At 38.5% G+C, this 288,358-nt stretch overlaps 1 protein-coding gene and 1 long non-coding RNA gene across 5 annotated transcripts; one reads left to right on the forward strand and one right to left on the reverse strand.

Moving 5' to 3' along the window:
- Positions 1-18,118: 18,118 nt before the first annotated feature.
- On the reverse strand, positions 18,119-143,950 carry CDH6 (cadherin 6). 4 transcript variants are annotated; one of them, XM_001500761.7, is made up of 12 exons: positions 143,667-143,950; positions 73,994-74,356; positions 49,815-50,109; positions 45,818-45,937; positions 43,697-43,864; positions 41,394-41,581; positions 39,060-39,313; positions 33,401-33,537; positions 30,770-30,891; positions 29,618-29,735; positions 29,236-29,487; positions 18,119-24,354 (listed from the first exon to the last, which is right to left on the reverse strand). In XM_001500761.7, exons 2-12 carry the CDS (start codon positions 74,219-74,221, stop codon positions 23,864-23,866), a joined length of 2,373 nt encoding a protein of 790 aa, XP_001500811.1. In that variant the 5' UTR covers positions 74,222-74,356; positions 143,667-143,950; the 3' UTR covers positions 18,119-23,863. The 4 variants fall into 4 exon arrangements, with proteins under 4 accessions (XP_001500811.1, XP_070102512.1, XP_023481578.1 ...); XM_070246411.1 differs by having other exon boundaries at positions 49,815-50,057; positions 143,667-143,858; XM_023625810.2 differs by having other exon boundaries at positions 143,406-143,849.
- Positions 143,951-169,120: 25,170 nt separating this feature from the next.
- LOC111769824 (uncharacterized) lies at positions 169,121-185,183 on the forward strand. Its single transcript, XR_002802631.2, has 3 exons — positions 169,121-169,287; positions 172,442-172,588; positions 183,479-185,183. It is a non-coding gene; the product is annotated as an uncharacterized lncRNA (long non-coding RNA).
- Positions 185,184-288,358: the final 103,175 nt, after the last annotated feature.

Genomic DNA, 288,358 nt, shown 5'->3' on the forward strand with positions numbered 1-288,358 from the left:
TGGCCAAGTGGTTAAGTTTGCACGCTCCGCTGTGGCGGCCCAGGGTTCGGATCCTGGGTGCGGACATGGCACCGCTCGACAGGCCACGTTGAGGTGGCGTCCCACATCCCACAACTAGAAGGACCTGCAACTAAGATATACAACTGTGTACAGGGGGCCGTTTGGGGAGATAAAGCAGAAAAGAAAAAAAAAAAGATTGGCAACAGTTTTTAGGCCAGGTGCCAATCTTTAAAAAAAAAAAAAAATTTGTTCTTAGTACTATCAAGTGGATTATGACTCTTAGTGACCCTGTGTACAGCAGAGCAGAACCCTGCCTGGTCTTTTTCACTATGCTCTAAACTTCCAGCTCTGTGTCAGGCAATGCTCTATGGCTACTCAAAGAGTTTTCATGACCAATTTTCTTTGGAAGTGGGTTGCCAGGTCCTTCTTCCTGGTGTGCGTTAGTCTGGAAGCTCTACGGAAACCTGTCCACGATGGGTGACCCTGCTGGTATTTGAAATACCAGTGGCATAGCTTTCAGCATCACAGCAACACACAGCTGCCACAGTGTGACAACAGACAGACCAGTGGTGTGGCACTCTGACTGAGAAATAACTCTGCTGCAGTGGTGAGAGTGCCAAATCTTAACCACTAGACCACCAAGGCTGGCCTGGTGTATAGTTATAGTTTATAGTACTGTATTGCGTATTCAAAAGTTGCTAAGAGTTTAAAGAGTTTAAGTTGCTAAGATATTAAAAGTTCTCATCACAAGAAAGAAATTTGTAACTATATATGTTAACTAGATGTATTACGGTGATCATTTTGCAATATATGCAAATATTGAATCACTATGTTGTAAACTGAAACTAATATAATAGTCAATTATCCGTCAATAAAAATAAATAAATAAAAATCAAATCGGAAAATAAAGTAATTCACCTATATCAAAGGAAAACCAAATTGGCATTAAATTTCATAGCAATAATACTAGAAAATGGTGAGGCAATTACTAGAAAGTCTTCAGGGAAAGAAAGTGTGTTCTGAGACTTTTATACTCAGTTAAATGTCATTCAAATATATGCAAAACAAATAGATTACGTTGACACACAAAAGAAGTCAGGAAATATGGTACTCATTAGCTTTTTTGGCAAAAAAAGAAAAGACTAGTCGACTATGAAGTCCCCCAACCAAAAGATAAGAGATGAATAAAAATAAAGAGTTCAGGAATAGAAAAATGAGATGCTGATAAGAGTACTGAAACTATTTAAATATATCACCAAGATTAAATACCTGGAAATTATGGTGTTAGAAGAGGATGTAAAGTTATAAATTGTAACAACATAGAAATAATGATGTCAGCACAATAACCAGGAGGTCAGAAGGAAGTAGATGTGGGCGGACATGTTCATCTCCTCATTTCCTCTTATTTCATTTTGGAGCTTAAGAAATTCTAACAAACACTGATAATTCAAATTGTGAAGGTTTAAGTATATTATTTTAATGCATAAAGATAACACCAGAACAATTTTGAATAGCAATATAACCAACCAAATCAGCATGTAGAGGGGTATGTAAATTTGGGAGGAGAAGTATGCATGATAATTTCCTTATCTTCCTTATAGGAACTTTGTAGATACTAAGGTTGATGAATAAATTTTAAAATTTGTATAAATGTATTATTCAAAAGTATCAAATCTAAAAACTAAAAATTTATTATAAACATAAAAGCACACAAAAACAAAATAGAGAAACTCAGATCACATAGGAAAATAGAGAAAACGATGTATTAAAAACGTAAAACATAGAACTAAGGCTAAAGATATTATCAGGTTAATAAATGTGAATGGAGTAAATCTGTTGAAAGAAAGAGAAAAAAAAAGAACTCCTTCTACCTCATGTTGTTTAAAGACATAATTCCACAAGATGAAATGTAAAAGAGACATAACTCAAACAAAGGAACTCAGCAAAGTTGAAAATTAAAGGTGGATGAAACCTACACTCCCCCTTTCTTGCCAAGAAAACCCCAAAACAAACCCACAATCCAAGGCAAATAAACAAAACAGAAGCAGAGGTGGCAATATTAATATCACCTAAGATTAATAGTAATGGCAGCTCAGAAAAGTGAACTGTTATGAATTCAGAAGGGAGAATGTTGGATGAGTCAACAACAAGGTTGTGATTGTCCCTAAGAACTATGAAAGGCGTGCAAACAGAGATGATATATGTTCTGTGCTTGGCATAGTGTCTGGAACACAGTAAGTTCTCAATAAATGCTAGCTGTACTATTACAGCCATGCACTGCATTAGGACGTTTTGGTCCATGATGGACTGCATATATGACAATGTCCCATAAAATTAGTACTATGTAGCCTAGGTGTGTAGTAGGCTGTACCATCTAGGTTTGTATAAGTACACTCTATGGTGTTCACACAAAGGTGAAACTGCCTGATGACATATTTCTCAGAACATATCCCAGTCGTTAAGCAATGCATGACTGTACTTATTTGAGCCTGCTTCTGTTCCATTTGTTCTAGTCTCTCTTTCAGAAATTCCATTTATCTCTATAAATTCCATTTATGTTTATCTCTGCTGTCTTCCAGGGGCCAAATATTTATGTCTATTTTTGGTGTGGTTTAACCTCTACTCTAGGCACAATCCAGGGAGTTGTGCCTTTCTTATTTCTTCTACCCATCTAGTCATCCAGGTCAGCTGCCATCCAACTCTCTGTTGCATAGGTTTACCCATGCTCTTGGGCTCACAGCACAGTTGCTTCCCAATGATTGTGACTGCCTTGTGACACACTCCCTGCTTGCTCCAAGGTCCATTCTTTTCTTCAACATTCAGCCTTCAAATTAGAGGATGTTGCTGGGATTTCCCCAAGACCTCCTCTACTTATCTTCATCTGGTTCCATCTCTGCTGTATCTCTTTGAAGTTGTGACACGCAGAGGAACTTTCCCTAGTTCAAGTGTTGATATAACTTTTTCACTATTTTCAAAATCATTGTGTCATCGTAACAACGGTCTGGGAGGAAGGTTAGACAACTTTGCTCAAGTCACCATTTTACCTAAAGCTTCTTTTTTTTCAATATTGTCTTGACTCATTGGACTCTTGTATTCCTGGCTCTTATTCTTCTGGGTTCATATTGTTGTTTCATTTTCTGCTTTTGGACATTCTCTTTGGAGGCCTGTTGACTTCTCCATTTGGCTCTCTCATTCTGGCTTTTTACGCAACTCTCTACTCTGATCTTAATATCCCTCTTCACAGTACCATGGTCTTGGAGGAAAATCTCTTCTTTTACTTCCATTCTTGTAAGGTGTTTAGGCAGGAATTTAAGATGGCTCCCATGAACTTTGTCCCCTTGTATTACTCCCACGGTTATGTTATGTTATATGGCAAAAGGGACATTATCTGAATGTGCCTAATCACATGAGCTTTTAAAAGTAGTTTCCTCTGGCTGGTGGTAGAAGAGGAAGTCAGACTCGAAGCATGAGGATTCAACACACCTTTGTTAGCTTTGAAGATGGAAGGGGCCACATGCCAAGGAATGCAGCTGGCCTTTAGAAGCTGACAGGAGCCCCTGGCTGACAGCCAGCAAGTGATCGGGGACTTCAGTCCTACAGCAGGAAGGAACTGGATTCTGCCAACCTCAATGGACTTGGGAGCAGATTCTTCCCTGGAGCCTCCAGATGAGAACTCAGCCCAGCTGATACCTGATTTCAGCCCTGTGAGAACATGAGCAGGGAACATAGGCATGCCATGCCGGATGTCTGAGCTACAGAACTCTGAGCTAATAAGTGGGTGTTGTTTTAAGTCACTAAATTTGTAGTAATTTTTACATACCTATGGAAAACTAATATATAAACATTGCTCACTAGCTTAACATGTTCCAAGGAAAAATCTGATAATAAATTTTGGATGGGAAGAGGTCAGGGAATATTGCAATGCTTTTGCAAAGAGAGGCGAAACCAAAATATAATGTTAACTCTTCCTCTGCGCTTGCCCTTTGTCCTCACAGTCACCAGACCAGAAAGAGCTAGTGGTCATCCCAGCCTCCACTTCTCCTTGTTCCTCACCCTCAGTGAGTCAACAGTTCTATCATACGACCATTCAAAATATCTCCCCTATTTTCTATTCTCATTGAGTGGTCTTATTTAGAAATCTTCATTATTTCTTGATTCAATTAGTATAAAGCGTCCTAACTCAGGGCTGTACTCAATTCTCTATACTGCGCGTGTTTTGAAATTTCTGAATCCCTAGTTTGATTACGTCACTCTTCTACTTCAACTCCTTCAAGGACGTCCTCTAGCCTTAAGTAGAAAATTCAAACTTGGGGTAGTATTTCCAGCTTGAAGTTCGCCCACACTTGCCATTGGCTTTAGTCATAATAAATTACTTGCCTTTGCTACAACGAATCATATTTTTTCACCACTCTGCTTGGAAGACTACTGCCAATTCTGTCTAGAAAGTTGCCGTTCATCTTTAAAACTTTATTCACTCATCTTCCTTTCTAGAAAGTGTTTTGTGAGTTAGATGTAGACATTTTCCTTACAGGATCCTCTTCATTCTTAGACAGTTGGATGCCTTAATAAGGGCTTTCTTCCCATCATCACTGACAGACCTTGCCAACCGTTTCCCCAATAGGCAGAGAGACCCTGAATTTAGGTCAGGGTCATGCAGATGTGCATCAGACAGGGTCTAGTCCAGGTTCAAATATATAACTCAGCCTTTGTTGTTGTCTTTGGGTATGACCAGCTTTGGAACAGAGATGGAGCAATGTGCATAGGAAACTCAGATTTGTCTGGGAAAGATGATCTAACCACTCCTCTATCTCTTCTCACTGAAGTTTGAGTTTGTGGAGATGTTGGGGTTTACAGGCTTGACTCATTGAACATCTAATGGTAGGACAGGCAATAAGACTTTTCATATAACACTGATGTGAGACCAGGGAGAGATGCAAAGGCTAATGCAAAGGGATGGGATTTCGAAGTGCTACTGAAATGGCCTTGAACTGGTTCATGTGGGGCCTGTTCCTGCCCTGGGAAGTGCTTATATGGGAATGAGAATGGCTGGTAACTCAGGCCCAGTAATGCCTGGGCTGCTTTGTGGGTGGAATGGACCACCTTCCCTTGTAGGACATCTTCCCAAGCACCAGGGAGCAGGGCACTTAGCCTAGGACAGGACAGTCAGCTGTTACAGCCATCCCTTGCATTTGTACTCCAGGAATGGTTCTGTAGCCTGAAGCAATTATTTTTCACCGCTGCCCAAACATCTGCCATCTACAGCTTGTGAGGTGAAAGACACCAGAACTCATTCCACCCATGCCTGAAGTGGCAGCCCTACACCTGTGCAAGGGGCTGGGGGAGGGAATGGGAAGAGATCTGACGTGTAGGCCTGGGCTGGTTTCCTTTGTACTGAGGGAACACTGGGGAGTGGGCAGGCTCCCTCATGAAACTATTATTGCTTTGGTAGCTGGTCATGTAGGGCCTTTGTTCCACCTGTGGGGCTTTGGACGTGATCTGCCGTAGCCAGCTTCTACTCCTCAGTCAGAGCCTCTCCTCCATGTTGGATGTGGGATGATAGGATGGACTTCCTTCTGCTACCAGCAGATTTGCATTTGAGCAGAGCACTGTGCTATTGCCTATTGTTTGTACCCCAAACGCCCACTTTTATAGTTTTCTTAGTAACATTTTGTTTGGGTGAGTAATAGAAACAAAAGTAACAGAAACAAAACTGTATGCTCTATAAGTAACAGAAACAAGACTTGAGGTACCAAAGGCATTTGTCTAACCAGCTGCGGCCAGGGGACCCAGCCGTGCTGGGGTAGGATTGTCAGTCCTCAGGTTATCAAGGCCGGGCAGATGTCTCAACAGGCGCCCACAAGAACACTACTGTATTCGTTGGTTTACCTGTTTGTTTCTTCAAGCAGCTTATAAACTTTTTAAAGTCCTTAATTTTTCTATTTCCAGTGAATATCTCGCTCGCAATAGGCAATTCAAATAATGTTAAGCCAACTTTAAAAATGCAGGGTTTTATATCCTGTATTTTTGTTCTTATGTTTTATCACACTTGGTTTTACAGATAGAACATGCATTCTCATAGGATGATGAACTCTGATAATTAAGTATGCTCCTTAATTACAAGTTATTTTGATACTTGAGAAAAATATTTGATGCAGATTTGTTAGTAATGTAATTTTGTCTAATCAGATGAATACTATGAAAGTTATAGTAAAAACACTGCTCTATGAACACATTTAAGGTATACTGTTTCCCTCCAAATTTGAAAATTATGTCAAAAAAAATACAAAGCTTTCCTCCATAGAAAATACTGGAACAAGAAGTTAATACTAAAAAACACAAGTCAAATGATTATACATATTCAGCTACATCAAATACCATTTTACACCAATAAAAATGCAGGATATTTAATTTTTGTAATAATTTTCCCTCTAATTTCCTGAAAGGAATTAGTATATCATATGCTAAAGGAAGGACAGCAGTAATTTGGGCTATTATTCTAATTTAAAAGTTTTACTACAAATGGGTAAAAACAATTTTTACAAACATTTTTTCTTTTCTCACTCTATGCAAAATAATGCAAAGTAAAAGACTTTGAAATGCTTAGAAGCATGGTTCAATGGACCCAATTCTGCCAATGGAGAGGTAGCCTGTTAATTTCTCCTCTGGAGTTTATTAACTTGAGCCACAAAACAGACTCATTAGAAAATCATCCATTACGGGTAAAACAGCTAGAGGAATCAAGCGGGTTTTTTTTCTAACTGGTGAGAGTATATATAACCATTTTTAATGAACAATGCTGAGCCATTCCCAGCATAAAAATATTTAACAACTCTTCCAAGATAAACAAAAATACTCTCTTTTTATCTCTGACACGTGGCTTTGCAAAGAACTTTGCATGGAGCAGGTGAACAGCGAATGCTTTTAGAAACAATTGAATAAACGGATGGAGAAACAAAGAGAAGTTAGTACAAGAGTGTGCTAAAAGCAAAAACCACATTAAATGTCTTAGATGTTTGGGACCTTGAGAGTAAACTTAGAATAAAATAGTTGCTTTTTTTTTTTTTTTTTGAGGAAGATTAGCCCTGAGCTAACTACTGCCAGTCCTCCTCTTTTTGCTGAGGAAGCCTGGCCCTGAGCTCACATCTGTGCCCATTTTCCTCTACTTTATATGTGGGACGCCTACCACAGCATGGCGTGCCAAGCAGTGCCATGTCCGCACCTGGGATGTTAAGCGGGGAACCCCCGGCCACCGTGAAGCGGAACGTGCGCACTTAACCGCTGCGCCAGTGGGCCGGCCCCAGAATAAAATAGTTTTTAAATGTAAAAAGTTATCCATTTCATTAACCCTCATCTGAAAAATCATCATTTTTCTCTAAACTAGTGATTAAAAAAATTTTTTTTCTTGGCTCGAACTTTCTTGGGCTGTACCTCGGTTATTTCTCTTTGTCACACCCTCACCCCAACAATAGACAAACAGAATTAAGTAGCCAAATTCAAAAACCAATGTGTTCTTTTTACAAAGAGCCAAAAATTCAGAAAGAAATTTTAATCCCAAATCTTTAAAAAAAGTTACCTAACTTTTGAAATTAAAAAAAAATATTTTCAAAGCTGCTGGTTAAGACTTTTCTCCATCAGTTTTGATTGTGCAGCATTTTTCTGTGGTCCACACTAATATCCTGAACATTCTGCTTGTTCAGCACCATCTCCTCTCCATTATCATGTATTCAGAAGAGATGAGCATTATCTTTCAGTGTGTGTATAACACTTGTCCCCCAGGTAGTCAACCTCTGTTCTCCTTATTAAGAAGCCCAGCTGCAATATTCAACACTAAAAAAAAAAAATCTAATGTGTTTTCCTGAGTCACCATCCAATATTGTACTCAGGGATTTCAAGGTCAATGTGTGTGATAGCTCAACACTGAGAATCTTGACTCTGTGGGATCATTGCAAACATGAAAAAATGCTTTATGCACTTGCTATATGGAAGTGAATGTGAAAGCATGTAAAATTTAAGGTACAAAAGCTTAGGAAAATATTACAGTTGTCACACTTGATTACTTTTAGAGACAGCTTGCCATTCCTGAAGAATAGATATTAAAGAATAACTCTTTGTCAAAGATATAGTATTCACTCATTCAGGTATTCAATAAATATTCATTGGGAGCCTACTGTGTACATAATGCGGCAGGTACATTGATGGATAACAAAGATGTATAATGTATCATATTGACCATGTGTGTATCATTTCCTAGAAGGCTTTACCAACAAAGCAGAAACAAAGAGGACTCATTACTGTCAGTGGTATTGAAAGTTATTCTTTATGTACAGTAGTAACATGACCAGGCGTACCTTTAACAACCTTGTCCCCCTAAAGATATATTATATATTACTCACCAATAACCAAGGAGAATTTTAAAAAGACCGCTACAGAGGAAGAAGACCTAGACGAAATTTGATTGAGTATTTTGATCTGAGTACCAATGCTTTAAAAAATTTCCAAGTGAAATGAGATAAACTTGACTTGATTATAGAGGTCATGTGTTTTCTGAGATAATCATATGGATTTGAAACAAAATGTCACTGCAATGCAACATGGGGATCCCATGATTAGAAGGGGGGATTTTGCATTTACAGGAAGCTTCTCATTCTTTACGGACCTAATGAATAGCCGTTGAAACTAAGGGAGCATGAATAATCAAATAAGTTGTTTAAGAGGATCATTTAAAGGCTTTTTCTATGAAGAAACAAGATCTTCCAAACTGTGAGCTAGATTTTCAAGGGACTGAAATTTTAACACTGCTGAATATGTCACTGAATTGTTTTATGAAACACAGTATTACTATTTCTCTGAATTTTCTATTTAGCTTCCAAGTTTGATGGAAAGGGGAATGGCTTTATATCATATTACCTCTTTCATGCTTTTGGGGAAAAAAGAGATAATTCAAACTTTAAACATATCAGGCTAGAGATTGGAGTTACTACAAATTCATGGTCTTGAACACCAACTTGGACTTTAATGCTACCTGGAAAGCCTTTTTTCAATCACTTATCTCCTATTCTCCATGGAGGTAACTATGCCTACTTCTCTGCAGAAACTCCAGAACCTCCTGACCCCAAATCTATCATTTTATCAGTACCTCACATCCTCACCACAGTGCTCCCTCACCACGTCTTAACTTCCGGAGAGAGTTGGCAAAGTTCACCGACTTCACATTCTTGCCCATTACAACCTGGCTAATGTCCCACCTCAATTGAAATTGCTGTAGCCAAGGTCATCTACTACCTTCTTTTCTCTATGTCCATTGGAAACTTTTCAGTCTTAGTTGACCTCTGGGTAACATTTGATATTGTTGACCTTTCCATCCTTATTATAACTCGTTTCTTAAATTAGGAACAACAACTCCCCTGCTTTTGTCTTAGTTCTTGAGAAAATCTTTCTTAGCCTACACAGCAGCTTCTTTTGTTGTTTATTCCTTAAATACTGGTGTTCTGATAGGATTTGTCTTGTTCCTCTTCCCTTCACACTCTACAGACTCTCCCTGCACAATCTCATCCATTCCTATGCCTGACATTATCTATGTGTGTTTCTGGCTCTCAAAGCTGCACTGACATCCCCAATTGCCTATCTTAAATTTCACATCCATATATTAACTGCTGCTTGACTTCTCCTCTTGAATGTCACACGAATACCTCAAACTTACCATGGTCAAATTGAATAGGTTGTCCTCCTTTCAAAACTTTTCCTTTTTCTGGACCCTTTCTATTGTGGTACCACAAGCCATATAAATGCTCAGTCCAGAAACATGTGGGGGTGGTCCACAATCCAGTCAATCAGCAAAATTGTTCTAAATCTCTCATGAATCCATGGACATAAAAATAAAATTGCTGTTAACTACTGTTCTGGGCCTGGCTATTTTCACCTCCTGTCTGAATGCTACCCTAGTCTCTCATGGTGTCTCCTAGCTTGTGATTCCATCTCCCTTCCAAGCCTTTCTCCACACTAGAGCCAGAGTTATCTTTCAAAAGGAAATCTTCTCGTATCACTCCCTTTCTTCAAATCTTACAATGTTTTCCACTCTAGAATAAAGTCCAAACTCTTTACAATGTCTTCATGACCTCGTCTTCACTCTCCTCACCTTTCATATCTCAGCATCCTTCTCCCTTGCACTACACTCCACTCATACCAAACTCTTCCAGTTATCTAAACATGCCCTGGCTTCTGTCAATTTTGAGTCTTCTCATAGGCTGTTTATTCTCTTTGGATGTTCTTTCTCTCATCTCATGCCTGTTTTTTTTTTCACTGTTTGGCATAATCATTTATTCCTTTCAGAAGCCATGATTGATATTCATACTTCTATCATAGCACTTTATTATAATTGTTGATTTAATTATCTAGTTTTTTTCCTGCTAGACTATAAACCCCAAGTGTCTATAATGTTCAAAGTTGTAGTCCCAAATATCTATCACAATAAATATTCATCATCACTGATTGATGAATTTAGAAGATGAAAGGAGGATAAATGACTAGCAACATACTTAGCAGAATGGAGAAATTGAAGCCTAACATCTAGCACATGATGGGAACCTAATAAGAAGCAAGCTGATTCATAATGCAAAACTCAGGCAAGGTCAAAACTTAGAGGTGCCAGATACCTTGATTGCCAGGGTGTGGCATGTGGCCGGAAACAGATTCACTGTAAATCTGTATCAGAAGAAGTCAGACCCCAGATCTTCTTCACTATCCTGCACATCCAGGTGACTTTTTTCACTATTCTTTCCCCATCCTAGAAGAAGGCAGGAGGTTTACTTTCTGGAGAGCTGAATCAGAGAGATCCTGCACTCAGGAACAACAGATACAGTTGAGGTCAGAGGGAAGAGCTGTACCTCAAAGGTATGTTAAATGAAAATCTATATTCTGAACATTGAGATTCCCCCAGTAAAGCTCTCTGAATATTGGCAGCCAGGAATGGACCCCTGAGGAAGAGATTGAAGGAATCCTCTTAGAGGCAACAGACTGACCCAAGATTTCTGAATGCTGACATTTGGGTGCTCCAATGAAACCATCAGTTTCCTCCAGTCACCCTGTGGTGAGGCACACCAGCTGACACCTAGAGCTTCTAGTTAGCTTTTTGCTACGTCACTACTAACCATGAACAGACAGCTAAGGATTGCCAGACATTTGAGGAAGACTTCTAATGTAGAAGACAAAGACCAAAGCAAACAGAGAAAAGATATGCAGAGAAAATAGAGACAAGCAGCAGGGAGCAGAAGAATATGTTTAAAAAAATTACTCATGGCATCAGAGAGATGGAGAGTTTCTGGAATAATACTGCAAGCCAAAGAAAACTGACAGATTACCTTCCATGGTTGAGAGACATTTAAGAGTCATGCCAGGAAGTTGGTGGCTGAATTTCTACAGGTATGTAGAAAACTAAGCAAATGTAAAAAAAAAAAAAAAAAAAGAGAGGCAATTAATAATTTCAGGAAAAAATGAAGTTGAACAAGAAAGGAAGTGAAATCATAGTGCAGTAGAAGGTCAAATGTGAACAATATTTACATAGGATAATAATGTAAACTCTTAGTTGTGCTATAACTATATTGGAAGGATGGGGAAGTATTGTGCGTGTGTGTGTGTGTGTGTGTGTGTTTGTTTGTTTGGGGTGTTGTAGTAAATCTAAATCCTTACTCTCCATAATGGGAAATCAATAGACAATGTTCAAAACTGTCAACACTAGAAATAGTAATATTAAGTTGAAACACCTGAAATTGTTGATATTACCTACTTTTCACCTACAAAAATGACAATTTCTTATGATTCAACCTAATATAAGCATTATTTAAAAGTATGGAAGTGAATACTACAAGAACTATTTGGGAGAGTTAAAGGGTAAGGGATTGCCTTCTGGGTAAGGGAATGGGAGAGGAGCGGGAAGTTTTTGCTGTAAGTTTTATAGAACCATTTGTCCTTTTAGGCAATATAGACATATTAATTTAATAAAAATTAAAGTGAATAAAAGAATGAATAAATGGCTTACTTCCAAATTACCTAAGTGAAAAGACCCACCTTTAACTATGAGGAATGATTAACAGTGGTAATTGATCTGACTGTGCTCACCTTTTCTCCTTTAAGGATTTTTACCTTTTAAAAAATGACTATTAGGAGACTTTCTCTGAAAAGACAAAAATAGTCTGTTCTAATAGCTCGTTTAGAACTTTAATTGGAAATTTGGTTGAGTCTTCTTCCAATTAAGCTAATTGCAGTGGAGCTCTGATTGGGCCCTGGGAGAGGAGGCGTTCCCCAGCTGAGGCGTACAGAACAATGGCTGAGTTTAAAAAGAGAGAAATAGAAGCACATGCTTAGGAAAACTGGTGAATCAACTCTGGGGGGATTTCAGTTGTTTACTTATTGACTGACACAGGCAGGGAATGTAGCCAGGAAAGTTCTGAAAAAAAAGGTGGGAGAGTGGAGAGCTTCACCTGAGGTTTTACTTAATGTGTATAAACTATTCCTGGTATTTTAATTGGAAATTTGCAACCTTTTCTAGGGAGGGCACCTGTTTTAATCCCTTTATCGTTTGTTAGGCAAGTACATGCTTTGCATGCAATAGGTAAAGGAAAGTTGGAAGGCAAGTGCAAAAATATTAGAACTTACATCCCTCCTCATCCCTTCCAGAACCTTCTTTGCTGGTCAAACTGAGCATAACTTTGCCTTTGTTACCTCATCAGTTTCACTTCTATCTCAAACTCTGGGGTGCATAAGAATCACTGGGGAACTTTCTATAAATGCAGATTCCATAATCCCGTCTTCACTTTCTCCATGACGTCTTTTAATACATTAGGCACAGTAAACAATACATAGTACCTATGTTACTCTCAGATGAGCCACATCCTAAAAAAGCCTAAATTAAAAAAAAGGTGGGCCGGCCCTGTGTCCGAGTGGTTAAGTTCGCACACTCTGTTTCAGCAGCCCAGGGTTTCGCCGGTTCAGATCCTGGGCGCAGACATGGCACCACTCGTCAGGCCATGTTGAGGCGGCATCCCACATGCCACAACTAGAAGGACCCACAGCTAAGATATACAACTAGGTACTGGGGAGATTTGGGAAGAAAAAGCAAAACAAAGAAGATTGGCAACAGTTGTTGGCTCAGGTGCCAATCTTAAAAAAAAGAAGGACTTTGAAATACAGAAGGAAAATTGCAAAAATAAAAGCAATAAAAGTCTAATGGCATAAATAACAATGTTACGTAAACTAGCAAACTGCAACTTGATTCAGGTCTTTAAGGTAAAGTGTGGATACGTTTTAGTGTGTTTAATATAATGAAGGTGGAACTTCCAAAGTTTGGAATGCCTATGGCCTGTGGAGCACATGCAATAGCCCTGATTATTTCTAGAGGGGGACCAGGGAGTTTGCATTTTAGAGAAGCAGCCCAGTGACTTTGCTGTGGGTTTCAGAGCTCCTTTAGAGGCCCGGCTCAAGTCTTAATACCACAATCAATCTGTCGCCCGAACTTTTCTCACTTGAGAGCTGTCATTTGAATCTTGGTGTCACTTTGCCAGATTCTTTTAAGGTAGATATATTTCTTTGGGGCCAAAAGGAACCAACCAGTCTGGATTTAACATGTTTACTGTTTTCCACACAAACACTTGTTAAATATATATTCAATTGCGATTAATTTTTATAGCTTTGCAAGATTTTTCATATCAATATATTCGAAAATCAGAAGACACTTTGTCATGATCTTCTTGATTTATGATAAAGAAAAAATATATTTTGTGCATAACGTAGGTAGTAAAGTTCTCATCATATAAAAGATATTCAGAAATTGCTGAAGACTGACAATCTTAATTATTATTGAATAGATTTTAATACTATAAATGAATACTTTTATAATGCTTCAGATAGTAAAGCATGAGAAAACGTTGTTATAAGTTAGCATTCAATTTGAAATAGTGACATTCTGAGGTAACTTTCAGCTCTTTCTGAATGTCAGCCAAAGCCGTAAGTCAGGAAAGAATCAGATGTCTTTCTTAAGCTTTTGATCCTGACCTTCTGAGAATGAGAAATAATGACAATAACATAAAAAAGCATTTCTGATCGATAAACTTCAGCCTCCGCATTTTGTGATGGGTGGGAGGACAGACAGGGAGGGTTAGAGAATTATCATAATTTTTCTGGAGTCCACCTACTCCTCGTCGCTCCCTTCGCAGGGTGGCACTAAGCTTTGACTATGCCTTGTCCTCCTTCTAACCCCGACTCTTCACATTACCTTAGAACTTAGCTGTAATATCAGTGAAAGAGTGTGGACCCTACATGACTAAAGTTGAGTTTCTGTTGCTCATAGGAATCAGGGTTCAACACAGAAATGAAGTTCAGTTGTAGAAAAGTGTAGAAAATACGTTTAGTTTGTAAATTGAGATCTGTACCTACTGCTCTGCCACACAGATACCATCTAACTGGGCAGTTGGGTTTTCTGGGCATATCACAGACACCACATTATTGGGGTGGGTCCCTGGATTCAGTGGGTGCTCAGGGCTAGAATAGTCTCCCTTATTCCTCCACAGCTCCTCCTTCAGTCATGGAATCTGAATCGCCTAAGGAGTGACAGGAAGTCATCATTCCCTTCCTTCTCCTTCTCTTATAGAGCTTTGCTGCTCTGCAGAGGGCTTACCACAATTTGATGTTTGAAATATCAGTATCGTCAAGATTATTATCATTACATAAACAATTAGAGCTTTTGAAGTGTTGTGTGGAATTTTATATTTCTTGGGAATGTTTATCTTTGGGAACACTGTTCCAATTTTATAATCGGAATCAGCTGGGTAATTGGAGTTAATAGGCAGAATTTTGCTTTCAGCCTCTTGTTTTCTTCCCAGAGCATTTGGACTGATGTTACGGAGAGGAATGTCTTTGAGGCTGCAGTCATCAGCAGAATCCAACCTCATCTGAATTTGCACAAAGAAAAAAGAATCCTTTTCTTCTCCCAATAAATATTTCTCTCAAATTGATGAGATTGGACTGTGCATACAAAGGGGAAAACGTGGGGTTCAGTGGCAGAATTGCAGAGCCTGAGTTACAAGAAGTGAGTTTAATACTAATTCTTGTGATGAGACCTAAGGACAAATGGCCTCACTCTGTTTGTTGGTGAAATGGGAATGATACACGCTCTTGTATGGGGCTTCTGTGACAGTTATATCAAGTCATATGCATGATAGTTATTTCTAAAGTGCTGCATAAAAGTAAGATATTATTATCAGGCAGCTAAGCAAAGTTAAAAGCTTTAATAAAACTTATCCTTTACTGACTATAAGGAGACATTTTCTTACCAATGTGCAAACAAGACATATTTGCCATTAAAAGTTAAGTTTTTGAGACTAAATGGCTCAGGAAGCAATAAAGATGATCTAATATGTCAAGGGAGACAGTTTAAAAAAGGAACAAGTATATTATAGACAGAAGTAGGAGACAATCTACTTCTTTTAAAGAGCCATATCTATTCATGGCATATTTGGAAAAGTATTGAATTCAGGAATATGAGACCCAGCAAAGTGATCAAAAGAATCAGGATGTCATTCAGCACAAAATGTCTAGTCAAGCAAATTAAGATTAATAATGGAAGATTAAATCATGGCAGTCCTTGTGGGAAGGGTACGTGTAGAGCAGGGTGTGTGTCTGTCTTTTTACCCTTGTATCACTATCTCCTGGATCCATGCCTGGCCCATCGTATGTTCTCAAATGATTTTTGCAGAATGAATCAATAGGTTCAGGAGTATTACCGAGGAGAGATGCATCAACCAACCTGCAATTAACATCTGAACTTTTCAAACAAATTTATCCATGCTTGTTGGTCCATATTTGTGAAATAAAGATGTGAGCTAATTATAATGGCAGACTGAGCCATTTAGCTTCCTTAATTATTCCAAATTTTTGAAAATCTCAGGACCAAAATGCTCTTCCCAAATGTTAGTGGTGAGTAGACAATAAAAGTTAGATTGAAAGAAAATGAATCTTTCAATGGAGAGCTTAATCTCTTAAATTGGGTTGGCAAATAGGTCAACATTATCCTATTGCTCGTGGCTGCTGGGGCATACCTGTTAGGGATTCTCAGGCGACATCTAGAAGATCCATGAGTCAATTAATTAGAAATATCTACCCTGGGCCTTGGAGTTAGGGATGGAAGACAAACACCTCTTAAAGGGGGTTTCAACTTGAAGGTTGAATTTGTAAATGACTTCCTACTTTCTCTTCTGATAACACCCAAATGATTATTATGGGATATGGCTTATTATGGTGACTGAAACTGGGGGGAATTGGGAGAGATGTTGCAAGACTGACAGAGCCTGAACCTATATGTGGCAGATACATATAAATGTTCTCACCAGATACACATGTGCTTGTCTGTCTACATCTCCCAGCCTCTGTCCAGTTGGTTTGGGGCCACATGACTGAGTCCTGGCCAATGAGATGTGAGCAGAAGTGGTGTAAGCCATGTCTAGGCCCTGCCTCTTAGAAACATCTCAAATGATCATCCAGTAAATTCTCTTCCTCTGCCACGTTAAACCTTGGAGTCAGGGTGCTCTGGATGACATAGCTACAAGAGGGACAAAAGTCCACCAGCACCCTGAACTTCATGAGTGAGACATAAACTTTATGGAGATTTAGTCTATTGCAGCAGCTAGAGTGAATTACGCTAATGCATACCAGTAATTATTATAGGAAGTGGTTTGTTATGGTGATGGGAAAGGGCTTAGCCTATCTAAGTGTTTGCAGGAATCTGCTTGCTGAACTGGGTCCTTGAGACAGCACATTGCACTTCCTGCTTATGTTATCATTAGGTCCGGGAAGTTTCCTAGATTCTGCAGACTCTGCTTGCCCTGGGGTGGGGAGGAACTGGGACTGGGGTGGGAGGGCTGAGGAGGGGCTTGTTCTAGTGCACCATGCATACTATTGCACAATGTATATATCCTTCAAAAAAGTGTATTTCTAATAGCATCATTCCTTTCCATGAGTTTCTGTTCCTGACCGAGTTATCTTTAAACCAAGTGGCAAAATCAAAAGTGAAAACAAAACAACAAAAATCAGGAGCTCCAGCATTGGTGATCCCTCGTGTCCTGGTGCCATGTGACTTTCCCAAGCCTTATCTCCTTCAGGCAACCTCAGCTGAGATCCATAGCATTGCTCAAGTATCCCTCTCTTCTCTCTCTTTCCCATGATATTCTTTTAAATTTATTTCCCTTTATCTCCCTTTATCTCAATTCTACTAATTGTTAAACCTCCCACATACACCTGCACCAGAGCAGAAACAGTTTCTCCTTCCTATAGCACTTTCATCTGTACCTCTCTGAAGACATCTTCGTGCTACCTTTTGGTGGGTACTATAGTTATGAGGTTATGGCAGCCCTTCCTCCTGGGCCATGAGCTTCTGGAGAGGAGGGAAAATATATCTATCTGGCTTCCTATTGAATATTCCATTGCACACAGTGGAGTGCCTACTATATATTAAACACATGAATGAATGAATGAAAAATCTCCTTTGCAAAGCTATGAATTCTCCCAGTTAAAAAATTATGAAATGGCCTCTGTAGAAACAAGAGGCAGCTTAAAAAAAAGCATATAAAATATTACAGCTCTGAATATGCTAAAAACATTTTATTTACTCATAGTATCAGAATACTGGAAGGATTTTATTCTTATTTCCCTTTGGTCTGGCTCTTGCTGTTTCTTTTTCTTTTTTAAATCAAGGTCCATAGACAATTGGTTTTGTGGGAGTGAAATAAAGGATGGAGATTTGTGATGGGCAAAAATAAAGAACTGTCCTTTTTTATCTAAAGCAATTACCATGAGGATAAACAGCTTTCTTCTTAATACTGCAATTCCATAAATAACACTAGAATTCTTGACATCCCAGCAGTAAGAAGTTTGCAGGGCAGTGCCAACGATATATACTGCTGGCTAGGAGAAACTATTGTTTACAAGCTAATCATCATATAACAAGTTGGCTTTTGTTAGCTATCTGAGAGGTTAAAATAGCAGATTGGGAAAGATAAAGTGTGTATCAACATGTACATTTTTAAAATCTCTGATTACAAACAATAGTTTGAGAGAATTGAAAAAAAACAAGTTAGAAAAAAACCAGTTTATTAAGTAATATCATATAAATAACTTGTTACAAAAATTGATTTGCAAAAGGCATATTTACTCTTTGTGAGAAATCACTTCTTAAATTGCATTCTTTTCGAATTTATACTTCTACGAAAACAAAGGAAAATAAAAGAAGCCATTTCAAGGAGTGTGTGTTTGCCATTTGACTACAACAAAAGGCCCGGCCACACTGAGCTAAAATGTAATTGTCTCAACCCCGTTCTTCTAATACAGAAAATTTTCTCATGTAAACTGTGAAGTTATGAAAATCTCCCTAACTACAAATGTGGATGAAAGCTGAGCAGTGACTGTTTCCATCAGGTGTTCTCGCTCCCAAAGACACGAGTGATACAGAACTGAATGCTCCAGGCCAGTAAATCTTCAAGGGTGGCATCAGTTTCAATTTATACTTGGGAGTGTTTTTAATTAAAAACAATCAATACCAAAAAGCTTTTATTTTCTGGGTTTAAAATCACAAATCACAGTAGGGGAACGCCAAATTGCCTTAGCTTGGTACTACTGAAGACATACATAGCATTTATTATAAGGCCTATTCTTATGCAGTGTACTTTCAAAGCAATGAGAATAATCACAAACAAAACAGTACAACGCTTTCGAAGTGTTCCTATGTGTCTTCTGAGCAGATCAGTGTTACGTCTGCCACACAACATTCCCCCTGATGCCTAGTTATTCTATGCATCTGATTCCTTAATAAACACTAATAGATCATAGAAAACTAAAAGCTTATAGAAGGTGCCTCTAGACATATTTACATAAATAGCAGAGTCTTGTAAGAAAGACCAAGATCTCATTAGAGTGGAATGCTTTTTGCACAATGCTGGGTCCATGCCTCATTTGTCAAATTAACCCCATTTGAGGAGAAATTTGAGTTTGTGGTCCATGGGTTCTTCAAAAAAAAATGGAATTAAGTAACTTGTAAAAGCTCTTTTGAAATTAATCTAATAAGCCAGTGGCTCTTCAGCTAAGTGCCTCGGTCCTGTCTGAAATACAGTGGATAATAGCTTTGTTTCCATCTGACCTCCTTTCGGCACTTTCATCTGCTGCCTCTGCTGGGCTAACGTTCCCCCCGAATTAAAAAATGAAAATGCATCATAAATAAGGTATTACAAAATGGGGAGGAGATTAAAGATTGTCTCAGCAATGCTTAAATTAAACTGACGATACAGAGACCATAAACTTCTGACTTTAAAAATGAGCTATTTCTTTATTAACTTTTAACAAGTGTGTGAGTCAATGTATTTCCTTTCTTGGAGGGTATTGCTTTGAACATTAAATATGGTCGGGGTCTGCTATTTTTTAGTAGAGAATTATCCCTTTAGAAAATTATTCCATAAAGATGCCAAAGACAGATTAAAAATGCTGCAACTGTAATAGTCACTGAACTTTTAAGGAGACCATACTGAAATTCTGTATTCTCTGGAAAACAGAGCTGCTTGTCAGACCTTAGGAAATAGTTCATCTTCCTGAAGATCCACACTCTAAGTCTTAATCTTTCCACTCTTATGATCTGATGAAGAAGGCTGGGTTGTATTGTTAACGTAAACACAGCAGCCTGTTTGGATTTTTAATCCCTGCTCACAATTCAAAAAGATTTCATCTAGATAAAAACATAAAAAATAAAATTAAACTAAAATGATCCTTTTCAGAGGATGCCTTTCCAAATAGTGGGGATCGTGACTTTTCAGAGCATTCTTCCAAAGAAATTACACCACTTAAACCTAGTAACTAGGATATAATAATTTATTTGGTGATTTTGTTCCTGAGGAAAATGAATTTAGCTGTACCTGGTTTAAATATTCAGTTTGTGCCCAAGAATCAGCTCTGTTGTTTCCTTTCAACTGCATACTATTTTTGTCCTCAAGTATGTAGAATTGAGGAAGGCCCAGTTCATAGTTTATACATTATTATCTCCAATGAAATAAACATTTCAAGGCAAAGCATTTGATGTAAGGTATTATTTAGCAAATCAGGACATCTAAAATTTACCTACTTAAAAATGAAAGTAAGGGCTAGACTGGTGGTGTACTGGTTAAGTTTGTGCGCTCCACTTCAGTGGCCTGGGGTTCGTAGGTTCGGATCCCGGACACAGACCTACACACCACTCATCAAGCCAAGCTATAGTGGTGTCCCACACACAAAGTAGAGGAAGATTAGCACAGATGTTAGCTCAGGGACAATCTTCCTCATCAAAAAAAAAAAAAAAAGAAAGAAAGTAATGGAAACTTTCTAAAGTTAGTTTGGATCCATAAAATTTAGATGCTTCTAAGATAGAGATTCAACTTTAAGAACTTTTTGTACAACATTTTGGGACCTGAAAATGAACACTAAACCAAAAACATTTTTACCAAGTTAAAGTTGAATCACCAGGTTTTGTTCCATCTGAAAATGGAGTCAATTTGTATTCGAACCTCCCTTTTTCCATGTAAACCATAAAGCCAAGAAAGTTCTGTAAAAATCATATGTTTACTGTGCCCAGATCCCCTCTCTTATGGTTCTATGGAGCCATCTTTGCTTCTCTCCCATTTGATTTTTCTTTTATTTGGGGACAAATGTTTTCTAGGTCTTTCAGCAGAAAGTGGTCATGAAGTGAAGGGGCTTTAAATTTATGCACAATGGTTTAATGTCTTTAAAATTTCAGCATATTCTAGGGAACATCTTAATGGTTTGAAGAAACTCTCCCCTTTGAATGGAGGGAAAAAAAAATGTCAGAAAGGCCTCACAGTCCTTGAAGCAACCTACAAAAGCAATCTGCTTATGTTTAATAAATTGTAGCTTCTCAGTGATTACAGAAAATATTAAACTTTTATCTCTTTCCCCTTTCCTTCCATCTTTCTCATCACCAGCATCTAATATCAGGACAGAGACAATGTGAAAACTGAGCTGAAAACTAATTTTTTTCTCCAGTAATCATTCATGTTGACCTGAGTCCTGACCTGATACTTTGGTGGGAAGGAAGTGAAACCTGCCTAGAATGATGGAACTGTGGCTCTTATTGTATCCATGACATCAAAGAGTCTTCATTATAGGAAAATACTACCCCACCTTGATACTTACAGGACCCTCATGCTAAATATTCAGTTCCAGCCTCAAAGTCTCGAGTTTCTTAGAGATTCACTTGATCATCAGGTTTTGTGGTAGGAGATTAGACAGTTATTTCAGTATTTAGTCATATCATCTTGTTCTTGTATACCATATCATCGTCAGGGAGGGATAAAATATCCTGCCAATTACATCTCAAATATTCCACGACAGAACTACTTACTTTCAGTTCTGAGGAAAGAGTAAACTTTACCCTTAAACATTGGAAGTCGCTAGTGTCAACCCTCCGACGTTCAAGTTAACGCCAAAAGTTCAAAAGAAGACTTTTGATGATATGTTTCTTTTTACAGGACTTTCTTTCTTGATTCAATTTGTTACATGACATGATACATAAGGATAGAGAGCTCTTTAATTTTACAATAAGTCATGTAATTAAGGTGTTGTTCTATTGCTATAAATAACTAGTTCTTATTAAACTTTACTAAGCTATCTTTTTTCAACACTTACCTGTGTCTATGATATACATTGATTCATTACAGTGAAGCCCTCTTGTAGTATTTTGTTTGCATTCCTCTGTGTGTGTATATATGTCCGTGTGTGTATGAAGAACTAACAAAAGAAAACCCTGAAAGCAAGAAATAGCCCAAGCATGGCATACTTGTTAGTATACAGGGAAGTCTATTAGAAAATAGGAAACCATTCAGGAAGCACAAGGATAATATGATTGTAAAAATTTTTCACTCTACTTGGGTAACCCAAAATACTACATTTCTCTTATTTTAAAGGTGCCGTCTTTCTTCCTGGGTAATATGCCTACTTAAAACGGAACCAAACAACAATGTGTTTCCAAAAAGAAAATATGTGCTGATATGACATTATCCCCCAATGGAAATTACGCTAAGATTATCTGTAGAAAATTAACATTAATTGAAAATAAATCCCTAAGACTAATAATTGAAGTCAGCATATTCTTAAGTACATATTATATATATACAGCGCCTGTTTTTTTCCTAAAGGTTTCAAAACAAGGATGTTTTCATTACAGTACTTTGGAAATTTCTGATGACTGCACGATGTAGGATTCTAATGATAAAAGTCATTAGAACAGCCGTATGAAATAAATGATTTGAACCTGCCAAAAGGATTAGTTCAGTTCAGTTGGGTCTTCTGGATAATAACTGTGATGCTAATTGCATAATTAGAGAAATAATAGATTGGATGGATTGTACATTACTTTTCTGTCATAGTTTGAGACCATTACTTTATCATTAGCTCAAAGACAAGGCTGGCAGGGTTGCCATGGAAACTAAGTTAAAAACAATCAAAAAATATTAATGCTTTTGAAAGTCAACTATCATTTTAATTACAATCTTAAACACTCTTGTTGAAGGGAATCTGAGTTTTTCCCTTTGTAAGCATCTTCCAAATATGTTATATGTAGGTTTTCACCATGATCTCAATGTTCATCTATATCTATCACATTATATAAATAGATAGATGTTTCTGGACGTGAAGGACAGGGTATCAGGTTCAAGTGTGGCTGGCTCTTACCTCCCCATTAAACTCCAAGAGCAGGATTCGAGTTTTATTTAATCTACCTTTACTAATGCAACTTAACTGTGTAAGAAGTATCTTAAGAATATGAATTATTGTACTTCACACTGCTACATTCAAGTATATTAGAATAATACTGAGGACAACTACAGACAAGGAGTTAAAATTTATCTCAGAAAAGTTCCTTCAAGAACTTTTAAACAATTAGACTTATTTGTAATTAGCCTACTGATGGTTGAAACAATTTCAAGTAATCTGTGGTATATTTGGTGGCCCAAAGTTTAAAGTATGTTAAATATTTATTTTGTTAACATTGTTAGCTATTTTCCCTTTTCCTTTATATGGTGGGAGGGCAAACTTCTGCATGTCTACTATATAACAAATTAGAAGTTAGTGGCAAAGAATGAGGTCTTACTAAGTTTTTTGTTTTTTGGTGGTTGTTTTTGAATGCTACCATTTAATTTGCTTTTATTCCTAAAGAGGAATGAGAATCTTAAAACATTGGTGGATCTGATGTTTTGAATAGCCAATGGTGTCAGAAAAAGTTCTTGAAGAACACACAGGATGCGTAGATGTTTTAAATTCTTTGTGATGGAAACACACACTCATATATAGTTCATTATCTCCTTGTGGGCTGATGCACCAGGAACGACTGTGAAGTTGTTCCTCATTTCTCTTACTAAAACTCTATCTTTAATCATTAAAGCACAATCCCTCATCCCATTAGCATGTGAAGTGTACAGGCGGAGCAGTCAGCCGACCTGAGTCAACGGAGTGTAGTAAAAAGACCAGGCCAGTTGAATTGAGCATGTTCGGAACTTGCCCTAAGAGAACAAGGGAAAATGTTACTCTCTGTCCTCTCCTCCAGCTTGGGGCCTGTTGGGCTGACTGACATGGTTAACTGATGCACTAAAAAATAAACATTTGCCTCTTGGAAGCTCATAAAAGTGTACTAGAAAAAAGTCTCTAACATTAGATCCCCACGGACTGCAGCCATTGACTTTTGGAACTGGTAGAACAGAGAACCCTCCACGGAGTAGTGGATAAATAGAAAGAAATAGCCACTTCGCATGTTTCAGTGTCGTATTGGAAAATGAAAAAAGGCAACATATTAGGAGTCTTTGTCACTGTCCACCCCTCCGTACATATCTGCGAGCTTTTTGAAGCGAGGGCCCCAGTCACTAAGGTAATCATAGTCTTGGTCTCCATCTGTGGTCACTGACTCCAGCGAGCTCAGGGAATCGGCCACCGAGCCGGTGCCCTCGTAGGCATAGGTGGCCAAGGAGTCGTAGGGCGGGGCAGTGGGGTCCGTGTCATTCTCCTTTAACCTTTGGTTGATGAAATCTCGGACGTCGGTGTTATCACGAGCGGCTGGAGTCCGTCGGGGTAGAAAAAGGGCTTCGGGCACAATGTCCCTGCGTAATTTGCTGTCCTCTATGGCTTCGGGATTCCTCAGGGTGCCGATATCAAAGGCCTGAGTGTCCTCCTCTCCACCACCTTCGTCGTTGTAACTGACAATGTTGTCTCTGATGTCCTCTTTGGAAATGATCAAAGGTTCTTTTTTCCGCTGCCGCCTCAGAGCTGCAAACAACACCACTGTCACTGGAGGCAGAAACAAAACAGAAAAGGGAAGGAAAAGTTAATTTGCCGCCCAATTAGTGCCAGGAAAGAACACTGTGCTCCAATGCGAAGTTTTAAAAGTTTTCTAGGAAAGTGCAGACTCAACTTTTCTTTCTTGAAGCATCTACTCGCCTCTGTGCATGATCAAACTAGGAACCAAAGAAATGGAGTAAATATTTGAAAGAGGGTTACAATTTAAGTGGAGGATAAAACACCGTCATATTTTGTCAGTAGTTCCTTTTTGCTTTGAAATGGCAAACTAGTTTTAAGGTAAAGAAAAAAATAAAATAATAATGAAAGAAAGCTCAACCACAGTGAGAGTATTGTGTTGAGTGCAAATTATGCTAAACACCTAAAATGCTCTGAAGCCGCTTATAAGCACAAGGCTGGCACCTTCTAGATGTGTTGAAGGGTTTGCATAACTCCACATCTAAAATAACTTTTGCACTATGCCTTCCTTTTTTTTTTCTGAGAAAAGTGTAAAATTAGTTTAAAACCTAAAGTCGAGATGTGAATATTTGCATACCTTTCCCACATATAAGGACATGTTAGTACAGATGATACGTGGAGAGACCCAGATACAATTCAGAAAAGCCCTTTGGGACTTCAAGACCAGCCCGTTTGAAGGGGGCAGGTTATCATACACATGCCAGATTATTTCTGTTTGAGCTAAACAAAATAAACACATTTAAGTGGGGACTCAAAACTTCCAAAGGTTTATATTCTATAAATTTGTTGCCCAGAGTGTTCATCCTTTTGGTTTTTCCTCTCAACTCAAATTAGACACAAAGCAAGAATTGTGTTTCAATAGCTCCTGGTGTTTCTTCACAGCTGGCCGGGGAGAACACAGCTGGCTACCTGTAGAGAGACACGTCTACAAATGGACATATGGGTGGGAAAATAAAACAGCAACAGCTTAGAGAGAAAACAGTTATCCAGGGCAGAAGATGTATTGTCAAACGGGGTTTGTCCAGGGGAGTTTATTACAGGGAGTACCAATAATGTTTTTTTATTCTTTCATCCATACATGGTCCCGTTTTCATGAACCATGAAAATAGAATTATTGCAATAAAAATTCCAGAATAATGGCTTTTGGTGGGTGTGTATATCTACCTATATAATAAAGGATATATGTTCACCCGTATGTCTATATGTTAAAGTTTCAGATGTTAATAGTATTAATAAGAATTGCTTGTCTATTTAGAGAGTTCTATATGTCAAGCACTGTGTGAAGTACTTTACATACTGAATCTCATTTAATTACCATGATACCCCTACGAAGTATATACCATCATTAGACCCCCATTTTATGGAGAGGAAATTGAGGCTTAGAAATGTCACAGGTACAAGCAATTGAATTCCAGCTCAGTCAGACTAGAAAGCCCACAGTCTTAACCACCACGCTGTGAAGCATGTTGGGATTATAGACTATTTCTAAAGGAAATACACTTTTTTCCTTTTCAAGTGTGTGGCTGTGTAATTGCACACATTCTCATTTGCTGCCAGAGAGTATCCTGATGCCACATTTGTCCCATTCATTCAGGGTATTTATTTATCGGTTCGTTCAGTAAATATCTAGGTAGTGCCTACTCTGTGCCAGGTACAGTTCTAGGCACTATCAATAAAACTGATCGCGAGTGCTGCCCTAAGAAGGTGGGCAGGAGGGGTGGTGGGGGTGGATGGAGACAGAAAATAAACAATGTGTCTAATAAACAAGGAAATTGTTGGAAGATGATAAGTGCAATGTAAACAAGAAAACTTAGAGCAGAGAAAGGAGCATGAGAGTGCTGCTGTGTACATCTGAGGGGCAATATATTTTTTTGGGGGAAAGATTGCATCATTGAGGAAGTGACATTTGAGCAAGGACATGAGGAGTTATCCAAGGAGCTGTCTGGTGAAGGGGACAGAGCTAGAAGAAAGGTCCTGGAGTAGGGGTGCGCCTGGAGTGTTTGAGAAACAGCCTGGAGACCCTGTGGCTGGACCAGAGGGATCTGGGGAGAGCAGAGCAGCAGGGTAGGGCCACGTCATGTAGGGGCAGGGCATGCTTCTGCAGGCCTTCGCTTTACCCTGGGGTCTGGGTGGGTGTGAAATTCCAAGGCTTCAGGCAGAGGGATGCTCATAATCTACCTTTAGTGCTGGTTTCCACTGTGACCAATGACATGGATTTGCAGAACAGGAGGGTTGTAAATCAGGATAGCATTTGGGATTAGAGAATAGAACCAAGCTAACTGTGTCTCAAAGAATTAAACTCTGAGGTACCACAGGTTCATTTGGTCATTTAAGGCAAGATAGCAGGCATTTATCACTTCCTAATTCTTCCCCAGCTTAAGTTACCTGTATCTTTTATTTTAGTCCTACGCACGCCTGACAGTGCAGTTGTCTGAGAGAGAAAGGGCACATTCAGTAATTCAAAGACATTGATTCACTGCCGAATTCTCATACAGCTACAACTGTCCGTATCTTTTCTTATTAGCCCAAAGCACAACTGAACAGGATTCCCTGACTATTTAACTGCCTAGAAGAGAGATCTTTCTCAAAGCTAACTTTTATAAATGGAAGACGTGAGTTCCAAGTACGTAGAACAAAAACATTCTGAGAAACTAATATGCTTTCTTCCCAGTAACTGAGCCATTCCCTTTTCTCTACCCTCTTGGGGCCAGAAGACAGCAGTGAGATTTTCGTTGGGGTTGGGGGTGGGGGGGAGTTGGACCAATCTGTGCTCAAATCTCATCATAAAGCTAGAAGGTAGCAAGGCATTTGAGGTCAACAGATCTAGGTTCACTTAAACGATGTGCCCTGTCTGTTTCCTTCTCTTGCGAAAGAGAAGCAATAACAGTGCCCAGTGTTGTTGTCAGGATTGAGTTAATAAATGTGAAAGTTTTGTAAATTCTAAGGCACCATCGAGACACAAAATGTAGTAGTTATTTATATTTTATTTTTGCAAATAAAACACCAGAGGCCACATGATCCACTTTCCTGACTGCTGATTTCTTCCCATATCCACGTGGCTTTCCTTCTCTTACTAGCTCTCAGGTTTGCTTCCACATTCTTCAGTTGCCTTATTTTCAGTTCAGGCTCTCTTTCAGCCTGGAAGTTACCCTGCTTTCTATAAGCTCACAAAGAAAGTAGAGTGCAGTGTGGAAGCACCAAGGCTCAGGGAGAGAAGACCTGGGTTTGGAACTTAGTTCTACCACCTGTTAGCTGTGTGTCTTGGCTACATGACTTCACATCTTGGAAGCCATAGTTAAGACGCAGATAAATATATACCAGATGGTTCTGAGGATTAAATGAGAAAAACATTTGTAAAGCATCTTGCCCAGTGTCTACCCCATGATGTGAGCCTAGTAAAGGTTACATCCAATTTTTCTCCTTTTTTATGAGGTACAGAATTCCAAAGAGACTCCACAAGATGTGGGAAGCACTGAGGCACGTTAGGAGCAATGAGACAGCGAATTCACTGGAGGAAGGAGACGAAACGGGAGGATAAAGGGAGCTAGTTAGAAGGAAAAACTTGGGGGAAGAGAAAATGAGTAGATGATGAGGGAAAGGAAGAGTCATCTCTGTGAGATAAGAGTCAGCTCTCCTTCCACAGCCCACGAGAGTCCATGGAATTCTACCAGAGAACAGCCTGCCAATCCAGCCCTTCTAAAAATAACCTTTTTTTAAATAAAAAAGAATATTCATATCTTTCTTCTCCAAAACAATTTTTTTACAGACTCACACCATTAGAGACACTAATTTTTTTCTTTGCATAGTCAGTTTTTATTTATCCTCATATCTTAAAATACTTTGCCCAAATCTTAGTTGACAAAGAGAATCACAGTTCTGTGGTGGAGTTTCAAGGCTTCTGTTATAATTAGCAAAGTTGATATGGAATGTCAAGTTCCTGAGCAGGGATCCCTAGGCGTTCTTCTCTTGGAGAAATGTAAGTCTTCCTTACTCTTCTCAAAGTCACGATATTGTCATTTTTTTTAAAGAGTTTTTTCCTGACTGTGTAATCTAGGTTAACTCTAACTTCTTCCTTTTTTTCCCTCTTGTGTAGGCAAGCTTTAAAAATCTTACTTTTATCTTTGGAAGGACTGCATTAGCTAACATTTGATTTCTTAGTTCACAACATCAAGAGTATGTTGAGCATTTTGAGCTCAACCTGTGTGCCTAGTTAGTTGGTTGGAGGTAAAAATTTCATTTGAATCATTGTTAGACCTTGATTTTTGCTTTTATTACATTCATTTCTTTTAGGTCCCAGATTTATTTCCTTAGTCACAGAAGTTATTTATTATTGAGATGCTGAGAAATAATAGACATTGTGGATGTGGCAGTCAGAGAGCAATGCTAGGAAAGTAGTTATTCAAATGGGTAGATCAAAATAAGTTTGCTGGGTTAAAGAAAATTTCATCATCCTGTATGAGAGAAAAAAAGTCATCACATTCTTCTTCCCACTTTCCCATTGATTTTAAACTTTACCTTTGTAGAAAGGGCCGTCATCCAACTTTCACTCTTTAAAATTTAACAATGTTTGCCAGGTTAAAATATTAAACAACAAATGAAATGAAAAGGGCATGTTTATATTGCCCTCAAATCCCCCCCGATTCATTCCCAGTCTGAGGGACAAGAGATTCATTTGGTGGAATGATTCCCTGGATAGGTAAAGACATGGGCAAGCTTCGCATCTGTTCATTCTCCAAAGCCATTTTCAAGCAAAAACCAGTTCATGGTTGCACAACACAGAATCTCAGCGTGTAACTCTACTCACCTAGATCGGGCTGTATGCCTTAATGGGGGAGGCGGATAAATCTAGAGAGCCACAGTAACAGTGAGTGCCCCTCAGCATGGGGAGATAGGATGCAGGGAGAAGCAGTTTACCTAGTAGGGTCACGATGCACAGTAGGATGGCAATCAGAGCCCCCGTGCTCAGTCCCGTGGGGTGGACGAGGGCCTCCGCATGGCAGGACTGCATGTTCCCGTGGTGGTCGCATGCACAGACCCGGACAGTCACTGTCCCAGTGCTGCTTTGGACTGGGTAGTCGTTGTCTGAAATGACCACAGGCAGGAGATAGGTGCTCATCTCGTGTCTATTATAGCCATTTTTCCGAGTTAGGATTCCCGCTGTGTTGTCTGAAACGAGAAAGCAAAGTGGTGAATGTATGTGGATACATTCATGAACTGGATCAATCGTGGTAGGAATAGATAGGTAGAGATACAGATATAAATATCCAGACGGAGAGGGTAACTTGGGCTCATTTACCTTTGTTGTCTTGAATGGTAAAGTTTGAGCCACTGGCTGCTTCGGGGGCCAAAGAGAATGAGAACTGGTGCCCGCTGTAAGGGTCATCCTTGTCAACAGCTCGTAGGGTCTGAATCAACTAAAATCAAAACCATAAAGTGTTTCTTACAGTTTTGCAGTAAATTGCTTGACTAAATGATTTCTAATCGCAATTTTCAAATGACAACCTCTAGAAAATTTATATGGAATCCACACCACGTAAACAATTGATGGAATGGAAGTGGAGCAAGGGGTGCTCCTTTCTTGTGGGGCTGTCCTGTGCACTGTGGGATGTTTAGCAGCAAGCCAAGCATCCTCCCACTAGATACCAGTAACACCCTCCTTGTGACAATCAGCAATGTCCCCAGCCATTGCCAAATGTCCCCTGGGAGGCAACATCACCCTAATTGAGAAACACTGCCCTAGAGTGGTACAAAGCTATAAAATATCACAATGATCTATGACAACATTGCAAGTGAAGAAAATGGGGGCATTCTTTGGACAGCCTGTTTAGAAATGCAATCTTGGCATATTCATAAGCCATCAACTTGCAAAAAAACTGAAGAGAAAATTTGTATGTGAAACACGTAACTTGAGCTTCCCACTTTAACATGTATTTTAACAGTGCACTTCTGTTTTGACAAACCGTAACATAATTTTTATATCCTTGGCAGAAAAGACTATTTCAGGTGGGAACAAATGTGTAAAACAGTAAAACATTCATGAATTTGTATTACTTGTACAGATGGGCAGTGTAAGTAAGTGCAACTATGAATTATAGGCAGTAGTAAAATATGGTATAGATATCCTTTCCGGTATATATGGTAATTAAAGTTATCTGCTCACCAATAAAGATTTTTCCAATAAAGTTGTGACTAATCTATTCTAATGAAAACTTAAGACTGATTTGGAATCAGCATGAGTCTTTGAGGCTGATGAACTTCCAGTTCTTAAAAACTGTTTGTTCTCTTATGCAAGTTATACATCCATCCTGGTTCTTATTTATAGTATTAATTTTGTGATCATCCACCTCATAGATAATTCAAAACTAGCCCTCAGCTCTATATATCATCTGAATTATTAGAAGACCTAAATTAATCTGATGAAATTAGTTTACTTTCTTATGAAACTCACTTGATCTGCTTTTGCTTTCTCACAGACAAAAGTTTCATAGAATTCAGCAAATTCTGGGGCGTTGTCATTGACATCCAGAACTTTAATATATAGAGGTACTCGGCTGCTTTGCTTTGGATTATCTGCAACATGCCAAAAAGAAAGGAATAGGCATTTATATGTTCATCACCAATGCCCTTTAGACAATAATCACACACACCTTCTTTCTCATTCATACACAGATTCCCCGAATCTGCTGTGAGTTCCGCAGGGCATTATGTACCAACGTCGTCACAAAAAAGTAGAATTAGATCATGCGATACTTCTGGAGTTGGATACACCCAATGGAAATAGCTAGGAGACAAAGCTACTTGTGTTGATACAGTGCAGCTGCATAATAAACCCAAGAGTCACACAAAATAAAGAAAAGCTGTCTAGGAAAGGCATTTTAGAGGCAGATTTTAAAGGAAGCCAAGGAAGGAGGTAGATGGGAAAAATTTGGACACAAGGAAGAAGGGGAGGAAATGAAGGAGACCAAATGGTTGTTACTGGTCTTAGTTTTCTAGCCTGAGTGCTGAACAAGAGCTGGATACTGTGCTAAGCACTTTGCTATATTATCTGATTTCATCCTTAGAAACTTCTGAGGTAGATACAGTTGTTGCCCCCATTGTATAGATCAGGAAACTGAGGCACATATAAATTGGGTCATCTGTCCATGTTCATAGAGATAGTAAGAAGCAAGTAAGTAAGAGATAGTAAGAACCTATATTCAAACTTGAGTCTGTCTGACTCCAAAGCCCAGGCAGTTCACCCAGAAGAATGATGGAGCAGCATCAAGGTTTGAAGACCTGAGATAACTGAAGTATTTTGGTGGCCTTCTGTGGGAATCTCCTGGATTGTGTGGAAGACAGGTTCCTGGCCTAAGAATCAGGAATTGGAATCTCTCATCTCAGCTCTCTTCACTCACATGTCTATTCATTTGTTCACTTGATCAATATTTAGTGAGACTCTAATACCTAATACATGCCAGTTACTATTTGGGGTGCTGGGACATATGGGAAACATAACAAAGATCCTGCTTCCTGGCACTAGACAAACTGTAAACACATAAATATATAATGTGTCAGATGGTAAATGCGAGGGAGAAATTAAACAGGAAAAAGGGATTGGAGAGAGATGGAGGTGCTACTGTGAATGGGATGACCGGGGATGGCTTCTCTGATGAGATGTCACTTGTTCAGAGACATGAATGGAGAGAAAGATTAAGCCATATGAATATTTCTGGCTCTCCAGATAGAGGAAACAGCAAGTGCAAAGGCCCTGGGGTAGGAGAGAGCTGGTTTTGTACAAGCTCTTGGCTTCTGTTATATCAAAGGTAGTTAAGAAATTTGGACAATAAGATTCTTAAGCTCTCTTGCATCTACAATTTTGCTCACATTATTTTTTCAAAGTCAGAGCTGCTGAAGTTTTAAAAGGTCTTTATCATTAGTACTTTCAAATATATCACAGAAACATTAAATCTTAAGAACAGAAATTTTTACACACAAAGCTTAAAATACACATGAAATGACTACTTCAGCAAAATTATTTCATGATGTAATAAAAATGGCCCTATTCAGTGGGCAATAATTCTGTAATTTTAAAGCTTTAAGTATGCTCTGCACTGGTATCCACATAGATTCTGAAAAGCAAATTCCTACCTAGAAAATTTATAATGAGGGGTTCTTATCACTATCAAAACACAGCGTTTCATTTTGCCCGTATTGGTTATTTATCATTCTACTCAATGTCCTTCAGCCACTTCAAATCTCATGAGTTATGTTGACAAAGAATACTACTGTAATGTACCATTTGATATGGAGTGTTTCACACTAGATCCCCAACTGAGTAAAAATATCTAAACTTTTAAAATCAAAAACTAAAACTAAAAAATGAGCTATAATTTAGGTGCCTTTTTTTAAACATTTAAATGTTATTTTACAGATCCTTTTTCTTTTATGTACTTAGGTCTACACATTGTGTTTACATTACACAGTTTTCACTGTGTATAATCATTTTATTTGAAGCATTCTTTTGGCACTGTTTTTCTTCGCCTTAAATTTTGTGGGGACTGCCATAAAATTCATTCTAAACATTTTATGGATTACTTGGTGGTTTGTATTGCTCACTTTGGTGCATGGAAGAGTTAAAATGTATCTCTCTTAATTCTGTAATGATTTTGAAATAGAAATTCTATAGAAAGTGAGAGGATGAATATCCAAAATATTTTAAAGGATGCCTTCATTTTTGAATATACTCGATTCCCCTCCCCCCAATTCTAACGGGAGCCCATTTTTTTCAGCTGATTCTGTAACGTTCTGATTTATAAGCTTTTTGGAATCAAATCCAACATGTACCAATTTAATTTCATTGGAGAGATGCATTCCCATTTTGTTGTTTCCAAACTGAGGAACTCCCACAGTTGCCTCTGCATTTGTGAATAAACCAACACATGTCTAGAAGAAACATTACCGCGAATCGTTACAGGGCTCTTTCCCTCAACATATATCGAGCACGATCATCAATACACGGTGACGAACTTCAGCCGTGCCTCCCCAGCCCTTGCTGGGACACTGTCACTCGGGGGCAACAGTGGTATGAGGTTGTACTTACTGATCTCTGTTGCTATCACCGTGATGTTGTGCCATAGCAATGTTTCGCGGTCAAGAAGTTTCGACGTAAAAATTGAACCATTTCCAGAATCAATGTTGAAGATCCTGTCCATATCTGTGTGTCGATCGACAGAATACCTGAAAATGCAGACTGGAATTTTAAAAGGTTTTCTTGGTATTTGCTGTTCTCACATCCTAAAACCATTCCAGGAATATCTGTTCCATGAACTTTTTTCTACCTGTCGCACATATTTGAATATCCCTAACATTAAGCAAAATATTCTGAGAAATCAGTTCTTTACAATTGAGATCTTAATAGTAAACCCATTAGACAAGTTGCATGATTTTGAGTAATTTGGACCAAGTTTGTGTAGTAATTGCTGTAATTTAACTCAAGCTTTTAGAATCTCAGAACTTTAATGTGTGTGTACATAGGAGGATTATGGCTATTTTTCTATTATCCATTTTGTTTTTAAAATTGTTATGTTGAAAGAAGCAGAAGATGGCTAGAGTGGCTGAGGTTAGTGAGGCAGGAGTGGGGGTAGGACATGAGCTTGGGGACACAGCCACAGTCTGGACGGTAGAAGGGCAGGCTGGCTGTGGGAAGGAGGTGGGATTTATTCTAAGCACAATGTGAATCTACCAATGGGTTTTAAGCAAGGGACTGTCACAAGCCAAATCATGTTTAACAAAGATCACTGGTTGAATTGAGGAGAAGGGTTGGATGGTGCTGACACAAACTGATAGAAGAGGAGTGAAGAACAGGATTTGGGGAAGATCATAAGTTTCAGTTTTATGTTGAGGCTGAGAAAAGTCCCGGAAGAGATATCTAGTGTGAAGGTCAAGGCAAAGAGCCGGACTAACAACCTAGATTCCCTATTCAACTGTCTAGGAAGAGCATGTTCAGCGAAGGGAGAAAAACGCTAAGGACAGAATCAATTAAAGGATGAACAAGACAGTAGAAACGCGCAGGGACTAGGACAAATGCCCAGAACAGAGTAGGAACTTAATAAATATTTAAGGAGAGTTTAGAAAATTCAAAGAAAACCAAGCGTGCCACCTTAGAAACCAAAGAAGGAGTCTTCAATACTAAAATTAATGGAAGACTAGTAGATTTTGAGAAATGTTGTCTTCTTTATACATTTATTACTAGTTTTTGGAAAAGCTACATAAGGGGCTAAGTATGTGTACACTCTGTTGTATGGGGGGAGCATTAAAGAGAACATTCAGAAGAAAGTTGATATGTTAAGGCCATTGGGAACAAAAAATTGTCCATTTCAGCTTGATTCTCAAAATTTATATCATGGTTGGAGATTTAAAAACGTCAGCTCAGTAGAAATACAATTGAAGTAAATGACTTAACTAGTCATACACATGTGGAATTATTATGAATGCTCTAAGAAAAATCAACCCGTTACTAACTTGCAATAGTGTATCATGTCCGAGATTATATTTCAATTAATAATTTTGCTTTAAAATGTAACTAGTGAATTATAATAAACAGTATATCTTATCTTAATAAAATCTATCTTTTTATCTAGCAGGAGATCTGTATAAAATAGATATTCCATTATTATAGGCCATTTAAGCCTGATTTTAAAGAGAATTAATGAAGTTCACAATGGATATCTATCTATCCTTCTATCTGTAAAGTTGAGTTAGAATTTTAGTTTCAATTTATATAAACCTAATGTTTTACTATCAAAATGATTGAAACAGATGAAACAACTAATGTTTTTGCCATTTATGCATCAAAATTTATTAAGAATTTAGCCCTAAGAGTTTTCATTACAGAAAAAACCATTTTTTTTTTGGCATCTGTATGAGATGATGAATGTTAACTAAACTTATTATGCTAATAATTTCACAATATATGCAGGTGAAGTCATTATGCTGTACACCTTAAACTTATACAGGGATACAAGTCAATTATTAAAAAAAAAGAATTTTAGTCAACAGCACTGAACTTACTTGATTACCTTTCTTCATTTTTAATTTGAGAAAGATAAATAATTATAGCATATAAGTAATTACCCAAAGGAAATCTCAATATCCATAGACTTTGTAAGAAATGTAATAATTATCTACAAATATATTTTTCCCTCATGAAAAATGTCAACATTAAGACACGCTACTTACTGCCTTTACAAGCTGTTACAATTATATACAGCGTTCATCTTTTCTTGTTCTTTGTCCCTTTTTTCCATGCTATAGTTTTAAGTTTTACATGTCATCATATTTTCCCATCAAGCCTCGAAATAAAGGGTATGGAGTGAGGAATTTTTAGTTGAAGGTAACTTTCAATTTTAGAGAGAAAATAACTATTTAGGAAATACCAAAATTGTATATATTTTTTTCTTTAATTGGGAGGTTTAAAAATTAATAGAGTACCTAAAATGTCAACATTCTTTAGGACGAATGCTTGCACACAAAAGCTTATTTATTGTTTTTCTTTCCAAAGTATTTCAATTTATATCCAGGATATTTGCCATCCAGTCTCATTAACTGCAATCATATCTGATAAGGAACAAGGTAATCAATCCCACCATGATTGTGGCAGATCGTTCTGCTAGGTAGCTCGCTCTTTGTTTTTTTCTAGAACTTTACTGTATTCTTTGACTCAACAATTTGTCTTCTAATGTATCCTCAAGTCAGGAAGATTTGTGGGTTAGGAAAGGAAGTGTGTTTGCATGTAAATTTTTCATAATATGTATTCACAGTGATATTTTATAAGACTCTTTCATGGAAATCAAAGGTTATTTGTGATAACGTAATAATGATTGGAACAAAATTATTTTATGTGATTAAAGAGTTAAAGACTTGTGCCTGCGTCATGATATATCAATGTTTGGGGGAAGAATTCTCTAGTATTAATTGTGCATCTCACATATTGTCTAGCACCTAGTTGTTTATTATTTATGTCTTGAATAACCAAAAACTGTGTTTGGATGTACTTTTCTAACATAAAAATCAATTTTATCCTATGAAAGAAATTACCAGAACATGCATTTATATACCAATGTATCTATGTGTACTACTTTTCTTTAATTTATATCTATAGCTCAAATCTGTATGTACCAAGGCAGGGCTAGAAGAAAAAACTTCAAAGTTAGATGACAGCAAACCCAGCCTGACAAACTAACTACTTTCTTTCATTAAAACATAAAAGAGCACAGTGCGTAAAAATCTGTTCGGTATAAAAAGAAAAATAGATATAAAAATGCCACCTAAATTCTCAGAAGACATTATCTCTTTCGATCACAACCATGTTGAGGGGCTGGCCCTGTGGCCTAGTGGTTAAGTTCCGTGGACTCTGCTTGGACAGCCTGTGTCACGGACCTACACCACTCGGCAGCCGTGCTATGGTGGCAACCCACATACAAAATAGAGGAAGATTGGCAACAGACGTCAGCTCATGGCTAATCTTCCTCAGCAAACAACAACAACAAAAACATGTTCACTTATCAAAGAGGTAACCAGAGCTCATATTTGTAAACTTCCAGCATTAATACTTTTAAATTGGTCTTGACATTGACTTGCAAAGATATTTTTCTTACACAGTTGGATAACAAACTCCAAGTGCTAGAATAGTTGTGAAAGTACTTAAAATTATTTGTGTTATACAAGCAAAGGCCATCATTCATTTCCCTTATTAATATTCTATGTATATGGGGGAACACTTGACCTGTGGAGCTCACATGTGTCTACTGTGGGTTGACTATAGTCCAATTCAGGATGTCTACAGATAGTCCAGTAGAATGATAACACAACAGAGACTATTTTCCCAATGATTTAAAATTATTCTCTGAAAGTAAGCCAGGCATTTTTGTATTTCAGATGTGGGACTTGCCATATGGTTTCATTTGAACAAGAGGCTCAGTGGCTGAAAAGTTAGAAAGTGACCCCCTTAGAGCCGCAGACTCTTTTATCTGAAACAACAGTCTTCACCCAGCAGCCAGCGTGATCCTTTTAAAGAGTAGTTTTGGATTAGATAATGCTTCTACTCAAAGCTCTCCAGTGGCTTCTTACCTCAATCAGAATAAAACCCCATCTTGACTAGGGCCTACAAACTCCAGTGGAACCTGCCACACTCACCACCTATCAGAGCCCCCCTCTGTTGCCTCTACCTTACCACTCTCCACCTCGCTCACTCTCTTCTAGCTATATAGGCCTCCTTGTCACTCTTTTTTATTTTTGAGGAAGATTAGCCCTGAGCTAACATCTGCTGCCAATCCTCCTCTCTTTTTCTTTTTTGCTGAGGAAGACTGGCCAAGGAGCTAACATCTGTGCCCATCTTCCTCTACTTTATATGTGGGATGCCTACTACAGCATGGCTTGCCAAGCAGTGCCATGTCTGCACCTGGGATCCAAACTGGCGAACCCCGGGCCACTGAAGTGGAATGTGTACACTTAACCGTTGTGCTGCCGGGCCAGCCCCTCCTTGTTACTTCTTTTATATGCCACACAAGTGCTGGTATCAGACCTTACCGTCGCTTTTCCCTCTTCTTGGAATGTTCTTCCCCCAGCTATCAGCATGGTTCATCCCTTCATTTCATTCAAATGTTTACTCAGAAGATTTCCCGCCAAAGCCAAGCCAGACCACGCTATCTAAAATAGTACCCCAGAGACACTTTATTTCCATACTCTGTCTTATTTTACTGCTTACAATTTATTTTCATCTGACATATTACATATTTATTGCTTGCCTATTTCTATCCACCCCAATTAGAATGTAAGTTCCACGAGACCAGGACTTGGTATTGTGTTCTGTTGACTCCCTAATGCCTAGAACGTGATTGGCACAGAGCAAAGACCCTGATCGGAATATATTGTGGACTCACTGGCAAGAATTCCTCTAGCTTCTCAGTCTGCTTACTTTCTTTCTGGGGAGTAATTTACACAATGATATTCTGGTTTAGCCCTCTTCTCATCTAGTCAACAAAGCTACTGGCTAAAAGCTGGAGGTTAGTTTCCTCCAGTGTCTTTGTGATAAGATTCTAGAATACTGAAGGATCAGTGGTCTCAAAGAGCAATGAGGCTTCCTTGCAACATGATTTACAACTAAGGTGGAAGGAAAGTGCAGGTAAAATAGAGCTTACTTATATAGGTTAAATTTAGATTCAGCTCTATTAATTTTCCCAAGATTTCACAGACATGTATCATGAAATGGTTCTTGTTTTTATTCATGTCTGTGAAAGAAAAAAAATTATGCATCCAAATGGAGCATAATTCTGTCTCTAAGTGTTGCATGATGGGTTCTTCCACATTTGAAAACAGACTCTCAAGCCCAGTGCCTTGTTTGTTAAAAATCACAATGCTTTCTCCATGCCACTCTTTGACAAATATAAGACCTTAAAAGAAAAAAAATCTCAGGCCATTCAGCTGCGTTACCTTATCTGACGTCTAAGTAAGCAGTAAACTCCTTATAGCTCATTTTATGTTTTGTCTCCTCCAATTTTGTGTTTTTTAGGTTTATGCTGCTGCTAAAATAATATTTACGTTGAGCAAGGAGAGTGAAGGTGCTATTTGGAGCAGTTTTTCGCGAAGACACAATTGTCTAATTAGAGAAAAAGGATCCATCTTTTCGAACTTGCAGGCATATATTTGAATATAAATCGATTGACACTTATGAAAGAGACATGTCACAGAAGTATGCTTACTTGACAGGATTCCTGGCAGCATCTGGATCTTGCGCTGAGACCGAGCCTATCGTCGTGTTTATCTGAGCATCTTCTCTTATTTGTAGGATGTAGGCCAGTTTGCTGAAGATGGGGGGCTCATCGACATCTTCCACCATGATTCTAACTGTGGCGGAATCTTTGAATGGACCCAGGTAGAGAAAGCGGGGTTCAACGTGAGGGTTGGAGGCTTCCACTTTGAGGGTGTACACTTTCTTCTTTTCAAAGTCCAAGAGCTTGGGAGGTGGGGAGAAGGGACATATTTATAGCAGCCAAGACACGAATCATTTTTAGTGCAAATCACTGAAAAATGAATGCGATCATATGTCCTAGACACATCTCTACACAGTGTGATATTGGGTAATGGCATGGGAGTTCAGAGGCCACACAATCCTGCTGAAAGTGTGGGCTGAAACAGTGTCCGCTGTTGCCTTAAAAGTGGGTGCAGGGGTTCAAGGTATAATGGGCAGGAAAGGGGACCTGGAAGCAGGAGTCTGTTAAACCCTCTTTTAAAAAAAATCCTTATACTTGACTAGAGGAAACCATGTTAGGGGCAAGTTGGCAAATATGCAGTAGATTATTCTGTGTCAGATGTCACATTTGACTTTAATTAAACACCTAATGAGTGTTTCAGATTTGCCAATATCAGGGCCCCACACTGGACCATTAAACTCATTAAACCCAAATACCCGTCATGGGGATGGGAATCTAGACTTTTTTTTTTTTTTTTTTTTGCTGAGGAAGATTTGCCTGAGCTAACATCTGTGCCAATCTTCCTCTATTTTGCATGTGGGTCACCGCCAAAGCATGGCAACCAACAAGTAGTGTAGGTCCGTGCCCAGAAACTGAACCCAGGCCACCCAAGTGGAGCACTCTGAACTTAACCATTAGGCCATGGGGCCAGCCCTGGGAATCTATACTTTTAAACACTTCCCCTAGCAAGTCTAATGTGCAGCTAGAATTGAGAAGCATGGGTTTGCATCATGATTCCCTCATCCTCATTAAGATGAAATAGATTAAAAATGTTTTTTTTGGTATGAAGTGATAAAATATTCCAAGTGATGGCCTGATAAGGGCATTGGGCTAATTACTTGCCAAAGAAAGTAACGATCATTGTTGTCAGAGGTCTTTAGGGAAAGCATCTCTGTTTCTGGAGACGGAGTGAACCCAAATGCTTATTGCTGACTTTCAGTTTTAGATGCTAATATGACAAGGCTCACTAGAAACACAATTAATCAAGATGTTAGTGAATGTGATTTAGTCGGCTAGGCAAAATTTCAGTTTGAATCTGATAAGGCACCAAGAAAATTAAAGAGGTTAATGCACACTAATAGGCTTCCTAATTATGTTATAGGATAAAACATTGGTCTGAGTGTCACTTAAACATGTTTTATTATGTTTGCAGATATTAAGACATGTAATCCAAAGCTTAAGAGGAAAAAATTTTCTTGCTCTTTATGTCCACCTCTGCTTATATTTACCAGCAGATAGAAGAGTGTGGCAAAGGAGAGAGAAGATATGACACCATACATGATAAAAGTGAAATCATTAAAAAAGTAACCAAGGTTAATATTACTTTTCACTTTGAAGCACATAGTTTATTGGTTTTACATTTTTGCCACACTTTTGCATACTGCTCCAGGGTGCTGGAGAATTTTGGGGGGTAAATAGTGAGTAAGTACATAGGGGAAAAATAGGAATTCAGTATATAAAAAATTTATTGTGTTCTGAAAAGTAACTAAAAAGCTTGCAGGAAATTTGTGTCACTTAGTTTATTTTTGTGGTCTTTCTATCTCCTCTCTCTCTAATTCAGGTCATCTTTATCACTGCTGTATTGCTATTTTCCTTCAAAGCATGAGTCAGAATTTGTAGTTATATGCGTTTGTTTATTGACTTCCTTGTCTCTTTTCTCCCCACATTGGAAGTTCCCTGAGAGCAGAGATCTTGGTGTTGAACGCACTGTTTTACAGCCAGCATCTAACACAGCGTCTGGCACTGTTTTTTAATTTATTGTTCATTTATGTTATTTACTTATGTACTTTTTTGTATATCAGTTGTTCGTATTATTTATTTACTTAGGAGGTTCTCAATGAAAGTTTATTGAAAGTATGGAATTGATGAATGCATCAGATTATTGAGGACCCCTAAAAGGCAACCAAAGAAATCTGAATGTAATTATACTTGGTGTTTAAAAGAAATAATTAGTAAAATAAGAATCTAGAGGAATGTTCATGTGAGATGTAACTGCCCCCAGATACTTGGGGACCAGAGAAAAGTAAATGCATCCATTTGTATGATATTAATAAATGGCATTACCTTTTTGACAGTTATAATCCCTTCCTGGGTTTCCTGGTCGGTGATGACATCAAACATGTCCAGCCCCTCTCCCTCTGTGATGCTGTACTCAATTGCAGCGTTTTCTCCCACGTCGGCGTCGCTGGCTTTGATCCTGCCAATTGGTGTACCCGGTGGAGAAGATTCAGGGGTTTTAAACTGGTAGGTACCTGTTAATCACCAGACAGAGATAAGTCAGACACAGGCTAAGTATATGCCATCATAATAAAAACAAAACCTATTTTCTAACAGTTCTTTCAGACATTACCACAGATGCCAGCAGATTTGTGCTTTCTTCAAAGTAGTTAATGGCACCCTATTCTCCTTACATCTTGACTTTCATTACTGTTAAGAATATTTCTTCTATTTCATGACCTGTCTCTTTGCAAATGGAGAACACTTTTCTTGTCCTGGAAATAGGCTTCCAAGTTTATAGTGTGACTGAGAGACCGAACTGTTAGAGGAGGGCGCAGATTTCCAAGCCCCCTCCTAACGTAATCTAGCCGAAAGAACAGAAAAAGAGTGTAACCTGAACTGTGACTTCATGCCAATGGCTAGATTTTCTTTAAAAGAGTTCTTTCTGTCATTGCTAATGATAACTGAAGGTGAAAATGAATTACAGCAATTTGGAGAAAGTATCTAAGCAGACATTCTTTCACTGGTACGTGGAGCTGGTCTGGTTGCAGTGAGGAATATAGATAAATACATTGAGAAAGAAAGCTCTTAATTTTTTTTCTGACTGATTTTTCTTTAGAATTTTGTTACAGTATTTTTCTATGTATAGATGTCTTTCATTCTTGCATTTATATTACTAATTGAAAACCTATATTTCATACATAGATACTTTTCTTATGTGCCTGTGTCACAAAATTAGCTTAAGGAAACTACATGTGAGTTTCAACTTAGATCTGCCAGGCCAGCATGGACTTAGGACCAAAAGATAAAATAATAAACACAAAACTTATTCTACTCTCATCCATTACATTTTGCCAACCACTCATGCAAATTGTTTTGGAAAAAATTCAGACTACAACACCACTAAAATATAGTTGTTCAATAATCCTAACCCACTAAATATTGGGCTCATCCTTGGTAAAATGATAAAAGAGGCCAAGTTTTTCTCTAGAGGTAGTCTCCCCTCTCTTGCCTTGATATGTTATTCAGTAAAGATCACAGGCTATCCGCGGAGAGGGCAGTGAGGTATGGTCCCCCTTCTATCAGGGTGCGAGTGAATTCAATGTCATCCCCATATTGAAAAGGACGTTTTTGGGCAAAGTCTTGGTGGTGGTCCTGATCTTTTCATTTCATGCTTCTGTGGGGGAAATTTTTGGGGTTCAAAAACCCTTTCTTCTACCCTTTAAATCAGAAATTAGTTAGCTGTTCTGTTAATGTTTTGCATTTAGCTAACTGTGATTAAATATTTGAAAAAAGTAAAGAAAATAAAACTCTTTCCTATTGACCCATGTGTATCTCCATTATGAAAGAAGCCCATAGTAGCTGACCAGCTTTAGAAAAAGGCCATGACTGAGTAAGTGGGTTTTCTATTTAATGATGGGCAGTTATTCTCTCCTGGAAGACAGAATTGAGTATTCTTAGGATCATGGTCAGAAAAGAATTTTGTTCCTGGAAGAAAAATTACATTAAAACCGGTAGCCTCTTGAGGTGCTCTGTGAAATGGTCTAGGGTGCAGCTCAATACAAAATGGGCCTTTAAGAACGTTGTTTTTCCTTCTTCTTCCTTCCTATCCAATCATGAGAGTTAATGATTTTAGAGATATCTTTTGGTATCTCAATTAACTGTAATGTAGAAAACTATTTATGATTACAAATGGATTAAGTACGTGGTTATTTCCACAGTTGTATTTTTAGAAACATTAAAATGATAAATCCTCCCCTTACAAAGCTTCGTGAGGATTTAAAAGCGATTACATGCTTGATTAAATTCACAAAACTAAAGTCAAATTGTTCCTAACAAATAGCAGCATGCCTGATACGTATGTTCTGCACAAGCAAATTTATGTCTGGGGTAGTATTTTTAATAAGGAAAAATAAAACAATGATGTTGTCCTTATAACAACAGTCATATCAGACATTGCTCAGCTAATTACCAATACAGGAACATAAATGTTCACATCTACTGAGCATAAGCATTGTCAACTCATTTTTAATAAAGTGCTGGTTATTATAAGTGCACTAATTTTGACGATAATGGAAAATAAATGTTGTTCTTAAAGTTAGGGTTTTACGAAAGCACACTGCAGAAACCATTCAATCAAATGTTCCTACTCTGGGGAAACCGGGGAGGATTGTCGTTGACGTCAGTCAGAGTGATGTTCACTGTGGTGGTCCCAGACAATCCCCCCATCTGGCCGCCCATGTCCTTGGCTTGAATCACCACTTGGTACTGCTCCCTGTTTTCTCGATCCATGTTGAGCAAAGCTGTCTTGATGATACCTATGGATATGAAATTCAGAATGCAAAGCGGGGCATTAAAAATACTTTATGGAATCATTTATTTATGCAAACATAGATTGTCACCCACAGTATGCAATGTCATTTTTATGTACAGCCTTTATACTGAAGGAAATTACAACCATGGTGGGGAGATAGAAACATTGAAAAAAACACCTATAATACAAGGAGAATGAGAATAAGTACAAGTCAAATCCTGCGATAGTACAGACTGTAAGTAGTATAAATATTACGTGTTTTAAGATGACACAGCAAAATATAACTTGGCATGTGGTACAATGCTAAACTACTTTAGCTGCTTGATAAAAGACATTTAGGTATATTATGAGGAAATTGTGAAGAAAGCCATATGCTTGAACTGACTCTTGAGTTTCACTTTACTGAATTGGCTAATTGCTCAGCAAATATACCAACCATAACGAATGTTCTGAGGATTTTTAAACCACAAAACTATGATCTTAAGAAAACACAGCATCAGTTCTCTCGTAATTGTCGTCTTATATGATCCTAGAGAATTTAAGTTTTCCTAAAGCTGATGTGAACATTAGTTGAACTGGTCCAGCAGTGACCAACGCTCTTAGCTTAAATTTATCTCTATTGTTAGGTAGTTATAAAAGAATCAGTTGACAGAACTTCTAAAAGTTTGCCTAATCTCTATGTAGGGTTTATGCTTAAATTAAAAACATGCCTTCAAAAATCACTGGAGAAGGCTTTAGAACCTTCTCTGGTAGCACATTCAGTGCTTAACAACTAATGAAGCTGAATCTTTTTTTAAATTTTTAACAAGAAGACCTCAGACAACAGGTCATTTTTATTCCTCTAGCCCTGGCTTCAGTGAAAGTGCAGCTGCTTTCTGTTCTCCAAATACCAGTACTTCTCTGTTTAAACACAGGAGACCACCTTAGCCTTTTGTCCTTTAAGTTGAATAATTCTAATTTTCTATCCTCATTGTTTTTCAACTTAACATTTTCTTTCCCCTTGAGATTCTTTCTAAGTTCATTGCACCTCTTAATACACTGATTTCCAACTGGATGTGGTAACCTAGAAAGGTGTGGATTTCTACTAACAACAATGGATGCTTGAAAAATGTATAAAAGGAACTAAACTATTATGATAGCAAAAATACATGCAGAATTAACTAGATGGTACATACAATATTTACTAAAAAATGTCTCATCATAAGATAGTATGATAGTTTGTGGAGAAAGTGTAGAAAAATGAGATGTTGAAAAAGGATTCTATTAAGGCAATCCGCTTTATTAGGGCTGTATCAGTTAGTTAGGCTAGACAATAAAGTGGTAACAAACAGGGCAAACTAAACACAACTAAAGTTTATTTATTGCTCATGCTCTGAGCAGGCCAGCAGGAAGCCATGCTCTTGATAACACCCAGATTTCCAGGCTGGAGATGCATGTCAACAGTGGTTTCCATCTATGATCACTGTGGCACAGAGGAAGAGAACGTGGTGGCTTGTGCACCAGGTCTAAAAGTTGTGCCTGGAAGTGACTCATATTCCTGCTACATTTTATTGGCCCAAATAAATCATATGGCTACATCTAGCTTCAGAGCAGGATAGAGAGATGCAATCCTACCAAATAACTAAAAAAAGAATTGGAATATTTGTAAAAAACTCTAATGGCTATTAGAAGAAATTGATCTTTTAGCTTCATCCAAAACTGGAAGAAAATATAAAGCAATGTATAATTTTTCTGAATCTACCCTAAATAAACATGGTGGGTGAAAGACCCATTGTCAGATTTCTTAATTAAAATGATCTGGATGTCATATTTACAAATATATCACTGGTGTTTGGCAGACAAATCTAAGAAAATTCAATCACACTGATTGTTTTCATTAAAAAAAATATGCTAGCGCAGCTGAGCATGTCAGTTAAAATTACAGATTGTAAATAGAAGACCAAAAAGGAATTCTAACCTGTTTCTGATTCAACTGAAAAATAGGGCTGCCCCTGTAGAATACTATAGACAACTTTTGCACTATTTCCATATGTTGGATCATCAGCATCAGTTGCAGTCACTTGAACAACAAATGTGCCTGTAATGACAGAAACATGAATTGGAAATAAATTAAGGGTCTATTACGTTATGGATCCTTGATATACACACACGAAGAAAAAGCAAGATCTTATTTTCTACAAAACTATCATAGCAAGGAAGTGGAGGACCTCAGTAGGACACTAGGTTATAAAGCCTTGGATTTCTCACTCTGAAGGAATGTGATCAACATTTATAAACAATAAACAAGGATTAGGTTAAAGAGAAGCATGGGAATGACCATGACTTTGAGTAGAACTGATTCCAACCCATCTCCAAGGGCGGGATTTGATTGGCTTCTTGCTACAGTGATTCTTTCAAGTTACCTAGGCCTGAGTCAATCGGCATCTTGCATTACTTTGTCCACAGGGATAAGTTAGGGGTTGCCCAATCAGGGGGCCACTCTAGATTTTGATGAAAATTCCGTGTCATAGGCACTCTTTCTCCTGGACTGTAATGTGCTGATGTGGAGCCTGCCAATGCAGCAGCTATTTTGTGACCTCAAGAGATGCTAGCCTGAGGACAAAGCTGAATAGGATAGAAAATTAAAGAGAAATAGCTACAACCCAAATCAAACCATGTCCAAAGCACACTTTACTTCTAAACTTAAGTAACATGACCAATAAATACTTTTATGGTTTAAACGAGTTTGAGTTGGGTTTTCTGTCACTTGCAAATAAAAGTATCCTGAATGATAAATCTATGTGATTATTTGAAGATTCTGAAATGTTTTGAACCTTTAAAAGAGTAATTTTGGATTGAATAATAATTGACTGAACAGCAGAGCATACATATCTGAAATCTGTAATTATAAAAGATGATTTTAATTAAATGCACAAAGAAGTCTATGACATTTTAGATCAGCGTTCTTATTTTAGGGACCACAGTTGCCTAACATCCTTCAAAGTATCTCTAACCCCCATGAAATTGCATGCAAATTTTTATGTGCAGGCCTACATGGATATTTCACTGAAGAGAAGTTCCTTAGATTTTATCTGATTCTCAAAGGGGTCTGTGACTTTCAAAAAGGGTAAGACCCACTGATGAAGATCATTTTATGGCCAACTTTTGCTATTCATATCAGATAAATGGTGAGCACACTGCTGGAGTTCTCCTGTCCATGAAAAGGGAAGGCAAATTACATTTAGGGAATATGAGAATTTTTACATTACTTTTGTAATATCTAACCAATTCCATTCATTGAACAAATATATTGTACTGCGTTGGGGTTGGATGTTCTGGATATAGCATGTTGATGCGTAGGATAGAGCACCCAGCCTTGTAATTTGGCAAGCGAGGTGGGCAGAATGAGAGCATCATAGATTTTAGAGCAAGAGCTAATAGTAGAAGTCAACAAACACCCTCGTTCTTGTTTGACATGAATACGAATTTGACTGCTTTTAGAATATGATTATTTGGACGTTTTGAGTGCCTGTTAGTTGCAAGATATTGTTCTGGGGACTCTGCACTTGTTCTCTCATTTCATCCTCATGCTAAACCCTAAGAGTTGACATTTATTATTTATTTTTTATAGATATGGAACTGGAGGATCAGAGAAATCAAGTCATTTACCCAAGGCCACATTAATAGAGATAGTTTCAACCTCAGTCTGTTTGACACCAAAGTCCATTTATTGCACCCTCCTGTTGTCCCACTACCTTTGTGTAATTTCTTTAAGATGCCTTTATATGTCAGAATAATGACACGTTAATTTATGATAAAGATGAACGTGAACACAGCTGTGCCTATGTGCAAATCAGAAAAAGGCTTCCCCTTCTCAAGACATATTCCTGCCAGGTATCCCCAGATATTTGTAATGTATATTTAATTCTGTGATGACTTCAAGAGGGAACGACAGCCCCATAGTTGTGCCGTGACAACGTGCACATGGGGTTATGGTTGCCCTGGGTGGGGCTGATGACGAGACAATCGTTCCTTAATTCTTCCTGAATTCACCACCTAGAGGAAAAACATTTTTCCTAACAAATCTTCCTCTTAAAAGAATTCTAATCCCCCTCCTTGCTTTGGTGATGGTTTGTGATTTTTCTAACAAAAAAAAAGTGACTTCAAGTAACGAGATGAGCAATTTCTTCATGAGAAAAATTTAGATGTTTTACAGCATTTCCATGGATTAGGTATTTTCCAAGTCTTGGAACTGTGAACTAAAAAGGCTCTGATATCTGACTCACAGAATTATAGAAGAGTTTTTATTATGTAACTTAGCCCTTTTGAATTTGACAGAGTGAAAATAAAAATAACCCGTTATACAAGTAGTTTAAAATTTGTCACTGTCTCCCAAGAAGTATTTTAATGTGGCTGAGAGTGATGTTGGCAGAATTCTTTTCTTAATTTAAACTCTGTTTACCTTTTCCCAATCTAAGCAAATTAAATGCATACATATTAACTTCAAAATTCTTAGTAGAATTGTGCACAAAATATTGATTCACCATATTAATGTCATGAAAGTCTCTTAATTTCCACCAGTTAGTAAAAGACATATCCCGTAGATGTCATCTGCCTATTGTTTATGGATTTAAAAAAATATATTTCTTTGAGTCACTTTCCCAAGTATACAGCTACTTAAAGCAATTGTCATTACTCTTTAGTCTGGACTGTAAATTCAGGCTTTTGTTTTCCGTTGGGGAGATTCTAATTCCAATATGGGCTAAGAGAAATAGAACAGGCTGCGATCTTTCAGCCCAGGAAATAGAGTGGGGATTTAGAGCAGGAGAGGAAGTAGATGAGATGGTCTCCCTTTCTTCCTCCCACCCTCACCCTGCCACTTTTCGTAACCTCACCATTACAGGAAATGCTGTTTTCTTAAAAATAACGATAAAATGAGACTAGAGCAATATGAGGAAACACAAGTGCACTTACAAAAAGGACATATATGATAATCAAAAAGATAAGAAATAACAAGTGTTGGCAAGGATGTGGAGAAAAGGGAATCCTTGTGCACTGTTGATGGGAATATAAGCTGGTGGAGCTGCTATGGTAAACAGTATGGAGTTTCCTCAAAAAATTAAAAATAGAACTACCATATGATCCATTGATCCCATTTCTGGGTATTTATCCAAAAACATGAAAACATATATGCACTCCTATGTTCACTGCGGCATTATTTACAATAGCCAAAATATGGAAACAACCTAAGTGTCTGTCAATGGATGAATGGATAACAAAAATGTGGTGTATATGTATACAATGGAATATTATTCATCCATAAAAAAGAATGAAATCTTGCCATTTGTGACAACAAGGATGGACCTTGAGGGCATTATGCTAACAGAAATAAGTCAGACTGAGAAAGACAAACACTGTATGATCTCACTCATATGTGGAATCTAAAAAAACAAATACAAAAAGCCAAGCTCAACAATGCAGAGAACAGACTGGTGGTTGCCAGAGGTGGTGAGTAGCGGGGTGGGCGAAATGAGTGAAGGGAGTCAAAAGGTACAAACATCCAGTTATAAAATAAATAAGTCATAGGGGTGTAATGTATCACATGGCGAGTATAGTTAACAATACTGTATTGCATATTTGAAAGTTGCTAGGAGAGTAAATCTTAGAAGTGCTCATCACAAGAAAAGAAATTCTGTAATTATGTATGGTGACAGATGTTAACTAGACTTATTGTGGTGATCATTTTGCAATATATACAAATATTGAATCATTATGTTGTACACCTGAAGCTAATATGACGTATGTCAATTATACCTCAATAAAAAAAAAAAGGACATATATGGACTGTTTGAAATATGATACTTTTTGAATTTAGCATCCAAACTCATTCAGGTCAGTAAATTTTACACATAGGATGCTTTGTTTAGTTATACTAGAGGAGAAACAATGTATGGCTGAAACCACATCTCACTCACCGACGTCCGACATTTCGGGAACGGTGGCCGTGTAAACCTCCTTGGTAAATATTGGTTCATTGTCGTTGATGTCATGGATCTTGATGATGAACTCAGACTCAGGCTCCACGGGTCTCCCTGTCCTTCTGTTTATAGCTTGAGCTCGAAGGATGTAAACGGGTTTTTCTTCCCTGTCCAGCCTCTTGGTGGCCTGTATGTCCCCTGTGTTTTCATTGATAATGAAGAGATCTCCTGCTCCATCTCCTGAAAGGATATATTTAAGTGATCCATCTCCTCTATCCTGGTCTGAATGTAACTAGTGTAGAAAAACAAAATTAAAGAAAGTAAAAGTCACGCATGTGATCCTAAACTGTTTTTGTCTTTATGATGCATGCTCTGTTGACTTTCACTCAATCCTTTCTAAGAGATGCAAGTTTTTCTTTTACTATTTACTTAAATCCTCAATAGTAAATACCATTCATTAATTAATATGTTTCCTTATAATCACAGAAATTTATAGAACAGGGCTTGGAGAAAATTTGGTAATGCTTTTTTTTCCCACCCATGACCTGGGGTTAGAATCTTTGTTTTGAAGAAGAGAAAACTAAAGGCCAGAGCAATAGCAAGATGCCCAAGGACATATTAGCCTGGCTGGAATGAAATTATTTTCACTATAGCTTTCAGATTTTCCTTATATACGCTCCTCCTTGCTTTTATGTACACGGACATACTATAGAAGGGATATACTATTGAGAAAAGGATTTTGGTTTCCTGAATCAGAGAGACCTGGGTATATTCTGCCTCTACACTTCCCTATCTTGATGAATTTAGGGAAGCTAATCAATCTCCTTGAGTCTAATATGATGGGGTTTATAATCACTTTTCTGGGACGAGGTGACATTTATTTACTTCTGTATGAAATTCAACTTAAACCATTTGAGAAACATCTTAAGTGTTGTCATGAACAATGCCTTGAAAATTCCTTGTCTAGATAATTTACAAGGTCACCTAGAACAAGAACATTTAACATTCAGATTTTAGGTCAATATAGGCAAGGATCTTCTAAAAAGTGGAAGCAGCCTAAAATGGAATTGTCTGCTTATGAAGTAGTGGATCCGCTGCTCCTGAAGGTAATCAAGGAGAGGCTCTGAGAAGATTAACAGTCAGTGAAATGGGTCTCGGTAAAGGGTTGAATTAAGTGAACATGAAGATACTACTGAAGTGGGAGATGATGATCCGAACTTGGGAAAGCAGCCCAGCTTACCTTCCCAAAGTTGATTTCCACAGTGTGGACTTCCTGTTGTTTCCTTTGATCCCCCTTTCCCATCTAAGCAGGGTATCTCATAGGTCTTCAGACAATCTAACCTTATTCACAAGTTTTCAAAAAAGTGCCTTTTATTGAGGAGAACTATTTTTAACCCCTAGTAATAAGTGTCAGCTACATACAGACAAGTTAGTTTTCCTGGGAAGGCTGCTCATCTTTACCTGATTTCAATTCCATCTAAATGGAGTAATGTGGGCCATGTTACAACAGTAACAGCAACAACAGTGACAGGTAAACCAGTTCTGTGTCCTCTTGATTAACACCGCATGAAATGCTCAGGGTAGCATCTACAAACACACTTGAAGATAGAATCTCAGGGCAAAAAGGGACTTTTAAAATCAACTAACCAGTCTTTCTTAAGAGTGTATCCCATGGAACATCACGTATACAAAATGATATTCCTGAGGAGAAAGAGTTCTGGGGCCCAATACATTTGGGAAGTACTTCAGATTCTGCCTCTTTCTTGGAGCTGCTCAGTGGCCATTAACATGTTAAAGGCCGTGTGCGTGCCTACAGTTCAAAACTGTACATGACTTTATTTCATCTAGCTTTCCTGAACTTTCTTGTATAAAGAATCCTTGTCGGGTGTGACCCATGTGGATATCCTCCATTATAGTTCTCCATTTCCACTGTGGGAAATGTGAGCTAATTGCATCTATCATTGTAGAGTCAAGACAACTGAGGCTCCAGCTTACATAGTGTTTCCAAAATCACACAGCGCATGTGAAACAGTCAGAATACTTTGCACTTGAGCCCAAGAAGAGGGCTGACGGATTATTTGGTGCGACCTCCACGTTTTTAGAGATAGGGAAACTGTGTCCAATGCCACACAGCTAATGCCACTTAATAGCAGAGTTTGAGGAAGAGAATGTTATTCATACAATTAGTAGCCTTGAAAGCAATTTGGCAGAAATTATGGAAGATAAATGAGAACGGGGAGGAAATTGCTTAGAAGTGAGACAAATGCAATAAGCAATGTAAAACAAGGGCTCACCCTGATTTGTGTAACATGATAGGCTAAGGAAATGTTGAAACCATGATTACACAGAAAGAGCCACTGGGGAAAGTTTAACTCTCCATCGTCAAGTTCTAATGACTGAAGAGTGCTTTTAAAAAGCTATTTCATTAAGTCATGAGTAACGAAACCAACGTCACTGCCCATCGGATCGGCTCCAAGGCAGCCATGGTTAGCAGCCTGTCACAGTGCATGAGGCACTGTGCCTGGAGTCCCAAGAATGGGCTGTGCTCATTCTATCTCACTCACCAAATAGAAGACTGTAGCTGAGTCAATTAACCTCCCTGCACTGGGATCCTTATCAGTAAAATGAGGATAATAGAGCTCCAGGACAAGGCTGTCAGAAAAATCTAATTAGGGACTATAGACAAATACTACATTAATTGCTACCTAAATGTGATAAAAGCACGATATGTGTTTTATAAATTATAAAGCATCTTCCAAATTTAAGATATTTGTTACTATTATTAGCCTTTAGTTCATTATAAGCCATAGTGTGGCTAACAAGTGGTGTAGGTCTGTGCCAGGGATCTGAACCCACAAATCAGGGCCATGGAAGTAGAACACACTGGACTTAACCACTATATTCCCAGGGCCAGTCCCCTTGTTTTGCTCTTATTTTGACTTTGAGAACTTTGTTTGGAGGACTTTGAAAGCCCAATTTACAAACACACAGTATCTCTAAGGTAAAATTTGTTATCAAAAGCCAGTATTCTTCTCCCGTGTGGCAACTGCTGTCTTTCCATGTAATTTATTATATTTTGCATTCCACTAGATTATAGACTCCCCTCGGCCGGTACTTTCATCACTTTCAATATGTAATTGTTGCACACTTAGTAGGTGAATACCACATCTGGTCACAAGATTTATTCAGGTAAAAGTAATCAGAAACTTATTTTTGGCTGTCAGGAGAGACCATTTCAATGACTTATAGAACAAACACCCAAGACGATATAAAAGGGCAGCGCAGATGCCACCTAAGAGCGCCAACAGGGATTGCTCTGCAGATCCCAATCTGATTTATCAATATTTGAACACTAGTGGGAAAATGCATCTCTTCACTCAGGCATTGTCTGATAATAAAACAATTTAACCTCATCCCTCTGGTAGTGCAGTGTCTGTGCTGATGGAGTGCACAGAGCAGAACCCTCCAGAAGCCTTTGTGTGACATTCATTCCCCACTCTCCTCCCCTTCCGTTGAATTCCCCTGGGGCCAGTTCTTTTCCCTTTCCTTGGGGAAAAGAGGAAACAGAAGACATCAGTGCTGGGGAAAGCACTGGTGACAACCAGACATTAGGGGTTTATTGAGCACTTAGATTTTAATTGGATTTTTTCTTTTGTGATGTCATTCATCATGGCCACTGTAAAAGACAGACGTTAAACAACAACAAATAAAAGGTTGTAGGCTGCCCGAGGCATGTTTTTACTAATTTCAGTTTAATGTGGCTGTTCCATTAAGTTTAATCATCTGGTTCTCTTTTAATGATTCACCATCAAGTAAAAATTATCCGCTTCCCTCAGAAAGTCACATGTCATCTGGGGCTGGCAGGACTTTTTACCACTGTACCTGAGCATTTTGTTCCAGAAGGAGCCCTTGGTCTTTGTTTTTCTGTTGATTGATTACTTTTTTTTAAATTCTGCCCCTTGACAAATACATACAAGGATTTGGGGTTGTAGACATTGTCCCGTGGAGGGTGTCACCAAAGCAGGGTCAGCATCTTTTTATGCCAACTCCCAACTTGATCTTGACTCAAATTCAAAGGTGTAACACTAATCATACAGGTTTTTAGTAGTTTATGAAGCGAGCTGGTGCTGTCCCATTCCTCCCATGACATATGTGTCACTGCGTCACATGGAGGTCAGTAACCAAACTGAATCTTCTAAGTGCATGTGTGGTTGAGACAGAAAACAGAATCTAAACAAAAGCTTACCTATGTGGTACATGGGGAAGTACCTACAACAGCCTAAAGGGGCTTAAGGAAGGAATTACGTGATTTTTTGCTGAAATAAAAAATTGGATTATGACTGGCATGCTTGCAGAATATAGTGCAAATGTAATCTGGCCCTTTAAGAAATGTAATGATTTCCAATCTGAGATGTCATAGGACAATTAGAGAACAGCTGTGGTAAAAAGATGTTGTCTATCCAGGTAGAGAAACTGGGGTTACAGCAGAAAGAACACCTTTGTGCCAAATAGATTGAGTATTATTTTATTTTTTTTTTTGAGGAAGATCAGCCCTAAGCTAACTACCGCCAATCCTCCTCTTTTTGCTGAGGAAGACTGCCCCTGAGCTAACATCCGTGCCCATCTTCCTCTACTTTATATGCGGGACGCCTACGACAGCATGGCTTTTGCCAAGCGGTGCCATGTCCGCACCCAGGATCTGAACTGGCGAACCCCGGGCCACCGAGAAGCGGAACGTGCGAATTTAACTGCTGCACCACCCGGCCGGCCGGCCCTGAATATTATTATAAATTAGTAAAGTAAATCTACGATCAAGTTAGGACAAATTAAGGCTTAACTGAATTCAATATATATATGTATATGTATAGATGTATGTATGTCTACATACGTCTCTCTACACAATGCACGTCCACATGATGCTGATAAGTATACTTAGTGTTGTGAAGGGTGTGAAGAGCTTGCTGGTAGAGTTTATGTCAGGAAGACATTCAACCTTGCTTGTACATGGGAGGGATTAAGAATAGATTCTGTTTTAGAGATCATAGGTTTGGGTGAATAAAAATATCTTTTAATAAAATTTTATATTACATATTTTAATATGCTGTATTTGCATGTTAATGATTTAGTATGAGTTAACTAATTTATAGCTGATGATTATTTTACAAATTAAAGTGCTGATGGCAGCATATTATTTGTCGCAGGCTGCTGGAACTAGTGAGACACACAAATTCTCAGGCCCCATCTACCTCCAGAATCAGAAACTCAAGGGGTGAGTGATGCCCAGCCATCTGTGTTTGAAGAAGCCCTCCAGGTAATTCTGATGCATGCTCGAGTTTGAGAACCACTGTCTTACCTAGTACAATCATAATGGTTACAAGCATGGTCTTGGGCAGGGAAAGAAATGGGTATAAATTCATGCTCTGTAGTAGTCGTATAACCTTGGGGAACTTAGTTAATTTCTCCAAGACTTAGTTTCCTCATCTACGTGATAACAATAACAATGATACTTAATTTACAGGTAGGTTGCTCTGAAAATTAATAAAATAATGTATGTAAAATGCTTAACAGAAGGCCTGGCTTAGAGATATGCTTCAATAAACTGTTCGTGCATCATAAACAGGAAGTATTCAGAATGCGGAAAGATTTGGGTCTGAATTGTGACTTTCCTATTAATCAATTAAATTAATGAAATTGTCTTAGCTTTTATTTTGTCATCTATAAGACAGAACTCAGAATAATTAATCTGTCTTGCCAGGTACTCCTCCTCTACTGGTCCCTTAAATGTTGGTATCCTTTTGGCCTATGTTTCAGGTCCTTGTTTTTCCTCATTTCACACACTCTCCCCAGATGAGATTATCTATCTATTTTCATGGATTCAACTAATATTAATGTGCCATTAGTGTCCAAATCTCTATATAACCCCAGGACAGACCATTTTTTGAGATCCAGAGCCAAGGATACAATTGATTCTCAGGCAAGTCTCTTAGACAAATTACCCTTGGTACTTCCCAGTTGAGCTCACTACCTTCTCTCCAAAATCTGCTCCTTCTCTTGTATGTTCCATCTCTGCAAAGGAGACCAGAGTCATCCTACACCCTCCCCTCTGCCTCCATCCTCACATCATTAAGCCACCAACTCCTGCCGATTCTATCTCTTACCCATATCTTAACTTACCTACTTGTCTCCATTTCCACTGGTGCCACTCTGGTCCAGCCACCACCATTTCTCATTAGTCTATTGCAGTGAGGCCCTCCTAACACACACTCAGTCTTGCTTCCTTCAATCTATTTTCCTTTTTGTAACTAGACCAACTTGTTTGTAAACAACACCACCAACTCTGAAGATGTCACCTCTGTTCTAATTAAATCCTTCAGTGTTTTCTCTTTACTCTTGGGATAAAGCCCTCCTGCTCACTCCTTAACGTGGCCTCCAAAGTCCCCCACAGTTTCTGCCACTCTCTCCCTCTCTCTTTTTTTTTTCTGTGAGGAAGATTGGCCCTGAGCTAACATCTGTTGCCAATCCTTCCTCTTCTTGCTTGAAGAAGATTGTCATTGAGCTAACATCTGTGCCCATCTTCCTCTATTTTTTTTTTGGATGTGGGATGCTGCCACAGCATAGCTTGATGAATGGTGCATAAGTCTGCGCCTGAGATCCAAGTCTGCAAACACCGGGCCACTGAAGCAGAGCATGCCAACTTAACCACTACACCATGGCGCTGGTTCCCTGCTGCTCTCTTTAGCCTCATCAACCACCATTCTCTCCTTGTTTTAGCGTACTTATTGAGGTTTCTTGAAGATACATTAGTCTCATTCATATCTGGGCCTCCTGCATGTGGTCTCCATGGCATAAAGTCCTTCTGAACATCACCTGGTTAATCCAACTCATATACCAGGGCTTCATCATCTTTCTTTTTTTTAAGGAAGATTAGCCCTGAGCTAACATCTGCCACCAATCCTCCTCTTTTTGCTGAGGAAGACTGACGCTGAGCTAACATCTGTGCCCATCTTCCTCTACTTTATATGTGGGATGCCTGTCACAGGATAGCTTGCCAAGTGATGCCATGTCTGCACCCGGGATCTGAACTGGGGAACCCCGGGCTGCCGAAGCAGCATGTGCGAACTTAACTGCTGGGCCACCGGGCCGGCCCAGGTATTCATAATCTTTATCTCCTCAGGGAAGCCTTCCCTAAGCTGCTAGTATAAGTTATACTCCCCTGATGTACACAATTTATCCCTCACTTAGTCATCAGCACATTCTCTTGTTTCGATGACTTGTTTTACACCTGTTTTCCTGTTTCAATCAGCAAACAGCTAGATTGCAAGTTTCATGAAGGAAGGCACCAAACCTGTCTGGTTCACTTCTGTATTCTCAGCACCCAATATACTGGCACATTATAGATCTTCAGTAATTAATGATTACAAAGAATGAATGAACGAACGTAAAGATAAAATTGGATATGACATCAATAATAAGTGAAAATTCCTGGTACATAGAAGGCAATCAATAAATCTTAGTGTCCCCCATCCCCCTTCTTGCTTTAGGGTAACTCTCTGTATCAAGAAAATACGTTCACAAAGTTGCTGGATAAATGAGCAATTACATAGTCTAATCTGAAGGAAGAATTCAAGTTATTGCCTCAGGTCTAAAAAAACCTTTTTAAATAACCAATTAAACATCAATACAATAATAAAGCCAACTTGGATTGGATTTGTTGAAAAGAACTGACAAGTTATAAGTATGTTGAGTACATTGACCATTACAAGTACTGGGTGCTGGGGCAGAAGTCACCTGTTAAGGATGAAGAAGCTTAAAGATGTAACCTAACCATATGTCACGTATCATCCTATTGCAGAAACTAATGGATAATGAATGAAAAACACTCCATTTTATGGACACATTGTTCCATAATAAAAATAATTTAACTGTCAACGAAGACCATTTTAAAACACTTACTGGCCTGAAGAGCTGCATAATGCAATGTCTAAAAAACATCTAAGACCTGCCTTGTACAAACTTGCAATTTAAGCTTGGAAATACGGACTCACATGTAAAAGATACAAATTAAAGGAGAAATCAGACACTTGAGTACTCTTATTAAGTATTAGAAATAACAAGGTAAGTGAGAAAGTGGAGAACAGCATAGAAGGAAGTGGTAAATTGGACAAAGTGGAGTCAGGGAATGTGTTAGCTCTTGGATGGTTTAGGAAGACTTCTTGGAGAAGTTTAGATCACTGATGGGAGAAAAATGACTTAGCAACCAGTATGAGCAAGTGGCATGGTTTCAAGGCTCAGTGTGATGGAAAATCAGAGGAGGCCTTGAGTGTGCACCTGGGGTAATAAAAGCAAGAAAGTCAGCTAAAATAGAAACACTCCTTCCCTTACGTTGCAGGGTCACATATTTTTTCACACCGCACTCAGATGTGCAAGGGAAGATGCAGCTTCCTTAATTTTTTTTTATAGCTTATTCCTCAAGCTCTAATCTCATTGAGTATTAACAGCTCGATATTAGGTTGACTATTGTGTCAATAATTTAGTGCAATCCAATAATGTCTGCCTGATGCAATAATACAGTCTCTTTAGATAACTCTTTCAAGTCAATCCCAGTCTTTCTGGTGTCTGCTTTCTCCCCTTCCCTCTTATCCAGTCTAACATGAGATCTGGGTGCGTGAAAAAGAAAGACCCATATGGCCCAAATCAGAGGGAAATTCGGGGGCTTTTGGAGCCAAGGGCAGTCCTAGTACTGCCCTCTGGCCCGCTGGTCTCTTGACATTCTCTCTCATCCATTACTTTCCTCAGTGTCTTCTGTGGTTTTGGCAGATAGAATCGTGATCTCAGCTTTCCAAGGTCCAAGGTGACTATTTCCATCCTGCCTCCCCCATTGTCATCACATACGCCCTGATGTCTGGCTGTGACTCCTCTATTGCCTTTCGTACATGTGGTCCTAGTCAGACTTGCTTTCTTCTTGGTAGGTATTGTGTATGGGATCATCTATCCTTTTCTTGCCCTGGAGAAGCCTGAGAAGGCTCCTGGGAGCTTAAAAGGGCTTCTCTCTCACTACATGATTGCCCCAAAGGGAAGTGGGCAAAAACCACTCAGCTTTCACCACAGACTTTACCCACAAACCTGCCACTGTTTCCCACTGGGACTTCAGATACACTGTCTCAGGGCAGTAGAAATGATCAGATACATACAGGGCTGTGCATTTGTGTGTTTAATAGCTGGAAATGTGAAATCCCTCCCTTGGGTTCAGTAATAGCCCACGACATGAGTTTTGGTTGGAGGAAGAGCCAATTCCCACTATAAAATCTAAGAAGATAACTGGGGTGGAATCATGACCTGCAGCCCAGAGTCTGGCACCAATAATTTTCAATGACTACATTTGTAAATGGGATTTGTGAGTTTTATTCTAGTTGGCCAGGCCCATCTCTTCATATGTTAAATGGGCTCTAAAAGAACCTAGAAAAATCTCTTTTTTTCTGACAAAACCTAGGACCAGGCTGCCTCCATGTCCCATGTTCTTTTTCTATTACACCATGTTGCCTCTTATAATGACCTAAAAATTATATTCTTCTGTACAATATAAATAATTTGATTAATTTTTATAATATAAATATTTTATCTTTAAAATATTTTCTTTTATGATTCATCATTTGGCAATTAGTCTGGCTAGGATTTGGGAAAATCGTAATAGCAGATATTTATTTAGCCTGTATTATGGGCTAGGAAATCTGCTGAATTCATTACATAGACTATACAATTTGTTAGCCATCCTGATCCTCTTCCTATCCCCTCTTAATTGATGAGGAAACCAAGGCAAGGTAAGAGTTAAGTAACTTCTCAGCATCATACAACCAACAGGAACAGGATTTGAGTTCAGGCAGTCTGATACCCTATTCCATAAACCACAACACAAATATTTTCTCTGGATTTTTACATTCAGTTCTATGAATGTTCATTAAAGGCTCACTCTGTATGCAACAATGTTTTAAGTGCTGAATTACAAAGATCTATCTAATTCAGGAATTTTTGGACCTCTGCACTATTGACATTATGTCTGGGTAACTCTTTGTTACCACAGGATAATGGGACCTGTCCTGTACATTATAGGATGTTTAGCAGCATCCCTGGCCCCTACCCACTAGATACCTGTAGCACTTTTCAAGTTATGACAACCAAAAATATCTCCAGACATTGCATTATCTATCTACTGTCTATCTATCTATCTATCTATCATCTATCTATCTACCTATCATCCATCTATCTATCTATCTAATCTATTTTTCTATCCTTCCATCTTTTCCTCATTGTGTGCCTTGTAACTTTTAAAAAACATTCAAATGATACCATAAAGTGTTCTGCATTTGCAGAGATTCCACATGACCCCACTCAGTTCAGTCTTTTATCTTTTGTTAGATTTAATAACCACTGAAACAGACCTTGTGTTATGTGGAGGAGAATTTTTGACAAAGTGCTAAAAGCGAAAGAATTTTAAACCTAAACTCAGGAGAAATTTATTAATTCTCTTGACATTTACTTTTCTACACTCAATACCTTGAATTTAATGTCAAAAGTACCAGAATAGCTATTAAATGAACAAAACTTTGGTGCTATAATAGTTGTGGTAGGCAGAATAATAGCTCTCCCAAAGATGTCCACGTCCTAATTCCAGGAACCAGTGCTTATGTTACCTTACTTGGAAAAAAGGACTGTACAGATGTGATTAAGAGAAAGATTTTGAGATAGGAAGATTATCCTGGATTATCCAGGTGAGCCCAATGTAATCACCAGGGTCCTTAGGGAAAGAGGTAGGGGAGAGTGGGAAGCAGAGAAGGAAATGTGATGATGGAGCCAAGGTCAGAGAGAGGGAGAATGTGTGTGTGTGTATGTATGCGTGTGTGTGTGTGAGAGAGAGAGAGAGTTGAAGATGCTATGCTGCTGACTTTGAAGATGGAGGAAGAGACCATGAACCAAGGAATGCAGGCAGCCTCTAGAAGCACAAAAAGGCAAGGAAATGGATCCTCTCCTACAGCCTTCAGAAGGACACTTTGCAGACACCTTCATTTTAGCCCAGTGAAACCTATTGCAGACTTCTGACTTCAAGAACTGTAAGATAATAAATCTGTACTGTTTTAAGCTGCCATGTTTGTGGTAATTTGTTACAGCGGGAGTAGGAAACTAAGACAGTAGTTCCTTATCTTTGGAACTCAAGGTGAGCTGAAACTGTCTGTGGTCCTTCAAGAATCCCAGCAAGAGGGAAGAAAACTAACCCTTGGTGAGCGCTTACTAAGTGTCAGGTACTACAAGAATGCTTCGCGTGTTACATCAATTAATTCTCACAAAGACTCTAGGAGCTAACCTTTATTTTCTCCATTTCTTTTGAGAAACTGAAGTCAGAGAGGTTAAGTAACTTACCCAAAGTTAAGGGCAGAGACAGGAAGGATACCAAGACCTGCCTGACTCCAAAGTCTGTGCTCGTTCACACTAGAGGATACTGCCGAACAACACTCCCCACGATGATTATAAATGTTTCTGGATTCGTTGTATTTATTACATTAGACCACAGGCTAAGTTACTCGTAAATTCTATTGGCACAAATGATGCAAACTATAATAGATGTTATTGTTCATTTGGGATTTATCAATTAAACAAATGCCTTTTGGTTTATTCACTGCATGAAGTTACTTCCCCAAAAAGGCATTGTTTACTGCCTTTTGCTTGGCTCTAGAAGTCCAAGGTCTTTGGCAGACTGTGACATTAGTCTCAGCTCCTGCTTAGTTTAACATTTTCATTTTCAAAAAGCCAGTGGTAAATCAAGCTGAGAGCCAGATACCCAGTCAAAAATTGATTTAGTAAGGTGTTGTAACTCACCAGCTACAATCCTACATTTTTGCCTTACAGCATCATCTTTCCAGCAATAGCCAAATCTAAGGGCATACGCACACACATGCGTCCCATGCCCCTCGCTCTTTCTCTCCCTTTCTCTCTGACACATTCACTTTGAAAGAAAATATTAATAGATAAATGCAGACATTTAAGGCATGATGACTCAAATGGCAGAAATTTAAAAATTATATTCCTCACTAGCTAATGGACTTTTCCCAAAATGTGTTTTTCTTCGAAGGTAATATTCTTATGTTGACTCTTACTTAGGATCTAAAACGTTAAAGCTATAAGTTTATAAAACAATTAGTTTGCTTGGGGGAGAGACTATTTCTTGCTCAGATTCATAACTCTCAAGCATCCTGCCTGTGCTTAATGAGTGATGATTAAATTGAATTCTGTAACCTACTCATACGATCAAGGTGAGCGATTCTGGGAGATTATGAGCTTATTTATTAGTTTTTCTTGCTTGGAAACCAGTTTATAAATTCTTAAATGACTTGAACAGCTCCCTGTTGAACTACCTGTGGAACAATCAATGAACAGAAATATGTGCTATCTGACTGGCCACCCTGGGGAAAGTCTCCTCATGGTGATGTTAGTACCATGAACCTGAGTGCTCTTCTCACAGAGCTCCAGCTTGTCAGCATTGATGCTATTGTTTCATTTGCCCACCAAGCTGAAATACTCTCTGCTACTTTAGTATCTTAATAATGTGGTATCAGGGAGGAGTATTAGACTTAATCATTCCAGCCCCGGCTTCAGCACTTTGCTGGCAATGGCAACGGGGTCTCTTAACCCCTCTCACTCCAAAGGATTTAATCCTGCTCCACTGGAAGAGCGCTTATGCGGATCACTCGAAGAGCGCTTGTACGCCTGACAGCACTTCATAAACTGTAAACCCTGATCAAATGTGAGAAAATATTATCACGGCTCAAACTCTGCTAAAAACCAGTCTTGAATGCCTCTTCACCTGCCAGGGGATGATTTCTCTTATGTTTTCTCTTTTGTCTCTCCCCATCCCACATGCTCTCCTTCTTTAGAAGCTACTTGACGGTTTGCATTGCAGTAAAGATTCTGACTACCATGTTACGATTTTAAAACTCTAGAGAGTGATGTGTAGACTGCTGAAAAGGAGATAAAATTGAATAAAGTACTGCCACTCAGGTTTGCCCAAGTCACTTAATTTTTTGACTTGATTTTGAAAACGTTTTTCCCATTAAGAGGCAAGTGGATTGGTAATCACCAAGGTCGTAGGTTTAAACAAAGGTAAATAGCTCTTCCCTTTTATTCCTTTTATGTAATACACATAGATGGGAGGATAGATAGAACATTCAAGATACAAATAGGATAAGAAAGTAATTTCTTATAGTCCATTCTGCTTTACTTGATTTCTAGAGGGGAAATTTGCTTTCTGGAGGGTATTTACCCTCAATGGAAAAAACAAAAAGAAGCCTTAGGCTATAGATTAATAAGGAAATGAGCCAGGTTGCCAGGCTTCACAATTTGTGGAAAAAAAAATGCTAAAGTTTTGCATAACTGTATTTTAAAGCAGAATTTTCTTTGCTTCTCCTCTTTCATGTTTCTCTTCTGAGTTGTACTCATAATAAAAATAGTAGAAAGAGTTAAGATGAGATTTTTCCAGAAAGGATTATTTTTCTTGCAAGAGCTCAAAATATGTTGATTAGAAGAGTATACAGTTGGTAAAAAAAAGAATTAGCCATTATACAGAATTTTTCTCTCCCTGTATTATCACATTTTTCTCTATAGTTAATTTCCTTTGTGAAACATTGCAATCAACATTCTCAGGTGTTAAATGATTTCTCTTTTGCTGAGCACTTGAATTGTCTGCACAATGTATCTTCTTAAGAATTTTAAGAAAAAAAAAACATTTGTTTTCTATTGGTCAGCTCTGTCTTTTTGTCATTTTGTTTCAAACTTTCTTCTACTGAGACCCTAAACAATGTCTGGTTTTCATTTTTAAATGTCTTAAAGGACTTTTAAAGGAACGAACTTTTATGATATGATGTTATTTGCTATATATTTTCTTTTTATCTTTCTTGTTAGTTGACGCACATACAGTTGTGTTGTCTTTAGTTTCTCTGGTTTGCACTAAGGAAGGCTGAATTTTCTCCTATTGTATCATAAAATATTTGTGTCATTTTGATGTGAAATTTCCAGAGGTAGTTTCCATGGGAAGACTTTCATAATAAATTTGGTTTATATGTTTACTATCTAATATATCCTTGGACTTTAAAGACTGGGTTTCAAGTTGTCAATCCAATGACGCAAAACACTATTAATGATAAACATATCAAACCATCCACATCAATAAATTGGGAGGCTATTTTTAGATAAGATGGCAGCTTTTTATCTTTTGTGGTCATTGTGCAAAATTGGTGGTGGGCATTTTTAAGGATACAAAGATGATTTAGGGTCTTGCAGAGTTTACAAAGAAATAAGTATTTGAAGGTTTAAATTCAATATCTAAAGTATTAATTGAAAGAGCAGCCCTGAGATGCAATATAAAACACTGCTTAATACATTGAAGGTCAAAGTTCAGCCTTAAACAAGGAATTAATTGTTTTTCTCTTAAACAGGAGAAGCATTCAGGGTAATTAAATAATTAAATCAAGAGTAATTTCCCCACAGTAAAGCTTTGGTTCAAAAATATAAGGAGATCATGATATTAATTCCAACTTAACAACCTAACTATGATAATTCCAACTTAAAACATTAGTATACCCTAAGTGCAATAGTCATTTTTTGAATTGTTGGATGCATTAAAGTTTTTATTGAAAAAATAACAAGACCTAACCAGAGTTTTAACATTTCACAACAATTTAAATAATATAAACTCCAAATTGTGGTGTAAAGTGATGATGTTTTAAAATGCAATGATAGATAGCCTTAATAGGAGGATCTATAAAAGTTTACATGATCATCAAATAACGAGAAGTGTAGTGTGCATTTTATTTTTCGTTTGGTTGGGGTAATAAAGAAAACTTCCTATTTTTTTGTTTTGTTTTACTTTTTTGGTGAGGAAGATTTGCCCTGAGCTAACACCTGTGCCAGTCTTCCTCTATTTTGTATGTGGGATGCCGCTACAGTGTGGCTTGATGAGCCGTGTGTAGGTTTGTGCCCAGGATTCAAACCTGCGAACCCCAGGCTGCTGAAGCAGAGTGTGCGAACTTAACCACTAGAAAACTTCCTATTTTTATATATACTTGCCCCTCTGACTTGGTGCTGATGAGTTGTATTTGAAGCTGCCTTAGCTGCTTTGACGCCGTCTCTGGCCCATGATACTTGACTTCACAGGAGATGGAACATGAGCGGAATCATCCCCTGCTTCTTCCTTCTCTTCACCTTTCCTGTTTTGAAGGCCTTGATAGCAGGCTCCTTCTCTCCTTATACTGGTCTTCACTTAGTACTTTTGGGACCCAGGGCAGGCCATGCTAAAATATCCCACAATAGCATATTGATTATTTTAATTAAAGTGACTTGAGAAGCAAAAAGGGCATTCTGACCCTCCTGTCTCTGTTCCCCTGAAAGCAAGAAATAATCTCCCATGAGAAGGTGCTCTCCCTGCATCCTGATCCCCAGAGCTGGAGGACTCAGGGCTGAGAAGCCTGCACAAACCAACCTTGCTAATTTACCACCTCAAGCCTAAACTCTGCTTAAATCCCTCACTAATTACATACTTCAAACCTAAGTTTCCTTGTCTTGTCAATTCTTTGAAATTTATTGTTTCTTCGTGTAAAAGATAACATATACTGCCTGCTTTGTTCACTCTCTGAGAATCATTTCTTTATGATCTCCAATACATATGTGTTAAACTGGGGTTTTCTCCTGTTAATCTGGTCTTGTGTCAATTTTATTATTAGTCCATCCATAAGAACACAAGAAGGAAAGAAGGGGATTTTCCCCCCACCCCAACAGTCCCTTACGAGTGAGCGTGATATGCCAGGCCTTGTTCTGAACTCTTTCTGTGTATTAGTTTATTTAGGCTTCACCTCAGTAACTTGATTACTCCCCTCGTTTAACAGTTGAAGAAATGGGAGACAGAGAGAGTTTAAATAATGTGCCCAACATTACCTAGGTAGTCACAGTGCAGCTGGGGCTCAAATATAGGTAGGCTGCCTATGCTGTTAACTTTACATTCTCTAGTGAATAATTATTGAATGAATAAAAAACATTTTTTCTCCATATCTATTCAAAATGCCATAGCCAAGATAACTTCTTCAATTGCTTTCTTAACTCCAATCTCCGTTCCCTCTAGTCAGCGTTAAATCCCGCATCCAGAGTGATATTTCAAGCTTTTTGTTGTTTCTCCATTACTGCCCTTAGCACTTCTGAAACACACCAATTCACCTAAAATATTTATTCCTCTATTTCACACATGTATACATTTTAATCTTTTAAAATGCCTCTCTTTTCTTGTGCATACCTATTCTCTGTGAATAAAAAACTAGAAGAAACTATAAATATTTACCCTGTGAAGTATTTTTGCATGCTGCTTCTCTTTTTATTCCAGGTTGCATAATTTCAAATTTGATTCCTTACACTGACCTTTGAGAATAGATGTTACTTTACTTATCTGTCAATAAGGGCTATAAGGAAAAATCTCTTTCTTATTCTATTATGAGAAATTCTGTACGTTCTTTCAACCTCTTCTTCAATTCCAGATGGAAAGATAGATTTGCAAAGAATACTGATATATTTAGCATGCTCATGAGGATTATGTTATATTATGTCATCTTAATAAGTGACAACATGAAAGCTTGTAGGAAGGTAGCGTTTGCTACCAGCAGCCTACATCTACACAAAAAGAGATGCCTCTTTGAGGTTCCAGTGACACATGAGCATCTAAATATAATCCTTAAATTTGGTGATGGTTATTAAAGGCAGGACTCCTACCAAAAATCTGTTTATTTTTGGTAAAAGAGGATAGAGCATAAGGAAGACATCTTTTAATTTTGACCAGAGAGGTAGGGCTCTCTAAAAGTTAACATACAATTCTGGTTACAGTATATTCTTGGCTTCTCATATTTAAAATAATTTGTTAACTCTGTCATTCATATCCGTGGAAGTGAAAAAATCAGTGGTCTAAGAATCTTTACCAATATGTCAGACATATTTATCTGATTTTTTGAAATAAAAGGATAATTAGGAATTTTGATTTGAAAAGAAATGAAAACCAGCATGTTGGCATTTTGCATATTTATATTCCCATCTGCTATGGTGGACCCAAAATATGACAAAAAATGAAGACCTTTGGTACAAATCAAGTATTTATATGGTTTAATAATATGGTTAAATAGTAATAATAATATGGTTTAATAATAGTACAAACAAGCTAAAGTAATCAGTAAAGAAACACTCAACAATGTCTATAGGATAGATTTGGGGGATTTGTTATGAGCATGTAGAGTCTCTATAACCTTCCAACTCTAGAAGCTCTGACTTGTGGAGCAAGGAGGTAAAGTAGCTCAGTGGGAACAGAAAGGATCTGAACCCTTAACTCTCTTTTATTCACCTTGATCCCTGCATTTTGTTCAACAAATTGAATTACAAGCAAGAGGATGTAGGATTCCACAGGCATAATGATGTGGAAGTTGGAAGATTCAGGATTTGAGTCCTTGTTTGGCTTTCTATATTTTACTCTGCTTGTATGATCCAGGCAGTTGAACATTGCCTTTGGGTTTATGACCAACGTCAGACATTCTAACTATTCTGCTCTCCACATGAGTGACTGCGCATAGAGGGAAGTGTAAGACTCAGAATTGCTGTTACACAGGACATTTGCTTAGCATCAAATAGAAAACTGAAGCTTTTGTCATTAAGAAAGTGAAATCAGTTGGCTGACAGTGGAAAAAGAATGAAGATTACTGCTGATATTGGCCATTGGGAAGTTACTTATTGAAACATTTTTAGAAGTCCATTCAATGAGCGAGTGAATGCATGTGCTCTTCAATACACTAACCAGCTGAAATATAGAAATGTTAAATGGCTGAGCATTAAATTTAAATGATGAAGAAGAAAGATGTGCCCAAGGCACTTGTCCTAACTCAGGGAGAAAAGATTATTGCGGGTCATTGAACCAGAGCAGAAGTTTAGAGAAGGTTATCGAGGGAAATAAAAAGGAAAGACACTTTTTCATCATGACCAAAAAGGCCACTAATTGCATATGTAATTTTAAAATGCTCACATGTAACTATTTTGAATATCACTGATGTATTCTGGAAATTAAAATCAAGAAAAAGTAAAAGGAACTTGCAAAATAACAGTAGTGCAAACATATTTGTGTAGCTCTCTAAAAGTAGTCTTTTTTTAAAAGAAATTCTTTTTCTCTCTATCCTCAAGTTTGATAAAGCAGGTTCTCAGTAGGTATTTGTGGTTTGGAGTTGAATGCAATCATTGAGTGACAAAGCATGTTTTGCAATTATTTTTTCATTTATGCCTAGCAATGGCTCTGCGAGGCAGTGGGCATACAGGGGAGGGAATGTAACTGAGCAGTGATGAGGTCAGACAGAGGTCAACTGCCAAGTTCCAATAGTGTGAGACCTTGGGCTAAAATACTAGACTGCTCCGAGCCTTAGTTTACTCATCTGTAAAACAGGGATATAAATAATCTCTGGGCCTCAAGCCTGCTGTGCGGAGCCAGTGAGATAACACACCTGAAGCACTTTGAGTGTCTGGAATAAAGAAACGCTCAGTAAATGTTAGCCATGATGATGCTTTAATCTGATACGGCTGTTTGAAGCGAAAGTGGTTAAATGACATCTCTGAATCACCCATCAAATTAGTGCCAGGAGATTTCAATACTTAAGCTTATGCTCTTTTCAGGAAAAAAAAAAATTAAAGAAATATAAGAAAGCAATATTTTATCAACAGCATCTTTTAAATGACCTTTCAGAATGAATAAAATATTGCTTCATGTTTACTGATTTTGGATGATCACGTAATTATAGGAACAAATAATTGTTCATCCCTAATTTTAAAGGTGTATATGGCTGACAACTTTTATTTTTATGGGCCTTTAAAATGTTACTGTCTAATTATCTTGAGAACAGTGGCTTCGTTGAATTGGGTAGACATTAATTTTAAAGACTCAAGAGAAAGGCATATTAGGAAGATCTGTACGTTAGAGCTTCAAATAGAACCACAATTTTCATGATATTGAAAAAAGCACAGCATATAAATTTTTGGGAAAGCTCCCTCAAAGAAAAACGATCACCAACTTCCAAAAAGCTAACATCAGAAAATATGCAGTTTATCAAATTCCATTAAAATAGTATGCTGGTATGGTACTAAAAATAGAAGCATCTCAAATGGTTCTGTTGGAGATTATTTTTATGTATACATTCTGTGGAAGGAGAAGATAAAGAACAGTGAAGGATAAAATGGAGGAGACAAGGAAATTAAGCATTGCTGTGCACTGTTTAATGGTAATATGCAAGTCTTTTGCCTAAACTTTTGCATGGTTCTGAGATTTAAAATATATTCATTTTTGTATTAATGAATGCCCACCTCATCAAAATCTAATCTCTATATCTACCTATGTTCTTTTCTTGTTGAACTTCATCTTAGACTATATACCAAGCATCATCAAGGAATTGCTGCATGATGTAAAGCTGGCAGGAGGGGCGTGGGGTTTTCTGAAAAGGAGGAATTACAATGCTTGCCTCTTATTTTTCTATTAAGTTTACATAAGCCAAAGGTAACTTAAGTGGATTTTGTATAAAATCAAATACTCTTCCCTTTAGCCTTTGAGGAGAAAATATGCACCTCTTTCTGTTTTCTGTACTGGCATGATGGACACTTCCACTATGTGGATTGTTCCGTCTCGAAATCTCTGACTTTAAACCTCCTGCTTTCTCTTCTTTGGCTTCCGCATCCAGTTAACTGGGAAGTCCTGGTCATTCTCCCTCTGCAGTTAGAGCTCACCCTTGCTCTTCCTTCAAGATGTGCTTCCGACATCATCACCTCCTTTAGGAAGCTCTGCTGAATGCCCAAGCCCACTCGGCCCCTCTCCTTTCTATTTCCATAATTCTTTGTGGATACCCATTTTATCAGTGAGCTTGCCAACTTTTGTTACGATTATTGCCAACAAAATTCTCCTAAGGCAGTGGTTCTCAAATTTCGCCACATATTAGAATCACAAATACTTTATTAAAAACCAACTAAATCAGAATCTCTGGAGAGGTGAGACGCAGGCCAAGGTATTGTTAAAAGCAGCACTTCTCAAATTTTAACGTGCATACAGTTCACCTGGGGATTTTGTTGAACTACAGATTCAAATTCAATACATCTCAGGTGAGGCGCAAGAGTCTACAGTTCTAACAAGCTCTCAGGTGCAACAGATAGATGCTGTTTATGATAAGTTAGCTCAAGTTGCCCTCAGATGATCATGTAAAACAATCAAATTCCTTATCTGTATCGATATCTACATCTTAAGCTCAGAAAGTCTTGCCCAATACAGGACCACTTCTTCCTACCTGTTACTCCTACCTGCCACCACCATTTTAGGTAAGTAGAAGTATTGAGACTTTCTGATAAATCAGAATTTGTGTTGTCAATATTTCGGCAATAATTGGCCTTCCCTACTTCTATTTGCATTAGATGCCTCTCTCCCTAACCCTGCCGAGTCCAGGTTTCTGTGTTAACCTTACTGGGCACGGTGAGATGCTGAGGAGCATTAAGACAAGAAGAGGAGAAAGGTCTTGCTGCCAATTTGTGCCTTCAGTTTTAAAGTATTATCTTGTCTATTCACTTCCTTGTTACTCCAGCCTCCAGATTCCATCTTCTGTTACTTCTCGGATGCTCATGACTCTTTTTCTCTCCTTCTACACCTGACAGCCCTTTGCTCCCATGCCCATTCTCACATTTTCCTCACTCCACAATTATCATTGTCCACCCTATTGACTTACTCCAAATAATGGGAACCAGTGAACACAAATAGAAATATAAACATGCTAATAATGGAAAAAATTCTTTCTTCTATTTTTAAGAGCAATTTGCTCAACCACATTACTTTTCCTTGGTTAACGCTTCTACCCATTATGTGTACAGATCAATCTTTTCAGTTTCAAGCTTTAAGGCTAGGCTCTAAGTGACTATTGTTTAGTAGGGCTAATATCATGATTTAAGGTTCTATTAGTCTTTGTACACCTTTATGTGACAATCTACACTCCTATTGTTCCCAGAGGGTACACTGAGGCACCCTGGGGTACAACAGGGAACCCACCAACACAAGGAAATATTTTAAAATTTCAAAGGAAATACAGCAAACTTGAGCTCTGTTGTCTAGTGTGTGCTTTACTAGCTCAGGGCAGTTCACAGTTTCAACAGTAGGTGGTGCTACATTCCTTTCGATGATGTCATATCCTATTTACGAAGCCAGGTTTCCTATGGCACTTGCGAAAAGCAAGTACAGTGCAAAAATCAATGTGGAAAAGGAAACAAGGGGGCAGTATTCAATCTGAGGAGTTGGCAGTGCTCAGTAGGAGCTCACATTTACTTAGGAAGTACTGTAACTGTGGTTAAGAATGAAATAAAAATATTATTTTTTCTGTAAATTGATGTGTAGTTTTTTCAGTTACTTGTTTGTTAAAACATAAAAACTTATTACTTTGTTTGGACCTAACTATTTCTTTTGGCTTAAGGACACTGTGAAAAGAATTATTGAGATGTTAAGGGCATTGTGGACTGAAAAAGTTTTGGAACTTCTGCTATAGTCTTATCTCTTTTTTTTTCCATAAGATTCTTGACCTGGTAGATCCAGATAACCTCATCAGATATCTGTTTTATTATAAAGCTATTAACTGTGGACCAACTTGTTGCCATTTGAGGAACAAACTTTTTTTTCTTTTTAAAATTTATTTGTTTTTTTTCTATTTTTAATTGTGAAAAAAACCCCACGTTATAGTCTAATCCTTTTGTCTGTTGATAAAACATAACTCCAAAGACAGATTTGGGAAAACGCCCTGTCAATAGTGCAAGAACGCCTCTTACTTGCATCTGATGTAGCAATGCTGGCAACTATGATGACTTCAATTACCGCCCTTGACTTTTTTCCCAGCGAATATTCTCTTATGTGTTATAACGCCAAGGAGGTGGAGGAGGGGCAGATGATGGTGAGGGAGGGAAATTTATCTCGCTGCCAATAAAATATCCAAATCCAACTAATCGAGTTGAAGCTGTGATTGCGAAGGGATTTTGCCATCCTCTACATCCTCTGCATTTTCCACCTACTGAGAGATCCGTTAATTATCTCATTTTACTTTTGCAATGACATAAAAATCAATATTGCACTTTGATGCATTACAGATAGATTTAATAGAATGTATACAATGGATTTTTATAATTAAGAAATTATAATAATAATTTTTTTATGAACCTACTATGTGCCAGCCACTAGTTCTTGTCTCACTTAAACTACACTGCAACTCCATGAGGTAGGCTTTGCTGCATGCATTTTCTAGATGAAGAAACTAAAGCTTGCAAAGGTTAGTAATCTGCCCTGGGTCACACAACTGGCAATTTGCAGCACAGTGATGCAGCCTTGGATCTGCACGAATCCACAGCTCGAAACTTTTCCCCATGGCAGTATTACCTCTCACAATTATAATCGTAAAACTGATTCCTATGAGGTTTTATCCATTGCTGCTTCTAATATCCTGAAATGGCCTCACCTTTCTTTAAAAATACATGGTATTTTTGATGTAAAATGACATCACAAATTTGAGAAGAAAAAGCAGAAAGGAAAAAGGAGGGGTCAATTATTTAGACAAAGCACTTTTAAAAACTTAATCTTCTATGACAATAATGTTATTTGTGTTGTGGAAAGTGCTTTAAAGATCATAAGATTATTGCTCCTATTATTTTCTTTACAACCATTACCCTATGAATGTAGCACTGTTCAAATTTCACAAAGGAAATGGAGTGAAGTACAAGTAAGTGACTGGCTTTCTTCAGGAGTCACACAGCGTGTGAATTTCACAGCAAATACAAGGCTAGACCCTTGGGGATCTGTGTTGATGTTCATTCACCCCTTCACCGAATACTTCCTCTCCTACTTTATTCTACATTAATAATTCACTTCATTGGAACAATGCCGGGTGACCTCAGCCCAAGCCATGGGTAGGTTTCTTTCATTTATAGTGGTAAATACTTAAAGAGAATATTTGCACACGGTTATTTAGGGATATTTTATAACAAACTGAAGTGTGAACATGCAGCCGTTGGAATCTGCAAAATGTTTGTATGATATCCTAAGGTAAATGGTTTAAAATCGTAGCTGTAATCATAAATGAAGACATTTTATCATCTCTTTTCTGTTCATTCCCAGTTTATGTAAAGGGTGTGTGACAATTATTTTTCTTATCAATACCATGTTATGAAACACAGAACCTACAAAGTACAAACTTGTATTCCTGTTTTTTTTTTACATCTTTGCAGTATGCAGATATTCTGCAACAAAAATGTAGTCGATGATAAAATTTCAGTGGAACCTGCGAGACAGTACAACCAAGCGATTTCCCTGACTCAGCTCCCGGAATCTGTAAGGGCTATCATAAGTGATGCCTCCTCATTCCGCTTCTGGAGTCAATAAAGTGGTTAGATGATATGTGGAAATAACACCTTTACATTACCATTTTTCTCTTTTGTGAACCTTGTCACAGTGAAATCACAAGCTTTTGAAATGCTTGGTTCTTGTCAATTATTTGAGACAAGAGCAAACAGCAGTAGCAGCGGCAGTAACAATAACCCAATCTAAGGCAGGGGTGGGTTTTGAGGACAAAGGGCTCCATTTGCTCAGAAAACGGGATGGCACTGTAGGTAGCAGAGTTAAGAAAGGGTTAATTTGAACCTGGCCAAAGGACTAAAGCTTAGAATGTTTGCTTTCAGAATAAGAAAAAGGAACCTTCCTTTCCTTACGGTTTAATCGCTCTATTCCTATTTTTAATACATCCTACTTTAAAGAATAGCTGGACCACATTTTTCAAGCTAAAGTAAAAAATTAAAGGATTTATGATAATCCTACGCGGATGGTTGTGGGCGTTTCATTTTCAGCTGGAGCATTTCTCTTTGTTGCAGTGTTAACATCTCTCAGCTTCTTGCTACAGTCTTCTTCCTGAAACTACTCAAGTGGAAAAAAAAAAAAAAGTCTTACCAGATAAGCAACAATTCTTACTGTATTGGGGGTATAGCTCACATCCTCCCCGTCTATTTACTAGAAGTAACTTCTTCAGGCCTTTAAAACCAGAATGTCAAAGCGCCCAGTGAAATCCTACCTTGCCCACATACTGATAATCCGATCCTGTGTATTCTTCCAACAGAAAGAACTGATTCCACATCCAGCTCCTTTTCGAACGGTTCAGCTCATTTTTGCTGTTTCCAGAGAGCTCCAGGGCCCTTTTCTTTGCTGGGAAACCACTAGTCCTCTTAGATAATGGAGTTGAGAAAGTTGGGTAGGGCTGACCGACCCAAAAGAGCAGCAAGAAGTATGGGTAAGTTCTCATTCTGGTGACACAGTCCCGTCTCTGGGTGGTGGGTATGGGTACCCCTCTCCTTGAAGCACCTCGTTTCACTGCACTCTATCCAGCCTCATTCCTCTTCCCTTCCTTAATGTTCTTTGCTTGGCACTCAGAGGATATCTGGAAAGAATAATAACATATCATGCATTTTTAGAGATGCTTAAAATTCAGTGTTAGAGCAAATAAGCGCTGGAAAAAGAGGACAGAAATTTGAATAGCAAACCAACAAAAATAAGTTGGCTATCAATTTTGAAATGAGGAAAACAGTCTTTCAGATATGCTAAGTGGAAGGCATGTGCCGCGTAGGAAGCTGCTGTTTTCCTTTCTCCTTTTCTATCACTTAAAAATCCTATTTTAAGTAATAGTGTTGCTGTAGGTCAACACGCCAGAGTGGATTATCTCACCACTTTTTTACCTCTGAGGATGTGGGCCGAGATCTGGTTAGAAGAAACAAGTTTGTGTTTCTGATTCTATTTGCATATTTATCCTCATGAACCAGTCTGCGGCAAAGAATATCACAGACAATTTCAATTCAATTGAAAGTGGATAATGCTGAAATTTCGTGAGAGTGTATTGAGTGCCTGTGATGTGTAGGTATAAATCAAGGCAGAAGCTGTTCTGCAGACTCTTGGCTTCAGAGATGTGCTGGAATAGAACAGTCTCGGTCAAAAAAGATTGGAAAAGACCTTACGCCTTCTCTTCAGGAGGCATCTTAGCATATTGAAGTTTCTCAAGTGAAATTTTGTAACAATGATGGTAAACCTACATTTAATGCAGTATTTCCCAAACTTGACCAGGAAACTTTTTTTCCTCATATGACCTAATAACTCTATGGGATGGGTTAATGAACAACCTACAGAATTTTTATTTAATAGAGTATAAGAATTAGGTGCCAGCCCCGTGGTGCAGTGGCTAAGTTTGCACATTCCGCTTTGGCGGCCCGGGGTTCGCCAGTTTGGATCCCAGGTGTGGACTTATGCACTGCTTGTCAAGCCATGCTGTGGTAGGCGTCCCACATATAAAGTAGAGGAAGATGGGCATGGATGTTAGCTCAGGGCCGGTCTTCCTCAGAAAAAGAGGAAGATTGGTGGCAGATGTTAGCTCAGGGCTAATCTTCCTCAAAAAAAAAAAAAAAACACAAAAAACCCAAACAACAACAACAAATTGGAAAAAGAAAAGAATATAAGAATTAAATGAACAATTCTATTCAAATTTCTTTAGGAAATCCTAGGCTTTAATCTCTAAATTTTACTTGTATCATAAGCAATCAAGCCTTTATATTAAAATTAGTCAGTTTCCATGTAATTTTCACAGGTGTATCAAATGTATCTGTCACAGAGCAATCGACTGTGGGATGGTCAGAAATGTCAGCTATCATTATACTTGTGGGTAATAATTTTCCATGACAAATATTCTTTTTCAAGGACATAATCTAGCACTTAAAAAATCCTTGGGTCAGATTGCTTGGCAAAGATGTCGCACATTGGTTTACTATTTTATGTAATTAAAGTAATACATGCCTGTATCTCCATCCTAAACTTTTCCATATTTCCTAAAAAGACAAATCCAACAAATTACTCTTTCATCTTACTCTTTGATAAAGGAAAAGTATTTTCTTAAATAATATTGACAAAGAAATGAGTTGCACTGTAATGTAGAAAATAGTAATTAAACTGATACATTCACTCTAAATAAATGCAAATAAAGGAACACGTTCGAAGTAGTCTCATCAGTATTTTCTATTTCTTTGTGTTAGAAAAGATTTGTTCACTCATCTCCTGTTACTCTACTAGGTAAATGTATACGTGACCAGTTTTTTTTTTTACCCCAGCAATAAATAATTTTAGCTACCTAATACGTGGCTTCGTGAAAGCTTTCTGTTAGAATATAAATGAAATATTTCATAGTGTTCAGCATTTAAAAATCTTTGTTCTGTTATTATGTATCTTTTTGACAGCAGGTTGAGGAAGTTGAAAATTCCACAGGTGAGTAAATTAGTACTGTGACAATTAGTCATGCTGGAAAAATGCCAGGCAACAGTATACTTGTCATTATGTGGCCTTGGTACAGGTGTGGAATGACTGATGCTCAATTAGGTGACAACGACTCTTCTCTCTTCTCGTGGATGGTATATAAAGGGCACTGAGAGAGCATATGGAGAAAAGCCCTCTAAAGACATCTATTCATTTTTAGTAGTAGAGATTTCACTGAGGTTGATTCAGTGGAAATTACATTTTTCTTAATTTCCCACATTCTCCATTATTTGCATAGACAAATCCTGCAGTGAAGAATTACACTTCTGCGGCTGCACTCAGTGTGTGCCCCGTGGTGCTGGCAGGAAAGAGGGATGCAGAGAATGGAGGTGTCAGCTGTTTAAAAGGTAGGCTCCTAAAGGCCATTTTAAAGAAAAATCGATCCCTGTGGGTGTTGTGTGCAAACTCTACAAGCTGTTGCCACTTGAATATTAAATATTAGTTCTTTTTAATATCACAGATACCCAAATGTCAAGTATTTCATATTTTTTTCTGCTTAGTTGTTAATGAGCTTTTAAAGTGATGCATATTTAAGCAAGTACGCTAGAACATCTAGTTTTGCTATAACCCAGCAAGTTTTGTATCAGCTTGGCAGGGTGCGTCCTTGTTAAAAACTCAATGTGCAAAATCACTAAAGTTACTAAAATTACTAAGATCCACTCATATTTGGTGTTCGCTTTTCAGAGGGATAGATTTCTCTGTGCGATTCTATAGTTAAACCCAACAAACTGGAAACTGTTGAATATATAACTTAGCAATTCTCATTTAATGCTTCTTAATAGGCAGGATTGCGTAGTGGTTAAGATTATCAATGCTGGAGTCAGACTGCCCGGGTTTAAATCCGGGCTCTGCCCATTAGTTGCTGTGAACTTGAGAAAATTGCTTAATCTCACTGTACCTTAGTTTCTTCTCCTGTAAATGGGGATAATTACAGTAACTACCTCAGAGGGTGTTGTAAGGATTAAATAAGTCATTACATGCAAAACACTTAGTGCCTGGCACTTAGTAAGGAATTATAAGTATTAGGAGTTATTATTATTCTATTACTATTGTTGTTACTATTATTTGCGTTGCCTGTATATAATCCATCTATGGCACACTGTAAAAGTCTGCAAAAGATAGCACAGTTTCCTCTTAGGCTTAAATATTTTTTATCTTTCAAGAAGCATTTCCAAGCAAGTCAAATTGCTTTAAAATTTAAAGAATAGAAAAAAATCTTTAAAAAAAATAAAAAGGGGGCTGGCCCCGTGGCCGAGTGGTTGAGTTCGCGCGCTCCGCTGCAGGTGGCCCAGTGTTTCGTTGGTTCGAATCCTGGGCGCGGACGTGGCACTGCTCATCAGACCACGCTGAGGCAGCGTCCCACATGCCACAACTAGAAGGGACCCACAACGAAGAATATACAGCTATGTGCCGGGGGGCTTTGGGGAGAAAAAGGGGAAAAAATAAAAAAATCTTAAAAAAAAAAAATTTAAAGAATAGAAACACTATAAAAATAAGAATTAGTCCATTTGCTAATTGTTTTCCTTTGTGTGGACTTCAGTTTAGGATTCCACAGTACTAGTGTAAAAACAGAGAAGGGAGAAGCTTTATGCCCACTGCCTGCATGTAGAAGGATATGGGCAAAAAGGAAAGTTCACCGGAGGACGGATTCATTCATAGAATCTATATGTTTTTTTTCCCCTTTCCACCTTTGCTCTGTTCATGTTTTAAAAATCATCTTACTTTATTCAGGTGAAAAATAAATCAGAACTAGCTTCAACTTAGTAATTTTGCCCTGGTAAAGACGGTACTGGACAAAGACATTTTGTAGTTAACATGCTGACATTATTCTAATGTTATGTCGGATAAGAATTTGATACAGTTAAAATGAAAGATATAGATATTTTAGATTATACTTATCTAAAAACATGAAATAAAAAAACCAACGACAAACAATCATACTCCAAGCATGGCCTTAGATGCAAAGCCCAGGATGTTTAAGGCGCTGAATGGCCATAACTTCAAGCAAAGGAAGACAACTTTGAGAAACGTGGGAAGCTGCTGACTTCTGAGCAGTCAAAATACAAGAGAACCACGTGGTGAGTAATAATCAGACGTGCCGGCTCGTTTGGAAGATGTCAGGAAGTAAACCAAAAGGACAAGAAGTAAGGGCATACACAATAGGCACATGAAAAGATGCTCATCATCGCTGATCATCAGGGAAATGCAAATCAAAACTACACTAAGATATCACCTTACACCCGTTAGAATGACAAAAATATCTAAAACTAATAGCAACAAATGTTGGAGAGGTTGTGGAGAAAAAGGAACCCTCATACACTGCTGGTGGGAATGCAAACTGGTGCAGCCACTATGGAAAACAGTATGGAGATTCCTCAAAAAACTAAAAATAGAACTACCATACGATCCAGCCATCCCACTACTGGGTATTTATCCAAAGAGCCTGAAGTCAGCAATCCCAAAAGTCCTGTGCACCCCAATGTTTATTGCAGCACTGTTTACAATAGCCAAGACGTGGAAGCAACCTAAGTGCCCAGCAACAGACGAATGGATAAAGAAGATGTGGTACATATATACAATGGAATACTACTCAGCTGCAAAACAGAACAAAATCATTCCATTTGCAATACCATGGATGGACCTTGAGAGAATTATGTTAAGTGAAATAAGCCAGCAAGAGAAAGATAATCTGTGTATGACTCCACTCATATGAGGAATTTAAAACTATGGACCAAGAACAGTTTAGTGGATACCAGGGGAAAGGTGGGGTGGGGGGTGGGCACAAGGGTGAAGTGGTGCACCTACAACATGACTGACAAACATTAATGTACAATTGAAATTTCACAAGATTGTAACCTATCAATAACTCAATAAAAAAAACTGAAAAAAAAAAAAAAGAAGTAAGGGCATACAAAGAACTGAATTTTAAAGTAGCAGTCATGGTTATTTAATCAGGAAAGAACTCGAACATTAGACGCTGGGAGGGGAAAGAATGCAAAACAAAGTAGATATGGTACCTTTTTGCCCCCATCCCCTCATGGCATCAAGAGCAAATCAGTTAGAAATATCAAAAACTCCATAAAAATGAAACTTGAACTAACAGCCTAATTACAGCCTGACGACAGTTTGGCAACGGGCTTAAAAGATTATCTAATAGACCATGACTCTACTTTTAATTTTCTTTTTGCTGGGATCTGGGTTTTTTTAGGGGGATCTTTCTCTTTCTTATAGGCTGTCGTTTGCATACTCTGAAATCTGTTATGCAAAAGTATTGATTCAGAAAAATAGTTCGAATCTTTGCAGAAGGCTTTTTTAGTGATGTGTAGAGGGCAATTAAGATGTAAACATCTTACATCTTCCATCTTATGGATAGCGGGGCAGGGCCCGCATAGCATTTGTAATTGCATACTTTGAAAATTTATTTGCCTGGCAGCCAATATGCATATATACTTCAATCTTCACAAGAATGCATAGTCAAGTCCAGCTTATTTAATGCATGCCATTTAGGAGGAGCCCGGGCCTCATTAATTCAGATTCTACCAATTTAGAGTATGTGATAATTAATGCAGAAGCTGGGCTGAAGTTTTCCTTTGATTAGCAAAACCTTTTCCCCTAGATTATTGGAAATTAATAATGTAAAAATATTTCATAGGGATATATAGAATGAGAAGACAAACTGCAATGTCTTGAGTTCCCTCGGGTACTGTGGAATCACCTTTTATTTGCAAATAATTAATATGCTAATTGGAAAACTTCTCTATTGATTGAATTGCTTCTCCAGTGACTTCTCTTTGATAACAGTCTGAATGACTCAACTGTATTGTCTGGTTTTGAGATACTGATTCTATTATACTATTTACAGACAAACAAGTCAGCCAGTAGATTTAAAAGCAATATGATTACTTTAAAGTTTTAGAATTCAGACAGCTTTCATTTGTTCTGGTGTTCTTGATTAATTCTAATCAGCGCAATATTATTATAATGCTATCTAGGCTTACAAATTAAACCAAGCACATTCATCCTTTAGTATGCAGACCCTTAACTTTGCCATTGAAAGCACAGTAAGTATTCAATAAAGCAACATTATTAATATACTTTAACCATTTACCATTGTAAGGGAATGTTTTGAAATGTTTCTTCAAATAAGCGGTGTTGCATATAAATACTGTAGCATAGTATTTTGCATGACACTGCTCACAGAAAACACTCTGAAAATATCATCTATGCTAAGTCATCCTAACCCATTGGCATAAGCCATCAGCAACACACTGTTTTTAGCATATATGTTGTAAATCCCTTATTAATTTTGGTACATTTTCTCACATTACATCATTAGTGAAATAGAAAACAGCTGGTTATTTACTATTTTTTTTCATTTTTAAAATTTTTCCTTCTTCTCCCCAAAGCCTCCCAGTACATAGTTGTATATTCTAGTCGTAGGTCTTCCTTGCTCTGCTATGTGGGATACCACCTCAGCATGGCTTGATGAGCGGTGCCGGGTCTGTGCCCAGGATGCAAACCAGTGAAATGCTGCACCGCTAAAGCGGGTGAGTGAGAACCCAACCACTCATCCACGGGGCAACCTCCTATTTACAACTCTCTAACCTCCCTCCTGACTCTTTTGTAGTCCAACTCTGAGCCTGAAATTTCTCTAGTCCCACACTGTCTTTGGGTGCAATGGGGACAAGCATGGTGTATACTCCATTAAAACCTAGCAAATTAAAGAAACAGAACTGTGATATCAGGAGGAATTGAACAGAGTGAAAGCAAAGGGACACATGTCTTCCTACAAGTACCTCTTTAAAAATATAGTCATTTATTCTGGGAGAAGAGTTTTACAGCCAATTAAGTTCAAGATCAATTTTCTGATCACTCATGAAACTTTGTTTTGAATAGGTTGCCACCTGCTGTGAATAAAAATAAGTTTATATAGATCATGGCTGATTCTAGAAGTGGTGACATAAGGACAGAACCAACTTAAAATCTTTAGTAGAGAGTTCACATGAAGTCTTCATTTCTAAACCTCCATTTCATTTTTCTGTAAATGTCAAAGTCACTGTTGAGTAAAATTGGTTCCGTTTCGTGTGTGTAATGAACTCCACTGGAATGTGTCAAACAGCTTTGGCATCTCTCGTCACATAGCACTTCTGTGCCAATGAATCATTATGGCAACAGCCATCAAATGATCCCTGATTTTTTTTGTAAATGTTTATATTTGTGGATAATATGCCAATCTGTTTGCAAACTGATGTATTTCCAGATGAAGCTATTTCAACAGGATTACCCTCATTCTAAAATCATATTCCACACATTGCATTAATGAAGATAAAATCAAATGTTTACAGCACATAAAATGGTGTTTTATATGTAGTTGAGGCTCAAGGAATATTTGTTGACTTGAAATACTCACTTGGGACAAAAAACCAAAAGCTTGAATCAGAGGATAAAGATAAAGTTCTTTTTCCACATGGAGGGAAAAATCCAAACTATTTTATTGTGAGAGGAAGTATCAGCATTTGGTTAAGAACAGACTCTGGCATGCCACATATCTGAGTTAGAAGCTCAGCCACATCCAACACTGGCTGGGTGAGAAGGGGACCAATGTATGTCTCAATTTCTCTGTTTATAAAATGGGATGATATTAATAGCACTACCTCATAGGATGGCTGTGAGGATAAAATGGTTGACTTCATGTTAGCTGTTAACATTAAGATGGTCACAACCACCTAAACTGAAAAAGAACATTTAGCAGAGGATACTCATTGGCCATCCTGGGCCATGGTTTGCCTCTCGTCCATTTCTTGTTTTGCCTTTTACAATTAAGAAACTGAAATCAGTCACTACTCTTTGAAGATCAGTACATGCCTATTTCTGGATTAACTTGAAACCTCAGAAGTTCTGAGTTTGTTTTATTTCTGGAGGGGAGAGAACAGCCTCTCAAAGCAGTGCAGGAGCTTCCCCAGGGATCCTTCTTCTCCCTCTTTTTTTTTTTTTTTTTTTTTTGTTAGGAAGATTGTTGCTGAACTAACATCTGTGCCAATCCTCCTCTACTTTGCATGTGGGACGCTGCCACAGCATGGACCAATGAGCCGTGTATGGGTCTGCACCAGGATCCGAACCGGTGAACCCCAGGCTGCCACTGAAGCACTCCTGCAAACCCAACCACTATGCCACAAGGCGGCCCCCCCATAGATCCTTCTTGATGTCCCCGCCACCCCCTTGTGTTAAATTGCCATTCGATTGCCAGTTTGCCATCTCACTTTCCCTTTGGTTTTCCTAAACCCGCTTGCTTCATTCCTTTTTGCATACTGCCTGGCTCCTGAGGGCCTCTGGGCTTGTGGACGCTGCACTGTCTTTTCCCAAAAGATTTACTCATGCGAACAAAGGAGAAGAGAAAGCATTTTATACTTTTAATTAGCTATGCATGGCATGAATTTTAAACATTTCTGTAGCAAACTATATGTTTAGATTTCAGAAATGTATGAGAGACTTGGTTTCATATTACTCCCTGCTTGTATATTAGGCTCTCCGGCAGCTGTGTTAATTCTTTTGGATGCATAGCCATTTAAAACAATGAAGATTGAACAAGTCTGGAAGATGTCAAAACCCACTTGCACGTTAGTGTGAATGATTTCAACGAGTTTGTTCTTCTTTCAATAGCTCAATGAAAGGGCAGCCCGAGAGTATTGGCTGGGAGCTAGGGGCCAGCAGGAGACAAGGGTACCTTCGTGGGTGTGAGGAGTTCAAAACAGATTTAACTTTATTAAATTGCAAAAGGAGTCATATGGTTGGGTTTACCATTAAGTCATTGTGAAACTCGGCAATCACAGATGATTTCTTAAGGCTCATACTCATGTAAAGTGTTCTGAGGAGTGGAGATGTGGTATTTATTTTTGCTGATATAACTTCTAAGTCTTTTATAAATTATATGAAGTCTAACTCGTCAATAACAATATGAGCTAAATTTGCTGTGTTCCATCCGTGATTGTACTGTGTGCTAGCCCTGCGCTAAAGCCCGTCACCAACATGTTTTCATTTAATTCTCACTACAATCCCGTGAGGTGGATAATATTCTTATAATTTCTGCAGATGAGGAACAGAAGTTTAGAGGGACTGAGCAACTTTTCCTAGGTCATGCAACGAGTATGTAATGAGCCGGACCCTAGCCCTGGCATCAGACTGGCGGCCTTGCCCTAAACTCACGCTGAGGAGACCCTGGCAAGGCTGCTGCCCACAATAAGCACTCAAGATAGCTGGGACCTTAGAGTTTAGTTTTCACGACTCCCCTAAAAATATAACAACAATACAGGTCTCTGAGAGATAAAAATAGTTCTCACAAAACCTATAAACTAGATAAGAACAGCAAAGGAGCGTTTGCTCTGTGCCAGGTAAGGGGATAAATGCTCTACAAACATGTAAACCTTAAACAACAATCCTTTGAGATGGAAACCATCACTTTATCCTCCACTTTAGAGATGAAAAACACAGGCTTAGAGGGACTGGAAACGTTGCCTGAGGGCGCACAGTTAGTGTTGGCAGAACTTGGATAAAACCTGGCTAATCTAGAGGCTCCTTCTTAATCATCACATTTGCTATCTCATTTGTATTTCGCTCATGGAAACAGCATCTAGGTTTTATTTATTCTCATTTCAGACAAAATTTGAACACATTTATCACCAGATTTCTAAATTCCCCGCAAATTAAAGAGAGACGGTAAGGAGAGCTGGAGCCTGGAACACCAATATTAGTAGGCAGGGGGCGCTGAAAGGCACGGAGAGAGTGGCTACAAAAGGCAGGTAGAACTAAGACAGAACAGAAGGAGTGGCAACAATCTAAGTTCCTATGCCAAGAACAGTGCCTGCACTTAGTGACACCACAGAAACATTTGTAAAATAAGGGAATGTATGGATGAAAGCATGAGTGGCTGAATATGAGAATGACTAAACGTGTGAATTAATGGCGACGTGACTGAGGATGGTAAGAATGAACATATGAATACTTCACAGCCCTTGAGGGTGTCCCCGTGTTACAAATTTAGCAATGGATATTCATAATGATGACCTTGAATCATTAAAACAAGGTCCAAGTTCTCTTGAAGGTTTGGTTTGGTATCCTGGTGTAATAATCCTTGAAAAGGCATGGATAGGTAGAACCGATATGAGCAAACTGACTGTCAAAAGGTGTTACAGTGGTATTTAGAAGAGCTGAGTTTTGGGTCTCACTGTCTCTCTCTCTCTCCCTGTGTTATCTCAGCCAAGCTACTCCACCTCTCTGAGCTTTTGTTTCTCATGTATGAAATTGGGGCCAGGGATGGAACAGCACAGTAGTTAGAAGCACACTCCAGCCAGTTCGCCTCTTTGTATCCCAGCATCAATACTTGTTAATCTTGAGGAGTCGGCAAGTGACTTGATAATATGTTTCAAATTTCTTATCTTCAAATTGGGAATAGTGAAGTCGTAGGGTCTCAGTGGAGGCACCTGATAAATAGCACTCTTTTTCTTCTCCAAATTCCAAAAAAATTAAGAAATCAAACAAAAGAGTGTTAGATGGAGTCCAAAAGACCACCTTTATTACTAAAACTAAAAAACGCCAGGTTGGGAGAGTAACTGAGTGTGAGAACTGGGCAGGTTTGCTAAGTGAACCCCAGTGTTGGGCAGATGCTCCCTGGAGCCGAGGTTACATTTTACAGAAGTCCCCCATTATCCAAGCTTTCCGTCTCTGCCGCGTCAGTTCCCTGCAGTCAACTGCAGCCCGGAAACAGATGATCCTCCTTCTGACCTATTGTCAGAAGGTCAATAGCAGCCTAAGGCGATGTCACAAAGCCTACGTCATTCCCCTCACTTCATCTCATCACAGAGGCATTGTATCATCTCACATCATCACAAGAAGAAGGTGAGCACAGTACAATAAGATATTTTGAGAGAGCGAGAGAGAGACCACACTCACATAACTTTTATTACAGTATATTGTTATAATTGTTCTATTTTGTTGTTAGTTATTGTTGTTAATCTCTTACTGTGCCCAATTTATAAATTGAACTTTATCATAGGTGTGTATGTACAGGAAAAAACAGCACATATAGGGTTCGGTACTATCTACAGTTTCAGGCATCCACCGAAGGCTGGGTAAGAGGAAACTACTATATTTTGCTTTTTCTCTTGAAAAGCAGAAGTGGTTGCTACCTCCAGATAGCAGGCTCCAATTCTACAGTTCAGAGCCAGAGGAAATGACTTTCTGCTCCCATCCCTGGCCCACTCAGGTACAGAACATGGAGGTCTGAAGAAAGCCATCAGGAGGCATCTGTTTTAATCCCCACTAATGAAAAAAGATCATTAGAGACATCAATGATTCTGGGAGCCAGTAAGTCACTTATTAATCACTAACAATTCTTCTATTGTAAACTTTGCTTTTTGGAGTTGTTTACAGCATCACTAAAAGGAAAAAGTGTAATTCAAAGATGGGGAATTTGGAGCTTCCTTAAAATATTTTTCACTTCAGGTCGATCAATGCATTACAGGCAAAATGAGTTCTTTTCCAGCTCTCTTCACCTTTCCCACCACACACACACACACATACACACACAGAAATATAGCAAAAAGGGATAATGATCCAGATTTTTTAATGTGCTTTCGACATTTACGCATTAGCATTGAAAAGCTACCGTGGCTATTCTCACCAAAAGGACAGCACTATTTACAGAGGTGTAAGCCTTTACGCCGTTAAAGTGGGAAAGAATAATCCAAGCCCCACTTCATGTTTGGATAGCTTCATTCATTCAATACATTTTATGTTAGACTTTATTTGCAGAAGATTCATAACCTAAGTTAGATGCTTCTCATAATATCCTGGCGTAATAACTTAGAAGAAATTTAATTGAATAAATATTGTATAACAAGTTAGAGGAGGCACAGCAGCCTTTAAAAGTTTATTCCCTGAGACGAACTGAAGCAGAAGCGGGTGCAGGTGGGGACATCTTAACTAATTCAGGCTAATGTTAACTGACCATCAAATTAAACTCCCACCAGGCAGGAAGACACTGTGCTTGAATGGGTTGCTGGATGCTTTATCAATTTTGATTGCCTCCATTTAAAAACTTTAATTAGAACCTCTGTTTACTTGAGTCAAATTGCGCATAAAATATCATGCAAAACATTTAAAAAGGGAATTTTAATTATACCACTAAAGAAATGCCCTTGTTCAATGTTTACGAAACACTTGCCAGAACAAGTTAATTAATACATGTTTAAATAAGTGAAAGAAGAAGAAGGGAAATACACACAAAAAAAATCACATTCATCTTTTGTCAAGTTTTACTGCAGTTGTCAAAGAAGTTCAATTTCTAATTTAATGACTACACTGTTACAGCGTACATGTGTAATTATAAACAATGGGGCACCGGAACACAATGAAGGCCGGCGGAAAGCTAATTCCCGCTGGAAGTTGTTGTTCAAAATAATTATGCATTGTTACTTGATGTTCTGCAGTCATCAAATCAAACGCTTTTCAATTTCGTTCATCTACTCAATGGTAGGAGATCAGAATGTTCTGATGGCACACTTTTAATAGGTCAGTAATATGGCCTTTTAACTAAAGCTACAGAAAAATACATTTTAATAGAAAGAGCATAGTGTTGAAAAAGAAAAATTTTGATGATATCGAGTTTTTAGCTCTAATTTTAGTAGGCCACCAACATTTGGACTTTATTTATCTTTTTAGAATCCCCATTTTTCCCATTTATTATTGTAATCCATGGTTGCCTGTGTTAGTCCAGATTAATATTGGAAAGCAGTTGATAATCTACTAGAAAAACAAAATGAAATCAATCTTTCAGGGCTATGCCCTATCTCAGTAGCTCTGTGAAAAATTGGAAGAAAAAGTAACCAAAATAATTTTGAAATCTTTTGGAGAAAGAAAATGCACATATCCTGTTCAGGATCACTACCATTATTAAGAAAATTATTCTCTTAAACAGCATAACGTACATCGGTCCCATTATAATTTGTTTTCATATTGCTGAAACTGATCACCAAATTTCTCAAATTCTCTAAGAAGCCACAGTCTGTGCAGGTTTGGGAAATGACACTGACTTAGGAGCAGGGCTCTGTTGGGTATCCTATTTGAAATTACACCGATGGGCCTGGCCAGGCCAGGTGAGACAGTTTAGTTAAGCCAAAACTAGTCTGTTATAAAAATTAAACATGATACAGTATGTAAAACCCTTACCACATTGCCATGCAAGCAGGCAATAAACCTTGGCCAGTATTGCTTCTGATATCTTTGCTGACCATAAGCTGATCGTATGCAATGTAAGAATAGCACATATAACAATCTGCAGTCTTTGGGTCAGTTAATATTAGTAAAAAAATGAAGTTAAAATATCATAAAAGGCAACCTGCTTAAAAAACAGAACAAAAAAACTTTTCCTTCTACATATTATTTTTCATTAAAGAAGAAAATTTTATACCTAGAAAAAGGCACTTTTGGTACTTATGCATGCCATTGACTTGTTCTTTAATTTCAGCTGGCAGGGGAAATAGAATTTCCTAATGTATTTTTCCTAATATAATAAGAACCTGAAGTGCCAGCATATTTGTACACCTACCAATTATGAAATGAGTTCCCCTGAATATTAAAACTAAGCCAAAATATAATTTAGTCCTATCAACTATTGTCAAGCTCAGCCATAGTCCTATTTGGTGCATCAGGAATTATTATTTGATTAGCAATTGATTAATGCACTTTAGTGTAACTGTCTATTTTTTTCCACAACAGAGTAGAAAGTTCTTGTAAAATGAGCATTTTTTCCTTATGAAGAAAAAAATGTATGTACATACATATATATGTATATATATTCTTAAACACCTTAAAAACATCTTTAAGAGTCAAATGTTTCTGCCATCCTGACTTTAGAAGATGTTGCAATTCTGTCACTGAAGTAGAATTTCTTTCAGATGACTGTAAATAAAAATCAGGTATCTATGGTTATAAATACTCCATTTCACAATTTCTTTAGCAACAGCAGAAAATTTCAATTAATTGAATCTCAGCCAACTACGAATAGTGCCAGAAGTGCAATACTTGGTGCTCCAGGTCATGGGCAACCATTAATTAAGATTCAAAGGATCAGCGTTAAAGGCCCCACATACAGGATTTTTGTCCCAGAATTTTTTTTTGATGGCTATGGACTGAAATATCTATAAAATGCAGCTTCAGCTATATGGGAAAAAGAGGGAATTGGGTACAATCTTTATTTTGCTTGCTCTGGAATTTTTGATAAGTTCTGAAGTGTCATTTTTGAAAATGAAAATGAAAATAATCTTACTTCAGGATTTTTATTTGTAGGAAAAAAAACCCCTTTGCATTCCATGTTATTTTTATTTTAAAGGAATACCAACTCGGTGATTTCCCATTGGAGAGATGGAGGGGAAGACCAAGATGTTTTGAAATGGTTAAAGCCACCAAATGTGAAATTTGTAACCTATGACATACCTTATCTAGAAATTTCCCCAAAATCTCCTGCCAAGAGGCCAATAGAAATTATTTTAAGAGAGAATTCACAATCTTTCATAATATCTAGCTTTTTTGATAGTATCATTTTATGTGTGTGTATGTTTTGCTTTCCGGAATGTAGATATTTCTTCACATTGCTTTATGGTGGTTGAGTTCAAACAAGAAAAATTCTGAGAGAAAGATCAGTACAACTTGTTAGCCTCTAATTTATCATCCACCTATACAAGATTTAATGGTTGTGTTAACCTGAAGTCTCGAGAATAATTATAGTCTAAAACAAGTCCTTAAAGTAAGGAGATGAAAAGAACTATATAAAGAGAAGGCTGTCATGAAACAGAAATTGCACAAGCAAGGGAACTTTCATCATGTTGAGTAAGTACTTTACTATGGGGTTCTTTTTTAAATTAAGGTGCCTAGTAAGTTGGATGAAAATAGAATATGTATGATTAGCAGGGAATACCTTGGCCCAAAGTAGTTGGATATGAGTGGAAAAAGGACATAGAGGTGTTCCCCACCCTCCGCCCCGAGTCATTACCAGCTTTAGTTCACAGAAAAGTTATTTCAAATACTGGCTTTGAAAGACTGCTTTGAGGTCTGCTTTTAATTTGAACAGTTAAATATCGTATTCATGCCAATGAATCTTTTTTCTGGTTTTAATATCATTAGGAAGAAAGCCTCGCAGGCCAAAGTGAATAGTATAATTGCTTAAAAGAAGAAATGTATGGCATACATATTTAATTAGAACTTTTAAAACAATTTCCTTATGTTAGCTAGGCACCTTTGTTTATATAAGACAGACTCTAAGATTTAAAAGACTAAACTAGATTGAACCATATGGGAAAATCTCTAGAATAAGATTTTAGCAAATAAATAACCTCTTACACCTCTTTCTCTGGTTAAGTCTATCTTCTCTGATTATATCTGTTTAGGCTGCAAGTCAGTTTTACAGGATCTTTAATTTTGCTAATACAATTAGAGTAAGTCGCACTCTATAAATCTGAAAAGCAAGATGGGGGCATCATGAAACTTTGATCATAAATTCTATAAGACAAGTCCTTTGAAAGTTTCCATGTCTCGAAATGCTCCCACCAACTGAAAAATATTTGTTTTCGTGAAAAGTTTCTAAAAAATAGAATCAATTGCCACTTTTCATAACTCAACAGATTGCTGTCTGCATGCATGACATTTCCCAATGCTTATAACTAAAGAGAAATGACTTTGGCACTTTATTTGGTTGATAAGGTCGTTACTGCAATTGCCCTGTGAGACACCAAGCCACCCGCTGCAGCATCCCTGGCTGTTTGCTTGTCCAAGGCAATCCTCTCCAGTTGCTGTGGCAATAGCAAACCTATATGCCACCAGATAGAAGTAGCTGGAGCATTCCAGCTAAGAGAAGGGGTTTGGAGTCCGTCAGATACAGGTTGAAATTTTTATTTACTTATGTAACTTTGGGCACCTTTTGTAATTTTTAAAGTTTTAGCCTTTTCACTTTTAAATTGAGGATGCTCATATTCAGGTCCTAGGGTATTAATGTAGAGAGCAAATGACAGAGTATACAGAAGGAGTAGATACACAGTAGCCATTATTAGGTCATATTTTGGTGAAGATCTGATGAATTGATAACCTTTGAGATGCTTTTCTTTTCCATCATGGCTTTTCTGATACGGTAGCTAGCTGCTCCTTAGAGTTTTCTGCAGAGATGTCCTGAGTATAGATCCCTGGGAGTTATGAAGGCAAGACCCAATGTATGAAATTTATTCAAGTCTTCAATTTTATCTTAAACATTTATGCTTATTTTACTTTCTCCTCAATAATAGATCTAAATTGTTTTATTACCAAAATCATTTTTTGCCCCTCAAATCTTCTCGTAAATCTGATGCTCTGGTGTCACCTTCACACTGTGGCTCTGTCTGGCCGCGGGCCTCATGCTAGGCATGAGAAGGGCTGACCTGGGGCACATGGGAGAAACATCAGACAACGTGGACTTCCGTAGACTCTGCTTTCTAGTGCATTTGTCCTGGTGATCGGCGGAGCTCCCTCTCTCTGACCACCTCATCTCATTCCGAAATGAAACATAGGCAGGGTAGGTTCTCCCATATGGATTATCCTTGCCATTTTTATTTACATTTTTAGCTTAATTGGCTGAGAAATGGGGTGCGCAATGGGGTGGGGGAAGGGGATGGAGAGAACAAACTTGTATTCCTTCGTGAAAAATATGAAGTGAAAGATATTAAATGGTAAAGCATATGCCACTCTATGTTGGATCCTACACATCCTTATTTTGGAGTCCACTAAGAAAACATTGTTAGCTTCAGAGTCAAGAGTGCTCTAGAAATTATGGTATATGCTCAGTAGAGGTTAAATCTCACAGTCTTGAGAAACTTGTGGGCAGCTTTGCAAATTAAGTGAGAAGGAAGATAAAAACATGCTTTGGGTGGCTGGCTATGTAGACAGTTGGGTGCTTTGCTTAGGCTCAGTAACGTTTCTTATAAGTAAAAATCCATGATGACAGTAAATCATTGTTTAATAAATAAATAGTCCATGATGTAAATAATAAAACCATTGTTTGTATCAGTTCTCAATCTTCTGTCACTCTGATAGATTAAACAACTATTCAACCCAAACATAAAACCCCAGTGGGGCCAGCCTGGAAGTGCAGTGGTTAAGTTTGCACGTTCTGCTTTGGCGGCCTGGGGTTTGCCAGTTTGGATCCTGGGTGTGGACCTATGTGCTGCTTATCAAGCCATGCTGTGGCAGGCGTCCCACATATAAAGTTGAGGAAGATGGGCACGGATGTTAGCTCAGGGCCAGTCTTCCTTAGCAAAAAGAGGAGGATTGGCGGTGGATATTAGCTCAGGGCTAATCTTCCTCAGAAAACAAACAAACAAACAAACCTCATTCCATCCCCTCCTCATGATCAGCCCTTCTAACCCCATGAGCTGGAACACACGGGTTGAGGAAATTACAGGGGTAGGATGGTGCTTATTAACATTTCATCCCGGACAAAGGCCAATAAGGTGGATGACAGACAGGGAGGAAAAGAGAGAGAGAGAGGAGAGAGAGAAGGAGATTAAGAACAAGGACAAACTCTGTGATGGCCCATTTATAATTATAACCGGGGAAAGGCTTGAAATCGAAGTGTCAATTTGTCTCCCACTGTCTCTTTGTGTTTCATTCAGGGAAGTAATATCTACTTGCTCCTGGGGCCCATGGCATGTTTGGCCTTCCTTGGTTCGTAGATGGGCTATCGTCTCAATTCAGTGATTAGACTGTGTTATACACATAAAATGATCAAACCCCCAAACTCGACTTAGCGTAAACCTTCCCTCCTCAGTTCGGGCTTGCCTCCTGCTGGAAAGTCCGCAGCAGAGAAAGGGATATGGTTCTTCTATTCCCTCTCTTCCAGCCCCTAGCCTCCAATTCATTATCTTCAACATCAAAGTCGTTAATAGGGAGGAAGGGCAAGGTAATGGGACAGTTCTTTGCACTTTCTGAGCCTGTCAAATTGTTCAAGTTGATGTTTCTGGGTGGCCCAGGAATATGATTAAAATGGACTTTCTTTTCTTGGGGCCCTTTGATGGGCTCCTTAAAGATTCCCTACCTCTGGCCCCTCTTGTACAGAGCCCTTGCTCCAGGCCTATATGGTTCTATTCAGGATGGCCTAAGAGGACTCCTTCCACAGCACCTGGACACTTTCAGACTCTCTCTGCTGAGGTTGCCTTGCTCCTCCAGGCAGCCCAGTTCTATGGAGTCCAAGATGACCCCCTGCCAGTTCTTTCAGCTTTAGTCTTCATGTGTCCCCAGGAAAGACTCACACATCCATATCCTGACAAACTCTGACCCACCCCAGTGAGGCAGAGTGCCCCTGGCTCTGTCACTTAAATAATGAGTCAGCTTGTCCCCCAGACCCCAGTCCACAGCCTGCTTTCCCTTCCTCCAGTGTGAGTCAGGACTCTGTGTTTCCCAACTGCAGGGACACATCTCCCAGTCCTCTGGGAGGTCCCGTTGATGTCTCCCTTAATATGGAAGTCTCTCCTGATTGGGCTTGCAATTGGAAGGTAGCAGCCACTCTTAGCAAGGAGGGTGGGGACTTGGCAATGACAGCACCCTTCAATAATCTCATCTCAGAATCCTCACTCTGAATCCCTTTCATCTTCTCCATTTGGTGAGGTGGTCCGTTGCACCATTTATAAATTCTGCACATGAGGGGAGATGAATCCACATCTTTGTTCCCCACATTATCTTGGTAGCTCAGCTTCAACTGAGTTAGGAAGAGTCTTCACCCTTATTATACACAAATATGGCTGAATTCAGTCAGGAAAAATAAGCAAACTCTCTGTGATAACTAAAATTGAAAAATATATAAATGTGTCACTGAAATTAAGTCACTGCAACACGTCTAACTTCTCTGGCAGGTAATCCAGCACTTAGAGTTTGATTTGACCATAAAAACAAGTCCGCACAAAATCAGTCTGAAACCATCATAAAAAGAAACGAACTTTAAAACTGTATCAAATTCACATCATGAACTTTTCCTTTAAAAGTGATAGTTACAGGCTTGGTGCCAATCCTGTAAGTAAAATCTGAAGCAAACATTTCCTTTGTACTTTTTTTGTGCAATGCCTTTGGTTATGTTGAACAGAGAGTGGATAGGTATCGGTTTGTTTTAAAGATATGGTGCAGGGTTCCAGATTTGAGCATGAGCTGTGTTCATCTCTGGGATTCCAATGGGTCTAGATGTGCCTGGCAGACTCTTGGGGTCAGCCTGCCCAGAGTCTGTGAGCATGACAACGTGATGCCTCCCAGGAGAGAAATCATCCTCAGGGAGGAAGCGTCAAGCAGACAAGCTTGAACCTGTAATGAGGCCTCAGCCATCACATGGGAAGGACGATTCTGAGCACAGTATGATGCTGCCATTTGGATGTGTCCCCTTAGGGACTCCGATCTGAGTCCTAAGGAGGAGAGGGCTGCAAGTAGAAACTGAAAGAGCTATTTTCACTGAAATCTTCTGAGACACTGAAGATTCAGATGACCTGAATATCCCAAAACCCTAGTCGCTCCCTGTGTCTTCATGGCTGGAAAAAGCAGCCTATCCTCTGTCTGTTGAGATTGATATGGTCTTGCTTGAAGATGGCCCAGCAGCCCCAAATCAGGACAGTTACCTTGCAAGGGGATATTGTTTCTCCTCATATCTCCACCTTATCAACCCTCATTGCCTCTAGACGTGTATCCAGCAGCAGACCTCAGAAGGCTCCAGGGGACCAATTACAAGTCAGACCCAGGAGAAAAAGGCTGTCACAGGAGAAGAACTGCAAGATTTTGAGGAACATGTGTTGGAATGGATTCTAAGGGTGTTATACCAGGTAGGGGGGAACACAACTTTAGATTAGGCATGGATGTGCTTACCAGATATTTTTGTTTCTGTTTGCATGGTTGGTTGACTCAAAATTGGCCTCAGCAGTGGCCCATGTTGAATGAAGTTGAGGGGCCAGAGATTCATTGGTATAACATAGTAGAAGGAATCCAAAGACTTAGGGAGAAAGGAAGTCGATGTCAATTTATCTTTTGTTACAGTTCATTCACCTTAACTAGATAGCCTCCTGGCCACCTCCAGATGCCCTGGAGAACATTCCCTTCATTAATATATTGAGAAAATAAACCAGCATCCTTGCAAAGTGCCAAAGAGTTGTTTTCTGTAGGCTGGGGATGAATATGGTGATGCTACCATTGAAATGGGCTTCTTAGTTGCCATAGTGACCATATGGTACCAGGATGGCAGAGGCAATGTGCAGCATGTGACCTCAAGACATAAAGTGGGCATGGAATCATAACAGACACCTCAGCCAGAGTGGTGATCAAAGAGGAGTGACTTGCAGAAATCTTTGGTGGTGGCTAATGAATCACGGAGATCTTAGGACTGAAATAGATAGTCTATTAAGATCCTTCTTGATCTATAGAGCTGAAAAATTCCAGATTTGGCCATCAGAGTCACCCCATATAGAGACCAAGCCACTAACTGAATTCTAAGACTTGAAGCAATTCCTAGATCTACTAACCTAGTGAATGAAGAAGAGGTTTGGAATCTTTGAGATCAGACCCGTTATGGATCCCAGCCTTCCCCAAGGGATTTGTAGCCATTTATCAGAGTTACTGTGTACAAGGAAAGGGAGACACCCCAAATTGTTCATACTTTTGATGGCGGCATATCTCTGAAATACCACTGGTATGGTATTGCTTTTGGTTTACTTTGTTAGAGGGAGGGATCTCCAGTAACTTCCACTTGACTCTTTCTATTACAATGCTCACGTTTCAGGAATCAGGCACTAATGCAGAGATTCAGTTCTTGGGTTTATCTCTTCCAAGTGTATCCTTAGTAACTGAGTGGGGATGGGCACACGGATACTGGCTCTGAGCTGAGGATAATCCTGGGACCAAAACACTACTGTGGTACAGTGATCACAGTGGGGGTTTCTGGAAGTCAAGGGGAAAATGGAATTGCGGATCAAGCCCTCCTCTCAGTGGGCCCAATGGGTCCATAGGTCTAGAAATATATGCTATAGTTTTCTCTCAATGGGGGTGGGAAAGTTGAGTTGCCCTGAAAGCTGATTAGAATTAGGGATCCTTTGCTTGCCTGGGACTTCTTCAAAGCCTTACAGATTAAGCGGAGAATGAATTTGAGCATCATATCCAAATATGGTATATGCTGTCTACAAAATCCAAATAATTCTTACCATTCTTTAGGGAGGACCAGGCAGCAACTTGGTTGCAGGTCAATTCTATCAGATTTCTTCCCTCCTGGAACAGACACTTAGCCTGGATATAGATTTGCTTTCCCTGCATGCCATGTTTCTGCCACTACTACCATCCATGAACTTACATTGATATACTCACTGTCATAGTGAGCCACTCAATATTGCTCTGAACAAGAACTTTTCTTATAGGAAAAAGAAAGCAAAGAAGTGGGTGAATGCCCACGAGATTCTCTGATTTTTACCATGTACCACATTACTGAACCAACTGGCCTTAAAGAAGAATGGATTGGCCTATTGAAAACTCACTTACAGCAACAGTTGGGAGACAACATTGTGAGACTGGGTTACTGTCCTATACGATGCTCTGATTTAGTGACTAACATATGATGCAGTTTCTCCATAAACAGGCTTCCTGGGGTAGAATGGCAACTCTCTTTATTACATCTAAATCTCAACTGTAAGTATGTTATTTCTCAATCCCACAGATTTGGGTTTTGCTTTCATTCATGACGCAGAGGAAAACTGCCTCCACTAGGGGACACAGCAATGGGTCCATTTAATCGAATGTTGAGACTGCCGCCTGGTTACTGGGTTCCCCATGCCACTGGGCCAAAAGGGAGAAAAGATGTCACTGTGTTGTGGAATTCATCCTGATTATCAAGGGAGAAATAGGGTTGGTGCATTATAATAGGGACTAAGAGGAGCCTAGGGCCCGCTTGAATGACATCTAATACTGCCATGTAAGGTGGTAAAAGTTAATAGAAGAGTGGAACAACTCTATGGCAGAGACTGCAATATATTCACCAAAACACATTTCCTTTTTCCTTCGAGGCACATGGCTAGTCTATAATTCCCATCTTGCCTTGTAGCGAGATGTGACCATATGATTGAGGTCTGTCAATGGACTGTGAGGGACGCATTATATGCTGCTTGCAGGCCTAGCCTATAAAAACTGCCTGTGCAATCCTCTGCACTCTTTCCTCAGAGGCTGAATGCTGAGAAGTCCAGGGTACAGAGGAGGGCAGAGCTAAAAGATAGAAGGAGCCGGTGTTTTAGAAGGCCACCGTCACCTGACCAAGGGCACCCTCTTTGGGCTTTACTTAAGAATAAATGTCTACTGGGTTAAACCCCTGAAAATCTCAGCTTTATCTGTTATAGCAGTTGGCATTACCCAACTAATTACCAACTCTTTAAAAGCATAATTTTCCCATGAGTCAATAGCACACTTCAGAAGAGAACGTGGCCATGGGCCTTTATATAAGCCTGCGCTCTATCCCAGAAGGATGTTTTCTGGATAAGGGAATCCAAACAGCAAGAGACCACAAGGAGTCCCATGTCCAAAGGGTGGAAGAGGTTGAGCTGAAGTGGGTCTCTCAACTTAGGAAGCTGTACAGTTGGGGATCCTTTTAGGATGCCTGAAAAAATCACACTTGTTTCCCACATGAGAGCTTTATTTGAATGCCCGCCACAAAAACGATGTTGATGGCCAAGGGACACCATGACCAGTAAGACAAGAGACACTTGCTTTGTCCATCTCTCTCTTCTCTGCACCCAGCATGAGGATCTAGAACCAGAAGACTCGTGGGAAGGGGGAAGAAATAGTCTGTCTCCGATCCAAGTTGCTGGCACTGCAGCCTGACTGAGGCCAAGCAAGCGAGAGAGGTTTAGCTCAGATCTGACACAGGAACTTCCAGTTGGACAGGACTAGATGGGACTATAAAAATAACAAGACAACCAGAAGGTTACAGAATTTGCCCGAAATAAACAGGGTGGGAAAGAGAGATTCAAGAGAGCATGAAATAATATAGCAATTGAAGAAAAAAAAAACATTTCATACTGTTCGATTCTGTTAAACACAACTGCGAGTGACACTGTAGTCACACACTCTTTACTTTTCACTCTGTTGCCAGATGAGCAGTGAGAATAACCAGAATGAATCCTAGCATTATGTTTTCTAATTGTGCAAGAAACCAATTTATATTAATTCATAAAAATTGCTGTTTCTTTTTGGCAGTTGAGCGGCTGTCTGAGAAGAATAAGGTTTTTTTAAGGAGGGGAGGAGTTCTTGATGGAGCTGCGGCTCACGGGATGTAAGCAGGATGGTGTCATTTGTTGAGCATCACGTTTTCTCTCCAAGAGTGACCTAAATGATCTGGCTGTGTCCTACCACACTTTGCTTCTCAGTGAAGGTCATGATGCCTCAGGTGCTGATGTTGGTGGAAATATTCCCTCACTGCCTTCCGTGAACCAATGCTTCTGGTCTGGCACACTGCAGTTGCTCCTACTTCTTTCCTCTAAATTGAAGAAAGAAATACACAGAGTTGGCATTTCCTAAGGTGTATTCCACAGGAATCTACTTCTATGGGATGTTTATAGGTGTTATAGTGGAAAAAAACCCTTTAGAATCAAATAACTTGGGTAAATCTGGATTAAACAAAGGGGAATCATTTTCTCTTTACCACAGAACTTCTCACAGCCTTTATCATGCTAAAGTGTGTGGTGGAGCTCAGGACAGGGATACAGAGAGCGGAACTTCACAGACTTCTAAGTCCACAGACTCTCTTTTTACCCCAGATTCTCTTGGACGACTGAGTATTCATCAGCCCATACTTTGAGACCTGCTGGTCCAATTAATTTCCTTTTGCAGAAAAATTCACAAGTAATGAATGGATGTGAATAAAAAGAGAAAGGCAGTGAAATCTTATTCATTTATCTAAAAGACCATTTGAAGAATTGTCTGTATTAAATTTATGTGCTTTTTTTCCCCGCACTGGAGAGAGGGCAGACCATCCGTTGATAAAGTGAGGGCCAGGGAAACAGGAATGCATGTTTCATCCCAATGCCACAGAGCCATGGATTTCTCTGTGACTCTTCTAATACATGACTTTTGTGCAAATGAGTTTTTAAATGAATACTATCCCTTTGCCTTGTCAGATTTTTCACTTTTCATCACATGCACTGCCTTTAAACTGCCCATGTGGATAAGAGAAGCAACATTTACAAGTCCCACATTTTGTTATAATCGGGTTGACCCTAAATTCACCTTGCTTTTAAAGTTGGGTTTATTAACCATTCATTCAATAAGTATTTGTTTACATCTAATTCTGGGAATGCTCTTTTATACCATTTCACATCTTTATATTGATGATTTCTAATGAGCTAAATTTTATTTTTTAAAAATTCTTAACATAAATGGAGAAATAATTTTCCACTGAAATAGTATGGATTAGAAATATGGATTTGGTAATCATCTAAAGTATGTGAGCAATAACTAAATCAATTTTCATTATTCATGAAATAAAATGTTTGAACTTAGAGTCAAAAAATCTAGTTTCTATGTCTTCTGTGTTTCTAATAAGTTCTGTGGCCACCGGCAAGTTTCTTCACTTCTCTATGCCTCAGTTTCTTCAACTGTAAAATAAGAGGGCTGGAGATGATATCCTCTAGGGAACTTTCAAGCTACAAAATTCTATAGTTCTCATACTATTTTTTTTTTCAAGTTTCCTCATTTAGCAGATTTCAATATGTATCTGTCATTGTGATGCCCTGCAGAAGAACAGTTATGATTTCTAGAACCACGCATCCATGGGATGTTGAAATAGATGACCTAACTGGCAATATCACACCCCATTATTTTATAAAGGATGAACTGGCACCATTCTTCTAGCCATCAGTCAAAACTGAGTTTGAGCGTCAGGCTACTTAAGTGTATTATTTTTTTCCTAAATGTATATAGAGAAATAAATGTATGACCCCAAATTCAGACTAACTTTTAACTTCTGAATACCCTAAAATGCCATTAAGAACAAGATTAGTAAAAAGCTGATATATACATAGCACAGAGATGAAGCAAAAATTTCTAGAGCTGTGCTGTCCAATACAGTAGCTACTAGTTAGATACGTCTCTCGAGCACTTGAGATGTTGCTAGTTTGAACTGAGATGTGGGTAAAATACACACCAGATTTTGGAGACTTGGTGCAAAAAAAAGTATATATAATTAGTAATTTTAGAAATATTGATTACAATGTAAAAATATGGATTATGTGTTGTAATAATAATATTTTGGATATATTAGGTTAAATAAAATATGTTATTAAAACTAATCTTACCTGTTTCTTTTTACTTTTAAAAATATGGCTATTAGAAAATTTAAAATTACATATGTGGCTCTTATTATATTTCTAGTGGATGGCATTGTTCAAAGGGATTCTGTCACGCTAATGAAGGTAAAGATGCTTTAGCTATCAACACTGAATTCTACTTTATCCCCATAGAAAGATTAATCAACAAGTAGCTCTAAACTTTTAAGTAGATTTTGTTCTAAATTTTTGTGTCATATCTCTCTCAGAGTGATTTTTTTATATCAAAACAATATTATGAAAGACGAGTTAGTTTCCCAGCTCAGCTCTAAAGCTTAATTAACCTTTAATGCCCCTAAAATATTGCATATGAGCAATCAATGAAAACATTAGAAAACAATATTATTGAAGTGATAGTAATTTAACGAAATAAGAGAAAAAGTTGTTTGGAGGCTGGCCTGGTGGTGTAGTGGTTAAGCTTGTGTGCTTGCCTTTGGCATCCCGGGGGTTGAAGGTTCGGATCCCAGGTGCTGATCTACGCACAGCTTATCAAGCCATGCTGTGGGAGGCATCCCACATATAAAATAGAGGAAGATGGGCACGGATATTAGCTCAGGGCCAATCTTCCTCAGCAAAAAAAGGAGGATTGGTGGACGTTAACTCAGAGCTAATCTTCCTCATCAAAAAAAAAAAAAAAAAAATATATATATATATTATTTTGTTTGTTTCAATTATTCATACTTGGGTTAATCCTGTTCAACAAAAAGAGAAATAGAAGGAACTAGAAACTTTTAATGTGGCCCTTCAAAGGACTTGGGGACATTTTTAAAGATTTAAATCTTTTCTGTCTATTAACACTTTGAAATGTATGGTTTTCATTCCCTTCAACACATATGAGATTCTTTCACTATGTTCTTACTAATTGCCACAATTACAGTAACTTTTTTGACCTACAACAGTACAAACAAAGGGAAAGAGACTCAGGAGTTTCTGAGAAGTTGTGTAAGCTGCTCACGTTTGCACAGTGAGCAATATGAGGATCAGAAATGGATTTGGTATTTTGTGACTTAAAAGCCCATTCCACCTCACTGCTTCCGCTTTGTCTCCCAGAAAAAATGTGAGAGGAAGGACACTGTGTGGAAGAGAAGAATTGTGGGTGTGAAACATATTTCACATGCAAAGAAATATCGGGGAACAAAGATCAAATCCATTCTCTTCTCTCTGTCTCAGGAACAAAAAGTCAATTTTTAATTATATGGGTAAGGTTGACCAGGGGTCAACCTATCAAAAATGCTGAGTTCAAGGTTGGAGATTAAATATGGAGAGAGGCTCAACTTATTACTGTTTGTGAGGAATAAACATCCCCCAGCCCGCCCTTGACCCTGAGGTTTACAGTGTAAAATATGATCTCTCAGGACAAGAAATGAATAGCTAGTGGACAGTATGGTCCAAAGTTTGTGCCCTTTATTCTGGGGTGCTGTTCTGGGGTGCTGATTGAGTATGGAAAATCATGTGGCTATCGCCATTTGCTTTCACCTCCATCGTTTTGGGAACAGAGATTTCTCAGGTCATATATCATCCTTGGGAGCCTACTCAGGGCTCCTTTTTGCCTTATGATAACATAGGCCCTAAACCCTTTGCCTGATTCATTGTTTTCCAAATGACGTCTCTGATTGTTAACCATTTATTAAACATTATTCCTTACACTTACCTACCTTGTTCAGCTTCCTTAAATCCTTTCTGGAACAAGGCAAGATTTAAATAAACAAACTGGGTTCATTTGTTCTTAAACATACTATCTTGCCAAGCAGCTATTTTTTCACATGTTTAAAAATATAAGATGGCTAAATGGCACTGTAGTCTTAAATGTACAAATCGATGTGGATTTTCTTCCAAACTGAGATAAGTTTTGCTCTTTACCATCTTATCAGCATGACTCCACAGCACTCCCCAAGCATCAGAAATCACCTTGAATAAGGCACTAACTGTGATGAAAGATGGTTAGGGGAGAGAATGGTGAGTTGGGGCCCTCTTTCCATTCAGACGTTGGACACAAATATCGACTTGAAATCCCAGCATGAGGGCCAGATTGCTCTGCTGAGCAAAGCAGGTTCACAGCCAATACTCAAGTTCAGGACAGAGGACAAAATGACACTAGGCGACGGGGAGGGGAGCCGATGGGGGAGGGGATCCCTTCTAAGCAGAGCCTTCCTTTTCATCCTCCAAAGTGTCCCAGCAGATTAAAAGCAACATGACTAGTCACAGAGTTATAGGGCATTTAACTGCGTTGGCGATAAGACAGAGCATGTGGCAATGAAACCTGCCAGAATTCACCACACGGCCGAGCCTGGGAAGGGGTGAGTACCCCTGAGACCCTAGTAGATCAGATAGAAATCTACCCCTTTTTCCCGTGCTTCACACCACCTTCATTCACATTGTGTTCACATCGCTTCTTAATGAGGGGAGCATATTATGGCACTTCCATGGGTCATTATAAACTATAACCGAAATCAAGTGGAGCGATTTGTTTCAGTGAAAGACATTTGATTGAGGTGGTTATTAGTAAACTATAAAGTACAATGAGGATAATTGCTGTGAGCACTATCATTATTTAGCGGTGTCTTCAAATTTTCCCATTAATTTTCCTGTGATTAAAGAAAATTACTGACAGCCAATTGAATATCGAAAAGAAAATCGTTCACCAAAGTGTAAAATTGCTATTTATACTTAAAGCATTAATAAAATTTATATTTCATGATAAATTGTTACGTATTTTTAGACATATGCTTCTTATTCAAAAATCTGACAAATGTGTTCTATAGTTCAAAACATGAATGGCAAGAAAGAGGAAATTGTCATCAATTAAAAGCAAATAAAACTGCAAACATCAAAACTCACATAAGGTGAACTAACATCCCCAAATGTCTACAATTCCCTTCTTCTGATCGAAGGAACACAAAAACTAAAACAGGTATTTTATAATAACTTTAAATTGTATAATTTTCTTAATTAATATTCTAGAATGTGATTAAAGTACAGCTTCTTGCACGTGTTACAGTGTATTCAGTTCTTGGCCTTTCATTTTGGATTAAAAAAAAGACGCTATGTTTGGAAATGAGGCTGTCTTGCATTTGTCCCTTGAAAACAAGAAATTATTTATTTGGCTTTTATTGCTATAAGTAAATTACTCATTTGAGTCTTGTTTCTCTAAAATGAGGGGTTTATGCAATCTGTCGTGCATAAAATTTATTTTTCTCCACTTAGTCCAGTAGCTGCTTGCAGAGAAATGGTATGAGTAGTTAGTTTTCACTGTCATTACAGAAAACTGGAGACAGAAGAGTAAGGGAGAACAGAAGAAATCAAATAGAGGAAAACTCTAAATGTACCATGATGGCGGGCAGCAATAAAACTGTCAACTTTGAAATGAAATCACCGGACAATTTTTCCTTACAAATATATGGGCACAGAGAAGCCACTCAAATCACAAAATTATTCCTTTTGTTGTTATTGGCTCCGATATAATATATCGGCTGAAAAAGTGGGATTTTTCTAACTTTCTAATAGAGCAAGAAAATAATTCTTATGTGGCTTCAAGACCATAAAGAGTATATATAACTATAACTATATACATATAGTTATACATATACATAAACAGTATATATATGTGTGTGTGCCTAGATTTACATACATACGTGCCTGTATATGCATTATGTATATGTGTGTGTATATATGCATGTATATACGGACATGTATATTTATATACGTGTACATATGTAATTTGTGTTAATTGTCTTTATATTAATAGAGGCTTAAGAAAGGAGGCCTGCAGCCTAGAAAAGAAGACATATTTATCTCTGTCACCTCTGACTACATACATGGGCAGGTTGGGGGAGCAAGTTGTCACAGAAGAAGTCAAGCAAAGAATGTAAAGAAAGAAATGCCAATGTTCAGTGATTTACAGTGAGATCTACAAGTTGATAGGGAACCCAGGGGTGGACTGGAATGACTTTCCCTTCCCTTCTAGACGTATAGAGTTCTGAGTGGCAGACATTAGGAAAACAGCATCTTAGCTCTTAGTAACTTTCTTTTGGTGTCATCGCTTTGTGATACTTTGTCATTATCAATTTGCGATAATTTTGCTAAATTTAAAGATATGACAATTAGCAAATACACATACACTCAATACATGTGATAAGACTCTGAAGTCATGACACAATCCATTAAAAAATACAGAAAGACAATCTTTTTGAATTTTAACCCAGTGTAAAGAAATGTACAAATGTACATATTTCTTTTTCTGGTATTATTCTGGCATAATCTTTGCATTTTTTAAAAAATCTAGTGTGTCATAAGTTTTTGGCACAACATCAGACAAGAGTAACATATTAATAAAGAATAAAAATATACCCTTAAATAAAATTATTATTAGGCTAGAGGTTTATAAATTTCCAGACTTTAAAATATGATATATTGTTAAAATATTTATAAGAACACATTTTAAACAGAATAGCGTTATGAAAAAGAAATTTTGAGATATTAACTATCACCATAATTTTCCATTCATTTAAGAGCCATCAGAATTGAAAATTTCATAATTCAATTATTTGTTGAGAATAATTTCCAAGTTCCTAATATGCCCCAGACACAAAGGCCTGCCTTGTGGGGTTTACATGCTAGCGGAGGAAGCAGACTATGAACAATGCATGGATAACTAAGTCGTATATTTTTGGATCACTGATAAGGCCTATGCAGACAAAATGGACAGGGTAAAGGGATACGAATTAGAGTGAAGAATGGCTATTTTACATAAGGTCAAGGCAGACCTCTCTGTGAAGAAACTGGAATCATGAGGAACCACCCATGGGAAGAACTGGTGGAAGTTTCTAGTAGAGGAAACAGCACGTGCCGTGGCTTTGGAGGAAGCCAACTTTCAACGGTCTTAATAGAGCAAGGCCAGAGGAACTGAAGGAAAGTTGGAGGTGAGATGACCAGAAACCGTAATGAGTAACAATAAGTAATAATAAGGAAATGGGGTATGTGAAGTTTGGTAATTAAATTGTTTATAAGGGGGCTGGCCTGGTGGCGCGGCTGTTAAGTTTGCACATTCTGCTTCTCAGCTGCCCTGGGTTCGCTGGTTCAGATCCTGGGTGTGGACACGGCACAGCTTGGCAAAAGTCATGCTGTGGTAGGTGTCCCACATATAAAGTAGAGGAAGATGGGCATGGATGTTAGTTCAGGGCCAGTCTTCCTCAGCAAAAAGAAGAGGATCGGCAGTAGTTAGCTCAGGGCTAAACTTCCTCCAAAAAAAAATGTTTATAAGATATTTCTCCTTGTTTAGCTTTTATACTTTAAAATGTTATTTTTTTGGTATAAAATATACTGCTTATAATATATGTTCTCTCTAGATGTTTGTGTGTATGTGTATGCATGTGTATAAGTGTGCTTGTGCATTTGTATGGATGTGTAATATGCGTGTATGTATATGGGTATATATGTGTGTGCATCTGTATGTATATAAATGTCTACGTATGCATGTGCATGTATGTGTGTATTCAATTGTTCCTTACTTGTTAAGAGTATGGCACAGTGGACTTTGGGTTGCCTAGGTTTGGAAAATATCTCTTCAATATTCCAGCTCTGTGACCTTTGAAAGATTATTTAATGTCTTTGTGCCTCAGTTTCCTCATCTGTACAATGGGAATTATTAAAGTACCTACTTTGGAGGGATGCTGTGAGGATTAAATGAATTAACATATGTAAAGCTCTTGGAACAGTGCCTGGCACATAGTAGATGTGGCACATAGTATAAGTGCTATATAAGTATTATTTTTATAATTTCAACAACTAGCACTTAATCCAAATGAGTAGAATATATTGTAATCATTAATTCTAATTTACACTCCCACAGGCAAAACCAGTAATCAAAAACCCTGGCTTGATATTTCTTCATTGGCCACTCATATTCACTTACGTGACACACTAGTTCAAACTTTCATTTATTTTTGGAATATTTCAAGCTTAAAGAGGAAACCTCTCCTGCTTCTAAATTAGGACAATTAAATGTTTCTCTCCTGGATAGAAGGTGCAGCCAAAAATGTTTTCTAGAGGTTCAGGGTGCATGAAACATGTGTCCACTTGAGGGAGCTCCAAGATTTCTCCAAAGCCCTGGTCTCCTTGTTCTTTTCAGACCTGAGACAGAGCACCCACAATGCTGGGCTTGGATTGTGTGTGTTGTGGAAGGAAAATGTAAAATGTCCCAAGTGAAAGTTTGGAAAAAAAGTGCCAGGTAGTAAAACTGATAATTATTTTACTGTTTTCCAGTTATGTATTTAATTGAGGGGAACAGAAACACTTTTTTTGAGAACTTCAAACAGCTCAGCTGGAAGCACAGGAATTAGCATAAAGTGAAATATTTATGGGAGCTTAATACTGTTTAAGACTCATTTTCTCCTTGCCTTGAGACAAGAAGTCAAATTAACCATTTCTAATTAAAGAGTTGGAAGCAAAGTAGAGTGAGACCAGAAGTAGAAGCTAAATGGTAATGTCTAAATTGTGAGAAGAGAAAAAGTCATTTGACACAGAGGTCAAGAATGGGGAGATGTGAAAGACTCCCCAGAGAACAAGAGAAACAAATCAGGGAGATTTAAAAAGAAACATAATTATGATAGCTTTCTACCACTCCCTCCTAAATGAATATTTTTCCTCTTAGAGCAGAGTTCTAAAACTGGATGTGATAATGCCCCTTTGTCTCTCTATGTTAGTGGTTCAGCCTCAGAGGAAGCATACACGCAATATTCAAAATGAGTTGGGATAGCTTTAAATATGATTCATGGGAATTCTGGCCATGAAAGAGCAGCCATCCATTAAGGATATCAAAAGGGAAAGAAATTCCCAAAGCCTGATGAAGGCACATCCTGGGGGCTCCAGGCCACTCTTCCTCTCCTTATAAGGCACTATATAGACACACAATGATTTGCTTAAAATATCAATTTTATGCACATGTTTTAATTTTAATTGCATCAAGAGTGAAGAGTTGAGAAAAGTGAACAATTGGCCCCTAAATCACTACAGGCTGAGCATCCAAAGATGAAAACAAGGCAATAGAGACTGCTGCCCAGAAGAAAAGGAAGTATTACGTTAGAATACACTTCCAACAGATGAAAACGCTAATGAAAATACGACCATGTGATGAGAAGTAAATTAAAAAGAGCATGTCGTGCTTCTAGCATATTCTTTGTATGCTTAGATCATAAATTTTAAAGTTTGCTTGCCTTGACATGACTTTAAACATTTTGCAAAGATTCATGTCAACCTGTTCATTCACAGTTCATGAAATCTCCTACAATTGTTTCTTTATTAATTAACATGTAATATTTTTACCTGGATGGTATACTATGTTGTTAAGCTACTTTTGAATGCATCTCAAATTTGCCTTGAGTGTTATCTTGATTTTGACTAAACTGAATGGATTTGTTGTGCTATTTAAGAACAGAATCAGGATTATCTTGCAGATGGTTTTTAAATCATTTCGTTTTTTTTTTTATCATTTCCATTTTTCAGGGAGCATTTGTTTCTTTTTGCTTTGCCTGTAAGTGTCTTCTCTTGTTTTTTGTAAGTACGTTACCTCGTGGTCTTAAACACCTTCTGTTGCTTTCTTAATGATGAAACAAGATGATGTGTCTGTTGAGGAAGCCTAATGATTCTGTCTTCTCTCTTAAAAAATAAATTGGAGGTGTATTTTAATGGCGTTTAACATATAGAGTGTAATACATACTCACAGAGACTGTTTCTCTGGCAAGTGAGTGGAAATGAGCCAGGCTTTCTGGAGATTTTCTCTGTCTGTGATGGCTACACAGACAAGCCTGTGCGCAGTCTGTTTACACAACATCCATCATCCCTTAGTACGTTCTCTGTATCTTTTGGGAGATGGTATCAACTGGACAGAGAGGGCTTTCTCCCCATGTATATTGAGTCAATCTTTTACTTTGCAACGTAGACCCTAAACGAATACTGGGGGGAATACACAGGCCCTAGGCTTCTTAACTCCTGCTTCTAAATTGGGACTTCAGGGCTTTCTGGGTGAAAGGCAAAGCAAATTCTTTTCAACTGGGGTATTCTGCAATGAGTGGGATCATTATTATTTTGACTTTGTGGTGGAGACAAGCCACAGTGGCGGCAGAGACAGCATCAGCCAATTAAACTCCAACACAACGTTCAAAGGATATGGAAGATAGAATTTAATTATGAAACAGATGACACTGCTCAATCCTAATTGTCATACCAGGATCCAAGTCAAGGACCTGTTAATCACCAGACAGGAGAATGCATAGCAAAGAGCCTTATGTCACCAAGGGCAAAAAGCATCAGGCTCTAATTACACTGCACCTTAACAATCCCAATTAGGAACAAGAACAATAAAAACAGATAGAAACTTCTTCATATTTTCTGTAACGTAAAGTACTGGGAAATGTTAATCCAGTTACTATGATCATAGGCAATTGGATTTCTCTTTCTCAGACTTAATTCTTTCACTAAGAAGTCCTTGGGTGGAACTCTGGAGATTCTTTAATTCTCACAAGTATTTTCAGAGTTACAATTCTTTTTACATAAAAAATTAACCACACTTATTGGTTTAGCCAATAATATCACAGGAACCAGAGACCTATAAAATCTTCCAAATTGGCACCAGCCGTACAGTCGTAAGAGCCAAGCTGCCTTAACAACTTGTTACAAATGCCTAACAGCTCCAGAGAGAAAATATTTTCCTGAGCCTACAGTTCCTCATCTGTTTTGCTTTTCTGCAAACTTCACAAAGATAACAGGCAATATGCCTCATTTCCTATACACCGACCTATTCTGGCCAAACATTTAATTTACAACCAGGATGGTGACCAGAAGTGGCGAGCAAGAAGTCTGTTACACAGCACAGAAAAATGCAGGACATGGAGTCAAAAGACTTGCCTTACCCCTTCTTCCTTTCTCACTGAGTAAGTCCTTTAACCCTCATTAGACTCAATTTCTGGAGATAGGGCGGAGCTCACAGACTGTTGTGTAGATTAAGGAAGATGACGTGGTTAGAGCAAGTTGGTACTTGGAAATGCCATGTGATTGTTAGCACTACATGAGATTGGAGCTGTGGCATCAGAATGGGAAAAGAACTAACCTTCACTGAACATCTGCTAAGGGTCTGTCATTATGCTAGGTGCTTTTGTATTTTTATACCCTGTAAGAGGTGTAATTTTCTCCACATTATGGGCAAGGAAACAAATCATGAAGAGATTAAATAACATGCCTAAGATCACACAACTTTGTTATTGGCAAAGTTGGAATGGGAATCTAGGTATGGCTAACCCTGGGATCATACTTTTTGCCATTCCTCCAACTTTGGAATCAAGGTGATGCAGCTTCCTTCTTTAGCTGATTCAACTCCTGAGTCCTGGCACAGAGGATCTGTGGTCACCGGAATTATGAGCCCCTAAAGATGTCCACGTTGCAATCCCCACAACCTGTGAATATGTTGCCTTATGTGGCAGGGAGACATTACAGATGTGATGAGTTAAGGATCTTGAGATAGGGAGATTATTTGGGTGGACCCAATGTAATCACAAGGGTCCTTATAAGAGGAAGGTACGAAGGAGATGTGACAGTGAGACACAAGTCAGGAAGAAAGACAAAGAGCTTTGAAGATGCTACACTGCTGACTTTCAAGATGGAGGAAGGGGCCACGAGCCAAGGAATGCAGGTGACCTCTAGAAGTTGGAAAAGGCAAGGAAACAAATCCTCCTTTGGAGTCTCCAAAAGGGATACAGCCCTCCTGACATGATGATTTTAGCCCAGTGAAACTTCTGACCTATGAAACTGTATTATCATAAATTTGTATTGTTTCAGGCCACTGAGTTGCGGTAATTTGCTACAGCAGCCATAGGCAACCAATACAAGATCCTTGTCTTTTCTGGGCCTCTCAAGCTTTGCTCGTCCAGGTGGAGGCTGGCTCAGCTAGAGTCCCTTGACCTAGGAGGTAGATGGATCACAGAGTCTGGGCAGTTGACAGGCAAGGAGTGTCTGAGAAGCACAACCACATCTTGCGGATGCGACGGGATCTAGCCTTGCTTTTCTAGAGAAATAAAGTAGGAGTTGGAGGCCACAGAGATGTGAATTCTGGAGGAAGCCTTGGCCTGTGAGGTTTAGTAGGAGGTAAAAGAACTAGCGTGTTCACCTCTGATGCACTGCCAGGGAGGTGAGGAGGTCTATGTTCCAGAACCATGGGAAAGAGTGGGAAAATGTTTCTGTCCCAGAATATACAGAATAGTGACCTCTAAAAATTGTAAAGCATATAACTCCTAAATATGTATATTTATTTACTAATTATACCCATGTACTTCTGTACTAATATACAGTATATGTTATTAAGTGAACAAACAATATAAATTGAAAGTATATGTGGCACAAATAATTAATATGGAAGTTCCAGTATTTTCTTCCCAAACTCCAATAGATTATCTTCCACATTCACTGTGGAGTGGTGTAAGGGCATGAAGGAGAGTCGGGAAAATGTGATTTGATGGGTGGAGGGTGCCTCCTCTTCATATTTCCCTTTCCTTGTCTTTTGCCCGATTTAGTTTAAGAAACAGGGTGAAGCAGGCAAGGGTGAGAAGAAACCTCCGCTCTTTTCTCTCCTCACTCTCATGACGTGGTAGAGAGGTCGTGAACTTAGATGGTTGAGGAGCCCTTCTATACGGGAAGCGTGCCTGCCCCTAGCCTTCCGTGCTGGGAGAAGAGGCAGTTTCCAGGGAGGAGGCATTTTCAGGCTTTGAGATTATGTGGTTTGAACAGACTCACCATTTTCTTATGAAAGTCAAGAGATCATATTTCTTCACGTGTGATTCTGAGAAGCATAAAATACTGCAAAATCCTTAATTAGTTTTACAGAGTGATTTTGACAGCCTAATGCTAAGGACTGCCGGATTTCCCTGTCCTCATCTTTCTTCTTCAAGAGACTAATTTTCCACAACATATTTGTGGTCCTAAACAATTTCTGAAAATAACAAAGATAATGGGTTTATGTCTCTAGTTTGTAAAAGCATTTCACCAGTTCGAGAGGAGGATGAACCAATTGTTTTCCTACCACCAACCCCGCTGTGGGGAGAAGTGGGTCAAGGCAGTGGGCACACTCTGGGAAGATGCGAAAAGGGACCAAAATAGGAGACCTGGGCTCTGGTCACAGCCTTCCCCTCCCTTGCTGTGTGAGCACAGGCAAGTTGCACAACCTCTCTCTGCCTTGCTTTCTTTTTCCAAGAAGGGAAGCATCTGATTAGAAGAGATGGTCACTCATAGCCCATCCTAAATATACACACTATTTGTATACCTTCTTTATGAGATACCAGCAGCATGTATTTTTCTGTGAAATGAGAACATTTCTTCTCAAACTCTCATATCTAATGGGCTACCCAATTATATCTAAGCTGGGAAGTGTTAGACTTTATTTGAGGACAAACTGCACTGTAGTATGGTAAAGGATTAGGGCAGCACTCAGTACTCTACATCTCCGTGCTAATTATATCCGGAGTATGGTGAACGGAGTCAGTACTTGGGATGTGAATCCTGGTCCATCTACTTTTGAGATATGCAACTTTAGGAAAGCTATCTAACCTCTGTACTAATCAGGTTCCTAATTCACAACACGGAGGAAATCATACCCACCACGCAGTCTCATGATGAACATTTGAATATGTAACATAGTTGGTTAGTGTATGTTGAGAATGGGCTCTCATGTTGTATTGATAACAATAATAATATCATCAAGCCCAAAGGATGCATTACTTACACCCTCCACCACTCTAAGGGATGATGTGAGCCCTCTGTGTTTGTTTTATGCAGTCTCTCCCATAAACACAAAGCCCAGAATCATTTATGCACCAAAACAGAGCAGTGAGAACAGAAATCAAGCCACATAAAGACATGATGACCAGAAAATCATTCACTGGACACCTCCCTAAAACAGGATTTCATAACCTTAACACTACTGACTTTTGGGCCAGATAATTCTTTGTTGTGGGGGCCTATTTCCCTCTACCTCTAGCTGCCCATGTGACTCTAGATAAGTTACTCAACCTCTCAAAGTTTCACTGCTCTCATTTGTGAAATGAGGATAATAACTATACATGTCTAACAGGTCATTGCAAGGACGAGATGAGATAATGTCGTGATGTTGGGCCCACAGAAGCAATTAGTAAATGCTGGTAATTGTTCTTTCATTATTATTTCTCCCCACTACTACCACCACATTATCATCATCATTGACAGTTCCTTCTCTATGCAGCGCTACAATATTTCTCAACAAGAGAGTATAGCTTTAAAAAATAATTATTTAGGAAAATTTTTAACTCCTTTATAGAATTTCAAACTTCAGCCTTCTAAATGAAAGGCTCATCAAACTATCCATCCTTTTTTCTTTTGACTCATTCATTCATTAGTAATCACTATATTGGACACAGTTAAATATGCATTTCATCCAGAGATGCCCACAGGGAACCCACTGCAACATACACCACCAAAACCAAAATGTAATGTAATGGAAATTAACGAAAGACAAATCATTCCATAGCACGCTAATTAGTTTTTTAAGAATTAAATCACTGAGAGCTGCACATTCTACAAATAATTACAAAAAAGAATAAAATAAGAATCTCATTAAACTATTTAAACAAAGTACTGGATTTATAAAACTCCTAAGTTCCACATTAGAGAGCACAAGTATGTTTCCCAGAAGGAGGGATAATGTCACAAAGCTTCCGTTTTTCTGAAATCCTAATTTTATTAGCGGCAAAGTAATTAATTTTTGTGACAACAAATTCTTCAAGGAGAAATAAATACGAAGTCAGAGCAATGTGAGCAAAGTAGTTAAAGAAAGGGAGATGAAAATACATCAAGGAAGCCTTAAGAGCAATTTTTATCCCACACTGTGAAACTATGTCTTTAAAATCTGGCTCATTTTCAAAAGGGCTTCTATACCAATCTCAACTACTCAAAAGATAAAGATGGTATCAATGAGCTTGCAGAAAAGTCAGCTGGGAAAGAAAATGGGGGATTTTTTTCAGGTACTGTAAGACATTGTATAGATTAAGTGAGTGAAGAGATTGCTAAAAAAAAAGCTGCATCTGTGTGTGTGTTTGTGTGTGGGGGTGGGTGAGAGAGAGACAGAGAGAGAGGGAGAGTTGAAGGTGTTGCACAAGGACAAAAGACTTCACCAGCTCAAAAAATAAGGACTTTGCAAGACAATGTAGGCTTTCAAATATCTAATGATCATGGCATTAATCAGGATAGTGCACAAAACACTGAAAACCTAAATTTATATTAGATTGGCTTAATTTTATTTTTGCCATGTGCTATTAATGAAGAGAGGCTATGTGGACTTAGATAGACTTTGATTTAGGTTATAAAACCATCATCAACCAACTACTTGTTCCACCTTAAGTAAGTTTCTTGACTTCTCTGCATCTCAATTTTCTCATCTGTACAATGAATCTGAAGATTTGTATATTTACATCTTATAAATATTGAGAAGATTAAGTGAGATAAAGTGTACTGAAGTCTTAGCATTGAACTTGGCACCCAAGAAATGATTCTTATTGTTCTGATATCTGAGCCATCAAAAGAAAACACTTTCATGTTAAGCCCATTTTAATATACTCTTTTGGAATTTTTTTTAATTAAAAAAGTTTCTGTAGCGTTATCCCACATAAAATAAAAATACGTAAAGTTAGATATGTATGACAAATAGAAAAATAAGGGACTTCACATACTTTTATCTAGTTCGCTCTCTCTGATTTACGTGCAGGGCTAACTTTTACCTCCATAACAATCACTTTTACAAGATGGCAGGATTACATTCTTAGAGTAGGGAAAAGTCAGTTTTAAAGAATGTTCACTTGATATCAGAGTTTGGTCATTGTAGATCATATACTAAAAGCCATATATTTCAAATATTAAAACATCCCCAGAAGTAGTGAATATTCCTATCCAAAAAAATGTTATTTGGGTCATTTTAGGATTTATGTCTCTTGTAAGGAGTTTTACAGAAAATCTGGTTTGGGAGGTCTTTCCTATTCTTAAAAGACAATGGGAAAGGCATTTCATAGCTTCATTGAAAATGCTAACGGGGTGCTGGCCCCGTGGCCAAGTGGTTAAGTTCGTGCACTCCACTGCAGCGGCCCAGGGTTTAGCAGGTTCGGATCCTGGGCACGGACATGACACCACTCATCAGGCCACATTGGGGCGGTGTCCCACATGCCACAAGTAGAGGGGCCTGCAACTAGGATGGACAACTATGTATCGGGGAGGGGGGATTTGGGGAGATAAAGTAGAAAAAAAAAAAGATTGGCAACAGTTGTTAGCTCAGGTGCCAATCTTTTTTTTAAAAAAAGAAAATACTAATAGGTAAAAGAAAGGCAAACACATATTCTGAGAGCTTACTATCTAAGGAGCAAGCATCTTTGATGGTTTTGCAAACGGTTTCTCAAATAATCCATACAAAAAGTCTAGCAGTTATGATCCCTACTTCCTATAGATGAAAAAGATTGAAGTTTAAAGAACTTGAGGAAATGTCTCAAAGACTCATAACTAGTAATGACCAGGTTGAGAGTTTGACAGTTTCTTGTATAATACACTACACTGCAAGCTTTTCCTGCCACTTCATGCTGCCTTTCCTTCACAATCCTCCCGCCAACACCTCAAACATTCATATTGATTAGCTCATTAATGTCTCTTAATATGTTAATTCATGCTTTTCATAAGCGAGATAGCATTTATTCTATTTTATAGATGAACAAATGCTACATAAAAGAAATCAAGTGCAAGATGGCACATAGTCATCAAGTTCCATCATGACTCTCAGTAGAGTTTTCTTATTCCTCCCAATTCCTTCCACAAGGCATCAATCTTTGATGACAGCCTTCTCTCAGGTGGAGAGAGATAACCACACTTAAATGTTTAATAAGACATTTAATGAAGTATTTAACAAAGGTCAATAAAAATATTATCAAAAGGTAAAATCTTCATCAATGAGATTAATTTTCTAAAAATCTAGAGGACTGTTTCCACTTAATCACAAGATTCTGTACCTTGGAGATGTTATGCACTAATTCTTTCAGAATAGAATTAAAGTTGATTTCAGATGACCTAAATGTATGTGAGACGGGTGCAAGACCAGTGATAGGTCTCTGATTTTGGCCTACACAATTGCACTATATATAAGGAAAAGAACTATTGATTCAATCCATCCAATCAGAAGTGTGTACTTTCTAAAGGGTTCTGGCAGTGGGCTGGCGTGCTTGACTAGTGAGTGAGGAGTGACTGGAGACAAACCGAGTTGCTGCAGTTGACAAAGGACTTCGTTACTGGGCAGCCGGGCTGTGCTTGCATAATGAACCACCAGGACATCTATAAAATTGCATTCTGTTCAAGAGATTCGATTTGCATGACAAACTACACGGTTGCCATTTAAATGTCTCCCCCTTGCACACCCTGTGCTCAGGACAGGGTGAGAATTCAGGCTAGGCAGCATAAGATCTTAGTCAAAGGCTAAGGAAAGAAAAAAGTCCAGAAGATTTGAAGGATGATATCCTACAGAAAAAGATCCCATCAGTTCTTAAACCGGATCAAGCACGTTCCTCCCTTCAGTTCATACCCCTGCTGCTCCCACTTCCTGGTACCCTACACTCATCTCGATCTCCTCAGCCCATTTTTTTTCTTGGCTTCCTTCAGCTTGGAGAATAAAATATCAGTGCTTCAAAGAGGACTTCATGTCTCTTCAATAAATGGTGTTGGGAAAACTGGACAGCCACATGCAAAAGAATGAAAGTAGACCATTATCTTATACCATACACAAAAATTAACTCAAAACGGATTAAAGACTTGAATGTAAGACCTGAAACCATAAAATTCCTAGAAGAATATAAAGGCAGTACACTCTTTGACATCAGTCTTACCAGTATCTTTTTGAATACCATGTCTACTCAGGCAAGGGAAACAAAAGAAAAAATAAAAAAATGGGACTATATCAGACTAAAAAAGCTCCTGCACAGCAAAGGAAACCATGAACAAAATGAAAAGACAACCCACCAACTGGGAGAAAATATTTGCAAATCACATATCCGAGAAGGGGTTAATTTCCAAAATATGTAAAGAAGTAACACAACTCAACAACAAAAAGACAAACAACCTGATCAAAAAATGGGCAGAGGATATTAACAGACATTTTTCTAAAGAAGATATACAGATGACCAACAGGCACATGAAAAGATGTTCAACGTCACTAATTATTAGGGGAATGCAAATCAAAACTACAATGAGATATCATCTTACACCTGTCAGAATGGCTATGATTAACAAGATAAGAAATAACAAATGTTGGAGAGGATGTGGAGAAAAGGGAACCCTCATACACTGCTGGTGGGAATGCAAACTGGTGCATCCACTATGGAAAGCAGTATGGATATTTCTCTCAGAAAATTAAAAATAGACATACCATATGATCCAGCTATCCCACTACTGGGTGCTTATCCAAAGAACATGAAATCAACAATATAAAGAGATTTATGTATCCCTATGTTCACTGCAGCATTATTCACAATAGCCAAGATCTAGAAACAACCCAAGTGCCCATTGACTGATGAATGGATAATGAAGATGTGGTATACACACACACACACACATACGCACACACACAATGGAATACTACTCAGCCATAAAAAAGACAAAATTGTCCCATTGGTAACAACATCGATGGACCTTGAGGGTATTACGTTAAGTGAAATAAGCCAGACAGGCAAAGACAAACACTGTATGATTTCACTCATATGTGGAAGATAAACAAACACATGGATAAGGAGAACAGATTAGTGGTTACCAGAGGGGAAGGAGGTGGGTGGGAGGGTCAAAGGGGTAAAGGGGCACGTATGTATAGTGATGGATAAAAACTAGACTATTGGGGGTGAGTACGATGCAGTTTATACAGAAATTGATATATAATAATGTACACCTGAAATTACACAGTGTTATAAACCAATATGACCTCAATAAAATAATAACAAAAGGAGGACTTTCATGACTTCCCTATCAGACTGTTTGTTCACCTAGTTATTCTCTATCATTCCACCCATGTCTTTCTCCTTCATAGCGCATATTACAGTTCTCAAATAACGTATCTATTTATTGAATTATTTATTTGCTTACCCTTTTTTCCTTTCTCTACTACACTGTAAGCTTCTCAAGGGCTGACAGCATGTCTATGTTATTCACCAATGTATACTTATCATCTAGCTCAGTACCCAGCACTTAGCAAGCTTCATAATGAAATGAATGAACAGATGAGCCAATAAATGAAGGAATGGAGGATTTGGCCACCCTCACTTTAATCAGCTACATTAACTCTGTGAGATAATATGAGATTCAGCAAGTGTGGTGGAATGTGTCTATGAAGTTAAAATATTCTAAACACTCAGATGGATTTAGCATATCTGTTGGAGTTGGTCCTGCTTCCTGAGTTCTCACATGAAAAAAATCAGTGTTTGCTTTGATTTTGGCAATATAGACAATACTGTCTCATTAAATCAAAAAAGAAAAAAGAACTAGTTAGTAGGTAGAACCTTTGATACTAGGTCCACACCCAGGCAAGACCCTTTGGTGCTCTCCACTAGGGATGATTTGCCATAGAAAAGATAAAGAACTGCTTTTATTTGTGGGAGCTTACAAAGGAAGAATAATGTTTTTGCTCTGATTTAATTAGATTTATCAGACTAAACTACGCAAAAAGAGAGGGAGAGATTTAAGGCAATTTTGGCATATATCTGTGTTTTCCATTTAAGACTTAAGTACTACAGTTATGCGTGGAAACTAACAGGGGAACTACAACTTTTTAATGAGATATTTAACTGGCTTTCTACGTCATCGTGTGGACTCTGGGCGGAGAGTGACCTCTTGGAGTAAACAGATCCTAATGCTTGATAAATAGAGCTTAGGCAGTAATTTGAACTTTAACAAAAATACTTTCTTTCTTAATTTGTTCATTCATTTGCTCAATAAGTACTTCCTGAATGCTCACTATGTCCCAGGCATCGTACAAGGTGCTGGGGACCCAACAGGGAACAAGATATAACAGGTGTTCTCCCTCATGGAGCTTGGAATCAGTCAGTGGGAAACACACAATATACAAGCAAACAAACAAGTAAAGATTGTGTCCGGATGAGAAGTTCCACGAAGGAGATGAAGTGAGGTGATGTGATGGAGTGCCTGAGAGAGCTCCTTTGAGCTGAGACATGGATGACATGAAGAAGGCAGTTCTATGTTGAGCCATGTTAAATGGGAAGGGAGTTCCAGAGACAGAGAATAGCAAGAGCAAAGGTGTTCTAGTGAGAAAAGGTGTTCTAGTGTCATAGGTGCTAAAAGGTGTTACAGTGAGGAAAGATTTGGTATATTTGGTGTATTAGGGTTCTCCAGAGGAACATAACCTATAGGATGTCTGTCTGTCTGTCTATCCATCTATCTATCTATCTATCTATCTATCTATCATCTATCTATTTATACTGATTTTAAGAAATTGGCTCACACAATTGTGGAAGCTTGGGGAGTCCAAAATATGATAGGGTTGGCTAGTGGGCTGGAGACTCGGGGAAGAGATGTGGTTCAAGTTCACAGGCCATCTGCTGGCAGAATTCCTTCTTGCTGGAGGTGGGTTGGGGCGGGGAGGTGTTAGTCTTTGTTTTCTTAAGGCCTTCAACTGGATGGATGAGGCCCACCCACATTATGGAGGGTAATCTGCTTTACCAAAAGCCCACCAATTTTAAAGTCGCCTTCATAGAATCATGCAGAGTAATGCTTGACCAGCTATCTGGGCACTGTGGCCCAGGCAAGTTCACACATAAAACTAACCATCACATTTGGGAAAGAAAAAGAAGTTAAATGTGACTGAAGTGTACTGTACAAGAAAGGGGTGGTAGGAAATGAGGGCAGGTAAGTGTAGTGGGAACCACTGAAGCTTCTGAAGCAGTGTGAATAACATGTTCTCATTTAAATTTGACCAATGAATCTTTCTGTGTGTAAAGCCTGGATTTCACAGGACCAGGAGGGAGAAATTAGGGAGAAAAGTTTGGCGGTTTCTGAAGTAATTTGGGCACAAGCAAGTGGGGGTTGAGACTTAGGTTCTGATAGTGGAGAGAGAGGAGAGGAGGAGGAGGATTCTGGGTACATCTGGGAAGCAGATATGACCGGATGCTGATGGACTGAATGTGGGGCTAACACAAGGGGGGCCCAGTGCTAACTCCTGGGCCTTGGGCAAGATGGGGAAGAGTGGGAGGCACATATTTAGGAATTTTCTATCAAAATAAATAGGAGTAGGTATATTATCTTTAAAACCTACAAAACCCCGTGCTTTCTCATACTTACATTTATACCACTAAAATAGGTTCTTTGTTAAATGGATGAAATTGCAGCGCATTTGGAATTACCTACCCATGTTTTACTTTAATTAACTATAAATCTTTAAGACATGTGAGGTAAACCTCTTTCAGGTACAGTTTTCTTTTAGCTATAATTTTAAATATAACAATTTGGTATTGTGTACTTTTTTTGTTTTTGTGAATTTCTCTGCTTGCTCGTAAAATGTCTAATCGCATCATTGGATAATATATTATAATCAAGCTTAAAATAGTAATGGTTACAAAAAGATATTGTAGGTATTATTTCCAATTAGTATTTCTACGATTATAAATGCTCTGCAATTTCAAATGTATTAAAATAATAATGACATTATTTAGTAATTTAGTCATTAAAATGAATTAAAATGAACTTAAAATACTATAAGGACAATAGAAAAACAAATGCCATCTCTACTTAAGCAAACAAACTTCCAAATGCCTAATTCCTGTATCGTCTATACCTACACTCAATTTATGTCTGTATTTAAGCTAAATATATCTCAAAGTTTTTTCTGCTCTCAAAAACTGGTTTAAATTTTTGAGGAGTGATTAGATCTATCCAAATAGCAGAACAAGAAGCCGTGGCCGAAATCCAAAGTTAATTAAAATATTAGCTAAATAAAGGCAAAAGTGGGCTTGGGACTCAGATTTCTTTACTCGCTGCTGGGAACCCGGTACTGTAACCTGTGCGTACCCTGGCTGGGCCGAGCAAGGTTCAACCTCCACATCACTTACTCTTTACTTGTTACCTTCCCACCTAAATATTCAGCCTGTTGAGGTGAGGGAGGGTGTCTTGTTGATCATGACATCCCAGTGTCTGGCGTGCTGTCTGGGCCAGGAATTTATTAAGGTGCACAGTTAACAGTCCTCAAAGAACTGAATCATTAATTCACTAGTAAGTATTCAGCTATTTATTTTGAAACACTCTAGATCCAGCTTTTCAAACTGTGGATTGTGATCCATTAGTCCGTCAGGAAATCAATTTAGTTAAGTCTGATGAGAATTTTAAAATAGTTAAATGGAATAGAATATAATAGCACAGACAGCTTTGCATATAGAAAGGTTCATTTTTTTTTTGGTGAAACTTTTGTGTAATTTATAAAGATATATGAATGCATGGATTCGGTTGTGATAGAAAATGTATTTCTTACTGTGTGTGGTTTGCAATCAAAAGTTGAAAAGTTGGTCTAGATTTTAAAGTTAAAGTGACTGTGGGTTTTTAAGAAAAAGATCCAAATTTATGAAAATTATACCTAATAATAAGAGACAGACAGGAACTATATGGGAATATTGAGGCCATATTGACCATTCAACATACTTACTTAAGAATAAACAAATCCCATTTCATTTAACAAGTATATATTGTGTGCTTCCAAATACTCTTCACTAAGTACCGTGAGGAATATAAAAATATATGATATAAGGTCTCTCTGCTCACAGAGCATAAGTGCACCCGCAGAGAAGAGCTATATATATCTAGCTACAGCCTCGCAATCAGGAAAAGGTTATGGAAATCTTTTCTTCCTCTTCTCTGCCACTTATGGACACTTACATCCAAACTTCATAACTCAGGATCTTAGTATTACAGTTAAAATAAATTATAAGTTAATCAGCATTTGTGGGCTAGCCCAGGAATCAAAGTCCCATTTAATATTTGGTTCTCATGGACCAATGACTTCCAAATGAACTTTTGGTAAAAAACCCGTTTCTTAATTGGATGTTGCTTGTATAGTTTTTTTTTGCGGCAATATTACCCGTTTTATTAGCAGGAGTTGGCAGACTTTTCCTTTTAAGGGCCAGATAGTAAAGATTTAAGGCTTTGTAAGCCATACACAGTCTCTGCTGCAACTACTCAACTCTGCTCCTGTAGTGTGAAAGCAGCCACAGACAAGACACCAATGATTTCTTCCAACACAACTTTATTTATGGGCACTGAAATTTGAATTTTATATAATTTTCATAAAATACTATTCTTCTTTTGATTTTTTTCAACCATTTGAAAATGGGAAAACCATTCTTAGCTTGCAGGCCATACAAAAACAGGCAGTGGCCGGATTCGGCCTGAGCCGTAGATTGCTAACCCCTGTATTACAGCAGCAATGTCTTTCTTCCCCAGGAGACTTACTGTAATGGTTTTGTGCAACCGAATCAACAATATGAGCGTTAGATTGCAAACAAGCTCCTTAAGTCCAGAGACTGGCTCGTTTATTTATTTTTTTAAACCCCAAGACTTTGAAAAAATGTCAGACCTTAGTTCTAAAAATGTATTGCATGTTTGCATAAATGAATGATTTAAATAATATAGTGGACTATCGGGTAGAACTTATAAACGTGTAAGATTCCTTTACACTTCTGGTGTAGGAGGGCACAGGTTTCGAAAAAAATCAAAAAGTCTACCTCTCACTTTACAATGTAAACATGTTTTACGGTATAGTCATTGTCAGGAAAAATAGCTTTTATGTCATCTGTCTCCTGGTTCCCATGTGTAGCTTCTTTTTCCACTGTCAAATTGGATGATCCAGGTTTGATTTTATGAAGGGAGCTGGCTGGTTTCCTTATGTGTGTGGGTGCACACGCACGCGTGTGTCTGGGAGGAGTCGTTTTTAATTGCAAAGAATAATAATCAATAATAAAAAATTAATAATAATCAAATAATAATGCTAATTAAAATGGCCAAGATTTATCGAGTACTTATTGTGAGCTAAGAACTGTGTGATGGCCTTACAACATATCTCATTTAATCCTCACAATAGTTTAAAGAGGTAGGACGTTGAGGGAAAGTGATCGTGATTGAGAGATTTACTCAAGGACACGCAGCTGTTGAGACTCCAGATAAGAGTCTGGCTCCTAAACTTAATCACCACCCTGGATCTGCTTATATGTGGCAATGCTCTTTAGTTTAGAAATGGAAACATTAAACTCACAGTATTGGAATGAGTAAGGAGTCTTCTGCACACCATCCACAGAATTCTCAATTTACCTAACTTTATTAGAGTTAAAGCCTATTGGGCTACATCTTCAAAGTGTTGATTTGCTCCAATCAGCATTATTTTGACACGGTAGAACTGAATTGGCCCCATGCTATTTGGTTTCACATTTTCTATTTCCTAAATATTGTTGGTCTCCCCAAACCTATCACTTTCACTGCATTCTTTTTTTGGGTGTGTGAGGAAAATTGACCCTGAGCTAACATCTGTTGCCAATCTTTCTCTTTTTTTCTCCCCAAAGCCCCCTAGTACATAGTGGTATTCTCAGTTGTGAGTTCTTCTAGTTGCTCCATGTGGAACGCCACCTCAGCGTGGCTTGATGAGCGGTGCTAGGTCCATGTCCAGGATCCAGACCAGCGAAGCCAGGGCCACTGAAGCAGAGCGTGCAAACTGAACTGCTTGGCCACGGGGCCGCCCCTCACTGCATTCTTAAAGGCATGTTTTTACTAACAGAAAATTAAACGTTTTAAATTATTTCAGGGATCCAGTGTAGGAACTATATTGAAGGATGGGTTGAATAATATTCATAGTCACAGCAGTTTATTATAGTTCAATAATGTAGTATCTAATTCTATGTGATATTGTATTTAAAAGATTTAAAAATTCATTAAATATTTTCAAGCAAAAACTAAAGTATCATATAAAGCATCACTAACTAGTTGATTGGTGCTTACTAAAGGACTTTTCTTGTAATTATAGTTAAAATATATTAAAGTTAATGATAGACATCATTCAAAAGAATATTTAGAGAGAATTATAGCAGAAAAGCATTTACAGCTCTCATTTTTGCCACTTTATCCCAAATTGGGTAAGATATCTCCTCAGTAGCAGGACTATAATTTCAATTGCAGCAACTAGATAAAAGACAATTAAATCTAATCATGCATATGTGTGACTTGACCCATTTCTATTGGATTTCAGGAATGAGCTAATATGAATTGCACTGCTTTTTCCATCAAAGCTTCAAGCTTTTTGAAGCTAGACATTTTGAAAGTAGCAAGAGGAAAGTCATAGCATAAAATCATTCAAAGTTGGCAGTTCATATGAGCTTCCAAAACTTTACTAGGATATGCTCACATTTTTCATTAATTTCAGGTCAAGATTTATCTGCAGTCAGTAAATAAAGGCTTACAGAAATGTAGTTCCATTGCCAAACGCCTTAGCTTCAAATGTGATTTTCTCCCAATGTGATTTCTTTTAGATACAACACAGTTTCTTTCTGATCCTGAGCATATGGGCCTATGCTAATAGGAAATGGTGTCTTAGAAAGGTTATTTTTGTTTTCTGTGGGGAGCAGTCATCCTTTGACCTATATGCAATATGTGACACAGATCTGATTGTGCAACAGCCATTAGCCTCATCCGAAATCCCTAGTTGGAGGTCAGAACTCAGGTCAGAGACCATTACTCTTGGGTGTCAGAGCTAAACTTAATTAGTGCCTTTTAAAAAATATATGGATGATATTTTGTTCCCCTTAGGATGTATGAAAATGGCCTGCAGAATTAAATTTGGAAAATGTTAGAAACAAGAATGGTTTAGTTGTTTGACATGGTCCTATGACCTCTTTCGAAATCACCAGCACTGCCGAGCGTGTTTGGTTTTTCTCCAGCCTGCTGTCTAGGTTTTTTTTTTAAGGCACAGATTCCTTCTGTGCACCTTTCTGGTCCTGAAGTCACCCTCTGGTAAGCCATAGTCCTTTGAAGATGGGCCCTCCTCACCTCATGCTGTTCCAGAACCCAGGAAATGCCATAGGGGTAGAGAGTTACAAAGAGAAGGGTTTGGACTCACGATTATGAGGAACAGTGGTGGTTTCTATGGTGCCAGTGGGCAGAGGAGGGAACTCTTCTTGTGAGCTGGTGCTGAAATGTTTAGCAATCATTTTCCAATGAGAATTGGCAGTTGCCTGCCAGGACAACATAGCAGGGATGTTATGTCAGCACGGGTATCAGAGAACGAGGGAGGTTTCTGAAGGAAGTAATTGGCAAATAAAGGCTGGGTAAAATACAAGGCCCTAGGGAGGGCGGGAGGAAGAGGGCAAGGTCCTATCCGGCAGATAGCTTTAAAAGAAATTTTTAACCAACATTATTTAATAGCCTTTTGGAAAGCAGATCTCCCTTTCCCAGAGGCATCTGCCAACCGACAGTACAACAGGAAAAGAGGAAACTACTTCTGAAAGGCTTTTAAAAAAGACTTTTAGGGGCTGTTAAAAAGACATACCATCCCATTCTGCGTAAACCTGTTTAAGCAGCAGTTTACTGCTCAGGCTGGGCCTCCTTTGCTCAACAGTCTGCTGTTTTCCCTTACCCACCAACCTGACGCCCACTCTCCAGAGCCCTTCACCCAAGAGCTAAGCAGCACCATTGTCTTCCAGCTGAGCTCTGCACAGGATGGCGAAACAAACAGCTATTCCCTTGTGTGGGGTCTGGAGATGTGCTTTTAATGGTAACTCTTTCATCCTTACAGTAAAATGTACGCTGCCCCACCTCTGAATGTCTGCGACTTGTCCTGCTCGGGAGACTTTCTGATGGGTATATTGCAGCCTTTGCTCTATGCTCTCATTGTTTGGGTTCTAATGTCCTTTCCCATCACCCATTATTCAGCCAGTGAAGCAGCTTGCATCTGTGTTTTCAGATTTGAGGAAAATGCATTCCAAGTGCCCACTCTCAGTCCTTTTTGAGAATTTGCCTGGAGATGTAAAGTTCTCAGTGAAGGAAAAAGGACTTATATTCATCATTGTGTCTGCTGTAACTAGCATATCGTAGGTAAGCAATCAATACTCACTGAACATAAGAATGAATGAATGAATGAATGAGTGAATATGAATGAATAAATGACTGTAGGAAGAATAGGAGTTGGGTATAGCAAAGGGAGGTTTTCAGGGGCACATAGTTGGGATGGAAAAACAGCTTCAACCAGCTGGTAGCCTTGATTTCTAGAATTGTAACTCATTTCCCCCATTTTTTTTATATGCAAATACTTTATTTGGGAGTGTTTTCCCAGAGAGCAGAATTTTGGGGCAGCAAAGCGAGAGAGGAGGACCAATACAAGAAAGTGTTATCAAGTTGGCCACCACTTCAGGGGATCATCCTAGAAACCCTATGAAATGCATCTCAGGATCATGTTTTCAGGGAAGAAAGGGAGAAACACTTATCCATAGGCTCCCACGCCCCATATATCCAAGGTTCACCTCCAGGGACAAATAGTCTGCATTTCAGGGTTGTATATGATTTAGCATGGAACAAGTTCCTGCAGTGTCTCACTCTGTGGCATCAACAGAGAAGCCCCAGGGTGGAAGGCAGGGTGTGCCTGGCACAGGACTGATGCAAAGCCCCGTGAGGTTGCACAGGCAGGAAGCGGGTGAGAACCTGTGCAGAACTGGTCAGCATGGCAGTGGCTGGAAAGAGATACAGGGGAGGCTGAGGCGATCTGAAATGGTGCATGAGCGGCATCAGATGCAGTCCCCCAAATACTAATATACTACATGTAGCCACTCATTGTTTTTGGGAAAAAAACGATAAAACCGCTTAAATCTGAATTTATAAGTTGAAAACTAGAATGTTAAGTATTGTGTTGAGTAATGTAAATTGAGTATAGTGTTAGTCAAGCATATTATAGAGTTAGAGAAACAGAGAATTAGACTCATCTGGCTCTGTGTGTGTCTGTGCGTCTTATTTTGGATCAAAGTATTGTTTTCAGGAGACCTTAAAATGGGAAACCTGCCAAGAGCAATCTACAGGTCTGACGTTTTCTCCCCTCATATTAGCAGAAAACTGTGCACAGAAATTAGCTTGGGCTTGGTGCAGAACTACCGGGACTAGATCTCTGGGAAATCTAATGCCAGCTACAGAAGTGCCCCAACTGATGAATTTAGGGACGAGCTAGCACCTCAGAGCAAAAGCATGTCAGCTGAGCTTGCGGCAGCATGAGCGGTGGGGTATGCACACATTGGCCTTTCATGGAACCTCAAAATTTTACTTGCACACAATTAAAATGATACTGAAAAAAAAGTCTATGTATTTCTTCTACATTAAGTTAATATTTTACTCCAAGTTTAAGTTACGGAAAGTAATGTAATTTCTGGCCAATTGCGAATATTAGCATTAAATGAGACTATCAAATCACTTTAAAATTTTCCAGTGAAATCTTAATACAAAAGCAATTCAATAGCCACAATGCTTCATTTAAAAAGACGTGAAAAAGATCATTTTAATAATCAGAAATTTTATACCATTCCTTTTCTTCTGGAACTTATTTCCATTCAACTTCTCCCACATATTTTAATCTAACGTAATTTTTTCTGCTTCAATGTCTTCTATTGACCACATGTACTTTGCAAAAATTATATATACGAATTGAAATTTGAAATTAACATGTTTTCTGTCTCTAAATAATAAAAAATTTATTCTGAATAGATTTATCACTATGACAGAAAGGATCTTTTGCAAAGTTTTATAGTTATATAATTATATTTATAAACATAAAGGTAAGTTTTATTTGCAAAAGGCTTATGCAAATATATACAGCCCTATGGGAGTGCAAGCATAAGCCAGCTGGCCACCAGTGCCAGGCGATCCAGAGGTGCCCCCTGGGAAGTGGCTGCAAAGATTGGGGCTCCTACTAGTGTGTAAGGTCCTCTCCGGAAGATGCCAGAGAGCTGTGGGAGGCAGAGGGAGGGTTAAAACATGGTGTGGACTGGCTTGCGTTCCGAGAGCATGTCCTAGGCTCCTAGGTCTGTGCCAAACTGGAAGCCTGCCCCTCAGGCTTCCAGCTCCAGGCCAAGCAAATAGGCCTCCTTCACGTTGAAAGACGGGAAAGTTCCGTCAGCCGTCTGTGCAGTGCCCTGGGGATGGTCGCCTGCCAAGAACCATCTCTCGGTCCAGTGGGATCCAGGAATGTAACCTCCCCCCGCCCCCCAGGCAATCAAGGGGTGGTAGCAGAGGTAGGCAGCAGCTGTGAAGACCGAAAATTGGGTGCCAGATGCAAATACTGGGGCAACTGACACGTGTAAAGTCTCCCCTGGGGAGACCCCGGAACGCTGGAGTTGGCAGAAGGAGAGCGCGAAGAAGGTGCGCAACAACTGGAGCGAGGCAGAGAGAGGGCTTAGGGACGGTGCCCACCAGTCTCTGTCCCCAGAGGGCAACCCGACAGCCCCCCTATGTGTGTCAAATCAGATGCCTGCTCTCAGGCGGAAGCTCCAAGACAGTCACAGGAGCCTCTCCCAGAGAAGGTCCTGGAGCCCCTGCACCACTGGGGCCCCGGGCGGTGAGTGTGAGCGCGCTAGCCCTTTAAGAGCGTTTCTCAGCTGCTGCGGTTCCGCGGGTCTCATGGGCGTGAGCCCTGGGGTTTGCAAAGTTAGATGTTTTGCGGGTTCCTCTCTCACGTGCAAGTCTTAAAAGTTGGGGGTGCCCGATGTGGGGAGAAGCTGGGGTTTTGAGTTCCCTCCTGACTGTGGGTTGCTGCACAGGGAGTGGGGTTGATGGCGGGATCGTGTCCCAGCCTCCCCTACCTGCTTCCAAGCGGGCCTTCTCTTCTCTCCTGTTGTCACTTAGCCAGTTTTTAGGGTTTTTTTTTCAGAGAAAGTTGTTCCCTACAGCTGTAGATTCGATGTACTGGTGGGAGAAGGTGAGTTCAGGACCCTCTTACGTCACCATCTTGAACCACGACCTCGTTTCTCCCATTTTACTGGAGGTGTTTTTGGTAGCAGAGCTGTTTTGTGTGTGTGTGCACGTGTGTGTGTGTGCGTTCTCACGCGAGTGCCATGTGTTTCTGATGCCACAGTTGTGATCTCTTGCTTTCCTCCAGTCATTACCACGTGGAGGAGGGCAGGCTGGCAAACGGGTTCGAGTAATATCCACGGGCCAGGGCAACAAAGTGCGGAACAGAATTCGCATCTACCGTTTTGAGTTCATTTTGGCTGCAGTTAGTTCACACCTTTGCAAGCCCAAATGAGGAGCCCAGCTCGGGTTGCAGATTTTCTGGGGAATAGTGCTCAAGAGGCTTTGAGGAAATTCTGAATAGAAGCCACATTTGGCACATTCACTGTGTCAGCCAAAACACGTTTCACTGAGTAGAATTATGGGCATATTGCCCCCAGTGGCACATTACGTTTGTGACATAAAAAATGTGCTTCATTCCAATTAGTGAAATTAAAAAAAAAAAAAGCTTGCAGCATGTCAAAAATACCCAAGTCCCTCAAGTTGATTGAAAATTTGGAAGAAATAATGATAACAGGAGCAGCAATAGAAATACCTAACATTTTAAGGGGGCTTCCTATGTGCCCAGCACTGTGTAGAGCTCTTTTCAACATTATCTTAGTTACTCCTCACAGCACCCTTATGAAGCTGAAACTACTCTCATTCTCATTTTATAGGAAGAAACTGCACTAAATGTCCAACAGGGTCATCTGTCTGACTGGAAAGTTGCACCTACACAGTCAACCTGAGACTCCCTTTGTCATGCAAAAGTAGGGCAGTTTAAGAACTCAGTGGTAAAGATGCCCCCTTTCCTCAAAATTTCACATGTAACTTATCTCCTGATTAAATATGAAGCTTTATGATTCATGGCTCCTTAATTCTGCACCTAAATTTCTAGGCAAAAAGGGACATTTTGGTCAGAGTTAAATGCTTGCCACTCACACTGTGGCAAGGTCAGCTGGAAGGGAATACAAATAAGATTAGGGAAAAAAATGTAAGATTTTAGACTTTATTACAGGATGTTTCGGGAATGTCCTGTTGTGTGCCATACGTCACATCCACATAAATGCATTTGTAAAAAAAAAAAAGCAACCCCAGAACCCTCAGTTTTGCTTAAAATTACCCAGCTAATAGAGGCAGAACTCTGTTGGGTTTTCATTTTATATTTTATAATTATTTCTCATACTGTTTTGACTTGAATTTAGATAAACAGCTGCATTTCAGCTTACTTGCCTTTCAAATAAAACCTAAAAGAAACATATGTTCTTAAAGAAAGATTTGGGGTATAAAGAAAAAAGAAAATTGTTTTGTGATACTATTTTTAAACAACACTTTTTAAAGGTTTCTTAAAGCTCCAGTAGTCAGGACAGTGCTAAAGGCAAAAATGTTGCTTAAGAAACCACTTTAGAATATGCTAGAAAAGTTAAAACTCAAGCCAAGCACTACCCCGCCCCCCGCCCCCCACCAACACACGCACAAGCAAGGAAAGTGCTCACGTGGTATGGTGTCCTTTGAATCTCTTAAGGTTATTTTCTAAATGAGACCAAAATGAAATTATGTTTTCCTTCCAGCTAGTTAAGCCTCAACTCCCCAGATGAAAAAAATGTTTTCTTTTTGGACAGTGATGTATTTCTAGTCAGTCTGTTCCCAAAACAAATACACCAAAAACCCACTTCACGCACAGAGTAAAATAAAAGATAAGAACAAAGGTCATTCAAATGGGTTAGGATCGCTCTAGTTGCCATTTTGCAGGTAACCCTCACTGGATGGAATAGGTGGGGTTTGGTCTTGTTGTCTGTTACCTCTAAAGCTATAGTTTATTAAACTGAATCCCATTGAATCCCTCACTTACATCATACTTGGATTTTTCTCTTAGAGCAATGCTGATGCAAATGACTAAATTGTAGTAGACAGTGTTAATTGACTACTACAGAAAGCATCTGCTTCTCATCTTCTTTCTTCTGATGGAATCCGAGTTTGGTTCAAGTATCTTCCCTCCCTCAAACACACACACACACACACACACACACACACACACACACACACAAGTCAAGGCAAGCTGATTCCAAGAATGGATCTTTAGTCTAAGAAGCCAGTTAGCACATAGGATTTCCCAGCAATTAATAATATATTAAGAATGGTCGTATGACTTGAGCTGCCTTAATCAGACTGAAGGGCACTACCCTTAATCCATTATTGTGAGAGATTTTTCTCTCTCTTCTGCTAGACAAGCATAAGGAAGTATGTAACCCAATTGCCAGTGACAACCATCTTAAAGTCTGAGGGAAATAGCTGGTTGAATGACTTTGATGCTGAAGATGGCAGGATGGAGAAACAGAAAGATCCTGAATTTTGATCACACCACTTATCTGTGGACCCCTTGGAGCCTGCTTTCCTATGGATGGTCTCTTATGTAAAATATGGTTTTATTTATTTCTTAATCCAGTTTGAAATGAGATTTTTCTCTTACCCGTAGCCCAAAGCATCCTAATACAGCCACTGAAAACACTTAGTGAGAAGAATAAGAAATAATCAGATCTTTAGGATGCTGAACATGAATCACTGTAGCTTGCTTTTCTGATCACCTTTCCACTGTTAACAGGCTTACTTATTGGCTTCCCCTTTACCCCCACTAGCTTAATCACTCCTGAAAATCCTTTAATTCTCTACTTAGCATTCTAAAGTTGAGGATGTGAAGTATAGGAGAGGCCTGTCCCTACACAGTTTAGATGACTTGCGTTAATATGAGATGCTACTGATTCAAAGTGTTAATCAAGGGAATGGTGCAGAGGCAGAAAAACAATGTTGGAGATCACTTTTCTCATTTTTCTGAGCCCATAGTTTCTATTCCCTTTTGTTGGAAGTTATAATTTCCCATAGTGGTGAGATAGAATGTAAAAATTTGCCAGAATGTACCATGGTACTCATTCTGATCTAGGAAACTTACTTATGTAAAATAAACTAACTTCTATTCTATTGATTACTAAGTTGAAAATTCTCTATGTACCTTTGACTTCAGGCTGATGGATATCACATTAAGTAGGGGAAGTATAGAGAACATCATCCAAACCTCTCCCACTTCATCTCACAACCTTACAAAACATTTGGCATGCTCAGATAGAGCTGGGCTGAACTGCATATTTCATTGCCAAACAATATTCACGAAGATCCTATTCCACGCATTGATGGCCACTTAAGGAATGGAACAGAACTATATAATCAGTTGAATTGAATTCAATCTATTTTGTACAGCCATGTTCCAGGTTATAACGAGGCATGCAGAATTTAGTATTAGATAGGAATTTAAGAGAAAAATGATTTTGCTCATAAAACATATACATAACAGTGTTCTATAGATTGTTTTGTAGATTCAGTTTGATGTACTACTATGGGTGGATAATAAACCAAAAGATAACCAAAGTTTATCATACTAGCCTACACCAAAGAGAGAAAATATATAGCCACAGCGTTCAACCTGAACACATAAATAAAAACGGTAAACAATTCTATGCCTGAGGGTAGAGTGACCAAAGAAATCTCAACTTTTAGATAAGAAACCATCCCAAACAAAAAACTCAAGTATTGTATTAGGAGACCCACCAGTTTTATGGTCTGTAACCCTGTTTCAAACATTTGGCCAAAGGCACCAAGGTTGTCCTGTGGATATCACCCTTCTGTGGGGTGTACCACTTTGGTCTGGACAGTCTAGGAGGCTGGCACCAACTTTTTTGATCTTAAGCGTATTCCCGCAATGTGTCCAAAGGATATCAGATTACAAGAAAAGAAAACTAACATCCAACATGAATAATGTAAAAGCATATAAATATAGTCCAGAACTTCAAAATGAATACTCTCCATTTCTTCTTTCAACAACCTCTAATGTGTTCTTGTCATTTGTCAAAAACAGTGCTAGGCCTTAGTGGTAAGAGTAAGACCCGAAGGCCTTGTTTTCCAGATGCTTCCAGTGTGACAGGTGAGACCTAGAGAACCAGGTAGTGACTTGCTGAAAGATGTGTTTACAGTTGCATTGAGGCCAAGTAAAGATTGTTACAGGATCATGCAGTGAGAAATCTAAGCCGACAGCAAGATAAGTGAGTGGAGGTCGGAGAAGGTTTCCTGGAGAAATAGATTCTTGACCTTTTCCCTGAAGATCCAATAAGATTTGGCCAGGTGAAGATGAGTGGGGACACCAGAGGTAGGCAATCAGGACGGCTTGTCTGGTGCACGCCTGCTGAATGTTAGTACTGAGTTTGGGTGTCAATAGATTAAACTCTAGATTTAGCAATGGTAGATCCTAATCTATTTCATGACTGAAAGACTCAATCCTGGCAGAACATCCATCTATTTATTAAATAAATTTCTAAAATGGCAGTTTTGAACAGTCATGTTTAATATTAAATACATATTGGAACCAATGTGATGTCAAAGCATGGTGTTACCCATGGCACCCAACACAAGGCCTTGCACAAAAGTGTTCACTAAACATTTATGGAATTGAATTGGAATCCCATTGCCTAAATAGTAAATGTCAGCTAGTCTTGTGTAAAATGATTTCTTGATGAAATGTATTTCTACTGATCAGTAGATGTAAGACTTTATGCTGTATGGATAACTCATTGGGGAATATTGTAGGGGTTAGTGAAAGAAACACCATGAAAAATATTCTGAGGCATACTATAAAAAATACAACTCTCATAAGCTTTTGGTAGTGATGAGAGATGTGATAGTTCTGCCTATTAGCAGGAGGTCATAAGCCAAACCTGGAAATAAATAGAAACTCTACAAATCGTAATGTAACCTGAAACTAAAAGCTAATTTCTGCATTCATGTAAGACGTAAGTATGGGGAGAAGACAAAATATAATCACTTCTGAATGTCCTACTCATTATACTTAATGAATGTACATTAAGCTGGTACTATTGGCCTGTTATTAACAGAGCATGTCTTCTAATGATGCTGTCTTCCTTTGCTTTGTTTTCAAGTTCTGGCTTCATGCTTAGGAAGTCCATTACTATCCCAAGATTATAAATAAATATCGATTTAATTGTTGGTTAGTAAAGTCACAGTTTTATTTTGTACTCTTAAATCTTCCATTCATTTGGGATTTATCTTCTGTAGGGTATGAAGAAAGAATCTAATGATTTCCCCCAATTGCTAGTGCATGTTTGTCTTGTCACCCTCTGTCTCTCCAGCACTGGGCACAGGGGGCCCTCAATAAATATTATAGAATGAATAAATTAATGAATGATGAATCTGAAGCTTCTGAACACTCTTGCCAGGTTCCCCTTGGGACCAAGAGTAAAGTGGTTGCAAGACTGACTCAAATCAAAGTGAAGAGCCAGGCCTAAAGCTAAAAGGCTCGTGAGGCTGGTATCTGCTTTGGGCTATCATTAATTGATCTAACTTGTTATGAGAATATACTGATAAATTCATTGAGGGATGAAAAGGAAAGATGTATTTTCTTTCTAATTATATTTCTGAGTCCTGAGAAATGTGTACATGTTATATATATTGTGTATATTGTATATTCCTACAGCTCTGACTTTATTTGGATTTGAGATACATACATTTGAATCAATCTATCATCTAAGTATAGATATATGTGTGTGTGTATCTATACATACATACATATTAAGCATAAAAGGTGTAGGAGTTTAATAGTTAAGAGCATGGGCTATTAAGAGTGCTTGGATTTAATTTTAGCTCTGACAAGGACTAGCTGTGTGACCTTGGCCAAGTTGCTTAACTGCACTGTTCCCCCATTTTTGTCTTTAAAATCAGGAAGGTTGACAGTATTTACTTCAGAGCATTGTTGTGAACATTAATTTCATGTAAGCCTCTTAGAATAGTGCCTGAAATATTCTAAGTGCTCTCTCAGTGTTAGCTTTTATTATCATTCTACTCAATTTTCCCAACAATCGTTCTTATTTTTGCTCAAGGAGCAGATTCAAAATATCTTAAAAAGAACATATAGGATTATGTGAATGAGAGGTGAAAAAGTCACTCAGCAAAAAGCAATTGCTTTATTTATCACAGAAAATATTTGAAAATATATAGTAACACACATGGATACTAAAACTGTAAAAGAAAAAAATGTCTCCGAAAGAACAACGTTGAGTGTAGCCTTGAATTCTGAAAACTAAAATATATTGAAAGTGTCAATTCAGAGGTACATCCTGTTCCCAAACACAAATTGGGAATTAAAAAATCAAAATGACAGACTTCTGCTAATCTGCTTAGGAAGGCATAAATTGTTAATCAGGCTCCAGGCAACATTGTTTAATACCAAGTTTAATAAAGAGTCCGCCTGGAGGAGAAGAGGCCTGGTGGCCCGATTTTGAAAGCTAGGCAGCTCCATATACATGCTTAGTACCTCCAGCTCTCAGGACACCATTGATAGGGTTTCCTTTGAAATTGCCTCCTTTTAAAGGAGTCAGAATTATTAAAAATTATTAGCATGGGATAGAAAAGTTCTATTTTTTCACTAGCATGAATGAACTTAAAAAGGAAAGAAATTGGAAAAAAAATTTATTTAAGAGAAACTTTTGCAGCTTCTATGAGAAGAATTTGACCCAGTGGCATTTATGGAGCCCTCACTATGTGCTTTTCTTTGCTAGTAATGCCTTCATCTTGACTGTGATCTTGAGATGGAGAAGGGATGTTTTAAAACCATTTTCTCCTTTCTCCCCAACCTGGATTTATTTATTCCATAAGGCATCTTACATTTGTATCAGGTGGGCTTTTGCCGTGCAGGGGAATCAAAGATTTTCCAAAAGTCTTGGCTGAATATCGTTTATAGGAGCCCTTGTCAGTCAGGTAAAACCTAAATTGGAAAGTATTTGACAAGCGCAGCACCTTCTGAGCAGTCAGAGCCTTGTGGCTGCTGCTTTGGATTGTTGAGTTTAACACGCAGCCCAAATTTTGCTCCTTGCTTTAAAGTCTTTCTTCACTACATCACAGATATTAGCGCATGTTTCTTAGTTACAAAGCTGAGCGAGTTTGGCTCTCGTTTCCTGTGATTCGTTTCTCTAACCAGCCATCATGAAAAGATTGTCATACATAGAAAAAAGAAGAAAAAGAAGCCATTTAAAAAATCCATTTTAAGTTACTGACAAACTGGGAGGCAAACATATGCTCTAGCAATGCTTAAAACGTCCAAAGAACAAAGCAAACTTCTTGTTCTTCAGTGCCCAATTCACCCAGCACAGGGTTGCAATAATTTCTCCTCTCTCTGTCCACTACATAAAATCTTTCATTACATTACATTAAACTCAGTCGCTTGAGAGCATTTTACTCTTATGTAGCTTTCAACCTCGTATTTTAAATAAAGTAACTGCCCTATTTAGTGTTCTCCTTGGTGAGAAAGCAGTTATTCACATGATCACTAGACATCTTGCAGCATCCTTCCCTCTACTGTGGTCATCTCTTTAATTTCACTGTTTTTTTAGAACACAAAGTACACACACATTTAAAAAGTTTCTAAGAAGAACAAACCATGGTGCTATTTGGAAAGATATTTTGGGATGTGGCATCTGAGAGTTAAAAGCAAACTTGAGGAAGAAAAGAGAGTATTGAGAGACAAAATTTTTAAATATGGGACCCGTATTTGGCATGCTTACACTTATTTCAGAGGCAGTTTACTTGAAGATAAATATACTTTCCCTGAATGCAAAAGTTATTGGAGAGAAGTACTTCCTGGATCTGGAGGTTTGGGACCACCTCGTCTTGACGACACTAACCAGTAAGTGACCCCTTCATTCTGCCGTCTTAATTAAGATCTGACCTCAAACATTTCTTTTTTCTTTTTGATAAAAAAAAAGAGAATGAAACTATGGCACTGATATTTATCACAAGGCCACCCTCATAGAATTAATTCTTTATGAAACACTGACAAAATCCCAGCTAGGTACTTTTAAACAAGTAGTTTAATATAAGAATAATTGCTGGGAGAAATGGTGGCTCAAATTGGTTCAGATTAGGATTCAGCAGTAACAGTGCAGTCTTGGTGGGTTTTATCCTTTTGCATTGGTGATTACGTAGTCTGACCACATCGTTTTGATCTGTGTTAAATTAGAACCTGTTGCTAAGGAGAGCTAGAATATTTTAGTTGAATGTGAAATTGAGCAGTTTCAAACATTTTATAAAATGAATGATAGTCGATTAATGAAACTCTTTTTTTTAATCCTGCAAAAGAGGTTTAAGCTTTGCAGCTAAAAATATGATAAGCTCATTTTCAGGACTGAAATCTATACTATATGCTAGAAGGCAATTGCTTTTTGAAGTAAAAATGCATACCTTAAAATACCAATCAACACCTTAGAAAATTTGTCTACAATTATATATAGTTCACTTTTAGGAAAAAAAGACACCCTTTTATAATGTATGTGGTTAAATTGAGCTGGGTTTTCCAAACCTTAGTATTCACTTCTATAAGGTTTAATTAAGGAATCCAAGGATACTTTTTGATTGAATGACTTCTGTTTAGTTTATCTTTTTGGCTGTTTTAAATATCATTATAATTCCCCTTTACTTTTTATTCATCCAAATAAGAAGGAAGGTAACTAGGTCAATCATTTTTCCACATGACGTTATCCACTATCTACCCCAGTGGTCCTCAGAATTTTGGATTTCATGAAACATTAACAGCTCTTTTTTTTTTTTAAAGGGGAGGTTGACATTGGGTTGCTTGCCAGATTTTAATTTTGCTGAGGGAAACAATAACATAATCTATCCATACACTTTCTTGAAAGAATTGACATTTTAACTTCAAAGAAGTGGGAAGGTTGCTGTCTGAGTCCCTTAAATTGAATAAATTGAGATTTATGAAAAACACAATTGGTTGTCATCATTTTTCATAACTGACCACTCTGCGATAAACTTTCTTTTTCAAAGATGGACACTTGACTTTGGTAAGCCTGAGAATCTCTGATTTCGATAAAGCTCACTCAAAACTGCCATCAAGCCATTGCAAATAAAACAAAAACCTAAATTTTATCATGTGTCCTCCAAGTAATGGTCAAAATTTTGAAGGGAAATTTTAATTCTTCTTTCCAACAGGAGCTTAACAAAAATGGCACAAACACATGAAATGCCCAAAGAAGCCTAAATCTTTATTTTCTCCATAAGTTTCCGTGCCCACTCCTTCATAGTATATTTACAAATAACAATATTGTAGATTTAAATTTCCTCTTTAGTTTTTAAAGCCAGAATTAAGTGGAGATGATAAAAAGCAATTACGCCCAACAACTAGAAGTTAAGTTACAGAAGAGAGAGAGCAAAGATCGAATTGAGTTTAGTATTTCCACGGACCAGCCACTTCATCTCTCTGGTCATTAGTTATCTGAAATGTAAACGATCACTGTTGGGTAAAGTCATCTCTAAGCTCCTTTCTGTGCCTCACATTCTCTGATTATATTTCTAATTATTAAACTGTTCTTGAAGGCTGGATTAACTACATGACTTTTTGAATGGGGGCAATAGAAAGAATAGAGTTTAATGAAAATGGCTCATCAAAGTCAACCATATATAATATTACTGTATTATTAAGAGGATATCTTCCTTCCTTTCTCCCTCCCTCTTTCTCTCTCTTCCTCGCTCCCCCCCTTCCTTTTTTTTTGGTGAAATTTTACTTGGTAAAGAAATCATTCAGAACAAATACTGAAATGTGATGGCAATGAAATAGCAAAATTATGGTCATAAAAGAAGAAAATAATTATTTTACCCACCAGATAAGGATAGAAATAAACATAATCTTACTCAACTCTACCCACAGTCCCAAATGCTATGTGCACAGTGAGTATGTCAATGCATTGAGAAAGGACTGATGTCCTCAGAGGCTGCTGTGAGGTTGGGATGCACCCTGTCAATGACATGAATAGTTGTCATTTTTGGCCAACTTTGTGAAGTACGCCCTCCAACCTGAGGCTCTTTCTGAAGGCAGGAAAAGAAAATTTATTCTCTTCTAAAAAGTACCATTATTATGTTCAGACAAATGGCCCACACAATCCTTTTTACTACAATTATAAATTCTAATGCATGCTTGCTAGTGGTTTTTCAAAAACGAAACTTACGAACATTTTCCTCAGCCTTAAAATCTGCATTGCTCTGGTCAATATAATGGGGTCATTCCCATGCTCTCTGCTGCTCTGCATTTCTCAGAAAGAGTCACACTTTCAATTCTAAGACATCGCAAGTGTTTGTTAACAGCACATTCATTAAGTGCTTGGCTCAAACAGAAATTCCCTGGAAATTCAAACCAAAAAAGGGCAAAATAAAGAGGATGTAAGTATAATGTTTTCCTTTTGACTTGCTGTGTAGTTTTTACTGCATAGACTGTATGTAAAATACTCAGAACAGTGTGTGACATGTAGAAAAGTTCAGTAAAGGTTAACTTATTATTGTTTACTTTATAGTTATTATCACTATTATTTGGATATATAACAATTCTGAGCCTATTGGTCAGTATTTTTTGCCTTGGCTGAACATGTGTATATATATATATATAAAATATACAAACTATAGTTTATATATTTATATATATATATATATATATATGCCATATTTGTTATCAGGCATGTATGGGGATGGGGCGGGCTGCTTTGCTAGTTCAGTCTTTCATCATGGCATACCATAGATAGGATTCAAATGGTTGACTTATATCTGGTCTGTATCATTATTGTGTTACTTTGGGTTATAAGTGTCAGAAGGAGACGCAGTTTATCTATTTAGCTTGCGGGACAATAAAGATAACAGAAGGAAAAGAGTCAATACTCTTTAAAGCACCAGGAAAGCCTTTCTCTGATTCTCATGAGAGTTCAGGTCACTTTTCGAAAAACACACTCCTCTGGTTATTTTACGATCCATGCAGCATGATTTCCTTTAGATGGAGACTTTTTTAAGGAAAAATTTCAAGTTTTCATTCCACGCTAGAGAAGTGTGTTTAGAAACACGTTAATGATGCAATGGTGTTTACAAAGTTGTATTCAATAGCAGCAGTATTTATAAAGTAGAAAAAGCACCCTGTGTAATAGTGGCAATTTTGATTCTGTTTCTACTCTTATGTGTCCCTCTTATGTAAAAATTCACCTCCTCATCTCTTTTCATTTTACTCACTTGGATGCTTCCTCAGTTTAATTTTTCCTTGCTGTTTTCCTTTCCTATAACTTATTAGGTCTCCTGGACATCTTTGGGGGCAGATCTACCAATTTAGGAAATTACAGAAAGAGAGAAACCGTGCTGTTTCACATGATGAAAGAGGAAGATAAACCATCCCCTGTGGTGGCCAGCTTTATATTCCTCATCTTCCTAAGTTGTTCTCTTCCACAAGATAACACTGCCTATTGTAGGAAAAGCTTGGGACCCATGCTGCCCATTTATACTGCTCATCAAATTTAATAGTAACATTTTGGCTTTAATGAAACTCTTCCTCCTATAAATCTCAGCAAGTTGATCTGATTAATAGAGGAAATGAGCACCCAGCAGTGTTAGCGTAAAGATATTAAACAGATGAAACAAGGTAAAATAATCTCTAATAATGTGCGGTGATGGGGGACACAGCCCCTCCGGCATATGGGCCTCCTCTACGTTAGGCACGTGTGCACAGAACATTCATTCTTTAGTAAGTTTTCTTTGTTGGAAGAGTTAAAAATTTCCTGGATAGTTCAGTCTTGAACAGCTAGAATACTGGCTGTATCTGGTCCTCTCTGACCCACCTTTTTGGTTTTAAAGAGCTTTATTCCATTTGACTTTGGTAGTAAATGAAGGTGCACCGTCTTTTTGAAGGGTCATTTGTACTTTTCTCTTCTTACTTTATCTTCCTACCTTGTGAGTGATGGGATTACAAAGACTATCTACATTTGGCTCTATAGTTAATTAGGGAGAATCTGAAGTTTCTCATATGACTTCTCATATGGCTTTGCAAGAGGGAGCATTCCTTAGGAATAGGAACTTTTAAAAATGTAGGCCAGTTAATCTTCATAAGAGGAGAGTTCAAACAAAAATATCGCTGTCTAGATCCAGGAAACAGCCCCCACCTCTCATCTGTCTTCAAAATAAAATAAAAATCCCAATGGAGAAAAAAAAAAAAAAGAAAGAATGAAAAGAGTGGAAAAAAAATCAACTCAAGCCCTATATTTCTATATTTCTCCTCTAATATTAAGGAGCAGTGTCACAACTGGGTGTTGTGTGTGTGTGTGTGTGTTCTAATTTTCTTCTTTCAGCAGTTTCCCTATTAGCATGATGTTCTTGAGTCTTTGTATTTAGATTCATTATTCAGAAAAATTAAACCAGAGAAGGTTTGATTTATCTACTTTTTAACCTTTTTGTGAAGCAAATAAGGTAAGCTCAGTAGACACTAGCCAGGCTGAAACACTATTAAAAATGCAATTCGGACTGAGTCACTGCTTGTTATTTTTATAAGCAAGACCCTAATTCTGATCGACCCCAAAGAATGGGCTGCCGTGACTAAGCAAGCAGCACGAGGCAACTGGCTTCTGCTGGATGTTATCTCATTTGGAACACATTTCAAACTTTAGAACAGATTTTTAAATTGGAAGTTGAAACCTGCAGACTGTCAGCAGAAGAGCCTGATTCACCCCCACAGAACTTATCTTACTTTAAGTTCCAGGCAGAATTTTTTAAGGAGTAGGTTACCTAAAATGTGTTGTGATACATCAAAGAGAGAAATAAAAAACGCCTCTCAGAATAAGGGTGACGCATGCATCTAAACATCTTTTGGACTTTAATATATGCTTATTTGAATGAAGACTTCCTTAGATTAGAAGTTTCTAGTTCAATAAAACTTGTGAATGTTCATGGATGTCTGAAAGGGTAACTAAGATTTTTTCTGCAAACATTTCTTTAGTGGTGGGGGTTCTTCATGTGGAACTTTTTGAGTCATAACCATAATGCCATTATTGTTATTTCAGGTAAATTAGAATGAAAAAAAGTGCAGTCTTGGTAAGTCAGAAATAAGGAAAGTCTTATATCATATTGACGATAGTGATTTGGAATCATGGAATCATAGAAAAGTTACCAAAAGTCTAGATACCCAGAAAACTACAGATATTCTTGAGTTCCTTAAATTAGAGGAACTACACAAATGATAGCAGTAATAATGATTTTGACCTGGCGCAAATGTCAAGGCAATGCCTGGAGAATACTAACTTGTCTTTGCAGAAAAAGCTGTTATGTGCTTATTATCTTAGATAACATCCAGGATGCAGCTGAACTACAGGGAGAAATGTAGGGAGTGACCCACTAGAGGTCCCTTCCAACTGAAAAAAGTTTCGATAGTTCAAAGGATGCAGCCTTAGTAAATTGGCATTCACGACTGCAAAGCAAGTAAGGGCCAGAAGGGGGGACCACACGTTTCAATTCCTTAGGAAGAGACATGGTTTTATTCAGAATGTTTGTCACATTTTATCTCTTTTTTAAAATCCCTATGTGGGACAATAATTCAATTAGTCCTAATTAGATATTCAGAACTTGTTCCAACTTACTGATACATTTGCAACTGGAGGTGTCATTTGATGCCTTGGAACTATAGTTGTGCTTTCTAGAAATTTTAGCTGTTTCAAGTATCTCAGAGCGTATTTTGCAAGATAGATTTTTTTCTTAAAAAGGAAGAATGTCTCAGAGTAAGTGTTTACTTGCAAAGCTGATGGAGGTGGTGGGTGGGAAGTAAGGTACCTGTTTCCTGATAGTAGGTACCTTGGTAGAAAATGATTTTGTTTCTATATGTTAGCTTTGCAGAGTTAGCATTAAGAAATGTAATTGCCATAAATTGATGTAAAAGCCAGATAGTAAAGGGATTAAAAGTCCCTATAGAGACACCCGTCTGTCACTTATTTATACTGGCAGCAAAGGATAATTGTAGACAAGTACAGTAGAACTAAACCATTGTCAGTTTGCTTCAAAAATGTGCTGCTGCTTCTCATCTTTCCTCTGCTTCAGAAGTGTGCCGTGAACCATCAGAATAGCGTAAAAAGATCTGCCTTTTATTTTCCCCCAACACCTTTTTAATTAGAACACACCAAAGAGCAAAAGAGGGTGAGATACAATCCTGTGTGATTGTATTTTCCACTAAATTGTTGGATTCTTTTAAGTTTCCGAGCCCTGAATTGAAAATCTGGCCTCTGGCAGAAACTTTGCCCTCCTTCTTATGACATAATGAAGACATCTGCTTGATCATATCCCCTTTCTTCACACAGCTTGTTTTCTGGCTCTCTAAAATAGCAAACACAGAACCATGCAAGTGCTATTACACAAAAGATGACAGTAAAGCTACCCTGGGAAAGATTTTTTTTTTCTCCCAAAGTAGAATCCTAAAGGTTTTCCTTTTCAGGTCAAGGCATCAGCAAGAAAAGAAAGGAAAAGCAATTCTTGGCCACAGCTTGTTTAAGCATATTTCTTATTCATTCTTAGAGGAGTTGTGCATTAACTAGGTATATCCCTGTGTTCCTTTCCAACACGGGGAGGAGTTTGCCCCCCCGGGTAATAAATGCTCGGAAAGCCTTATTTTGCGTGTGCACCCCTCCAGATCAGCCACACATGTACACACCAGCCACTCCAGCAATATTCTTGCAGGAAAAACCTCTTCTTTCCCACATTATGTGCTTCAGTAAGTGAAAGTGAAGACTGGCCAAGACACGGGCTGATACACCTCTATAGTGTGACTATCATAATTAAAATGTCTTTACAAAACAAAAAGGGAGAGAGAGAGAGAAATGTGTGGCTATGCCAGATGATTAAACTTCTTGGTACTTGAATGTTCTCAGTAGTTAACTCGGGTGAACAGCCCCTTGCACTAACAGGAACCTGCATACAACTCCCTATAAAATATGGATTTTATTGCAGCAGTGACAACACTTCTCAGCACCACGCTGACCCTCCAGCATCTCCCATCTCGAGATCTCCGATAACTCTTGGCAGAAGAATATCTAACTACAGAAGAAGTAATGCCACTCTGCAGCCGCTGCAGTACACAACATTGCAACGTCCCCCGTTATTAAATTCCGGGATTAACGGATTGGGGGCTCCACTTTTCCTGCATCGGACACCTAAAACCAGGCGCACTTGGTCTGCTCTACAGCCAGTCCGGGGGAGGCGTTATCCCTTAGATTTGTGCCTGGCCAGCCGTGGAGGAGCACGAGCAAGCTGCATCTTCCACATGACTTTTCCCTGGACAGTGTGCTCCATTTTCGGAGTCCAATGTTGGACTTTCCTTGCAACCCAAGCATTTCTGTCAGCCGGCAGGCGTTGCCCCGAACGTGCAAGCAAACAGTTTTCTGTAGCTCTTTCTCTGAGCCAGATCATCTTTTCAGCTTAAGTTTTCCTTATTGGGAGCATTCAGGAGTTTTCAAGCTACCTGATTTTCCATTTTGCCCCCAAAGCCAAGAAATGTAACTCAGCCAAAACAGTCCCCGCACAGACCCTTGTGATGTGAGCAGGTGGAAATAAATCGAGCCTCAAACGGCTCCGCGGGTCCTGCACACACCAGCGCCCTTGGTAATTGACCAGCCAACTTTGCAAATGCCGGAGCTCCCCTGGCAGCCTCCGCCGGCGGAGAGGAAGGCAGCCGGTTCTTCCCCCGCGGCCCCGTTACACATGCCCCAACTCAGCCCCACGGCGCATCGCTCTTACCAGAAGGCGGAGGAACGGCACCCAGGCTCCCCGAAAAGCGGCGCCGGTCCTGGGCAGCTGCAGCAGCGCCGCCCGCGCAGCCGGACCCGCGCGCCCGCCCCGACCCAGGCTCGCAGGCTGAGCATCCCTCCCAACTCCAGCGTGCGGCACCCATCGGGCGGAGAGGGCTCTCTCTCTGATTGGCTTCCATCAATGCTACAGAATTAAAAAAAGGAAAAGGCATGCACAGCCACAAGCACAGCCAACAGAGACCGAACCCACCTCTACTCTCCTTCCTGCGCCCGGGGAGACCCTGCCACCCGCCCAGGCTGCTCCTGCCTCCGCCGCCGCTGCGGTCGCCGGCTCTGCCGTTCCTGCTGCCGCGGCTGAAACTGCAGCTCTCGGGATGGGAAGGTTACGGGCTCGGGAGAACTGGCTCTTGTGGGCACACACTGATTTGCAAGTGAATGAAGTGGGAGGGAGCAAAGAGAGGAGGACTTTGTTAGAGAGGCCCAGTGCCTGCCCCCGCCCGCCCCCTCCCCTTGACAGAATGACTCCCTGTGTTTGAAGTCCTGAGCAATTCGCTCCCTGTAGCACTCCCTCAGCCCCAGGCTTTCCTTTCTTTTCCTCTCTTATATTTTGGGGGGTCAAGACATACTCAGAACTTGTGTGACTCCGTCTGTTCCCTCCTTTATACCATCAAAATCCACCTTGTGCTATTATCAGCAACGGTCAGATGTTCTTTTTTTTTTTTCTTTTTACCGACTGAGCAATTACAATTCCCAGGGACAGAGTACCTCGCCGCGCTATCAGTTGGCCAGCTTCGTGTTATAGCGCGCATAACATGCTCATGTATAAAACAAAGCCGGTCTCCCGAGATAACAGTACCCGTGGCTTTTCTTTACAGTCCAAACAGGCGTTCTCCAGACACAAGCAGACGTACATTCAGATGTGTCTTTGCTTCTCTCCTTCCAGGAAGACAGCTTTTTACAGAGCCCTGTGATCTCTGTTACTCTTTCGGAGTGAGTAACCCCAGGATGTTGTAGCATGAAGCCATGCTTCCCTGGGCTTGCAGGAACACTCCAAACCCAAACCCTTCAGGCTCGCCAATGCCTTGTGGCTGCTTCCATCTTTCTAAATGAGTTAATACAAGGATACCACAGAGTTGGAGAAGAGGGGTGCATAATGAAATTCAAGGTCTGCTTAACGTTTTTAAGATCTTTCAGGAAAGTTCCTGAAGTAGGACAACCTCCCAATTAAACTCTTTGGTATACATAGCAGTTTGAATCGTTATATTTATAGTTACAAAAAAAGTAATCTCTAATATTAGGGAACCAGGCTGCAAAAATCCTAAGCATGTCAAAGTATCATTAAATGAGAGTAGTGGCGTTCTACATATGAGATGCAGACATGATGGAGCCAGGCGCTGCTGGATTAGGAAAATTAAATCTAAGCACCACAGTGATTGCACCTGGGGTCAGTAGCATCCCAAACCAGCTGTCTGTGTATACTTCAAGTTCGTGGGGAGATTTCCATTGCATGGTGCTCTAAATGAAAATCCAGGCGACTCTGGCGTCTGAGTGGTTAAACTGATTGCAGGTTGGTCTCTTTCCCAACTGAGCTCTTACTGGAAAATCTTTTGTTTCTCCATCAGAAGTTCAGGCATTTAAATAAAGCCCAAATCAAAGTATTTCCTCTCGGCAGCCAGTGCTTCAAAGAAGTGTGCATGGAATGGTTTTAGACACAGATGTTCCACACATGGAAGGTGGAAAGACTTTGAATTTCCTTCTTGAAAAGACCTTCTCTAATGAAGAATTACCACCAACTTACAAAAAGAGGCTGAACGTTTCCTCTTCATGTAGATTTAAACTCTGTGGAGAAAGGATAAGAGAGAAGAAGGCTGCTTCTGAGTCATAGTCCACTCCCCAGATTATAAATTTCTTATCCATTAAATAGAAATACCAACTCCTTATGTTTGTTTACTGCTTACAAAGTACTTTCATAGGCTATTTTATTTAGTGCTTCTTTCAACAAGTGGTGCAATTTTTCCCCATTAGGACAGAGGAAATAGGTTGATGAAGAAAATGCATAGGTTAAGTGACATGTCCAAGGCAATAAAACTGGTAAGCAGAAGAGGCAGAAATATTACTGGCAAACTGTGTGCAAATATATAATTACTTATATAATATAATTGCAATATCATAATTCCTTACATAATTATAAGTACGGCAATAAGTATGCAATAAAAATGTCACATTTCAAGACTACCTTTTGCAGAAAGATATGCAAATTAACTTATTTTCATGGTCAAAGTGGGATAATAGTGAAGTGGATGTTCTACCCTTTGAACAAGTTAGTATCTCACAAAGGAAACCTCTAATTGTTTGCGATATACTAGTCTTCAAACCGCATTAAACCACCTACGAAAGGTGCTTAAGACAACTGCCTTTTATTAAGAATGGATAAACAATCAATTTGCTTCTAAACAGTTCAAGTGGCAGCATTAAATTAAATAAAGGATAGCACTTTTTGTACTAAAAATGTTTTTGTGTTATTTTTGAGAATTTCTAGTAACATTTACCACAATCACTGTTAATTTTCAATTACACAATTGATGTAAACATCCAGAATTATTTTATCCTCATTTCAGAGATAAAAAACTCAGAGTTACTAAGGTTAAAAGATTACCTAGTATCATATAAGCTCTGTTTCCAGGACATTCTCTGGCACACCAAAATACACTGTCAAGCAACAGAAGTTAATTAGAGATAGTTAAACAAATGAAGGAGTCTTTGCTATCATCAAGTAGGATCTTCTCGTGAAACTCAAGAGTGGAAATTCTGCAGGGCCTTTGGCAAGTTCTGGAAGCAGACATGGAGAAGCCATCCGTACTCTGGCTGTATCCTGCTTTCTTCTCATTAGGCTTCTGCTGCTGTTTTGTCTGCCTTCACATCTGCCTCCTCATCCTTCCTTCAGTCCACAGGGCAGAGCAGCACCACTGACAGTTCCAGACCTTACCTCTTGGAAAGAGTTTCTCTTTCTGCTCCATTTCCAATTTCTTCATCAGGTGTTCTCCTGGACCAGCCAGCTGGAGCTGCGGCTGGGGCGGAAGGAGGTAGCAGGCTGACTTATACAGTGGCTCCCAGGACCAAAGTGAGGGGCAGCAGCTAGAGAGTGTCCTTGTGCTCTGGGAAGACATTCCAAAACATGTCCCATTCCACGAATTCTCTTGTTTTGTTTAGTAATTTGGCACAGCTGAAGTATTTCATCAGTTTTTAGGCTACTTCATTATTTTATATGCTTCAGTCAAAATTGCTTGTATTTCTCTCCCTTTTACAGCTTGCAAAGTTTCAATTAAAAAAAAAAACTCCTTCATAGACCATTACTAGGGATATTAATTTTGATGAGGGATTTTTCAACTTCCACTAAATCTCTCTTCAGATGATTAAGAGGGTATCTTATCCGTATAATGGGGATGCATATAAATAAATAACTGCAAGTTCTGTGACTTTCTTTTCAATAATATACATCTGTATGCAATGATTATCTGATAAAAACATTTTCATGATCATCAACAATTATTCTTGATTAGAAGAAAAAAGTTCAACTTTAAAACCATGTGCCTAATTAAGAATCTTGGCATGGGTGGTTTTGCTTCAACCCATCCAAATCTTCCATCTAAAATTTACCTTAAATGTGTTGCGACCAGAAAAAAGTGCATACATTACAATGCTTGTCACTTAATCATCATGGTGTGCACAAGAGAGCACATTTCACTGAGGAATGAATGCCTATTCCCCACCTCTGCCCTGTGTGTGTGCACACACGCTCACATGCATACACATACGCAAACACACACATGCACACATGCACACCAGTGTTTAAGGGGGAAAAAGGTTTAACTATTCTGGGTATTATTGAACTGAAACAAAGGAGACAGGAAATCTCGATGGAATTTCCCTTTTGTGAGAGCCATGGACATCTCAATACAAGCTAAAATAAATTCACACAAATTTCATATGCTTATCCAGGTTTTCTAATCCTGGGAGAGTTTCCAACAATGTATTTAAAATGGGTTGGATCCCAAGATGCATTAAGACATTTCCCTCTTGATCATTATATTTGACTTGTCATTATAGGTAGATTACAATAGCCAGGAGATTTCCAAATGAGATAAATGCACAGCAGCAAAATGTTATTGACCTATACCAATCATTTTAGTACTCTGGACATTGCAGGGTTCATAGAGTGGACTTCAATTTTTGCCAAATTCATTTTTACATTTATTCACTGCTTTGTGGTAGAATCTAAATTTGCCTGATAAGATATGTACAACTTGAGTTTGGTAGACTGTACTATGTCAGTGAAGGGGCATGTCCTTGTTTAGAAGAAACAGTCCGTCAGGAGGATATGTAATGTATCAGTATATTCTCTTAAATAACGGGTATAGAACAGAATAAAAAGAAAATCCTACACTTGCATCCCGAGGGAAAAATAATTCCTTTCTCCCACTAATCCCTCTCCCAATTATAGAAGCACTTGATGGAAATAGTGGCAGGTTGGAGTGGGAAAGAAAATATAATAACGTATGTTCAATAATATTTTGGGATTTTATAAATTGTGAGAGCATTAAAATTTCACAGCTTTTGTCAAAAAGAAGACAAGGGCAAATATAAGAAGAAGATTATCCTCTGCATAGGTATAAGCATTCTCTTCAGAATAGACCAGACCTCACCTAGAGCCTTCTGTTCCTCTTTAGGGACCACACTTAAATACTTTTTCTCTGTTCACTCCTTCCCTTGTGTTTCCACTGAACTTTGTAAAATACCTGAAATGCTTTAGCTAGACTCATTGCTTATGTGTTCTTTTTCATCTACCAGACTGTATATCCATTGAATTATTGAAAGTAGAACATCTGTCTGTTTTGGTCATCATTTTATCTCCTGGTGCTTGAAAAAGTGCTTGGTGCTTACATGTATAAATAAATAGAGATGCAAATAAACTAGAATGGATTCAGTAGACAGAAACTGAAGATCATTCCTAGTTGTAAGGTCATGCATATGAGTTAAAAGCGGTAAGACTGGAAAAGAGAAGGATCAAACTGGTCATGAGCACTCTTCAAATACTTGAGGAACTATCCTATGGAAGAAAATTAGACTGGCTTTCAGTGTGACAGACGCTTCAATTAGTGTCCATCTGGTGAAGCCACTGGAAGATAGTGCATTTCATTGGTTCTAAGACACCCATAATTTCACATTTTCACATCTCTGAAATTTTGACACCTCTTAAAATTGACATGATAAGAAGGTACCATGTCATGGTATAATTGGCAGTGATCTTTCTTGGTGACACATGAAGTAATGGTGCAACTTACTACCATTGCTTCTTAGATCTGATGACATGCAGATGGTAGATTACAGTCAACATATGGAAGAATTTTCAAACTATTAGTGTTGTTCAAGATGAAAGGAACTGGCAGCTTCAGGATGGAGATGAGCCCCATCCCTGAAGGCGTTCAATCACAGACTGGACAAATACTTGCTATAAATGAGCTCAAGCAGCTACTTGGGATTGAATGATCTTTTATATCTTTGTCAAATTTGAGATTCTTGTATTTTGATCCAACTGTCTTATTTTTGTAGATGAGAAAACAAGGATCACACAAGTTAAGTGCTTTGTCCAAGGTCTCGTATCTCATTAGGGGCTAAGACTGGACTATCCATGCCTCCCATTTCCCAATCCGAAGCTGTTTTCATTTGCTGTTTATTCTTGTTTTCTATTCAGGATTACGGTATAGAAAATGGGTACATACAATATTTGGATAAGAACAATCACTAACATTTACTGCATGTATACAGTGTGCCATTTACTTATTCTTTACATTCATTATCTCATTTAATCCATCTGATAGCCTATGTGCTAGGAATTAGTATAATTTTTGTTTACAGATGAAGAAACTGAGGAATGGGAGGTAAAGTAACTTGTTCAAGGTCACACAGTTAGTTTGAGTCAGAGGTGAGATTCACACACACACTGTGAAGTGAGTAGCTGGACTCAATCGCTATACAGGGAGTTACAGGTTCACAGAACTTACCGCGCAATCTATATGCTGTGATGTGAAAATCGAAACCTACCATAGTCAGGAATTTCTGATTTTAAGATAAGCATGCTCTGGGCGTTACGTTACTGTCTCCTTTGTTATTTGCCCCAAGATGTCTGGATAATGCTTTCAGCTCTCTACTGCATTATGCCCAAACAAACCCTTAAGTGCTTTTGTTAAATTTTAGGGCCACCAGGAAGCTTACCGATAAACAAGCAACTTACCTCTCAAATCAAGAAAGTTCAGTTTTATTCTCTACCATGTGTGTACCCAGTGCTTGGTTACTTCTACTCTTTCCCTGTCTGGAGGTACCTCAAAGTTGAGGAGAATCAGTATTTAACTTATTTCCTGACCTCTATTTCTTATACATTGTAGGCCCCTGGCCGTTTCTAGAGATGCATTGACTCTGACTGGTCTTTTCTGGGGAGAGCTGTCTTTGTGCACTTCTGGACCCTCAGGAGCAGTCTTTGTCCTCAAAAAAGAATCCTTCACAGAGGATGCAGGCAGAATTCTTGGTCACAGCTGAGGTCTTCTCTTTGCCCCTGGGAAACTATACTTATTTTCTCTCTTAGAAGAAAAAAGAAAACTGGAAAAAAAAGCTGTTGAGTGTCAATAAGGATATTTTTAAAAGATAAGGAAATTTTTAAAAGAATCTTAGTTAAGTCCATATTTTCCAGATATCATAATGTTCAAAATATCAAAAAATATTTTCATATGCTGGTGGTTTACTAAAATATGATGTAGTCTTGACCAACCCCTTGTCTCTTGGCCTTAGTTTATTATCTTAGTTTATTAGAAAGACATAGTTTTCTACTCCAGTAGTTATTCTGGAAGTCTTTTTGCTTTTTGTTCTGTTTTACATGTTGCTATTTTGTGTGTGGCCACTAGGGGGACAAAGGAAAGGCCTTTCTATTGAAACGTGCTTCCCATTACTAATTTGGAATAATGGTCGTGAAGAACAACCACAGGGAAAGCCAATTTCTCTTAATGAGACATTGAATATTTTAAAATGCCTTCTTATTAATTGGTATTAAACTGTGGTATGAACTAGTAATTCTTTGTAAAATTTGAGAATTTGAGTAGAACGGTTATTACTATTTCTATGACCAGTAAAGTCTTTATAAGGATAATCACATATCTGCATGGACATTACCATGTGGAAGATTTCACTAAGCCCATTAAGATTCATGGATGTGAGCCTTTTTGAAAAGCATCACAAGCCACAGTATTTTAAGAATGCAGATAAAGACATTTAAAGGATATTTTGAAATTTTTCAGTGGTTATCAAAGTTGGTAATAATCAGTTAATATTTTTAGAAACGAAAGCAACACAAATAAGACATTTCTAATGACAAAGTTGAAAGAGAACTCAATGTTTTGTAACTGAAAAGGTCCATAATACATAATAAACTTTAAAAGCAGTTTTCGTAGCTAACATTTATTGACTACTTAGTATGCAGCAGGCATTGTGTTAAAAACTTACATTTATATTCTCTTGATTCTCCCAACAACTCTGTGAAGTAGTTACTGTATCATGCCCATGTGTAGGCGGAGAGAGTTTCCTTTCCAGGCCTTTCACACTGCTGGCCTGCAGCAAATGTTCACACGCCTGAGTGGCACATACTCTCATCCACCGACTCTATCTCTGCCCGTTGGTCATAGCCCCCGCTACACTGCCCTTTCCAGATTATAAAAGGCTTTGTGTTCACTACTGCTTTGTGAGTTTACTACAATTCTCTTCAGTAGAGGGTCCATACATTATTAGTCTTCGTGTTTTTCAGGCAGGCAACGCACACTCAGAAAGTTTGAATCCTGAACAAGAAGCTACTGTGTGAGTTCCACAGAATGCATTTAGAAACAAGAGTATTTTATCTTCAACAGTTAAATCCAGAACCTGGGGATGGGATGAAAATTTCTAGTTTCTGAGCTCTTGGGTTTGAAAAACTTATGCTTAGAGTCTGGTTGACTTTAACTTAAAGACAAGACCCTAAAATTCTCAGGAAGCTTGAAATTTCCCATTTTTAAACGTCAATAATCACTCCATTTATCAAAGCCTATTATGTGCTGGGGACTACAGTCAGTACTTTATAACTGCCTTGTCTGATTCCTCATGACGACTTTCTTAGGTCAATATTCATCTCATTTTACAGATGAGGAACATGGACCTCAGAGAGATTCAATCACTTATCCGAGGTCACACAACCAGCAAACAGTTGGATCTGAACACAGATCTTAAGTATGACTTGAACTCAATATACTTAACGAGGTGCAGGGTATCATATTTATTTGAAATGGTTGTGGTAACACTTTCTATTCTTAGATATAAATATGACCCAAGTTGCAACTGACGAGGCAGGAAGCCGAAGGCTTTATGTGGATATGAAGAGGTATATGCACCAGAAGAGGAGGGTGACGTTTCTGCTGGTCTTCTGTTTATTTTGCAAAATATGATCACGTTTTAGTGAAGAGTAAGGCAGAGCTATCCTATCATATAACAAATTCGGGCCACGGTCTGGAGTAATTGGCTCTGAGCAGTGATCATGGGAGTTAGAATGCAGACACTGTCTACCGATGTGGTAAATACCCAGTTAGTCTACTAATGTGCCCACCATCCCCAGTATTGGGTGATGGAAACTTCCTGTCTTCTGCCTGATCTCCACAACTCAGCCCTTTATTTTTATTTAATTTAATTCTTTTTTTTTGGTGAGGAAGATCAACTCTGAGCTAACATCTGTGCCAGTCTTCCTTCACTTTGTATATGGGACTCTGCCACAGCATGACTTGGTGAGCGGTGTATAGATCCGCCTAGGATAGGAAGCTGCGAACCCTGGGCCACCAAAGTGGAGTGCACGAACTTAACCACTACACCACCAGGCCAGCCCCAGCCCTTTATTTTTAAAGATTCATTTCACTTTTTGTTCATTTGAATATGATACTTGTCTAAAGTGGAAGGAGAAGGAAGCACAAAGCATGCCTCTCCTCCGCCCCCTCAGCTCCTTTGAGATGCTGCTCGAAAAGGGGGAAGATCTGATAAGATTATACAGCGGTGCAAAACTGAATTGATAATTATTCTTCAAAGGACTTTATTTTAAATAAATGATGATTCACGTAAAATTAGACCAAAAACTAGTAAGATGTTATATGTCCCTGTATTGTTTTATTTTCTTTTTAGTATTTTTCATGTGACAGTTTGTCCATGATGGTTAGACTGTGTACTTAAAGATAGTAGTTTCATTTATTATTTTTATTTGTGCATTTATCTAAGCTTTATTGAAACTTACTTGAAACACACTTTTTCACTGAAAACTAGTAAATTCTTGAAATGTGACTTGTTTCATGCGTATGTGTAGTCAGACCCCAACGTCATTGCATGTCACTCCCCTGCTCCTGCGCTCAGGACTTTCCTATACAGTGAGGCCCGATGATTGGGGGAACTTGAATTATCTGCCTAAGTATTGCAAGACTGCATTCAACTGTGACGGTCTAGTCTGACTCCTTCATTCCTCACCGCCTCTTCCTCTCTTTTTCCACCCTCTGCTGGGAACATCCAGGCTACCCCCAAAGAAAATGATTATGTGATTATGACATCAGAGAAAAGTAGTTACGGTGTGTCTTACTAAATCATTTTTGGGCACATATCTTATTCCACTAACATTCATACGGCCCGTGATTACAAACATACAGAGTTCTTGAAGATTGATTAAACATTAAAAATACAGCATCCTTTTGCATTTCTAAATGAAAATCATTAGAACAAGCTATTAAAAATGGTAAGAGAGTACATAGCCTATCGAATGAAACATTTAAATTCAGATTTTCTGCTGGAAGTTTTTATGGCGGAAACGTCGTGAGAAATATTACTTAGTTCACACCTCCTTTGAATCCCTCTGCATGTTGCTGCCTCTGTGGTGTTTTACTAAAAAGTTACAGCGACTTCAGTGAGATTTTGTGATAAGCTGAACTCCTCACAGCTTGACCCTTTCCTGACTTTGTAGTGAAAACCACTGTTGTTGAGTGGAACACAGGTTGCTGGCTGCTCTGCTGGACCTGGCCTTGGACCCAGATGCCTCATGTTTATTCCTTGCTGCCTAGTGGTTCCATTTGATTGCCCTTCTGATGCGTGCCTCTAAACATAGACTGGGGTGGGATAATATTTTGGGGTTCAATATCTAAAAACAGAAATTAGTGAGCTGGATCTTCCCATAGAGCAGATTTCCTGGTTTGTGGTTCACCCTCTTAGAGTTGAGACTGATGAAAAGATGTTGACGGGTTTTAGAGGCTGGCCTCGTGGGACATGGCAGCTTGCCATGATGCCATCAGTTTAGACTAATGATTGCACAGAATTCTCATGAAGCAGATGGCTACTAACCACAATATTAATATTATTTTGCTTTGTACATTTAGGGAAAAAATCATTTCCACAGTTGCAAAGGAAAACCTCGTTTGGATTTTAGAAAGAGTGATTTGCAACAGAAATAACACGCTGTCGGGACCTGTTTTATATGCTTTCATTATCAGTGACAAATTGTGATATTAATTCTATAGCAAATTTGTGCTTGGGATTTTAGCGTTTCTCTCAGCCATTTCCTTTCTCTGCATAGCTAGCTGTAGAATAAAAATGCCGTGAATTTTACCTCGGAGGGATCAACAGCTGGATTTAAATGTTACCTCCATAATTTGCTGAGAGATATTATTGTTTATAAATTTCAAGAGTGGATATTCTTTGACAAGATTTGGAATGAAGTAGAGGGTTGAGGTAATTGCTTCGGTAATCCAGGTAGCAGAGACATTTCTGCCTGGATTCCCCAAATAACGGAGCTAACACAAAAGAAATTTATCTCTGTTTGAATTAGTCAGGTAATTACTTTTGTGCTTTGTTTTGCTGATGACGTTCTGGTTTATGCGTGTTGGGAGAGAGAATGGTGACAGTCAAGTTCACGTAGATGGAATGGCTGTTCTGTGATCTGTGTAATTCAACCATGGGGTGCCAATCATCATTTTATTTTGATCAGTGTTTTGGACCTTCTATAATGCTATTTTCAGGAAACTCACAAACAAAGGTAACTCAAGAATGCCTAATATTCGGGCATTAGGGAATTTAGCATGACTTTGCCTTAAGCAGAAGAATTTTAAAATTTGGAACACAAGAGTGAAACGGAACACTTGGCAGCGGTGTGCACCAGTTTCCTGTTCATCTCTCGAACAGTCTTGAAGCTCAGCATAGGCAGACACAATTCATCACGTGTAGGTTCTTTTGAATAGACAGGATGTTTACAAATGGTTTTTCACCTGTTTGGTTTTTTGACTTTTTTATTCTTGTGAAGTTCTTAAAACATAATCTAAAAAGGAAGGGAAAAAACCCAACTTTTTTTAGATCTAGTAAACTAATAAGAGAGATATAAAATCATAAAAAGATGAGAAATGGCTCACGAATAAGAGAAGAAGAAAAATCACGTCTTTTCACAGAAAGGGTTGGAAGGAAGACTTAGTAAGGGGCGATAGTCGTTATTCTACTTAGAAGGGCTATTTTGAACTCTTGGTAATTTAGTTCCAAATCCAGAACAGGTAAAGGAAAGGCTTACCCAGTATCCAAGTGACTGTTTCTTAACAAACCATCCTTAATTATATTCGACATCTAGTTTTTGACCACTTAGCAGTTTTGCAGCAATAAATTAGAAGGACAGGAGGTGACATGATGTTAGATGGAAGTTTAATGACAGTGGAAGTGACAGCTGACCTTGAGTGGAAAGAGAACAACCACCACCACAAAAAAGCAGACGCTGAGGGTAGTACAGCAGAAATACAATGATGGATCCTCGCAAAGGTGCCTGCAGTTCTAGAAAAGTTAAGTTACAGTTATTTCTCTTAGAAAGCTAGTAAGGATTTCTTTAAGAAGCTGATGGGTGTTCCAGTAATTTGGAAAATTCATTTATGTGGAATAGTAGATTCCCAGTGATGGAGTTCATTAGGTGTCTTTGCATTTGAATTGAGTCATATCAAATCAAGCACTGTTCCTTCCTGGGTAGTAATGATTCAAGGAATACTGGTGTGGGTCAAATACCTGAAATTGTTCACTTGGAGATTCATTCCTTTGGGCCTTGAAGGCATTTTCATTTTCACAAACCTCCTTTTAAAATTAAAATGCCTATAGGTCAAATAACTGTACCCTGGTAATCCATGGGTATTACTTTATTAGATTATTCTGGCAGCTAGATACTGTGAGAATTTTATGTAGGATGAGCACTTATTCATTTCTTGAGCTACAACTCTCTCCATACTTTGGGTACTGAGGAAAAGATTTTGAAAGCAAACTCAGCTTGTTTCAATTCTATAAAACAGTTGCCCAACTTACGTTTTCACTTTCCCAGGGAGTAGAAATTGTCTAAGCTTGATGCGCCAGAAATTTCTATCCATGGTCTTAGCTGTAGCTGATGAGTTGATTGGTCACTCTTTTCTGACTATCTGACAAGCTTGCTGAGTTAATGATACTACAATTGCAAAATAAACTTGGCAATTAAATGACATTTAGTTATATGCAAGGAGAACTCAAAGATGGTCAGCAGTGTTGCATAAGTTAGCTAGGGAAATAATAAATACATGCAATTCCAGCTCATATATACCTATATGGGCAACCATGATTCTGGTTAGTAATAACAAGACAGAAGAAGAGATGGAGGCTGCAGAGGGGCGAAGGAGCAGCTGTGGCTGTGGCAAGTGTGGAAATCTAATGAAGATTGGCCAGATGGCCCACCTTGTTGGGAGAGAGCACCAACAGGAAGGTCTAGCGACCTCAGTTCCAAGTAGAAGAACATTTTGTAGAATTGCTTAGTTTTAGGGTAATCATCCATCCTAGTTTGCCTGGGATAGTTCCAGTGTATGCCTGTTGTACTGGTTTAATTATTGATAGTGTCTTATTTTCTGTCGAAAGTGTTCTGGCTTGGACATTAAATAATTACATGGTCACTCTACTTAATTTTGAGTGAAACAGAAGAGAAAATACAAAGCCTATTTTGGAACTGATCATTCACAGATAACCTCTCCCACAACCTCTTATTTCCTTACAAGAGAAATCATAAAAATGCACCTGACAGTCATAACTCTAGTTTCCTACCTAGTTAAAGAAATGACATCAAACCCTACAGCAACTTCAACCTTCTCCCCCTACTGCCTTTATGTTTTATGAAGCCACCTCTGTTCACTGTGGAATTGACAATAACTAGGCAAAGACGAACATCTTGGATGAGAAATGTAGAAATAAACAATGCTGCACTTCTAAGTTTATATCCAGTAGTGTATCAGCCAGGAACAGGAGGGGAAAAAGTGAAGTCCGAAGATTCCATCCAGAGAAGTGTTAATATTCCCAAACTATCAGCCTGCTGGGTCTGGCCTGAGTACTGTTCCTCTTCTGGCAGCCCACCCTACATGGCTAGCTGGGGAGGTTATTAGAGTGAATTTATCATCCTTTGGTAGTCATTAACACTGACTGCAGTGGACAGTAAATTTTTTACACTCTTTATGAATGGGTCTGGAAAGCAGTTTCAGAATTTTTCAAAGTGACTTTTGGGGGCAATGTTCATTATACCAGGGACATAGCCTTACAAACAAGAGGAACATGAAGGCCTGTCTCTCAACAGTCACACAGAGTTGCTTTTAGGGTGTTTCTGGTATCAAAAACTCCTCCTTACTAACTTTATTTTCACTCTCTTACATAGCACTGGCATTCTTTGGCCATTGGCTCTAGGAATATATTGATGTATACCTTACCCTTGGTGAAGGCAATGAAGAAATTTCTGAGTATTGTGTTTACCTAATTAGACCAAATCTTCTTGCATTTTTGGCATCCATCGATAGCTTCTTTATCTATGCTTTCTTTTTTGTCCTTACCATGGAAACACCCTTAAGGAAAAGTTTGAGGCTCAAACAGGAGGATTGCACAGAGCATAGTACAAACAACTAGTAGAAGTATGACAGGTGTAAGAGGGGGCACATTAAAGATGAGGCAGAGTGAAAAAGAAGAACTTAACGGAGGCCAGCCCTGTAGCCCAGCGGTTAAGTGTGCACATTTCCATTCGACGGCCCGGGGTTCACCGGTTTGGATCCCAGGTGCAGACACGGCACCACTTGGCAAGCCATGCTGTGGTAGGTGTCTCACATATAAAAAAGTAGAAGAAGATGGGCATGGATGTTAGCTCAGGGCCAGTCTTCCTCAGAAAAATGAGGATTGGCAGCAGTTAGCTCAGGGCTAATCTTCCTCAAAAAAAGAAAAAAAACCAAGAAAGAAAAAGAAGAAAGGATATAGTCCTTAGGGCCCCCAATACTGTGACGTAGACATGAAGTGAACAGTGGGTTAGCTGGTATGTCAGATATTCCAGGAAGCAAGAAGGGGGAGCGTGAGCTCTTAGCAAAAGTGATGTGGTGGCTGGGACCTCTGATGACTGGTACAGTATAGAGCCCTGGATCTGAATGTTAGCATCTCTCCTGAGGAGTTGTGTGATTTTAAGCAAATTTCTTAATGTCTCTCTCCTTTAGTTTCTTCATCTTAAGCTGGAGATGACTGCAGTATCCATCCTAATAGGGTCGATTAGAGGATTGTATGAATCAATCTAGGTAAGGAGCCTAGAAGAGTTACAGGCACAGTATGAGCACTCAGCCAATGTCAGCTTTCTAAAAACACCCCTGGCTGTTGGTTTCTGGATGATTCGCTCCCGACAGCTGTGTATAGTGTCACCCAACACTGCTGAGCCAGGAAGGACTTAGCTAACAAGACCGGCAGCAGCATAGCCACGTGACACCGGTAGAATTTCTCTGTAGCACAGTGTGGACTCTCAACCGACTGGCTTGAATTCACAGTTCACAAGACATAAAATGGGACAATTATGACTAAAAGTCTAGGTGTCCACTGGGGAGTGTCAACTGGCCCTAAAACAATAATCTCCCTGTGATGACAGTGCTGGAAAAACAGAAAGTACCTTCTCTTCTTCTTCTCTTTGCCACAGTATAACGTGTCCTTAGAGATTGTGTTTAGCATTGAGAAGAGTATATTCTCTCTTTACAGTTTAGGATAATTCAAACCCTATAACTGGGATGTTTAAAAAATCCCACTTGGTTCTTTTCTTAAATGTAAAACATCTTGAGCATTGATTATGCAAGTATACCGGACTCTCCTAGTTTCTAATATCAATACTCAATAAACTGGCCTTTACTGAGTGTATCAAGGATTGTGCTGGGGAAAATTAATTTATATGACATGGTCCCCGCCTTCACAGAACTTATGATCTAGTTGAGAAGAAAACCATTAATGTGTTTTTGAGTACTAAAAGCTGAGTGTCATTGCCACTACAGTTTGTTAAAAAACCAAACAAGCCTCTCAACCCACAGATTCATGTGTGTTCTGATACGCAACCTTTCCTTTCTTACTTGTCTCAATTCCTAGTTGCAGTAACTCAACACCCAACACAGTGCCTTGGCTCCACTGGCAGTGCTGTAGGTTACCAATAAACATTGTATCGCTCCTCAGCTTATTTTTGCCTGAAATTAGAGAAAGATCTTGTTTCCTACATGCTCTAGTGACTTGTCCTGCCCTTACATACCATTTTTTCACCTGAAATTCTTGTTTAGGTGCTATTTCCATCACCCTGATTTAGCTGTATTATTTTTTATTAATATCTTTCTTTTTTTTTAAAGATTTTATTTTTTTCCTTTTTCTCTCCAAAGCCCCCCAGTACATAGTTGTATATATTCTTCGTTGTGGGTCCTTCTAGTTGCGGCATGTGGGACGCTTCCTCACCGTGGTTTGATGAGCAGTGCCATGTCCGCGCCCAGGATTCGAACCAACAAAACACTGAGCCACCTGCAGCAGAGCGCGTGAACTCAACCACTCGGCCATGGGGCCAACCCCTGGCTGTAATTTTTTAAACGTCTTTTTTTTTTTTTTAATTTTGAGGTCATCTGTGTCAAGTGCCTATTACAGTGTCTAGGGCACAGGAAGTGATCAATGCAAGTTAATTCAGCCTATGAATACATTTTTGCTCTTCTGCCATGCAGTTCCAAATCTTTCTTTTCAATCAGGTAACATAACATACTCAAGTCCATTTCCATTTTATGCATTTATTCTTGCATTATTGAAGATGAAATGAAAACGTAAAGCACTAGGAGGAGGGTCATCTCTCTTTCCCGGGGCAGGAACACAGGCTCGAGCAATATATTCTGTGGAGCAAGAGTAAAAACAATAAACGTCCTGAATATACTTCCCATTAAGCAGGTGAAATTATTTTCCTATTTTCATAGCTTTGTATTTGAAGCTTTGCATTTTATTTACAGTATAAATTCTATTCTCTTTTCAGTAGATGCTGCTTCTTGTACTGAGCAATGGTTACTAAAGACTATTTTTCACCCCCCATGTAATGTGCTCCTGAAATGCAACCGAGAGCTTTCTTTCGGTTAACTTGCTCGCTCCTTTCATAGCAGCACCATGGAGCAGTATTTTAAAACCTTGAAAACCTCAGGTTTATACATGGTGTTGTTTATTTGCATGGTATTTAAAAATATTCTTCCTGCCCAAAGTAAATTTCGGTTTTTTCTTTGAACTTCCTTTTATAAAAATATGGCATGGTTGAGTTGGATTTTCAGGATTCTTTCTCAAATTTGGGCTTTCTTGTCACTGGCAGATTATTTTTTTTTCTCTTGGAAGATTAATTGCATTATACCAGTCATCTCGGAGGACTCCTTTGAGATGAACTAAGGAAACAGCAAACATGCTTCTCTATTTTAAAATGAGTGACTTGTTATAAGGCTAATGGAGAAACGCTATGAACTCATGGAGGTTTCTGGCACGAAGGCCTGCAGACTGCGCACTGAATTTCATCAGGATGCTCCTGGCTGGTGGAGGCTGAGGGCCACCTTCCTCTCCATCACCGACCTTACCAGCTCTGATTCTCTCAGTGCATCCACCTGCTGCTTTGGATGGTACTTTGACAGCTGATGCACAGATGCTTTGGCCATTTCTATTATAGCATCTATTATAGCAACTAGGGAGACCAGAAAACTACTAATTATGATTTCATTTAGAACATTTACTAAATGGAGCAATCTCTTTTAGTTTCACCACAAAATGAAATGAATTCAGATTTAAAATATAGAATTAATCTGAAGAAGTGATGATGAAGATAGATGATAAATATTTACACTCTGCTCCAGATCTTGCTCTCCATTCAAGATTAAAGAATAACACCAGCTACCAAAAAAAAAAAAAAAAAAAAAAAACTCAGAAGGCTTTGTTCTTTTCTCTTACCTAGAGGAGGACTGGCTTATCTTCATTTGTGTTGGTTGACAGAAAAACCCAAAGCCCAGGAAGATGAAACACTGGTAGATATTCCTCAGGAATGGTTCAGAAAATTTATCCCATTCAGACCTCACATCTTATTTAGACGCACAGCCAGTATCCAAAATATGTACTTTGCCAGTGCTATACAGTGTCTGAGACTCTTCAGGCTTCTATTATTTTATACAGCTATCATCTTTCATTGTTTACTTTGGATGGACAATTAACCACTTCACTGAACTTTTATCTAGGTCTGAAGAAGAGAAAAAAAACCAGTTATAAAAGCTTTTGTAACTTAGACCTTCAGATCTTACAACCCTCTGTCTTTTGTAAGATGACCATAATAGGTTTTATAACTGAATCATTTTTTTGGGGGGTATGTCTTATTTACGTGAAGTGAGCAGCATAAGGCCCAAGAGAAACTGAGACAGAAGAGAAGTAAGGATTGTCTTTGATTTGAGCTTCATAACTGCATGCATTAAATAATGATGCGTTCAATAGATAGATTAGAATGAGAAGGTAGGAGACATAGAAAATATCTTTACTTCCTTTCTGTGTAACTTTTTTCATATCCAAGCCATACACTTGTATTTGGAGGAGAACTTATAAATCATCTGGGAGGCTACTGCATTTAATGCAATGTCTGTATGGGTGACCAGTTGGCATGGCAATGATAGATGGACTCACACAACTGGGTCTAGTGGTTCAAACCTAGTTCACTTTGGCAGTGACTAAAAGTCTTTATGATCCAGCGATTGTTCAGCGACCTGGATGAAATGAATTGGTCTCTTTGCTGGTGAATAGCTGTCCATGTCACAAGACTAGAATGTAACTGGTACTAATTGTCTCCCTGGTTGATAGTTTCAGAAACAGGGTTAAAGAGGTCATAAGGAAGGTGATGGAATGCTCTATCTTGTCACACCATCGCTCATTTATTGAGCTCCTTGCACCAGGTCATCCTACTGGCTGGGCAGAGAGGAGGAAACCATGCATTGTTGCAACCTGAGTTAAACTGAGCCTGTCTTAAATGACACGTCTTCAATTCTCTTGATTATCTCTGTGACAAAATCTTTATACATGCCAAGTTTAGTCCAATACCTTCACCCCTGCGAGGGTGTGTGGTGGGGCAAAAGCAAAGGAAGTGTTAGAAAATAAAAAATAGTCTTTAAAATGACAAATGATTATGCTCATTTTAGAGCAAAGTACAGATTTAAAAGATTCAAGGAATTAGCTTCATAGTTTCTTTATAATTATATCCTGCTGTGTTAGAGAGTTGATTTAAAATTTACTCTCATGAATGCTTTTCCTTTAGGACCCATTAGAATATTTTTTAACATTTTTGTCCTACATAAAATGAAGTCCAGAAGAATTTTCCCTTGATGGGAAGAATTAATAATGTGAAGATGTCAGTCTTTACTAACTGAATAAAAAAATATAATTCAATCCCAATCAGCAGTTGATATGAAAGTCCATAGAGAAAAAATTCCAAGAAAATTAATAATAATGAGGTACACACAATAATATTAAAGAGACAAAAGAGTTACTGCAATAAAATAATATGAGACTGGAAGTTAAGTAGACATGCAGATCAATGGAACCCAACTGGACTGTGGTCACATATGCACATTCTCACCTTGGCAAAATTAGTGTTTGTTAAGCATGGTATTTCAAATCCATGAGACAGTTGGACAATTCCGTATTCAAAAGGAAAAAAAAATTGGATTTCCCCCTCACACCGTATACAACAGAGAAACTACAGATGGATCAGAAATCTAAACATAAAAATTATAAAAGTATTCAGGGGCTGGCTCCGTGGGCGAGTGGTTAAGTACGTGCGCTCCGCTGCGGCCGCCCAGGGTTCGGATCCTGGGCACGGACATGGCACCGCTCGTCAGGCCACGTTGAGGCGGCATCCCACATCCCACAACTAGAAGGACCTGCAACTAGGATATACACCTATGTATGGGGGAGTTGGGAAGATAAAGCAGAAAAAAAAAAAAGAAGATTGGCAACAGTTGTTAGCTCAGGTGCCAATCTTTAAAAAAAAAACAAAAGTATTCAAAGAAAATGTTTCTAAGGTTGGAGTGGCATTCTTAAGTAACACACAGAAGCCAGAACCCATAAAGAAATCACCATGGGCAGATTTGAGTACATTAAAGTTCTAAATTCTGTAAACGACAGCAAATACAAAGTTAAAATACAAACAGCTAATGTGAAAATATTTGTAGCATATGTAGCGGGCATATGTGACAAATATTCCTAATATTTAAAGAGGTCTTCCAATACAGTGAGAAAAAATATTAACCCCTTAGTAGAAGAATGGACAAAGGACATGCACAGGCAGTTTGGAGATGAAGAGCTGGAAAGGATGGATAAACATATAAAAAGTTGTTCACTTTAAATACTAATTAAGGGAATGAAAATTAAGACAGGATACACTTTTGTTGTTATTAGATTGGGGCAATAGGAAAAAAACTAGAAAACATTCTGTACTGTGCTATGTTGGGCTATGCTATGGCATGAAAACGACCTTTGCATACACTAGTGTGTTAAAAGGAATTTGTAAAACCTTTGGAGATTAGTTTGGTAATAACTATTAAAAATTTCAATGCACATTTTCTATAACCTAGAAGTATCATTCTGAGGAATCTCACCTATAGTTATGGGTTCAAAACATCACAAATACAAATGTGTCCCTCCCAAACATAAAGGTCCATTAATAAGAAAATGGTAAAATAAATCACATCATATCTTTACAATGGAGTCTATGTAACCATTAAAAAGAACAGGGTAAAGTTGTACATACATACTAACATAAAAAATATTTGTGCTGTATTGATGAGTGAAAAATATGTATAGTATGATGACAGTTCTTTAAAATGTGTATGTGTGTTTGTATTTCTGTATAATCTTAGGGAAATATTGAGAAGTATGTGTCCCCAATTGTTAAAAGTACCTAAAAGTTTAAAGTTGTTGAAAGGGTGAGTGGGGTTGGAGAAGCCAAGGTAGGACTTGTAAATAACTTTGTTTAAAAGGATGAGAATACAGGTAATTGTCTGGACTTGGAATTTTGGGCTTTTTAGGGAGATAGGTTTGTGTCTGCATGGCCTTATACTGGACGGAACTTGTCAACTCCTATTTCTCCAATGAGATCAGAGCAGGAATGATCATTAGTCTGCTCACCAAAGGAGCAGTTCAGACCTGGTTAAGAAGGCCATTGTAGGTGTACAAAGCACAACATGGTTTTGAGGGGTGCCCCACACTGGATATGGGTAACAAGAAAGTGAACATTTGTGCCTGTCGGGAGAATGTTTGCCTTCCTATCACTGCTGCTTAATTTCAGAGTTATTTGCCTTTTCTTCTGTTTTTTTTTGTTGTTAGTGTATAGTACTTACAAAAAAATAACTCTCAATAAGTATCGATTTTGTGAAATGATTGTTGATCATTGGAAAAATTATTTTAAAAATGTTTTGGTTTTTAATTCAGTGTTGTAATAACTTGTGAAGATTTTCGTGTGTGTTTGTGAGGAAGATTGGCCCTGAACTAACATTTGTTGCCAGTCTTTCTCTATTCTGTATGTGGGTCGCTGCCACAGCATGCCTTGCTGAGTGGTGTGTAGATCCAAACCTGGGCTCTCAATCTGTGAACCGAGGGCTACTGAAGTGGAGCAAACTTAACCACTATGCCAGCAGGCTGGCTCCTTGTGAAGATTTTTTTTTTAAATGGGAGCACCATTTCCTTCTTTCTTTCTTTCTCTCATTTTTGCACTTTCTTCCGTCAATAGTTTTAATAGTTCACACAGTCAAATTGACATTTGAATCAAGGAGAAAATCAGTGGCCCCTCAAATAAAGAAGTGTGGCAAAATTTCCAGTTACTAAAATGCCAAACTTCTCTGTACTCTTGTTTCTAAAACACAGCATTGAAATATGTCTTCTGATTTCTTAAAGTAAGGAATTAGTTTCTAAAATACCAAATTGCTTTTAAAATCACTTTCTCTTTCTCACTCATACTCTTTTTTTGTCTTTCATATGCCATTTTCTCAGTTATTGGCTTTTGGAACAAGTTTATTCTTTGCTTTTATCAGCATACATAAAATGAGACATTTATATTTTCATATTTAAATAAATTTTTTAAAGTCCTGACTAGTATCCTAATTTATAGTTATGATGTCAAGGTGATGTCTCCCATGTGGGAGATAATTTATAGCCAGATTGTTTGTGAACTTTTCTCCTGTTTATATCACAGCTTTTCTGTTATCGTTACTTCTAAGAAACACTTTTGTTCTTATACAGGAAAATCATAAGCAAAATCTTTATTTAAGCAATCAGTGATGGGGAGTGATTATGGCCTTTGCCCACACTAAGCTAGTGGTAAAACCTAGAGAGAAGGAATTATGGAGATCAATTCCTTTGAAACACTACTTTTGACTTGACAATCTCTTATTCAAGATTCTTTAATATTTTAATTCTGTAGCACTTCTTGGCTTTTATAAAGTAAAATAAAACGTTTGCCTCTGACCCTTTTTACAAACTGTTACCACCTCCTTAATACCTGTGAGGGGTGGAGAATGATGAAGAGTAGTTCCCACCTCGTGCGGGACAGACCTTGAAAGAGCTCACCTACTGCTTCAGGAGAAGTTGCGAGGAAAAATGACCCTCACATCAGTAATATTCTTGATCTTTCCTCTTCAAAAAAAAGAGAGAGAGAAGACCAAAACAGATGTAAAAAGCTAACAAAAGTGAAGTCAAAACCAAAACCAAGGCAGATTTCAAAACACATTGACCCATAAGTGGATATTTATATAAGGATCTTATACATAGGAGTAAAAGTTAGCCATGTTAAAAGCATTTTGGGGATACGTTCATGAGATTTAGTAGTCGTAATTCAGATTATAGGCAGGAAGGTCCTTGATGTCAGTCTTGGAAGTTTTGGCTAAGCATCAAGAGGGAGGAAAAGGCACAAGACTTTTGGAATAATATTAAAGTGATACCGCTGAATGGACTTGGGATAAAAATAATTTATACCTAGTTTAGTAATGAAATGATGCAGACATTATTTTAAGTGAAAAGCAGTGTGATATAATAAAGTTCGTGGAAACATTAAATCCAGCCTAAGAGGATGTACATGCAGAGCAGCCTGGTGACAAATGGAGGTGTAGCTAAATCACTCATTATGGAGGACTGAGGGGGACAGCCACTGATGCAAAGGGACAGCCCTGTGCCTGTTTACTGGGGTTTGTGCACAGCACTAAGTGAGCCTAAATGACTCAGGTGTGCAGAGGAGGAACACAGCCCTGAGCAAAGAAGCTGCTGTGTACCTGGCGAGGTCAGACAAGGAGCAAAGGCACACAGTGTCCACATTCCTGTGTGTGCTCAGGAGATAGGCTTCCCTGGTCTGGTTTGCATGTTTATTGGGCAGGAAATGATCTGTCAGTTTAATTTAGAACTTGTATTTTCAATGGAGCTGACATTGGGTTAAAAAAATCAATGTAAGACTCACAGGATAAAATAATGTTATCTTATTGACAGCTATCAGTAATGGATAATGAGGCCTTAGCTTGAACGTCCTCGAACAAATCAGGACTTGAGGCTGTCCAAAGGTTATAAATGAAATTCTCATTATGTAGACCTGTTAGCTTGAATTCCAGTCCTAGACATTAGTGTAATTAATTTGTGGAAAAGTGGCAATTGAGTGTGAGAATTCAAGTACGTTTTATTAATTTTTTTACAAATAGACTTTTAGAGAAAATACTCTCGCCTTTGCAAAGAGAAGCATTGCACTCATATGTATAACATATGAACACATGTGTATGGGACAGATATTTTTCAGTTTATGGGACATCATTATAAATCTCCTGGGAAGAAAGGAAATACAAATTGCTCAGGCAGCCTAATAAAATTCAGATAGAAATAATTGAGTTTAAGATACTCAAGTTCATCAGTATCAGATCAAAATTAAAACAAATTTTTGTATTCTGTGAAAGTAAGGTCACTGTTAAAAGTTCCTATTTTTTCCTTGCTGTGGTTTAAAATACAAAAGCAAAAGCAATAGCATGACTCCAGAGGGGTTTCCATTAGGTTGGATTTTCTAGAAAATTAGGCTCCTTAGAAAGGGAGAGGAAAAGATAGATTTTTAAAAATTCTCTCTTCTGTAGTTTTATTCATAATGGCCGAAGCTTGTATGCAGCCAAGATGTCCTTGAGTAGGTGAATGGGCCAACAAACTTTAGTACATCATGCAATGAAATATTATTTAGGGGTAAAAAGAAATGAGCTATCAAGCCATGAAAAGACATGGAGGAAACTGAAACGCATGTTGTTTAGTGACAGAAGCCAGTCTGAAGAGGCTACACACCGTATGATACAAAATATTTGACATTCCGAGAAAGACATAACTATGGAGTCAAAAAAAGATCAGTGGTTTCCAGGGACTGGGGCAGGGATGGGAATGAGTCAGAGGGGAGGGATGAATAGATGGAGCATAGGAGATTTTTAGGGCAGTGAATCTATTCTGTATGACACTGTAATGGAGGATACATGACATTGTGTATTTTGCAAAACCTGTAGAATGTACAACACCAAGAGTGAACCCTAATGTTAACTATAGATTTGGGCTGATAACGAAGTGTCAATGTAGGTTTATTGATTGTAAGAAATGTACTACACTAATGAGGATGTTAATAATGGGAGAAACTGTGTGTGTGTGGTAGCAGCGGAGGGCAGAGAGGTTTGTATACGGGAACTCTCGTTCTTCTGTCTAATTTTTCTGTAAACCTAAAATTGCTCTAAAAAAAAGTCTCTTAATTTAAAAAATTAATAAAAATTCGAAATTAGTGTTTGAAGTAGAAACTTTCGACTCACAAGATTAGGGCTACTCTGGGTGAACACATCCCATAAACTATGAGAATCTATCTTAGAAAGCCAGGTAGCTTTCTCCTTATGCATCTGTATTGACTTCCCATTTTCTAAAACATTAATCCAGATACAGTAGGATGAATTATTGATTGCATAGACCTTGGCCCACAAAGAGCATGTCTAGGGCAAGTCTGTCATTTGTAACAACCCTGGCCAGGGAGTTGAGGCTGACCTGAATGCATTCCAGGGCTGAGGTGGTGTTGTTGATCACTTAAGTCAAGGACAAATTTTGTACAAAGTTTTCTAATTGGATGGCTCCCATCGTAGGGATAATTGCCACAGGATGCGCGTAAATGGCAAGTCATCTGTTCCTCCTGGAAGCTCCCCTGAATAATCAAGGCCCTCATTTTGGAAAGATATTCACAGTAACCTTTGGCTACATAATCCACTGGTGGTATTTTCCCAACATTTGCTGGTCTCTTATGCTCACCCCTAAAGTACAAGTCAAGGTGTTTTTGGGAGGGATGCAAGTAAATGTCTGGCTTCCCCACAAGCAGTACAGTCCTGGGACTACACTAAGTACTTCTGGAAAGAACGTACCATTTCCACTTCTTGGGCCCTCCCAAGTGGGACTTACATTGGTCACAGAGAAGAGGTTGACAGTCCCTCCAATGTGGTCTTCTGGCTGGCTGCTAAGCCTTATGGTTCCCATTCAGTTTTCATAGTGAGCATAGTCCTTGATTTCAGAAAGAATGACTGAGGACAGTCAGTTTGATCTTTCCTGTTTGTCTACACTGGTAGCCAGGTGGCATTTTTCTGCCCCATGGAATGATTTAGACTAGGGGAGAGGGAAGGGAAGACACCAGGAGATATTAATAGGTATTTTGCATGGGAGGTTCAGGAGGTTTTGCATGCTGTTTCTGATGGACTTCTCCGTGAGGAGAATTGTGAGCAAATTCTAGTCAGAGACAACCAACAGGGGATGGAAGACCTCACTGGTCAGCTAAATTTAAGGTTCTTGGGAGATCTACACTGTAGTGTTTCCTTCATGAGGAAGGTTCTAGTGTGAAGCTCCTTCTTTCTCTGAACCTTCCAGGGTTTAAGATGCTCCCTTTCCAGATGTCTAAGTTGTTGCTTTCCCTCCATGGTCACAAAATTGTTATGTCTTCTTCAAGTATCTTTACGTTTTTCCAGTCATCCCTCACTTACTCTTAGAGCTTTCATCTAGAAATGTGAGGTGCAAGAGGGACGGAACATCATTATAAAAATTACAGAGACTTCGAATGTCCCAACCTCTGCCCACTGAGCCATTGTGGAGTACTCATGGGGGTCGTTATCATTATGGTCTATGGTCATTAGACCTTAGTGGTCATTGTTCTTCTGATCTAAGACCATGTCAATCTAATAAAAGAATCCAGGCAGCGGAACCAGAATCAAATTCGAATCCTGTAGAATTCCTTTTGTTTGGGCTATCACCCAGAGAACCATATTAAACCAGATTGGCCTGGGATCTCTGCCAGGGGAAAGGATGATGCGTCATGCCTAGGAATGGTTAAGGTGGAGTTCTGAGTTTTCAAAATTAGGGCTAGATAAATCCCACCACCAATCTGTCCTGATTATTATCCAGAGGTAATTATTTCTTGTTTTGTGTTACTCCAAATTACCTGTATCTTTTCATTAGTCATATTAAATAGTTACCATCTCTCTACACGTCTATTTTTCCTACAAAACAGTAATTTCTTTAAGATGGGGAATTCTGAGGTTTTCCCTTGCATTCCTAGGACCTAGGAGGTGCCTGGTACTATCAGCTCTCAAAAAATATTTCTTAACTAGAACTCAATGGGGAAAGATGGACTAGGATAATATTATTCAAACTAACCGTGAATTGTGTAAAATACACAGAATCTGGTTAAAAGGAAATGATTATTGATTAGTTCTGTGTAGAAAAAAATAATAGATTTGGAAATAAATATTGCATATTTCTTTAAAAATTCTATAATTGCTTATCACTTCAGCAAAAATTCAATAAAAGTCTAGGAGGTTAATGTATGTTTCTCATGCTTTTTCCCCCATTGCATTAAACTATTTAGCAATGTTTTCACATTTAATAGCTATATATAGAATTATTTGATTGGATTATATTAATTTTTTTGTTCTTAACGATGCTTACCAAATAAGTTCATTAAAGAAAAAACTAAATTTCAAAGTGCCTGCCTGAGATGAATGACAACTTCATGAAACTAAAGAAAAAGCGTCAAATATTAAAAAAAAGTTAGAACAGGTTTCCTCAAGCTTTGTTCAGATATCTTGTGAGTTTGAGCAACAGTGGGGATAGTACTCTATTACTCTGGTTTAAGTGCTGATGCACTTATGTTTGGAGAAGTTCAGCCAACCAGCTTTATAAAGGCAGCATGAGAAGAGAGGAGTTGCGGTGGATAAGCAAAGAATGGTCCATAAATGGCAGGGGTAATACGCTTGTTTCTGAGCCCTTGGTGACTCAATGGCATGCTTTACTTGCTAGCTTTCAAGTCTGAGTTACTGCTTTACTGCAGGCCTACAAGGCTCACCTTCCTTTGTTTTCTTCTTGTTTCTTCTGAATGCACTCCCCAGGAAGTGAAAGTTAGAATTTGCCTTGACAGACATTCCAGAGCCTTTGGGTTTTATGGACATAGGGAATGTATTCAGAAGCTTCCTGCTTGGTGATCACATCCTTTGTTCTTCTGTGCATATCTTAAGTGAACTTTGCTCCAGACAAATTATCCTAGGGCAAGGCATTAAAAAGAGGGGATTCCAAGAAAGACACAGAACACAAGAAAAGGAAGTACTCATTCATTTCCATTTAGGTTCCTATTTTTAGCCACACGTTAATCATTTTCATCTTTAATTCCTCCTAAGAATGTTAGCAATTTACACTTTTATTTTTTTGTGAGTATAAACTTGCTTCTGTCTTTTTCCTAAAGTTTTTAAGCACTAGTCATCTTCAGGAGCAAGAAATTCTTACAGTCAAGGGAGGAAAAACTTGATCAACATGTCTGCTTGAAGTTTTTACTGTCTGAAATTTGAGACAACACTGTAGATGTTATAGATTTATTGAGTTATTCTTGATTACAATATCCCACCTTGTGAAAATATTGGTTTAATTAAGCTAAATTTTACCCTTCCAGTGTCTGATTCAATAGAATATCAATGTCACTTTTTTCTGGGAAATATTCCCTGACTGCAGATACATTATTAGAATAAAGTATCATATATGCCATAGTTGATTGTGCATATGTTGCGTATGTGTCTGGCCTTTGCGTGAGTCAAGGGAGAAAGAAGAAAGTTATATTTGTGCTTGATATACAGGAAACACATTATCCATTGCTTGTTGATTTGGATAGAAGTAAATCCTAGTCTCATCTGAAAACTTAGTAAGGTTGCTTAATTTTAACAGGAACATGAAAGATAAATTGATAACATGATCTCATTCATGAACAATAATTTTTTTTGTAAATAAAGACTGTAGTCCAGGCTTTTCTCTTTCTTGTTTTACAATATTATAGTAGTGTTCTAAGTTACCACTTCTGCTATTTCAATTCTTACTGGACTCCACAGTCAGGCTTATCTTCCAGAAATACTTCAATTATGTTTTTTCTCTGCTCAAAATCCTTGAAAACGTCCCCTTGAGGAAAGGGTAACCTGGACCACTTTGCATCCCTTGCAGTGCCTAGCATGGCACTTTATATGGAATTAATCAACAGCTGCTGATTAACTGGAAGATGTCAGCCTGAAGGTGGTTCTAACGCTGGGCTGCTGAGCTCTGCTTTTAGCCATGTCTTGTTAAATTCATGTATCAATGATGTGTCTAAATACATAGAATGTGTGCTTATCAGATTTGCAAATGACCCGAGGCTGAGATGGATAGCAAATGTATTAGACAACAGAATCAGAATCTGAAACCGTTTTGACAAGCTTCCTTTAACAGGATGAAATTTAGTAGGGATGAAGGTAAAGGCCTGCCTTATAACAAAACAACACCAAAGCAGAGAAAAACCTCTCTGCTGAGCAACTGCACATAGAAGTGAAGAAGATTCTCAGAAAGGATCGGCGAGAGGGTTGCCACACAGGCCAATGGAGTCAGACTTTTGGAGAACAGAAACAAGGAGGTGAAGTTTGCTCCCTTGGCATCGGTCAGACTCTATCTGAAGTCTTGTGTACAATTCTGGGTTCTGCATTTTCAGAGGGATATAGACAAATTGGAAAGTAGTTAGAGAATGTCAGAGGGTCTCAAGTCTATGCTGTGAAATGAATATTTTTCTGTGATAAGAGAAAACTCAGAGGAAATGTGCTAGTGTTTCTGTGTGTGTTTGTGTGAGGAAGATTGGCCCTCAGCTCATGTCTGTTGCCAGTCTTCCTCTTTTTGCTCTAGGAAGATGGTCCCTGAGCTAACTTCCATGCCAGTCTTCCTCCATTTTGTATGTGGGACACCACCACAGCATGGCTTGATGAGCGATGTTCAGGTCTGTGTCTGGGATCCAAACCTGTGAACCCCAGGCTGCCAAAGGGGAGAGTGCGAACTTAACCACGACACCACTCTGCTGGCCCCAAATGGTGGTTTTTTTATCATGAGGAAAAGACTTTTGTCTGGGATTGAATGTTCTCAAAAGTTTGACCAGCATTAGTATCTGAAAGTTATAGGGAAAACAACTTTGGCTAACTCTAAGGGAAAATCTTTTTAATAGCCAGCTCTTAATCAAGATATGTGTTGCCCAGGAAAACACTGACTTGTGCAATTTCTTTTCAGGAGAGGGAAAAATCCAATAGATAAAGGTTTCATGAAAACAACAATGAGATACCACTATACACCTGTTAGAATGACTAAAATCCAGAACACTGACAACACCAAATGCTGCTGAAGATATGGAGCAACATGAACTCCTACTCACTTTTGGTAAGAATGCAAAATGGTACAGCCACTTTGGCAGTTTCTTATGAAACTAAACATACTCTTATCATACCATCCAGAAATCATGTTTCTTGAAATTTAACCAAATGAGTTGAAAACTTATGTCTACACAAAACTTTCACTCAAATGTTTATAGCAGCTTTATTCATAATTGCTGAAACTCAGAAGCAACCAAAATGTCCTTCAGAAGGTGAATGGATAAACAAATTGCAGTACATCCAGACAATGGAGTATTATTCAGCGATAAAAAGAAATGAGTTGGGGCCGGCCCCACGGCCGAGTGGTTAAGTTTGTGCACTCCGCTTTGATGGCTCAGGGTTTTGCCAGTTCGGAGCCTGGGTGTGGACATGGCATTGCTCATCAGGCCATGCTGAGGTGGAGTCCCACAAATCACAACTAGCAGGACCCACAACTAAAAAAATATACAACTATATATTGGGGGGATTTGGGGAGAAAAAAGCAGAAAAAAAAAAAAGAGATGAATTATCAAGCCATGGAGAGACATAGAGGAACCTGAAGTGCATATTGCTAAGGGAAAGATATCAATCTAAAGGGCTACGTACTGTATGATTCCAACTATATGACATTCTGGAAAAGACAAAACTATGGAGACACTAAAAAGATCAGTGGTTGGCAGGGGTTCAAGGGGAGGGAGGAATGACCAGGTGGAGCACAGGCGATTTTCAGAGCAGTGAGATTATTATTCTGCATGATATTGTAATGGTGGATACATGTGATTATATGTTTGTCAAAACCCGTAGAATGTACAACACCAAGAATGAACCCTCATGTAAACTATGGTCTTTTCCTGATGTGTTAATGTGGGTTCATGGATTGTAAAAAATGTACCACACTAACGTAAAATGTTAATAATAAGGGAAACTGTGTGTGGGAGTTGGGGGTGGAGGGATATACAGGAACTCTCTGTACTTTCTACAAACCTAAAACTGCTCCAAAAAAAAGGCTGTGTGACCCAGAGGCTGGGATCTCCCTGGCTGAGATTTCTCCTCTTACATCTAGTAAAGGTCAGTAGAGATTGCAATGGAGGAAGAGAGCTGACTTCAGCATCAGAGGAGCAGTATCCCGTATCTGGTCCAAAGGACACTTGGGAGATCATGGACAGGAGCTGTGATTCTCTAGGAGAGTTTATAAGGTGGAACGTCAAGCAGCAAGAGACTAAAGACTTCAAGATGGAAAATGAAAGCACAGCAAGTTGTCATGGCTGCAGAACTCTGATGTGGGGCCGGGTGATTTGACATATAAGGTCTGGCTGGCCTTGGGCTTCCTGTCTCTGGAGGAACATTCACAATAAACTGGGGAACTACTTTCTGGGAATGCTACACACACACCACACATGCGTACACAGGTATGTATATACTTATATGTGTGTGTATATATATATATATACCCAAATGAATACACACACATGTATATGTATAGACACATGCACAAATATATATGCATACACGAGCATATACATTTAGAGATATGTTTATAGTAAATACATGTACACACAAATAAATAGGATAATTTTAGACACCGATAAGCACTATTAAGAATACAGAATAGATTTACGTGATTGAAAATGGCATTGACAGGGTGGAGGGAGATTGGCTGTATCCAGAGTGGTCAGGCAAGATCTCTGTGGAGGAGACATTTAAGCTAACACTGAAAGATGCAAAGAAAGCAGCCATAAGAAGAGCTGAAGAAATAACATTGCAGCAAAGGTACATATTTTTATATTTAATCATTAATATTCTATTAGTTTCCTTGGGTCGTGTGTGTGTGTGTTACACGGGTAGTAAAGGAGAAGGGAAATCATTAGAAAGCAAAGGAAGAAAAACCAAGTATAGAAGCAAAGCTATTTCAAGGATTGCACCCGAGAATTTTCCAAAAGCTTTTTAGAAAGACAGGGGACTCTACTATTTACCAAGTACTTTGTCAGGTTAAAAAAGACAAGCAAGAGTTCTGATAACAGTTTGGGACAAAAATTTCTTTGCATTCAAAAAAATTTTGGACGATGAATTACCTAGCACAAACTGTGTGCCTCTCTGAATAGAACATTTATTTGTGAGCATGGCAATTTTTTCTATTAAAAGAGGTGACAGGAAAGGGCGTGGTTAGAGCATTGTGAAACGAGCAAGTGGTGCACACATTGGAGCACATGTCTTCTGCTCCTTATGGTCCTCAGGGAGGCGTGAAGAGATGAAACAAGTTCTGTCATACAGGCTTTGCAAATATACACAGAGAGCTAGAACAACGAAGAGGAAAGAACGAAGTGAGAGAGGGGGGAACAGGGAGAGAGAAGTAGGGGTAATGGAGAGTGTGACATGGAAAAGAATAGGACAGAAGACAAAGAGGAGAGAGAGGAGAAACATACCAAGTTCCTCCTAGTAGGATCTGGGAAAGAGTATTTAAACCATAAACTTATTAAGAGATTTATGAATGGCTCACACACGATGCAGTGGTCATGACACCGCAAAGCTGCGGATGTCTTAAGTCACGTTACCTCTAAGAAATCAAGTGTCATGGTCTCCCCTCTTTCAAGGATTTGCCTCTTCTGCCCATGTTTGTTTTCTGTACAAAGGCGGATGCTCATCAGGCTTGTGATATGCTATCACGTAGTTTTAAAGGTCTATCCATGTTCCTGAATGGTGGCCCTCAAAATGCTTGCCCACTGTAGTTCACATCTCTGAGGAGAGGGTTGCGGTTGAGAGCCGTTGAAAAGCTATTGTCCATGATACACCACGGATGGGGCTTCTGTGTTGCTTTCAGAATTTGACTGCAACTTCTGTCAAACAGTTTCTCTCCATGTCATGCATCTGCAAATTGAAATTCAAGGAAACCCATTCAACACAGTGAAATTAAGTAATAATTGAAGTGGATACTAGCTACTTCAGCACAAAAGGATTTATTTTGATGTATTTTTAGGGCTTGGTACAACACACTGATACAAAAATACTAAATCACCAGAAAAAAAAATCAGTAGCATTGTAAAGGATGTGGGAAGGGAGAAAAGAACAAAGGACTTTTCTCCAATCAAATGCAAATGGAAATGACCTGCAAGATTCTGAAAACAGTCTTTCTCCTGACAATGAACATTTTCATGCAGTGAAATCCATTTTTGAGACTCATTAGCAAGTGCTGTGATCTTGCTTATTTTCTATAGCAGCGTCTGGTTATTTCAAATTGATTAGGAGACCTCTGACGTGGGAGAGCGAATCACTGAACTACCCCAGGTATTTCTGTAATTGGTTATCGTGCTTAATTACAAATATTTCAGCACAACCAATTTATTCTGGAGCAGATTTTCCTTGCCTTTCTGCTGCCTCTCCTGCCAGTGCTGTTTCTGTTTTCAGGGAGAGAAAAGAAAGAGAGAGAGAGAGAAGACAAATTAACCTTCTCCTGTGCACGTTTTGGTTCTAAAAAAAGCAGATTAATGGATTGATGGATTCATTCAAGGTATTCTATCAACAGTAGTAGTCAAAAACGAAAGAAACATGAATGTATTAGTTTGTAGTGGGAGGTCACTCATTGCAAACGGTTACCAATCTTTTCCGGTTCTATTATTTCCATTAACTAGTGCTGGGAGCTGGAAGTTCAGTTCTCACATCTCTCTCATCCTGCCACGGTGCTGGCTGACCTTCATATATTCAGCCCACTTGCTCCTGAGCTCATCAGAAATAAATGGACTAGAATAGAACAGAATATGGCTCCACATCGCGCTATTCATCGTCTGGCAATCCTGAAGACCTGAGCAAGTGGCTAGTTGTGTGGGCTGCAGACGGGGCACACATTACATTCTCCACAGTCTCTCATCCATAGCCTGGGGCAGTCAGAGTCCAATAATGGGAGGCAGGACTCTGGCCAGGGCGCTGGCATTGTGCCTTCTGCTTCAGCCCTTCTGTGAGGATGTGCATGAACTTTGCAGCACCGCAGAGAGACGGCGAGACCCTGAGTTTAACATCTTACGATTAGAGTGAGATTTAAGAAAACGTGGATGTTTTTCCCATTCCATCCCTGCTGGAGACTGCACATTACCTATGAAGAAGTGTCTTCTTACTTGTGATATGGCAGATACTTTTGGCACAAAAGCAAAGCATGCATTACCTGATGCTAACTTTGATTTTTGTCTAGGACTTTTAAATTTAAAGAGTGTTATCATTATTATCTTAAAAATTGAAGTAAACCTTCAAATAAGGTAAAAACAATTTTTGCTGTTAATGAAAGGGGTTAGATTTGTTCTGGTTTAATTCCCCATTAGTAAAATTTACTGGATTTTTGTGGGAATTTTTAAAAAAATTGGTGCTGGGAGGGCTCCTTGAGATCATTTAGGCTAACTTACTTTTCAGATGACAGAGATCAAGAGATGTCACATATGGGGCTGGCCTGGTGGCACTGCGGTTAAGTGCGCACATTACGCTTCGGTGGCCTGGGGTTCTCCGGTTTGGATCCCGGGAGCGAACATGGCACCGCTTTGCAAGCCATGCTGTGGTAGGCGCCCCACGTATAAAGTAGAGGAAGATGGGCACGGATGTGAGCTCAGGGCCAGTCTTCCTCAGCAAAAAGAGGAGGATTGGCAGCAGATGTTAGCTCAGGGCTAATCTTCCTCAAAAAAAAAGAGATGTCAAGTGATTTTTTTTGAGGGCAGTTAGTGGCAGAGGTGAAACCAGGATCTAGCTTTACTTCAAGTGAAGGGCCTATCTAATAGAAAAAAAGGTTTTCTATTTTCTCTGTATTCCCAACAACCAGCATCCTCCTTACGTCAGGAATTTCCTATCCTTATAGAGTGATTTCATTTTGCTTTTGTTGTGACAATAGACAGGAATTACTGATAATAACACAGAGTATAACAAATTGTAAAGAGTGACATTTTTCATTTTTCAATATTTATTTTGGAATCTAATGAAACTGTGTTTGATTCTCGAACATTTAAGTATGTAGAGATAGCACTTTTCTTCTGTGGCAAAGATATCCATTTTACAGCTCTTAGTATTTGCTATCAGCACTTAAGTAAACTTCTGTAAATCATTATCGAGGGTGAGAATTAATTTTAAGAAAAGTAGCCATTGGCAAGTTTCACATAACTGTGTGAGAAAAACATTCCAAGTGGGGATTTTATAGTCACTGAAGGAAGAGCTCTTCTGTTACATTAGAGCTGCCAAAAGAATTCAAAACTCGAAAGATCCAAATGACAGCAAAGCAGATTGAAGCTGCTCTTCTCTCTCCATTCTCCTTTCTTTATGCATTCAGGGCTCTGCGTCAAGAAAACTTGTATGCAAGGGGTGCAGAAGAGATCCAATTATACAGAGCTTCAGCTAATGTCTGACGCTTTAAGTACTTTTCAGAATTTCTGTAGATTGCTATAGAGCCACCTCTCAATTTCTCAAAGTAATGAGGAGAGCCTTGGAATACATTACCCCAAAGCCCACAGAATGAAGTAATTAGTATTCATTACCAATTTTATTTCAATGGCTAATTGCACTTCACACTCATATATTGATACCAAAAAACTGGACAGTCAAGTAGCATTTACTATCATTTATTATACGAAAATGGAGAGTTCAGTTAAAAGGAAGTTTTCGCTGCTCCAAAGAGTCTGCAGAAATTTGCACACAGTTTGATAGAGTGCTGTGATCCGTAAAAACCAGACCCAACATCGGTCAGTGGAAGGGGTGAGGGAGGTCCTTGAGTTTTAGATGGATCCCTATTACATTTGGGGAGCAGGGGAGGGGCAGCCATGAGTGAAGGTGGCAGTGGCATTTCTATGTGTGTGTACGCCCTCTGGCACCTACTGTGGGCCTAAATGGGCATGAACAAAGCTTTGAGAAACTTTGGTGCAAGTGTCTACTGAGGATGATGAACTGGGCAAATTTGTATGTGAGGGACATACTTCTAGATTTTTTGCTCTGAGTCTTAGGAGGCAGAAGACCCCACTAACTTTGTTTGAAAACGGCAGAGGACTTCAGATGCCCACAAAATTAAATCATCTCATTCTTGCCTCTTTGGCTTTACCATATCAACAGAATAGGAAAAACAAAAAAGGAATACATTTGATATTTTCAGTCACGGAAGTTTTCTGGAGCCCTCTTATCAGCCAGGCACTGTACTAGGAGCTTTTGATTGCATATGGGGGCCCAGGCAAAAAGGAGAAAACTAAGTAAAAATAGGAAATTTGGGAAGAACATAATAATAGGACAATTAAAAAATGTTTTGGTATTGTGTAGAATTGTGGAAGAGATTGTGAGTTACCTCGGGGCTGGTAAGAGTAGACTTAGAATGTCTTCATGACCCTTGGGCCTGAGGGACAGCTGGAACTCAGAGAGAGAGGGGGGACTGACTGCTAAGAGGTCTAGCTCAAGGAAGGGATATAGTCCCTGAACAGTAAGCCTTTAGAGAAAGAGCTGGGGGAGTAAATACTTTTCCCCAGCTCTCCTTCCTCCATCACATCTCATGCTGGGGATTTCTGTTGGCTGAACTCAATTAGAAACCAGGGGAGCATGGAGCTCATTGCTGTGGTCCATTATGGGTTAACATTGTGGTGGACAGATCAGGGTGTAGAAGGGAGGTCAATAGAAAGGGAAGGTATCAAGAATGCTGAGAATGCATGCTTTCTCTCACTTCGTTGCTCAGACAGCCCAGGGTGGATCGTTATAAGGCAGGATTTTTAGTTGCAAAGAACAGAAACCAACTTTGACTGGCTTAAGCAGGAAAGGATATAGAGAGCCTTCTGGAATCTCTGAGACACCTGGAAAACCAGGTTCAGAGAGGACATCACGGCTCCTTACCCTGGGTTTCTATCGTAGACACTACTGCTGCTGCTACTCCAGCAACTGCTGACATTGCCTTCATGGCCAGAGATTTTTCTTCGTGGACTCTTTTCCTTGTTTCACCAGCTACTGACTTCAAACTGGGGTGTGTGCCTATGACAGGCAGAATCTAGGTCTCTCGACTGAGCTTTGCTTCAAAAGAAGGTGGAAGAGTGAGTACCCAGCATTATTAGCTTTCTATAAAGGAGCAGTGCCTCTCACAAGAATTTTTAGGTGAAGAATTCTCCAAATTTAGGAATGGGGTTCCAGTGACGGGTGACCAAAGAGTACGTCAGATGTCACTACATGTAGGTTTTATTAGCCCCATTTTGCAGATAAAGATCTGAGATTCAGAGAGGCTAAAAACTTGCCAAATTTGTAGCTTTAGTTGAGAGTCAATCCTCAAGAGCAGGTTTTGGCTTCCCACTATGTCAGAATTTCTCTCCACTCTCTCAGATAATTCAATCTGATTTCTACTTTAGTGAAGATTTTTTTCTTTTTAAGACAGCACTGCATATTTTTTTGAAAGTGCAAATGATTCTAAAGTTAACTTGGATGAAGAAATATCTGAGAAAAACATAGAAAAAGAAAGAAAACAGAAATAGGGGAGATACACTTTCTGAGTATTAAAATAGAATACAGTAGTAATTGAAACAGTGTGGTATAGGTATATATGGATTAACACAATAGACTAGAAGTTCCAGAAATAGATCCACGTAAGTATAATACTTCAGTATGTGATAAAAGTGGAATTTTAATACAGTGGAGGAAAGGGTAGATGACAAATTTGTTGGGACAACGTGCTGACCATTTCGTTTAAAAGAATTGCATCTTACCCTAATTGAATTCCAGAGGCATTAAATGTTTTAACATGAAAATTGAAAAAGAACAAAAGAAAATGTAGATGAATGGTTTTATAATCTTGATCTGTGTAGAGCCTTTTTAAGTATGGCACCAAACGCAGGAAGGCAGAGAAAAGTATTGCTAGATGGGAGTACGTAAAAAATAAAAATTTCTCCACGGCAATAACAATATAGATAAATAGTCACCTGGAAAAATATTTGCAAAATACATGAAATAAAATGGCTAATATTCCTGGCATGTAAAGAAAAAAATCCACAGAAGAAGACATGAAAATGGCTGATTAACATATGGAGAAATGTTTAATCTCATTTGCAGTAGAAATCAAATGAATTCATATTACAACAAAATTAGCAGAAATGAAAGCAATTAATAGTCTCCAAGGTGGGCAAGGATGTGTGTGTGTGTGATTTTTATTTTATACTTTTCTGGTTGGGGTCAAAATTAGATTATCTTTCTGGAGAGTTATTTGGTATTATGGACCAAAACTTTTAAAAATGCAAATACCTTTTGATAAAAAAATTTCACTTTTAGGAACTTTCATCATGAAATAGTTAAAAAAATGCATAACTGTACAGGGATGAACATGGTAGTGTTATTTTTAATAGAAAAAATTAGGAAAAGAACTACTAAATATTCATAAACTGGGGATGCTAAATGATTTGTGTACATTTATAAAATGGAATACTATTTAGCCATGAGAAGGCACATATTTATCTTTTGAAATCAGAAGAGGTCCATGATATATTTTTAGCTGAAAAAAGTGTGTATAAAATAGTATGAATAACATATGTAATATTTGTAAGAAAAAAATAAGCATCATGTTTAGAAAAAACTGGGAAGATTATGCTCTAAAATGTAAACAGTGATTTTATCTGACTAGTAGCATCTCGAATGACCTTTATTTTTCCTTTATCCATTTTGGCAGTTCTAATTATCCTATGATAAGCATTGATAAGGATAATAAAAAACAAAAAAGCTATTTCTATTTGGAAAAAGCAAAGTAAGAGATATATGTCATCATTAAGCAACATATAAAGACGAGTTTTCATGTTCTTATTTTACCTGATTTTTCAAGTGTAATTATGTGTGTGTGTGTGTGTGTGTGTGTGTGTGTGTGAAAGAGGGTAATAAAAAGCTAGAAAGAGGTAAAGAAAAAGATGGAGATGATAAAGAGTGATTTGTCCTGATTTGCAATCTTCAGAGGATGTAGAGGGAGAGAATCGATGCCTGTATCCTATTTTTTATGGGGAGCTTGTCTCAATCCTGTTTACAGCTTTACAGTCATCTGGCCTAGAAGACCACGGCTCTCACATGCCTTCTCCCCAGCCCCCTCTCCTAGAGCAGTGCTGATATGCAACAGAGATGACCAGAGACCTGCAAAGTGGACAGAGGCTAGATGACCTTCTCTTGATCACTGGATATTGAACTGTTTTACTCAGGGAATATGTTCACATTTGAGTAGATCAGGAGGGCAGTATTTGATGGAAATAGAAAAAAATGAGGCTTTGGGGAAATGTGTTGGGAGGGTTAAGGGAGTGAGTTCAGGGATGGGTCAATGACTGTCACCTCGAGCCCTTTCATCTTCACACCTCAAGGGTCATTCTAGCTTTTAATAGCTAAATATGGTGATTCCAGCTTCCATGCTGTATGCTGATAGGAACTATGAAGGTTTCTAGTATGTTCAAACACAGTCAGGGTGGCTGTGCCCAAGGGCAGGAGAGACCTCATCTCTCCTTCATTGGTGAATGAGTGTTGCAGTCTGACTCCCACTGTCACGGCTCCTGAGGCTCTGTTGGCTTTCCTATTCTTTCACTCCACACTAGACACCACCTCTCTTTTTCTGCCTCAAGTTTCACCAGTGCAAGCCTGCTATGGGCAGCAGACTTTTACCAGAGCTTTGGAATGTGGCAGAAGAAGATGGAGTGGTGAAGGGAGTAAATCCATGTGACGCATTCAACATGAAGTCTAAATATTTCTTAAAATTGATTGGTGTTTAGAAATCCCTTTTTTTCTCAAGCTGCCTTACACATCATCTCTTCCTTAATTTTTGGGATCCTTGACACTTCTATTTCATGGGCAGAAACTTGAGATACCTTTTCAAAGAATTTAGTCCTTTATTTTTTGGTGCAAGTGGTGGGAGGAACTAACCTTTGCTATCCAAAAAGCCCCTCAAGATGTTTTCCTAAATGCAAGAGCCGTCCTTCCTGGAGATTAATTACACTGCCCCCATGTTTGCAATAGGAATTGGCTGACTATTCCTTTTTTATTCTCTCCATTGTATAATACTGGATTGGGACAAAACTGGGGGACGGTCAAGATATTCTTGGGATCTTTATTCCATCATGAGATCTTTCTTAATTCTCAGGGGCCCCATTGTAGGATAGGTTAATTTTGATACCAAATGGACCACCACTTTGGGACATAGTAGGGAGCCGGTAGGACCACAAAGAAAGGAGAGAGTTAAGCAATGAAAAAAGGGGAAGTTAGTTAAAATTTTCTCCTAGGATACTAGTCTTAGAAGGGATCATAGTGATCTACTCCAACCTACTCTTAATACACGAGGAAACTGAGGTCCCCAAAATTTAGGTGACTTTCCCAGAACCATTTGATTAATCAACATAGATCTGAGACTGGAATTCTGGTCTCTAGTCACCAATCTAGTGATGTTTCCACTAGCACGTACTTTAGCTCTTCCAGGAGGGGTTAGACCAACCAAATCATCATTCATTAATGAAAATAGTATGGAACAGATATGGACGTTAGTATAGCAAGATAGCTAACAGTCTCAAGGGTTTGAGATTGCCTCTTTTTGGGAATTTTGCTATTTCGTTATCTCTAGTTGTTCATAAAATTTAGTAGCTTTCTTTTTTTCTAAAACAGAATATTGTACTTAGGAAAGTACTTTTCAACATGAGAGGACTCTAATATTAATAAGACAGCAGAGCTAATTTTACAAATAGTTGAATAATTGAACAGTAATCTATTGGGGACATAAATAATAGAGACCTGATGATAATAACACATTTTTCTTGAGCAAGTATTTTCATTTTGGAGATTTTATATATATATATATATATATATATATATATATATATATAAAACCTCTATTTTTGGGAAAAGATCAAGAAAGGACCAATACTCGAGAGAGAACTTCAAAAGGCAAGTCAGCGTTTTTGACCAAGTTTTCTCTCTTTGCATATAGGCAAGACTACAGCCAGAACAGCAGCAAAGGGATTCACCAAGTGAAGGGAAAGAACATTTGAAGCAAGAGAGAAATAATTTCCTAGCAAGAAGGGCTGTGTGATCATGGTTCAGCTGGTGATCCATTATGCCTGTTAAGAGGCCAAAGAGAACTGTAGATCTCTGAGGTCCATGCGGGCAGAGGCAAGGGAAGAAGATGAAGGGAACACTGGAATAAATGAAGTGCGCTAACAGCTGAAAAAGGCTGATGGATGTGCTCTGCACCTCAGAAGACAGAGCTCCCAGCAGGAGAATAAAGTGTGCAACAGAGCAGAGCCTGCTAGAACCACACAGTTAGAGAACTGAACCTCTAATAACCTCCCGTTTCAGGAGTTTATAATGTGCTATAAAAACCCCCTGTCTCTAGACTAAAACCCGGCACGACCACACTTAACTGCATTTTACTGCCATTGCACAAATCCCTGATTCGCCGTTACTTTCTCTTAAATAGGGCTGGATCTATTTTCAGCATTGCAGGTGCCAAGATGTTTTGTAAAAATTTTCCGTAGAGAATGGATTTGATTTTTAAAATGTAGAAACTGGATTTCAATTCTTAAATTGAAATGCTGGACTAGGCACCAAGGACATTTTGATTAAATCATGCCTATGTTCAGGCTATTAATTCCAACTTGGATGGTGTCTGTAGATATAGCAAACTACTTGAAAAGCAGAGATATTCTGAGTCTCCAAAGGGTGAAGGTCATCCGAGCTAACTCTCCTCAGCAGCCTTCATAATAAAATTTGGGGAAACTTTTACTTCTCATATATATTGGCAGTTCCATTTACTATCAGTCAAGAGGACATAAAATATTTTATTTCATAGAAGAGCCTATTGACACTTTAAAAATAGACCCAATAATAGACATAGTGCTTACATGTGTATTTCAAATGTTGCAGCTGTCAGTAATGCGTCTTCTTGAACACCTTCACGTGACACAGTTTTATTTCATGGTTGGTTACAGTCCATCGTAACCAACCAATGGTTGGTTAAAGTCAGCTCATTGTATCCCTACTTTCCTTCTCTGCAGCATTCTCTATAATCAGAATCAATTATAACAAACAAATTCTCGTTATCTATTCACGAATTTCCAAATAACAGTCTTTTCCTAGGTACATAGGATGCTCTGCAAAGTGTAGAAAAAACAGGCTACCATCATGGCAGCATAATAAACTGAAGTAAAAAACACACAATCTAGAGAACCAAAAGCCTAATTAAGCAGTTTACAATATTTTATATTTTTTCAGATTTGTTCCTGAAGAAAGGGTCACTTCAATAGTTTAGCTGTTCCAGCTAATTATTTCCACAGTGAATTGCTATTCACTCTTGACTCCGTTGGTTTGTTTATTTTTAAGTTGGGGGCCTTGAATCAAGCCGGGACTTTCAATTCAAAGGTCCAAATAATGCCCCCTTCCCTTTTTTGAGGAACTAGTGGGCTAAATATGCTCTTCTAGAGAAGAAAAGTTTTGCACAACGGGTGGAAAAATCGTATATTTTTTCCAACTTTAAGCTACACGTTGCATTTTTCTTTCTATTATCAGTAAGGCCAGTGAGTGAAGGATTAAAAAGCCCCTTTACTTTTAACAATATTTTATTATTTTAACATCTCAAGACTCAGAGTTCTGGAAATGGACAAAATAATAAACATAAAAAGATCCCGCTTGTATACGAATCCTTTGCGAGTATTTTGATTCTGTTTTTAAGGCTGAACTCTTCTTCTTTGGTTACCTGAATTATGGGATGCTGCATTGCCTTTTTTCAAAATCCTTCTTGGGTGCTTTTTGTGCATTTTGAGCTATGTAAGTCAATCGGGGCAGTGATTAGAGCACACTGGTCTGCATGTGTTTTTGTCCAATTTTCTAAAGTACTCTGTATAGTACAGTTCCAACTGGGATCTGTTTGGATATGGTGCACTTGGGACATGGAAAAGGGGAGTGTTATCTTGCCTGGGCAATGGCTTCCTGGAGGAATGCCTTGAGTTGAGTCTTGAACAGTCAATTTGAGTTGCCAAAGCCCTGTTTTTTGCACACAAATTCCAGGCAGAAGGATCTATGAGTGAAAGTTTCCAGAGATAGGCAGGGTTCAGATGTATAATGGCTTTGCCAGGGCTGGGTGGAGGGGAAAGGGGAACTCTCTGAAAGATTTTGGACAGGTAACCCCTTGCATATGGTTAGAACAACTACTTAACATGCTCTCTTGGAGCCCTTTGAGCTCTTTAGAATTTATTATTTTACTGCCTAGCAAGGCTGCTCTCCAGGCTTCATAAATTGACAGTCTTTCAACCAAATAGAGCAATTTGCTGAGCTTCCCAGTGACAGGGCTCGCCCCTTCTAGGTGTGGTACATTCCTTTGGGCCTCTACTTACATTTTTCTTTTCCCTGCTTGTTACAATGCCTGATTCTTTCCCTGATATCCTGACAAACTATTGTATTAATGGGTAAATCTAGATTAAAATTATCCCTCCCTTGTCACATGTTTGCATTTGAGCCTGAATCCTCCGAAATGGCTTTCTTGGAGGAGATTTGAGGCCCCATGCCAGCCACGAAGAGATGCGAGCTTTCAGCTCATCTCAAACTAGGCCACGTAAGTGACTGTCTACGCTGACTTCAAAGACATTTGGTTTTGGTGCTTAATCTGGTCTGCCGTGAGAAGCTCGCCGTTATACCTTCTAAAACTAAAACTGTGTGTGGATGTGTATTTAGATTCAGCATAGCGGTGTGTGTATGAATTTTTTTTTTTAGTTTGTGCTTTCAAGAACCAACTAAGAAGGTTCTGTTATTTGATCCTGCTGATGTTCCCTTTCAGACAGCTGCCACCAGCACCGCTTGGCCACTTCCTTTTTATTTCCTATTCCCTTTTAACTGTCTAGCTTACTTTGATATGATTTTGTCTCTCTCTGTAATGACAATGAGAGAGGATGTTTTTTCCCAAGGCCATGGCATGGTATGCCTTTTAATTCATTTTAGGCTTGTTACCTTGCAAATGTAAGAGTGAATTAGGGCTCTGTTTGCCTGGGCCAACCATGTTGTAGACATGTTGAAAGGTGAAAATGTGCATTAGACCACGTGTATGCCTGACAGCCCCTTCCTATCACAGAATTGGTCATTAGAGTTTTAATTCCTGGATCTGTCCCTATTCTGCCTTGTGACTCAGGATAACCTACATAGTCTATCTGTTCTCTGCCTCTTTCTTTATAAAAGAGTAAAAAGAATATAATTTTACCTTCCTGAACTCCCAGGGATGACATGAGCTTTCAGATCAGGTGTGAAAGTGGCTTTGAATTCCATGAATTCTATGCAAGAATGCTTTTAAAATGGCTTGATACAAAAATGTTAAGTAGAGACCATATTTTGTTTTGGGAAACTATATATGTTTTTTAGAAATAATATTTCCATTGCACAATTGCAGTTTAAAAAATTTTTACTGTGACTTCTGGATCTTATTTTAACACATGATTTAACAATATGCTGTGCTTTTGACAGCGTTATATATCTTTCTCTAGAAATCTCTAAGACTGTGCTGTTAATTTGAACGTAGGGAGTGAATCTGGTCTCTGGTGAATATTGCCACCACTGGAACCTGATGTCCTATTAAAAATTCACAGAATAAAAATCACAGGTGATGCTGCTATATTGTGGAGTGACTCTTTCCAGTATATTAGAGAGCCTATTTTACAATGCATTTTTCTTTCTCAGTCTTTCCCTCTTGATTGCACTCAGCTTCTGGCTGACCTATTGGTAACTCCAAGATAGGATACATTACTCTATAACTTTAGGGGAAAAATAGCTTTGTATTAACACAGAGACCATACATTTATATTAAGCGATATGCATAATGAACTACTCTTATATTCATGTTTATAATTCCTTGTTACTATACATCTTTAATTCTTTCCATGTCAGATGGTGGCAATTTGCCACTATTTCTTTCACTGGAGAGGGAGCATATGGTCAGCTCCCTAGATTTGAAAATTCAGACCCTATATTCCCACTAATGAAATGATTTTGAAATTATGGAAATTGCTTCTTTCTCTCTAAAGACTAAAGCTGTGATTCCCCACTCCAGTTTCATCACCCTCCAGGGTAGCTCCAATCATCCCAGAAAGTGGCATGAAAATTTTAAGACAAAATTAATTTTAACTCATTTTAAATTAAAAACAAATGCATGCCAAACTGTGCTATTACAGAAAGGTTATCTTGATATCCAAAAAATGCCATTCTTAACCTCAAAGTATTCTATTCCACGTGTGTTGCACACTAGCCAGGAATTATATGAGACTTATACTCAGGGTGTCCTCACTGTAAAGAGCAGAATTTCGTTATTCTACAGAAACTTCTTTCTCAAGACTTTCTAATTAAGGCTTGAAAGAATTTCAGGGCAATGTGAAGGAGACCAAATTATAGTTTAAGGTTGAACCCTGTTTTCTGGTAAATCTGAGTTCCATTTGAACTAGACATAAACCTCCATGCTAGGATGAAAAACGTTTTGATTCATATTCCTTCCACTTTATGCTGTCTGTCCATCAGTATCCCTAGACTTACCCTAGAATCCTTACCTGATGTCATCCACCAGCTGTCTCTTAGAAAGTGCCCATAAGAAACATCTCCTTACTTCATTGCATCATTATTATGCTTTTAAAAGAATTATTGTGTCAATTAATTGGCCTTTAGGAGCTAGAACATTCTTTATTAATCATGGCAGCCTGGTTATCCATATTTTTGCATTATTTCTTCTCTTCCGATCCATTGCTGAAGTTCAACATAATTTCTTTTGAACCCGAAGGCATGTTATTTCCTTTCTGTTTTGTCTCTGTAAGTTCTCTGCCTCATCTTAAATTGGATTCATTTTTTCTAGACTTAAAGCATCTTTAGGATCATTTCAAGGTAATTTTTATTTTTATAGTTCACACAAACCTTATATGTACTGTTCTGTTTATTTGAAATCAAATGGTAAGCACTTGCTTTCCTTCACTCACGGGTACTTTCTCTAGCAGTGGGGAAAAAAGGTAAGATTTAGATTCCACAACTGCTTAAAGTCATATTTAGAGCAAATGATGGTATTTTGATAAGTGGAGCCAGGGTGTGACAGTATAAATCTCCCTTAGCAATTTGGTAAGATCCGAAAAAATGTAAGTAAACAAGGTCATTATCCTGCTGGACCTCAGCCTAAAAGATGCTAACCAAGGCCTTGATGGATTAAAGACTCTTCCAGCACTACCTAATATTTCTATGCTTTCTGTTTGGAAAAATGGGGAAATATGTCTCATCATAAACTTAAAACATTGAAGAGGTGTCAAGGATAGGATGGGACAGATTGAACATTCTTTGTATATGCTGAAATTTTACTCATCCCAATTTTAAATTATTATTTTTATTATTATTAGCACTATTTTTGATATAAACATTCAGATGCAGTTGAAGTCTACTTTAGTGTTATGAAGAGACATAACAGATATATCTATCCTATACCAAAAAGATCCATTGCATATGGAATGTGTGTGATGATTTGACTTGCTCTGTAACAATTTTAGATCTTCAAAGGCAAAGGATATTGACAAGAAATGCAAATGACATGTGGTAGAGACACCTAGCTGAACAGTCTGTGGGCCCCATCCAGCACAGAAGGATGCTGGGGAGTGGCTACCCATAGCATTTCCCAGCTCCTTTTCCCTTGTAGATGGGGCTGTGTGACTAGTTCTCACTGGTGAAATATGAAGAAAAGTGACTTCCAGATCAGTGTGATTAAGAAACAGGTGGGCCTTGGCCATAGTCTCTTTTACCATCCATCAGCTGAATGAAGAGGACTCCTAGGACCTAGAAGAGGACAGAGCCCTAAAGAAGATGGAAGAAGCACCGGTACCGAGCGACCATGTAGAAGCCTGCCCAACCAAGAACCCCCTGGATGATTCTGCTGTGAAAAATGAACTTTTGTTATGTTAAACGACAGAGAAGTTGGGACTTATCTATTATAGCAGGTAGGATTTTACCTTGATAAAATAATATGAAAATATCATATTCTAGCTATGGGATACTTAGCACAAACCACGTGCAGAATAGTCAACAGTAGGAGGAATAAAGTTGAAGACACGCTTAGTGTATATCTCTTTTCAACACTTGGAAAATATTCTAAAATGATTTTCTTATTTCTAATTTCATTGAACATCTTTGTAACTGATAGTATTATCTGGAAGGTTTTAATGAACCTGCTGAAATGCTAAGAGTTTTGAAGGATAGTTTAGTTTATTATTATTATTATTTTTTGGCTGAGGAAGATTCGCCCTGACCTAACATCTGTTGCCAATCTTCCTCTGTTTGCCTGAGGAAGATTCACCCTGAGCTAACATCTGTGCCGGTCTTCCTCTATTTTGTAAGTGGGTTGCCGCCACGGCATGGCCACCGATGAGTGGTGTAGGTCCGCTCCTGGGAGCTGAACTCAGGCTGCCAGAGCAGAGTGCCCCAAACTTAACTGCTAGGCGATGGAGCCAGTCTCGAAGGATAGTTTACTTTAAAAGATTATCATAGAGTGGGTTATCCAAATGTGTGCTTATCATTTATGAATATATCTAGTACACGGTTCAAATGCACAGCATGTAAAGGTTTTCCTGTGGCCATATATTATCAATAATGTTTTAGATATTGTATAGCAAAATGTATATAATATTCTTATCACGAGATAGCTAAGATTGTTCACATCATAAGAACTAGGAACAACAATGCAATGGACATCAATACTTGATAGAGAAAAGGATTTAACATGCTCCAGCATTCTACAGTTCACCATCCTGTAGTGTGAACGTTTCTTTCTCTCCCTCCTCTTTACTTCTCTCATATAATTTCATGGAGACTTAACAAGACTTCAAATTCCAAAATGTTCCAACTGAAATGTGACATGATAGTAAAAATTAAGAATCATACTTCTTATTTTACTTAACTACATTCAAATGTGCAGTAGTTCAGAAGGCTTTAGGATATATTTTTACTTTAAATACTACATCAGGAAAATTTTAATGTTGATCACAGATGGGACTATCATATTTATAACTCAATTGTAATTCAATCATTACTTTGGGGACAGAAAGTCCTCCAGGGAGAGTCACACATTTACATGATGTATCCCAATGCTCAGCTCTGTATTTGTAACTCTGTTTCAACCAAGAGATGTGTAAAATCACAGATGACTGGTCAACTCCCTATTGGCTGCAACTGAGAAACCTTATGAATTCCATTTTCCACTTATTAAAATTTAATGCTCTAATATTAATAGAGGCTGTGAACTAGGTTCTTGCTAAGATTTTCAGATGAGAATCTGAAATTGGGCCAGACTTAGCTGGTACCAGCAATATTTTGAAATTGGATCATTCTCTCCTCTTTTTATCTCTATTCTGCACCCCTTTCCCTCTCAAAATTCACTGTTCCTTTTTCACTATATTCCTCTTACATCCTCTCTCAGTGACCAGTTTTTACTTTGTGGGGTTCTGTTTTCTGTTGTCCCAGAGGAAGACGATTTACAGTCATGCGCTGCATAACAACATTTTAGTCAACAACGGACTGCATATAGGACGGTGGTTCCATAAGATGAATACCATATAGCCTAGGTGGGTAGTAGGCTATACCATCTAGGTTTCTGTAAGTACACTCTGTTTGCACAATGATGAAATCACTGAATGATGCATTTCTCAGAATATTTCCTGGTCGTTAAGCAACACATCACTTTATATCCTAGTCCATAGCTTTCTACTCCACTCTCCTCCCTCTGTCATCACTTCTTGCCTGACTTAATGAAATACCCCTTTTACCTTGTGTCCCTAAATTCAATCTTCCTTCTTTCTAATTTTTTCTCCAGAATACATCCAGAATGATGTTCCAGAAATGCAGGTCTGTTTGTGTTTCTCCCTACTTATAACCTTTCTTTGTCTTCCCTTTGCTCTCAGGATAAAGTCCAAATTAACAATTGGACTTTAACATTGTTGCTAGGATTTGGATTTAGGTCTGGCCTGCTACCATGGCTGTGTGACGTGACCTAGTTACATCTTAGTTTTACTACACAGTCAATTCTCATTATTTGTGGAAGTTATGTTCTGCAAAGTTGCTGTGAACACTGAATTAGTGAATACTGAACCATTGCTCCTAAGGGCAATACAGGTTGAGGTTCCTGTGAGCCTCTGGTCACAATATTTTCATCAACAGATTAATATATAACATTTTTTTGTGTATATTTCTGTTTAAAGACACCTTAATATATATTATTGATTCATTAACATTGAACTTATGGCCAACGGTACTATAACTCATGCCTACATGAAACTTATCTAACACATGTATTTTCTCTGTATGGCACATCACAGCCATCTTGCACCAGACACTAGACAGAATTTTAGCACTATTCTTGGGAACCATTTAAAATAGTGAAATGACCAACAAAAAGCACAAAATGCGAAAAAATGTGGCACTAAATAGGCGGGGAAAAGAACACTTGTTTACAGTATGAGAGCGAAATGAGAAGGCAGAGCTTCACCCTGTTTGTCCTCAGCTGGGAACAGACTCCCATTGGGTGACTCAAAATTCTCCCTGCTCCACACATTTCTGTGACTGGACACAAAAATGCTGTGAGTATTGATTTTGAGGTTATAAATAAATTTTAGTGAGTAAAAAAATTTGCAAATAAGGAATCCATGAATAATACGATTGCCTGTGCATGGAAGGGAATATGGCTATAACAGATGCTCTTGGTTTCCTATCCTCCATGTCCATCTTGTGTTTTGTTGGCCAATTTCTAATTTTGGAAGAGTGTGCTCACTGCTTCCTATGTGGCCATGTGCTTAGAGAGGAGGCCCTGGACTCCTGCTAATTCATAACCATCTAAACCAATCACTTTGCCAGTAAAAGGTTTAGAGATGGGCATGTGACCCAGTGTAGCTAATGAGATGTGGGGGAAGGGGCAGTGAGCTGCAGGGCTTCTGGGAGAGACTTTCCTGCTGACGAGAAGACACACCAGAAGAGACACTTCTCTTCCTTTTCTATTGGAAGTATTTGTGCCTGCCTGGAACAGCAGACAACAGGGATCGCCTCTGAAATTGTGAAGACAAAGCTGAGATGCTGAGCATGGCTCAAAGAAAATTTGAGCAGAATCTAGGTTTTTGAGGACATGGGTCAACAACTGAATTAACCAACTAATCCTCCTTGATATGTGAGATGATAACCTTTATGCCAATTTGAGTAAGTTTTGTTTGTTAGTTACTTGCGACCTAAAACATCCTGATAATGTGCTTTATTTTTCATAAAGCTAGTATTAGGAATAAATGGTAGAAAAACATAAAAATATACATACACATGCCATCTGTTATTTGGTTGAGACTTGATAAATGTTACTTTCCCTATTGTATTTTTAGGCATAGAAAGACTATACAAGTTAAAGACTAAGTACCAAAGATTTGTCATCACTGTTTCAAGTTAACAATAAAATAAGCTGATTCAAAACCTTGTAGGATATTGTATTTCATGTTCTTGCTTAAAATTATAATCTCAACTCCTTTTTTCCTCTTCGCCATTTGTAACTCAACTATTCACTCTTCTATTATATATGGCACTGATTAATGCTTTAAATTGAGGTATCATGGTTATTATAAAATTGTCACAATATTTCTGTAACAAATTCATCATGCTGTGGGGTAGACAGAACCTATATTGCAAGGGGCTTTGTGACTATCCCAAGTGAAGAATGGCAAGTTTTCAGAAATTGCAGTTTGCGTATAAAAAATAAATTGAGGGGATTCATTCTCAGCCATTGTTTTATTCGTTCAACTGAGTATTTATTAAGTCTTTACAATACTCAAAGCATAGGCTGGGTTGCAAAGCTCCCTGGAGGATATGTATCATGCCCCTAAGACTTAGAATAATTGGTATGGCTTAGGTTGTAAAGTTTTGGAGACCACAAGGTGTTTCAAACATCTTTGTATTGTCTATGCTGCTAAGTCTAGAAACTTTCACACAATAAGCCCTCAATGAAGACTTGTCAAATAATTGCCTACAGTGGTATAGAGCACACACACACACGCGTACACACACACATGTTTATATAGGACTAATATTTGCCAAAAGAGTATATGATTCTTTCTTCTGTTGAATTTTTAAATGGTATTGAATGGCTGTGTGTCCTCGTATTTCCTTGAGTTCACACATTTCTGTGTTAACCGCGTTACTCAGAACTGTCTAAGAAGTGTTGTTTGTCCAGCTTTGCAGAACACTCGGTCACTTCATGACACGGTCATATCTGGTGGTTCATAGGTAGAGTGTTTGGTGACTTTCTTTGTGATTTTGCTTTCCTGAGAGGTCTGACGAAGCCACACCATTCAGCAGGGATTTGCAACGCCATCACCTCTGGTGAGTGGACACCGAGACCTTGAGCTAATGCTCTTTAACTTCCAAATGATTTCTCTGAGCCACTTCTGGGATTTGGACAAGTAGTTTAACACTTAGCTATTTTTTTCTTACAGATAATGCATTCGGGTACTAGAATAAAACCATTTTCTCTCTTCAATAGAGATAGTATTTAATTTCCCTTTAAACATTTAAGTTTAACGTTTTCGCTTACTCTGCTATTATTTTCAAAGAGCATTTCAATCAGTGTTGACATAGGAATGATCATATTACTCCCTGTACAACATGCACGATGAAACTGAGAAACTTCTAATCACACCTCCCTCAATCCTAATGAAATTAACATAAACGGGAATTTGAACTGTTTTAGGGTGCTATGCAAATGTAAATGTTATTACTGTTAACTACTATTTTAAATCCCTATGACTGCTGAAAATCTCACTACAATTAAATAAAAAAGCTATTTTTTACTGGAAAGCAATGCATCTTTTAAAATACACAAGGCTTGGATTTTAAAATGAAAGAACAGGGCCGGCCCCGAGACCGAGTGGTTGTTTGCGTGCTCTGCTTTGGCGGTTTGGGTTTTCACCAGTTTGGATCCTGGGCGCGGACCTAGCCCCACTCATCAAGCCATACTGACGCGGTTCCCATATAGCACAACTAGGAGGACCCACAACTAGAATATGCAACGATGTACTGGGGGGCTTTAGGGAGTAGAAGGAAAAAAAAAAAGACGCATTGGCAACAGATGTTAGCTCAGGGCCAATCTTTAAATAAATAAATAAAATAAAGAACAATGGCCTTTTATAGATTTGTAGGGATACTTGGTTTGTGTTATTTTGAATAAACCCGTTATGATGTTGGCTGACTTTGCTGTCCTTTGTAGAGTGCTCATGTTTCTCTGTGAGATGGCATGTTAGGGTCCACTAAGTTAGGCTGCAGGAAAAAAAACAAAACCTCAGATCTTAGTAGATTAACAGCACACAAGTTTGCTTCTTGTTCAGGCTACATGTTCATTGTGAATTGACAGAGGGGAGCACCATTCATCGTTGTCCCTCAGGAGTCAAAGCCAATGGATGCTCCTTTCATTTGGACGTGAACTTCCCCGGGAAAAGAGAATAGTGATCTTAGAACTTCTGAGAAGTGACACAATTCTTTTGTGCTCACCTTTCATCGGCCAAAGCAAGTCATATGATGCGACAAACCTCAGCCAGGTAGGCAAGAGGTACAACCCTACTCCAGAAGGAGAATTGGGATCTCTGAGAATGGTCCTGAAGCCCGTTACCATTGTGAGTGATAAACTGGAAATGCGATTGGAAAGGCGAGTTAGGGACCGTTTCCTGAAGCCGTGTTTGCAAAACACACAAAAAACTTTTACTTTTTTTATGTTTCTGTGGGTTGGGTTTTTTCCAGTTGGGATGGATGGGGGATATTAAGACAGAAGCTTTAGCTGTTACAAACGATCCCTTTGTTCTATTTGCATGTTTCTTCAGGAAGTCTAAAGAATGCTGAACTCTGCTTGCAGGGCAACATGCGAATTATTGCATACAGGACAGCAAGAGATCTGTGCACATTAGGTGAACAGTTTGCTTTTCCTACGTGTATGAAGTTTGAGATAATCAAATGGTAATTTTTTCCCCCTGGATATCAGCATCTATTACTTTTATTGTCTGTGATGGAATAATACAGTATAATCCTTAAGTGGTTATAATAAACGAGATACAGCTCCCCCTCTTATTTGTGCTCTCTTGACTTCTTTTGAAAATACATATACTTTCTCACTTCTGAACTGGGTGCACATTAAAAAGATTGTAACAAGAAAAGAAAATTACATCATTTTAAGTGTGTTTAATAATCACTTGGTGTATTCATATTTTTCCATTGGTGTCAGTCAATTCACTGACAGATTTCAAAAATTTTTTTAAAAAAGGAACAAAAGAAAACAAAAATGGAAACCACAACACTGTTGTGGCAGCAATTAAGAGAGTGGCTTTTGGGGAAGGGATTAGAATGACCCTGGGTGGTAGGCAGGTTTTATTGGCTTGAATACACATTGAAAAGGCTATTTTAAAATTGGTTTAGGGAAATATAAGCCAAAAAATTTCATTTTTATTTAGTATGAATTAAAAAAATAAAAGGTGGGCATATACTTTTTTGAGCAAAAGTTTAGCATTAAAGTGACCAATAAGCCAAATGGAAAGTAATGCCCTTAATGGAAGTATAATGAGTGGTGAGGTCAAGAACTGGATCTACTCTAAATTATTTTCTTAATAAAGAATAGACTTTTATTCTCTAATTTCTTTTAATTTCAACAATAAAGATTTTTAAATAGTAGACAAAGGGTGCTAGGCTAGGCTTCTATTTTATAAAATGTCATCAAAAAAGTCCTAGAGAGGAGTTTCTAAGAGGACTGTCTCATAAATGCTGCCTTTGTTTTTCAGGGACTTTGAAGCTTGGGAGGTGTTCTCTTCAGTTATTGAGTTACCTCCCCTGTTTGTTTATTACCACTCAATTAAGGCTTGCTCCTGGCGGGAGCAGACAACCTCCTGGTGGCCGAGAGCTGGACCTGTGCACAATCGGTCCAAGGAGATAATCAGTGGGACCAACAGGCTTCTACAGAGATGTGTCTGCTCACAGCAAGAGAGGAAATAGGAGATGACTGGAGGGAAAGTCTTGCTAAGCTGGAAAAATGAGTTAGACACACTCCTAAATAGAATCGGAAAGCATTATAGTCAGAGACAAAGGCGAAAGGATATGAGAAAGGTTGCTTACTGTTCCTACCTGGGAACTGAAGGAATGTTTACGGCTGTATAGTACCTCCTGACAGCGCTATGTTTCTTTTCAGCCGTGTTAACCAGAAAGGGGTATCACTACTGAATAGATATTTTCATTACTTCCATTTGTTCTGCCTTTTTTATTTTTTAATATTTTTAATTATGAAAGAAGGACAACATAGTGAAAACCAAAATTAGTGAGCTTGACTGAAACAAGCACTTCCCAATTAAACATAGGGGAAATAAAACTGTTCCAATAGCTCTGACCTCAGAGGCACTATTCTTTACAATATGCAGCGCAAACTTGGGCAGCTCCATCTAACATCAAGGTCCAGGAAAACAGAAATCATGATAATTGAATTGCAAGCCTTATGCTCTTACATCATATCATTATTTTGTCAAGTCATTGGAAGACAAGCTAGGAAAGCAAATTTTATCTCCCGGAGAAAAATAAGTATCTGAACAATAGCTTCTGCTGGTTTTCACATTATTCTAGTATATTTGGTCATTTCAGATTTTTTCTTTTAATGGATTAGAGTTTGAAAGTCTAAAACTCAATGCCAACTACACATCCTCTCATTTGGTGAACTCTTGCTTGTTTATTTTTAACTGTATTTAGTAAGGATATTTAGGAAATTACTTCCTAAGCCTTTTTTGTTATTTACTTTTATTGATTCTGAATACCAGAAATTCAAAAAACAGGATGAAGTGCTTACTCTTAGGAAGGTGCAGAGTCTATAAGAAAATAAAAATGTAGACGAAACAACAACACAACCAAGAAAAACAGGACGTGAGATGAAGGAAACAAACAAAAAATCCCAGCCTCTCAGGATAAACCAGCCATTAGTGTTAACATTGGTTGATTAGGATATGTAAGTGGGAGAGTTTTATGGACCATTTGCTTTCTTCATTTTGATCTCTTCTCCTTCTCTTCCCTCTTCTCCTTCTTCTCTATAATGATAATTTCTAGAAATTCATGCAGAAAAGGAAGCTGGTACACAAAACCTAAATGAATATCATCACCTTATAATAACAATTTTGGACTCAGTAAAGATGCCAGCATCACGGCAATAGCCTCATGGGGAGCTCTCTCTATCACCCTATTTTTTTGGGAATATAATTAGCACCTGTGTTCCAGTCCTCTATTAAGCTTATATTTTTATTCTCAGTACTTATATTTTAGAAGCCAGGCTGACCGGGGTACATTGGATACTTTAACATGAGTTCTAATAAAATTTATGCATTTTATCAACTTCTAAGCGAAATTGCTACATTTTCATTATTGAAAATTATTTTTTAAAAATCCTGTTTCCCCCTCAGTCAGGCTTCCAAAGGAATGAATAAAGCAGCACTGAGTTGCAACATGTGCGTTTTTCAGCTCGTTTCATAGGTTATTTGCCCTTAAAAGGTTTTAGAAGTTTCTGTTTCCACATCTCAGGTTGAAAAATATTATCTAATATTTACACATCTCTGTGTTTACCCTCTTTAATTGTGAGTCAGTTTTAATACAGGAGATAATAGACATTTGTGTGGTCGGGACTCTCAGGCAGTTGAATGCATTATTTTTCTTAGGTGATAACCCAGCGAGTGATGTCAGACTCCAAATACGATGGCTGACCGCACAAGTTTCAGCACCATCGCTCTTGAAAACCTTTTTGGTCCAGTGCAGAACTTTTTAAAGATTAAAACAGATTTGTGATATCAAAAGGTATTTTGATGGTCAGCCAAAATTCCACAAGGATAGGATTAAGCACCATAAACTTTATCCTCCTTTGCAATGAGTTTAAGATATGATTTTTAGAGATAGATTAAATGTAGATTCCCTTTGTATTTGAAATGCATATTCTAAATTACTACAATAGATTTACTGTGCAGTTTCGCTTGGGCTCCAGGGGTCTGAAGGCTGGCTTGGTCAAATGACTTCCAAAAGTGCTCTGGTTATTAACATGCTTAATGTTGTAAGCCAGATGAAATAAAGAAGCTAGCAGAAAAGCCCAGCTTTCTTCGGAGAGAGTGCAATATAGCTTGCTTTAATTTGCTCCGTGGAGCCTTTGCACGCTATTGGTGATATAGGTAAGACAAGGCCACAAAAAGGTTTTTCTATGATTTCTCCAAAGCAGGGTTTCTGCTTTATATTGAATTCTATAAATTTGGGCTTCCTTAAATGCTTAAGTAGTCTTAAATTCACAAAAATATTACCTTCTAGGTAATACTAAAGGTTTGCAATCTTCCATCCAAAACTCTTGGGACAAAATTGCTTGAGAATTCAGATTCCCACCTGCCCCTCAGTTTTAGAAAGGTAATATTGTGCACATGCTTATAGATTATGTAATACTTTCAGCAAGGTCTGGGGCAAAAATCCTGTGATCAAACAGATGAATATCTTTTCAGCAAGCATATGAATGTTCACAGTACGTGAGATAAATAGAGAGCATAACTAGCCTGTCTTCGGTTCAGGTCTTTTTCACCAGAACTATGAAAAACACAAGCTTTTTGGATTTTGGCATTTCAGATAAGGGATTAGAGGTCTGTACCAATTTTGTTTTTCTGGTATATCCTGGTAGACTTTGTGAAGCTTTTAAATATTTTTTGATAAAGGGAAGCACTATAAAATTATTTTAAAACATTAAATGCTCATAGTATCTTTGAAATATTTGGAAACTTTTGTTAGTCCAGTATTGTTTACATAAAGCTACTAAATTATTACTGATAACTAATTTATACAGACATAAGCATCAGTATTTGCTTCATAGTTATAAAAGATTAAATTACATATTTAAATTTTGAAAAATTTTCATTGGAAACATTGAGTACTGGTATACTTGAGATACACGTGATCACATTGTCCTCCAGCTCTCTGGATCTCCTCTTTCCTACTCCAGGAACTTTCCTTCTACAGTTACTCCTTCCTTTCTTGCATCATTTTGGATCATTTTCTCTCTGGATCATTCACATCGATCTTGAGCTCGCTTTGGACTATCCTGTGTTAAAAAAGAAAAATCTGCAATAAGAGTTAAATTTGCAATTTCAGCTGAGTACCACAATAAAATACATGCACATTCCAGAGTAGGTGCAAAACCAAATGCAGAATTTCCAAAGGAGTTTTAGAAAAGTGGTTACACGACCCTTAAATTTTACACTCACTTTGTGAATATAAAAAGGTCAGAATAAAAAGCAGAATTTGGAGATTTCTTTGAACAGAGCAGCCCACGTGAGATGAGTCTTCCTCCTCCCTCTGCTGCCTCGCATCTTGGGTAAGCGAGAGAACACTCAAAGAGACAACTTGGAGAGCATGATGATGTCTTAATGAATGCAGTGTCCAACTCTTACTGAAGAACTTGACAGGCAGAGATGGAATGGTTCAGAACACCAACGGGAAGAAAAATTGTGCTGCCTAAATTCTAACTGTAATTCCAGGGTCTGTTTGGGTAAAGAATGCAGGAGTGTTTCTTGTGGGTTTGTTAGGGTCATAAATGAGAAAAGGCAGCTCTGAGCTCCCTGCTGATTGGACCTAATAGGATCATCTTTAGAGGATTGGAAGAAGAAGATGAAGATGGCCTGGGGAGAGATGAAGGAACTCTAGAATAGAGGACTTTCCTTTGGTCAAGGGAAATGCAGGTAAGAGGCCACAAGTGTGTGGGATCACCAAGGAATCCATGAAAAAGTCCCACAGAAGAGACAACTTTAAACATCCACTGAGCCAAAGAGCACAAAGCCAGCTTACAACAGCACCAGTCATGTGAGCCGTTTGCTGCACTCGTTATCTCCCTTCCTTTCTGCCTCTTCCTCCCCTCCAACCGCAGAAATGATGAGAAAGAGCAGCCAGCCATGGGAGGGGACGGAAGCGAGAAAGAAGCAGCTTACTTCATTCTCCAACATTTCTTATGTCACCCGGGGAATTTACAGCGTGTTATTTCTATGGGCATTATTGTATTTAAGATTAGACTTCTTTCTACAAATTTTCCAGAGAACCATAATATATACATATGTCTTTCCTTTGAATGAAATTGGAGGCTTTGATTCTTACATGGTACTGGACATTCTAACTACCGAACTGAGATCATGTTTAGTGACGTAAGGTAGGAGTTCGCAATTACTAAGAATTATTAGAAAAGTCATGTCTTGCCTAAGTTTACATCCAGGCAAAGGAGAAGAAAGTAACCCCTGAATAGAATCCAGAAGAAGATCAGGAGGTAAAAATAAATTTGATTGTAATTACCTACCCCGAATCTTTTTTGGTTAATTTAATGGTTTCAAATTTTATCCCTTCCCTCTCTATTTGCTTCCAGTAGTGTTCAGTTTTTTCTGTTTCCTTGCAGTAGGTGCCCAGTTTTTTCTACTTCCTTGTAGAACAAAACTCTGCTTCCTTGTTGGACAAATGTTTACCTAGACTCACTGCTTTTCCTTCCATACCTCTCATTCGTAATTCAATCCCCTCAAAACTGTGGTTATCTCTGTCACTCCAGGGAAACTCATCTTAATTATCACCAATGGCCTACCTGTTGCCAAATCCAACATACTCTTCTCTGCTTTCTTCTTACTGAACCTCTCAGCATTATCTGACTCAGCTGCCTACTCTTTTTCTTTGGAAATACTTTCCTCTCTTGGTTTCTGTTACTCACATTAACCTTATTTTCATTCTTGCCTTGTGACATCTTCTTTTCAGGCTCCTTGTTGACCCCTCCACTCCCCACTCCTACTTTGAAGTGGCCCAGGGCTAGGCTATGGGTTCTATATCTTCTCTGCACATCTGGTGACCGCATTTGGGCCCATTGCTTTGTTGTCATCTATAGGCTGATGAGATCCAAGTTTATCTCACCAGACTTGACCTTTCCCCTGAGCTATGGACTGTATATTTAAATGTCTACCTGGCCATATTGTTATTATTTGGATGTCTAATGGACGCCCCAAGGTTGATATGTCCATCAGGCAGTTTTCCCTCAAATCTTCTCTCCCTGTCTTACCCATCTCAGTAAATGACATCACCATCTACTCACTGTCTTGGCCCAAACATGTAGGAGTTGTTACTGCTCCCTTTCCTTTATATCCTACATCCAAGCCATCGTCATGTCTTATCAGTTTTATCTTCAATATTCATTGTGAATAGAGAATCTATCTCTACTGCAACAATCCTGGTGAGAGATTGTGGTTTTAGATCTTTCTGACAGATTTATGAAAAATAGCTGGTTGGGGACAAGAATGGAAAATTCCCCATGCCCTCCTACAATCCTCTGAACCCTATCTCAAACATTGTCACAAAGTATGCTCCCTTTGGCTGACTGTGTCCTAGGGGGACTTGACTCTTCTTATTCTTGATGCATGCTAGTCTCTTTCTTGATTCAAGGCCTTTGTACTTGTTGGTCCTCCTGTCTAGACTTATTTTTGTTTATTTATTGGTTTACTTGTTTTTCTTTTCTTGCTCCCGTCAACTAGTATGTAATGTACCCTCTCTTTCCTGTTTAGCCCTGTATTCCCAACAGTTGTAGAAGATCAGCACCCAGTAATTGCCTATAAATATTTGTTGATGAATGAATGAATGTATGTAAGTATTTAAGGCTTACAATTCAAATAGAAAAAAAAATCATGGTGTGATAGAAAGAGCACTGGAAGTCTTGATTTTCACTCCTGAGTCCTGACTTAACTACTTTGGCAAACTCAATTAAAAAAACTTCACATAATTTTTCCCTACTCCTAAACACACAGCTTCTTGTGTCCATTGAAGAAAAACAAATGACAGCCCACAGAAATAAAAATGTAGGACATATGTTTCCACGTTGAGTTCAATACAGCAAAAAACACTTATAATTTCAGGCAAATGGTCTCTCCTCAGTAACAGTGCCCTTTTGATAAAATTTCACACCACAGGAAATCCATTACAATAAATATCTGTTCCAGTATCTGTCCATTTAGCAATAATTCTCTTTACGCTTGATGCCTCATCCCTGAGGAACTGTCCCAGGGACACTCCTCTCCTTTCCTCTGAGATTTCCAGAGTTTAAACTCTGCCTCTGAGTCCTTGCTTGTTGTCATGGTAGCCTTGCTAATTTTGCTTATATTTTTTTCCCCATATTTTCCCACAACCTTTGAAAAGACCAAGCTAAGTATGTGCCAAAGGCTATTTCTGACTTAATGTCGTAGGCATGAAAATATTTCTTTTCTCAGCCTGTTGAAAAATATTAAATGATTGTCTCAGCGTCATTGATTGAGACTATTTGTTTATTCCCAGGGCTCAAAGTTAAGGCCATTCTATTTTGATAGAACTATTTATTTAAAACATGTTTGAAATCAAAGACATCTCATACAGTATGCAGGGAATGTTGTCTAACCCAAGTAATCCCAAAGTACATAATTTATTGGATTACTCGGTTGGTTGAGAAATGAAGGTAGGATTTGAGTGTATTTGTTTTGCCTTTTTCTTTTTAATTAACCAGTAAATATGTGCATGTATTGTGTGAGTTTAGAAGAAAACAAAGTCTTATTGAAAAGAAGACGTTATCCTGGTAGTGACCTTAGGTGGTCCCAAGAAAGAACAGATCCATCCATCCCCGTGGGGCGGGGGCAGCCCTGCTATCTGAGGTTGCCTTGTGGTGGCTGCTCTTGTATCTAACACCAAGCTTTGCCAAAAAACAGCTGCGTGGCTGCAAGAAAGCCATTTAAACTCTCTGCGCTCCAATTTCTTTATCTATAAAACAAGAAAATGTCTCTCAGGTCCCTTCCAGCTCTAAGATTGAGCTATTCTCTTCTAGACCAACCAAAAATTATTATAGGAGTGAGGCAAGCCACAAGGCAGTTTAGCAAGAGCTGAGACAATAATACGGACCTTTTGCCACTCAAGACACGGATGGCCCCTCCCTTCCTTTTTATATCAAACACTTGCTTCCTTTCAAGCTGATAAAATGTCATTTCATTTCATTGTGTTTTCTTTTATGGGAAACATGCCACAGATCTTGTACCAAAGTTATTTTACTCTTGTGGATAAAAGAATACAATACAAATTCTTGTTCCTTATTCTTGCCTTTTCAGTGAGTTTTTGAATTGCTAATTTTTTGTTGTCAATTAAAAGCACATCTCCACAAGCCCAGCTGCTCATGGACCCATGTTGGCTGCACACCCTGCTTCCTTGGCGGTCAAGCTCCTGTTGTTAAACTCTGAGAAACAATGCTTATTTGCTTATTTACTTTTTGTGAGGAGAATCCTGATCATTTGCCTTTTCTAGTGAAAAGAAAGAAAGAAGGAGACTATCTAACAGAAAATATTTAAGGGGCTGGCCCTGTGGCCGAGTGGTTAAGTTTACGCACTCTGCTGCGGCGGCCCAGGGTTTCGCTGGTTCAGATCCTGGGCGCAGACATGGGACTGCTCGTCAGGCCATGCTGAGGCGGCATCCCACATGCCACAACTAGAAGGTATACAACTATGTACCGGGGGGGGGGGGGGGGTGGGGGGCGGATTTGGGGAGATAAAGCATAAAAAAAAAAAACCAAAGATTGGCAACAGTTTTTAGCTCAGGTGCCAATCTTTAAGAAAAAAAAAAAAAAAGAAAATATTTAAGTAGACTATAAGAAGGAACTTATTGACCCCAGCCAATAAAGAGCTGGCAAGAAGCACTAGGAGTTATAGATGGATAATCTGTAACCACCTGTTTGGGAGGATTTAAACATGTAATCAACTCAATATAGCAACCTCAATTAGACAGAGTACACACAATCCCAGTTACTGGTCTGCCAACTCCCAGAATACTTCAGTCAGGAGACCCTTGGAAATGTGAAGCACGTAGTTTAGGCCAAATTAAAGGTAACAGATTTATAGAGCTCATTATATAAAAAGTAGTGCATGATTAAAATATCATCAGGTGGGTTTAAATGAATTTATGGGTGAAGACACATTACATATTAATAGAGGGAACCACAGACATTTGAAATAGATAGCTGATCTAAGAAACACTCCTGCTTATAGCTTCAAATATTTTGAAATTGACAACATGCGCAAAATGTATCTTGTTGCCACTCTCCGGGAAAGTGTATCAGACTAACTGGCTCATTAATTTGACCTATTATGGCATTTCTTATGTTCTTACGTTCCTATGACCTCCTTGAAGGCTCATTTGGCCTTGAAGTACCACAAGGTGAAAAAAAAAAATATCAAAATTAATCTGGAAGTTACCAGAGTGCTTTTTACACAGGCTTAGCAAATTGTCAGCTTATCCTTGAAAGAACAGCCTCAACCAGAATCTTTTTCCTTATGACAGCGGCAAGGGGCAGAGAAGAGGATTGTGAAATTGCTGCCAGAGAATGGGTTTCCTCCTTAATTCTTGTCTACTTTTCAGCCAGACACAAGAAAAATCTCAAGTGCAAATATTTAGAGAATCCTAGTTTTGGGTGAAGGCTTGATTAACTGGACACAATGGGCAAGTCAAGTGTCTTTCATTTACTAGTAAGACAATCAAAACTGACTCAGCCTAAGGTAAACAAATCCACATGAAGCAATTGAGATAGCACAAAATGCATTTTTATTTCAAAATATTATAATAATCTTAAATGTGTGCTCTTTGGAATGCATATGATCTATTGAGAAAGCAGTTAATTATCTAAGTGTGATTACTCTTATGTGTAAGATGCATAACATTTTATGGTCAAAAGAAATAGGATGGGACAGCAATAATGTGCGAATAGATCTGTTTGATGGAAAACACCAGCGTACAAACTGTTTCTCCAGAATGTGGACACTTGCTTTTGAGGTGGTTGATTCTTTCAGCTAGTTGTTATGTCTGAAAAATTAATGCTTGTTTTGCAACTATAAACCAGCCTGTAAGTGAAAGTGGCTCTGCCAACATTGTTTGAGTCATTAGAAGAGTCGGCCAGTTGTTCTGTCCTTTCTGCGTGGCTGAATCTCCTTAATGACCAATTCATTGTGTGTCTTCAAGCATGACACCTGAAAAGCTGTGATCTCTTTAATGAAGGATCCATTAGTCTTTCAAGAATGTGAACATGTGAAGTTGAAAAACCTATTCAATAAGGTATCTCCTTGAAAGAACTCTAATCATGCTGTGAAGTACATTTACACAAAATATAACTTCTTCAGGCATGTTTAACTGAGCAGAATGGTTTTTGGAATCACATTAACTGACTCCAAGAAGAACATGGGCTCAGTTTACCTAATACTTTCCATTTTCATAAAATGGCTAAAATACCACTTTTCTCTTCAATCCGCATTTATATATAGCAGACATTCTTTCTTAGAACATAAGCTGTTGTGCAGTCCTCTTTGTGCATTCTTTGAACCTTGGCAGCCCACTATCTCCAAGATTCCATGATCATAGACAGTCACCCTGCTGTTGTGTGCAATGTACCGCTTTATACAAATCTTTTTGCTGCCATTGGAAGTGACTCCCCCGGGAGACAAAGCCCAAGAATGACCCTGAATATTACCTCTTTGTATATTCACTCCTGCATTTCATCTTTACAGTTCTAAACCTATTCTAAGTTCTTTCTGTCTGAGCTTCTAAAATTTAGCATATCTTCTGCTGAATCTGGAGAGAAAAAGATGTAATTGTAATACACGAACTGCTCTTGCTCTGCACATTAACACAGTAATAGGAAATAGGAGTTTTTCAGTACAAAAAATAGGTTTCTGCTCTTATTTCACATATTTAAAAATAATGCAATATATCAGGAATTAATTTTAAGGTAGTCAAGTGTAATTCATCACCATTAAGTCACTTTTACCAAGGAAAATAACTCGATCTACTTTCTATATCATAGGAAGAGAAATAAAGTATATTTCATTTTAACACAGAAATACAATTTTGTCCCACATTGTAATTGGATTAGTGATATAGGAAGGCATCTCATAATAGGGTTTTATTGTATTTTTCCCTAAAGTTGCATAATAAGTGTTAGCTTCCATAAAGGCACTTACCTGCAGAATCATCTGATTGTTACTCCTTTGAGTATATTCCATAGTTTCTATTGAATATGTTCACTTGGGAGATTTCTAGTCTAGCATTAATTTTACAAAGTTCAAAATTTGGATACTAATTATTTGACAAGAACTGCAGTTAATAAAGGGTCAGTAAGCAAAGATTTGGTCTATTATCTATTTTTCCAAGTCAGGGAGGGTTGAAGCCAATGGTTTTGATTACATCTCAGGTAAAGGTACTATACTGTTATAGCTAGGGTCTGGCTTGAGCCGAACACTTTGGATGCAGGCATGTCTGGGCATGTCTGAAGCCCTGCAGGGCACTGCCCACTGGTTCCATGAAGGATGATGGAAGTTTCCCGGGAGAGAATGCTTTCTGAGGAAAGGAGGAAGGCAGTCATACTTGACCCTCGACAAAGGCTTAATCTTCAGAAGGAAGCAGGGGTTTTAAGTTCAGCATGGCGTCTTGTTGTTTGCAGCTGATTTGTTTTCTAGTCTAGACCCCCGCGGACAACTTCCTGTGGGCGCTGAGTCCTGCGAAGTGTGTGTGTAAGGAGCCTGAGTGGGTGTGAGAGGAAGGATGACTTTAAACAAAAGCTGAAAGAGCTGAATGACTAGAGATTCTCTCAGGCACGGTGTTGGTACTAACACTAATAGATGTAACACAAAAAAGTAGGAAGAGGAGTATCGCCGACTTTGCAAAAAATCCAAACCCAAACAAAACCAAAGCCCAAAATCCCTTCCCCTCAAAACCAAAACACTCCTGTTTTGACTAACTGCTAAAGCTCTGGTGCATTTGTAGTGTGTGAAATTGTGGGGCAAAGTGGGAAGGAATGTAGCTCAGGAGAAATGCATCTCTGTGTGACAGGATTTAGAGGAAAAGGACACTGGGAGTAGGGTGGGGGATGAGGAAGAACTTACAACGGGTCATTGAAGCCACCTGTATTAAGATTAATTTTGGGGATGATGAACAATGCACTTACTTTCTCTCCTCCACTTTTACATTATTAAAATGGGTGTTAGCACCACTTGCTCACTTCCATATTTAGTGAGTGGTGAAACTTAAAAGACTTATTTGCTTAAAATTTATTTAAATGGCTGTTTTATTTAGGGATTTGCCTATTGATGAAAAATCTTTCATGTTGGTCTTAAATGTTAAGAAAACCCCCTTCTTCCCACACTACACGGCATGTATATTTATTCTAAACTTGATGGTGTGAGGAACATGAAGTTGGTTGGACTCCTCACTCTCCTGAGTCCCCGAAAAAGTTAGCCCCAAATCATCCTCTAACGCAGGGTGTCTCAACCTTGACATTATTGACGCTTCTGACCGAAAAATTCTTTGTTTTGGGGGACTGTCCTTTGCCTTGTACTATGTTTAGCATGTTCTCTGACCTCTACCCACTCAATGCCTGCAGCACCCACCCCCAAGTTATTACGGTAAAAAATGTCTCCAGACATTACTAGGGAAGAGGAGGCCAAATTGCCCCAGGTTGAGAATCAATGCTCTAATGTAACACAGTGTACTAATTTGAAGCAAAGAACTTGGAGAAAATAACGTTGGTAGAATTGGCCATAAAGTTATTAAAATAATACTAATGTTCCTATGCATTCTTTACTTAATTCTTGACACATTTGATTCTTGATGTGTGAATATGATAGATGCTTAAAACGAAAAACAATAATAGTTGCCATTTATTGAGGACTTCCTGAGTGCCAGGTATTGTATTAAGCACTTTATCAGCATTCCATTGAATTCTCTTAGCAACTCTTTGCATTGGTATTATTATTCTCATTTTTCAAAGAAAGCTTAGAGAGGTAAAACGACTTGCTTGAAATCACACGGTTAGTAATTGAAATATGTAGCATTTCAACCCATATCTACTTGGGCACAAGCTTTGGAGGGTTACTTTACGAATCAGTCAGGGTTCTTGTAGGAAAAGGCTCACTCCAGTGGGCTAACTATAAGACTTTAACAGAAGTCATGTTTACATGTGAGGATGGGGACCTCAACTGAGAATGATGAGGCTCCCCTGTGCAAACAAGAGCTGCCAGACCTTATGCTAGGTCTGAGGTGGGCAGAGGAGAGAGTAGTTACCATAACCCAGAAAGAGTGGTTGTAGCTCTAGGAAGGACTAGCAGACAGGAACACGGATGGGTACAGCCAACTCAACAGCTGCCAGGCAGGAAGGCACCCGAGGGAGGAAATATATTAAAGCACATCTCACATCCCACCCTTTGATCTCCCACTGATGACTCCCAGATCCACCAGGAAGCCACGGGCAAAGAAACCTGTTGCTGTTGCATTCATGAAGGTCAGCTCCTAGGGCTCAGAGCTGGGTGAAGGGTGGAGAGTGAATCTGGAGGGGCAGAGGGAAAATTCCAGGTGGATTTAATGTTAATAAACCTTTACAGAATTAAGATATTTTATGAAGTGTTTTTGAGCACTACCCAGACCATGACCATTACTAGTAGGAATAACGTGCTGTTAAAAGACAAACTCAGGCATATTAAAAAATTTAAGTTTATTTGAGCATTTATCCATTCGAATTGGGCAGTGTCTTTCTGGAAAGACTTACATAGAGAAAGTGCAGAAACAAAGATGGTAAATCATTGATTGGCTGTTTGTGATTGGTTGTCCTTAGTGTTTTGATTTCCTAACCTTGAGGCATTTACAGGCTTAGATTTCAGTTTGCTTACATAGACCTCCAGGGCATTAGAACCACTTCAGTCTAGTGCCTCCTTGTTTAATTAATTTAACAGTGCTATAGCAGGTGTGAGCAAACTTTTTCTGTAAAAGGCCAGATAGCAAATATTTTAGCCTTGTGGGCCATACGGTCTCTGTTGCAACTACTCTGTTCTGCCATCGTAAAGGAAGTGAATGAATGAGTTGGCTGTATCCCAATAAAACTATTATTATTATTTTTTGGTCCAAAGGGCCACAGTTTGCCAACCTCTCTCTTATAGGAAAACACAAAACAACATACCGTGCGTACTAAATTATGTCAGGTCGTTGCTCCCCCCAACCCCAAAAGCCAATATAGAACATACGAACGATAACATGTGGATTTCTTTCATATATATACAGATCACCCTATCTAGGCTCAGAAAATTGAAATCATCCTTCAAACATTTCTGTCATAATCATTTCAAATTATCGAAACAACAGGCTAAATGAACAGAGTGACTTTGTGTTTAACATACTTTTTTATTTTTTTGAAGATTGACACCTGAGCTAACAACTGTTACCAATCTGTTTTTTTTTTCTTCTTCTCCCCAAAGCCCCCAGTACATAGTTGTATATTCTAGGTGTGAGTACCTCTGGCTCTGCTATGTGGGATATCGCCTCAGCATGGCCTGATGAGTGGTGCCATGACCCCACTCAGGATCCCAACCAGTGAAACCCTGGGCTGCCAAAGCGGAGGGCGTGAACTTAACCTCTCGGCCACAGGGCTGGCACCTATATTTAACACACTTTTAAAGCCCAATGCAGTATTTACTGAAAAGTAAGAAAATCCAAATGGGAGGAACAGAATTAGTGTTTATGAAACCAGTGAATTTGTGAAAGGAAATAGATATGCATTAATAGCATATGCAAAACAATTTAAAGGTCATAATTGTAATATCTGCCTAAATAATCCTTATTAAAGTGGGTGTAATTAAAAATGGCCGGGCCAGTCAACCTCTGGTCTGATGCTATGTGAGGTATTAGTGAGATGGTTGTGCCAGCAAGGTTATATTTTATAAAGGGAACTAACATCATCTACAGACCCTAAAGAAACACATAACCCAAATTTCAGTGAGGTACCCTTGTGCCTCCCTCCCTCCCTTCCTCTTTCTTTTCCTTCTTTCCTTCCTTCCCTCCCTCCTTCCTTCCTTCCTTCTTAATATTTAGACTCAAGTGAAATTGGCTTGATTAACCTCAACACTTATGTCATTGGGCTCTAGCATCCTTTCAGGTCTCTGGGGATTCTGAGGGATGACTTATGTTTCTTTAGTCATCTCTGGTTTCAACTGCAGGTGTCAACTGTATGAGTCATTTCACCATTTCGAGTGTGCTGTCCTATTGTATGCCTTGGTGTCCCAAGTGTGACAAGGTTCCTTTTCCTTGATTCTCCCACACATGTCCCACATTAGCAAGTCCACCTTATAGTGAACTTCACTGATGGTTTGAAGAGATGTAGGAGGCAATTGATAATTGATAATTAGACAATTCATATATTCTCTAAAATCCTTAACTCTCCTCTGCAGTCTCTAGCCTCCAAGATATTTGCCTCTCAATCTCTCTCCTATCTCCTGGCCCCTGGAAACACCCCACGCCCCAATCTCTCCCACTCTATTAAGGGCATAAAAGGAGAATTTTTAGTCCCTCCAAGCTTAGCCCTGCATATAGGAGACTCACTCATATCCTGTGCTTGACAGTGGACTGAGGGGTGTGCTCTGGGTCTTACCAATTCAATTCCCCCTCTTCCACCATCTATACAGAGAAAGAAGGAATCAGGTGAGTTATTTCTTTCTGATATGAGTTAACCTTCTCTAGAGGGCAGAAGCAGAGTCTTGCTTAGTTTCTTTTTAAAGAAAGGCTGAATCTCAGTTATTCATTATAGCTTTGGAAACTATAACACACACACAAGATGTTTAGATTTTATCCATTAGCTTTTGTTTGTTTGTTTCATTTTATTTATTTTTTGCCTGTCACAGGTCAACTATGCAAAGATGATAAGGTCCTATTGACCACGAAATGGGAGAGAATGGCCATGGGATATCTAGAAAACCCTTTTCCAAAATTTTTGTTTGGGGTTATACTCTTGGCAAGATATAGAGACAATTAAAAATTTGGGTTTATTTTTGAAAATACACTTTCAGGTTTTTTTTTTTTAAATTGTATTTTATTTGTAGGAGTTTACTCTTTTCTTTTCCCTCTTCTTTTGTCATCTCCTCAGTTGAAAGTGAACAATTAAGCACTTAGTTGGATAATTTAGGTCTCAAATCCTCTTTATTTTAAATTATACATATAAGATCATCCTTGTTCTACTTAATTTTACCTTTTGAAGATTGAATCATAAAGAACAGGTGGGGACATTTTTTCCTTTTTTAAGAATAATTACATGGATAGAAAGCTGAAACTAGTATGTTTAATTCCTGAGACACAGATTGAGATAACCACAGCATAGTTGAGAAGAACCAGAGGTTGGCGCTTGGTGTTACAAGAAGACTTTTTTCTTAAACAATTTTGATATTAGCTCTAGGAACAAGCCAAGAACAATGAATCAGGCGAAGCTGACAAGAAATATGTGGCTATATCAATGGTATTAGACCTGAAAGTATTTATATAATTTGAGCAAGTGAGTTCTGAAAAAAAGACAGAATATTTTGCCTTTTGTAAAAGCCTATTTTAAGAAAATTATGAACATTATGGCCTAAGGAAACTTAACTACATTCCTTTTTGGAATAAAAAGCTACATTACTACAATGTTGATGTTATGGAAACCTTTAGAGGAGAAATTCTGATTAAAATTAATTCCTGATACTATGAAGGTAAAAGGCAGCCAGCCAAAGTAAGGGCAAAATGAAGTATATGCCTTGAGGAGGAGCACTTTCAGACTATAAAATTGTGACTCTATAAGAGAGGGAATTGGGGTGATTTATTTAACTCAGTAATGAAACTTAAACGTAATCTAAGTAATGGTTTCTAAAGTAACCTAAGGTACAAAATCTTCCAACTGCAAAAATTTTAATTTCTAACAAGAAGGTATATCTCCACATACTGACTAACAAAAGAAGTTCACAAACAGAAATTTCCTGAATATAAATCCATTGAGAGAGATGGATGACAGATACATATTCCAAGGCACTTGTGAAATTAGTTTATTTTAACTCTTCAAATTTTGTGATTAGCATGGAATTAAAATAGCCAATAAAGCTCTTAGTGAGAATAAAAGGCAAAAATTCTTTCTCTGTAAAATTAAGTTTAATTCAATTCTATTCTCTGAATATTTTTGATTTTTGAAAAATATTTGATGACTATTTTTGCTAAAGGCCCCAGATGATCTCTTTCGCAGTACCATCCTGAGTTGTAGAAGTCGTGGATTGACCTGTTGCCTGCTGGGTAAGAAGAGGTTTGAGCAGAGAATTTGGACACATTTTTTTGACTTCTTGCTGTCTCCCTCCCCCTGCTCCTTTTTTCCTTTACTTTCTAGAAACGTCTCTTGGTTATTTATCTTATTTTTTACTGTTTTTCTCTCTTAGTTCTCCCAGTTTCTTTACAGCATTTTAATCTCTTATTCTATTGTGGTGAATGAGTTCTTTATGGAACCAAGTTTCTTTCATGAAAGATTCTTATCCTAAGTCATAGCATGTTTGATGCCCTATTTTAACAAGGATCCCAAGAACAATGGTGGTTTCTGAGACTTTCCACGTGAAGACAGTGCCTGAATTTCAATTGTTCGCATCTTGAAAACGTACACAGCAATGAGAGGTAAAATCTCCTTTATCCCTGTGTTTGTTTTCTGCTTTATTCTTGATGCATTTACACAAGGACATGCTGCACACATCATTTTTTATGTAGCATCATTTTACCTTCACCCTCAGACCAGCTGCATCATCCATTATCTCCAAGTAACAAAGCTATTGACAGTGTCATCCTAGTCTAAGCTAATGTCATCTCTCTTCTGGCTACCAAAGTAGTTTTCTCATTGGTCTCCTTGTTTCCGCTCTTGTTTCCCCACAGTTCACTATCTACATGGGAGTCTGAGTGGTCCTTTAAGAGCATGAGTCAGATTTGCCTGAAACACAGTAAAGACTTTCCATAATATTTAAAATAAAATTCAAACATAATTTGGCCCCTGCCTTCTCTTTGATCTGCTTTTGCACTTCTCCTCCTCTTGCCCACCACACTCCAACATCACTAGGTTTCTTTCAGTTCGTCCAGCAGGAACTCTCTTGCTGGGCAATTCTTTTTCCTCCAATAATTTCAGGACTGCCTCTTGTAGTCATTCAGCTGTTGGTCACGTTGTCCCATTGGCAGAGAGTTTCTCCCCAGCCAGTCCATCTGAAGGAGCCACACAGTACCATCATATCACCTTTTGAAATTCTCTGCATACAATTACACTATTTGACACTCATTTACTTTATTTGTTGTTGAGGTGTTTTGGCCACCTTCACCCAAAAAACTACAAGTCTTTACAGCTGGGCACCATGCCTGGTTCATCTGTTTCCTCATAGCCTAGGATAGTGTTTGTGATGTAGTGAGTGCTCAAGAAATATTTATTGAATGAATAATAACGTTGTTCACATTTTCCGCCTAGGATGTAAGACTGTAAACAAATTGTAACAAATCTAGGTCTAGCACTAATTCAGTTGGTTAATTGTGTCCCCTATGTAAATAGTGATAAAATGTATCTTTCTTGTAATAACACAGAATATCTATACTGTACTTCTAAATTTTTAAGCAATGAATTTCTACTGCCCTTGAACCGAAAGTAATTTGATATTTTTCATTACGATTTTTATGTATTTAATTTGAGTATCGTACTCAGTTGTCAGCATCAAAACAGATTATGTTTCCCTTCTCTCTCTCTAACTTCAGTTTCAATCAGAGAATGTTATAACTCTAGGATCCTAAGGCCAAATGTTTTAAAGATCTTCCTACTTTGGAGAACTGTACTGAGGAGGTCTACCCTTAAGTTTGTTGTGCCTGCCAAGGAAGCCAGCAGACATTGTTCATGCTCAGAGGCACTTTGTTGTTGTTGTTGTTGTTGTTTTAAATTGACCCTACGTAACAACACTGGGACTGTGGTGGAAGCCAGATATCAAAATATATTTTGTCTAATGAAGTTTCAGTTTTAATATTAGAAGTTGGCGATAGTGCCCAGAAGATGGTGAGGATGGGAAAAGAAATTTCCGACCCACTCAAGCTGAAAGTAGAGGGTGCATACAGACATAGGGCTGATTCAAGCAAATGTCTATCCACCGTGCTTACAGGTGCTTATGAAGCCAACTCATGTTTTTAAAGCCCCTGTTGGAAAACCAGTTGTAATTTATTTAAGGAGTATGTGATCCTTAAATTCAAGACCCATTTCACTAGGTCCCTGCAAAGTAAGATCTAGACTTAAGTGCTATCATTCGAACTGTAGAAGGATGACCCATCAGTGGGTGGTAAGATCAATTCAGTGGGTCACGATCAGCAGTTTTTAAAAAAAAGGATATATAACAGAATTGAATCAGATAGAAAGTATCAGAGGGCATTACACATTGTAAAACTTACAACAATTTCAGCAAAATTTTCAGTCAGTTATATGACTGTAGTGTGTATGGCATCATGAGGTAAAATACATTTTTCACTGTGAATGGGGTCAAAAATCTATGGAAGCTACCAGAGAATACTGAATTGGGTTGGATTGGGTTCATCTGACATAAAATGAAGAATATTTCACAGAGAGAATTTTCCCAACGGGATGAGTACCAGTCTTCAAATAAGGGCAGAGTCAAATTGTCACTGAACTCCAATAAATAGAAAACCACTGAAATACAGAAGAGAATGTGTTGGACTCCATAAATTATAATGCCCTCAAACAAAGCCTCACATGCTTTGCCCATTGCTGATTCATAACTTGTTTAATGGTGTTTTGAGCTTCCCAACCAGAAGTTAAGCTCCTTGAAGTAGAAGTGGTCATATAAGTCTTCTGTGTGTCTTGTAATGCTGAGAACATAGTACTCACATAACACATTTTTGTTAATTGACTAATTGCGAAATAAAGATGTGAGTAACTAAAGAAGGTCAAATCTAATCTGCATGATTTTAGCTGGCCTAGCATTACAAGCCGGTAATTTTGCCCACCGTCCCTGTCTGTCAGTAGCATACACATCAACTTTCTACCTGCGTGTGTTTTCAAGCCAAATGTTTTGAATTTACTAAAAATAGGTCATGTGATACTTATCAATTATCAAAAATTCTAAATAGCTTATCACGATCTATTTCATTTTTTTAACCCTCCAGTTCATGATTCTATCAAGGAAAGATACCACATTCTTTTAGCTTGAGTTGTTTTTCTTTGTTACAGTAAGGTCAGAACCCAGAAGAGGTAGAAATGGTTTAAGGTTCCTATTTAGATTCTTTTGTCTAACTCAGGGTTAGGTTCAGCTCCTCCTTCACAATCCAAATTCATTGAGTTAAATTAAACAAGAGATTCCTGAGAAGATGAAGCCGAGCATGACTAATGTCTTGTCTCAGACACATGTCAAGCTTGGTTAAGAACTAGACTCCCCTTCGTTATTGCCAAGACAGACGGAAGTCTCTTTTGTATGACCCAGCATGAGTGAGCAGGCCTCGTGTTCCTTCGAAGCAATTTACTTTTGTATTTCTCTTTTGTAGTTCACAGCAGTTTCTTTTAGGGGGAATAAAAGGGCTTGCTCCGCAATCTGCCTTTATTGTTTCACTGGAGAGGAGAAGCAAAACATATTTCAATCAGAAGAATTATACCTGAGCGCTGTAACTGTTTCCAGAGCCAACAGAGAAAGCCGTGATACATTTAAGGTCAGGGTTGATGTTTTAAGAGAAAAATGTTGGTGATAAACCAAAGGGGAAATAAAATCCTAGGCTCTCCTAAGTGAGCTATCTCATTGGGTAGTAATCAGGAGATAAGGCCAGAAATTCCAGAGATTAGCCACAATAGATAAGATTCCCAGACTGCTAAAGAAAAAAAAGACATTGCTAGGATACGCAGTGACTTCTTTGGAACTTGAGTGCCACTGTTTTACAGCTTAGCCACCTTTCTATTGATTAGTGTTAATGAGATGAGGGGGCCCCACATTGATGGATTATCAAAGTCTACCTAATCTTGTTTTTTACTATTTAATCTTTCTTGTTGCTATGGTTAGAAATATGTGCAAACTAAATCCTTGTTTCTTCTTTCACTTGACCTTATTCTGATTCATCAAATTGATTCTCTTACACTCTGAACTATGCCAATTATTGTGTCCGTCAAGCCATACATTCATTAGAGTATTGGGGCTAATGGACATGCTCTAAGAGCACATTCATCTTTAGAAATATGGTAAAAGCTCATTCTTTTGGCTCAGCAAAGCTCAGGTTGACATCTTGCCACTCTTCTGCTGCCAGGAATATCTGGTCACTTAATGAAGCAGAGATCTTAAACACACAACACAGTGGATTATTCAGTATCAAGGTTTGCACTAGAGTCTGTGAAAAAGGATTAACGCTTTCGGTTCTACAAAACCACAGGCGATGAATTAAAACACCGGAGGCCTACCATGACGGACAGTGCATCAGAAGGATTATAGAGTAACTTGTACCTCAAGAGCCCATTGATCTGTCTTTTCATATGGTATTTAAAAAATAATCTTTTATATGCCGGTGGTAATGCAACTGGATTAGAGAGGCCAACGAGCTGTGACTGTTTAAATATTAATTGGGACAGCAATGTCTAAATCAGTGGTTCTCAACCCTGACTGCATATTAGAGTCACCTAGGGAGCTTTTAAAATATGCCGAGGCCTGGTCCCCACCCCCAGAGAGACTGCTGTAATTGGTCGGAGATGGTGCCCTGGCGTCAGAATATCTTAAAAGCTCTCTTGGCGATTTGCATGTACAGACAGCATCGAGGACCATGAGTAAAATATATGCTAAAACAAAGTGGCTTTTTGTTACCAGAGTGCCTATTCTCAACGGTGTATCTTTTGTTAAAAGCCTAGAGCGATCGTCCTGTTTCATTCAATCCCAAATACTTTAGCCTTTGCCATGTGATAGCATATTATGGGCTGTGCCAAATGCAATTAAAATATTTTGACCACTTTCAGGAAAGTGTTTTTAATTCTCAAAGTATACTTGATATGGAATTTATGATCTAGAAAACTCTCTTCTATTTTTTGCAGCGTCATGGAATTTGTTCATCAGAACGAAATGTGTGAAATACACCCAAAGACTCTTTGCCAGTCCAATATGCAAAGAAACCAACAATGAGCTTAAAAACTGTTTTGTTTTGTTGGGTCAATTGACTGAAAAAAGATGGGGACAATTCGTCATTCATCAATCGGTGCCAGAAAAAAAAATCAGTGTTATTTTTAGAGGTAGTGATATACAAACAGGAAAGCAGACAAGAGGAGACCCACCATGGACCGCCTGTGGAGTTTTGATCAAGTCGCTCAGCCTTTTTGGGCCTCAAGGGCACACAGTTGGTGGCGGAGCCGAGCTGATCATCTGTGACTCTCATCTCACAGTTTGTGTTCTGGTACTTGGGAAAAGAACAATGGGAACCTGGTTGGTAGAGAAGGTGACAGGGGCAACTGATGTGGGGCCCTTCCTTAGAGATTATAGTTAGTATGGTTTACACATCTCTCTACAGGCCACCCCTCCTAATTGTGTGTCTGAGTACAAGTGTGTGCACGAGTGTGAGTTCTCATGGAAAGCCCGATGTTAAGTCCTTGTTCTCTTTGGGATCTTAACATGCAGCTGCAAGCTGACCACAAATCAGTGACCTGTACCCACAACCAGAACCCTGATTCCTCTTCTTTCTGCCCCCTCGGACCATTTGCTTCATTACAAATCTCGGCTAATGGTTTTGATACCGACCCTGATATCAGTTTCCCCACATTAAACCAAGCATATATGGGGTTAAAACCAAAACACTCATTCCCTGCTTACTCTCTGGCTTCCTGGCTCCAGAATCCACTATCCTCCATGGAGACAGACACCATCAAGGACAAGCACCTGGACTATCTCCTCCTGCAAAGAGATATGGACTGGTGGGAAAGCTGCTGACCAGCAAGGTCGTGAGCTCCCTCCTCTCTGCAAGTGTCTCAAGGCCAAAGACAGGCTGGTGGGAAAGCTCCGACCAGCAAGGCCATATGCTCCCCCTCCCCTACCTAAAACCCCAAATAAAAACCCGTCCTTTTAGCTTTTCGGGGAGTTTGGGATTTCAGCGTTAGCTGCCCTCTCTCCTTGCTCAGCGCTGTGCAAAAATAAAATTCCTGCTTTCTTCCACCACCCCTGGTGTCAGAGATTGGCTTGCTGTGCAACGGGTGAGCGAACTCACTTCGGGTTCGGTAACAGTTTCTCTAACCTTCCTCCGTGGTGGCGCCAGCCAGGACAGGTGCTTTTGTACCTCAAGGAACTAGTTACTGTCTTTCTGGAGGTTTCTTAGTAAAATGCCATGGAAAAGGGAAGAAGCCAAGGCTGGCAGGAGGGATGTGGGCACCGTACATGCTTTAGGGAAACCAGAACTTGATTTGGTTAAACTCCCATAATTTTGTGTCTCTTCTCATGTTTTTGGTTGTGAAAATGCAAAACTCTACCCTTTTGTTTGCTGTCTCTCCATATATTTGTTTTCCTACAAGATCTTGGTGGCCTAGATACTTATCTCTAAACTCAGTAACTTGACACATTTGTATTCTAGTAATTCTAATACAGCTCCCTCCTCTAATCTGAATTTCCTCCCTGATCAATCTACCTGTGCGACATCCCCTAACTTTTACTTGTCTTCCTGATTTGATTGCTCTGTGAAAAAAGATGCCATCGATAACACATTTCTTTTTGATTGGTCTTCATTTTCTTTTCTTATTTTATAATGCATTTTACAATACAATACTAAAAAGAAGAGTACAATACTGCAATTCTTCCAGTCTATTCTTCTAAAATGACATCTTCTGTACCAGGTCTAATTGCTAAACCCGGAGGCATTATCTTTTGACCATCATCAATAATTTTCTTCTGCTTCTTGCCCCATGTTTTAAATATGTTGCTATTTTCCACTGCAATCTTTCCTCCCCTGGCGCACACACTGATTTCTAGTATTTTTTTCATAGCATATTTCCAACATGCAGAATAGTATAGATAATAATAGGGAATAATGTTCACCAACAAGTTCAACCAAATCTTGACGTTTTCCCAAACCTGCTTCAGTTATTTCAAGGGAATAAAACACTGCAGAAACAATTAAAGTCACTTGTGTACCACTTTCTCTCTCTTCCCATTCACGCCTAGCCTTCTCCAAAATAAGCACTATCCTAAATTTGTTATCATCCCCATCCCATGCCTGTTTTTATCATTATTAAATTCATATATCCATAAATAAAATATAGCATTTCAGTCAAGTGGCATTTTTATGAAGTGTTATTCTGTAATTCCTTTTTTTTGTGTGAGGAACATTGGCCCTGAGCTAACATCTGTGCCAATCTTCCTCTATTTTATTTGGGATGCTCCCACAGCATGGCTTGATGCACCATGCTATGTCCACACCTGGGATCTGAACCTGCGAACCCTGGGCCACCAAGGTAGAGCTGTAAACTTAACCACTATGCCACCAGGCTGGCCCCTCCTTTTCTTTTATTGGCTCAATATTAAGATTTTTGAAACATGTGGCTCAAATTTATGTATTTTAACTGCTGAGCCATGTTGTATTGAATATTATTACAATGTATTTAGCCAGTTGCCGGACAATTAGTGTGTTTCCAGTCTTGAACTATCATAGACAACGTTTCAACAAACATTTCTGTACCTGTCTCCTTGTGTAAACAGGCCGAGTTTCTCCTTTGTCCCCAGTGCATTGTTAGTTGTGTAACACCACCTCCAAAATTAAACTTTATTGTCACTTACTACCAGGGAACTGAAAGGCAAATTTTCTGGTTTCCATTTCATTTCAGTGCACTCTAGGAGTGTCAATAGTAAGTTGCTGAGCAGGACAATTAAAAGAGGTTGAGCTACCTGGTTAGAATAAAGACCGCCTGTGGTGGGAACTCTGTGATTGACTGGCTCCTTTGACTGTAAATTTGCACTGCTCTTGCAGTAGATAATTTCTGATATGCCACTTCCCCAGCATTCTCTCTAATTTACCTTCCTCTTGGAGTTCAGAGGCTGAGAGGCTTTTCCTTGTGGCCTTTCAGATACGCGCATTGTGAGCTTCCCAGAGTGATCAGAGATTTAATGTTTAAGGTCACTATTCCAACTTTCCATAACATGGACTGCTCTTCCTCCTAAGGAAACTGGAATCACAACCACACATTTCTGATAATTGCACTTAGAATTGGACTGCACTTTATCGCACCCCTGCCTAGGGCTTGCTCTTTATACGATAGGGAAGTGTTTTCTGCAAAACTTCCTCAAATAATTTTAACAACTGAGAAAACATAAAATCTAGGTTGTGTAATATTGCATTTTCAAGCAGTATCACTGAGTGTTTGAGTCAATCATGGCAGCTCCTGCTTCATGGGATTGCTGCCATCTTCCCAAGTTGGCCACTTAGCCTGGGTAGATGCAGGTCCAATTTTGCTTCTTCCTGCAACCTGAGCCCATTCAGATTGGGAAAGGATGCCAATTTACATTATGCTGCTCTCGTTGCCCTCTGAAGAACTCAAGAAGACTAGACTAAGCCAGGCTTTGTAGGCCACCACTCCCCTCATCTAATTTTTTATTTGGTTTGAGACAGTCTCATGTTTGACCCTTGTGACATCCTGCAGAGCTGTCAACTTCTGTCCCAGGTGGGGCTCCCATATTTTTGCCTCTGAGTAACCTCTTTTTCTACTTCTATCATATTGTCCACCAGTAGCTTCAACCTGAGCCGTATTAGTTCCATTAGAGAAAACAGGGCAAGGGCCAATATTAACAAACAGAGAGGATCAATTCCTTGGGTTGCTGCCCTTATTGAACAAGACTTCTGGCCCTTCTACTTTCAATAAACTAAATAACATTTGAAACCACAAAAATGAAAGGTGATGTTGCCTACTCCAAGTAAGTTATATTCTTCATGTGAGCTTCCATTAGCCAAGCCCAGCTCTGATTAATCCACTGCTTGGAAGTTAGGATGGCATGCATGAGTAATATCATTTGGACATCAAAGTCTGCATTTATTATAGCAGGAAAAAGGAACATGCTTTCCATTGTCAAATTTCTCTTGCAGGAAGGGCTACCTTATGCATTCCCAGTCTTTTTTTTCTTTCTGCTATCTATAGGCAAATGTCATCGCTATTAGAAAAATATTCACATAATTTTACATAGAAATAGGAAATCTGGGGCCAGCCCTGTGGCTGAGTGGTTAAGTTCACATGCTCCACTTCAGCAGCCCAGGGTTTCACCAGCTCAGATCCTGGGCACGGACATGGCACCGCTCGTAAAGCCATGCTGAGGCAGTGGCCCACGTGGCACAACCGAAGGACCTGCAACTAGAATATACAACTATGTACTGGGAGGCTTTGGGGAGAAGAAGAAGAAGAAGGAAAAAACAAAAAGAAATAGGAAATCTTTTGAGTACTCAAATTCTCATAGGTAAAAATATGGATCAGATGAAAAAAAGCAAGATAAAGTCAGGGCTAGCCTTACTTCCAAGAGGCTTTGAGTGGGTTTGCACAGTTGGCTTGTGTTATTATTTAAACCAAACACAAGGACCTAACATGGTGTATGAAAACAAAGCGGTCCTCTCACCTTGGCTAAGGAAAAAGTATGCAACTGGGTCTGTTCACCATCGTCCCTTTATTTCCTGCCTTAAGCTCTGCAGCTTGTTGTGCTGGCATGACTGTGTGTGAGCATGTGCTGTTCCCACTCTCCGTGAAGCCAATTTATTTAAATTCAGGACAATCTGCTGCAGATTCTTCCCAAACAGAAACCATCAGTTCAGCATCCTCTAGAGTGACGTGGTGGTGTCTGGGCTCCTAGTGTTGGACCTTCCATTTCTCCGTCCTAGTTCTGATTTGAGTGAGGAGGAGTGACTGAGCTTTGGCTCTCTATCCGAGCAAGAAAGAAGCTCCTAAAATTAATAATTTGTTGCCTGTGAATTTCTAGTCTTTTTCTCATTATTCAAATTTCACTGCTTGAGGAGTTTGATTATGGGCTTTTACTGATGGTAGCGGGTTGGGATATATAGACTTCAACCAGTCAACTCGCATTTATTAGAAATGTACTGTGGGTCTTCTTTATGATAGGTAATAAAAACACTTATATAGTTCCTGCTTTTGATACCAGCTTAGATGATTCTTACTTTGATACTACTCCATGAACTATTTGGAAAGTATGTGCATATAATTCACACCAGCGGGTAATCTCCAAATGAAACATACTAGGAAAGCCAATGCCTGTCATGTCCTAGGCTGGACAGTGTTTCAGCACTTGGGGTGCCAATAGCCATTCCTGATCCACCTGTGGAATCTGTCCTGATTATTGCCCTAGGCAGCAACCAAGCCCTTTTCTCCGCAAATAAATGGGAATGTCAAAAATGGCTTACACATATGGAGATCATGAGCCATTACATTTTTGTTGGCTAGACGGCTGGAAGGGATCTGGTCAGGCAGGAGCTTTCCACTGCTCCCTGTCCCATCTTCCCCGACAAACTACCACACTGTCTCCAACTTCCAGCGGCCTTTCAGGTTTACCCCAGTGTGCTTCACAAAAATCATTATCGTATGTAACGTGACATGGAAATGTTTGGGAAGCTCTCTCTAGATAAGTATTCTTAGGCTGAGTTGTACTTTAAGATCACTGGGGGAACTTTAAATGAAAAAAAAAACCCACTTCTAGGTGCCAGGGACAATTAAATAAGAATGTCTGGATAAGACCTGCACATTGACATTTTTAGCATGTTCTCCAGGTGATATGAATGTGCAGCCAGGGCTGGGTACCACTGCTCTGGACTGAAATTCAGACTAGAGGAATAGATATTAGAGGTAGAGGGTGGCAAAAGAAATTCCTGGGCAGGAGGTGAGGTAGGGTTAGGTGACATGATAGAGGTTAGAAGATGAGGAGCCACATTGGGACTGAGTGATGCCCAGAGAATACTCCCTCTGAAGGATTTAGCTTCTTTCTCTTTTACCCCCAGAATCTAGGAATCGCCTTTGTTGCTCAGCATTCCATTTCTACTTCCTACATTGCAATTCCTTTTAACTGCTGAAGGACAGAGCTTATAGAGAGAAGTGTTGTCTGCCCCACACAACATCTCTGTTGGTCTCAGAAAAGAAAAAGCCCCGTATTGGAATGCCTGGGTCTAGGAATTTCCAGTGGTGATCACACCGAGGTGAGCCGTGATCCAAGGTGAAGCTGGGTTGGTGGGGAAGTGCACTTGTTTATGGGGGCCACTTCCAAGTGAACACTAATAAGAGAATGAGACAGAAATTTTTCTTTTCCAGGTATACCAAAGAAAGATGATACTTGAAACTTGGGGTGAATGCTAGAATTGCAGAGGCAGTAAAATATGACTCATCTTGTATATGTGTGTGCGCGCGCACGTGTGTGTTTTGGATGTTCATATCCTCCATTTTACTCATCACTATAAATACCTGTGATCCAGAGAAGCAGGCCAACTCATCCAAAACCAGTCCTATAACTGATTATTTAACTGAATGGCCAATTCTTCAAATAGCCAGTTTCCCAATTTTTCCATTTACCAAATTTTGTCCATTTACCAAAAACTTGAGTATTCAAAGTGTGTAAAAATAATCACATCACATTGAAATTGAAAAACTTATGGGTAGAAACACACATTAAGGCTTATGTGTTAATTTAAGGAATTGGCACAGAAATATTAAACATTTCTAAAATTAAAAAACTAGAAAGTAAATAACTTTTAAGTACATGTGATAGAAATAAGAAGTGGCCAAAATAATCAAGTCACAGAAAAAATTTTGATTTCTAATAAGTGGACTACGTTGACCCGGTAATGGTTTGAAAAGATGTTCAACATAAAACCCACAAATCTTTCAAAGGAACAGAAAGGAAGTGAGAACACATGGAAGGTGTCACTATCACATATAGTAACAGTGACGAGACAGAAAGTATAAGTGAGAAAGAGCAATAAAAGAATAAAAAAAGTATATATTTTCTTAAATCTTAAAAATATTAAAACCTTAAACATGCTAAAAGATGGGCAAACTTGAATGAGGCAGTGACAAGAACAATCATGTTACTTGTTAAATTTTGCCTACTAATTGCTAGAGATCATGTATTAATGTTGATATACGACTTGAAAAATTGGTAAAAGAACCTTAAAATTTTTGAAAAGCAGAGTGACATAGAAGAGAATTGGAAAGATATCAGCATAAACTGAAAAACTTTCATATGAAATTCTGAAATAAAAATCAGTCAAACAAAACTCTGTAGAAATCCTCAAAATGTCAGAAACCATCTCATCCTATATAAATTGCTATAAGCCTTATAACTAGTTGCTTTTTGAAAATAAATATTTTGATAAATAGACACATTAGTAAAAATGGCAATTGGCCATTCAGCATATTGAGTTTTGTGAACTGAGTAGAATGCGAAGGCACACAGCATAGCAGAATTATCCCCATTTTCCAGAAAAACTAACTTAGTTTTCTAGATAAAGGAGCAAAGTTTGTATTTGTTTTCCATGCACAAGGATATGGGTTGCATGTTCCTTAGGAAACTGAAGATTATAAAGTAGACGATTCAAGCTCATGTCTGACGTTTGAGAGGTTAAACAAACAATAGTCCACAAAGCATATTAATTAAATGGCAAAAAATACAAAGTGTAATAAAGCTAATTGCCAGAAAACCTCCTACAAAGCTTTTCAGAAACACACATAATGTCATTTGAGCTCTTATGGAGAAGAAATAAATCCAAAGCTAGAGAGCTCCAAGTGCCAGTGTATATGAGAAAATTGTCACTTCCAGATCTAGGATGGTATTTGGCACATGGTATGACATATGTCATCTTCACTGCAAGCACTTTCTCATGCATATGGTCCCTCCAGCTCGAAGGAGCCCATCCACAGTCTATTTTATCAATAGTGAAGACACCCAGACTGAAAATAATCTTGCATTAAATAGAATCAACTTATATCTGACCAAGAAAGCAGTACATATTTTATAGATACATTTTTTTCCTTAAGCCGTTACTGCAGAAAATACTGTATACTGACGGTCTAGAATAGTCCCACGCCTACATGCTAAACTTTAAATGTATTGTAACAAGAGTTTAAGAGTGTTCACTGAACAGAAAGGATTTGCTATGGATTCTATATCTGGCTGACTTTAAACAAAAACACTTCCCTTTTTTTTCAATTTAAAAACAGTTTATGACTTGGATATCCTTTGTTCTCATGCGTAGCATCAGGAGTTTTATTAGTCAATGTGATTTAAAGACCTAACTTTCAAAAGGAAATCTTGGCACAAATCCCTTGATTATGTCTGCCTGCTCCAATAAAGTGAAATTATGTTAAGTAGCTAATATGTAAATGCAACATGTTAAGTAAAGCCAAGTTCATTCCCTTTTAATAGGTTTTTAAATAAAAAAGGTGGCACATCATTTGTGAGTTCTATTTTGATTGTTTGCTTTCTTTAAAAAGTGCAGGAAAGTAATTTTAGAAGCAAAAATAGACCATGATTTAAATGCTCTTTTTAATAGTGAGAAAATGATTTTTTTAAAAAGTACGTTTTACTCAGTGTGGCAAGTAAATTTCTATAGACATTAAGAGAACTCACAGCTAAGCTTCAACTGCTATTTTTCAGTGTTGGAAAGAACCAAGGAATTATTTTGAATATCAAATAAATGGAATTCAGAAATGTCCAAGAGTTCAGAAAACTAAAACTAACATTTTAGCTGAAGAAATACTTCCTCACACTGCTAAAGAAATCTTTGTCACAGCCTTTGCAAAAATGGTTTAGCACTCTTACCAATACTCTATGAACTTAGACCCAGAGAATCTAGACTTTGGAAAATTACAGGTGCAATTACAGTCCTGTGCTTCTTATGGTGGTGCCATATTGGACGCAGTGCCTCCACAGGAAAGAGACTTTTACCTCCATCTCACTTTCATGTTGTTTTTGGCAGTTACAATGACTGTCACAAGAGCTTATCTCAGATATTGTAGCTCTCCTCCTTCTGGGTCTGTGGTAGAATTGTGCTGCCCCACCCTCCTTGAAATTAGACATGATCACGTGACTTGCTTTGAGGAGTGAAATGTGACTGGAGGGGATCTATCCTTTCTGAGTGGAAGTTTTAAAAGACAGTGTGCCATTTGTTTCTCTCTGCTGCACTGATGGGAACCCGTCTGCATGGAATGGTCTGTCAGCTTGGTTCCCAGAGAGAGGGCACATGGAACCCCCAGCTGACCCAGGGGATGTGAGAAATAAGCCTTTGTTGTTACAAGTCATTAAGATACGGGGGGATTGCTTATTACTGTTGCCTATCCTTACTCAATTTAACATAATAAAAGTAAAGCAAATTAGCTACTATCCCAGAAAAGAAAACCAAATAAAAAAATGTATCACAAACTATTTGATACAGAGACATCACTTTGTATATAACACGTGGAGAAATATATACAGTGAGAATATTAATCAGTAAAATCGTGCTTCAAAATTTTTTATTTGATTTTAATGTGTGATATAAAGTTTATCACTGGTCCTGTGTCATTTTGTTTTATTAGGTAGGGGTCAGTAACTTTTTCTATATTTGGACTGGTAATAAATATTTTAGGCTTTGCAGGCCGTATGATCTCTGTCACCACAACTCAACTCTGTCTCTGTAGCCTGAAATTAGCCATAGACAATATGCAAAGGAATGGTCATGGCATTGTTACAATAAAACTTTATTTATAAAAACACGTGGTAAGTCTGAGTTTGCCAACCTCTCTTATTTATTAGATAACATATTTATGAGACCCAGTATGTTTATATTGGCATTTCTTATATTTTCCTACATGACCCAAGCAAGCATATTTTCTTTGTTTTTATTTTATTTTGTCTTTTGTCCTTTTTTGTTTGAGGAACATTAGCCCTGAGCTAACATCTGCTGCCAATCCTCCTTTTTTTTGCTGAGGAAGACTGGCCCTGAGCTAACATCCATGCCCATCTTCCTCTACTTTATATGTGGGACGCCTGCCACAGCATGGCTTGCCAAGCAGCATGTATGTTCACCCCTGGGATCTGAACCGGCGAACCCCAGGCCTCTGAAGCAGAATGTGCAAACTTAACTGCTGTGCCACTGGGCCAGCCCGCAAGCATATTTTCTTAAAAGTGAATTCCATCTTTTTCTTTTAGTATATTCCAGCTCAATTTATGGCATAAGTGGCATAATTAGCATCAATGGAGAAATTATATTTACCATACAGTGAGAAGGATATGCGCTCAATTTCTAATTTACTAAATAATATGCTTTTTGACTAAATATTTTATTTTAACAGATAAGGCTCTCGAAGCACACTGAGACTAGAGGTTTGTTTTAAGCCATGGAAGCAGTTTGCAGAGGACCTAGGCCTACAAGCCTGGTCTTCTGGTATCCACTTATTCTCATTTTATTTTCATGATTATACACGGACTTCCAAATGAATAGAACAAGCTCATAAGGATTAGGCCAAGAATTTTAAACAGGTTTCCTGACTTTATTTAAAGACTGTAGAAACTGATTTTAGTTAATAACAAATAGAGCAGGTGTTAAATGAGTGTATGTGAATATACACAGAGTGTATTAAGCCTCAGTTTAAGGGTTTTCCAAGGTAGGAGGAAAAGAAAGACATAGAGTCCTGTTATTAACCTAATTTATGATGTTTACTTATTCCTACCTGTCTGACTAATGCTCCTTTTGTTCTCTTTATAATTCCTGCTTCCTATCTACTAGCTCTTTCTCCCTAAGAGCTGCAAACATTAGCTGATTAATACTCAGTCTTCTTAGCTGCTGTGATCAGTGGAGGTAATCTCTCACAGCGTTGATATCTAAATCAACGCAATATATCTAAATCACCTTTGCTAATCTGCTGACATTTGCTTAGTGTTTCCTGAGCTTCTATCTCCACTACAACAGTATGTTTAGGAAAAGAAAGACCCAGGACATAAAGATAGGAGAATTCATTTCTGTAAAAAAGAATAGGTTTCACTTTTGCACTTTGCAACGTTTCATCAAAGTCTTTAAAAAAGTTGTTTTTTTCGGCTTAGGTCATACTCAAGAGATTTTTTCCATATACAAACCATCAGCTTAGATGACCCTTTTCCAGTCTATTTCCTACTCTATTTCTCTGTATCTAACATATGAGAAGAAGAAAAAGACGTTTAGGGGGTAAAAGAAGGGTATATTTTAGAAATCTGCAGTCCAGCTGCATGTTACTGTGCAATTAAATGTGTCATTTAATTTAAGTCCTAAATTGTTAATTATAGCCAAATCTTGATCATTTGTGCATTATATGGGTTCTCTGTACATATGCTTGATCATAGACTGCATTTGGTTGCTGTGGTAGCCTGAATAATTCCCCCTCGAAGACAGCCACGTGCTAATCTCTGGATCCTGCGAATATGTTATTTTACATGGCAAAAGGGACTCTGCAGATGTGATTAACTTAAGGCTCTTGAGATGAGAAGAGTATCTTGGACTATCCAGGTGACTACAATGCGATCACCAGGGTTCTCATAAGAGTGAGGCAGTAAAGCGGGAATCAGAGAGAAAAAGATGTGACAATGGAAGCAGAAGTTGGAGTGGAGTGACTTGCAGATGGAAGAAGAGACCATGAGCCCAGGAATGCAGGCAGAAGATGGAAAAGATAAAAGCGAATTTTCCCTTAACCCCCCAGAAGGAATGCAGCCCTCAGAAAGCCTTGATTTTTTGATTTTAGACTTCTGCCCTCCAGAACTGTAAGAGAATACAATTGTGCTGTTTTAAGCGACTACGTTTATGGTAATTTGTTACAATGGCAACAGGAGACATTATAGTTACCTTCCTAGATTATCAAAGAATGCAGGCAAGGTTGAATTTTGCAATGAGCACCTACAAGAGAAATAGCCAGCTTTTGCTTCTCAAATACTAGAATACATGTTTTAGTAAAATATAAATTTGTTTTAGATTATTTGTTATTCTGTTTTTTCCCTTTTGGGATAATTGTGAATTCTTAGAAATGCTACTAATTTTAGACTGGTCTTCCAATTGTTCCAATTGGTACAATTGTTTGTTCCGGTGATCTTGTATTTTCTTCTTGCTTTCTATGAAATTGAAGGAAGGCTGTGGGGAAGTGGGAAGCTGGCCAATGTTGCTAGTGCTACCAGAGCTCCGAGAAGAAGGAGTGGGAGTGTGGGCTCACTTCCAATTAGGCACAGAGTCTCCCGTTTTTTCCTGGGGTTATTCTACCTGTATGGCCCGGGGTGAGGCCAGGGGCCAAAACGCAACAAGGGAAACGAAAATCTCCTGTTACAAATTAATTGGAAGCGAGGACAGGAAAAGAAGCAGCTCCAGCCCTTCTCTTTACTCAAGTGGCTTGGAAACTCTAGTCGTTAAAGGGAGAATTAAACTCCACTTTATAATCAAGCATTTTTTAGACTTGGTCAAGCTGAGCTGCAAAGGACTTTTAAAGACACAATAGTGCTCCATCTTTCTAGGACTTTTAATAATAAACCTGGAAAAATGCTCAGTTACTTGCTGGCGGACCCCACAGCCTGTTGCCATGCATAGTCAGTGTTCTTTGCAGAATCAGCCTACAATTCCTGTGGTTATATTGTACTCATTTCGTGTAGCTGGTTTCAGTTTTTATTAAGCCCAGAAGGAATATCTTTCCTAAAATATTGAAGGTTGCAAAGTTTAAAATGTAGATCCCAATAAATGCTTTGTTTTTGTACATGGTCGTCCCTCCCACTGCCCATTGGGGGTTGATTTGTTCCCCTTTCCTCCTTGATTTTAGAAAATACTTGTTTTGGAAAGTGGTTATGTGATTTATTGCCCAGGGGAAAAATAATTTATCTTTACGTTGGTGCTGAACTTAAAAACTTCACAGATGATTCTTTATAAATTGATCCATTCTCAAGAAAGAGATTAAGAAGCTGAGCACTTAGTACTCACGGAGTTGTGGGTATTATACACAGTAAGACAGGTTGCTCTTACACTAAGCCCCCCTTACCCGTGGTTTCGCTTTCCTAGGTTTGAGTTACCCACGGTTTCCATTAACTGGGGTCCAAAAATATCAAATAGAAAATTCTAGAAATAAACAATTCATAATTTTTAAATTGTGAACCATTCTGCGTAGCGTGATGACATCTCGCGGCTTTCTGCTCCTTCCCGCCTGGGACGTGAAGCATCCTTCAGTCCAGCATGTCCATGCTGTCCAGGCTACCCGCTACTTAGTGGACCACTCGATGGACTGCTGTAGTATCGCAATGCTGGTGTTCAAGTAATCCTTGTTTTACTTAATAATGGCTCCAAACCACAAGGGTAGTGAGGCTGACAATTCGGATATGCCAAAGAGAAGCCGAAAAGTTCTTCCTTTAAGCGAAAAGGTGAAACTTCTTGACTTAATAAGGAAAGAAAACAAATCATATGCTGAGGTTGCTAAGATCTACGGTAACTTTTATTACAGTATATTGTTATAAGTGTTTTATTTTGTTATTAGTTGTTGTTAATCGCCTGCTGTGCCTAATTTATAAATTAAACTCTACCATAGGTATGTATGCATGGGAAAAAAAGTGTATATAGGATTCGGCACTGTCCACAGTTTCTGGCATCCACTGGGGGTTTTGGAATGTATTCCTCATGGATAAGGGGGAACTACTGTATTTTCCTCCAGCAATTTCAGACCTTATCGGAGAGGCAAGATGTAATGCTTTGGAAAGGCTAGTTCATGAAGCACAAACACATGTGGTCTCATACCCAGTGAATGATGAAAAGTTAAAGGAGCAAGAGAATACAGTGGGCTGGATGGAGAGGTTGAAACGAATCTTCCCCGATGAGATGGAGTTGAGTTAGATTCTAAGGGATGGGGAGGACTTAAGAATGTGAAGAGGAGAGAGGAGAGGGTGCAAGATGCCCGGAGATGTCAACAACAACTGTGAGCACATCATGTCCCGAAGATTGAGGGGAGTCCTGATTTGTGCTGCTGAAAACGTGCGTTCATGATTTAATTGGAGGGCAGGTCACTGCAGTATTTTTCTCTTCTCTGGGATTCTAAAGAGAAACATACTCTTCATTTCCAGGTGGGGCACAGCTTTTCCTCTTTGATGCCAGCCTCAGCTGGTGAAGTGCTGTCTTAGCCGTAATAGCAGACTCTTCTCCAACAGGCACAGACTTCCCTTAGAAGGCGCAGCATCCTGTCACTTTTCACTTAGCATTTGCTTCAAATAGATGGGAAAAAAAACCATTCTAGCAGTTGGAAGTTTTGCAGCATCAACAAAACCTGTGTTAGAGCTAGTCCTTAACGGTATAGTTTCCCTGTTAAGGCCCAGTGGTATTTTAGGTTCTCCACCCTTTATCATACCGGACAATAAGGCATAATTTTGACATTATTAAAACTTTGTCTTGTCTTCCTTTAATTTGCTCATAAATAGTTTAGAGCTAGGTGCCATGAGTGATAAACTAGCCTACCACTCAGAGTCCCTACCCTAAAATTTGAAAATTATGTTTTGCCCTTACAGTTTGAAAACATGACAAACTCTGAAAAACTTCCCTTTGAAAGCAAAAATAAAATGGGTTCTGTCAGATTCTGTTTAGAGGCGTGGCTTCCTAATTAGCGCGTAGTACTCAAAAGCTTTTCAGATGAAAAACCTAATTTTGGAAATAAACTTCTTTCCAAGAATGAGAACGTGCCACACGGCTGAGTGCTGTTTTATAACCAAGAAGGAGAACCCACGTGAGGCCAGCAGCCGTGGCACCTTCTGTACTTGTTTTAATAAGCATACTCACAGAATACTCCCGAACCCACCTTCTTTCAGCTCTTCGTGTTGGCTTAGCCTCCAACTGTCATGACCAAATAGTGTATTCAGTGGCTCCCTATAATCAAAATACAAGCTTTTTAAGACAACAAAAAGCCCTTCGCATTCAAACAGTTTTCAACAAGATTTTTCAAAGCTCTCTCTCTGTGTACCATTTTTAAAGCCAAGTATATTGCCCCTTGTTGCCTGTGCATAACACCTCTAAGTGAGGACTCCAGAATGTATCTATTCTTATTTGATTCAGTGGGTTCCATTTTCCTGTTTCCAACAACCAGTTAGGATGAAGGCACCTAATTCAGTAGGTCCAAAGCCAAACTGATTAATTTTCTCCCTCTTGCTTAAATCTCCTACTTCGGCTAATTGGATTGCCATTCATTCTGATGCTCAGACTAAGAGCTTCAAACTCATTCATGATCTCCTCTTCTTTGCTATCCTTCATCCTTTCCAGCAACTCATTCCCACAAGGACTTTGGTTCATTTCAGACTCTCTAATTTCTTATCCAATTAACAGCACAGGCACCTCATTCTTTCTGCTATCTCCCACATATTCTTTACACTGCCTCAAATAAAACGTCTTCCCAAAACACAAATCCGTTCATTATACCGTCTTTTCAAAATCCTTTACCCAAAGAAAAATATCCACGATTCTTGGCATGGATTATGTGTTCCTTCATAATCTGGCCCCAAACCACTTTATTTTACTAATTTTCCACCTGACATTATCATATACAAGATGCTACAGATGCATGGAACTTGTCAGTCCCTTTTCAAATACTTTTGTTTTTCCTCATTTTTAGTTGGCATTCCTTTCCACACATGTTAAAATACTATCTATCCTTTAAGACAGTTCAAATGCCACCATGTCAATAACTTATTTCCAATCTTGCCCTTTCAACTCTCATTACCCTTTCTCTCTTTCCCTCTTCTGGCACATATCAAGTTCCACCTCATAGCATAATTTAATAGAAGAAAGCTTGGAATTGTCATCACAAGTTTAGGTTCAAGTCTGAGTTTTTCCTTATCTGTCATCTTGGGCAGGATATTTAATTCCTTCTTGATCTGTAAGAAATGGATACTATTCCTCACTTTTAAGATATAAAGGATGTAGATATTCTTATTAAATTATGAAGTGCTATAAATATGAGTTGTTAGTATTTGAAGACCCAGAAGATGGTTATGATATGAAGGCTATGCCTGAAGTTTCAGTGGGGCAGGAACATTGAAATCGTAACTTTTGGTTGAACTGGTCAGGAGTAGATTGAAGCACCATTGGCAGAGAGCAGTCCAAAGAATCTTTGAACTGACAATGTCCATCTCTAAGTTCATAGAGGTCTGATTACCACCATTGTGTAAGTAAAAATGTTTTTGGAGTTGGGCAAATCTGGGTTTAAGTGCTGAGCCAACTTTTAAGCTATCTTACCTCTTTAAGATTCCAGTCTCACTTGTAAAAATAATTCGCTGGTAAAGATTTGCATAGCCTGTTATGAAAGGCACCAATACTGTGAAGAATAACTCCTCCTATTTTTTATTTTTATTTATTTTTTTGGTGAGGAAGATTGGCCTTGAGCCAACATCTATTGTCAATCTCTCCCACCCCTCTTTTTTTTTTTTTAAAGATTTTATTTTTCCTTTTTCTCCCCAAAGCCCCCGGTACATAGTTGTGTATTTTTAGTTGTGGGTCCTTCTAGTTGTGGCATGTGGGATGCCACCTCAGCATGGCTTGATGAGTGGTGCCATGTCCGTGCCCAGGACTTGAACTGGAAAAATCCTGGGCTGCCAAAGCAGAGTGTGCGAACTTGACCACTCAGCCATGGGGCTGGCCCCAATCTTCCCTTTTTTTGCTTGAGGAAGATTGTCCATCAGCGAACATCTGTGCCAATCTTCCTCTATTTTGTATGTGGGATGCCTCCATAGCGTGGCTTGGTGAGTGGTGTGTAGGTCCATACCCAAGAACCAAACCCGTGAACCCCAGGCCACTGAAGTGGGCCGTGTGAACTTAACCACTACACCACTAGACCGGCTCCAAGAATCACTCCTTTTGGATGACACAATTGTAGGAAATTTAAAAGAAAAGGATGTTGGTTCCCATAAGAAATGAAAGAGAAACTCAGTTTCCCTGGTCTCCTGAAAAAGTGTTTTCAGCTTTTAGTCTAGTCATAGAACTACGTTTTCTCATTTTGGAGCAATTTCAGGCAGCAGTCTATTCATCATTGAAGCAAGGCTTAGAATGGTGTAGTGCTGATAAAGAGTGGTGCTTCCAATAAAAAACCTGGGTCTGTGAGTGGTAGTTTTTAGAAAGGATTAGCAGATGCGTGAGGCAGATACATTGGTTGGGTTACTTTCTTCCTTCCTCATCACCTTTAGCTCTGCACTTGCCACATGGACCAAGGATGACGATGGCCATGTCCTCACAGGCACTTCAAATGGTGTAGCTTGTTTCATCTTTGTTGAAGAAGTGCCACACGCTTCTCCAAAGCCTGCCTTTATCTTGCCAGCTTTTTGATATCTGAGATAACTGCCAAGGGACATGGTCTGCTTTTAAAAATGATGTTTCAAAGCATCTCTTCTACTCTTTATGTAGTGATAAAGTTAATTTATATTGTAATCACATGACACCATGGTGGAGGGGGCTTAGGTGTATGCACATATAGGAAAGGAGGGTGGGAGGACACAGCTTTGAGTTGCTATGGGTTCTTAGCCTTTGATCTGTTGGTAAATTGAGAATAAAAAGGTGTGACAGTTAAACAAGATAGCATTGTTAAATAAACCATTATTCAATGGCACCTGTTAAAGCATGGTAAAGAAGACTTTATTCGAGTAGGGGGACTACTGGAATAAGTTTAGGGACTATGCAATGGGATTTACAATGAGAGAGAGGGCTCAGTTCTGAACACAACATGAGCAAGTGGGAATTTATAGCCATGGAGCCAGGTGGGGTTCAGTGGATGGAAAATTACTAAGAGGAAACATCAGGGGTAAGGAGGGAAATTAGGCTAAACTGACCCAACAGGATTCTTGCTGAAGAACTGGATGATCAGACATCCCCAGGAAGATGGTGGAGGATGAAGAACCTGATCAGCTGTCGAGGGTGGGGGTTTGGTTAAACTGATGGAGCAGGGTTCTTGCTAAACCTGGATTTTCCAAGGAAGTACACAGATGGGCCTATGACAAGGTTTAGGAGGCGAATTAAAATTTGGTCAAGCAAAGAATCTTTGTCAACATATCCAAAGTATACATTCTATACTTACCAGGCTCTAAGTAATTCCTTCCTTCCTTTCTTCCTTTCTTCCCTCTCACCTAAAATATTTTCCGTGGAACTTGAAATATCTCTGACAAAAATCGTATGTTCTTATATAGGATGTCAAATAGGTTCAACTCACCTCCCAAGACAATGATTAGAAATGACTGTGTTAAGAAGGATTGTGAAGCTTTGTCTGAGCTCACTGGGAAAAAGGGCAGTAGTCAATTAATAAAGTTTGCCATGGAAAGTGCCATGGGGACAGTGGCAGCAGGCAAGCAATGTGTTTTCCATCTTTGATGTGTGTAGATGACATGTGGCTGTTTAGTTTGAACAAATGTTCCTGGAATGGTTCAGAGGCAACATACTCTTCAATACAGACAAAGGGTATAAGGTCTAATCTCAAGCCCAAGGATACTTGCTTAATTTTTAAATTATGGGGTTTTGACCATGTATATGAAGTTGTTTTTTGTTTTTGTTTAGACTAGAGATGCTGATCACTAAAATCTTTAAGAAAACAAACAAACTAAACCGCCAAAATATTAAACTCATATTGGGTGTCATTACCTATAACAGGATGAACTCTCTTTTTAAAAATATATGCAGCCTCAGGGCTGGCCTCGTGGCTGAGTGGTTGAGTTCATGCACTCTGCTGCGGCCCAGGGTTTCGCTGGTTCACATCATGTGTGCGGACATGGCACCACTCGTCGGGCCACGTTGAGGTGGTGTTCCACATGCCACAACTGGAGGGACCCACAACTGAAATGTACAACTATGTACCAGGGGGCTTTGGGGAGAAAAAGGAAAAATAAAATCTTAAAAAAAAATATATGTACACACAGCCTCACTTTCTCTACTTCTTCAGTTTCTAGATCTGAAAAAACTAAACAGATAATGCTTGTGAATCTCAGTTGCAACATAATAAATAAAATGACCTACCACTAAACACCATCGTAGCACTAATTTTCAGAAGTATTAAATGCACTTTTTTGAAATGGATTTTCGTGTTTCAGGACTACCCTTTGATCTGTGGGAATATTTGCAACGAATCTCAATCTTTCCTCTCTGCCTGGATAAAAGCTTCTACTCTTCCTGCACTCCTCTTCCTAGAGGTGATCCCAAAGCTGAGGCTAATAAATAAATAGCGGTTCTTTTTGCCAATCCCCAGGAACCCTGTAAGAATTTATGGATTCTCTATGGTCAAGAGCAGGTTTCTGGTATCTGAGTAGCTCAGGCAAAATCTCTCTCTTTTTGTGATGAGGGAAGAGAGGAGTATTTAAATTTTCAGAGCAGTTACCTTAATCCTTTTCTGTGTTTGCCCTAAAAACTAGTCTGTGGGTGTTGTTTGAGAGTGACAGTGTGTGGATGTTTTAGTTACTGCCACGTGAGACACAATCTCATTTCATTCTTTCAGGACCTCAGGGGATCTTTTGCTACACTGCTCAAATCCACTCTCAGTTCCCCTACATTTGTTAAACTGAGGCCCAGAGATTACAGTTAAGCCTAGCGGTGCGTGCTGCTCTAATGCCGATCATTAACTGCCTGTCCAGATGGTTCTTGCTCTCACTGACAGATAGTAAGTCTAAATTGTTCATCTCCAGTGTTTCTTGTAGACTGCCCAATATGTTTACTGTGGTCCATTTACAGGAGGGTGACATTAAGCAGATCTGATGCTAACATTCTGGCACAAGTCCTGATGAGAAAAGTGGCAGATCTGGGGAGGAATGCAGAGGACGCAGCAAATGAGTAAGTTACACCCGAAAGCACCAGCCTTCCAAGGGCAGCCGCCTATGCTAGACATCTGTCAAAGACAGGTAGGAATTTGGGCTTAGTGCTCCGTTCATGCTGGCCTGGAGAAGATTAGCAGTGCAGCAACTGACACCTCAAACTACTTTCCTTTAAGTCACGGAAGCAGCAAGCAAGCAAGAAAAAAAACCCACCGGCCTCATGCCTACCTTAAGGTCATTCTCATAAATGTCAATCATGCTGAGATCAGTGGGGTTTCTGGAGACACACATCACAAGAGACTTACAACTCACTCGCATGCTGCTTAAAAGTTACCTTCTCCTTTTAAAGTTTTGCGCTAATGTCCACTTGCTCTCACAGTTCTCTTAGCTTCACCTCTCTCCCGGCTCAACTATCAATTCTTTATGCCAGTCTTTATTTTCTGGTTCTGGGAGCCTTAAATGCTTATGCCAGAAGTAACTTTACTCATTTTCCTTTTTTTTTTTCTTTGAAATATTAGCCAGAGATCACTCGAAGGGGCAGAATCACTAATTAAGAATGCATAGCCACGTTTTGAGTGGTGGTAAGAAATTTCTTTAAAAGACAGACAGAGTGTCAATTATGTGCAAGGCACTTGGCTTCATGACATCATGGGTCCAAGATACTACAAATTCCTTCTATCGAACAACTTACATGAAACCCACCAGGCTTGTTAATCAAATACAATGTAGGTTATTCTTTTGAAACCCTACCACGTTTGCACAGTTTCTAGAAAGCCGTTAATTGCTTGATAGTCAATTTATAACCATTAATTATAAAGATGTGCAATTTAAGTAATTCTGGCTGCCTTTAAAAAGATAAGCTGGAGGGCACAAGAGGAGAAACAGGAAGATAATGGTTAATAACCTTGCACAATATAGTGAGTAAGAAACACACACCCCATTGCATTGTGTGCTGGGGAAAAAGAGTAACTGCAGGGTGATACCATATTACAGTCTTTTGCAACATTACCTATAACTTGTAACTTTGTAGATCTCTTGGGCTTAAAATATACATAAATATTTTTCCTTTGGAAACAAAACAACACAAAATTTTTCAGCTTCGCCAGATATATGGAATAAGAACGTTTTGTGCTTACTCATTTTTGTGACTTAAATAATATTTTAGGGCAATGAAAATGGGTCTTCCATATTGGGAAAGAATTATAATTTGAGAGGAAGCAAATCTAGATATGAAAGCAGCAAGATAATTTTCCTCTAAGGTTTTTAAAGTTCCATTCAACCATACTCTTTGATAGCAGTGGTGATGTAAAGAAAGAGTGTCTGGTGCATGCTCCAAGTGCCTGAAATGATCCTCCTTTCTCGGGACTTCAAAGTATAGAGATTGTTCCATCCTACTTTTCTACTTCAAACTACATTGTCTGGTGGTCAGACTTTGAACTCTGGGTGAGAAAAGAATTAGCCTTTAGGAACTTTGGGGGAGATTTATAAAATAAGCAATGAATGTTTCTCTGCTCTCTAAAGATTTTTTGCTACCATTCCAATAACATCCCTGGTGGGCTATAATAAGCATGCTTAAAAAAAAGTCCCTCTTGGATCTCTACTGTCCCACTTTCTGGTTTTGAACAGCTACCCAGGAAACTATTATCTCTAAAACAGTTTCTAGTCTTATGTGAAGGAGGCAAATACAGGAAGGCTGCCTTAGTCTTCTCTAAAGGTAGGATTAGAATTGAAGAATACAAGAGTGAAGAGATATTTTAGGACTTTCCTCCCAATTTTATCTTTGTAACTTGACTCAGTATTTAGATAACCTTACTGTCTTTAATGGTAGGAAATGTATACTTACCTCTGATTTTTTTTCTCTTTTTAACATCTTGGAATTTTAGGATGACCGAGGTGCATCCAAGTTTTCCAGTACTCCTTGAGGATCAGTTTACAGATTTCCATAGAGTGGTTGTAAGAAGCTCACGGAAATAGGATTGTTTGAAGGAGACACTCGTTATTGAAAAGAACTTAACCTCTTCTCAGAATTCTAGACTTCCTGGAGTCACCACCTCGGACTCTATGAGAATATCAAATTCAACAAATTCAAAGATGAACTTTTGGACATCCTTATCCCACTTCCTGTTTCTTCATTTGCCATCATTCTTGTTGGGTGGTGTCCATATCTACTTAATCTCCAATGGAGAAACATGCAGAATGGCCTTCATTTCTTACCTTCTGTACCTAACAGATCACCACATCCTATTGAGTCTATTTTCTGGATGTTTCTAATCTGTCTCCTTTTCTCAAAACCTTTTAAAAATCCTTTAGTTTAGCCATTTATCCCTTGACAGAACTACTGAAATAGGTTTGTTAGTTCACCAGGCTTCCCTGTTGCATCTCAGCCTTTACATGGTACCCAGAATGACCCAAACATGCATGTTTGATTATGTTTTCCAGGCTTTGCTATTTATTAAGGGTCCTCTATTGTCTATAGTCTGTAGTTCTAAAGTGCCAGCATGTGGCATGAAATCCCTCAAAGATCTGGACTCTGACTTCCATTCAACCTCATCTTTATCCAGTCATCCTTCACATATGACACTCCAACTACAACAAACTATGCATGGGTATCTTAAAAAGTCAAGCTATTTTATTTATAATATTCTTTGCACATTCTATTCCCTCTATGTGGGAAAAATGTTTCATGCATTGGGCTAATGGAAAATATTGTTATACTCACTTTATAGATAAGGAGACTGAGGCTTAGTGAGGTTAAATATCTTTCCTATTATTAGTAGTATTTCTATTATTTCCTATTATTAGTAGTAATCATTTTTGTGTCTCTACTCACCATATACTTCTAATCCTATGTATAAATATTTCTGTAATCTGCTTTTCCCTTTCTCTTTCTATTCCCATAAGCATTTGTTTCTTCATTTATTCAATAAATGCTTATTTATTATGCACTTACTGTGTGCCAGACATTTTCAGGTAATACAATGGTGCTTTCTCAATATTGTGTGCTGAAGCTGGCTTGTACAACTATGAGCATCTCTTCCCTACTTACTGTTCAATGACATCATTTTGGAGCTTAAAAATGGCCAAAAATTAGACTTTCCTTCCCCGAGAGAGCCAGATGTTGAGTATTTACCAGCACACTAATCACATCTCTTAATCCCTCAACTCTTGTCTCAGAATAGCCTTGTTGTTGGATCTCTCATTTCATGATCACCTCCTAAACAGAAATGACAAGACTGTGATCTTTTTAAAACATAAACTTGAGATGTCTCTTGCTTCCACTGTCAACAGCTTAAAATCAAAATTCCTTATTGTGGTAATTAAAACCCTTCTTGAACTGGTCACCTCTCCATATTTATTTCCTGTATCATTACATTTTACACTCTGTCAGTACTAAATAGTGTATAGAATCTGAATAAATCCATTTGTTTCTGGTCTCTTGGTTTTTTGTCCATACTGCTTCCTGTGCTTAGAATACCTTCTTTCTTTTTCCTTCTGGTAAACTCTATCCTTCAAAATTTAACAGCTGGCTCAGTTGTTAAATGAGCGTTTGGCACAAAGCAAGTGAGCATCACATTTTGTCATTGAATTGAATGAACATTTATTTAGTATTACTTCTTTTAGTAAGCTTTTCTGGAATCTCTCCCCTTCTTCATTATAGAGAGCATTAAATGCTCTCTCATAATACTCCTTTCATTATCACATGTATACTTCCTTGGTCACATATAACATTGCATGATCAATCCAATTTCTTTATAAATCTGTCTCTTTTATTAGGCTACAGATCCTTGAAGAGAAAGATTGAGCTATCCATTTCTGTTAAAGTTTTGAAATCCAGTACATTGCAGAATAATATACAATTTACTGCAAATTTATGCAGTGCCTATTATACACTTCTCTTGGTAAGGATAGGCAAGGTTAGACTGTGATAATAAATACATCCCTAAATTTAGTGGCTTTACATGATAAAGTGTATTTCCCACTCAAACATGAGTCAGTGCATGTCGGGCAGTGTTCTAGGGCATCTCTCCTCTGTCCAGATTTTCAGGATCCAGTCTTCTGATATACTTTGAGGCAATTCCATCCGTGCCTTCCAAGGTAGCTTATCAGAGGGGGAGAAAAGTCGAGGAAGTATAATATCCCACACAGCACTTCTTCTTAGGGTCCATTAGCTCTAGTCTAACTCTGAGAAGGCTTTGGAATTACAGGGCTGAATGTCAATATTTGGAGAACGTTAACAATCTCAGCCACAAAACATTAAAGAACGTAGTGAAATAAAAAGTCACTATGGGGTGGCAGATTTGGGGGAAGCTTTATGCCAAGAATGGGGCTTAAACTGAACTTGAAATAAGGTTAGAATTTAGATAGTGAAAGAAAAGAGATTCCAGCCATTTCTTGACCTAAAATATAAACTCTGTCTTAATTCCAGATTACTTTCTAATTTCTATATAAATTTCAGATTCATAATTTTACTTATGCTGTTTGATTTTTTAAAAAAATTTTAGTTTGGTGTAGAATTCTCATTAAAAACTCAGCAGGAATTTATGGTTACTAATCCAAGACTGTTAGAACAGTTTAGGCAACATTAATACCCGGAAGTTTGGAAAAAATGTCATTTTGTGGAAGACCAGTCATAGAAAGTACTAGATCTTTTACATAAATAGTCCAAAGGTGCATTTTACCAGATGTAATCTTGTACCACAGAGAAAACATGTATGTCTCCTTGTGGAGTCTTGACTCTCCACTTCCACTGATTAAGCTAATTAGGCTTTGGTTAGCCTAACTATGCCATTTTCCAAATGGTAACAAATAGTAATGCCTCATGCTTGTATTGTGCTTTCAAATTTGCAAAACAATTTCACAGTCAGCATTTATTTTGATTCTGTCACTAACTTCTTGTTGTGGATTGGGCAGATATTATTAAAGATCAAACAATTGGGGTTAATTAACTTTCCCAAAGTAACAGGACAGATTATTAGTATCAGAAACGGGACTAAAATCTATATTTTGAGACCAAACCCTGGTATTCTTTTTCTGTATCATATACCTACCACTTTCTTTACCTTTTTGATGTTGATAAAATCAAACTATTTCTTGGTTCAAATTATTATTGAAGACTCTCAAGGAAAACTGACTTCTTCAGGATCAAATATTACACTCAAATAAATATGTCTTTGATTGCTGACAACATGTAAAAAAAATAACAAAACAGCTAATTGATAGAAAATAGTAGATGAAAATTCTTCCTCAAATTAAGCCTTTGTTTCCTCTCATCCTAGAGTCTCTGAAAACAGTTTATATAATTTATATTGTACCTGAATTATAAATCTCATACTACGTCTACTTGCTTAAAGATGGCATCATTTGTTCATTTATTTGGTCACTTATAACATGTTAAGCACTACGGTAGACACTGGAGATCCAATGGGGAAGAATATATAGTTTATACCTTCACAGAGAAGTTACCAGAAATTGCAGTAATTGCCAGGATGGGCTTAACACACGAGTGATGAGAGAATGTTCGGGGACAGGACCCCATAGAGTCCAGCAGGGGTAAGGATGCCTCCTTGGAAGTGCCCTGAAAGGTGGGCAGGATTTAGGTGTGTGACTGGGCTTCCCCTGGGAAGAGGGCTTCACGAAGAAGGTGTTGTGTTGGTTCTGCCTGGAGGCCAGAGAAGTATGTAAACGGTTATGTGATTCAATTCTGATAAGTGTGCAAGTATATTTATCATCTGGGTATGGAGCTATTAAGAAGGAGCACAATACTTTTAATAAGGAAGAGTCAGAGTAATGGTTCTGAAATTCTAGTGTGCATGAGAAACACCTGGAAGCCTTGTTAAAACAGACTGCTTGACCCCACCCCCAGAGTTTTTCTGATTCAGTAGGTCTGTGGCTGAGTCCTCAGAATTTGCATTTTCAACAAGCTCCCAGGTGATGCTGATGCTGCAGTCCTGGGGACGTCACTCTGAGAAGCAGAGTCATGGAGGGAAGGATTAGGATTTGTGTGTTAGTGACTTTCAGCTACACCTTTGCCATTTGCCCTTAGCATATGTTCTGAAGGCAATTAGTATTTATTACAAAGGTGCTTCATATGGTACTGAATGGATAAGTCAATGTCAGTGAATCTAATTATCCTCCATTGGCTATAGCATTTCAGTAGATTTATGATTATTTCAGATTCATAATGAATGCATAAGCTAAAAAGAGACGACTACTCTGAGAAACTGCAACTGGAAGAATTTGCTAGATTTGCTGGCTTTGTATCTTGACTATTTTTTTAGGGCAATTGATTGAAAAAAATTCATTTAAAAATAGAGAAGAGCTCACTTGGATATTTATAACCTGACAGGTTAAAACTAGCACAACATCTGAATGGGAAATTGTGACTCTTAAAACCTACCCAGGCATTTTCTAAAAACTCAATGAATTAATTCACAGGAAATTCCACTAGGAAATCTAGTTCCAGACAAGAACTCTTTTGGAGAGAGATCTTCCTAAAAGGGTTCACACACTGAATTATCTACCCCCGCCCCGAAAAAAACTTAAATTCTGTTAGAGCGAAGCTGCATTTTTATGCTTAAAACCTTCAGAAACTCCTTCCGCTAGGTGTTTCCTGGCAACGACTGAAAGCAGACGGAGGGAGAGAACATAAATAGTCTTGGCCTTTCCCCACGCTCTGTCTGCTGCCTTGAGCACCTTCTCTCCAGGTTCACTTGTTTGAAGGGCCTAATTGGGCTGGGAGGAGCCAGAGAGAAAGCCACTATCTTTCTTGATTCAGACGTGGGGTTGTATTTCTCAGAGGCTGGCTGGTTGTGCTGGGGAGGGAATGTCTGTTGTTCTAGGGTCTGATCTACTTAATTGAGCAAAGCCTTATGGATTGGAATGAGTAGAATTTGGGGGATTGTTTTAAAGGTGAGAGGACAAATCTTGGAAGGATGTTAAGATGGTAGAAAATTCCTACTCAGAACAAGGATCCCCACTTTACATATGGTGGCACTGAGGCCCTGAGTCTCCACAGAGCAGGTAAGTAGCAAACCTGGGATGGGACTCTAGGTCACTCGACTCCAAAACCTCACCTTATTTCACCATACCAACCAGACTTTTCAGGCACAGGCAAGCATGACAATTGTCTAGCTGGGAGAAGATAATTATCAGAGAGAGAATGTGGATAGATAAAACATTGAAAGAAATTTGAGCAATTTTCACGATAGCCAGACCTTAACTATTATTTAAACCTGAAAAAGAATTAACCTATTTCTACATAAGACCCTGAGTTTGCTGGTCTCTTGGAAACTTTCCTTCAGTTATTTCCTCTGCTTTGGCCCTATGTTTTGTCGTAATATCCTGTATCTATTTATTCCTCTGACGGCCTGAACTTAAGTGCTCAATTCTCCATCTGTTGCTGATTTTCTAAAACACACTGATATCTGAGTCTTGTTGTCAGCCACCAATGACTTGCCACACTCTTGTGTGGCACCTGTGCTCCTCAAAGAGTTGAGTTTTGGGGGGATGGCCTTTTGGGGGTACTACATGACCTTCCAAAAAGTCTCATTCATGGCTCATGTCTAGTGTCTAGTACAGAGTGACAAGACCACTTAAGATGGCCAGTTTTTAGGGCAAAATTATAAACAACATAATAAAAGAGCAAGATGAGCCCTTCCTAGTTAACCGCTCCCTTCTCTTCCCTTTTGCTGCCTTGGACCCCATTTGAATACAAATGTTATCCCTTTGGCTTGCATTCCTTGTTACCTTACATCCTAGATGCAACTGTGCTTTATGGATAAAAATCTTTGAAATGTTTCTGAGGAAGCCTCTCCCTTCAACAATTAACCTTCTAATTCAGGAGGACTCATGGCTCCAGTTTCCATATCACTAGTTTTAAAAAACATTTTTAAAAGAATGTCACCATAATATAGAGCATGGAGCTTTGTGCACAAGCATGTAAATCATTTTTGTAAATAGCTATTTACTGAGGATGAGCAGCAATTTGTGCTGGGTGGGAGGTAAAGAATGAGATTTCATTATTTAGTGGTGAGATACACATACTTCTCAATTATCTGTGCTAATGGGGACAATGATAACAAGGGTAATGGAGTCCATAAGAAATCCACTGTGGAACTTAAATCAGTCCTTTTTACTGCTTCTTAGTAGTGATGGCAAACATCTTGCTAGAGCAAAATGTTAGATTGTTTGTAGATTTCAATTACTATGTATTCCAGTTCCCATTTTTTCTCAACAACTAAAAGTTGGATACTTACAGATAAGGGCCTTGTTGCATTTTGAAAATGAAGGTACTTTAATCAAACTGTCTATGAATATATAATACCCAAACAATGGCCTGTTTTATCCCTTCATTGAATTAAATAAATGTTGGCATTTGGCGAACAAAGCAAATCAAACACTTTTACTAAACATAGCAGGGCGTTTACTAGAGTAGGTTCTGTGATGTTATGCAGAAATGAAATGGGTTGAATTTGTTAAGACTCAAACTCTTGTAAGGAATTATAGCTGCAAGTGGTAGGGCATTTACTAGTAGTTGGCTCTTTTCCTATTTATGTCAAGCATTTCAAGTGAAAGACTCAAACTCCTCCAGATAAAGCCACTCTATGCTGCTACTTTTTGCTTTTCGTATACAAAAGGATGACTTTATTGGATAACATAAGTATTTAAAAATATTACTAGGAAAATGTTATAGAAATTAGTAATTTAAAATAAGAACAATAGAATAGAAACCAAGACACAAATGGGGCTCCTCCCCTCATATCACAACTGCCTTCTGTTCTATTCATACTTCACTAAACTTTAACTAAATGCATCTATTTCAGAGTCAGAATCTCTTTGACTCCTGAGTCCAGCGGTTCAAAGCGTTTCACTCATGTAACTTGAGCAGAAGTTAGCCTCTAAGAATTTTACATGGGAGAGGCTTCATGCATCTCTTGAAAAATCCCATGTGTTCAAAGGCTCTTGTGCCAGCTCCAGTCTGTTCCCTCCGGCGGCAGATCTGTAATTAGGAGCTTACCCCACACATGAGCTAACACCTTTCTGGAGAACTGTCTTCTGCTGGTTCCAGCAAGATTTCTAATTTGCTACGTATTTTACCAGCCACATCACTAAATTTTCTTTCTCTTCCAAGTCAGAACAGAAAGATGAAGAAAAACAATACAGCCTCCTATCTCTTTGGAACAGACCAAACCTCTCAGTGTTCTGACTGTTTTTCAACAAAATTTCTTGAGTGGCGAAGATACCTTATTAGCCTCGTTTTGTTCTTTGCTATTTTTCTTTTGGATTTCTTTCACTTTTCTTTTTTTCCTGAATGATTTAATTAACACTGACTCAGTTTTCTTTCCTGGAACTAGAACTCCCAGAAGTGTTTAATATTCACCCAGATTTATAACTCTTTGTTAAAAGGAAATTTTCTTAACCCTTCAATCTATAAACATGTTCTGAGTGCCCACTGGTGCTATGCAAGCTTACATAGACTCTGCCACATAGAGATGAGCTGTCCAGTATGGCAGCCACTAGTCACGCGTGGCTATTGAGCACTTGAAATCTGGCTAGTCCAAACTGAGATGTGCTGTAAATGTAAATATACGTTGGATGTTGAAGATTCCAAACAATAACAAAAAACTCTCTACTAATTTTCAGATTGATTACATGTTGAAATATCTTGAATATATTGAGTTAAATAAAATATATTATTAAAATTAATTTTACCTATTTCTCTTTAATTTTTAAAATGTGGCTACTAGAAAGTGTGAAATGACGTATGCAGCTTGGATTTGTGTCTTGCGTTATATTTCTACTGCCCAGCACTGATAGAGACAGCAGCTCCAGCACTGTGAGAGCAAAGGACAGGATGCTTTGACAGGAGTTGCTATTCTGGCCGGGTTAAAGCAAGAAAAGTGATTTAAGGGAGTCCCCTTCAGAAGTGACACAGAGGACAAAGAAGAGTTACTCAGGTAGCTGATGGGATGGATATGTTCCAAGCAGTGGGGAGCAATCAATAGAAAGATAAGCTTTAAGGTGGCTGGAACTTAGGGCATGCATTGGGGACTGGAAGATGATGACTCTAATGAGGATAATTTTAGCAGAATCTATTCATTCAAAACATGTTTCCCTTAAGTAGTGTGTTCATGTTACAGAGTTTTTTCTGTGGTGTAGAAAGTACTAATGATACCAAAGACGAAGCAGAAGCTTGCCTTCACCCTACCCAATTTTGAGAATTGTGGGGGGGAAAAAACAGACTAAGAAGAGCTTGGGCTCACAGACCTCACTTTCCTTTGCTTATGGGGGTACTTAAACTACTTCCAAAAGTATGAGGGAAGCCAAGACTCTTGGTGGTTGGAGAGGCCAATGGCGTGCTTCCTCAACAGTAGCCCCCCACCCCCCATCCCCGACAGCTCTCCAGCATCTCAGGAAGTCACTAGCTGGTGTTCTGGTCAGGGACAGTGAGATAGATGAGCCGAAAATGGTGAAGGGCCGGGGGCCCAACAAGATCTTGGGTAGAGCTTAAGATTCCAGAGTGTGGGCAACTTGCATGGGGCAAGCATCCAGGACCATGGAATAATAATGGCTATAGGTATGCCTGTGATCTTCCCTGTTTGTGTGGGACCAGCCACCTTGCTGGCCTCCAGTCCTATAAGCAGATCTGACCAGTCATTCTCCAGCAGTGATCAGTGAAGATCCAGTCACGACCCTCTCCCCTACTCTCCCCACCTCCCATATTCCTTGGTGCCATGTTGACCAGAAACGTGGAGATAGAGGGGGAAGAACTGAAACCTAAAAACCTAAGCATTTATCTTAAAGGGATTGCTTTATGGTACCATAAACTGGCAAATTAAAGTCTGCCCTCAGAGGCAACTATCCAGCAGCTTGTGGGATGATCAAATATATTATAAGAAAGAAAGAAGCTACGTTTTCTCTGAACATCTGGGTATAGCTCAAGGCTGTTACATGAAGCAGAAGTTGGAGAGAATAGCTTCTCTGAAGTTATTTTACTTTTTAATTAGAGAGTAATAGAAAGGTACTAAATACAAATGTATGTAATATGATTTTCTTAGTGGGGGGGGGGGCAAGATTGGCCCTGAGCTAACATCTGTTGCCAATCTTCCTCTTTTTGCTTGAGGAAGATTATTGCTGAGCTAACATCTGTGCCAATCTTCCTCTATTTTGTGTGGGATGCCTTCATAGAATGGCTTGATGAATGGTGCTAGGTCCGTGCCTGGGATCTGAACCTGCCTCTGAACCTCGGGCAGCCGAAGTGGAGAGTGTGAACTTAACCACTATGCCACCGGGCCGGCCCCAATATTTTTATATAGTTATATGTATTGTTTGAAGAAAGAAGTTAACTAAAACACATGGAAGAGAATATATTTAGTGGGACTGAAGTTATGAAAGAAGAGTAAATTTATGGAGCATAAATAACATTCAATTGTCTCATTAAATTTATTTTCATTTCCTCAGTATTTGTATTAAATTGGACAAAATTTCTTTTAATATTTACCTTTACACAATATGAGGCAGGATGGAGGAGGGGAATGGAGAGGAGGAAGGATTATTTCCCTATTGCCTAAATGTATGTGCGTTTTCAGTTTCTGCCCCTCCAAGATTTGAAGTAACAAACGAAAATGTAATCAGGAAATAGCGAGACTAAAATGTCAAGAGGAGTATTGTGGACACATCTTGGGTATCTTCTCAATTCACAGCAGTTTTAATGGTGCCTCCCTCAGTCATAAGAAACTGTACCTGGTGGTGGATGTGCTTTTGTTATTTGGAGTACCTGTAAGTGAGGCTGCCCTCCTATTGGCCAGCTCTTCTTTGATTCAGAAAGCTACCTCAGCATCCTCCCAGTAATTCCTCTTTACTTCAGTTAATTCAAACTGGCTTTCAGTTAGTTGCAACCAAAAAAGTCCTGACTAACGCTTGGGGTGCTTAATAACCAAAATAAATATGTTTTTATGTATTTTGGAAGCATAAATTTACTTGTCAGCAATGCAATTGACAGATATGTGGTGGTCAACAATGCTCCAGGTAGTGCTATTATTTGGAAATATTGTTTGTGCATTAGCCCCAAACTTCACCCAGGAAACATTAGTAACCTTGATCAAGTTAATAAATGCGAACACAATAAAATATTTTAGTTTTATTATTCAAACCTTTATGCCCCAAGACTGCCCGCAAATTTGATAAGAATCAGAGAGATTTTATTTAGCTACTTTCTCTTCTCTAATGTCTTCGTTATGTATGGCAGCATCTCAACCTCAGTGGTTTCTGCTGCTTCTTTCCTTCTTCTTTCTCCTTCCATGTGCAGAAGGCAAGGGTGGAGATTGAGGGGTCATGTATGGATGTCTCTGATTAAAAAAAGGTTTTGAAGAGACGTCTCAATTGTGGTCCAATTTAGATAATTACCTAGCACATCCCCGTCTGGAACTTGTCACTGGTTTGATGTGTAAGAATTCTAAGCAAGGGCAATGCAAAGAATGTAAATATTTTAAAGCAGTCTTGTTTTTTTATGCCAATATTCTGCTCAAGGATCTATAGCAGCTTTCTCTCTTATTTGTGCTGCCCTTCATTTAGTCATTTAAAAAACTAGACTACAGATATTTGCATGTTTATCCAGGGGCAGATGGGCATAGATGTTGGATGCAACTAAATAATCAGTCTGTTGTGGGAACCGTCAACGTCTCTCAACCCTTCCTTCATAGGTACAGTCTCTTCCATTCTCCTCCACTGTATGTGCATTATCCTACTGGGATAATCCAAAGCTTCTTTTTCCACTCTTCCTTCCAACTGGTACCGTCAACACATCAGATCTCCATTTTCAACAAGGATAATTTTATACATTTCAGTTTCTAGATAACTAGACTATTCCTGTCAGGATAAAATTAGGTTTTAGAAAGATCACCCTGTCCCTTGTTGCCAAATAGCTATTATGCTATCCTATTTGGGTTCCCAAATTACTTACATTGCCCCCACCAAAATCCTGGATCTTATAATTCTGCTTTTCAAAGTGTCCACGTGACACTGATTCAAATGTTTGAAAATAGTGCAGGAAAACTAGTAGCCATAGCAAGTGCTTGTGATTAAAATGCCCCAACATCTTCTGGGATTTAAGTGAATAACCAAACACATAGCAAACTGTTATTTAAGCTAAGCATCCTGAAGAGTTGCACATTTTCAGCGGGATTGGTCCTAGGAACTGTATGTTTCCAAGCCAATAAAAGATCTTAGTGTTCACAGCTAGTGTTTCCCTGCAATTTTCTGCCAAAATATTCAGAAGTAACAGAAAATTCATTTTTATAATGGATTAATTTAGGAATATTGGCTTTTTACCCCTTCTCATTTCCGCTCTTTTGAAAGAAAAAGGATTGTCTTAAAACTGCTGGCTATGCTCACGGCAAGGTATTAAAACACACAATTAAATTAATACCTATCTTTAAAGGTTTGCCAGATAACAATCAAAGGTAAATGAGATTTTCAAGAAAATGAGTAAACAAAGTTATGATCTTCAATTATCTCTAAAAGCTTTGATGTAAACCTCAATTGACTAAAAGGGAAAATGAACAGACAAGTTCTGACCACATGTCAATCATGCCATCAGTATACGAAATAATGTAAAAGTGGTACATGGCATAAAAGTAAAGAAATTAGGTGTGCTCCTGAGTTGAACTTGATATGAAAAGCTTCACATTTGCATTAGGAGACGGAATTAATCTACCTTCTAACCCAACTGGGACAGGAGATTTAGAAAAGGTAAATGTGACTCATAAAACTGCTGGCTAAAAAAGAAATAGCCAGTTCATTGAAAATCCACGTCAATCTGATTATTTACAACGTGTCTATAATACTAAATGGTGAACTGATCACTACAATTTCTACTCTTCAACACACTGTGAGAATAGTGTGAAGGCATTTTTATCCATTTAGATTTTTAAATTAATAAAGGCATAGTATTTTAATTCTATAAGAACAGAAAAATTGTGTTACAACAAAAAGTCCAAGGTAGTGGGAACGCTATTCAACTTAGAATGCTGCCCCATTTGTTTCCTAAAGCCCTGAGGACAGTGCATGGGAAACTTGCTGCTAAAATTTCTAAAACAACTTTATTGTATTTAATAGCATTAATCTTCATTCATTCATTCAATAAACTTAAGTGCAATGCCTGGGCATGTGTACACTACATTAGATAGTTGGGAGTGATATAAAAATGAATAAGGAGTTCACAGCATAATAGGGGCAATAAGTAAATGAATAAAAAAATAACAGTGCGCTATTGTGGTCTTGTTTACTATTGTCTCTATAGAACCCAGCCCCCTGTTTGGGATTCAGTAAATACTTGTGCAACAAAATTTGTGCAATAAAAGAAAACTGCTCAAAATATTGTGAACAAATTCTTCATGGAAGATTTGAGTAAGGGTTTAAAGAGTTGATGTTGAAGGATAAGTGAAAGTTTGCCAAGATTTTAGGGAAAAAGTGCGTTTCAGAAACAGAACAGAATTGCAACGGTACGAACTGACACAGTAATGTTTGTGTCCTTGGAGAAGGAATGGAGAAGGACTTATGCTGCTGGACTTAGACTAGATGACTGGGAACAAGCATAGATGATGCTGGTAAAATATGGTAAATGTGGGTTGGCTCCCGTTTGGCTCCATTTGAAGGAGCTTAGTCAGTATTCTTTGGAATGTGGAGATCCATAGTGGGCTCTAAAAATGGGAATCATATAAGCAGATTTGTGAGCTTTGGAAGCACTACGGATTTGGGCCGGAGGTAGAAGATTGGTGTCAGGAAGAAGGATAGAGAATTTTTCAGGAGATTAGGAGGAAGAGGCTAAAGCAGTGACTTGCTAAATTTGAGGGGAGAAATGGACAGGTTCGAGCGACATGACTTGGTGACTGATTATATATGGGGTGCAGGAGAGAAGAGTTGAATATACCCCTGTGGTTTTTCCAGGGTAAATTTCCATCTCTGCTACTCTTTGGAAGAATTTTTCACATAATGCAGGCCCCTTCATGCATCCTTGAGCATAACTACATAAAATAAATTGGAGTAAATGGAACCTATTTTACAATTCAACCTCATATTTGTTGGTGTTAAAAAATGAATTTGATAGGGCACTTTCAACTAAGGACTGATGAGTCATAAATCATCAAGCAATAACCTTAGGACCTCAGTGAATTTCTCCCCATTCTTCAGCACCTGCCAGAATCCAGGCTAACATCAAAATCTTTTTAAAAAGAAGATAGCAATCCTTTCCTTCCTATGCTGTAAACATTACATAAGTGCACTGGTACATCACAAAGTAATTGTATTGGAATCTTCAAGGGCAGCCATTTCATTTTTACCTTCTCTACAGGGTAGATAGCATCGACCTCCATAATTTAGCACACAGTAGGTGTTCAACAAATATTTATTGAATGTGTGCATATTGATTATATCTTTGACTATATCTTTGGTTGATCATTTGATTATAATCTTTGATTATATCTAGTCCACTTGCTCACCTAAGACCCTTACCAAAAGTTAGTTGGGCTTGGTCCTAAACCAGTTAATGTCATTTGAACTGGTTGTGGTGAACTGATTGTGGTGGTTTTGAAAATTAATTACATGATGTTAGTAAAATATGAATATAAAATGTAAGGGAGATGATTTTTTTGAAAACCATGTCAAATGCTTTTGGAAGACTCAGTAGGTATGAGTTGCTAAGAATTACTATCCAAATAGATGTGAATAAAACATACGTAAAATAAATACTGTCACACATTGCTTAATGACGGGCATAAGTTCTGAGAAATGCATCATTAAGTGATTTTGTCATTGTGTGAACATCATAGAGTGTACTTAAACACACCTAGATGGTATAGCCTACCACACACCTAGGCTGTATGGTACTAATCTTATGGGACCACTGTTGTATATGTGGTCCATTGTTGACAAAAAATGTCATTATGCAGTGCATACTGTAGTAAAATCTAGAAGATTTACTTTAAAATTTGAACTTTGTTAGTGTTTTTATGTTCTTGCTCCACTTTAAAGAAAACTAAACTAGAAATCATAGATGATGCAATATGGATGAATTTGATGAATTATGATGAAAGACAACAGGGAAATCCAATCAGTAATCTTATACACTCTAAAAATTATCTTGGCCTTACATTAGAATAATAGCAAGAAAATGTACATTTATTTGTTTTTAGATTGAATAAAATGTTTATGAAAAATTTCACATTTAAAAAATCTCTGCTTTAACCCATTTTATTTTTGAACATTCCATCAACTGATAGTTTCAATGAGTTAGATAAGAGAGCCATTGTTGTCTTTCTTGAGAGCAATATATATTAAGGAAGTCTGCATGAGCACTTAGAGGCATGGACATTCCTTAATAACCGTTCAAGCATACCACTGGGTTCTAGCCTTCACCATCCTGGCCCTGGATAGAGACATTAATTTTCTCATAAGGCCATTTCATTGCATGTTTACAGCTCTCTTCACATAATAAAGCATTCCTATCAGAGAAAGGAAATATTAGCGAGGCATTTTGAGGCCATCTTAGATTATCATCAAGCAGTAGTAATTTGGAAACATAGTCATCACCTGGGTTCACGCCATTGTTTAGTAATGTTGTGCGTTGGTGAACAGTTACATTCCATTGAATGCTGGAATATTTCTCATTTTGTTTTTGGGGAGTGGTCAGAACCAGAAATAAGTATTTTTGTGGGAATGATTTGGCCTTTAAATAGGGAGTTGCTTGCCAGGAAAAGACTTCTTGGACATGTACGAATGCTCTCTGTAGTATGAGCTTAGGGAAAATTCTTTTCTCAAGTGTGGCAGACAGACCTTAGGGTAGCTCCGTGAACATTCCCTGGATAATCCCCTCCCCCTGTGGGCAAGACCTGTGATTTGCTTCTAACCAACAGAATATGGTAAAGGTGATGGGATGTTATTTCTGTAGTTAGGTTTCTCTCTCTCTCTGCATCCATCCACATACATGTATAGCTCTGTCTTGTTAGCATACAGTACAGAGACTCTGCTGATGACCTTGAAGAAGCTGCAGTGATAGGAACTGCCTATGGAGAGGATCTGCTGTAGACTGAATGTTTGTGTTCTCCCCAAATCGATGCATTGAAATCCTAGCTGCTTAGTGATTAGGAGGTGGGGTCTTTGGGAGGCGATTAGATGGGATTAGTGCCCTTATAAAAGACCCCAGAGAGATCCCTTGCCTCTTCTACCATCTGAAAACACAGGGAAAATATGATGGCCATCTGTGAACCAGGAAGTGGGCTCTCACTAGACATCAAATTTGTTGGCGCCTTGATCTTGGACTTCCAACCTCCAGAACTGTGAGAAATGCATTTCCGTTGTTTATAAGCCACCCAGTCTATAGTATTTTATTATAGCAGCCCAAACAGACTGAGACAGGGTCATATGGAAGGAAAATGTGGATGGTCTCTAAAAGCTGAACGCCTCAGTCCTATAGCTGAAAGGAACCGACTTCTGTAGACAACCACAGAAGCTTGGAAGAGGCCCTGAGTTCCAGATGAGAATGTAGCCTGGTGGACGCTTTGACTGCAGCCTTTTGAGACCCTGAATAGAGGAATCAGTTGAGCCACGCCCAGACTCCTGACCCACAGACACTCTGAGATAATAAATGTGTGTTGTTTTAAGCCACTAAGTTTGTGGTGATTTGTGACACAGCAATAGGAAACTAACATAACACAATCAGTGGACCTATTCTTTTGGTTTTATTTCTGACTTTCTATAAAGTGACTCGGGATGAATGGATGCAAATTATGTCAGTTTGTCAAATTAAAAAAGTTTCCCATGTTCTATCTTCCAAAATACTTGCTAATGTATTACCCCAATTTTCTCTACGTTTATCTTTAAAAAACGTTTCTGAGTCTCTTCTGTTTCTTAGTTTTCTGATAGGTTTTTTTCCTGTCATTTCTTACTATTGCTTTAGACATACATGTTTATTTATTTTTTTAAGGAATAAAAAAGGGAAATTAAATAAATTTTTAGACAAATAAAAATGTATGTTCTCATTGGAGTTATTAGAATGAGAGAGAAAGCTTTGTAGATGTTTTAGAGAAACAGAGAAGGCATCACTATTGTGAGTCACCATATTCTGTTGGTTCCTTTGCACATATACCCAATACCTTCTTCCTCGGTTTACTCTCTCCCTCTTATCTTTTGCTCCTTTAATTTTTCCCCCTTGTCCCCAGTTCACCATATTCCGTTCCATCACCCAGGGTTAATTGACAGATCCATCCTATACGAGTGACATAGAAGATATTTTCTTATGGAAATAGAATCTACAAAGCGAAAGTTCTCTTTGATTGCTCATTCCAGCATATGTATTGTCCGTTTGTTCAGGAAGTTTCAGAACCTTCAGAGATGGAGGAAGGCAAAGGAAGACCACTTTTATATAAGGATTCTATTCATTACAATGTAATAGTCAATCTTGAGTCTTTACATAGAGTTACCACTGATGTGAAAAATCTTCAGATGGAATAAATCCATGATACCTTGTCCACAATGCCCATAGTGCTCTCCAAACATAAAACCTGAGTTTTTGCATTATTTTATGCTTTTATTTTTGCTCTGGAAAAGCCACACAATACTGGTTATTAATTTGCTTCTGAATGAAGCATATTCTATGTATGTAGATTTGCCCACATGGCCTCTTTTAATGTTAGTGAGTGTAAAATATTGACTCTGTGTCTTGAGCTGAAAGGTTTTCACTTTCCAGCTGCTTCAGAAAGAGCCAAGGAGAGCTCTTATGTCATTGTCATGCCAACCAAATGTAAAATGTTTTTACTATAATGATGAAAAATAATTCCCAGCTCTACCCACCTGGAGGGGAGTGAAAAATGGTTCATCCACTTTCAATCATCAAGTTCTTTTCATGTCAATAATTAAGAGCAGATCTTTTAAACAACCAATAACAGAAAAGTAGAATAATGTTTTGATTTCTGTGTTGAGAACCCGTGAAAAATTATCTCTTGGACCAAACAAAGGAAGTAAATAAAGAGATTTAAAACAAGCTGCAGTGGTAGATTCTTCTGTCTGTGTAAATAAAGAGCAAGTGTCATAGGAAGACACACATTAATCAAGTAATTAACTTTTAAATGGAATTATTTATTTTGGAGAGCAATTTTACCACCCCAAAATTATGGAGATACATTAATTTTATCAGATTAAAAAATAATATACATTAACTCTTTAGTGGTTTAAAGAGTGCATGTCTTCTAAGTGGCTGACAGATTGCTGTGTAACTAGAGCCGAGGAAGTGGCATCCAGGAATAGGCTGTCAGTCAAGCAGGTGTCATCTTTGCAAAAGCCCGGAACATGTCTTTTTTATTATTGAAGAGCATTGTCATGTTGGCAGATTCAGGGACAGAGTCTGAAATAAAAAATATTCATGCGAGGAGAAGTATCTCATTCCCCAGATCTACTTAATGCTTTTCCTCCTGAGGCTAAAGGCCTTCTAGGTCATTTCTGGTCATTAGACTCAATTAAAAATTAGGAATAGAAAATTGATCTACACCCGCCTCCAAATGCATCCACGTTAGGTGGCACATGAGTGTGAAACTTGTTAATAATTCAAAACTTAGCGTAGACATATTTCCTTGAAGCTTAACAGTTTGGAGAAAAAGAAGGTATCCAGGTTACCCCAGAGGAGAAAACAAATTACCTCTTGCCTTTCTGACATCTTATTCTCCTTCAGTGCACCTGGCCAATTGCCACCTGGCAGTGCTCTCAATCACCCAGATGGAAATGGAGCTTAGGTGGCCCCTCCAAAAACTGATGAGGTTCAGCCTCACCACTGGTCTAATAGAATGTGCTCCATGGTGGCACAGCCTATATTATATGCATCTGTCTTTCAGGGACCAATAAGCTGCATATATTCTTGTTTTGCACCATAAAGCAAAGAAATATTTTCCTGACTGTTTCCACATTTACTTACCCATAATACTATCAGTTGATTGCTTTTATCATTATGTCTAGTTTCATGAATAATACTTTAGTGCGACAGCTTGCTTAATATAGCATTTAAGTAGGATTTTTTACCTTCTAATACACGGACCAGAAATAACACTTCTTTTAATGATGTGCGTTGTTTATTTTTACTTCCAAGATGTTCAGTGTTTTAAAATCAAGATAATATGGGAGAGTAGTATGATGGATGCTGCTATGTGTGTATATAAGATGATAAAGCAAATTAGTTAACTTACTTTTTCTGCATAAAAATCTTGCAATTGATTATTAAAACTTGTTTAGAACTGTTGATTCAAATTCATCAAAGAGGAATAGAATATTTGAAACTCTGAAAATATCTCTCTTTCTTTCCTGCCCACTGACCAGAGAGCTGAATAATGCACAATTTGAAGAGATTCAGTTACTAAACAGAAGTCTCTATAGAATAACCATAAAGTCTTCATTTACATCATAGTTTTTGTGCACATTAAGAGGAAGAATCCCAAAGTTAAGAGTCTATTTCTATTTGAATCATTTCAGTATATTACCAGAGCTAATTTTCTGTAATGTCCCTAAGACTGTAAGCAGAAACTTTACCCTCCCCAGTCTCTTGTGATCAAAAACTTCCAAATCAGACTTGCAAATCGCCTTCTCATCACATCACTGGAGCTGCCAGATAAGAAAGTCTTGTAAGAGAGGGAACAACCAGAGTGCATTCATTAGTGTCATTGTACTCTAATTGAAGAAATGACTTCTTTTGTATCCCTAGATGGAAAATCAGTAAACTTTTGACTCGTCTCTCTGGATGTAGCTCCTGGCTAAATGGTAGAACAGTACTTGCACATTCAGGGATACCCATGATGATGGAAAATACTATAAAATACGGAATCTACTCTTTGAAGTTCACTTTAAGATGGTGATTGCACTTGAGATACTATTTATTGCCTGTCGCTTTATGAGATATTGGGAAGAGCCTCCCAAAAGGGTATTTCCTAATTCTCAGCTTACTGTTTTGTGGAATCAGAATTACTAATGTACAATCCTTAGCTCTGTAGACATGATAAGTCATTAATATGTTCTTTGTGTATATTAAACACATATGCCAAATCCAGGGGGTCTATGTAGGAACAGCTCTTCTGGCACAATGCTTGATCCATTGGTGGCAGTATACTCCCCGACCTCCGCAGGTTGAAGGATGTACTAATTCTGCAGCCTCATCAAAATCTAAATAAGCAATATTACCTCAAGCCAGGGTTGCTTTTGGAGAGAATAAAGGCAGTTGCCAAAGACATATATTTATCAGATCTGTAAACTGTTGTGTTACGTAGCTTGAAATTTGAAAATTAGACCATTCTATTATTTTATATGTTTGTGTATTTTTGAGCTTCAATTTTCTTATTTGGAAAACGGGATTGTTAAAAACAAAAATTCAACTGAGTAAATTAAAAGATCAAATTGGCTTTATTCAATGATTCATGAATTGGGCAGCATCCCATTTAGCAAACAGAAAGGAGCTCTGCCAAGCTGTAGAAAAGGAAAGGTTTTCAAAGGTGGAAAAGAGATGGAAAAAGGAAATTCTTAGCAAAGAATGCATTGTTTCAGGAAAGTGACCCTTCTGAGGGGAATGGAAGAGATCTCTCGGGCAGATTACCTCACTAGTGCTGACCAGGTAACTCCAGGTTGACTGGTTAAAGCTTACATTCTTGGGAGAGGCTGAAACTGCAATTAGGTTGGGTATTAAGTCTTGCTTTGCTGATGTGGGGCTCATACGGTGACTCCATTTTGGGCTCGTTGTTTCTTTTTTAACAGGATTAATAATTCCTGCTAGGCCTTGGTGTCATAAGGATAGAATGGGATGATATAAGTAAAAACACTTTGTAAATTACATAAAGTGCAGTAGAAGTGGAAGTTATTTTTATAAGAAATTCTTTTTCATGTGTACTGCTGCTTAGTAATGGAGTAGGCTATCTTGCTAACTACTGAGCTCCCTATGTGGGGGAATTAAAGCCGAAGTTGTCAGACATGGTATAATGACAGATACAGTGGGAGGGAGGATTGGCAAGATGATTACACGGTATCTACCAACTATAAACCTCTATGACCCTTTGATTTCATTTACAATTACACTTAATTGTAAAGCATTTTTGGAGGGAGTGGTGATGGGCTTGCCAAATATGCATATCAAGAAGAATATATCAAAACAGTGTTTTAAAAATTATACAGATGTGGTAAAGATATTTGATTTGTGTACTATTAAGAGATGAAGTGTGATAGGTAACTCATTCGAGGTCACATTTGACCAATACGTCTGTGTCTTTTAGAAATTGTTACCTATTAGGGGAGACCTGAGGACCTCAACAAATCCATCTGCAATCTCAAAGGCAAAATGAAAAGTCTAGTACTTCATTTAACTGTGTTATTTTCTTCATAAAGCGTGGATTCTTTAAATACTCTAAAAAGGCACAAATGAATATTCAGTGCTTAGGCTAGAATAGATGCTGAAGGTATTAACTCTAATTTTTGCCTCTAGTTTAATAAAATATTTCCCATGGTTTAGATGTGTTTGAGTTTATTCAATGTAAGGCCCCTTTGCCCTGTTTTTCTCCTATAGTTGGCAATATCCATCAGATAATGACCTGCCAACATAACCTGACTTACTATGCAGAATAATCAAAGTAGGTGAATACCAGCCTCTAGGAAAATCATATTTCCTGCTTCTGAGTTTAATGTATGTGTGTCATAGGAACTGCCTGCAAAATTGTGCCTAGGGGCTTTAGGATCTAAGTCAAAGCAATTCATAAAATGGATGCGTTATAAATCTAGCTGTGAAAGATTGATGTTAAGGCTCCTTAAATGCTTGCTAAGTCCATTCACGAGCAGGGATGGTACAGTTATCTGCTTTTTAGTAGCCTGCCGTTTTATTGCTCTTTAAAGAAATCATTAAAGATATTTGAAGTTGTCAGAATCGGAGAGCTGGAGTTTTGGAGGAAATCCAGGAAGGAAATGCCTTATACAGAAACACTCCCAAGATGATTTCGGTGTAGCATAAGTCTATCCAGTAAAATAGCCTAATTCAGGGTTCTTAAAATCACAAATGCAATCACATCGGTTTAACTCATTCATTCATTCGTGTATAATTTATTGGGCCTTACATGAATCAAGTGCAATTCTAGGTGCTTCGTTCTCAGGAGGGAACAAGACACATATGGTGACTGCTTTCACGAAGCTTATGGTACAATCAACTTATATCCTGTGAAAAAAGATGGTGATGATATAAGTTATCTCTTGTCGTTGGCAGCACATTAGCATGCCGTGCTTTGAGGCATATTAGCATTGTTAAAATATACCTTCTAAAATGGGGAGTGGCATCTCCTTGAAACAAGTCACCGAAGTTAAGAGCAAATACTGGTAGTGAGAGAGTTTCAAAATGAGTAATGTATATTTATTCAGAGAATTCAAGGAGCACATACATATCCTGAGGATACAGTAGGTCAGATTATTGCATGGAGGAATACCTTAAGGATACTGTTAAAATATTTATTTACTGATAAAAAGCAATTGCATTCCAATTCAGTAGAGTGGAACAATAAGTAGTTCCCTTTTATCTGCAGTTTTGCTTTCTGAGATTTCAGTTACCCTCAGTCAATCTCAGTCTGAAAATATTAAACAGAAAATTCCAGAAATAAACAATTCATAAGTTATCAACTGCATGCCATTCTGAGTAGCATGATGAAATCTGGAGCTGTCCTTCCCCATCCCACGTGGGATGTGAATCATCTCTTTGTCCAGCATATCCATGCCGTATATGCTACTGCAGATTTGTCACTTAGTAGTCCTCTCGGTTATCGGATGACTGTGGCAATATTGCAGTGCTTGTGTTCAAGTAACCCTTATTTTACTTAATGATGGCCCCAAAGCCAACTTTATTATTTGTTACTATTGTTAATCTCTTACTGTACCTAATTTATAAATTAAAGTTTACCATAGGTATGTCTGTATAGGAAAAAGCATAGTATATACAGTGTTTGGTACTATCCACAGTTTTAGGCGTCCACTAGGTCATCTTGGAATGTATTCCCTGTGGATAAGGGGGACTACTGGATATTGTCAGAATAATGGGGGATCTAGACCTCAAGGAAGCCAGGGGGTGTTGATGTTGGTGCCCCTCCACTTTCACTTCCATGAAACCTATGCTACCCTTTTGCCATCTGTCTCCTCAGGCTCTTTGGGAAAACCAAATGGATAACTGATGGCTTTTAAGGGAAGGGTATATCCTCACTATAAATTCTTCTGCTTCAATGCTTAAATTTCACCATTAGGCCACTTTGCAAACTCTCAAATACCACTAGCAAATCACATGAACATATACTGGTTGAGATTGTCCTAATGAAAAGACATGGAGCTAGGCTTTGAAGGGAAAGAAAACAAAGATGTATTAGACAGTCCCTTACTTTTGAGATTCATATATTCCAACTCTTGAGATAAGAGTGACTATCATGTTAAATGCTGATAAAAGACTGGAATAGTATTTTATGATTATAGATGCTTCTGCACAGGGTAGTAGCTGATGAATTGCCAAATGAATCGCCCAGCCAGGATTTTGGTCTATTTTATTGGGCAGAGGAGTATGAATCCCATCATCCTTGTTGTTCAAAAGGACTCCTCTTCATGAGTTAAAATAGCTGAGTTTCCTCTACACACGTTAAGAATTTGGTTTCCAGCTAACACAGCCCAGAGAAGGAAGAGCATTTTAATTATTTTCTCCATTCTCTTTTACACTGCACTTCTTTACAAAGCAACATGCCTCTTTGGCAAAGGCTCCTTCCCATGGTTCGAGAATTCATCACCCATCTCTGAGTGCCTCTCTCTGGTTTGCTTTTAAGCTCAATGTTCAGACATTTATCTTCACAAGGGTGAACAGAGAGAGCATCTTTAAATATGGCATCGATATGTCCCAACCCAGATGAAAGCCTCTTAAGTCAGTTCCCCTCAATCCTGTTACTACACATTAACTCTGAACAGGATTATCTACCAGCCTGCCAGTCAAGACGTTCAGGGGAAAGAGAAAAATAGGAGAGCAAAGAGCTTTTTTGCTCATCAGTCTGCCATGGGACCAGTGGGATGAAAATGTGTTCTGACCTCACTTTATTCACATGACTACAAATTGCAGTTACTGCCGTATATGCTGCAGGAAAAAAAATGGATCAGAAACACACACTCACCTCCTTCAGCTGTATTTCCAAAAAGTTCGACAGAAACTGAATCTTTATTTATCTGCATGTGTAATTCAAAGCATTTTTTAAATCAGAATCAATATTTTTAGATAAAGAAGAAACTTGGCAGTTGAGATCTAAAGAAGCGACAATTTAGATTGGATTGGTTTGGAGTTAATGAAATAATCAGTACCATTTCAATGTGATTAATTTATAGCTGTATATTAAGTGCTCAATTAGTTGAAGAAATCTGAGCTCCCCAAGTGCTCACTGAAGAAGGGAAATGACTCAGCAGTCACAAAGCGTGACTGAAATTTGTCTTCCAAGTCATTGGAGTTGGCTGTTGCCATCCCTCCACCTCACCCCACAGGGACCCTAGGGAATGGCTTCTGGAGGGAGCTATATAAGCAGACCTCAGAAGACCAGAGGGGTTCACTGTGTAGTAGCTGGGACATGGAGTGGAAGAGCAGCTGTTTCTATGATATGATTCATGAGCATCCTCTAGACAAACAGAAAAGGCAAGATGTTTAGGAGCTTTTGAGTTACAGGTTATGGGGATAAAATATTGCCATTTCTAAAGCTCTTCAAGTTTATCTTAGATCATTGAAATAAAAATGCTCCTTTCACAATCATAGGACACTCCAACTTTCCTTAATATATCTGATGATTCTGTTTTAGTTTTTGCTGAGCAGACTTTCTGACCACTATAACTCTGCTCCTTCTTTATACCTTAAAGTGTTCAAATATAGTTTTAAGCTTCTCCAATTATATCTCATTCAAAAATTTACAAGTATGACATTTTAAAATTATAGTCTCCTAGAGAATAAGAACATATTTTCAATTCAACTGTGTACAGTACCTGTCAGAAGCTGAGAAAGGTTGAGATTTTACCATCCTTGCAAGCTTATTTGCTAGCCTGACAGTTTCATGAATGCTGGCAGAAGGCAGGAGACTCCTGGGTCAGAAATAAAGGATTTTATTGTCAAAAGCAATAGTAGTACCCGGAATATTGGATTTTCTGGTGCCTGTTCCCCAAGCCTCAGTTCCCACAGGGCAATGCAAAGAGGACCAAGTAACACATGTACTTATAGTGGGTTCTTTTACAGGAGAGGAACCATAAGCCTAGGGAAACCAAATCTTTTATAATGGGTGGTAAGGATGCCTGCCTTCTGTTCCAGAGGGAGACATTGTTTCTATATTCTAAGACTCTTCATTATGAAAACATTGTCGAAAAAATCGTCTGGAAGAATGGCAGTAAATACCTCTGTTCGCATGATGTGCAGAAATGTGAGACCACAGAGAATTTCTCCCAACAGTACTCAACAAAATGTCTTGTGGAGGAAGTACGACCGTTCTTTATAGACAAGGAAAGAATGAGGAGACTGTCTTCACGGGACCAAATGGAAAGAGTTTCATCTGTGCTTCTTGGAGTCCTTATTAGGGAAAACAGAGATAAATGAGTGGAAAGTAAATGAAGCCAAATTTTGAAACACCTATTATTTACTTATTTTGAGTTACAAACTAATACATTGTCATTTCGAGAAATTCAATTAATATAGAAGTGAAAGCCTTCTTCACAGCTCTTTCTCATTCAACCTCCCTAGGGGTAACTACTGTTAACATTTTGGTTAAAGGAAAGAACTTCTAATGATTAAGGTTGTCCAAAGATATGATCGAGTTTTCTGGGAAGTATTTTTCTACCATAGACAAGTTGAATCACAACTTGTCAAAGTTATTATCGTGGAGAAGATGCTGTGTACAGGCCCTTCCAACACTTACATTCTACAACTGTGGTAAAAATTAAGGTTTTGAGCCATTACTCAGTTGATGAATTACTTCTATTCTTCTTTTAAGGAAAAATTAATAAAAGCATGATATATATCAGCTTAGTTGTAAGCAAGTAATCATTATTTCTAGTAGTGCTGAGACATCTGGGCAACAATGGAGCAGTCTCCAATGGAAAGATTTCAATCTCCTTTACTCGTTAACTTCCTTATATCAGAGTAAAGCCCACTTGTCTAATGGTAAAGAGAAATTAGAACCTTTCTCAGTTTGTTCTATCACATAGATGGAATATGACATTTCCACTTTCGTTAATGTTCCACACTTGACAAAGATGGGTGGCTAGTGTCATGAGACAGAGGACATTATCATATCCTTTTCTCTGAAAGGAGATTGTGTATTGATTCTTTTTATATGGCACTTTTCCCAGGAAGGAGAATGGAAGATTTTGAATATAAGCTGTGGTTGCTCACGAGTGTATGGAAAGCCAGATAAGCAAAATAGGAATGAATTTGTTAAATACCAGTTTTCCAAAATTAGTTAAAGCTGTGGAGTTTTCTGGCAAAGTTAACATGCTAGCTAACTGAAAATTACTGTATGTGAGAAGGGGCCCCATCTTATTTTGAAGAACCGTACATTTTCCCAAGACTTGAAATCAGTGTGGGGGGTAGGTGGGGATATAAGGGATGGGCTTGACAGCTGACTAAGACTGCCAGTGGGTGGAGGAGGTGTTGACAGCTCTGGGTAATGAGTCTCACACGTGGGAAATCACACAATATGCATTTGTTGAATGTTGTTGGAGTGAGCGGCGCCTGGGAGTGGTTCTTCTGTCTGTGGAGTTCACCTCCCTCCCACTGATGAATGAAAAACTGCTAGTGGCTTAGTAAAGCTTTAGTTTTCAACAGTGTGTCCCAGTCTGTGAAACTGAATATGCCTGATACTAAAACAGGACCAAGTCATAGCTTAATGTGACCTTGACGATTCGGGAGGCACGGCTTCAGGACATTTCTTATGATCCTATTTATAATTTGATTTTAAAATGCTGTTTTTAATCTTGGGCTATTTTGATTAAACTTTGAAAGGGAGTCATACTCATGCAGAGTCTGAATGTGAACTTAGTGGCGTCAACTCCAGGAATTTCTGTGAAATAAGCTGGATGTAACTATTTCTAACACTCTTTCCTGAATGCTGTGTAGTGGGCCACTTGAACCCTTGTAATTTATGTAATCATCATATCTTGAGATGCTTGTTTTCTCTCTCTCTATTATATATCTATTTCCATGTGTACATCCCATATATATCTATCTCCAACTATCTATCTATAATTTTTTTCATTTCCTTTCACATTTTTTTCATACCCTGAGATAAAAGCATGTGTCTCCACTACATGCTCTCAGGATTTACTCACGAACCCGTTTTGACACATAATCCAGAAAAGCAGATGCAGATGCATGAATCCCTTTTAGGTCTACTCCTTGATTTCCTTCAGCTCTCCTATCCTGTGCTGTGGACTCTGCACACGAATTAGTGTTTGTTTTCTTTGCTGCTTTAATAGTGGAACTGGACTTTCAGTCTGTTGACATTGGTGCCCAGTAACCTGGTGGTGAGCTCTCTTTTCCTCAACTTTTTCCCATAATATAACCAAGCAAACTTAAAAAAATATATTTAAGGCTTGATGATTTAATTTAAATAAGTGGTTCAAAGGGAAGTGGTTTTGACAACACAAAAGTTAAACAGGATATAGGAAAATTACATTTATATTAAAAGTCCATTGTCTGTCCAGATCTATTTTTCTTTTTAAGGTAAATTCTGGTTAATATGCTGAAATCCATATGAAGTCTTGTCCACATTTAATTTGGTGCGTAAATGTGCTCAGTTCAGCTTTTTAACAGGGGTTAAGGCTGATTTCTTTTAATATTTTTTATTCATGTGATAAATATATATATATATATATATATATATATATATATTCCTGTTCAGAATGTGTCTGCATGACTTCTATAACCCAGCTTAAATGGAAAATACCATTCTGGAATGTTTACTTCTCAGTAACTTGACATGAAATATGGTGAGTCAAACATGAGTGGTATAAAATTATGCCCTGGTATTTTCTTTTGTTTTCTTAAGATTGGCCCTGAGCTAACATCTGTTGCCAATCTTTTTTTTTTTTCCTTCTTCTTCTCCCCAAAGCCCCCCAGTACATAGTTGTATCTTCTAGTTGTAGGTCCTTCTGGTTGTGCTGTGTGGGACACCGCTTCAGCATGGCCTGATGAGTGGTGCTAGGTCTGTGCCCAGGATCCCAACAGGTGAAACCCTCCGCCGCTGAAGCGGAGTGTGCAGACTTAACCACTTGGCCATGGGGCCGGCCCCTGCTGTGGTATTTTCTTAGTAGATTTTAGTCACAGAAGGCTGAGGAATTGATCCATCAACACAAACAGGCTAGAGGCAGTGGTCGCCATCGTTTGGGCTGTCCTTTCTCTCGTCATCCTCGCAGAGGTTTGGCCAGCCTCTCTTTGCATCTCCTGGGCTGACACTTGCTTTCCTCCAGCTTGCTGCGCTTCGCATTCATGCAGACCTGTCCCACGATGTCAAAGACTTAGAGCCCACAGTGCCTTGCCACGTGTACGAAGTGGTTAGTAGTGCTCTGTGATATTTAGTGAGCACCGTAATATACTAGGTGCTATAAAACTGCCCTGTGATGAGGTCCAAGTGAGTACAGTCCAGCATGCCAGGTTGACAGACTGGATTTTTTTCTAGCTTTAGTTTCTCAGGCTGAGATGGGAGTATTAGCCCATTTTTTTCCCCTTCTCTGCAAGGAGCATTTAGCTTTATTCTATATTGTGTTCCCTGCATGCCTACTGACAATCAGAAGATAATATCACTTGGTGCTTGAAGCTAGAAATCCTTATTTGTTCTGATATTATATAATTTATGTTTGCAATTTCAGGCAGGTACGAATTTCCCAGAGTGTATGGCGTTTCTTGTAAGAACATTCAGCAATTCGTCTCAGCTTCTTTAAAACCAGAACTTCAAAACTCAAACAACGACATTCGGCTCAATAACCACAGACAGTAATGACACCTCTAAGTAGCTAATGCAGGCGTGTAATATCCTCATAGCCCTGATTTAACTTTATTTACAGATTAAAATTGAATTGCAGTTGATTTATTGATATAATAGGCAGAAAGTGATTATCAAGCATCCATCACTGATGGAGGAAAAACCAATCAAATTATGCTCCAAGGTTTGCTTTAACCTAACCTAACTCATCCCCTGATAAAACTCAGAGGATTTGAGTCATACGCTCTCACTAAAGTCAATGAGCCACAACTCCCACTAAACTCATATCTGCTCCTTTCAAGGCATTGAGGAGATATACTAATTTGCACAACTGCAAGTTGTTATAAAAGGAAATGGCAATGGGCTGCAGATTTAGCATCTGCACTTCCTCTCTGTGCTTGCAGCCATGGTAATATTATTCTTTAATGTTCTTTGCAAATCCATAAGGGATTCAGTACTGTGCTAACTGGGAAATGGTGTCAACCTGTGCTCGAAAGATGTGGGGAGTAGAGGATGGTGGTGCCTTCAACAATGACAAGCAGATTAGGAAAGGTGTCCTTTTGGAGACGGAACTGGGGCTAATCTATGTTGCAGAAAGCAAACAAACACCTTGATTAGAAGCTGGTGACAATGTTCACTTTGGTCTTAGGCATCTACAACTCTCCTCTTCAGAAGTGGAAAAGGTGTGGGGTAGAAGAGAATGGAGTACAGCTAATTTATCCCTTCGTGACAGAGGCTGAGCAGGGGGTCCAGGGGGCTGTTATCTAACTAGGAGTGGAACCACTGTGGATTTCCTTCCATTCTGACCACTAAAAGCTGGAAAATAAAGTTAAAAATGTCCAGGGCCCTCAGATTTCAGAGGGTTACTAGTGTCATATGGAACAATTAACAGCAGCCCTCATTCTCGTCACTTGGAGCTTTCTCAAACAGAAACTTCTATCTTTATGTATTTGCATATTATGTACCCTGAGATATATATTTTTTAAAAGGTATCATTTTATGAAGCATTGTGGGAAACTGTTACAGATAACCTTTACTTATATTCTCATCTACGTTGCTACTATTTCACATGGTTATGATGTAAAATATTGCTGTTGTTGGTAAGTACTGTTTTGAGTGTACCTGAGCCTTAAGGAGGTTTGGAGAAAGGACATAATTATGAGAAACCCAAGGTCATATAATGGCACATGAAGGTTTGTTATTACATTGTTCATTTTTACCTATTGTGTTGTACATTGTTAATTCTTAAGGCATCGATCCATAAGTTAGAAAATGGAACTCCTTTTGAATTATTCTCAACATCGTGTCCTCCAAATCTGGTAGATGGTGCTCATTGACTTCAAAGAATATTTCTTGTGTACTTAAGTGCCAAACGAATGGAGAAAGATGAAAGAAATACTTCCTCTAATTATATATAAGTACATATTCATTTTACTGTCCCAACTAATATTGCTGATCCTACATGATAAATTTTTTTCCTTAATGAATATATTTTATACTCACGTATAACCTGGTTCATCCTCTGCCATGCTATGCATATTTATTTTGCATATTGTGCAAATATGCATAATTTAAAGAAAAGACAAGTAATAAGATGATTTGGATATCACTTTTAAGAATCTCTATAGTAGGAAGTGGTGGTACAGAGAAACATTAGTTGGACTTCTTTCATTTATAGCAGAATGCTATTTATACAGGGGCATACATAAGATTTGTGTAGTAAGCTCGGGCTGCTATAACAAAATACCATCAGTTAGGTGGCTTCAACAACAGATATTTCTTTCTCATGGTCTACAGGCTGGGAAATCCAAGATCAGGGTACCAGCATGGTGGAGTTCTAGGTGAGAACACTTTTCTCGCCTTGCAGAGGTTGCTTTCTCTCTGTAGCCCCACATGGGGGAGGGAGAGTGACCTCTGGTCTCTTCCTCTTCTTGTAAGGTCACAAATCTTGTGACCCCATCTAGACATAATCACCTCTCAAATGCCATCACGTGGGAGGTTAGGGCTACAACATGCGAATTTTGAGGGGACGCAAACATTCAGTCCATAATAAAATTTATTAGAGAGGAAGCTGCTATTCTCAAAATAAATATTTCATTTATAAAAAGGAGCCAGTGTGTAGAGCAGCCAGCCCAGGCCCAGCACGCAGCTGAAGCAGAGAGTCATTCTTAGTTCCTAACGCCTTCATCGTTTTTTACTTCAGTGTGTTTCCCATTATTACGGTGCCATGCCCCAGGAGGGGTATTCTCTCTCATATGGTCCTATGAGTTTCCTTTGCTTTCGGGTTCTTCCTCTTGCTACGAATTTCTCTTTTCATTCTTTTTACTGGAAAATTTGCTCCATTTATCATTTCAGCATCTGCCCTTACCTCTTGTCCCTGCAACCACTCCTCACACATTTCTCTGTAGCCACTTGAGGCCCTGGAGTCCTCTGTGAGCTATTGTGGTTCTCACTGCAACACTGCCATGAACATCTAGAGCTCGCGAAACAAACACTCGGAGCATTTAATCTTGTGAATTTAGAAAACACAAGAAGGACTGGGGGACGTAAGATTCTCAATGTTAATTTGCATTAAAAAGATACAGGTTCTCGCTCAGTTTTGCTTTGGGATGCTAGGCAACAATTTATTTATTTAGAGGTGGCTACATTTCATACCTTGCAGAATATTTCACTAAGAAATCATGCGAACTTTGACAAATATTCTGTTTTACTGTGAGAATGTGGTAGTCGGGTTATTCTAAGAGAAAGGCAAAGGTCTGGCTTCAGATACTATTATCTGTGCACTCATGCTAGGAATTTAAGTTTGGTACAGTGCTTTCACAGATTACCATACCTCAGGGGACCTAGGGAGCATTAAGCACAGGCCATTGATGGGATAAACCATGCATGCTTTGTAGACATGCACACCAAATACTCCTATGGAAAAGCACTTGCTTTATATATTCAGTGATTGAGTTGTAAGTACCAGCACCTTCACAGCTTCATGAGAAACTCATTTCATATTCTATTTAATTCAACTATTTCATTTAGCCCCTAGTATAATTCGTTCATTGTTATAAGTCCTAGAAATATAGTGATGAATATGATACGGTTCTTGCCTTCAAGAAGCTTCTGGTGTAGGGATGAGAAAAGCACCCATATAGCAGATATAGTGCAGTGAGTATTAGCCAGTTAATATGCGTGATTGAACATTTATGTTGCACTATGAAGAGTGAGTAAATTACGTCAGCGGGAAAGGTGGGAGGAAAGGGCAACCCAGAAAGAGACCAGCATGATCTGAAGGCAGGGATGAAAGAGGATGGGGTTTTAGACTCACGAGTCCAGGGCTCCAGGGAGTGGTTAGGGCTGGAATACAGATTTGGGGAGTTACTGGATTTTCGGTAGTTGCTGAAGCTATGAGAAGACATTATTGAAGGAAAGATTGTAGAGAAAATGAGGACACTCTCAATAATAAAGGATAGTTGGAGGAAGAGAAGATGGTGAAAAGGACTAACAGAAGTCATAGAAGTTTGGAGAACAGTGAGAGTAGAGGTGCTGAAGCTAAGGGAAGAGCTTGAAGTAAAAAGTGGTGGATACGTACATTCTGTAGAAATATATCTAAAATAGTATCTTAAAGCATTGGTCTTCCAGTGCAATTTTTATGTTTTGTTGTCATTGTTTTACAATGTTCTAAGACATCGCTAAAAACGTAAATGGTCTCATAAGAGATTTTGTCCCATGTGGAATTGCTGAGTGTCAAATCAGTTTCTCCTCTCAATTGTTCAAGCTGTGGCATAATTATAACTTTATAAGGATGCTGAGATTAGAACTTTTTTGTGTAAGCAGGTCTAGGGTTAACCCTGACTACATTGAGAAGTGTATGAAATCAGTTTTGGCACCCTTCCTCTATGCCGAGCCAAATTCTAGAAAAGATGGTCTGCTGATACTTAAAAGAGAAAGTGCTAACAACTCACAGCCAAATTGAAATTGCTCAGAATGGTCTTGCCAAATCTCTGCTGAAGTTTGTTGGGGTTGTTACAGTGCAGCTCAGGAATTTCAGGGAGCCACTTTCACACAGAGGCTGGTACAATTAGGTGAGCCTTAGGTGATTAAGCAATGAGTGTCGACCAGATGATCATTGCGTATTTGGAGGGAGGCCGCTGACCCTTCCCTGTTCAATATTTTCATCAGCATTTTGGATTAAGTCCTAGGGAATAAACCAATGGAGAGAAGCCACAGGCAGGAGATAGTGGTTCTGTAAAAGGTTGTACTTTCTCACAGTCACGGTTGTCCAAAAATATTGGGGCCTGTCAATGGCAGAGAGCTCTTCATCACTTGATGTGTTGAGTGCTATAAAATCCTGGATCTTTCACGGTCATTTTCTGCTCATGGGGAGGGATTGGATTAGGTGACCACCGCTTTCTTTTCCAATTCCAAGATTTTCTATTCTAAGGACATTTTCCACATCTGTACAGACTGGATGTGCTTTCCTTGCAATAAGAGCGAAATAAGAGACTTGCCAAAAGAATGGCGTTCCCTTTCACATCTTCTCCCTGAGTGTACCCCCCAGCCTTTTCCTCCGCTGAGCCTGACTCCACGAAGCAATTATATATCACAGATCACATTCTTGAAGAATTGTGGGAGAGAGTCTATGGCATATTTAGCACTACTTTTCACGTATTATCTGTAGCAGTTTACGTCTCTGTGGCTCAAACTTTCTCTATCGTTGGAAAAAACCACCCTATTTTCTAAGCTCTGGAAAGCAGGCAAATATCAAGTAAATCATATATGCAGAGGGCTGAAACAGTGTTCTAGAAGGGATTCTTCTTAAGGTTGGGGACACATGCTTGTTTTATCTAACTTCTTTCCAGAATGTTCGTCTAAGGCACAGCTACTATTATGTAGCATCAGATCATAACCTATGCGCTCCCATGTTGTCAGGCTTTGAACTATGTGCATTAGGGACACTAATTTACTTCCCTCCACACCAATTAGTTAAACCAACTAGGGATCTAGATATATGCTTTGCTCCTTTTGCAAAATATCCCTACTTCTTGACAATCTCCATGCTTCTCACTTGATACATTTAGGGAAATGTACTCATGCCAAGTTTCTGCACGAGAGCTTCATTTTAGAATTTCAGATCTTCTTGGATTCAGCAAATCAGAATTCAGTTCTTTCCTTTTCAGTTATATATTCAGGAAACCATATTAAGCTAAGTAATCATATGATTATTGTGACAATTTAGAAAGACTAAATACAGAATTTCCCACTTGGCTGATTGCCAGGGGTGACTCGATCTCTTTTCAGACATGAATTTCCTACAGAAGAGAATCAGTGAAGAGCCAAATAAATTTTATAGGAATTCCATGGCTATATTCTATTTCCATTTTCTTTGTTTTACTTCCAGGTGCACATAAAATGGTCCAATTAGTCTATTACCCCTTTAATCTACATGCTGTTTCTGGTAACCAATGGGCATTGACGTTTGTGACGTGTATTTGAAAAATTGGTGGGAAAACAACTTTCTTGAAAGGCAGAACAAAAGAACTGAGAAGTTTAGAGGTCAGGCATCTTCTAGTAACTTGTACAATTGTCAGTGATTTTTCCCTATCGTGACTCTCCTCTGACCTATTAATGAAGGGCAAAATTCTAAAGGCACGTTTAATTAACGTGTGTATTTAGGATAACAAAAGCACTTGCCTTGAAGCGCAGGCTGCATGGAGAGGCAGTCCATGAAATAGAAAGTATTTTCCTCCCCCTATAATTACTTTGTTTTTTGTACTGGTATCCTTCATCTTATTAACATCACAGTAGGATGATGTATCTGACTGGCAGGCGCCTATCTGCCCTGCTCCCGGGGGACTTTTCAAAGAGGTCCACGGCTTCCAATACCATTTGCTTCTTCTTGTGAACTTTGCAATATTCCACCATGTAGAAAAAACTGAAAGATCAGATTTACAAAATAGGAATCTTTCATTGGTGGAGAGTCCTGAATTTGCTTCTTTTGAAGTCATTTGGGCTTGACTATAATAAATGTCAGACTCATGTAGAGATTGTTGCATTTGTTGGAACTTTATAAAAATCTTCATCAAATAATGTTTTCTGTCAGCTTGGACACCAGAACTTAGACTTTGTCTATAACCCTCGAGTTCTCTCATGAAAAGAATTTCTTAAATATGCAGTCTATTTGTTTTTGTTTGTTTTGTTTGCTTTTTAACAAAACTGTGGATTTCTTTAGGTTGGTGTATCATCATTGTATCTGTAAATTAAGTGATTCTTTAACTATTTGAACGGTACGAAGTTAAAAAAAGAAGTCATTATTCTTAAAGAAGATTGGTTTCTTTTTTTCCTTTGAAATATGGTCAAAGGAGCTTAGAAATTTTCTCACTGTGGAAACTGACTTTCTAAGGTCAATTCTGCTGCAGCGTTTTGGAATGAGGACCTGAGACAGTCATAGCATAATTTAGATAAAAATCGTACTGTTGAGTGAAAGGAGGGAGTTTGGGCCTGAGCTATGTTTGATTATTTACGTTAATTAAACAACTAGAGCACTTTAAAATCCTGGAATTTTATAGCTAAGTATGAAGTCTTTATGGCACTAAATTATTATGTTTTCTTGCTTCACAGTGAGTTTTAGCCTGAGTTTTACTCACAGTGTAATTGATTTGGGATATTAACATTGACAGGGGGGTTTCTGGCTATGAATACTTACACAAGGACCAACCAATGTGATTTGAGCACAGTGAGATAGTGCAATAAAAGTGACCTATTAAAAGTTTTTTCATTCTTTTTTGCATTATGAAACACATATTTTTGAAGGGCATAGACAAATGTCCCTTATCACACCATGAAGCATGATACGCACATTTCCATTTGCCCTTAAAATTAAAAATTTTCCAGAGTCAAAGAATTAAATTACTCAGTTCACAATAACCTTTTTGCTCTAGAAGGTTTTTCAATTTAAAAATTTTCTATAGACCTCTGAGTGCATAGGATGAGTGGAAGACAATATGACAGAAGCAAAAGAATCACCCGATTTTAGGCAAAACTGAAAACAGCTTCTTAAGCATGGAAATGCTAGAGGCCCTTATGGGCACATGGAGGGCATGTGAGCCATGGAAAAGGTCAAGGGAGTTCTAAGAAGGGATTATTGCATTCTCTGCATGCTGATGCTTTCCTTACCCTGTTTGGTAGTAGATTATCCTTTAATTTATCCTCTGCTCAAATAACTTCTTTAGTCTTTATTTTCGATTATGGGTATTTGTTCCATTTGGCAATCACTAAGGAGATGGAGAAGCAACTAGGTCATGAGATCCAGTATTGTTCCCAGCAGTAGTTAATTGAACCTGACAGAACGGAATTGAACATGTAGATATTTGACGACAAACTCATCAGCTGTAAAAAGGTGAGAGATGTTGCAAAAAATAGCACATACAGATACAGCAGCCATGCAGCAAACCCTGTAGTAATTATGGCTTGTGCAAACCTGGTTACACAAAAGGGGCAAGAGGAAAAGCATATGCAGGATTAGGAAGAGCTCATCTCAGGAAAGCATGGCAGGGTGCAACTGCGTTGCTGAATTCTTAATTCCATCCTTAATTAACTTTTCTCATGACACTTTTGTTTTGTTAAAAAGCACATGTGTAGGAGATATCGAGAGCCAGAGTTAGTTGAAAAATTCAGAAAATATTGTACTGTCATTGAAGGTATTTTACATTTTGACATTTTTAATTTATATCATAGTACTTTCCTATTTTGATAATTAGATTGTAATTCAAAGGAAGATCATATTGCAGTGCCATGTATCTGATTTCTCCAAAGATCTTAGCAGAGTCCTACTTGCAAAGCAGGTGATCAGTACATGTTGAGTGATTTAAACTTAAAAATTTAGAGTTTCTGGATCATCGTTATCTAATCAATTAGCAATGTACAATATTATAGAAAGCGTTTGATCTTTTTGAGTTATTTTTGAATATGGTTAAATTATAGTTATAAATTCAAAAAGCTGCTGGTTAGAATTTTAATACAATCTTGGAACAAAAGATACAAACAGCAAGTAATATTAGAGTGTTATTTCTCCTACGATACAATAATACATGAATACTAAAGTGAATTTTACATTAATTAAGTGAAATTCCCGGAATTTAGTTTTGGTTTACTTTCTTAGTTTAATGCACATTCATAACTGCCATTATGCTTGATGTTTTATTATGATATGGACTATATAGTGAGTTTTTGCAGTAGTTGTTGGTTGGAGTTCTTATTTATTTATTTCTATAGTTTGACACTTGTTCCACCCAGGAGGGTAATGTGTTGCAGTGCATGCTGGGAACAAAGAGAGTTTGTGCTTTGGGAGAGGGAGTCATCAGGAAACAGAGAAAGATGTCAAAAACTTCAGTCCCTTGAGGAAGTGGACATAACCTGGTGATGCAGACCCACCCAGTTCAATTCTAAGTTAGGCATTGAGATCTCAGGAACATTCGATTTGAAAAGAAGAGAATATAGGCTGTACTTTGGATGGCCAGAATACAGGTGACTCATGTGCTACATAAAGAGTTAGATTCTATCAGCAATTTTGTCTGAGATGAAGCAATGACACAACCCAATCTTCTAGAAGGTAGAAGAAATTCCCAACATTTGGAGTCAGCTCCAAATAGCTGACTGTGATATAGGGTAAGGTTCTCCCATATGTTTTTATCAGTCCCTGGCTGTGTTGGAAAACCCCTAGTTTAGAACCACACAGGGGATCTAGACATCTTGGAATTGTTTAAGAGGTGCTTACTACTTGGTACTACCATGGTGACTTCAACATGGTAGTTTCTACATAGTAGCCTAAATTCATAGCTATTTAAAAAATTCCTTATATAACCAGTTTGTTTCCTTTTTTTTCCAGTCTAATTCACTTATGCATAATCTGGGTTTCCAGATCAAATACAGGGCACTTAGTCAAATACGAATTTCAGATAAACAATAAATTTTATTTCAGTATAAGTGTATCCCAAATATTGCATGGGATATACTCATACTAAAAAAATATGATTCCTTCAGAAAATAATAGGATGATAAATATTTTGAATCTTTCAGATTTTAGAATATCTTCCAGTTTCCTTTTTGATGTAAAGAGTAACTTGGCTAGCATAAAATTAATCCGTGAAATACTGGTTTTGAAGTTGAAGGATTTTTTTTTTGCATATAATTACATTCTGGTATCTATTTTTACAAAGGAAAAGCCTGAGGCTAACATTGTTTTATTTTTTTTCCTTCTAGGATGCTTCTTGGATTGCTTATTTATCCTTGAAATTTAAGTGTTTTTTAAAATTTTATTGCAGTAACATTGGATTATAACATTATACAGCTTTCAGATGTACATCATAATACATTTCGAATTCTGTGTAGATTACATCATGTTCACCACCCAAAAACTAATTATAATCCATCACCACACATGTGAGCCTAATCACCCCTTTTACCCTCCCCCTCTTCCCTTATGGTAACCACTAATCCAAACTCCGTTGCTATGTGTGTGTTTGTCATTGTTTCTATCTTCTACTTATGAATGAGATCATATGGTTTTTGATTTTCTCCCTCTGACTTATTTCACTTAGAATAATACTCTCAAGGTCCATCCATGTTGTCACAAATGGCTGGATTTCATAATTTCTTATGGCTGAGTAGTATTCCATTGTGTATAAATACCACATCTTCTTTATCCATTCGTCCCTTGATGGGCATCTAGGTTGCTTCCAAGTCTTGGCTATTGTGAACAATGCTGCAATGAACACAGGGGTGCAAATATCTTTATGCCTTTGTGTTTTCAAGTTCTTTGGATAAATACCCATCAGTGGAATAGCTGGATCATATGGTAGATCTATTCTTAATTTTCTGAGGATACTCCATACTGCTTTCCATAGTGGCTGCACCAGTTTACACTCCCACCAGCAGTGTTCAAGGGTTCCCTTCTCTCCACATCCTCTCCAACACTTGTTGTTTCCTGTCTTGTTGATTATAGCCATTCTGATCGGAGTGAGGTGATATCTCATTGTAGTTTTGATTTGCATTTCCCTGATAGTTAATGATGTTGAGCATCTTTTCATCTGCCTGTTGGCCATCTGTATATCTTCTTTGGAGAAATCTCTGTTCAGATTTTTTGCCCATTTTTTATTTGGATTGTTGTTTTTTTTGTTGTTGAGATGTATGAGTTCTTTATATATTTTGGATATTAACCCCTTATCTGATATATCGTTTGAAAATATCTTCTCCCAATTGTTGGGTTGTCTTTTCATTTTGTTGATGGTTTCCTGTGCTGTGCAGAAACTTTTTAGTTTGATGTAGTCCCATTTGTTCATTTTTTCTTTTGTTTTCCTTGCCCGGTCAGACATGGTACTTGAGAATATGTTGCTAAGACTGATGTCAAAGAGCCTATTGCTTATGCTGTCTTCTAGAAGTTTCATAGTTTTGGGTCTTACATTCAAGTCTTTAATCCATTTTGAGTTCATTTTTGTGCATGGTGTAAGGTAATGGTCTGCTTTCATTCTTTTTCATGTGGCTTTCCAGTTGGCCCAACACCATTTATTGAAGAGATTCTCCTTTCTCCTTTTATTGAGATATTTCTTGTTGTTGACTTCTGTTTTTAAATTTAGGCAAAAACAGTTTTGCCTAGGGAAAACTTCAGATTTTTAAAATTCTGTTCTTATCTGGAATGTTTCTATCTGTATCTTTGAGCAGCACTGTTATATATTTTTATATTACTGAACACTTTTATGTATATAGATGTGTAATGTACGTTATTTTTTTGCACGTGTTGGAAACTGCTGCTTTCCATTTTTTTAATATTATGAAATGAATTTATTTCATGGAGAGATGATCTTCCTTTAAGTTTCTTTATTTTCCTGTGTTTATTTTTTATTTTGCAAATGCTTTTCTATCTGGTTACTATGACTCATAAGGAAAATATTTCAAAGAATGGTGATATTAAATTGACAATTTGTATGTTAGCTAAACACTTTTTTGTGTGAACACTACTTTAGACAGTTCAGACAGCTATTTAAAGCAACTTTGATTTTAGTTCTATTGGCTAACATATTAAAGACATATGGGTAGAAGAAGATTAAAGTTACTGTTCTTTATTCAAATGAAACCTGAAGAACAAAGACACTGTTTGAGGTTCCTTCTCATTGCTTATTTGTATCATAAATTAATGGCTAAAATACCAAAACAAAAAAACCTGGGGTGGATGATTACAAATTACACTTCCTTCATCAGATCATAGGTACATCAGAGAAAAATCTTATGTCAAGACTTAATTGTCCGTGATTATATCTTCTTCTTTGCCATATTCCTTCTTACGCAGACTTACTGAATTAAACCCATCATTATATTTCTATTGTGTCTTCACTTGTGGAATTTTCAAGAAGGGCAAACCAGATAAAATACCTTTATTGCTATTATTCTCCTTTTTCCCATGGTTTAAATTCTACTGGATTTCATAAAATCTCCTCTTGGCTTCAGAAGTTGAACTAATAGACTTTCTGAGCTGAAAACAGTCTCTGACCCTCTTAACGATTCCTCCAATGAATCTGTGGCTTCTTATTCTCCACGCCGATCTTTGTCTCTGTCGGAGTCACTGCATTATTTCTTTACTTATTAGGGTCCTCCAAAAATCTCATGGCAGGAAAGTAAATAACTGAAACAGGGATGCTCAAGTGTGAAATTTAAAACAGGTTCTAGAGAGGAAAGCAGGTGTTGGATGCCATGTTGTAATCCTCTCTCTCTTTCACTGTGAGCTCTGTTTCTGTGAACTGCCTTTCACATCCCCATTGTTTATCCAAAGAACTTCCCTTGCCAGAATCCTGTAAGTTCCCTCTTTCTGATTGTAACTGAATGGACTTATTTGGACTTTGGTAATATCTCATGTTTCCATCAGAATCTTACTTTATATTAAGGTGTGTTTTCATGCATCAACTAGTAGCTCTGCCAGTGGCAATGCCACTTTAACTTCTCCCAAAAGGACTTGTCTTACCTGCTGCTCTTATGTCTAGTACTTTAAGAACTACATTCTATCTATAGTCTTTTAGGGATTTATTTTTTGAAGACCTGGTAATGATTTATTACGATGGGTTCATTGATCTATTTATGGCAATAACGTCATTTGGAAAGTGGGTTACAGCACAAAAAATAGAAGGTGAGCAGCCATTCTGTGAAGAAAAACAAAGGAATCTGACTTTCTGGACTTAATCCTTCTTTATGTCACATATCTAGCAATCTGATCATGACTCTTTCTAGATAGAAACATAATTACCCAACCTAAAATCTAAAACATGATTTCATAAAAAAGAGTGGGAAAAAAATCTTGCTTTTCACTAATCTACCTCTTCCTTAGAAGCTCTTAGTTGCTTTTAATTTCTTTTCCCATCTCATTTAATGTATTTTTTAAAATCTTTGTAAAGTAAGACTATGCAACATGATATTGTGGAAAGGCTAACCAACCAAAAGTCAGAGTTCTGAGTTTAATTCTCAGCTCTGCAACGAAATAAAATAACCGTGTGGCTGCATTTCCTAATCTCTCTGGTCCTTGGTTTCCCTCATGTGTAAAATAAAGAGGTTAAATTCTGAGACATCATCTAGATTCATTCTTCAAGTTCTTTTTTATTGGGATATACTTGACATATAACATCATATTAGTTTCAGGTGTATAACATAGTGACTTGGTGTTTGTATATATTGCAAAATGATCACCATAATAGGTCTAGTTAACATCCATCATCACGCTTAGTTACAAATTTATTTTTCTTGTGATGAGAACTTTTAAGATCTATTCTCTTAGCAACTCTCAAATATGCAATATAGTATTATTAACTATAGTCACCATTTTCCCCTCTCCCTTAGAACATGAAAGTTCATCTGAAATAAATTATAGTAGTTGTCAGTAGTTAGTTAGTAAAGAAAATAATCCTGATTACTGACCAGAATTCTCTAAAATAATTCAACTTATATCTTTAGAAGCATAATTTCTATTTTACCATATTAAAGGAAATAAACAACTATGAGAAAAACAACTATAAGTATTTTAACCATATACATGGCATGGAATAAGATGAAAAAATACAATGAAAAATTTAAATTATATTATCATGGTGGAGTTAAGATCAGTGCAAGTCTCATATTATTTTATAGCAGTCTTCCAAACATGAGAAATTCAATTGGTCTTTCTGAGATGTCAACACAATTAAAAATGTATGATTATGGGTGACGGACAGACCATTTCACTACTAGATTAGAATGGGTTTTCTGAAAGTCTTGACTATCTCAGATTTTCTTCCTGTTTCAGGTGTGGAAAAGATCGTCATTTTCACCATTGGAGAATTCATCTCTTCCTCGTGAAACATGGTATTGATGAAGGTGGGTGAGTTACCTTTTAGTCATTTCTTTTTTTCTTTTTAATGAGTGTTCAGATATATCAAAGAGAAGTCTTTTTTCTTTTTCCATTGGCCAGCTTCCAATTTTGTTCAAGTCATCTTCTGTTTATCCCATTTTCACAAAGCACATGTTGACCCGGGGAAAAAACTAATTTTGTCATTTCCTTACTCCTCTGAAACAACAGATACAAATTATTTATTTGCTTAAATACATCACCATTTTCTGGGAACATGACCAAAGAAAGATGAAAGTATGGCTCTAGCAATTTAAACAAAATAACGAGATCAAACTCTCTTGGCTAAAAGGTACTTAGAAGCACTATTATGTTCATTCTCTACCAGTAATGGTATCTCTTGCTGGAAATCACATGCTGACCTGACTCTGTAGTCATTATTAAGGAATGCTCTCTATTAAAAAATTCTTTAAAACTAGAATGCTATGCTTTTTGACCAGAAAAAAAAAACCAACCCTGAAGAGTTCTAAATTAAAAAAAAAAAAAATCTTCTGAATCTCCAGACACTTGGCTGACCCAATTTCCATGATGCTGTAACAGAAGATATAAACTTTCTAAGTTAACAGCTTGATATTTGTCATTTCATTGATTTACAATATCTCAGTGAGTGGCACAACATTTGACAGATGGGCTTTTAAGATTTTGCTGATTTTTAACCTGTTAGCTATTAATTTATGTTCTTTCACATCTACTGTATTAGTCCTTTCATTAGAAACTACAATGCTAAATTGTATTATGGGGCCATGTTCAAAATTAATAGAAACTCTGTGCCTAAATTATAAATATGTTCGTTCTTTCTTTGTAGGAAATATATTCAAGTAATATGAGATCAAAACGGTCAAGGTACTAAGTTAGAATTGAGGATTCAGATCTCTGTTTCTAATGCTGACTCATTGTAAGATGTGAGAAAAGTCTTTTCCTGATCTGTTGTGAGTAATTATAGTAATGAGGCACCTTGAAAATGTAAGCTGTTAATTAATAAGGCTGTGTCTAATTGTGGCTGCTTTATACGAGTGCCTGGCATTTTGAACAGTGATCAGATATTAATGTACTCTCACATATATGGAGTTTTAACCACCATTTCCCTGTAATTTATTCTCAATCCACCCTTTCTTTTTAGCTTTCTCTATATCTAGAGTCAATCAAGTGTCTTGTATCTCTTGCAGTAATTACTTTCCCTTTAATGCTCTTACCCTTAGGAAAGATACAGTTTATTTTCTCCCCCAACTCAGTTTAACTTATGTCGCTGTCTTTTATTAACCACGTTTCATCTTTGCCTGTTCCCCAAATGAGATGTCACAATTGTTCTTTGAGTGTGTCTATACTTACTTTGAAACTTTTTTCAACATGATAAATTAAGTCTAATATTTCAATCACAGCCATAACTGGATCTCATTCCCTGACTGAAAAGGAGAAGAGTTTGATAGGGATTTTGTAGCCAATTACAATACTCAGATATTAAACGGGCACTAATTTAAGGCCAAGTTTTATACCAATTAATGTTAAAATTGATCAAGCAGTTGGAGGTTCAAGACCATAACTCAAGCATGTCCATCTATCTTCCTTCCTGCCAAAGATCTCATGGCAATGATGGAAATTATATTTTTTAAGGAAAGAAATCAAAACTGCCTTGGAAAACACAACTTCATTTTGAGGAATTCCATGAAGATAAAAAGCAGATGGAATCGGAGTGATGAAAAAATCAGAAGTGAGAGAATCACAGCCAACAGGACCAAGGACAAGCACATTTTCCCAGAAGAGCCTGGAGAAGCTCTCGGAACAGAAGTCCCCAATAAAAACAGTGGCATGAACAAATAGGCCCGGCCAAGGACAATTCTCAGGGAAATCACTTAGCAATAGCTTTGGAAACAGCCGTTCCTCTTGCATGTTCAAAGAGGCTCCCATTCATGACTTTGCTGCCTTCTCTAAAGATGTGACACCTCCCAATTTGCCTGGCATTAACTCCTAATGTGGCGAGCCGAGAGAGAAGCATGGTAGAGCTCCCCATAGCTTCAGAACCTCACCAACAGACACACATGAACACACACCTCCATACTACTACACACACACACACACACACAAAGCCAGTATACTGAAACTGAGCTGTTGATGAATTTTGAACTGCTGTTCCCTCAGTTGTGGAAATTCTCCACCTGACTGCTTGTTCATGGTCCCCATTTCCCATTGGCAAGTCTGCTTTGGGACACACACTACCCATTTCCAAGCCTTGGGACATGTAACCAAGCTTTATTTTAAAGACTAGTCTTGGTGTGGGAGGGGGCAACTTATGTAAATGCAAAGGAAGCTCTTGCCAATTGTTTAACTCAATCAATTAGAACTTCACTCATAAATGCACAAACATTAGGAGCACTACTCTTTTAAGGAAAACAAATAGCATAAAGAGAAGCACAAAGATGAAAACATAACAAATGATCTCAGAAGAAACAGAGATAATTCCAAACACAAAGTTTAAAAAAAATGCTAACTGTTAATCCCACAGAGATTTCAGAAGATACCACTTCCAAAAAAGAATGGGAAAACAGAATGGGAAATACTTTTGGGAATTAAACAATACGAGTGCCAAAGTACAAAATTTAGTGGACAGAATGATTAACGCAATGAGCATGGCTGAAAGCAAAATAGGTTATATGGAAGATAAAGTTAACAAACTCTCCCAGAATGTAGGATAAAATTTAGAGATGAAAAATGTAAAAGTAAGTTGAACAAGTCTTACTGTAAGTTCTATAAGAAGAAGAAATAATTATAAAAGTTAACAAGAGAAATTTCCCCCCAATAGTAGAAAGTTCAGGTCTCAGGAGACCGTGAGCGTGAACTGAATACTAAGACGAACTAATGGAAAAAGGAAAATAAAGTGTAGAAATATCTTGTTTCAATTTCAAAATTCCAAGAGAAAAGAAAAATTCTTAGAAGCTTCTGGAGACATGAAGATAATTCCTTTACAACAGGAAAGAGAGCAGCAGTCTTAGCAACCCTGGATCCTAAAAGGCAATGACGCAATGACTTAAAAATTATAGCAAAGATGACAGTCAACTTGTAATTCTCAGTAATAATTCAACCTGTCTACTAAATATTATATAAAAATTTACATTTTGAGCATGTAGGAACCAAAAACATTATACATAGCACGCTATATAAAAAATTTACCCAGTATGTCCTCAGGATAAAAGAAAAAGGAAAGATGATGAATTGACATACAAGAGAGCGTAACAGTGCAACATGACTGGAAGAAATTTAAGGGGAGTTCGGAGTCTTGTTACTGTAGACAAAGCAAAAATTAAAGGTACGAATATTTTATTTAAAGCTACCCCAATAATAACCAGTAGAACTAAAAAGAACTAATCTTACTCTTGGAAGCGATTCCAGGGATGGGAATTTTGAGAGATTTTAATTTTTCTGCTTTCCAGTATTTCTTGAAATGTATTTTACTATGTAAGTGCATGATTTTACAATGATAACAATGATAAAAATAACTAGTTTTGAATAGAAAAAGTTCTATGCTCTTTGATGTAGGGTCAAAGAAAGCACACAACAATTTTAAGAGTTCTCTCTTTTTAAAATTTTATAGATGTTTCAGATTTTTTTTTAAACAATTGAACAATTGAAAGGGATCAAGGCAAATAGTAAGAGGATGCATTATTAGGGAGTGGGAATGGATGAAGGCAAAGAGGGCTGGAGATTGACACAATTACTCTAAGTTTGGAGAAGTTAGAAGGAAAATGGTTTATGACCAGACATCCAGCCACTGCACCGAGAAAAACATAACAGGCAGAGTGGGCTTCATGTCCAGTGACCAGTGCAGTTGCTCAGGACCCCATGTTCAGGAGCATCCCTCGCTTGGGGTTTAATGCTCTGTGGTTGCAGTCTTGAAATTTGTAATAATTTTGTCTTTGACTTTTTATTCTTTAAGTGAATTTCAATGCAACGTTAGAGCATGTGCTGGGGGCTCTGAGCCTTGGAGCCTCGGAGACTTGGCTCAGGCGTGGTCCCCACTTCTACCTCCCTACCTCCCCAGAATTGGTTCTCTGCCTCTTGGTGCCCACCAGTTGCTGGTCTGGATTCTTCTTGGCCTCTCCATTCGTGCATCACCATGACTACCATCCCCTGGGTCATGTTGGCAGGACATGTCTGCATTCTGCCACTGCCCTCTGCTTCTGGGGGAGCTTGGACATTAGCACAAGGAAGGGAAGGGTTAGGCAAATGCCTCCTGGTGTCTCAGTGTGGAATAAAGCTGTGACCATCTCCTACCCAGCCTGGCAGTGCCAGGGTGCATTCTGCAGTCAACTTGGCAGGGGGCCTGCAATAAACTGAATGTTTATCTCTCAAAATTCATATGTTGGAACCCTAATGTGATGGTATTTGGAGGTAGGGTCTTTGGGAGGTAATAAGGTCATGAAGGTAGAGTCCTCATGAATGGGATTAGTACCCTTATGAAGAGACCAGGGAGCTACCTAGTTCTCTTTCTACCACATGAGGCTGCAGCAAAAAGACAGGAAGAAGGCCCTCACCAAGAACCAGACCAAGCTGACACCAGACTTCTAGCCTCCAGAACTGTGTGAAATAAATATTTGTTGCTTAAGCCACTTAGTCTATGGTAATTTGTTATAGCAGCCTGAACTGACCTAGACAGACGCTTTCCCATTCCCCATCCAAGTACCAAGTGCAACACAGCGTAGACATTGCAATACACTGGGGTACAACTATCTGTTGTGGGGTGGGGCTGCAGGCCCATGGGAAGGAAAGATTGACTTCCTTGCTCCCAGCCAGCACCACACATTTTCATTCTGCATTAGGTCCTGCAAATTATGTAGCCATTCTAGAAGTCAACTTCCTGTAAAACCATGGCCAAGACCTCCTTGGGTGCTATCCTGCTGTTTCTGTTGGAGTCATGATACTGTCTCCATATTGCCAGGAGATGATGGAATGTCAGGAATTCTTGCTGATCCTCATGCTCATACCCCAGGCACAACCACAGCCACTTCCTAAGATTAACGCCTTCTTCTCATTATCAGAAATATTTTCTTGTTTTAGAATAGTGACTATGCTAGAGCATGCTTCAAAAAGTCTCCCACTTACCTTTGTTGCCAGGCCCAATTCCACACCCAGTGGATTCTTTCCTACCTAACTCATCTCTTTTGACATTTTTATTTCCACGCGGTTTGCCCTTTGCTACAGGTGGCCCTCATTTGTACTTTTCTGTGATCCAGTTTCATTATTTTATTCTTCATACTCGCATAGTCTCTTCTTCCTTGTTCCTAATCCAGTGGTAAGATTTATCTCCTACAAGACCTAAAACTAGGTGCAAGTTTGCATTCTTACTAGTATTTATTCTTTCCCAAGCCATTTTTCATCTTGGAAATGGCATTTTTCAATGTGTCGTTATTTGTTCTTTGAGCTTATGTTGGATGCTTTGTCTAAATCAAAATATGGGTCCCCTGAAATTTGGGAGTACCTCTACACTTTTAATTAACTCTATGCCTGCTGATCTTCAGTTAGGTTCCATTTGAAATAATTTCTGAGTACCTACAGTCTATCAGGCCCGTACTGAGGGCTGGCAACTTACTCATAAACCTCTCTCCTTAGAATTTTTCAGGAGGACTGCTTCTATTTAAAACAGAAGGAAAATATATAAACTACAAATAATTTTCATCCAGTTTATATTTCATTTTGATGTTCAGTTGACTGCTAGGCATATTTCTTATGAAATTAATATCCATGTTTCAAACAATGCCATTAATATTTCTTTTTCTTCCACACTTTCTCACCCAGCCACTAGAATGGCCCAGATCTTCTCTAGACACTACAATGGCAAATAAAGATAGAAACAGCGATGAAGGTGAGGTGGGAAGAAGAAAGTGTAGAAACCTGTGCCAGGTCACCCTGGCCTCCTAAGACAGAGTTTGGAGGACACTTTGACAAACTGGAAAGTGTGTCTGACTTTCATACTCTTCAATAAATGTTGGTTGATAGCAGACAATGCTATAAATAGATTCATGGTAAAGGCAGAAAGGAAGAAATAAAAATGTAATTTTGCTGTATCTTCTAAACGCTTTACATATATTATTTTATCTTCAAAATCTCTCTGCGAGGTGGGTATTATTTTCCCATTTGTACATAAGGGAACAGAGGCTCAAAAATGTTAATTTTCCATGGTCCGACAATTGAAGAGTGATAGAGCTCCATTTCATACATAAGTCTGTCTGGTTTTGTGATACTTCACTGCACGACTCTGAGAATTTTATTCTTCCTATTTATATTTGCTTCATTTTCCTTATAAACTCAGTGGACTAATATTCAACTTTAATTTTAACAAGACAGCCTGCTGCCTGACCTGTAAAGACCTCACCTTTTCTCTTAGGAGCCATCTTAATTTAAAGAGCTGCCAGTCTAGGAAGGGTCAGTAATCTCCTTCTTGTTGAATTATCATGCCTCATACACTTTGTTTTATGGCTTCAGATTAGAACTAAAGTCCTCCCTTGTTATTCATTGCCTTGTTTCAATAAGGACAGAACTGGTTAATGTTTTACTAGGAAGATCCCCAGTGGTCACATTTTGGCATGTGAGAAAAATTGGATTTATTTATTAATATGTAACCAGCTCTGTGGGAGATATCTTCCTCCACTCCCCTTGCTTCCTTGTTAGTTAGCTGATTTGGGAGGAAAGTGAATAATGAGAAAGGAGACACAATTTTTGAGTTTTTGATCCTTCAAAGAGAAGAGTCATTCCTGGGGCCCACTTTTACAATTCTCCCCCTCATAACCCCAGTTTTTAAACTCCTAAAGCAGAAGTTCATGGATAAAAGCTAAGCCAAAATCAAGGTGAGAGATGAAATTGTGAGCAACGTCAACCTCTAGGACATTCATTCCTTGCAGTCTTCCACTGACCATGTAACCACGGGCCCTCTAGGACCAGTTCAACTGACTTCATCTTATTAACAGAGTAATGAAGAGTGATTTTCCAGGAACTGAGAAATGACTGCTTGTCCAATTCAGGCTGGTTGAGACCACCAACCCATCAACTGGGCCTACGTAAATGCCTGATAAGTGACACTTTCGATGTGAAAAGGCTGAAAACTTCACCCTCAGAGGGTGCTAACACCACTATTTTGTTAACATGTATCCTCTGAAGAGCCGTGAAGCTTGACTACGCTTGCACAGATCGTCAATTAACCTCTTCTCCGTACCTCCAATCATCTATCTCCACACTTCAGACTGCCCTGCCCTTCATCCCATAAATTTTGCCCCAAGCCCTTGATCGAGGAGACAGATCTGAGAGCATATTTATCCTGTCTCTTTGCAAATCCATCTTACAAATAAAGCTACTTTTTTTTTCCCCCAAAGGCTGATGACGTAATAATTGACTCTTCACGCATATGGGGTGGCACAAGCCCTTGCTTGTTAATAACCTCATGAATTAATAAACTACATGGCCCTACGTGGAGGGGAGATTCAGAAGTAGCAACATGAGCATAACAATGACCTAACATCGCCAGCTACAACTGTACAGACAGTATTTGGGGCATGGTACTTTAAAATCCTCTGTCCCACGACTTTTTGTTTCCACTCATTTTCTTCTCCTAGCTTTAAAATTTTACTGGAAACATTTATGTGATGTTTATTATATAAAAAATTTTAATTCCATGAACAAAAGGCATTGAAAGCAAGAAAATAATCACGATAAAGTCCTTTGCTTTTCTTTTGTGTCTTTAGACTCATGCTGCA

The sequence above is a fragment of the Equus caballus genome, chromosome 21, assembly GCF_041296265.1.
Source record: "Equus caballus isolate H_3958 breed thoroughbred chromosome 21, TB-T2T, whole genome shotgun sequence".
NCBI lineage: Eukaryota > Metazoa > Chordata > Mammalia > Perissodactyla > Equidae > Equus > Equus caballus.

Coding starts and splice junctions, on each gene's coding strand:
- CDH6 (XM_001500761.7), bottom strand. CDS start 74,221: ATGAGAACTTACCCATACTTCTTGCTGCTCTTTTGGGTCGGTCAGCCC. Junction 33,538..39,059: donor GCTGCCAGGAATCCTGTCAA/GTAAGCATACTT, acceptor CTGCATTTTCAG/GTATTCTGTCGATCGACACA. Junction 24,355..29,235: donor GTGCATCGTGACCCTACTAG/GTAAACTGCTTC, acceptor TTCTGCCTCCAG/TGACAGTGGTGTTGTTTGCA.